General features: G+C 45.4%; 2 protein-coding genes across 3 annotated transcripts; one reads left to right on the top strand and one right to left on the bottom strand.

Annotated features, from left to right (window-relative positions):
• Positions 1–23,812: 23,812 nt before the first annotated feature.
• TTC7A (tetratricopeptide repeat domain 7A) lies at positions 23,813–228,239 on the bottom strand. 2 transcript variants are annotated; one of them, XM_036752040.1, is made up of 20 exons: positions 227,872–228,239; positions 222,721–222,884; positions 204,198–204,366; positions 178,817–178,947; positions 176,525–176,646; positions 161,163–161,241; positions 160,317–160,474; positions 159,497–159,560; positions 145,099–145,236; positions 143,577–143,660; positions 138,548–138,652; positions 109,356–109,473; positions 107,448–107,505; positions 104,074–104,146; positions 93,408–93,568; positions 65,279–65,395; positions 63,723–63,820; positions 61,582–61,716; positions 51,173–51,375; positions 23,813–26,874 (listed from the first exon to the last, which is right to left on the bottom strand). In XM_036752040.1, the coding sequence occupies exons 1-20, from the start codon at positions 228,053–228,055 to the stop codon at positions 26,653–26,655; spliced, it is 2,583 nt and encodes an 860-aa protein (XP_036607935.1). In that variant the 5' UTR covers positions 228,056–228,239; the 3' UTR covers positions 23,813–26,652. The 2 variants fall into 2 exon arrangements, with proteins under 2 accessions (XP_036607935.1, XP_036607936.1); XM_036752041.1 differs by lacking the exon at positions 227,872–228,239 and adding an exon at positions 224,617–224,684.
• A 38,215-nt stretch (positions 228,240–266,454) lies between these two features.
• Positions 266,455–278,074, top strand: MCFD2 (multiple coagulation factor deficiency 2, ER cargo receptor complex subunit). The gene is made up of 4 exons (XM_036752042.1): positions 266,455–266,802; positions 272,856–273,006; positions 273,556–273,715; positions 276,478–278,074. The coding sequence occupies exons 2-4, from the start codon at positions 272,879–272,881 to the stop codon at positions 276,607–276,609; spliced, it is 420 nt and encodes a 139-aa protein (XP_036607937.1). The 5' UTR covers positions 266,455–266,802; positions 272,856–272,878; the 3' UTR covers positions 276,610–278,074.
• Positions 278,075–288,358: the final 10,284 nt, after the last annotated feature.

The following is a 288,358-nucleotide window of genomic DNA, read 5'->3' on the forward strand; positions in this document are numbered from 1 at the left end:
ATTATCTATTCCTTGGCTATTTACTGTATACTTAGCCTTGTCTTAGGTGCAGGGTGAGTTGGGGAAGGAAAAAGCTTGGTTTATGTTCTCAAGCAATAGCTTACCATCCATTAGAGAAATAGAATATTGTTCTGGGCGCAGGATGAATCAGGCCAGTTCCTTGCTAGTTTGGGTTTGATATTGGAACAAAATGAGATTTTTTTAGCCATAGCAGGAGAAAGATGTTCAACAAGGATATGCACTGGAGATACCTTGAACAGATTTAGCAGAGAAAAGTTCTCTTGCCTCCATTAACCGTCATGATCTGCCAGCCACACCTCTGAGAGTACCTTCTCATGGCTGCATTTGAGATTCAGGCAGGAGGATGTCAACAATCTGAAGCCTTCATTACTTGAACCAATCAAGTCTCAGGGAAGTTCTCAATACCTTTTAAGGAAAAATTAACCTAACCTGCATGGGGAGAGGGGTTAGGATACAAAGATATACACTCCAGAAATAGCCAAATGGTTAAAATAGGTCACGAAATATTTTACTTGCTTTCTCTCATTTGATTTGAAATAGCAATAGAAAGCAGCGTGTGACTAAGTGTTCAAATGAGGAGAGCCGACAGAAGTCCAACAGGAGTTCTGGCGATCAAGCTGACTTGAAGTGGTCTTGGAGAGAAGAAGGGGCTAGGGGACTTCATGAGCGAGGTAAGACTAGGTATCGTTCACTCGTTTTCCCATTGTGTCTGACTCTGTGACCCCATTTGGGGTTTTCTTGGCAAAGATTAGAGCTGAGCCTTAATTAGAGGTACCATTTGGATAGGGGTGGGTGGGAAGAGCATTCCAGGTCAGAGAAGAGTGTGAGTCAAAGTACAAAAGCGGGAATAAGCGTGGCATTTGCAGGGGTGGGAAAAGTGGCCTGCTGGGATTGAAGAGTGTTTCTTGGGAAATAACAAGAAATAAGGTTGGATTGGCAAGGTAAAACTAAATTACGGGAGACCCCAAATGCTAGGGGAAGAAGGAGTATTCCCAGAAGACCTCAAGTTTAAATGCCAAAGTGTTTAATTCTTCCCTGGCTCAGAGTCAAGAAGAATTAAGTTCAAATCCAACCTCAGACACTTACTAGCTGTGTGACTTTGGGCCAATCAAGTCAACTTAACCTCTGTCTATCTCAGTTTCCTCAATTACAAAATGGAAATAGAATCGCGCCTACCAATCAGGATGATTGTAAGGATGAAATGAGATAATGTTTGTGAAGCACTTAGCACAGTGTGTGGCACACAGTAGGCACTATATAAATGCTAGCTATTATTATTTTAATTGTCATTGTTATCACTTAAAGCAGTCATTATGTGCTCATCTAGTTCTAAATGAGCGTGGTAGAAAGTACTTCATAAACCTTGATGGCTATTTTAAAGAGAAACCTTTTCTAGCATATTCAAAGAAATGCCCAACTTTGGTATAAAGAAAAAAAATCATACTCTCTGCTCTGGGATTATAAAGTTCTTGTAAGATAAGTATTGGGGGTAGGGACAGTGAGAGGAAGCTGGAAGGAAAAGAGTCACTTAGCCCTTTTCCTGAACATACTAAAAGTTCATTTTTTTCTTTTTTGCGAAAGACTTTGCATGTTTATTAGTACCCTAAAACAACCATTTTGGGCGGTCAGGAAAAAACATTTCAGGATTGGCAATCACTTTTTCTACCTTGCATCAAAGATGGGTGTAGCCGGTGACTTTGTTTTTGTATAATTTGCATTACAATATGCTTTTTTTTAAGCTCTTTTGTAGATAAAGTAGCCTACCTGACAAAGTTCCTTAAATGATCTGTAGAGTAGAAAGCAGGCATGGGTGGAGGATTGTAGGAGAATCCTGATGGGGAACATGACCATTAGATAGCAAGAGTGTCTGGTTGTATTAGGTGTCCAGGGAAGGGGGAAGGATAGACAGTGAGGTATTTGTATCCCTGAGGGGTGAGGAGGGCATTGAGGGGGCAGGTATTCTGGCAATGTTTGTGCCGGTGTGATAAGCGGAAATCCAGAAGTGGGAGATGGAAGGTGAAGAAGTATAAGAAAGCCACAGAGTAGATGAGCCTATAGAGATTTTCTCTTTCTTTGCTGGGTCCTGGCCGCTTTGCCAATGAAGAGTTTTCAAGACTGAAGATTGCAACTAGAGGGTCATACCTGTGGCGAGATCCACCCTCCTTCCCTGCCCACCCCCTCATGGCAGCAAGGAACAAGTGATTGCCCTGGATAAAGGGGAAGGCCAGCGATGGGATAGTTGTCCCTTATCACCCAATTCTGCAGAGCTCCTGAATTCTGGGCTGGCCTCAATGTTACTTTTCTTTAGGTACTATTTTGGGAGGGGGCAAGGGGAAGTGGACAAGACCTCTGATTTTGTTGGTGAATGGAACTCCGAATGTGGGTAATTCCTTCTAGGGGTGCAGATCAACAACTTCTCTTCAATCTTTAGTCTTAGAGAATGGGAGAAGAGGGAAAAGGAAGGAAGGACTAAAAGGGGTTGGGGGAGGGAAGGTGATTTAAGTTGAAACAAAGTGCTCTTTCTCTTCCAGCCAAGGCCAAAGGCCTTTCCCACTCTTCCACGTGTCTAAGCACGTTATTTTAAAAATTTAATAGCATTTTATTTTTTCCAATTACATGTAAAGACAATTTTCAACATTCATTTTTTAAAAAGATTTTTTCAGTTCCAAATCTTTCTCCCTCCCTTCTTCCCCTTCTCCCTCCCCAAGACGGCAAGCAATCTGATATAGGCTATACATGTAAGTACATCATTTTCAGGACAAGTTGTTGGGTTGGATTTTAGATCAGCTTTGATATTGAGCAGAATCAGAGTATGGGGGAATGAAAGCTTTCTCATGGTTTGGAGGAAAGGGAGAGAAGGTCTCTTTCTTGGAGAGACTGAAATCTAGCTTAAGGTTATTGTCCTCCCACTCCCACCCTTTTCCCAACTCCTCTCAACAGGGAATATATAATAATAGTAATAAAAATAATAATAGCCATTGGGGCAGCTAGGTGGTGGGCCTGGCATCAGGAAGACCTGAATTCAAATCCAGCCTCAGACACTAGCTGTGTGACCCTGGGCAAGTCACTTAATCCTATTTACCTCAACTTCCTCATTTGTAAAATGAGCTGGAGAAGGAAATGGCAAACTGTATTAGGAGGGCAGAGTTTATAATCTCAAAGAGGATCATAAACATGTCTGAAAGGTTCGGAACCGCCGGATATAAGAAACTCTCAAAGTAGAAGGCAGAAGAATCAAAACGTATATTTAGGCTCCACAGTAACCAACCCATGAACCAGCAACCCCATTTTGATATATTGATCAAAAGCTTCCAGGCCCAATAAGTACGCCTTGAAAGAGTAACCAGGAGGCTACAGAGAAGCATGATTGCATAAAGCAAAATCATGCTTCCCCCTCTATGGTAAAAAGATTACCCACTGGCCTGAAGTCTTTGTTCAGCTTCCTCCCGTAGGTCAGCTCTGCTACTGGCAGCTCCTGCTTCAGCTGTGGCTGTGGCTGTAGCAGCCTCTGGCTCCAACGGGAGCTGCTTTTAACCATCCAGCTTCTGCAGGGGTGTAAGGTACGCCGGGGAAAGCACAGGTTCTTTCAATCTGCTTAAGCAAGGTGAAGGGGTTGACTGGGAAAGCACAGGTTCTTTCCATCAGCTTAAGCAAGGGAAGCAAGGTGAAGGGGCCGACAAGCTTACTCCAGTCCAACATACAAACAGCATTCAGTTCAGGGGAAAAAGCCAAACTAGTCAAGGGCACTTGTTGACTAAGTGCTAAGGAGCCCATTTTTGGTTGCCAATACACAAACCACTCCAGCATCTTTGCCAAGAAAACCCAAAAGGGACCACAGAGAGTTGGCCATGACTGAAACGACTCAGCCACATTTATATAGCTTCTCCTATGTGCCTGGCACTGTGCTAAGTGCTTTACAACTATTATCTCATTTGATCCTCACAACAGCTCAGGGAGATAGATACTGGTATTATCCCCATTTTACAGATGAGGAAACTGAGGCCAAAAGAGGTTAAGTAACTTGCTCAGGGTCACACAGCTGGTAAGTATATGAGGTTGGATTCGAATTCAGGTCTTTCCGACTCCAGGTCTGGTGCTCTACCCGCTAAGCCACCTAGCTGCTGCCTCTGTGCCAGATGTCCCCAAAGTCTTGGACTTTAGGGCCTCAGACCATGGAAACTTTTGGGACACCATGTATCTACTTGAACCATTAACATCAAGAGATGCAAAAAAAAAAAATCCAAACCCAATTAAATTAAATTAAATGCCTTTAAACTTGGGAAAAGAAAATTTCAATATTTTCAATTATGTGAGCTTTGCAGCATGGTGTATACATGTGTAGTAGCAATTTTGATTTGAAGATCTTTCCCACACATTAATAGGCCATGTAACCTGCTTATGTCACAGGAAGCCTGAGTTACATGGTGGGAGGAGGAGCTTCCTGACAGGAAAAGGAAGTTATGTGGCAGGAAATGCTGAGAGAGAGATGTAATGGCTGCTAATGGCCACCCTTGTGATTATTTGAACTGAACAGGCTGACTTAGATGTACTGTGAGTTTGTTTTGGGGAAGACCCCAGCCAAGGGTCTGAGAGGTTTTGGGATGGCAAGTCTCCAGGCTGTTATACGGCGTTTTAAGTTCCTTGCTGTTATGATAAAGTGGGCTGACTGGCTGTGGGAGCTGAACATTTGGTTATGGGATATGATTTTCTGGTGTCTGAATAAATATTATACTTCTTTTACCTTCTTTATGGAGAGTCTCTCATTCCTTGTGATGCAGAGCTACATAGGCATATTCACGATTATCATTGACATCGTGTTTATTACCTTACCGTTTCAACATGTCAAGTAATATCTATGGGAGGAAGCCATTTCTACATCCATGTAAGAAAAATAGGCTTTGTTTGTTTCTTAAACATCTTATAATTGTTTTTTACATCACCTTTATTTCTGGATATATCTTTCCCTTGTCTCCCCCCAGTCAGCCCTCTCTTGTAACAAAGATTTAAAAAGAGAGACAAAAAAGTTCAGCAAAATCAACCAAAATATAAATCAAGTCTGACAGCACATATAATATTTCACACCCTTACTACTCAATGTCTGTAAAGAAGGGAAAGAGATATATTTTTCTTTTCAAGGAAGGAGATATATTTTTTTCTTTTTTTTTAAACAAATGAATGACAAAGCATTTATTAAGTGCTTACTACTTACTCTGTAAAAGGGACTGTGTAAATACAGACAGTGTCTGCCCCCAAGGAGCTTACATTCCTTCCTTCCTGCCCCACTTCCAACCCCAATAAATTGCATAGTCACACAGAACAAGTTCTCGTATGGGTCATGTTAAAAAATGTCATTCTGCATAGTAGCCCATGACTTCCCAGTTCGTCATTGGTCCTTTTTTGATCACTGCACTGATGAGAGCTTTCAAGTCTTTTAAAATTTTTTTTACAATGTTGTTGTTATAGGATAAGCTGTTTCCCTGGCACTGCTCATTTCATTCTGCATCAGTCCATACAAGTAGTCTTGGGGTTCTCTGAAACCACGTCTTCCTTTCATTTCTTCCAGTACAACAGTGTATTTATATACCATCATTATTCATCCATTCCCCAACTGATGGGCACCCCCTTTCTGTTCACTTCTTTGACACCAGAAAAAGGGTTGCTATAAATATTTTTGTATATATAAAGAGCTCTTTTCTCTTTTTTTGATCTCTTTGGGGTATGGGAAAATAGGCCATTTTGTAGTCCAAACCAAACCTCAGAGAGGCAAGTGGGTATAAGTGGTTGTGGATAGTTGTGTGCTTTCTACTTGTGGAGACAACCTCTCCTGCCTACCAGAGGATGGGTGACAACCTTCATCAGGATCAAAGTGATAAAAATGTCACCAGAAACATTCTCCATTTTCTCCTCTGCCAACCAGTTGGAATCTTGTTCATCTTTGGTTTGGTTGACTCTCTATTAGTTTTTGTGGAGTACTCTCTTCTTCCCTACCCTCCAGAGGCAGAGGAGATGCACTGGATAGAACACCAGGCCTAGAGTCAAGAAGACTTGAGTTCAAATCTGGCCTCAGACACTTGCTAGCTGTGTCACTTAACTTCTGACTGCCTCAGTTTCTTCAACTATAAAATTAGCATAATAATAGCACCTATCTCCCAGGGTTGTTGTGAGGAGCAAATGAAATAATATTTGTAAAGTGCATGGCATAGAGTAGGCCCCTAATAAATGCTTGTTTCTTTCTCTCCTCCATGTCCATTTAATATTTATATAATTGACCCTCCCTATTGTGAACTGATCTAACCATTCTGGAGACCAATTTGGAACTATGCCCAAGGGGCTATAAAACTGTGCATAACCTTTGATCCAGTAATAGCACTTCTGGCTCTATATCCCAAAGACATTCAAAAAGGTGGGGGAGGGAAAGGACCTAGTTGTACAAAAATATTTATTGAAGCTCTCTTTTGTGGTGGCTAAAGATCAGAAATCAAAAGGATGCCCTTCAATTGGGGAATGGCTAACCAAGTTGTGGTAAAAGATTGTGAGGGAATATTATTGTGCTGTAAGAAATGACAAGCAGGATCATTTTAGAAAAACATGGAAAGACTTACATGAACTGATGCAAAATGAAGTGAACAGAACCTGTTACTGTACTGTACCACTGTATCCAATGACAGCAATATAGTACGATGAAGAATTGTGAATGACTTAGTTATTCTCAGCAATACAATGATCCAAAGACAATCTCAAAGGACTCATGATGAAGCATATTCTCCACCTCCAGAAAAACAACTGATATTGTCTGAATACAGACTGAAGCATGCTAATTTTCACTCTCTTTATTTATTCTTTTTTTTATTTGAGTCTTCTTGTACAAAATGACTAACACGGAAATTTTTATGTGATTGCACATGTATAACCTATATCAGATTGCTTGCCATCTCATGGAATGGGGAGGGGAGGGAGAAAGGAAGGGATAGAATTTAGAACTCAAAACTTTCTAAAAAGATGTTAAAAATTGTTTTAACATGTAATTGGTGAAAAAATATTTTTTAATGAACAAAAAAATGTGACCCTACCTCCTTTCGCTTGTCCCTGATAAGCTTCTCACTTCTTGTTTCAGACCTTTCTACTAACTTTCTGACATTTTGTCTGCCTTCCATAGGTCTTGCCTACTTCATAAACCACCCCCTCCTACAGCTACTTATCCTCTTGTGACCCTGCTACGTCATAGGAGCTAATCTGAAGAATGATGTTAATCTTGACTCTCCAACTAGATTCACCACCACAGGGACCATGTCAGAGGCAGAATGGTGGGATGAGGTGCAAAGAACACTGGCTTGGGATCAAAAGACCTGAGTTCTGTTTCTATAACTAACTTCTTGTGCAATTTGCTAGAACTCTCTGAGCATTTGTCTTCTTACATGAAAAATGAGAGGACTAGACTAGAATCTGGGTTTCTTATTCTGAGGCCTATGAACATTTTTTCTATTTTAAACAATATTTTGAGAGCTACATTTCAATGCAATTGTTTTCCTTTGCAATCATATGCATTTTATTTTATTTTTATTTATTTTTAAAACGTATTTTATTTAATGCATTTAAAAACATCAATCTGAGAAGAGGTCCATTGGCCTCACCAGACGGTCAAAGGAATCCATGATTAAGGCTAAGAACCTCTCTAAGATAATTTCTATGGTCCTATCCAGTGTTAGCATTCTGTGGTTCTGTTTAGGGGAGGAATCTTTCCGTCCTCTCTCTCCATCTCCCTCTCTACATAAGACCCTCCTGAGAAACATTTCCAACATTGTAATCGACAGGTAACTCATTCATTCATTCAGCATTTCTTAAATACCTGCTATGTGCCAAGCACTGGGCTTGGAAGCACCAAGACAAAAACATTTTTGATATGCCCTACTTTTCAAGAGAATTAGGGAAGTACCACATCCATACAAAATAATTTTCTGGGAGAGATGGCAGTAGCAAGCGGGGACATCCGGAGAGGCCTCAGAACTTCATACACTGTCTTTTCAGGCCAAGGGCAGCAGGCTATCTAGGTGATACCTGATCTATCTCACTCTTTGTAACCCACTTCCGGTGACTCATATATAAAACAATTCTGTTTTGTGCCAGGCTCACTTTCTCTAGTGTCACTTTGAAAGGTACATTATCCTAGATATAGGATTCAAAGTCTGAGCACTTGTCACCAATCACAGGTCATGGCACTAGGGGTTTCCATAGTACACACAACCAAAGCCAGGAGATTAATCAGCTATAAGCCCCTGCTACTGTGTACCTAGTCCTGTATGATATGCAGGAGAATCATAGGGTGGAAAGGGAATCCAAGGGATTAAGTCATTCAATAAATATTTAATAAACACCATCGAAGTACCAGGCACTGTGCTAACTGGGGGAGATACAAATAAAGTCAGAAATAATCCCTTCCTCCCAGGGGCTTATTTTCTAATGAGGAAGACAAGAGGCAACAGCTATGTAAGAAGGACATCTATCCAGGGTGAACTGGAGAGGCAAACACAGAGGGAAGGTGCTACCATCAGCAGGGACCAGGATCCTGCAGAAGTTGAGAGGTGAAGGCAGTCAGATAAGTCAGGAAGTAAAAGCCGGATGGGGTGGGTGGGGAATGTGCATTTATATAAGATCTATTATGTGTCAGGCACTGTCCTGAGAGCTCTACAAATATCTCATTTGATCCTCACAACAACTCTGTGAGGTAGGGGCAGTCATTATCCCCATTTTATGGTTGTTTGAAACTGAGGCAAACAGAGATTAAGGGACTTCCCTAAGGTCACACAGAGCTAGTGAGTACATGAGGTTGGATCTGAACTCAGGTCTTCAGGAGAGCATTCTGGGCATGGCAGACAGCCAGTGACAACCCCTGGACTCAGGTGCTAGAACCTTGTTTGAGGAAGAGCTAGGAGGCCCACGTCACTGGATCACAGAATACCTGGAGGGAGTTAAAGTTTAAGAAGACTAGAAAAGCCAGGTTATGAAGGGCTTTCAAAACCAAAGGGAAAGTTTGAGAGGTTGATTTATATGGGCAGGCAAGACCCTTCCATAAGCTCCCATCAGGGAACAGGACATAAGACAGGGCAAGTGTAGATGGGTAAGGAGGAGAAAGAGCCAGAGCCGGTGGGAGAAGGAGGGGAGCCATGGGAAGCCAGGCAACACGTAGAGCTTCTCTGGGTAGGCAGAGGGCATTTAGGAGGCTCCAGGCTGAAGGTGGGGAAAGCTGCTACCCAGGCAGGAACACAGCTTTCCCAACTTTACAATTTTGCCCCTAACTGGACCAATGGATGGTTTACAAAGTGGTAGAAAAGGCAAGACAAAGAAAACTAGATAGATGTGCCAGAACTTGTACCATTATTACTTTACCATTTAGAGATGGTGTGTCTTTAGAGTTTAAACAGAACAGGGAGCCTAGTGTGAGTACGGTAGCATGTTGAGGAGTACTTTTAGTGGTTCTACAACTGCCCAAGTCATTCAGAGAGTGAGTTGGCTGTGACCCCAATTACATGAGAACTTGAAAGGCAGGATGAAGTAGTCAGTCAATAGACACGGATTAAGTACCTACTGTGTGCCAGGCATTGTGCTGGGTATACAAAGAGGCAAAAGACATTGCCAGCCCTCAAGGAAGTCACAGTCTGATGAGTAGTGAATAAAGAATGCACCTGGAAAGTCAGGAAGATCTGCATTCAAGTACCCTCTGACACACATCAGCTTTGTGGCACTTGACAAGTCACTCAGCCTCTGAATGCCCCTGGGCCACCCTCCAAGACTACGCATTGTAGAGTAGGGTCTGATTCACCTCGGCATTGGAGTCCCAATAGTTCCTTGTACCAGTGAAATCAGGTCTGGTTAAAAAAATTAAAAAAAAAAAATATATATATATATATACACATACACACATACATATCTATCTATATATACATAGCCCATATTTACACATACACACATATGTATATAGTGCTATATATATGTGTATATATGTATGTACATACATATACATACACACACACACACACACACATAGTGCTTTTACTGTGAGGCAGGCAGTCGGAACATCACTTACAAGTGCAGTCGCTGGGAGTAGGTCTTCCTACTCCAAGTCCAGTGTCCTTTTCATTATACTAAGTTGTTTACAGAATTATGCCTCTTTCCCCACTGGTGCCCTTACTACCTCACCTTCTTACTTTGCTACTAGATTTGTGTTAGACTCTAAGCTCTGTGAGGACAAGAAGGCATCTGGGTGGTGCAGTAGATAGAGCTTTGGTCCTGGAGTAAGGAAGACCGGAGTTCAAAATCAGCCTCCGACACTTGGTAGTTCTGTGACCGTCTGCCTCGGTTTCCTTAGCTATGAAATGGGGTCGATAACAGCCCCTACCTCCCAGGGTTGTTGTGAGGATCAAATGAAATAATATTTGTGACGTGCTCAGCATAGCTTCTGGCGCATAGTAGGTGCTGTATAAATGCTTATTTCTTTCCTTCATCCTCTATAGCACTCGGCCCCATGTGTTGCTCATAATAGGTGCTGAGCGCTAGTTGAATACTATCCATATTGTTTTGTGAGAATCAGGACACCATAATACAGCAGGGAGGGGAAAAGCTGTTATCTACTCACAGACATCCCAGGACCTTTATAGTAACCGGCTGTGGGCCAGATTAGCCGTAGCTCCTTTCCATTACCACCAGCCCTCAAGGTCAGGGATGGGAGTTGTATGGTAACAAATTTGTATTTGTTATTATGATCTCAGAACCTGAAACCCAAGGCTACTCACCCAGAAGGGTCCCTCTGAGGTGCTGCTGGAGCCTCAACCCTGGAGTAAGTTCTCTGATTGTTCTGAAGGAAAAATAGCAAATGAAGCCAATATGGTAACCACTGGAGGTGGGGGCATGGTATTAGAACAATAACCTCTTGGTATTAAGTAGAGTCTCCTGGTTTGGAGAGATCAGCTGATTGTCCTAAAGAATACACATGGATGGGATGACTCACTGAGAAGGGCAAGGCGCTGGGATATGGGAAGTAATGTAGGGGATGTAAAAACAAAACTGACCACTAAAAGTTTATTTAAAAAACTGGTTTTTTTAAAAGAGTACATGATGGGGGCTGGGCAAGAGTTCTGTGGCCAGAAAACCCTGGAAAGAGCCATCCTGCTCTGCTTACTGACCCTTACACTAAGGCTGGGTCTCCAAGAAAGCAACCCAGAGAATTGGAAACATTTCAAACATCTGAATGGGTGACAGTGGAGATTATTGGCAGGTATGGCATTAGATGTCATCTCCTTGAATTCTAGGACTAGGGAGATCCAATCATGATCTGAGATTGTGAGGTGGAATCAAGGAAGAAGAAAAGATGATGAATGGCAGGTAAGACAAAGAGAAGAAAGGATTGTGTTTGGAGGAGCAACAGAGAGGTCTTTTTCATCTTTTTTGATCTTTGAACTTTCTGATCAGAGAATTTTATGACCTGAAAACAAAGTTCTAGGTGATTGTTAAACCTGTGTCTTGGCAACAGGAGCCCAGAAAGATACTTCTTTCTGAATCACAGGGAAGAACCTCACAGGGAGCTGGGGCAGGGAAAGAGAAATGGCAGCTCCACAGGAAAGAATGTGTAGCCTTGGGGAAGAAGACGGCTCAGTTCCTGGCCCTGTGTAGGGCTTCATCTCCAAAGCAGACATCTCTGTGGTAGGGTTGAATTCTCTAAGAATATTTTAAATTGAATTGGATTAAGGAGGTCAAAGATAAAACAGAATATGGAAACTGAGGGGATGCCCATCAATTGGGGAGTGGCTGAACGAGTTATAGTAAATGAATGTGATGTGATACTGCTGTGCTGTAAGAAATGTTTGAGGGGATGGTTTCAGAGAAGATCTGGGAAGACATATGAACTGATGCAAAATGAAGTGAACAGAACCAAGAGAACAATTTACAAAGAAACAACAATATTGTAACGATAAGCAACTGTGAAAGACTTGGTAATTCTGATCAACACATAAACCTCTACAATTCCAAAAGACTCATGATGAAAAGTGCTACCTACCTCCACAAAGAGAACTGATGGCATCAAGGTAGAGATTGAAGCATATATTTTTACATTTTCTTGTCCCTTACCCCCACCTAAAACATAGCTAATGTGGGCATTTGTTTTGCATGACTTCATATTTGCAATGGGTTTTTTAATTCTTGCCTTCCCAATAGGAGGAAATAGTGGTGGGAAAAGGGAGAGAATCTGAAACTGAAAATAAAATAAAAGTGAATTTTAAAAAGTATATAGAAGAGAACAGAAGGGAATTTAGAAGGAAGTGCAGACAAACAGGACAGTTTTGAAAACAACATGTAGAATTTATTATATAATTTTTAAGTGATATGAAATGGAGACTCATTTAGACCCCCCGTGTGTATTGAAATGCTCTTATTTGTTGTTTAACTCCAGTTTTCCATCTACACGGGATAAATCAAATAGATGATGACTGTCTATCAATATTTCCTCATATGTAAAATGAGAACATTACACTAAATTGTCTCTAATGTTCCTGCCATCTCTGAAATTCAAGAAGTTTGAGAGAGAAGGAAGAGAAGACAGGAGGAAATGAGGGCAGAAGGAGAAAAGAGAGGAGGGGATTATGAAGAAGGGGGAGGACAACTAGAAGGAAAAAAGGTGAGAGGAAGGAATGGGAAAAGAAGATGGAAGGACAAGGGAGGAGGGGTGGGTGATATTCTCTAGAATACAAGAGATCCTGTTTTGGAGTCCTGTGATTTCCTCTCATCGTCATAACCACTACCTCTGAACCCTCCAGCTAATCATGGGGATAGCAGTCACCACCAAGGAGAAGCAAGAGAGACAGAGCATGGAGGTCATTTTCATTTTTTCTTTAAAAAAAAGAAAAAGAGAGGGAGAGAGGAGCACTGGAGGGAGAATTCCAAAATTAATTAGCCTGCAGTGTATCAAGAACAAGTGCATTCGAGTTGACAAATAGGAACAAGTACAAACTGTACTGAGTTGGGTATAAATACGCCCACTCCCCCTCACATTCATGTGGCTGTGAGTTCCTATCAGGATAAGGATATTTAGAAACCAAGCAGATATTTGAAAATCTTTTCTTAGAGGAGAATGTAAGGATTTTCTTGGAGGAATTGCCTTTCCCTTTCTGGACTCATTGCTCTTCTGGATTCCAAATAAAATTGGAGAGATTGGGCTCAGTCAAAGAACTTGGTCATTTGTGTAGTAGAAGAATGGGGTGGTCATCAGAGGCCGTGAAGTTTCCATCCTTGGGGATCTGCAAGAAGGCACAATAGAGGAAGGGCTAACTGGGAGCCATCAGTGATTCCTCCAAACAGGGCTCTCAATTCACCTCCCTCTCTCCTTACCAGCGGATAAACTTACCCACACTAAGACCATACGAATGGAATTGCTGCTTCTCTCAGTGGGATTTAGATATTTTAGAAAGGCAGCTCTAGAGGGCAATGCTTAACCCAAAGGTACAAACCCAGTGGCCATTGCTCAGTTCTCATCCTTTACCAGAATTTTACCACCATTTACCACCTTGCCCTTTGGGCACTCTTTCCTCTTTGGGTTTTCATGACAATGCTCTTTCTTGGCTCTCCTCCTACCTGTCTGGCCACATCTTCTCAGTATCCTTTGCAGGATCATCATCCATGTCTGCCCCTTCACTTTGGGTATATCCCACAGACTCTTTCTTGGGTCAGCTTTTTTTTTCTCCATTGCCTCCCAGGGATCCCATCAATTCAGTTACTTTATGTAGGTGATTCCCAGGTCTGTGTCTGCGGCTCTAATATCACTCAATCAACAAGGATTTGTTAAAATACCTGTTACGTGCCAGGCACTGCGGTGTAACACATGCAGGTGTAAAGGATGAAACAATCCCTACTCACGATGAACTTACATTTCAGTCCTATGTCACCAAACTGCCTGTCATACATTTGGAACTGAACATTCCGCAGGCACCTAAAATCCAACAAGTCTAAAACAGAACTCCTTATCATTTCCCCCAAACCCATCCTTCTTCCCAATTTCCCTTTTTCTGTCAAGGTCAGTTAACTAATAGTAAAGAAACATTTATCAAGAGTGTACTATGTGTCAGGCAAGCACTAGGGATACAAGAAGAGGCAAAAAAAAAGTCCTTGCCCTCAAGGAGGTTACAGTCTAATGGGAGAGACAACAAGCAAATACGTATAAACAAGCTTTATACAAGATAAATAGGAAATAACTAAAAGAGGGAAGGCACTATAGTTAGGAGGGATGGAAAAGGTTTCCTGGAGAAGATGGGATTTTAATTGGGGCTTAAAGGAAACCAAGGAAGCCAGGAGGAGAATGGAAAGAGAAGAGAGAGGAAAGCATTCCATGCATAGGGAGCAGCCAGAAAAAAGCCTGAAGAGGAGAGACGCTTGACCTTGAATGCCAAACAGGGTTTTGTGATTGACCCTGGAGGTCACAGGAATAGGGTAGAATCATCCTTTCAGTTTGAAGTTTGAGACCTCTGGGTCATCTTTGGTTTTCCGTCACTCCCTGAATTCCATCAGTGGCCACATCCTGTTGAGTCTATCTCCTTGACATCTCTTGCCTCTGTCCCCTTCTCCACCCTCCTTCAGGCCCTCACCAACTCTGGCTTGGATTATTGCAAACAACTTTCTAATGGGCTTTCCTAACTGCAGCTCCCCGCCCCAAACCATCCTCTGCACAGCTACCAAAGTGGTATTTCTAAAGTATCCCCCCATGTCGATCCTCTTTTCAAAGAACTTCCAGTAGCTCTTGGGATAAACACTTTTAAGATATGTAAAGCCCTTCCCCATTTGGCCTCAGGCTACCTTTCCAGACTATCTCCCCTTATTCCCCCATCCCTCATTTTTCAGTTTAGACCACTGGAGTCAAACTCAAATAGAAACAAGACCACTAAACCCTACAATGAGGATCCCTGCAGATCACATATTGACTCAGTTTTAAAATGTAATATCTGTTTTATTGTATTATTTATTTTGTTAAATATTTCCAATTACACTTTAATCTGGTCTGGGTCTCAATGGGGGTAGGGAGGAGGGACACATGCACAGATGTATTTGACACCTCTGGTCTAGACCAACTTGCTGTTACTAACCCATCTCCCATCTCTGTGTCTTTGCACAGGCTGTTGGTCAAGTTAACAACCACACATTAAGTGTTTACTGTGTACCAGGCCCTAGGCTAAACTCAGAGGATACAAAGAAAGGTCCCTGACCTCAAGAAACTTACATTCCAATGGAGACAACAGGTAAATAACTGGGTAGATACAAGATGTGCAAAGTGCAATATATATACATATTTAAAATGTGACATGCACTGCAGACGAAATGGCAGACCTTAGTCCACAGGATTGCCCTTCAAATACTCACTGTTACTTCCTCCCCTGGTCTTTTCTTCTCCAAGGTTAAACACCCTTAGTCTTTAATGGATACCCAGGTGGCAATTCAATCCCAATGTAATTAATCCAATTCAATTTGGAATATTTCTAGAGAACTCAAGCCTAACACAGAGAGAAAGGAAGGAAGGAAGGAAGGAAGGAAGGAAGGAAGGAAGGAAGGAAGGAAGGAAGGAAGGAAGGGAGGGAGGGAGGGAGGGAGGGAGGAAGGAAGGACGGAAGGAAGGGAGGGAGGAAGGAAGGAGAAAGAGAGAGAAATACAGAGAGACACAGACAGACAGAAAGAAAGAAAGGAGAGAAGGGAAAGAAAGAAAGGAGAGAAGGGAAAGAAAGAAAGAAAGAAAGAAAGAAAGAAAGAAAGAAAGAAAGAAAGAAAGAAAGAAAGAAAGAAAGAAAGAGAAAGAAAAGACCTGCCCAAGCATCACTTAATGGCTGTATTTTTGGGCCCTCCTGGCTTAGAGTGAATGTCAATGGTAACTGTTTCTCTTTGGAACAGCAACCCTGAAGGTCTTCCCCTCCCAGCTTGATTTTTTTTCTCTTTTTTTCTAATTAAAGGAGCCATCCCTAGACTCACTTCTTAAAGAAGCTTCACTGGATGGGCTTACCTCACTCAAAGTGAGAACATGAAAAGGCCTAAGCCTAAAAGGGCCAGGGTATCCCATTGCATCCTGGTGAATATCAGACCACTGGATCCAGATGGCCCTGGAGGAGAAAGTGAGGCTGGTGACCTTGCACAGCCCTCCCTCACTCAAATCAAAGTCAACTGTAAGTCATGTCATCATTTCCCTGATGCCATGGCCCTCTTCTAAAACGAAGGATGAACACAGCAGCACAAGCCTAACACAAGGATGTCTGCTATGGCCAGACCTCAAGCTTTCTTCTTCCCCAGGGCTACACCTTCTTTTCTGTAGCGCTACCAACCACAATTCTTTCTTCCTCACCTAGGCTGGTTGCAAGGTTCACTCACACCTGCCATTAGGAAAGGAGCCTCATTCTCCTGGGTTTTTGTTGCCAAGGAACAAGTTTAATTTCTGCCTAAAACTTTGATTACAAGGTAATAAAATGCTCTGCTCCAAAACCTCTCTCCACCTCTCAGTCTTTCAGCACCTTCTCCTCTCCAGGCTGCTCATTCTCCTCCATTTCCTCCTCCTGTTGTCTTGGTTTTGAACCAACTTAGCTGCCCATTCCAGCCCACCCTGCTCCCTCCCCTTAGAGTCTATAACGACTGCCTTTTGTTTTTTTTTTTAATTTGTAGGCAATCAGGGTTAAGTGATTTGTCTAGGGTCCCACAGCTAGGACGTGTCTCAGGTTAGATTTGAACTCAGGTCCTTCTGACTCTACGGCCGGCACTCTATCCACATTGTCTTACTGCCAGTTGGTACTTGCAACAGTGCATTGGTGATCTTCTCATGCACACCACACCTTGCTTCCAGACATAGAAAATACATTGCAGTGATCTGGTAGCTTATTTGATTCTGACAGCAGCCCTGTGAGGTAAGTAAGAGGACCCTGAGGCCTCCTCACCTCCCAGTCTTGAAGTCTTTGTGTAGTGTTATAGCCATCCCCGGTGCCCAGAACCCAAAGCTTCCGATCATGAAAGGAAGGAAACAAGCATTCATTAAGTGCCAGCAATGGGCTAAGTGCTTTACAAACATCTCATCTGAGCCTCAAAATAGTCCTGAGGCAGGTGCTATTATTATCCTTACTTTATGGTTGAGGCAACTGAAGCAGACAGGTTAAGTGGCTTGCCCAGGGTCACACAGCTAGCAGGTGTCTGAGGTGGGATTTGAACTTGGGTCTTTATGATTCCAGGTCCTAGTTGCCATGGGGAAGGGGAGTCACTGAAAATAACCTAAAGGTGTGGGATGGGGGTATGAGATTCCTTTACTTGATTCTTATTAGCATCACCTTTAGAGTTGGTAGAACCTTAGACCTTTTCATCTAGAATTTTTTTTTTTAAATTTTGTTTCGTGGATCCCTTTGGTGGTCTAGTGAAGCTTATGGACCACTTTTCAGAATAATATTTTTAAATGCATAAAATATAAAGGTTTGCAAAAGAAACCAATTATGTTGAAATGAAGATGAATGGTTTTTTACCCCCATCCAAGTTCAGAGTCCCTGAAATCCACTAACCCCAGGTTAAGAAGCCTGGAACCCCCTCAGTTTTAAAGGTATCGAGTCCTGTTCACCAAAATGGGTTTAAATCCTAGCTTGTCACTTACTGTGAAGCCTTGAGTGAGTCATTCACTCACTTCTTTGGGGCTACTGTAGACTTCCTTTCTGGCCACCTCGGATATTCTCAATGCCCTGCAGCTAACTGGAGATGAGCCTTTCCAAATCAAGTGAGGCTGGTCTTCCAATGACAGACGTACTCGATCTAGGCTCGGACTAGGAGTCTTTCCAGCTTGGACGCCCTCTCCTGCTGACACAGCCTCAGGAACTAAGGGTCAAAGGAAGGCCCAGCCTTGGGCAGAATGAGAACTTTGACCCTACATTTGCGTTGTTCTCCTGCCAGTCTTCTTCAGAGCTCCAGGTGGACCTCTTGAGCATCAGGCTCTCCTAATCTCTCACAGCTTTGTCCCTGAACCTTTATTTAAACTAAGGTATGACTGATAACAGCTTGGAGTAAATACTCCTCACCTGGACTTTGTATTTTTGTTAGCTAGGAAAGCCTTAAAATAAAAGGAGAGACAGAGAGATGGGGGGGGGGGGGGAGAAAGAGACAGAGAGCAGAGACAGAGTGATTAGGGGTCATTAGGTCATTTACCCATTAGGCCCAATGGGTAAATATATGAAGGAAGAAGGGCCTTTTGGTCTGCCCCCACCCCATCCTCCCAAATCAGACCACACTGGTGGCTGCACAATCCATGTATGTGGAAAAGAATGCTGAAACTCTGCCTTGTGCCTGGAGAAGCTGGCTTATCTTACTCATGGGAAGGAGCAGGAGTCCTAACATTTTTGCCCAGTGACCTCATACCAGTGCTCACCTAGCTGTGTGCTAAGGAGGACTTTGGGTGGGGGTGTGGCATGGAGAGGGAGGTGAAGAGTCACGAATTCCACTCCCATTTAGCCAGTAGATAAAACACTTAATCTGGAAAGGCTCGCTTGGTAGGTAACTCCAGGGTTGAGAATGGGACAAAAAAGGAGTCTCACTCACCCTAGGACAAGTGGTTTAAGACCTGGGAGACAGAAGAAATTTCTAAGCCCTTTTCAGCTTAGCTTTGGAATCAACCACTTCACTCAATAAATATTTATTGAATGCCTGAGAGGCAGGGTGGTGGAGTGGAAAGAGCATGGAATTTGGAGTCAGAAGGCTGTGTGCCAATCTGGGTCCAGCTACTTGCCTTTTTTTTTTTTTAATCATAGTACTCACAATACCATTGACAGAGGGAGATCCCAGTAAAGATGTTTCCCCACAATTGCAGCTCTGCACCGTCTCCATCAACTTAATCTCAAGAGAACTAATTGCACGGTGGGACCAAAGATTAAAGTGACACCTAAAGTCCCATATGAAGCCAATATGGGTCAGAAGTAGGATTTGAAGTCAGGCCTTCCTGACTCCGAGGCCAACTTCCTTTCTATGACCAGCTGATCTCTAAGGTCTATCTAATTCTAAATTGATGTGTCCTGTGGTTAAGTTGTAATAATCACTTAAGATTTTAATCCCAATAAGGGCCAGAGCCTGAATTAAGCAACCAGAAGAACAAGCCCTTGGCCTAACAGATACTTCCTTCTTTGTTCTCTGAGTTTACTCAGAGAGTACCTCTTCCTATGTCAACAGGGCCAGATGGGGCTGACTTAAGAGCATTCTTTCCTGCGTCTAGGGCCATTAAGGATGAAACCCTTAACCTGAGACAATATCTTAAATAATGGGACTTTGTCTTATCTTAATATTTTATGGATATATACATTATGGCATATTATTTTTTATGTTATGGCATGTTAATGGCAAATTAAACACAGAGATTCTAGGTTGTAATTTCAATTGACACTTTGTCAACTCTCTTAACTTATTGTGTTTGCAACCTATTCAATTAAGAAAATTCCTTTTAAATAATATGGTTAAACATACATGGAGATCCTAAATTTGAGCGACATAGAGACCCTGAGTTGGGATAGTTCCAACACATAAAAAGGCTTGTCATTCTTTTATCAGATAGAACTTACGTTTTGGCTCCATGTACATACGTGTAAACTAGGTTCAGTTAGCTTTAAGGGAATAAACAATATTAATTTACATATCACCTAGCCTGTTTGCCTCTTTAACCAAACTTTCAGGTCAACAGATGTCATCCTAGCTTCTTGGGGGAGGGGCATGATAATCTTTGGGGGGCAAAGGGGAGATGACATATACTAGGAAGGGAAGGCCAAAAGTGTCACGAGTCATTGGCCCTTAAACATAGCTGTGGCCATTGGTTGGGGTGAAGGGCAATAGAAAACAGTGGGGAAAGAGCAAGTGGGGTGAAAACTTTAGTTTTGCTGCATCTTAGCTAAACTGAATGACAGAGACTCCTAGAATCAGTGAGTTTTAGAAGGGAAACCAGTGACCAACCAGTACCCCAATACTACATTCTGTGTTGGAAACTTATTACCTCTTCAGGCAGTCAATACCATTTTTGGACAGCCCTAGTTGTTAGAAATTGTTTTCCTGACTTTAAACCTAAATTAACCTCTTTGAAACTTTTGCTCCTAGCTCTTGGTTCTCTGTATGGCTGAACAATACAAGTCTTGATTCCTCTTCCAGATGACTGCTCTTCAAATACTCAAGACTGCAATTATCTTGCCCTCATTCTTCTTCCTTTTCTTCAGGCTAAACGTCTCCAGTTGCTTCAATCAGTCTTCATATGGCATAGACTGAAGGCCTCTGGAATCCAATGTTCCTCCTAAACTATGGTTCTCAGAACTAAACCCAGAACTCCAGACATAGTCTGACAGGGGCAGAATATAAGGGGGCCTATCACCTTACTCTTTTGGAAGTTTAATGCAGTCTAAGGTCCCATCAGCTTTTTGGCTGTTCTACCAGTGTTAATTTAAGCTTTAAGATCACCCAACCTTCCAGGTCTTTTTCAAAAAAACTGCAAGAGGTCTGAATCAAGGAAGGTCACAGTTCAGGGTGGTTTGTTTCAGGCTCTGCTAACCACCGCCATCTCTGGAATTCCTCACAAATTCAGCCCAGATAAAGTGCCAGGGTTTCTCTCTATCCTACATTCAGTCACTCAGCAAGCATTTATTTGTTGCCCAGTCATGTCAGACTCTTCATTATGGTCCATGGGTTTTCTTGGCAGGTACTGGAGTGGTTTGTCATTTCCTTCTCCAGTAGATTAAGGCAAACAGATGTTAAGTGACTTGCCCAAGGTCACACAGCTAGTTAAGTGTCTGAGGCCAGATTTGAGCTCAGGTCCCCTTGACTCCAGGCCCAGGACTCTTGAGCCACCTAGCTGCCTCAAGCTGGGCACTGTGTAAGTGCTGGGGATACAAAGAAAGGCAAAAGACACACCCTGCTCTCAAGAACCTAATGGTGGAGACATGCCAACAATCATGTACAAACAAGATATGGACAGGATAAATTGGAGATAATCAGCCCAGAGACAACACTGAGATTAAGGGGCTCTGCAAAACGTGGGGATTCAGCTGAGCCTTGCAGGAAGCTAGGGAAGCCAGGAGACAGAGATGAGGTGGGAAAGCATCCCTTCTTAGTTCCCGTGCCAGACCTTGTACTCCTTGGAGGGACTGTTTGACTTTGCCCCTGCTCTTTGCTGTGCAGTTATGAAGGTGATGCTGTATACATTTTATAGATGAGGAAACTGAGGTGTGGAGAATGACTTGTCAATGGTAACATGGCCTGTAGAAAGGGAACCTGAAACTGGGACCTTGGACTCAGTGCCCTTTATATCACACATATATATTTTTTTGTTTTTGCTATTCAGTTGTATCTGACTCTTCATGACGCCATTGGGAGTTCTCTTGGGAAAGATACTGGAGTGGTTTGCCATTTCTTTCTCCAGCTCATTTTACAGATGAGGAAACAGAGGCAAATGGGGGTAGGTGACTTGCCCAGGGTCACACAGAGAAGTGTCAGAGGCCAGGCTTTAACTCAGGAAGATGGGTTTTTGTGACTTCAGGTTTGACACTCTATCTACTGCATTACTTTGCTGCCCTATATTATATATCATGTTGCCTATTAGCATAAAGATTTGAAGTCAAAAGGATGGCACAGTAGACAGAGATGGGGCTCTTCATTACAATAGATGAACACAGAACTAGGTCATGAAGGGGGGGATTTCCTGAATGAGCAAGGGGCATGATGGGGGCATAAAGCTGTGGGGCAGGGGAAAGAACACTGGACAGAGTCCAAAGACCTAGGTCTTCCCCTACTAATTGTGTGCCCTCTCTGAGCCTCAGTTTTTTAATCTGTAAAATGGGGTTATATACTACACAATTTCTGGGGTAGGTATGAGGGTAAAACAAGGTAATGAATATAAAATATTTTATGAAATGCAAATTTCAATGTGTTGATTATTTTGTCAATATAACATAACAAATATATCTATACATATATGTATATATAACATGTAAATATAAGTGAAAAGTTATTATTAATAAAAGGATTTATTTCCATAATACTGGAATGTCGGTCCCTGTGAAAAGTTAGCACTGGCAAGGCTGAATGCCCAAACTACAGTGAATGTCAGAGGCCAATCTCACCAGGCCCAACCCACTTCCTCTCCTGGGCAGCATGATTGTTTTTTTTTAAATGCCCTTTACCCATCCACACTTTTCCTTTTGTCATATATCCTATTCTTTTAAGGTGCTATTCTCCCCTTAAGGGTAATTAGTGAATATGAACCAGTATTTGCTTGTGGGTTTGACTAGATTAATGGACTATCCCCTGTAATGGCAAACAAAGCAGGACTTTTTGTTGTTTTTTTTGTTTTGGAGTGCTTCTCAGCACTAAGGCAATCAAGTACCTTTGAGTCTTGCCTTCGTTTCAATCAAGAGTCTTCGATGACCTGCTTAATTCACAAGAAAGTCCAAGTCACACAAGTTTGAGTCACATGGTTGTGATGCCTTCTGACCCTGAAGAAGTATATACATACTCTTGGAGGTTAGCTTTTTATTTTGGGGCTCACTCATTGGAAGAGCTTTCGTGTTATTTGGCCAGACGAGCTTTGAAAACCCAGATGTTGGTGCTTCTCTCTGGTAACTATGTATGCATTGCTATGGTCAGACAGAAGCCTGTCTGTTGATTTGTGTTATTTTGCTCTGTTTATAATTTCTGCTTGTAATTTCTGTTTGTATTCTCTCTGAAGTCCAGGGTGTTGGCTTTTCCCCCTGAACTAAGTGAAAAAATATGTATTTTTAATTAAAGTAAGGTTGTCAATCCCTTAAAGTTGCTTTCCTTAAAAAAAGCAGATGAAAGAACCTGTGCTAGCTGTGTACTGGAGTTACTGGCCTCACACAGCCACAGTAGCTATAAGTAACATTGTTGTTACTCTCCTCTGCAGCCAATGCCTTAACCCAGTTAGAATTCCTAGATTCCTTCAAAGCACAGCTCACAGGTACCCCAAGGTTTCTGCTGATCACCCCCAGTTGTTAGGGCTTCCATGATCATAAAATTTCCAAGTTCACACAGGGGATTGCCACACACACACACACACTGCTGCATGTTCATAAGGGCTGGGCTCTAATTAGCCAGTCCTCTATCACACACACACACACTTTGTATTTATTCAACTATGTATATGTTGTATCCTCCCTATAGAATGTCAGCTCAAGGGCAGGTGCTGTTTTCATAATTCTTTACATCTTCAAGGATCTAGCACAGGGGATGGCTCATAGTAGGAACACAAATATTTGCTGAATTGTTCCCAAATGTAGGCAAAACAAATGTCCAAACTCAGGTTTTCAGGGACCAAAAGAGCCATTTTGTGGATAAACATCTCATTATCTCGGCCAGCCTGTTATCACCAAACCCAACCAGGCTCATTTCTTCCATCCCACACATGGAATCCTGCTACCCAGACCCTGGGCCCATCCCTCCCCAATTCAAACTCCAGTTCAAGTCATTGCCTTCTCTGTAGTTTTCTTCCTCTCTGGGTCTCTCCCCATCTTCACTCAATTTCATATCATATTACAATAGCGTTTCATGTTTGAGAGTCAGGGCCCCAAAGAGAAGGACTATATGACCCTATTACAGGGGTGGGCGCTGTTCACGCTCACTGAAAGCAGCTGCTGGCTTCATCAAAACAGAACCTCTTCCGCTCTCCAAGGCGTTTACTTATTTTGTGAAAGCCTGTAAGTGACTTGGCAAAGGCCAAGTCACCACCAGTCCGATCAGAGACTTGTTAAATGAAAACACAACAACATTCTGGTGCTTTTCTATTTAATGCCATCATACAATTATCAGCATCTCTTTGGAAAGCCCAAGGTAAATCAGTAGTACATTTTTTCCTTTTTTTTTTAAACAATAGAATTCCAAGAACAAAAATAGATCTCTATCTCATATATATATATATACACATATATATGTATACATGTACATATGTCTGTATATAGGGAAGTGGGACAGGGAGCTTTTAACCAAGGCCAACCTGAAAGTCAAAATAATGACCTGCCCTGAGGGGTCTCTGTGCCTCTTACCTCTGGACAGGATCAGGGGTCCATGCAGGAAAGGCTAAAAGATTCATGACTTCTTCCCCTAAGAAAAGTGTCCCAGTACTTCCTGGGCAGGAAATGGCAAAGCCTCTGATGGGGTTTATTGCTCAGTTATCACCCATACCCCTAGAGAGGCTCATCCTATAACATTTCTGCTCCTGGTGCTTTGGGAGGGGTGGGAGGTGGGAAGGGGAGAGCTGGGCTGGAAAAACTCATGGTTCCCTATGACTTCCAGTAAAAAGGAAAAGGACTATACCTCTGATTTTAAAAAAAATTCCCTCTCCCTCCCCTCCTGGTGCTCATTGGAAATGAACTTAGGGAAATTCTCACTCAGGGGAGACTGGGTCTCGCTGGCTGCTGAGGTTGGTGGGGGGATGTGCGTGGCCTCCAATCAATAGTGATGTTCGAGGTGAGGAGAGCCTTGGGTCAGAGGTAGCCTGTTGACAAGCTGTCTTGGGGAGTTAACTAGCAGTACCTGACACAAGAGTTTGGCCGGGACTGAAGCAGGTCCTGGGCTGTCCTCGCCCCAGGGCTGGCTTAGCTGGCTGGGAAAATATCCAGTATCTCCCCATTCACTTCCAAAAACCCTTCCAGTTTCCTAAGTACCTGGCTTATGATAAACAAGGGAATCCTCTATGTACATTAAGGCACTGCTCCCTCAGAGAAAGCTCACAAAGCTTAAGTCTGGGGACATGGTTTAGGGAGCCCCCCTTCTTGTGGGGGGGGTAGCTTAGGTCTTTTCAGGCACCCCTGGAATGATTCTATCAACACCAACACTGGCCACGGGCAGGGGAATGCTGTTAGGTTAATTTAGGAATACAGGGGAAATGCCTGGCCCTACAGGACAGGGCTTAGGTTGCTTGGAAAAAGTCTTCAGCCAAAGAAGTTGCCCATGGACAATGGGTAGTCCCAGGATGGGGGGCTGGGCGAGCTGTGGGTTGGTGCTCAGAGCCAGACCACAGGTGGGTGAGGTAAGGGAAAAGGTATCATCTCAAAAGGTCCTGCTCTTTCCTTCTCATTGTGTAGGACACCCCAACTCCCTCTGCTTAGGGGTCCCCAAGCTTGTGTTCCATATTTCCTGACCTGCCCAGAGATGTCATCCTTAGCTTAGACAAAGGCCTGGCCCTGTTATGGGATCTGTGCAGTGGACTCAGCCTCTCTCTGTAGGTCCAACAACCCACATTTTGGGGGCAAGGGAGGAAGTCTTCTAGGAAGAATATATCCCATCCGAGCAGTTGGGGATGGGACAAACAGTATTTTTGGCAGGGCCCTTGGGTAAGTGCATATATGATATCAAGCATCCAAAATATGATTGTGCAGTTGAAGATTCCACCCAAGAACATCTCTGGAAAATAGGAGGGAGGAGGGATGGAATAGTCTACCTCCTCTACTGTAATCTTAATGGGACAGAAGGAGGAAGTCTCCTGAGTAGTTCCAAGTCCCAAAGGGCTCCAATTTCCAATTCTCCTCCCATTTTTTAATGATTGAGCAGCAGACTCATTTTAGAGGCAACATGGCAGGGATCTGGCCCTGGAAAAGACCCGAGGGCCCAGTTTCATTACAATGTATTAGGGAAAAAAAATCATCTAGCTTGGCCTCCACTCATGGCAGAAGAAGAGTGTAAACACCTCTGGGACCCCAAGACAAACATGGGGGAAAACAGTACAAAATTACTTAAACCCAGCATTTAGAAAAGAGAACACTTCTGATGCCCACTGCCTCTGGGACAGTCCAACCTACACAAGCCTGTGTGGACTGAAAGGTCTAAACGCTCCTCCTAATATCCTCTTTTCCTACTCCCGATTCCTAGTGCAGCAGATTGGGGCAAGTGAGGGACCCAGAATGAAGAATACTAGCATCTCCTAAGGTCTGATGGAGCCAGACCATGCAGCAGCATCAGGAACCATGGCAGAGATCTCCCCCACCAGGCTTTCAAAGGCAGGAAAAACAGGAAAAAAAAATCATCTTCCCTTTCAACCACAGAGGTCTTCTGGGATTATATATCTTTGGTCTTTTCCCACTTTAGGAAAGGAAGAAAGCTAAACTTTGGAACAAAAAAAAATGCTTTTGCTACTGAGTTGGAAATCAGCGTACCATGACTGTTTGGAATGGATTCCTGGGCTGGGGGTGTGGAGGAAGAGCAAAGACGGTGCCGAGGACTTTTATACACGGGTACACACACTCACTACAAACACGCAGAATACACATGCACTTCCAGCACACACCCAACAAATACACAGACATCTACTCCCAGTGCACACGTATGCACACACGTTGAATACAGACACCCCTTTCCCTCTCCCCCAACCATACAGACATGGTGGCTTTAGCCTTTCTCTCCTACAAATGTCAGGCTAAATCTCATCTTTTCCCTCGGAGCCCAAAGGTGCAAGGATATTCCAGCCTAGCTCTCAGTGGGCAGCACCCAGCAGACACGTGGAGACAGGGACAGTGATGTTCCCTAAGGCTATATTCTCCTTGCCTTCTGCAGCCAGGGCACCTGCTCCCACGGGACAGCTACGTTAGCACGGAGCCCCTCGGTGCTTTGGTAGAATCAGAGCTCCCGGGGGATGACGGTGAAAGGCACCACAGGACTGCTGGCCTCCAGGTCAAGGGCAGTGAGGAAACACTCCACAGCGGCTTCACTATTGCCCTGGGCCTGCAGGACTTCGCCCAGGCTCTTCCATGCCTCATGACTGGTGGTCTGGATCTGGATAGCATCTCTCAGCACCTTCTGGGCCAGGTCCTGCCGACCCAGTCTGCTGAGCATGAGACCCTGCAAAGCAAACACATGACACTGTGAAGCAAGCAAGTGGGCCTGATGTGGGGGCAGAGGGGACCCTAGGACTCTGGGAAGAGCTCCCCAGACTCAGAATAGGGCCCTGCTGCTGGCTTAGCACAGAACCTCCATCCTAGCCAACTAGATCACGAGTTATCTCTGGAGCCCACCGTTCTTCCTCCTGCCTCCTGGTCTTTGCATAAGCTGTCCTCCCTCACACCTGTAATGCATTCTTCCTACAGTTTCACCTTCCCAAACCCTTATCGGCTCAGGTGATGTTTCTGGGGATCTTAGGCAGTGAGGTGGGGCAGTGGTCAGACCAGTCCTTCCTCCAATACGCACTAGCTGTATGAAGCCTGGTAAGTCACTGAAGCCATCGGCCTCAGTTTCCTCATTTTCCCCATTCCCCACAGAGGATTAAATGAGATAATGTCTCAAATAAATGTCAGCAATCATCTGTTCCCTCCCCAGTCATTAGGGTTCTTTCTCTCAACAAGCTCCCAAAGAGACATATTAATATACTGATCAGTGTCTCTGCTACAGCCCTCTTGGCACACACGGGCCCCTCCCCCCAGCAGAACGGAAGCTTCCAGAGGGCAGGGAGTGCTTAGTTCTGGCAGAGCTGAATGGTCCTTCCTACATTTAATGCTACTGCTGCTGCTGCTGCTCTCTCTCCTCTCTGGTTCACAGGTCTTCCTGTACACCAGGGACACAAATCTGCACTGAACCTAGAGATGAAGTCAGGGCTTCCTAGCCTTTCTGTGTGTTGTGGACCACTTGGCAAAAGTCTAGTGAAGCCTTCTTAGAATCATGTTTTTGTTTTGTTTTGGTGTTTTTTGGAGGAGGGAAGACAGGGCAGTTGGGGCTAAGTGACTTGCCCAAGGTCACACAGCTAGTAAGTGTCAAGTGTCTGAGGCCGGATTTAGACTCGGGTCCCCGACTCCAAGGCCGGTGCTCTATTCACTGCACTACCTAGCTGCCCTTAGAATCATGTTTTTAAGTGCATAAAATATGTAGGATTATGAAGTAAACCAGTTATATTGAAATTAAGTTATCACAAGATTTTTTAAAAAAACAAGTTCACGACCCCTAGTTAGGCTCTCAATGCCAGAATTTCATGCACTATAGAATTCAACTCAACAAGCCCTCCTTCTCAGGAGCCTCTGCTGGGCGTGTGCTTGTGCACAGGCACTCTCTCCCGACTCTGTCCTAGGCTCCCACTGATCTTGTTGACTTCCAAGAGTTTATCACTTCTAGGCCAGCACTCTCAGGACTCCTCTCTGAGCTGGGATGTCACATCACCAGTCAATCAACAAGCACGAGATGGGTGCCGGGTTAAATGCTGGGACCCAAAGAGCCTTCGGGAGCTTACACCACTTGCTCTTCAGACTTGTCAGAGTGGGTGCCCTCAAGATAGCACAAGCTCAACCTGTCCCAAACATCAATCCATATTCTTCTTCTTAAACCCACCCACATCTTTCACTCTTTCCTGTTTTTGTCAAAGGCACTGCCACTTCCCCCTGCCTCCAAGGTCCATGATCTCAGTGTTATCTTGTCCTCTCTACCCTGGCCTCCGATCCGTTCTGTCCATTTCATTCGCACAGCGACCATTTTAGCTCAGGCCCTCATCACCTCTGATCACGAGACCCATCCCTTCGGGACTGGTTCCCCCGGCCAGCTCTTGGCCTGCTTCAGTTCATCCTCCATAGGGCTGCCAAAAATATTTTCCTTAGGACGCTCCTGCTGGAATTCGCTTCCTCGTCATTTCTGCCTCACAGAGTCTCCCTCTGCCTTCAAGGTGCAGCAGCTCAGGTACCACTTTCTATGTGAGTTGCTAGTGCTTCCCCCCAAAACCTACTTTGTAATCAACAACTTTGTGTTTCTTAGTATTTATTCTGTTATTTCTGTATATAATTACATGTGTCCTCACCTCCCCCTTTAGAAAGCTCCTTCAGCAGGGATTCTTTCATTCTTTGTCCAGCACTTCTCCTGCATACAGTAGGCACTTAATGACTGTCTTCCTCTGATCACTGGTGCCTAGCGGTGTCTTACATACAGTAGGCTGATAAGTATTTGTTGAATTGAATTCTATAGTGCATGAAATTCTGGCATTGAGAGCCTAACTAGGGGCCCGTGAACTTGTTTTTTTAAAAATCTTGTGATAACTTAATTTCAATATAACTGGTTTCCTTCATAATCCTACATATTTTATGCACTTAAAAACATGATTCTAAGGGCAGCTAGGTAGTGCAGTGAATAGAGCACTGGCCTTGGAGTCAGGGGGACCCGAGTTCAAATCCAGCCTCAGACACTTGACACTTACTAGCTGTGTGACCTTGGGCAAGTCACTTAACCCCAACTGCCCTGCCTTCTCTCCTCCAAAAAACACCAAAACAAAACAAAAACATGATTCTAAGAAGGCTTCACTAGACTTTTGCCAAAGTGGTCCACAACACACAGAAAGGCTAAGAACCCTGACTTCATCTGTAGGTTCAGTGCAGATTTGTGTCCCTGGTACAGGAAGACCTATGAATCATGAACTGGAAAGGACCTTAGAAATCATCCTAAACTTTGCTCGCTGCCTGTGATTGTGTTGACTTCCTGGACAGAAACAGAGAATCTTAGAGTCCAAAAAGAACCTGAACAAGAATCCCTTCTTAGATCACTTACATACTCGAGAAGGGTCATTTTTTGCCTGAAGACCTCCAATGAGGGGGAGCCCATCACCTCCTGGGCCAGCTCATTTTTATATAAATGTTCCTTACGTCGAGCCCAAGTTGGTCACTTGTTCCTTGTTCTACTCACTCTGGGGCCCAGAAGAACAAGTCCACGTGACAATCATTTGAGTATCTGAAGACCCATCATCATCATCATCACCACCACCACCATCACCAGCAGCAGCAGCACCATCGCCATCACAAACATTTTAGGTCTGTCCATGTAAAAATGCATGATCCCACTAGATCCTCATAATGACCTTGTAAGACAGGAACTACAAATATTATTACCTCGATTTTGCATGAGGAAACCAAGGCTCAAAGAGGTTGCCAAGATCAAGGTGAGGAGTTAGTATCTGAGGCTGGATCTGACCCTTGGTTTTCCTGATCCCCAGGCCAGCACTTTCTCCACCATCCCACCCTGACACTGGCTCTCATGCCTTGCCCCTTAAATCCTCCCCTCTCAAGATGAAACAGCTTCCATTTCTTCAACCAGACCCCATATGGCATCCTCTCAAGGTCCTCCCCCCGACCCCGGTCACTCACACCCCTCTGGACCATTTTCCATTCTATCAATAATCTCCCTTAGCAGAGGACTGCAGATGGCTTCAAACCAGGGCAGAGCACGTGGAGACCAATGCCTGACTAGCCCTGCACATACATAACATTTCTCAATGCTGCTTAAGATGGAATTGGCTTCTTCCGGTTTGTCACACTGTTGACTTGTATTGGGTTTGTGGTCCACTAAACTCCTAGACCTTTCACGGAAGGTCTGCTGCCTAGCCAAGGCCCTCCTCCCACCTCTACTGCCCATCTCTCAGCTGGGAGGTTGATTTTTTTGAACCCAAGTTTAAGACTTCATATTTGTCCCCACTAAATTTCCTCTTTTCAGATTGGAACAAAGACTCTGGCTTCTCAAAATCTTTCTGGAGCCTGACACTGTCATTGAATGTATTAGCAATCCCTCCCAGCTTTGTATCATCTGCAAATGTTATAAAGCATACCATCCATGCATGCATGTAAGTCACTGGAAGGAAGCTGCCTTCAATTCATCCAGAGAAAACTCTTCTGGTGGCCGCCCACTGATGGGCAATGTACATTTTTAGCTGGAACATTTCACCCCCTTCTTCCCTCCCTCCCCATTTTGCAAAGCTGGAGTTTGGCTCCTCTGTTGCTATGGAGACCTGTCAGGGAGATACACAAGCATAATTTCATAAAGCCTTCTGAGATCTTATGAACACAGCCAATTAGCAGAGAGTGAAGGATGGAGCTCTTGGCAGTCCTTGGAAAGGCTCCTAAAGGTACATCTCAAAATCTGTCTAAAAAACCCTCCTGTCAGTCCCAGATGGGTAGTTCCATTTTGACTGAACAAACAGGAAAGACGTGTATGGGTTAGGACACCCCAGAAAGCTGTGCCCAGAGCTTGGCTCAGAATGTCCAGGGCCAGCAATCCCCTCAAGGTTCCCCGTACACTGCGACAGGAAGGCTGAGCTAAGAAATGCTTATTAACATCCTCTCTCAAGGTCCCATCTTTAAGTCTCTATGACCCACTGAAGTCTCAGGTGACCTGGTGATTAAGTGAGTTTCCCTAGATCAAGAATTCAGCAAGTCTTTGCTGAGCAAGGATTTACTCCACCTTCCCTGGGGGGGGTAGGGCTGGATTAGGTCATCCTCACTGCCCCCACCCCCTAAGACAGTGACCTCACAGCTGTAAGGAGACACTGCTGCTGGGGTCAGGCTGAGGCTCCTGAGGGAACCAAGGGCTTGTAACTGGATCTGGCGACACCTGCTCCTGACACCAGCTGAGCTTAGTGTTTTTGGAGCAACCTCAGAAACACTGCCACCTGACAGATGGGCCAGGCTGCTGGGAAGACATCAGTCTCCTTGCATTCCCCTCCCCCCATATGGGCTGACACCTTTCCTCGCCTGCTCTCTTTCCTACCCCAAGCTTGGCTGGTATTCAGGATGGGCTGGGGTTGGGTCAGAGGGGCAGTCTTTAGCTGAAGAGAACACTTAACGTAAATCCATTAATCCAATTCAACCTAACATATCTGAATTGTGCTGGCCTGGCTGGCACTCCTCGGACAAATTCTATTTACGGCACAGCCCCCTTCCTCCTACCTTGTTACTGTCCTACTCCATGCAGGTGAGGGTGGAGGTCTGGACACACAGACACACAGTCTGTGGAAGGAACATTGTACTCAAAGAGATGAGATTTTGGTTCTCATTTTGATTATGCTGCTAAGTAGTTGGCTATGCAACCTTGGGCAACTGCCCACCTTGGTTTCCCAATATGTGAAAGTGGTGGTCGTGCGTGCGTGTGTGTGTAGGGGAGTATCAAGGGATGAGGGAACAAGAGAGACCAGAAGCGGCGGGAGACTGGAGGGGGTACAGAAGGAAGCACTGTCTTTGTCCGCCTTCCTCCCCGTCCTCCATAGATGTCTACTATGTACTTGCACTGTTCAAGGCTCAGCCCCAGTCAGCCCCACTCTGAAAAGCCCCCTTGATTGCTGACTGCTCCGGCCTTCCCTCTTCGGTAAGCACTAAATAATTTGTTTTTATTATTATTCATTCATTCACCTCCTGTAGCACTTACAGCAGCGACTAAACTTTTTATTCTCATAGTTTTGTTTTTTTTTTCATTTAGGATTACTGTCCCTGCATGTTGTCCTTTATGATTTATCTTCCTAACTTCTCTAGGGCAGGACCCACAGCCCTTCTGCCTGCATCCCTGAGGGAACCTAGCTCAGGCTGGGCAGGGGAAATGGGCTCAATCAAGTGGCCTGAAACGGATTCTGTCCCCTCCTCTCCACGCTCCAGACCATGGCTGACTGACATCTCCACAGGCTGGCGTGCCTTTATGGGATATTCTTTTTTGGTCTTGTGGGGTGGGACATTATTGGTGTTATCCCACTTTTACAAACCAGGAAACCTGAGGTTAGGTGCCTTGCCCATGGCCACAGACTTAGTAAGTGTTGGAGGCAGAGTCTGGGTCCAGGTCCATCCAGCCTTCTTAACACCAGGCAATGTGGCCTCTCGATTTCCTGTGTGACCGCTGAGATCTCTAAAACGGGGGCAGGTGGGTGAAGAGATGGTGGCTAAGTCACCTGAAGTCTTGGGAGGAGGGTTGGGCCTAGACCTGGCTGTCTTTCTTGGCCCTCTTCCTATCTGTCCTCCCTTTCTCAGTCTCTTTGGCTGGCTCATAATCCATCTCAGCATAATGGTTGGTGTTTCCCTGTGGCTGTCCTGGTCCCTTCTCTCTCTAAAGTCTCTCACTTGGGGATCTCATCAGCTCCTTGGGGTTTAGCGTGTCTATGCAGATGACTCCCAGGTCTCTATATGTACCCCCTGAGTCGCAGGTGCACAGATCCAGCTGCCTATTAAACATTTCAAACTGGATCTCTCCTCAAACCAACCATCTTCTGAATTTCTGGAGGACTAACTAACACCGTTCCAGTCACCCAAGCATGCAACTTTGGGCTCATCATCAATTCCCAGCTATCCCTCATCCCATAAACCCATTAATTGCCAAATCTTGTCGTTTCTACCTCTACACCTCCTCTTACATCTGATTTGTTCTCTCTACTGACAGAGCCACCATCTTGGAACAGGCCTTCATCATCTGTGTAGATTATTGCAAAAGCCTCCTCACTGGACTCCCAGCCTCATGTCTCCCCTTTCCCACCCTTCCTCCACAGAGCTGCCCAAGTATAATTCTTCTAAAGCATGGTGCTGACCGGGCCGCTTCCCTCCTCAGTATGGCTCCTTTCTGCCTTCAGCATTAACTGTCAAGTCCCCTTTTGGGCCATTAAAACTCTTGTCAACTCGGCCCCAACCTCCTTTTAGGCCTGTTCACTCTGCGGTCCAGCCCACCTGGCTTTCTAGCCATTGCTTATACACTCAGCACTCCGTCATCTCCGGTCTGTTTCCTGACTGTCCCCCATGTCCGGAACACACTTCCTGAGGCCACCTGTGACATGAAGCCTGTCCTGCCTCCTCCAGCTGCGAGAGCCCCCTTCCTTCCCAATTACTTGGATAGATTTTGCTCATGCTTGCATGTCTGTATTGTCTCACTCTTAGGAGAATGTGGGTTCCTGGAGGGCAGGACGAGCTTCCTTTTGGGTCTGTATAGCCCAGTATCCAGGAGGTGCCCAGATGAAGCAGGCACTTAATAAGTGCTTTTGCCAAGACTTGCAGGTCATTAAGGCTGGACCTCAAGGACTCAGTGACCACTGCTTCTGTGACGTACTTGGCTGGAAAAAAAGGCTCGTGCCATCACTGGGGTAGCCACGAGCTAGCATAGGCATAGAACTGGGACTTTTCTCCTGGGAACTAGGGAATGGGAAGGCAGGCCTAGGACTTGGTGAAAGGCGGAGGTGGCAGCGGCTGCTTCCATGGCATTTCTCTCTAAAGGGGCTCCAGTTTAATTCCCTTGACTCCAAGCCCCTCCCTCTGGGTTAAGCACTGGCCTCTCCAGGCTCAATTTTAAAATGCACATGTGCCCTGCTGGGGGGGTGGGGGTGGGATGGGGATGAATGGAAACACATCTAATAACTACCCCTTTATTAGATGTTTTCCTCCCTTAAATGGGCCCATGGGGGCAGTACAGGTGCATTGGGTCCAGGGTGGAGTGGGTGGGTGAACTCTGAAGATAAAATTCATCCCCCTCACAGTTCTGCTGCTGAAGGACAGGCCGGTCTACAGGGGCTGGTGGTGGGCAGGGCTGGGAGTTGCTGCCTTCCTGGTGTCCCCTACCCCCTTGGTTATTTATAAAAGTTATTTTGGGAATTTCTTCTTCTGAGCTCAAGGCACATTCCTGAAATTCTGTAACACCCTCTCCAGCTGGAAAATAGGATCTGCAGGAGGCTAGGGGTTGGTAGAAAGCCTCCTGCCTTGGGACAGAGGAGGCTGGGAGAGGTCCAGGATAGGAGGGTCCTGGTGGGAAAACAGCCAGGGTATTTGTGAGTCCATGGAAGAGACCTTCTGCCCATCCACATCCTACAGGGTTTGGTTTAAGCACCACCTTCCTCAGCTCCACCAGCTCACTTTCACCCACGCTTTACCCTGTCTCCTTAGAGCATCCAGCCTGCCCCACTCAATTCAGCACATAATAATGGGGCATAACTCTGTCCCAATCTGCTCCTACTGCTTCACAGAAGTGCATCTTTCCTCATCAACTAAACCGAGCTCCTTGAGGGAGGGAGGGAACTGTGTGGATTCCTCCTTTGAAATTCCTTTTGTGGTCAGGCCACAACCAGTGTTTAGGGCGGGAGGGTGTGTAGTGGGTCAGAGCACTTCCTATGGGGCTTAGCACCTTTTGGTAGCACAAATGCTCTAGGCTCTTGCTAAAGGACACGCCTGACCACAGGCTCCTGGTTATCTGCCCCTTGGTCCCTCTAATGAGAAAGGCTGTGTTCGAGGCGGCTGGTGGTGCAACGGATAGAGGCCTGGGCCTGGAGTCAGAAAGACCTAAGTTCAAATCTGACTTTAGACACTTTCTAGCTATGGAGACCCTGGGCCAGCTCCGTTTGTCTCTGTTTCAAGTGTAACATGAGGATAATAATAGCACCCACCTCACAGAGTTGAGGATTAAATATTTGTAAAGAGCATTTAGCACAGGGCCTGGCACAGAGTGGGTTCTACATTAATGCTTGTTGCTTGGTCATTTTTCAGTCACGTCTGACTCTTCATGACCCTATTTGGGGTTTTCTTGGCTTCCAGCCAAGTTCCAGATGAGGAACTGAGGCAAACAGGGTTAAGTGACTTGCCCAGGGTCACACAGCTAGTCAGTGTCTGAGACTGGATTGGCACTCAGGAGGTGTTATCTTCTTGACTCCAGACTTGAGACTCTATCCACTGTGTCACCTAGGTGCCCATATAAATGCTTGTTCCCTGTCAAAGAGGACTGGCAATTAAGCCAGGAAAAGCTGTTCCGCTACGCAGACTAGATAAGGGAACCAGCAGAAAAGCTCTCTCCTTTTTTATCTGGCCTCTCTGCTGGCACGCTGGCTCTTCTTCCCATCACAGGGACCAAGGGACCACCAGGTACCTCTCTGGTCACGCACGGCCTTTAGCAGGGGGCCAGGGCTTATGTTTCACTGTAAGGGCTCCAACTGCCCCCGACCCCATGACAAATTAGTAACTATTTATTGACTGGCTGACAAATTCCCCAGGATGTTCTGGGATGAGGCAAGGACAGGATCTGCAAACCTCTCCACCCTGTCTGCAGGCTTCAAAGCTGCATCCTGGTTTGGGGCCACAGCGTGCCCTTCCACAGTCTTCCGTAAATTTTCAGTCTTTCCTTAGGAATCTGAGTTAACTAACTCAAGGAGTCAGTACAGGCAGAGGCTGCTTCCTGGTCCTATTCCAGGACTTGAGAGCTGGAGGGGACCCTAGCGATCATCTAACTCCACTTTTATCTTTGACACATGAGGCCCAATGAGGCTAAGTGACTTGCCCAAGGTGATACATAGGTAGTAAGCAGAAGTGCTGGTGTTTAAACCTGAGACTTCTGGCTCTTAAATAGGCAGTGTGGTACAGTGGATAAAGAGCTGGCCTTGGGGGCAGGGGAACCTACGTTCAAGCTTAGACTTTGCCAACCATCTAAGACCCTACATTGCTGAGAAGATGCCAACCTGCACTGGTAGAGGGATGTTCCTTACCTCTGGGTGGAGTTCCCTACATCAATGAAATCACGAGACCAGTCCTTATCCTGCTCCAAATTCTCTTTGCTCTGGAGGGTCCCCTATGGAGTCAGCAGCTTTTTACCTCAGACTGAGAGAGGAAGTTTGGGGGAGTGGGAATCATTCCCCAGGCAGGGACCAGGCATAGCTCCGGCAAGAGACATTCCCACCACTGCCTCAGAAAAACAAAGAAAAGTCTTCTCTCGTCTCCTTAATTCCCTCCTAGTCCGAGGGCCTGCTAGTCTGGGTAGGCTGTCCACGGTCCCCTCAGGTCATCCAGCAAGCAAGACAGGTCTGACCAAGCCATTGGTACTTGAGTATGTCTTTATGTGACCAAGAAGGGCCAGTGACTAAAGCTCTGCCCACAACCTTTTCTTTCTAGACCCCTGGGTGAGAATCTCTGCTGTGGTCTGCTTCAGGCCCACCTGTATATGAAGCTGAGGGCGCTGATTGAGAGATAAGAGACTTTACTTTCCTCAGATAAGACAAAAGGCTCCCCAGTCCTATTCTCAGCAAAGTCAAACTCCAGGGTTCAGCTAAGAGGGCAGGGTTGTTACCTTCATCAACAGTGAGGAAAGTGCAGAGTCCCTTCCCAATCCTGATTCTCTTTGGGTGCATGCTAGATCTGGTGTCAGAAAACCTGGGTTCAAATCCCAGATGTCATTTACTGTCTGCATGACCCAGACTCTCTGGGTTCAGTTTTATCAACTGTAAAATGAGAGGACTGGACAATAAAAAAAAAAAAAAGCTTTCCAATTCCTCTTTAAACCTGTTTCTGTCTACATGAAATCTGCACCTCTGAGAGCTAAGTAAAACCAGGCAACCAAAGGAGAGGAAGCTTCATAAGAAGGGCCCTATTATTTGTTTTCAAGGTCCACTGGCTCAGTGGGGGGGGGGGGGTTGTAGGAGGGGAAGGGAGGGTACTCTGAGTTTATTTGCTATGGGCAGATGCCAGAGGGCTTTGAATCGGAGATGAATAACAGGGAGGCCCAGGGTAGGCCCTCTGAAAATTTTCCAACGAAACATTTGTCTTCACCAGCCTCCCACACTTCTCCATTCCCATCCCCCCTTTTTCTTTTTGCTCTAATGGCAAGCCCTCCTGAACAAAACCTGCCTTCATTTACATTAAAGTGTAAATGACTGAGAGGTATTTGGGGGCATGAAAGCCTCTCCTGTGTCCCTGAAATCGTATCATGTAGGCAGCCACCTACATGGCCTATGTGTAAGGTTTGACTTAAAGTCAGTTGGATGTAGTGATTCAGGGATGGGGGAGGATGGTGGGCAGACACCAAAGACAAGGCCAGGGCACATCTTTTATATTGGGCATTTCAGGTACTATTGGGGGTGGAGGCACGAGGTCACAAAGACTCACTGAAGAGCTGGGGGGAGGGACCACTTGGCTTCTGCTGAGTAGGGCCTCCCAGATGTTGATGCTACATCTAAGAGAATGGGGAAGGGGAGGAGCATGTGGACCACTTCCCAGAGGGGCCAGCAGGCCCAGCCCCTGGGCATATCTCTTTTCATCATTTCCCCTTCTCAGGCACATCCACTTAGGGAAGGATACGGGTCACAGGTTATAAAGGTTTGGGGTAGGAAGGGTGAAAGAAGTACATGTGACCTGCCAGGGAAGGAGTGATTAGAAACTAACCTGGAAACTCACTGGGCCTACTCTCCTCAGCTTCATTGTCTCACAGGTGGCTGGGCCATCTTCACTTCTGTGTCCTTCAAAAGGTCTCATACATAGTAGGGGCTCATTAAGTATTTCTGGATGGACTAAAGTTAAAAATCAACTTTCAATCCATCCAGCAGTGGGCCCACACTGACCACATACCTGAATATGGAGCTGGAAGGTACTCCCTGAGGTCCTCCAGTTCAACTCACCACACTATTCAGGAAAAACCAACACAATATCCCTGAAAGTAACTGTCAACCCCTCCTTGATATCCACTGAGCTGCCTTAAGAAGTGATTGCCAAGTAATCAGACCAGAAAAACAAGTCACTCAATGCAGTTGACTGGCCCCAGACTAGATGTTCCCCTACTTTCTCATCACATTCTTCTGGCATCATATAGATGTGGCTGTGGGGGCCATCTCCAGTCATGCTGGTGGGTATCAGGCCACTGGACCCTGATGGCTCCGGAGGACAAAGTGAGGCCGGTGACCTTGCACAGCCCTCCCTCGCTTAAAGCCAATTCACCTGCAAGTCAAAGCATCATCTTCAGGCTGTCACAGTCCTCTTTGAGAACGACAGACAAACCACAACCACACACAAGTCTCACGAGTGAAGTGAATGGGCGTGAACTGAGTGGTGTCCAGAAAAACCTCCTGCTACAAAACATGTCTCCACCAGTGTGGCTGGAGTTTGTGAGACTCTACCATCAGAAAGTCATTGCTTTAGGGTTTTAAGCTTTGCAGCCTCTAAAAGTTCCCTATGAAAGTGTAAATGCCAACTGGGTGGGTATCAGTACCTTAGGGCATTAATCAGCTACCACAGCCCTATTGGACATCATTAGTCCACTGCTTTAGGATTATGCACTCACAGAGGCCCAGCCAGAAAAAGCCTTAGAGATCATCTACTCCACCACCTTCAATTAATCAATGCCAGGATGTGAACTCAAGTCTCTGACTCCCAAATGTAGCCCTCTTTCCACTATACTGTGTTAAGATCATGACCATGTAGGAACGGGACACAGAAAAAGTCTTGGGAGTGGTGAGAGGCACCCAGAGAGGTAAGGTGTCAGAAGCAAACCAACAATTCTGCCAATGCCCAAATGTTATTCTTGGCGGTCTCTGCTCTCTGACCTGGGATACCTGGGAGAGCTGCGCCCATGGAGAGTTCAATTAAAGGGCCTGACTCTTGGAGATTATGGGAAGGGCCTGTCAGCACCTGGCTCAGCTTCTGGCTTATGACTCAGGCAGGAACTGTTAAAATCAAATTTTTTTTTTGCTGTTTATATGATTAGTCAGCAATGATTTATAGTAATTAAAAATTAATGGACCACAAATGAACCCTAAATTGTATATAATTGTCAGCATTGGAAATTTTTCTTCCTTCTCCTCCCTCAGCCATTACCAAATAAATGCAGGGGTTAAAAAAAAATAAACTACAAAGATGGCCACTTCTCAAGATCTCAATTATCTACCTATTCAACACATTCAAACAAAAATCCCAAGTTAGCTAGCTCTTGCAATATTGACTCACATAATAATTAGGAGTTGATTAAAAGAGTGAGGGAAAAATATAAATCCCAGAAACTCACCCTTTGTCCCATTTCAAAGCCAAATATTTTGATGTACCTATTATTGGAGTTTTCTAAGCTCCTCCTTTCTTAGAGACCTCCTAAGTTCCAAGCCAACGTTCTTTCCATCAAGCCACACTTCGACAGAACCTCAGACCCCTGGAGCTGGGGGGGTGGGGCCTCAGGGACTATCCGGTGCAACTATTATCTGAACAAGAAGGGTCTCTCGACCATGCTGCCCACTCAGGCGTGGTCTGAAGGCCCACTCCCCTCGGGGGCAGCTCTCAGTTTTAGGAAGGTTTCTCTTGGATCCAAGCCTGTATCTGGCCTCTGTCACTTTCCCCATGGCTTCAAGCACACTAAATCCAATCCCTGTTGCCCAGGACCACCCTTTATGTGTCTGAAGACAGCTTTTGTATCCCTCTAAGTCGTCTCTGCTGTGGGTTAAGCTTTCTTGTTTCTGTTAGTGTCTATTTCTGTGCACAGGCCAAAATGAAGCTGTTCCTGATTTTAGGAGGTTTGTGTTCTGCTGTGGGAAAGAACACAACATGGACACAGAGAATCTGACCTATGAGGACCCTGGGGTGGGAGTGGGATGTCTACACGCTCCAGTGGTGGAGAAGGGGAGGGAGAGAAGTCCAGGCATGGACTGTCCATCTGCGCCAAGGCGGGAGACACACAGCAAGGAGGCTGACTGGGCCAGGACACAAGTGAGCAATGAGGAGTACTGGGAAATAGGGCTGCAAAGACAGACTGGCCCCAGATGGTCCCTAAATCAATCACAGACTTGGGAGGGATTCCAGCAGCCATCTGATCCTCCAAGGATCCAAAAGGAATCCCCCACTGAACATGCTCAATGAGTAGTTGTCCACCCTCTTTGCTTGAAGACATCCAACAAGCAGGGACTCCCTACCTGCTGAAGCACTGCACTCCTAATTAGATAATTCTAATTGTTATGGAATCCCCACCCCCCTAGCCCAAATCCAAGAAGACCGGTAAATGCCAAACAAGGGAGCTTTGATCCTAGAGGCTCAGGGAGCCCACTGAAGCTTCTTGAACACCTTAGGAAGGAAGTGTAGTGGCCTTTCCTGCCACTACAATGGGGTTTCTCTTCCAAAGGAGATTCCTGTCCAATCACTCATGAGGCCCAGGGCACCGGACAAGGTCAAAGAGGGTCTCGGCAACAGAGGGAGCCTTCAAGCCCAGGCCTACCTACCCCAGACCCTGTGTTTGAACATGCTATTTTGTGACCTACATCCCTCACATTGTCTCCTATGGTTATTGAACTTTGACCTCAGGGACAATTTCTTTATATCTCTTTGTACCCATCATGTCCTCCCCTACCCAAGCAAGGGGCTGGGCACCAACAGGCGTTATGGTAGAAGCAGATTAGGAGTCAGAAGACTTGAGTTGGAGTCCACCACTAACCCTGGGGGCAAGTCACTCCCGCTTTCTGAGTGAAATGTGTGAAACGGGCATAAGAATATTTGTACTAGCCATGTGACTGGGTGCTTATGGAGGAAGGGCTCTGTAAATGCTGAAGTGCTTCATAAACAGGAGCTGTCATCATCCTCGTCATCGACGCTTTGCCGCCAACCCTGAGGACTTGAGAGCTTCAGGCACAGGACGCTTCTGTTCCAGATGGCTCCACTCGAAGGGTGGGGGGAGTTTAAAGCTCTGGGTGTCTACCGATGCTTCCTCCCCAGGGCAGCCGCTGTTCTTGGGGCTGAACGGTGGGGAGAGGGCTAAGCCGAGCTGGGGACACCTTACGGCCTTCCAAGCCTGGCTCGAGTACCACCTCCTCCTCCTGGAGGATGCGCTAGGGCCCCCTCACTAAATACTCCGTACGTCTAGGGTGTCTCCAAAGTCTCAGTGCAATTTAAAGTTGATCTACATCTTTAACATCACTTTGAGAAAGACAGCATTTATCAAGCTTCTATATCTTAGGCCAGCGCTCACACGCTGATGGTATTACACACATTTTAAGGATGAAGAAACAGAGATTGAGAGGTGAAGCAAATTACTCAAGAGCACGCAGCCGGCCCTCCTCTCTTCCTCCACAACACAGTCACGCGCAGCACTAGGAACGACTAGACACTTTAAAAAAATAGTTGGCATTTATATGGTGTTTGAAGGTTTGCGAATTACCATCTCATTTTATCCTCAAAATCACTTGGGAGGTAGATGCTCTTATGACCCCCTATTTTACAGATAGGTAAACTGAGGCAGACCAAGGTTAAGCAACTTGCTCAGGGTCATACAACTAGTATCTGAGGCTAGATTTGAACTTGGGTCTTTCTTGACTTGAATCCAAGTCTGGCACTCCATCCACTGCTTTACACAATCATTTTAATTACTGTTTGCTGACTAAATGATTTTCTGGGCCTCTTTCTCATCTGTATGGTTGGGGGGTCCCCAGACATGTGACTCCATTGGGACAGGAGCTCCCAGTGAAGAAGCCTCTATGAGTACAGATCAACAATGGCTCTGTTGCTAGTGACTTGCCCAAGATCACACAGTCAATATGGGGCAAAGGCAAGACTTCCTGACTGGGGCCTGCTCTCTCTCTACTATGCCTATAGGTAAAATAGGGGAGAATAACAGCCCTAGTCTTTGAGTCAGGAGGGCCTGAGGAGGTCAACTCCTGCCTCTTAATGCTCAGTAGCAGGGGAGCTGTGGGCAAGTCACGACAGCAGGTTCCTTAAGCAACAACAGAGTTTCTACTAAAGTGTAGCTCTATTGGCGGAGAGGTTCCCATGCTGACAGAGTGACAGCTGCTCCTCTGGGTAATTCGTGCAATGTCGACCTCACAGGGCATAGCCTCAGATGAGTCACATCAGGCCCTGTGCTCACAGTCGACTGCAAACAGCACCGTGCCCATTCTGCAGGTGAAGAAGCAGGCTCAGAGAGGCGACGCTCCGGGTCACACAGCCGGACTCCCCCTTTCTGCCCCTAGCACCCGACACAAAGCTCCTCTTCTCTTCTAGGGCTGGTCTCAGACAGTCATCAAAGGAATCTTGCTCCCTGGGGGTCCATGTTCTGAGACTGGCAGGAGACTCAACTGCTAGGGGGCTTGTACCGCAGCGACAGGCAACAAAGGCTGGGGGTCCACCTGAATCCCTTACAAAGCCCTGGGGCTTAGAAGGGGGCTCAGAGGCTATGGTGAGGGTTTTGTGTTTTCATGATCCACGGAGAAGGCCTGCCCTGTGCTGGGAACTGAGATGGAACAAATGAGTGGGAATAATTCATCACCACATCCTCATCAGAGGAGGATGCAGGCTTCCAATTTCTCCAGGGGATCTGGAGAGAAAAGGGAGCTGGGAATGCTCTGGAAATTACATCCTGGGTAATTAAATCACTTGCATCTCCCCAGGACAATCTTGTCTATCTGTTCTCTTGCTCTGGGGGCTTGAGGGGTAGTGAGGGGGAAGATAAATTCTGAAGAAGGGGGACTGAAGCCTAGACATCTCTCATCTGGAAAGGCAATCTTCATGGTTGACTGGGAGTGAATGGTCATTCTGACAAGTCCCTTAAAGCCCATGGGCAGCAAAGAGAGTGGGGGAGGAGGAGGAAGAGAGAAGGGAGATGGGCTGGATTCTAGAAGGTCTGGTGCTTTCCACTGGGAATGACAGCAGAGACATCCATGTTCACAATACCTGCCCTCTGTATATGAAGTTCCCACTCTGACAAAGCACGTCAAGTGCCCTTGTGTCGGCACTTGAGAGGAGACGCTCTGAATCATACCCACTTTCCAATCTGGCCTAAGGTACACATACGTGAGATGACTTGGTGTGGTCAGGGGTCAGTGTGCGACTGTGTCTTTGGTCCTGAAACTGAGCAAAGCTAACCTTCACCCTGTACAAGGATGACAACCACAGCCTCGGCCTGATGAACTGGTACCATCAGAGCAGCAGACCCTGGTATGGTGGGGAGAATACGGGATTTGGCATTAAACAGGCCTGGATTCAAATTCTGCCTTGGACACTTACTAGCTGTGTGACCAGGAGGAAGTCACATAGACCCTGTAAAACTCAGTTTCCTCATTTGCAAAATGGAAATAATCCTGCCAGTAATACCTGCTACGAGCTTCTGATGAAATTACATAAAGCACTTTGCAAGCTTGAGACCACTAGCTTAGTGGTTACTGGTGGCAGAAAAACCTGGCTTCATTCCAGCCTCCAACATACACTGGCTATGTGACCCTGGGCCCACGGGCCAAGCCTTCAGGGCCCTTGGGCTACATTTAAGAGCAGGCACCAACCTGCCCCCAGGGAAGGGATTCTTCACTGAGAGTTCCCCAGACCCATGTAGGTCCAGTCCAATATATGTCATATGTATGTACATGCTTACGTATATATGTGTGTTTATATGTATAAAGAGACATGGTTATCATTACCCATAATCAATGAATCAGGATGAAACTCAGTTTTTTCTATAATCTCTCCCAGACACTGCTAAACCTCAGTTGGTCAGACAGGCGAGCAAATAGGTGCAGAAGAAACATCTTCAGAAAGGCCTCTGAGTTCTTTAAATATCCCACGGAAACAGGAAACGAGGCTACCAGCGCCCTCCTTGCTCCCACCTCTTCCTCCTCTGCCCAAGGTGTCTGCATCAGACCAGTGACAACACCCTCTGTCTCCTGCAACTACTCTCCAGAAGCCTTTTCTGGAGAGAGATGAGCTTCATGGCAGGAGTCCTGGGAGGCAGCATGGCCACCAGGGGATTCTGGGAAACAGCAGCCTTGGGGAAAGGAAGGCTCATTCTCTCTAGCTTGGAGAGCCTGTTGTGAGTCCTAGGAAAATAAGGTTTAGAGCTGGGGAGGGCCTTGGAGCTTACTGGGTCCAACTTCCTCATTTATAGATGAGAAAACTGAGGCCCAGGGGTGACGGGATTTCATTAGCTGGCAGTAAGTGGCAGAGGCAGACTTCAAACCTAGGCACACGGCATCCTGACCTCCCCTCTTCATAACCTCTCTTTGTTACAGCTGCAGCCCCTGATTATCCTGCTGGGGCTTCAAGAGAACACTACCTTCCTGGGCAATGACCCTGGGGGAAGTTCCTCAGTCCAACTACCTGTGTTGGACAATAACAACACCTGTGTGCGAGCACACACACTGAAGGATTTCTTTCCTCGCAGCAGCCTGGTAATGAAACTAGAATCATGCCTATTCTACATGTGAGGAAACCAAAGCTCGGGATGTTCCCCCCCTGCCCGGAAGGTGCTTGCCTCCTGACTTCCTGGGCTTCCTACAAGTCTCAGCTGAAGTCCCACTGTGTGCGAGCAGCTTTTCCCAATTCCTCTTCATGCTCATGCCTTCCCTGAGATCACCTTCAATGTTTGTACACAGAGGCCTGCATGCTGCCCTCCCCATTAAAGTACGAGTTCCTGGAGAGAAGGGACTGGCTTTTCCCTGCCTTCGTATCCTAAGTGCTTAGCACAATGCCCGGCGCATGGTAGGTGCTCCTATTTGGCTGACTGACCAAAGTGACTTGTCCAGTCATAAAGCCCACCCATCTGACCCTGAGGCCTGCCACCTGAGCCTTCCACCTCAGCATGCAGGGCTCCTCCCACCCTATCATGCTCTATAAATGAATTTCCAAGTGATGCTGGGCAGGATGATTAGATGAAAGGGCTGAACCGCAGCACCCAGAGAATGTCAAGTCTGCTCCCATTATTTGATTTGGAGTTTTCACTCAAACGTAAAAAGCCTCTCCGTTTCCATAGTTTACAGTCTCCTCAAGATAATTTAGTTGTAATTGAGTCCAACTTCGGAAGGAACATGAGGGATCAATACTTGGTGGCATGAACCCTTCCAAGGAATTGAATTACAAGTATCCAGGGTGCTTCTGTAAAGGAAGGCAGGCCGAGCCAGTGGGGGAGGGGAGTCAAGGGGGAAGGTCCTTAGTGAAGGACTCTGCCAGCATCACGTGGGAAGCAGCAAAGGCTGCTGACATGCCCTTGTGACCCAGCCACACAAACTCCCGGTGCCTCCCCCAAGGAGGACTGGGGAAGCTCTTGGGCCAGCAGGGACTCCTGTAAGCTGCATTCAAGGGGGCAGAGAATGCCTGGATGCTCCAAAGGATCAAGACCGGGCTCTTTCCTGGGAAAGAGCTTGAGACATGAGTAGCTGACTGAAGCTGGGCCAGAGAAAGCTGGCAAAGGACAGAAAGTGATCCTGAGCTTTTATTCTTTTTAAAAATGACACCACCCTGAGGCAGCTAGATGGTGCAGTGAGTACAGCTCTGGCCCTAGAGTCAGGAGGACCTGAGTTCAAATCCGGCCTCAGACACTTGACACATTCACTAGCTGTGTGACCTTGGATAAGTCACTTAACCCCAATTGCCCTGCCAAAAAAACAAAAAAAATGACACCACCCCGGTTGTCTTTGGGAAGCGATCATCTCCCCTGCACCCGAAGATCACAGCTCACTTACCCCCAAAGCCAGGCAGCCCTCTCCCACCTAGGAAGACGCTGTTTGTCTTCAGGGTCCCTGTTCCCTGCTGAGAATGATTTCATCCAAGTTTTCGCCCACTGCCAGCCCAAAGTGAGGGATAGCATGAAGCTAAACCCGTTGCCCTCATACGCCATCTCACTTCAGGCTAGTTCTAATCATGTCCATCCTTCCTGGAGACTTATAAAATATGATGCAAATGCAGGGAATATTATTCTCGTTTTTCTTCTTCTGCCATCGCCATGGGTGATAACAAGGCTGCCTCTCTATCATGCTTGGAATCACACGGCTTTCTGCTTTTGTAGAGAAAAGACTGCTGGAAATGGACCTAGACCCACCCAGCACAGGATGACCTGCATCCTCAGGGGAGGTGGTGGTCTCACAGACTCACAATTCTTTACTCAGAGTGAGTTTGGCCTAGCCACTGAAGGTCTCAACAAGGCCAGCCCCAAGGAGCAAGAGGGGTACAGTGGGATGGCTTCAGGCCAGGGACCAAGAGGAAAAAGACATTTATAAACCAAAAGGAAATGGAGAAGAGGAACACAGACTGTGTTCACTAACCACTAAAATCAAGGGGTTAGGTGGAGGGCAAGGAAGGGCCTGGCATCTCAAAGGGTTACATTTAAGAGGAATCCTTGTTATTCTTGCTGAGCACAAACCAAAAGCCCCCTCTACTTCACAGAACAGGGAATAAGCCTGTAGCATTAATTCCTAAGAGGGAACATACACCGAGGATGTAAATAAGTCTGCAAAGGGGTGGGATAAATTCCTGGAAGACAAACTCAAAGTGGGCTGTTATGACTACTGCTACCGAGCTTTTAGATACCACTGACAGGTCTGCAGAGCAGGCTAAAGAGCCCCTCATCTGATCCCCACAACAGCCCTACAATGAGGAAGATGCTACTGTTAAACCTGTTTTAAAGATTAAATAAACTGTGGTGGAGAGAAGTTATGTGACTTGCCCAGGGTCACCCGGCTAAGTAAGTAGTGCTCCAGTAGTGCTCGACCCAGGAGGCCATTTAACTGCCTACTGCTAATGGCAAACTGCGTCCTTTACCACTAAAGTGAGGTCAAACATGACGTCTTGCTACATGTTTCTTGGTGCCCCGATTAAGTTACAGAATACTAGGCAGGAGGGGCTTGGGGCTGCCCCTGGGTGGGGCTCTTAGAAAGCCTAGCAGGTCATCCTAGGACACCGGATTTGACCAGGTGATCTTTCTCAGGACTAACAACATCTCCGCCTCAAGATCCTGGCTCAACCAGTCAGGTGGAGGGTGTTGAGCTGATGCAATATGAGGAGTGGGTCAAGAGAAGAAGCCTAGGTGGGGGTGGGAGGCATTCTAGTACCTCAAGCACTCTCCCACGGAAAAGGAAGGCTTATTCTGCTTCGTCTCCAAGGGCAAAACTGGGAGCAGTGGTGGATACTGCAAAGAGGCCACTGTAGTCCAGAGGACTGGAAAAACAATCTAATGTAACGGGCCACTGTGGGAGCTGGGAGACTATCCTCCCTGGAAATCTTCAAGCAAAGGCTTCATGCTTTTCAGTTGTGTTCAACTCTTCATGAACCCATTTGGGGTTTTCTTGGCAGGGATACTGGAGTGGTTTGACATTTTCTTTTAAAGATGAAGAAATTGAGGCAAGCAGGGTTAAGTGACTTGCCCAGGGTCACATGGCGAGGAAGTATCTGAGGCTGGATCTAAACTAAGATGAGTATGAGTCTTCCTGACTCCAGGCCCTTTGCTCTATCCACTGCACCACCTAGCTGGTCAAAGGTTTTATAAGGTCTGGTCAACTATGTTGTAGAAGGGGTGGCCACAGAAGTCTTTTTGAATGCTGAGATCCTATGACCCCCTTTCTTAGCAAATGGTCAGCGAGCAAGCATTTATTAAGTGCCTACCATGTGCCAGTCACTGTGGTAGGTGCTGGGGGTACAAAGACAAATGAAACAGACTGCCCTTGGTAAGTCTACATTATATCAGGAGGCCATGTGCATACAGACAGACATACAGAATAAATACAGCAGACCATCCTGCAGTTTAGTGAGATGCCCACATGAGCCTGGTGGTCCTCCTGTGGTCTAAGAGCCTGGCTGGGCCACCCTGGGTGTCCTGCCTCCCTCTTCGTAGCCTCTGTCCCTAGTCACCCCGGCTGCCATTCTCACTCTCAGCCACCCCGCACGTCCCTTCACTCTCAGCCTGCTAGCAGAGCCTTCTAAAGCGCACATCTACTCCAGGCTCTTGGCCCATCCAGCTTCCATTCGGCTGCCCAAATCATTTGACCGTGGCTCTCTCCTACTCAACAATTCCCCTGGCTCGCTAGAATGTTGAGGATCAAATCCAAGCATTTCTTTCTGGCCAAGCCCTTCACAAGCTGGCCTCTTCCTACTTTTCCTCTACAATCCAGGTGCGCCAGCCTATTTGCCATTCCTCCAATGGGACATTCTATGTCCTTGTCCCCGGGCCTCTCTGGCTGCTCTCCTCCCTCACCTCTGCTTCCTTCTGAGACTGTTCAAACCACAACTTCTTCAGGAGACCTTTCTTGGTCCCCACATCAGTTGACCTTCCATGGTCAACTCTGTATTTTGTATGTAATCCAGTTATTTGCATGTAGAAGGTGAGCTCTCTGAAGGCAGGGACCATATCCTTCCCCGTCTTTCTACCCTCAGTATCTAGCACACACGAGTGCTTGCTGACTGACTGATTTTATTCCTTACGCCAGGATCCTTTCCACTTGTACAGTACTTAAACCTTCATACAGTTTAGAATGCGTGTTCCTGAGACAGGTAGGATCAACATTATCATCCCCTTCTTAAAGACCAAGGCACACACAAGGAGAAGGGCCTTGCTCAAGATCTCACGGCAAGGCAGCACCAGAGACACGCACCTTGATTTCCTACCCAGCAGCCCCGTTTCCATTTACCTCCTGGCAGAGAGCGCACCAAGGCCAGGGTCAGTGAGAGGCCAGTGCAAGTTAAACGGTCCCCAGCTCTTGGGAAGCCTTCATGCCATACTCTATGTGTTCTGCCCCTATATATGCCGAGATGCTGGTGGGGGTGTGTAGAGGACAGCACGGCTGTTGATGGGGGTGATGCCAGACTCTTTGTCCTCTGGGCTGTGCTCCTTTTAAAGGGGGTTAGGCCTGATCCTGTGATGTCTCCTTAGTTCTGTTCAATAAATGTGGTGCCCAGAGACACAAAGAGAGGGCCGCTCCAGAAGCTGTCTGCAGGGAGCTGCTATGGATGCATATTCTGTTACCATGGAGACCCACCCTTGAAAATAACTTCAATTCCTTGAAAATAGCTACAAACAATAAGGACAGATGAAAAATGGTGCACTGTCACTCCCAAGTTCTACGTATTATTGGATTTCTCTGGGCTCTCCCCCTTCCAGAACCGAGATGATAGACTCCTATCTGTGAATACCATGAAACATTCACCTCCCTTGCCTGACTGCATGGCAGAATCCACATCCTGTCTTCCATCTCCTTCTCTCTCTAATTAGGTTTCTTGACGTAACCTCCCTGGAAGCATTTTTCAGACAGGCTAAAATCTGAAGGTGGGAAGGAGGGTAACCAAGCTGTGATGGAAGAGTACGTATATGTAAAGGAGAGAAAGGACATACACAGACCAGAGGATGAATCATCATGGCCTTTAACCAGTCATGCAAACTGGTTCGAGACAAAGTGTATAATGCCTTCATGAAATCTGGGAGTAGGACTAGAATCGAGAGGGCTCTGCTTCTGTTTTCTCTTTCTTGTCAGGTTTCCATGGCAATTTGGGCAGGGACTGGAATGAAGGGAGGAGAATTCGGAACATCCCAGACTGCAGGCTCCTAAATAACGGTCTCCTATGTGACAGTCCCTTATGCGTATAGCGCTTTTACTTTTCACTGTGTTCTCACATCTATTGGCTTCTCTACAACAATCCTGTGAAGTAGGGAGGGCATTAGCCATACCTGAAGGGTGATGGGAATGAGGCAGAAAGAGGTTTACTTTCAAGGTGATCCAGAAAGTTCAGAGTGAAGCTGGCACGCTGGCCTCTGACTCCCTGGCTAAGGATCTTCCCACCTGACAGCTGCCTCGGGACTGCCTCAAAGTCTCCATGCCACATTCAGGATGGTGCGTGACGACTCCTTCATGCCTTCCCACCATGACTGTTAGGGCTTCTTGTATTTTCTTTTCAAACTGCAGCTGCCCAATGGCAAGCCCTTAGTCAGCTGGCCCATCCATGATGTCACTGTACCCCAATGGCCCAAGCTGCCCATCCGAACGCTGGATAATCTACGAAACCCCTCCTCTGGGCACACCTTCGCCCAAGTCGGCAGGAGGACGATGAGTTCTGCCAAATTCTTTGGCTTCCTAAGCTCCAGGACAATCCAGACTGAAGCTGCTGAGCTCACGTTGAAACCATGGCACTACTAACAACTTCCTAAGTTCTTAGATGGCCCGCGGCCCTCCAAGTTAGAGGAGCTGGGTCCTGTCTCAGATGTCTATTACCTGTGTGACCCTGGGCCTCCCCTATCTTAGAGGGCCCTTCCGGCTCCATCTTCCAGGCTCACTCCTGCGGATGGAGTCTCTCAGCTGCTCTTCAACTTCAGGATTTGACAGACTATAATGACAGAGCATCTCATCCAAATGCCTTACAAACTAAATCTCAGCACCAGGCTAAAGAATGGGGGATTCCAGAGAAAAAGGAGTAACTTTCAGTGTCCCATTCCACCCTGTTGTTCCCTTTCAGCGCCAGAGCTGGAAAGAGAGTGTTGTTAGAAGAGGGAATAAGGAACCTACTCAGAGAACATTGCCTGTTTTCTTCATAAGCAATAAAGGAAGTCTGTGCCTGATTTAGGAAAGGGCTTTACCGAGCCTGCTGCCCCCAGAAAATATCGGTGCTTGGCTTAAGTTATCAAGAAATTAAACCTCAAGGTGAATGAGGGAAACGACGGTGTCAGCAGTTGGACCAGAGAGTCAAAGAGGCCAAGACCCCTTCTGGGTTCCAAGGTCACGTTCTCCTCCAAGACCAGAAGGGGCTGGTCCAAGGCCATACTCTCCTCCCAAGATCAGAAAGGACTGGTCCACGCTCTGCTCCCAAGACCAGAAGGGGTTGGTCCCAAGGTGAGCTGAAAGGGAGCTCTCTCCTCTCAGTGACTCAGAGAGTGCTGGGACAAGGGCAGAAAAGAGGAAGCAGGGAGCATGGCTCCACAGACTTACCAAGCTGTGCATGATTTTCTGCCCATGAGGGTTGATGGTCAGGGCTTCATCATATAGTTGTTTCGACTCCTCCAAATTGCCTTTTACCTCCTCCAGTTTCCCCCGCATGTAGAGCACAGAATAGGATGTGGGGAAGAGGCCCGCTGCCTCCTGGATGCAGAAGCCTGCTTCTTTGAGGTGATGCTGCTCCATGAACAGTTCAGCTACAAAAGGAGATAAATGAAGATTGGTGGGGGGAGCAAGACCACCGCCGCCAGGCTCACCCAGGAGCCTAAAGGATTCCATAAGCTCTCCAGGAATCCCTCCCAGCTCCCTTGGTTAAATCACTGGGTGAATGGCCCCAGAAGACAGAGCCGGGGCTGGCCCAGCCAGATCTGGGGGAGGCCGCTGCTCCTGCAGGCTGCCCAGCCTGAGGTTTCCCCTGGAGAAGAGCTCTTTCTTCAGTCCTTCAGTACTCTCTCATCTCTTCCCCAGTGACAGGAGAGACTGGGGCTAAACCCCATTAGCAGAAATAAACCACAGAATAGTCGATGACAGCTCTGCCAATGAACGATTGGCTGCACATTTCAGGAGGGCTTAAAAAATAATGGTGACAGGCCGTTCCTCCGATCCTGAGCTGTCATGTGCCCACAGACACGAGAGCCATAGCTGGGGGGACCAGTCAACAAGGGTTTATTAAGCGCTTGCTATGTGCCAGGCACGCAAAGACAAAAAGGAAACCATCCTTGGCCTCGATGTGCCCACATTCTACCAGGGTTCTGAGTTCAGATGTGGCCTCAGACACTTTCTAGCTGTATGACCCTGGCTAGGTCACTTAACCATGGCCCGCCTCAGTGTTGTCTTCTCCCCCAGGGTTGTGAGAATCAATGAGATATAGTCATTTTAAAGTGCTCAGCACAGAGCCTGGCAGGTCCCAAGTGATATACAAATGTAACCAGTGCAGCACTATTAGTCACCTAAGTTCTATCTCAGTTTCCTCTTCTGTCAGGCATTTCTGCTTTCCCAACATCCCCGGTGTATGTCCACTCCGGTCTGCACAGAGACTGTCCTGGGACAGCTCCTCCTCACTTCTCTCCTAGACCTTTGCCACTGCCTTCACAGAGGGAGATTTCAGAGAGAGGCCAGCATGCCCGGGTCACAGATGACAACACTGAGGCCTTGTTTAAGGTCAGCGCAGAACCAGGAGACCCCTGATTCCCATTCTTTCCACCAGACCTTCGTTGGAGTGACAAGGTGACTCATGAAGCGTCACTGTACAAACGAACACCACAATACACAGAGCTCCAAACACACACTGCATATATATCAGGCTCACAGGACACAGCTTTGCAAAGGTCACTTTCTCACCCGCTCTTCCACTGCAGTGAAGAGGTCAAGCTGACCCTCCAATGAAGGCACAGGGTTGTGCTTAAAACACAACATTAGTCCTGATTAAAAAACAAAAGGCACTTTGCTGAGTGCTTACCAGCACCGTGCTAAGTTCTGGGGATATTTGATCCTGGAGGAATAGGGAGCCATAGGAGCTTCTAGAGTAGGACAGGTGACGTGATCCCATCTGTGCTTTAGGAAGGGGACTTTGGCAGTCGAGTGCTGGATGCGCTGGAGCGGGGAAACATCTGAGGCTGGGAGAGCCCTGAGAAGGCCCATGCATGAGCTTAGAGGTGCCAAGGGCCTGGACTAGGGTGGGAGCTCTGGGAAAGACGCTGACAAGTAGGATAAGATTTGGCTAGGTCAAGAAGATCTGACTCATGGTTTTCCCAGTGGGTTCTCAGCTAAGGCGACCAGCCAGAGGCAAAGGGCAGCAGCACTACCGTTGAAGTCACTGGCCCTGGGTTTACCCAGCTCTGCCTGTGTGATTTCAGGCCAATCTCTTAACCTCTCTGGGCCTCAGTTTCCTCACCTGTCAAATGAGGTGGGTGGACTAGATGGTCTTGAAGGCTAGGTGGCACAGTGAATAGAGCGCTTGACTTGGAGTCAGGAAGGCCTGAGTTCAAATCCTGCCTTAGAAGCTTACTAGCTGTGTGAATGGGCAAGTCAAACATCTGTGCCTCAGTTTCCTCATATGTAGAAGAGGATATAATAGCATTTATAGGTGCCCAGCAAACCTTAAAGCATTCTATGGGTGCTAGCTATTCCTCAAAGTCTATGCTTCTTTGATCAAGGGTCATGGGCTTGGTAATATCAGCAGCAGTCAGACCAAACCCACATACTGTGCCTATTTAGGAAAAGCTCTTGGAAAGACACAAAGATGACAATCCCTCCTTCACACTGCAGTCACCTCTGGACTCATCTTCTTGCCAGGAAAAAGACTGAGTTAAGCCTTTGATGCATTCCACCAGCCTCTGAGCGCCTGGGGGAGTGCTGCAGAAAGCTGATTATGCAATAAAAATAAGGGACACCAGCCAACAACACAACAAAGGCCTTCACGATGGGATCCTGGGCGTTTGTGGTCAATATGGGAACGCTGCAAATCGTAAAATGTGTTAAGGGGGAAAGACGAGTAAGTCCATTAAAAAATCCAGTTCCTGTTTCAGCATGAGAGGGTGAACAGCTACCTGCAACCCTCCTTCTCAGAGTGACATCTCCCCAGGCCGGCTGATTCATGAGGATAGCACAGCCTCCAGCTCCCAAGCAAGGACTGCAAACTTCCTGGGGAGAGGGAATATGACCATACCATCACTGCAGCCAAGCTGGGGGCAGAGTCCCTGTCTGTGCTCTGTCGAGCTGGAAGGGACCTTGCTCACCTGCCAACTCAAATACACAGCAGGACTCCTTTCTATGACACCGCCCATCCACAACCTGCAGATGCCCAAGCATAGCTTGAACACTTCTACTGAAAGGGAGCTCATTACCTACAGCTAATGCTGGGAGGCTTACATGTCACTTCCACTGAAAATGAGGCCCACTCATCGGTGAAAATAATAAAGTCAAATATTCACGAGAGAAGCAACCCAGAGGCTTTACAGCATCTACAGCCCTGTAAAGGCAAGCACCTCTACAGAAACATAGGAGCTTCCTCCTACTTTTGGGGCAGAGCTGAGCTTGCTCCTGGCTAAAGGCAACGTAAGCATTTCCTTCCAAGCAGCTGCAAGATTTTAATAACAACCCTTGAGAAACAAATACCACCTTCTTTACTGGATTCGGTGGCTTCAGAGACCATCTGGGGTTTCTAACACTTCTCTCAGACTCAGTTTTCTTGGTACCTCTCCACACTGTTCTACCTGGCCATCCAGATCACACTTCCTCAGCAACTGAGAAGCCATGGAGCAGTCAACCAGCATTCACAGAACACCCACTATGTGCTCAGCTCTGTGCTAAGCCATGCCATGGCAGGGGGGAGAAGAAGAATGGGTAAAGTATTTTCAGGAAGTAGGAAGGATTGACCACCCGTCGCTTTAAGACCAATGGAATATAGAATCTCTCAGGATCCTAAGGAGAGGAGGGGTAAATAGTAAGGACAGGATTTAGGATGCGGGTGAGAAGCCAGGCAAATGGCTTTGGAGTTGGACGTCCTGGGGCCAGAACTTGGCTCAGCAACATCCTACCAACACGGGGAAGCCACTTCCCCATGAAGTCTTTTTTTTCAAAAGCTCTAATAATGATCTGTCTCCCTCCTCTCCCACCTCAACATAGTCCCTATCTAGCTATTTAAGGGGCCTAGCCTGCTCCAAAGAAGAGAGAGTCTGAGAAAATGAGGCCAGGGAAGGAAGGAGGCCAGCCAGGTTCAATACCACCCGGAGTGTTCCTTCCTAGCTGCCTGGTACCCCAAAGCTGGGGTGGTGGAAGGTCTGTAACAAAAACCAGTTTAACAATCATAGCTAACATTTATGTAGTTCTTTATGGTGCACAAAGTCTTTTACGTGCATCATCTCATTTAGCACTGGGATGCAGGTAATATTATCATCTTCAAATCAGAGATGAAGAAACCGAGGCAAAGAGGGTTAAATGACTGGCTCAGGGTCACCCAGCTAGGAAATGTCTGAAGCAGGATTTGAACTCGGATCTTCCTGGCTCCAAGTCCAATCCACATGGCCGCCTAGTACTATTTATAAAAGGTATTCAAAGCCTACATGCAGTTTTAAAGCTGTTAAAGCTTAAAATGGCACTAAGCCTTCCAGAGCACCCTGTACAGCTCTTTAAAGGTTAATGGCCCTATGAGGCTGCTAGCAGGTGCCACTGGTCTCAATATCGCCATTTTACAGAGCAGGAAACCAAAGCTCAGGGTAAGTGACTTCCCCATGGCCCATGGCTAGGAAGGATCAGAAGTGGCTCTTTCTTTGCTGCCGCCACCAGGCCATGTCTGGTCTTCAAGACATGGTCTAGTTCCCTTCAATTCTTCCAGTCTGAACATATACTTATTCCTTCTAATGCCCCTGAGACAAAGGCCAGACAGAGGACTTGTTCTTTAAGGGCTTTACTAACAACAAAGGGAAAGAAGACAAAATAAACTAACTTACAGACTCTAGAATTGAGGCCAGGGCCTAACCTCACTTTAGAGACTGGCAAAGGGTCTTGGGCTAAGCAGTCCTGCTCTCCCCTCCCTGGCCTGGCCACATGCGCTAGCTGATGTGCAAACCTGGGAGGGGAATCCATACTCTTCCCATGAACCTAAGGCCCATGGGCCTGACACACTGAATGGGTCCATCCACCAGGGGTTAGGAAAGGTCTTTACTGGGTTGTACTTATATAGCTGAAGGCAGGAACAGCTTTGTTCCAAATGTGTAAGTGGCCGTAACTGCTGTACAGTTGGAGCAGACGTTGTTAACCACTGGTCTACAGAGAGATTTCAGAGGCCCCGTGACCTTGGACGGGAAACCCATGACATCTTTATTCCAATTACGATTGTAATTTGTAACATGACTGTAAGATTTGTAATCTTATCTATTTTGTGCATTTAAAAACATTATTTTGATGAGTCCATAGGCTTTACCAGACTATTGCCAAATAGTCCCATGTCACATAAAAAGGTTAGTAACTCAAGTTTAGAGCACTGGGGGCAGGGTGGGGGTGGGGAAGGGTAGGTATGGGAGGAGGGCAGCTTCCCAGGGATATGTGGAAGGCCACATGCCTTCTCCAAACAGGCTGGAATTCTGCTATCTTACTTCAGAGTGCATACATACATGCACACTCATACTTCCCTGCCTTCCTAGGGGTTAATTCTGTGCACAGCAAATCCCCCTTTTATTGCAAAATCAATACAGACAGAAGGTCAGGCAAAGAGCCTGCCATGGAAGAAAGGCTCTGCCTCAGGAGGGGCGTTATCTACTACAGTTCTGCAGTCCTGTCTGCCAGCCTGGGAAACAGCTTGAACCCATACAAGGGCCCATGCAGACGAGAGAGGCATTTCCCTTCCAGACCTCTTCTGTCTGAGGACGGGGCCCCCGGCCATCGTTCCCAGAGGGACCTCGGTTGTGGGGGCCACGGACCAGCATCCTCTGCTGAATGCAGCCAAGGACCGCCTTGTGACTGGAGAAGTGACAGGGGTTCAGGGGCTGCTGGGAGAGCTGGGCTCCTCCCCCACCTCTGCCCCACATCCTGTGTCCCCAGGCGGGCTCCCTGTGCTCCCTGCCCAGCATGTTACCAAACATGGTGATTCCTAGGAAGCCAGCTCCTGCCCTCCAGGCGTGAATGGGGATGGGCGTCATGCCCACTCTGTGCACAACTGACTTATTCTCCAACCTGACTGCTCAGACCCAGGCCTTGACATCCTTTTCCTCCCTCCATGGTCGGGGGAGGGTAGATGATTATTCCTACCGCCATTTTAAAAATTGCTCTTTATTTCAGCAACATGGGAGCTACTGTATCTTTAATGTAGAATGCCGAAGTTCTTCCGGCCATTCTATTTTCTTTCCATCTTTTTTCAGCCTGTTTTTCTCAATTCTCCATAGCTTCCTTCTCTCCTCCCTCCTTCCTGCTCCTTTGCATTTCCCCCAGCCTCCTCCTCTTGTCTGCCTAGCTTTCTCTCTCCTGTTCTCTTCCTCTGTGTGTGAGAATATCTCCCTCAATGTCTCTCTCAGCAGGCTACCTCAGCAAATGGAAAACATATGTTCCCTCGAGTTATTTGAGAATTTTCATTTATTCTATTTTCTTAGGCAGCCGAGTCTGCGCCTCCATCATGAGCTGGTCCCAATTTCCCTTCCAATACTACTCATCTCTCATCTTTCCCCATGCCCACCCCCAAACCTCTTGTTCCCAGGAGGTCGGTGTACTCTGTATGGGTTACTTTCTTCTGCTAACGTAGGCCTCAGGCCTCTGTCTCCCTAGGGCCTGCCCTCCATCCAACCTTGAACCTTCCAAGGTAAATGGTGAGACAAGACAGCCTCACAGATTTATCCATTCTAGACATGTCATTGGGGAGTGAGGGTTCTCTCCATTGCAGAGACACTCCTGTGGTATTTAATATGGGGTAGGTAGAGAGGCAGTCCATTTACACAAATCAGGCCTGCCACAGAGATTCCATTCAACAGACTTCCCTGGAAAATGTTAATAGCCAAACAATACCATAGCCACTGGCCCTTCACATGGAGATCCAACACTCTGGGAACAAACAGTGCTCCCCATCTGACAGACCAGGGTTGAACTGAGGGGGAGTACACCACAGGATGGGGGAGAGGAAGGGGAGAGAGAGGGAAGAGAGAAAGGAGAAGGGGGAGAAGAGAGAGAGGGAGAGACACAGGGAGAGACAGAGACAGAGAGAGAAGAATGGGGAATCAGACAGGGATGGAAGGAGAGGTAAGGGACAGGGAACATGGAGGAAGGGAAGAGGTGGGTGTAGAAGAAAAAGGAGGGAGACAGGAGGAAAGCGATGGGGAGAGAAGAAAATGATATGGAACAGGAGGGAAAGACAGGGCAGCGGGAGCAGCTCCACTGAGAGGAGCAAAGGGAAAGGCTGGATGTTCTTTGCTCTTGACCCCAGTGAGAAGAAAGAGAAGAGTGGAGGTGATAAATAGGAGGTGAGAGAATAAAGAGGAGCCAGGAGAGTGAAGAGGAGAAGGGAACAGAGGAGGAGAGGAAGGGAAGGGGAGATTGGAAAGGCTAGCGAGGGGGAGATGAAGGAGAAAGAGGTAAGGCAAGAAGAAGAAGAAGAGGAGACACAGAGAGGGACACCCTCCCCTGATGCTATTTTAAAACTAAACCTGAAGCAGAGCCAAAGCCCTCCATCTTCTCCCGGTTCCCAGAGCTCTCCCTGAAGCTCTTCCCCACAGCTGGGACATTTCAAGCTTTGCAAGCTGCATATGGAGCTGCAGTGCCAGCCTCTACATGGGGGGACAGTGGCTCTCTGAAGCCTTCCTTTCCCCACCTTCAGAGGCCCTCCTATCCATACAGAGGCCAGTATCTGAACACCGAGGAGGAGGAGGATTCTCCCAACTGCATACCAGGGTGGTGTGAGCAGGGGAAAGCATGTGGTAGCGACGGCCCCCTTCCAAACTGGCCTGCCTCAGCCCTGATTCTCTGGGCCCCAGAGTGGCTGCCCTAGGATGCTGGATTCATGCCATCTGAAGTGGCATTGACCCGAACCCTAGCTAGAGCCATTCTTCCTGAGCAGCCAAAGCAATGGGGAGCTCTGCAACCAGGAGCTTGGGGTACGGGGGTGGAGCATATCTGAGGGATGTCCCAGAATATAAGCTTTGTGAGGGGAGGCCTGGCTTTCCATTAGGTCTTTGTAGCCCCAGGGACTTGCACATACTAAATGCTCCTTGGATTAAGTTAGAGAGAAGATGGAGCTCACTATAGAGTGAGCTCATCACTGTCCTCTCAGCCCCCAAACCACTTTCCAGAATTCTAAAGGGCTCAAGCTTTCCCCCTCTCCGTTTTCCTTCCTGCAAATATCTGCCCCGGCTGGCTGAGTCATTACAAGGGCTGCAGGGAGGAAGGCTAAGCTATGTGATGCTCTCAGCCTCCCCCAGAAGAAAGCCACCCTGGGGAGGGGGGAGCCTGGCACAGGTGTGTTGCCCCCAGTCAGCAGCACTCTGAAAACTCATTCCAGACTCATCAGGGATGATGCTGTGCATCCAGGGCTGCTGGTGAGCAATCTCCTGAAGCTCGTCTTTGGCTACAGAGAGGAGAACACAGAACAGATCCATCAGCCATGGGTCTGACAGTGAGTTTGGCTTCATAAAAGCCTTGCATCTTCATCAGAGCTCCTGGCACATGAGGTCTGGTTTCTTACTTAGAAGAACAAGGCTTGTCAAGGTCAAATGTACTTGTGGAAGGGTTGAATGTACTTCCATTTACTCACTGTTGGAACCCAGACCATAGCATTCCAACAGTCAGGCCTGGAAACAGAAGTGTAAACAGATACAGAGCCTCGGTCTGTGAGCTCAATGGGCCATCGAGCCCCAACTCAGATGACAAAGCTACATGCCTAAAGTACAAGTCTGAACAGGATACTCCCCGGCTCCAGAAACTGCAGTGCCTCCCTTCTATCTCTGGAATCAAAACCAAACACCTCTGGTTTGGTGTTCTGAGCCGTTCCCAACCTGACTCCAAACTACCTTTACAAGGCTTTTTTCACATTACAACCTTTCACGAATTCCAAGTCCAGCCGAAAGGCCTCTGTCTGTTCCTCACAATACTCCCTTCTCTGGCCTCCCACATCTGGTATAACCTACTTACTCCTTTACATCTGCCTCTGAGAATTCCTTGAAAACCCAGCTTGGGCTACCTCCTCCATCTGGCCTTTCCCTACTCCTGCCCTTCCCCAATAACCAGGGCCTCCCACACCTAAATTACCATGGATGTATTTGGTATAGACTTACAGCTATGTACATGTTCTGCACGTCAACTCTCCCTCTAGAATGTCGGCTCCTTGGGGGCAGGAGGCCATCCATTTTTGTCTCCATGCACAATTGATACCTGCTCTTTCCCTCCCTCCAGCATTCCTAGCCTTAATAGAGGCAGCTGGTGGCATGGTGGATGGAGCAGCTAGGCCTGGACTCAGGAAGACCTAAGTTCAAATCTGACCCCAGACACTAGCTGTGTGACCCTGGGCAGGTCACTTTACCTGTATCTGTCTTAGTCTCAACAACTATAAAAGGAGGATAATATTTGTAACAAGTAGTTAGCACAGTGTCTGGCACACAGCGGGCACTTAAAAAAATACTTATTGCCTTCCCTTCTCTTCTTAACATTTGGAGATATCACTGCCAACAGGGATTACTGTCTCTGTCGGGGTAGGACTATCACAGGCTATGATTTTCTCATCCTAGTAATACACATATGAAGAATGATCTTTGGTCGGTCACTACCGTCACTGGCTAAAGAATTTTACAGATTTTAAATATAAGCCAACAGGCCCAAGCTAATAATGGCTGGTAATAACAGCATGTGCCTGGCACTGTGCTAAGTGTTTTACAATTATTATTTCATTTGATTGTCAAAACAACCCTGGAAGGTAGGTGCTTTTATCATCCCCATTTTACAGATGAGGAAACTGAGGCAAATAGGGTAAGTGACTTGCCCAGGGTCACACAGCTGGTAGGTGTCTGAGACAGGATTTGAACTCAGGTCTTCTTGACTCCAGATCCAGCGCTCTATCCACTGTGCCACCTAGCTGTACAAAGGACATACATACATATGTTATACACATATAAGGGTTCCAGGCCAGATCCATTTACATTAGGTCCAACGCTCCTTCCATGATGCCTCCTTAACTCTGGCTATCACCCATCATTTTCCTTCAGGGAAGTTTTCCCTGATTCGCTCCATCTCTATTACGCTCATTCTATTTACGGTCTGAGGATGCTACTGGGTCACCTGGAAAGAAGAGGTGCTGTGATGGCTATAGACAATATTAAAGTAGTACCTCTTCTCTGTGCAGTGACCCTTAGTTTACCTCACTGACTTACTACACTCCTGGGAGGTTGCTGTTGCTGAGTCATTTCAATTGTATCTAACTCTTCACGACCCCATCTGGGGTTCTCTTGGCAGAGATACTAGAGTGGTTTACCATTTCCTTCTCCAACTCATTTGACAGAGGAGGAAACTGAGGCAATCAGGGCTAAGTGACTTGTCTAGGGTCACACAGCCAGGAAGTATGTGAGGTCGGATTTGAACTCAGGAAGATGAGTCTTTCTAACTCCAGTCCTGGTGCTTTATCCACTGTGAACTTAGCTCCCTGTGAGGTAGGCAGGTATTTGGTGTGAGAAATGCACTCACAGAGGAGGGGATTTGCCTAAGGTTACATAGCAAATTAGTCAGAGCTCTGAGAGTTAAACCACTTAGCCCAGTCAAGACTTCTGACAAGGCCTTTTCTCCAAGTTAGGCAGGGAATCTGGAGCCCCCATCCCAACCCATCTCTTGAGAGCCCAAAGGAGCCAGAATGGAGCTAGGCTGGTTCTACTTCTCAGATCTTTCACTGTGGGCATGGGTTCTAGAATGCCTCCCAGCTTCTAAGGCTGGGGACTCACCGGCCTGGAGCCAGATCCTTTCCAGTGTGGTCCACATCTGCATGGATCCCTGCTTCATCGCTGAGTTGTGCACTGTTAGTTCAGACATGGCCTCCTCCAGGCGGGATGCTGCGATGGAGGAAGCAGCATGAGAGCCTGCAGGGGAAAGGGAGAGACTGAGCCAGGAAGACACAACCACCAGCATGAGGAAAGAAACTGGTCATAGGCTAGGAAAGCCTCAACTGTGAGCTCTGGGCCCACCGAGGTTCCTTTTCATCTACTCTGTATAGATATTCTTTATCTACTTAATTATTTACATGCACCTTTCCTCATCCAAATCTATGCTCCTCGAGGGCAGGGACTGTGGTTTGCCTTTCTTGGTATCTCCAGCTCTCTGGCACAGGGCTTGCTACACAGTGGGGGCTTAATAAATGCTTACTGATTGACTGACATACTAAATCCATCATACAGACATGTATGCTCGTACATAGTAAATTTATATCTAATCTTGTGATTTAGAAATTACAGGGACCCTTACAGGTCATCTCATCCAATGACTTCAGAAATGCTTGCTGGTGAGGACACTCGGGCAGGGAACTTAAGTTATATGATCTTAAAGGCACAGTGCAGAAGGCCTGGTGGATAAAATTCAAGCCTTCTACCTCCACCACCATGTGGGTTCAGGGGACAGACCCAACCTGGGCCAATGTTTACGAAGCAGTTCCGGAAGTCCATTCATTAGAGTTTTTTGTTGTTGCACTGTGAACAATGACGTAAGTAGTATCCATCGGACACTAAGCTTTCCTTTGAAGAGAGCTCCCATTCTGTGATGGCACCGAGGGAGGCTGAGGTCCCGCTAAGAGGCACATACAACACACACACAAACACACACATTGGAAATTCAAGCTCATTCTCTCTCCCTAGTAACTCAGGAGACATCAGTCCAAACAAACATGATCTTACTGGACAACAAAAGTCTCCATGTGAGCTTAATTAATGACTCTTCTAAAAGCAAGCTCCTCATTAAAGACAGAAGCTTCGGTTCTGGTGTTTAGACACACACGGAATGAATATAAAAGCACTGAGCTTGACTTGGAAGTACAGAATCAGGTTCATTACTTTATAGTCACACCTAAAGTGAACTCTGACATGTTTGTTAAGTGGAAAAACAAATAGCAAAACCATAAACTTCATTATGTCCCGATTATACTTTCCTTGCCATGGCAACCTGTTGATTTTTTTTTAAAAGTTCTGCCTTAAATCCTCAATTAATGAAAATGTCTTTTGTAGCACCCTAAGTGCCTGATGAATTTGATACAACTTTCTTTTCACACAAAGGAGCCAAGGATCAGCCTCAATTTATTTTGTAAAGTCAGCCCTGAGAACAGAAATGTAAAAAGAAGCAAAATCCATCAGCTTACTCATTGTTCTTCCCTGAACTGGACACTTGTGAGCTCTGAGACTTACACACACCTTTGCCACGCTCACTGTTTTCTCTTTGTTCTCCCACGTTTCCCAGGAGGGCAGGTACCGATGTGCTCTTACTCCCCTCATCCCCTGTCATCGTCCTACACCTATCTATCCACCAGGTCTTTATCTGGAAGAGTCAGAACACTATTTAATTGGCTCCAAAGACCTACTGAAGCTCCTGGTATTGTGTGGAAACAATTATCCCAACTTTCAGTGCTTGGAGAGACCCAGTTCTAGTTTGGTTAAGTGAAAGAGGCCTGAACTGGAGGATCAGAACAACGTTCATGACACGACCTATGTCACATCCCAGTTCAAATTCGATTCCCAAGGTCGTCCTTAGTGCAGCTCAAGGAGAGGGGGCCATGTTCATGATGAATCTCAGTGTTTTTCCTTTGCTCTTTAAAATGTTTTTCTTTTTTATTATGAAATTAACAATCCTCAACAAACACCAACACTCCAATACACAAAGAACAAAAAAGGATTATATATGAAACCACAAACTGGTTCTTGTTATGTGTTTTTTCAAAGCATATATTAAATTGAACAAGATGGCTATGTATCCCCACACAACATCTTTCTTCTTCTGTGAACTTTAAAATATTTTATTGATGCTCTTATCTTTTTTTCCCTCCAATTCACATCCTTTTCCCTTCCCCCAAGCCCCAATGCCTTCATCTCACTGTTTTTCCTACCTGATTCCTCCTCATAGTTATCCGGCAGGGTCAAATGCATTCCACCTTGCTTCTTTAGTGCTGGCACCTCAGTGAGGCTGCCGTCCTTTTCAGAGCCCCTGGAAAAGATGGGGTGGGGTAAAAAAAGACTGCCAGGTAGTACCAGTCCCGCCACTACCATGGGCCATGTGGCCAAGAGGAAAGGGGCCCAGCTCTGTCAGGAACTTGCTGGGTGATCGTGGACCAGACAATTAGCTGTCATGCCCTCTCCCCCGCAGTCCTTCTACTAGATATCTCTACTAGGATGTTCTGCTGCCACCTTAAACTCAACGTGCCCTAAAGCAGTCTCATTGTCTGTATCACCAAACTTGCTCCTTTTCCTTTTCTGACTTCTTTTCTGCTAGGGGGCTCCCATTCTCCAAGTCCCTGATGCTGTAAACATGCTGGACACGGTCCTCTCTTTTCTCTCACTACTGCCCACCACCCCCTTTGGCACAGCCCACCTCCACCCAACCAATTAAAAAGTCCTATCGATTCTACCTCCACAATGTTTTTCATATCTGTCCCTTCTCGCTATCATCCTCATCAGACCTCCGCTATCTCTCCCTTTGACTGCTGCGATCGCTTCCTGAATGGCACACCTCTTTGTCTCTCCAATCCATCCTTCACTTTGCTGACAGACTAACCTAACTAACGTACAACTCTGAGTCCATCACCCCACTCTTACAGACCTTCCACAGCAACTCGCTGCCTTCTGGATAAAATGAAACCTCCTGAACCTATCATTTAAGCACAATATGGTTCCGACTCATCCTTCCAGCTGTCTTTCACTCTTTCAGCTCCTGTTCCCTAGGCCAGGGGCTCTTCACTTTTGTTGTGTCATGGACCTCCCTTGGCAGGCTGGTGAAAAGCCTACGGACCCCTTTCTCAGAATGATTATAAAAATATAATTCATAGGATGACCTAAGGAAATCAATTATGTTGAAATGCAGTTATCAAAATATTTTTAAAAATCAAGTCCATGGATATGAAGTTAAGCCTCCTCACTCTGGTCAAGGACTAGAATCTTCCTTATTCCCCACATTTTTTCATGTTTTCCTATTTCCATGTCTTTATTCACACTGGGACCTATACCTGATATGCCCTCCCCAAACTCTCTCTGTTGAACTCCTGACCTCAGCTTCAAGGCCTAGCTCAAATGCTCCTTCCTCCCATGAGTCCTTCTCTGGTTCTCTCTTCCCTCAGCCAGAGATCATTACTCCCTCCTATGAATTTTCCCAGTCTTTTTATCTGTGCCTTATTGTAGTCCGTTTCATGTCATCATTATTTTTGTGGAACCTCAGAAGGACCTGAGAAACCATCTACCTTTTCCCGAACAGGAATCCCTGCTACAATATCCACGACGAGAGGCCAGACTTTCTTCCCTTTCCTCCTAGACTGAAAGCAGCAGGCCCCATCTCCCCAATCTCTGCATCTCCTCAGGATCCACTCTAGTGCTGTGGTACACAGAAAACTGACCCCATCAATCTGTGCTGTCCCCTCCTGCCAGCCCCCCAAGCCCAGTAAACAGACCCTACCCAGGCAGAGAGATACTGTGTAAAGACTGCCATATGCGCAGCATGTTTCTGCACGTCACAAGAGCTTCCTCTGGGCCTTTATAGACGCGTTCGAGCTTCGCCTTGGTGAACATCACACTGTGGAGAGAAAGAGAACCAACATGGATCTTCAAGACCGTCCCAGACAAGCCGTCAGAACCCCTCCCCGCCCAACAAAGCAGCGTGGGCCACTCAGGCACGCCTGGCTCACTGTGTGTGTGACTGGGAAAGAGACCTGCCTCTAGTGCCTCGGCAGCCCTTCCCTTTTCATTCCATCAAAACCTCTCTTGCATGCTCACCAAGCCTTCTCCTGAACCCTTAACTTGCCATGGCATTCTCTGGCCAGGTATCTTCCCCACCCAGCACAATGTAAGAATGCAAACATTTTGGTATTGACTTTGCACACTTGGCACCTAGAACAAGCAGCCGGCCCGTAACTGGTGCTTAATAAATGGCTTTTGAATAAATGTACTCCTCTCTGAAGAAAGCAGTGTGCTAAGGACCACACAGTACTCCTGGGCTGAGGATGCATGGGCCGACCCGTCTCTAGGGGCTTCCTGAAGAGGCCTCATGGGCCCAAAGTCCCACCTCCTTCAAGAAGCTGGCCATGATCACCCCCCAGGGACTTCTCACCCTCCTGCCGTGAAGCAGACACATGATTATTATACAATAAGAATTGCTTTAAGGTTTGTAGAGCGCTACATACATACATACACACACACACACACACACACACACACACACACAGAGTAAAAATGGAAGCATAATTTTTTCACTTTTAAAATTTTTCTTGCCTTCTTTTGTTTTTTGCAACATGGATAATATGATATGATTTCTCATATATAATTGATATCATATTGGTTGCCTTCTCAATGGTGGGAGGGAGAGAAATCAGAACTCAAAATTTTCAAAAATGAGTGTTAAAAATAAATAAAATTTTACAACAATAAAAATCTGATATTCCTCAACCTGGCCATAACTTCATTCCGTCACACTCCTCATTCTCCTTGGCTGGAGATCTCCAGCAGAGACACCCCTAAGTGCAGGTGCTCCCTAAGGCTCCATCATGGATCCTTATCTCTTCTCTTTCTATACACTCTCTCTATCAGAGGTTGCTTCAGCTCCCATGTGTTTAATTATCAGCTCCATGAAGACGATTCCCAGATCTACATATTTGGCCTGAGTCTCTCTCAAATTACATTTCCAGCCAGATGTCCCATAGACATCTCAAACTAAACAGGTTCCCAACAGCCCATTTCTGCTGAAGACACAGTCACCCAGGTTTGCCACCTTGGTGAGAACCTCCATACATCACCCTCCCTCATCCCACGGCTCATCCGGTCAGCGGCCGAATGTTGCTGTTTCTAATGTGGTAGTGCTGCTACAACTGTAGTTCAGGTACTCACTGCCCCAGACACTCACTAGTTGTGTGACCTTGGGCATGTCAAAGATAAATTCTCCTGTTTAGCTTTTAAAGCCTCTCACAACCTGGCTCCAACCTTTGTTTCCAGCCTTGATGCACATCACTTCTCCTGTACTCTGAGATGGAGCCTCGAGGGCCTTCCTTCTATTTTTCCTGCCTGACACTCCTACTTCTGTCTCTATCCCTTTGCACTGGCCATCCCCCACCCCATTCATGGAATGTCCTCCTTCCTCAACTCTACCCTCATAGAATCCTTTCTCTTCCTTCAAGATGCAGTTCAAGAACCATTTTCTTTCTTTTGAATTTTCAACATTCACTTTTATAAGATTTTGAGTTCCAAACTTTTTTCTTTCCCTTCCTTTCCTCCTCCCTCCCCAAGACAGCAAGCAATCTGATATAGATTATACGTATGCAATCCTATTAAAAATATTTCCACATTAGTCATGTTGTAAAGAAGAATTAGAACCAAAGGGAAAAAACCACAAGAAAGAAAAAAGAAAGACAGAGAAAATAGTATGTTTCTATCTGCATTCTGGCTCCACAGTTCTTTCTCTGGATAAAGTTAGCATTTTCCATTGTAAGTCTTTTGGAACTGTCTTGGATCATTGTATTGCTGAGAAAAGCTAAGTCTATCAAAGCTAGTCATGGCACAATGTTGCTGTGGTTCTGCTCATTTCACTCAGCATCAGCTCATGTATTTCCAGGTTTTTCTGAAAGCTTCCTACTCATCATTTCTTATGAAGCAACAGTAGTCCACTACATTCATATACCACAACTTGTTCAGCCATTCCCCAACGGATGGGCATCCCCTCAATTTCCAGTTCTTTGCCACCACAAAAAGAGCTGCTATAAATATTTTTGCACACGTGGGTCCTTTTCCCTTTTTTATGATCTCTTTGGGACACAGACCTAGTAGTGGTATTGCTGGATCAAAGGGCACGCATAGCTTTATAGCCTGTTGGGTATAGTTCCAAGTGCTCTCCAGGATGGCTGAATGCATTAGTGTTCCAATTTTCCCACATCTTCTCCAGCACTTATCACTGTCCCTATTTTGTCATATTAGCCTATCTAATAGGCATGATGTAGTACCTCAGAGCTGTTTTAATTTGCATTTCTCTAATCAATAGTGAGTGAGAGCATTTTTCCATGTGAGTATAGATAGCTTTAATTTCTTCATCTGAAAACTGCCTGTTATATCCTTTGACCATCTATCAATTAGGGAATGACTTGTATTCTTATAAATTTGACTTGGTTCTCTATATTTTTTTTTTTTAGCAATGAGGCCTTTATCAGAGATACTGGCTGTAAAAATTGTTTCCTAGCTTTCCGCTTCCCTCCTAATCTTGGTTGCATTTGTTTGGTTATAAATTCTCCTGCAAGAACCACTTTCTTATAGAAGCCCTTTCTTATCCCAGCTGCTAGTGTACTTCTTTCCAAGTTATGCTGTATCTAACTGCTTTGCACTTATGCTATAATGTATGCACTTGTTGTCTTCTCCCTTTAGAATATAAGTTCTTTGAGGGCAGGGATTATCATTTGTATTCTCAGGGTATAAAACAGTGCCTGTCACGTAGCTGGTACTTAATAAATGATTATTATCATTTGTTTTTTAGACTGCTGTCAGGACGATTTTACTTACACACAGATCTGGTCATATTAATACTCAGCTTAAATTTTCCAAGGGTTCCCAATTATCCATAGATTGACGTTAAATTTTTCTGTTTTGGCACGTAAGGCCTTCCCTGAATTGGTGGCCTCTGCAGCCTCATCTCCGGAGGCTTCTATGAATTTGATGGTGTGGCTAGCCTACTTTGCCCTGTGAACATCATTGTACTTCTCAAAATCTCTCCCTCCCCCTTGGTTGAAATCCTGCCCACCCTTTAAAGTTCAACCCAAATTCCATGTCTTCTAGGAAGCTTTCTATGATCCCTCTGGCAGGTAATGACCAACCTTCAGACCTTAAGTAACTTGTTTTCCAACTCTTTAATGCACAACCTACGTATCATAGTTATTTGTGTTAATGTCTTTTTCTTCAAATAGACTCTAAGTGCCCTAGGTGAAAGGATCGTCTTATCTAAATTCTGAACCTCCCTCAGTTTATAGCCTAGGACCCAGCTCACTATGCCCATGACATTTTTAATATTGTGTTATTGCTGTATTGTCCCCAATACTTCATTACACTCCAGCAAAATGCCAGCTGGTCACATGCCAGCAGGCCAGTACCTCCCCCCCTCCTCCGCCATGGGCTTCTGTTTCTTTAGAACCCATCTCCCCTGTTGTTTTGTGACTTTTTCATTCCTCTTTAAAGAGGTCAGTGGTGTTGTCTGTCTTATCTTATCTGCCCGCTTTGAGCTAAACTCCCCTTCAGACTAAAACCTGTGGCAGTCTGCCCCTCTCCTTCCAAACAGAGAAATGTCAGATGGTTGGAAACCTGATCCTTGATATTCCCACTCCTTTGTTTCAAAAGCTTTCATCTCTCAACCTGTGTTTTGTTGGGGGTGGGGGAAGGGGAATGGAATGGGGGTGGAGATACCTAGCTATTAAGTGTCTGGGGTCAGATGTGAACTTGGCTCTTCCTGATGCCAGGCTGGGCACTCTATCAACAGAACCACCTAGCTGCCTCTAAGGCAGCACTTGAACCCAGGTCTTCTAGATTCAAAGGCTACCTATCCATCATGCCATCCTGCCTCTCACCATAACACAATACAGACTATAACTGTTTCACAGAACAACTGAGAAGGGTTTCATGAATTCAATTAAGTAGCTAACAGTCCTAAGTGTTCACTGTGTGCCGAGCCCCCTGCTGAGAACCTGGGGATAGTTGGATGAGGAAGTTAAGACAAGACAAATTCTTGCTCTTGAGGAGCTTACAGTCTAGCAGGAAGATAAGAACTGCAGACAAGTAACCAGAGCTCCAAAAAACACATTCTCAGCACATTACAAAGGTCTCCAGAGAGGGCCATGGAAGGGTCAGGGCTAATTTCTGAAGGGCAGGCAGGATTTAGAAGGAGGATGGAGCTCAGTGAGAGGGGAAGTGATGAGGAACAGGCCTGGGACCAGTCCGAGGGAAAGAGTGAAAGCAGGACCTCCTGTTGGAAAACTTATGAGGGTCAAAGAAGCTTATTAACATTATCCCCAGCTCCTCAAAATGGCTGGGGCAACAGGAATTAGAGCCTCCTTCCTGCAGCTGGTGTCCTTAGCTTGGTGACTAAGGGCTGGGCTATCTCCCCCAGGGACTACTTCCTGGATTCGGCCGGCTGGCCTCACAGCATTCCTCCTGTGACCCTGGCAGGCCGTTCCCTTCCCATGGCTCACTGGGACCCCTCTCCTCCACTCTGCTTTTTCCATTCTGCCATTCAGAGCTCCCACGCTAGCTGGTTCAGTGAGGCCCTGACTCAACATGACTCGTCCCAGGCTTGATCTCCGGGCTGGTCGGGGCAGTGCCAGGACACTGGATCTGGCCACAGCACGCAGGGCCCAGACCGGACGAAGGCAGCTGAGCCATGTGCCAGGTACAGGGATCACTGTAAGCTGAGCCGTGTCAGAAGCTACTTTTCCGTAGGCAGGCTAGGGCCTCACTGTTGAAATTCCATTAGCATGAGTGACCCAAGAGCGGAATTTCTCAAGCAAACCACATCCCTTCCCGGCTGGAGCACGTGCTTCTCCTGTAGGCTATTCAAACAGGCAGTTCTCTAGCTTTATCCCTTACTCTCTGACCCTGGGGAACTACAGATTAGCTTGTGAATACATTCCATCTCTCTCTTTCTCTCCTTTCTACAACACATTTTTTAGCTCAGTACCCCCAGGAAATAGGAATGATTTATTATTCTTTGTACATGAAGATGACATCTTCAACCCAACTTTGATAAGACATTTACCCCTGAGTTATGCCTCCAAGAGCGAGAAAGGCTGGTGGGGAGCTTTCCCTGGAAGGGACCTCTTATGGATTCAGTTCAAGCGCCACCTTCAACGTTTTCCTGCTATTCTCCCTCCCCCAAATTACCCTTTTTAAATTTGTGTTTGTGGATGTGGATGTTGTCTGGAACATAGTAGGTGCTTCATTATATGTTTGCTGATTATTTCCCAGTACTTTGTGGCTGGCTGAAGGTAAGAAAGTCTGTGGCCAGCCAACAGTTGGGGATTTTTACAATTAACTAGCTCACAGGGATTCAAAGCTATGACTCAGCCTCATTAGCACTTTCTTCTAACATTCTGGGTTCCTTCCTGGACACGGATGTTGGTCATTTTTAGTCATTACTCATGGTTCAGCTCAAGTCTCTGCTACTGAAAGGCGTGTGTCTGGAGAGCAAGGATGACCTACCCAAACCCAGCTCTGCTGCTCCAGCCTTCAGCTTCCCAGGCCATCTCATCATCTGCCAACCACTGCTGACCCACTCCCCCTGACCTAGACCAGGACATGAGACATCCACAAGAGGGTATGCCAAAGGGTATGCCTTAAGTCTCTGGGAAAATCAATCCACTCACTTTGGGCATTCCCATCCTGGGATCCACATGCAAGGATTAGTGACTATGTTACCAACAAGCATTTGTTAAATGACCACAACATGCCAGGTGTTACATTAAGCATTGAGGATGCTCTCAAGATGCTCTGCCTAAGTGACTGAGTACAAGGTGGCTTTCTCAGCACTAGCCGGCCCCTAGACATTGGGCTATGCTTCAGCTTTGCATCTCACCAAGTCATCCACCGAGGTAATCACTCCCCTTCAGCCCCAACCTTCTGCTTTCCCTGCCCCTCTCTCTTGGTCCATCCCCAACTCCTAACACAGCCTCCGGCACAGTTATCACTTAATATATGCTCTTCTTCTCATTCGTTCCTTCTTGTGACACTGGGCAAGTCAGTCAACTGGTCTGGCCTCAGTTTCCTCATACATACAACAAAAGGGTTGGGCAGGATGATCTCTAAGGTCCGTTCTAGCTTCTTGACCATGCCACCCCACACTGGTGATCTTTCCTGCCTAGAACACTCAGACGGTACCGAATTCTGCACAGCCTTGGTGCGGATTTCACTTTCCCAACTAGACTGTAAACCTGTATTCCAGGCCAAGGTCAATGTTTAGGTCAAGGTTAGCATCTTACTCCCAAGAAATCTAGCACAAGACTAGGTACACGGTAAATACTCGCTGTGTGAATGAACCAATCAGAATGACAAACATCTGCCCATGTTAGGGATCCTCCACCACCCTGTGAGATCATCCTCATCATTTTCCACTAGGGAGGATGGAGGGGGAGAGGGGAATGCAGAGCCTTCATTATTCATGAGTTCAGTACAGAATGGAATAATTTACTAAGAAAAGACCCTTTGATCTTTACCCAGCAAGCAGGGCACTGACATACTGAGATCTTTTAAGCAGTCTGAAAAGTCTCTTTCAGAGGCAGTGCCTTCACGGCTAGGAGGACAATGCTCAGTTGCTATAACCCCATCCAACAACCAGTGGGGTGTTCCTCCTGAGGTCAGCTGCCAGAGCACGGCCAAAGTGAGGCCTGGGGAACTCTCTGAAGGCTGTGCTCTACAAGGCAAGGTCAACTAAGTCCATACTCTTGGGGTGCTAGGTGCTGGGGGCACAAAGACAAAAAAAACAAACACTCCCTGCCCTCCAGGACTTGGGGGGAGGGGTATGTAGCATGCACACAAGCAAGTAAATAAAAAGAGCTGGCTAGGAAACAGACTTGTGGTTTCAGGGGTATAGGGAACCCCTAGGTGAGGAAACTGTGCTAATGGGCATCAGAAACTTCTCTTAGAAGAACTGAGAGGTGCAAGTGACCCACTGAGGGTCCTATCACCTGTATTTGTCAGAGAAAGGCGTTGCTGGATTTAGATTCAAGCTAGATCTGAATTCAAATCCTTCCTCAGACACCTTCTAGCTCTGTGATCCAGTTCAGGTTGCTTAACCTCCCTCAGTCTCAACTTTCCCTATCTGTAAAATGGGGATATTAGTACCTACCTCCCAGGGTTGTTATGAGGACCAAGTGAGGTGGCATGTAAAGCACTGCCAATCTTAAAAGGGATACAGAAATATGCTAGCTAACCACCTAAACATTCTGCTTCTCTAAATGCAAAGACCATAGAAAATCAGAGGAAGCCATTCCAAGAGGGAGAAAATGTAAAGGCAGTAGGGGAGGAGGGGAGATCAGATCAGGCAATCTCGGCACAGAAGCTGGGATTCTGCAGGGTGGAGCTAAGGAGGGGGCATTCCACACGTGGGAGATCTCTGAGGCAAAGGCACAGAAGCAGCGATGGAATGCAGCCTGTGGGGCAAGGTGGGCAGACCCAGTTGGAGGCCAAAGGTGAGAGAGCTGGTGTAGTGCACTATCTCGTGCTGCCAGCAGCTGTGGCAGAAGCCCCTTTGAGTGCATAGGGAGACAGGCTCTGTGCCCCATGCTGGCCTCGAATCCAGCAGTGCTGGTGCATCCTGGCCTCTAGAGGAGAGCGACATTTGGGACTCCTGCTGGACTGATGCAATGACTTCATTCACGGCCTTCACTTTCTTCTATCCAAATATGATCATCCTTCTTCCTAACTTTTGTTCCCTGTGGATGGTTCTGAATAACGTGCTGCAAGGGAGGAGACTTATATCTTCACTTTTTGTCTTGGTGTCTGTATGTGGGAGGAGTAAGTGGTGGGGCTGGGGGCTGGGGGTTGGGGAGAGGGCAGCCAACTAAATCCTTAAGTATCAATCACAGTTAGCATTTACATAGCAGTTTACAAATGTTATCTCATTTTACCCAAACAACAACAGGGGGTGGGTGGGGAGACACAGGCGATAGTATTATCCCCATTTTCTAGATGGGGCAGAGGGGAAGGGACCTGCCCAGGGGCAAACAGCTATGAAGGGTCTGAGGGAGGATGTGAATTCAAGTCTAGCGCTCTAGCCACAGAGTCGTCCGGGAAGCATCCTGAGTACCTGCTCTGTGCCCAGCTCTGTGTTAGTATTATGGGGAGTAAGGAGAAGGCCAAGACAGCTCCTCAAGTAACTTACGGTTTAATTAGGGAGATAAGACCCAGGAGCCAAGATACCTGGCTTCTCTGGCATACGATGTGGGACTTTTCCAATATGCTGATTAATTTTTTTGAATATTTGTTCTCTTTTCTCTTCTTCATTATTATAAGGGATGGCTCTTTGGGAGGAGATGTAGGGGGATATCTAGGTGAAGTAAAATCAAAAGACAGCAATAAAACCTTTCAAAAGGTGCAGCAGAAAGAACATGAGAGCTGAAATCAGAGGAGCTGGGCTCCAAGGCCACTTGTCGGTTGCTACCTATGTGACCCTGACTAAGTCATCTGCCCTCTGCAGCAGGCTATGGTTTCTTTCTCCATAAGATGAGAGAGCTGGACTAAGGGTCCTTCACCTGGGATCTGTGAACTTTTAAAAGAATATTTCAACAACTGTATTTTGCAATGACTGGTTTCTTTTGTAATTCTAGGCATTTTTTGATGCTGTTAAGAACATTCCTGTGAGAAGGGGCCCAGAGGCTCCACGAGGCTGCTGCCAAAGGGGCCATGAGGCAAACAAGGAACCCGGCACTACGTGATCTCCAGCGTCCTTTCCAGCTACAAATCCCATGATCCCACTAATTCTCTATGTGGCTGTAAACCTTAGTTTCCACGTCTTTAACACAACAGTAGTAATCATTGCTCCACCTGCCTCTCAGGCATCCTGTGAGGCTGAGCTAAGAAGGCACAAAATGTGATACGATACAAATGCAGGGCCAGCGCATTTGTCCCCAACCACTCTGCCCATGTCGCTCTTTCTGACTTGGAGGGAGGTGGGGGCTGGGGAATCAGCAGAGGGGAAGGAAGTCCTGGGAGAGGGCATCTGGCTCAGGCCAGTCTGAAGGCTTGGAGAGGGTCAATGGCAGCTTCCTGACCCTTCTTCCTGCAGGGCTACCGAGTGGGGCTTTTCCCAAAAAGCTCCTCAAGAGATGACTGCACAGTCTCAGAGAAGGCAAACAGCAGGCAAACATTGATCACACACAGAGATTTGCCAGACCAGATCCTGTTTATGTGAAGCAAAGCACACCCCAAGGAGATGGATAGCACAATAGCACCTTTACCCCCTAGTCACGCTAACCTTATTACGGATTGTTTTTCCATTCTCTGGGTCCTGGCTCTAAGAGGTGCCAACACAGCTTCTAATGCCAAACACCTTGGTCATGAGGCTATCGTCCCAAAAGAGATGAGGGAGTCAGGGTTGTCTCCCGGGAACCCAGAAAGGCCCCTTGGAGCTCTGAACAAGCGACCAGTTCCTTTTGTCTTAGTAGCAGAGCTCAAGCTCTGGGAAGGACCTCAGAGGCCATCCGGCACACCTCTCTCACTTTACAGTGGAGGGAAGGGCCCTGTCCATGTTCTCACAAGCACTAAGTGCCCACCCATCAACAAGTATTTATCAGGCACCAATGACTGACTGCCTGGCACCGTGAGAGGGGCTGAAAGTTCTAATATGAAGAATGAAACAGCCTCCATTCCCAAGGAGGCGACAAACACTCTTGCAGGGTCATTTGGGGAAGAGGGTGGAAATCATTTCATCATGAAGGAAGAAGCGCCTGGCAGGTCTGGGGGATGGCCAGGGCAAAGGCAGAGACAAGAGGCAGAGTGTCCATTTTGGGGCAGTGACGGAGGGAGCCTGCTGGGCTGGATCACAGTGTAAGAGGAGGCTGGAGAGACAGACTGGAGCTGGGGGGTGCAGGGCTTGAAGAGCTAAACAGAGGAGTGTATAATCTGTCCCAGGGGCAAGAGGAAGCCAATAGGGTTGAGTTAGCAGGAGAGTGCTGTGCCTCTTTGGCAGCAGCGTGGAGCATGGACGGGGGCCCTGAGACACCATTAGGAAGCTGCTCCAAGCCCCTTGAGAGGCAATGAGGGTCTAGCCTAAGGTGGTGGCTATGGAGAGGTCAGATTCAAGACACACTGTGGAGGTAGAAATAGCAAGATGCAACAACTGGTTGGATAGGTAGAGTGTGAGGAGTGAGAAGCTGAGAATAATGCTAAGATCACGAACTACAAGGAGGTACCTTCAGCAGCAACAGGGAAATGTGGATGTGGGGTAGGCTTGAGGGGGAAAATCTAGTTTGACATGTTCAACAGGCAATTTGTGATGAGGAACTGAACCTCGGTGGAGGGAGTGGGCTTGGATATACAGACCTGGGAGTCGTCTACATGGAGATCATGAATCATGAAGTCCCAGTTTCAAACCCTAGTCCTCTGACTCTGGAGCTAGAACCCTTCCACTATACCACACTGCTATCCATAACGGTAGAGAGATGGAGAGTACGTTTAAGGAAGAAAGTGAATTAGTGATAAGTCAGAATATAGCCTGGCTCCTTTTTTTCTTCCAGATCGATCAACCACTGAAGGCATTCTTTGTGCTTGGCTCTGAGCTAGGCACTCTGGGGAGTTAGTAGAGGAGTTTGTAACCACCACCTGATGTCTCAAGTACACATTGGATTCCTTCCTTCTCCAAACTCCAAAAGCACTTACTGTGTGTCCCACACACTTTGACTTTTACTATCTTGTACTGTTTTCTTTTTCCTCAAGGCAATGTTAAATCAAGCGTAGACAGGGATAGTACCCTCTTGGTCTTCACAGAGCTCAGCACAGACAGGGTAGGCCACCCACGCTAAGCACTCAAGTAAATCTTTCTTGAATGAACCTGAAGAGAGCTTGAAAACACCCTTCCCTCGACCCTCAGCATGGACCAACTCAGTCTTGTAAAGCAGTAGCTAGATCTCAGAGCCAGGCATCTTTCCCTCCTAGAGGGACAGAAAGGGCCGTGAATCAAGTCTCTCTCTCCTTGTTACAAAATGTCCTTGCCCGAAGAGACCTGGGAAGAACAAGGGCTTTGGCTGGGGGACACGCTCCAGGTAGCAAAGGCTGAGGAATCCAGAGGAATGTGAGTTGGATGTAGGTTTGCATGCCCCCTGCTCTCTTCCTTCTCCCCTCCTTGCTGAGCCCTGCTGGGCTCCATGCCTACTGAGGGCCTAGAATACTAATTGTATGTCCAAAAGATTAAGGCTTAGAGTTCTTCCCATTAGAAGCAAAGAGAGACTACTGCTTTTCTTTGCTCAGAAGTGGTGCAATTTCCTTCAGAACCTTAAATTTCAGAAAGTCTAAGCTTTTCTAAAAACTTTTGTATTTTTATTTGTAAAAGGAAGCATGGGGAAAGACACCTCAGCCAGGGTAAAAGACAAATTTAACATGGAGTCCGAGAGCCAGTGGTGGGTCATCCAGTCCATCTTCCTGCTTCTGGGTACCACACAGTCCTATGGCCTTTTCTGTTGCCTTTCCTACTCTCCCTTGACTTCTGTCCAGTCTTTAAAGTACAGCTGTCTTGGGGAGTGGCAAAGGGTGTAGGTTAGCAGAACAAGCAGCAGGAGTGGGAAAAGGACTCAATTTGGAGTAAGAACACATGGATTTGAGGGGCATCTCTGCTTTGCTGCCTGTTAGAGCTCAGGAAAGCCAGAGAGGCTAGATGGGGGGCAAGGCCTGATTAACTAACGGTGTGCTAACAGTGAACAGAAGGCTGAATGTGGAGGCAAAGGACCTGGCCTCAAATCTCTGCTCTGCCGCTTTCCCCGAAGTGACCTGGAACAAGTCACGATATCTCTGGACCTCAGTTTCTTCTTCTGTAAAATGAGACACCCTAGCTCTCTTCTAGGTGTGATCTGATGGCTCAGCTTGAACAGGGGAATCCTGCACAGACATCTTCAGTCCATCCTAAAAGTATTCATGCTCACTCACTGACTTGCTGAAATCCTATCCGTCTTTCAAGACTCAATTAGAACCTTCCGTCTTCCTTGAAATCACCTTTCTCTCCCTAGACTGTTCAGAGTACTCTGTATTAAGCTATCTGCTTCCATGTTTGACCTTTTAAGACTGTGAGCTCCTTGGGAACAAGGGCTGGATCACTGCCCACTTCATGAGGGTGTGTAAGGAAAGGTTAACTGTCTATCTCCTTCATGTTCCTTCCACACACAGTAGGTCCCTAATAAGTGTTTGTTACACTAAGCAATGGATATGCTTCCTTCACTTTGGGTTCTTCTTTTGTTTTTACACATGGCCTTTGATCTGGAGGACCCTCTGGGGCTGGGACCATAAAAAAAGCAGTGGCCTTGGGGAGATGGGAGGGGAGAAGAAAACCCAAACACACATCCCTGCTCTGCTCACCTCATCTTGCCGGCCTTCTGTTTCTTCACTAACATCAAGAGCTGACGTTGATATGATGGGGGTTATGGTGAGAGAATTGAGCTAAAGGATCTCTGAGGCTTCTTCTAGACTAAAATCCTACAATCCTGACTTTGCTGATGATAACAGTAACTGACATTGAAATAGCAGCTCAATGAAAGTGCTTTATATGTATTATCTTGTTTGCACCTTTGAGTAATCCTAAGCAGGGGCTCACTGTTATTCTTTCCACTTGAGAGATGAGGAAATCAAGGGTCCAAGAAGTAAAATACCTTGTACTGAGTCATCCAGCGAAGTGGCTGGGACTGGGTCCCAGGACCACATCTACTGTACTACACCATCGGTCAGAGCGCTTTCCTGGATTACTCACGTAGCAACGAAGCACCTAGTGTAGGTAGCACCTGTAAAGGTCCCTGGAAAAATGCTGACCAGTAATGGTGTAGCCGAGTTGTAGGGACAGTCCAATCAATCAAGAAACAAGTGTCCGTATGACCAGCCCTGTGCTGGGTGTTTGTGGGAGACCAAAAAATAAGAGACATGATCCCCAGCCCTCAAGGAAACTACATTTTCACTAGAATGACAGAAGAAATCTGTAGCATACAGAATATGACCCACCAGATGGTAGGCTCTATGGCTCCTTGTAAATATACTCCTGGAACTCAGAGAAGGGAGAATAATCAAAGGTGGTTTCAAAGAAGAGGTAATAGGACTTGCATTAAATCTTGGAGAATGAGTTGGATTTAGATAAACCTAAGAGGGCAGGAGACCATTTTAGGGAGAAGGAATAACATGAACAAAGATACAGAGATAGGGATGAGCACATACAAAGGGTGTGCGTGTGTGCTGGGAGGTAGGACAGTGAGATCAGCCCAACTAGAAAAGAGGGTCGAGGTTGGGGAGATTAAGAGGAACAACACCCATGGAGAAAGGATCGGCATGGCTAGCCAAGCTAGTCACGCCACTCCTACCCTTGGGATGTCATATCCTAGACCTCGTTAGATAATGACTCACTGAACTGCAGAGCCCCAGACTTCTGCCAGAAATGTCAGCACTCCAGGTTACCAAGCATTCCTCTAAATTAAGCCCGTTTTGGAAAGACTCAATGGGAAGAATTAGCTGATTAAGCCCAGGCCTAGTCTCTCAGAGGGTGTTATTTTTAAGTAACTGTAATGTGAATAATCTTTGAAATGGAAAAGACTAGCCAAAGCTCTATTAATTTCCTAACGAATTATTCCACTGAGAAGGACATGTCTAGTAATTCAACCCATTTCAGCACGGTGCAAGCACTGGAATTTAGGAGAGTCTCTTTCCAAACACCATGCTGAGTTAATGGATTCTACCTGATCAGGTCAGCTCTTCTTAACCCCTCAAACCAAATGATTTCTACTTGGGTCTGTAGGATTACAATACCATACCCCCATCTCCCTTAATCCTTTAATACTCACTCTGATCCTCTACCTCTTAATTAATTCATTTAATGTGATATGATTTTGAGGCTTTTAAAAAAAACCATAAACCCAAAAGCTTCAATTCCTCAAGCTTGTTCTTTCTTTCTTATTTATAAGGTCCCAATCTAGGGAGAACAGCATTGTTGTTAATCCAAATAAAATCCACAGATACCACCCCCCAGGTATGTGGGCTGCTTGGGGGTGTTAGCAGTACTTCTCCTCAAAGCTAATGGACAGCTATGGGAGAGGTCCTTAAAAGCAACTTAACTACGTCTTGGGTGTTTGTGACAATCTCCAGGTTTACTGCCACTTTAGAATTTTAGGTTTTACAATGCTTATTTGGGGTCTGAGAGCACAAAGTAGAGGTAGGGGTGGTGCTGTCAGTGGGGAGACTGAAGATCATCAAAAGTTCAGGTTACAACTCCAACTAGGTCAGGGAGTCCAGCAGATGGACCACAAACATGTTGGAGACAGCAATGGAAGACTGAAATTGAGGGAGGTTCTGTCTGAGATATCTGGAGAATTCCCTTCATGTACAACCAGTGACTTTTTTTTTCCTCTATTTTTTTTGGTCTCCCTTACCTATACTTGACTGTAAATATAAGCTCTCAGAGGACAGGAACTATGTTTTAGCAAATTCTGCACAGAGCTAAGCAAAGTTTTGTCCAGGGTAGGTGTTTGATTAAGAACTAAGGAAAAAACTTAGGAAAGCTACATTGGATGATGAACACAGACTCTTGGGAGATAAAAGACGCTGGGATGGCATATATGAACAGTCTAGCTGAAGGCTGCTATCTTCATTAGGACCATAAGTAGTCAAAATGGTGGGCTGGTTGGGCCCAGCAAAGTACAAATTAGGTTTAGATTCACTCTTGTGTCACCAGGGCTAATGACCAAGGATATCAATGTTTTAAATATCCATCTGATGTGCTATGATGCTCACCAATAAAATCAAATAAACACTAGGTTGATGGCAAAGATATCAGTTCCACAAAGGTAGAATCTGAGACACAATGAGTAATGTCCTGGGAGTCACAAAGCCTATGTTCTAGACCTAAATGATACTGATGAGCCATATGGCACCTTGGGCAAATGACTCTCTGGGTCTCAGTTTTCTTGTTTTTAGAATGAGGAAGGTTTGGACTGGAGGATCTCTATGGCCTCTCCCAACTCTAAGATTCAGTGACCTATCATCAACTACTCATTTGTGGTTGGTAGATTTTATTAATACAGCTCTAGCATCAACAACCGAAAACAAAGAAAGGGCTGAGTCTCGTGCCCTTGAGGTCCACCACAAGGCCTCAAATGACTTTGGAAGAGCTTTGGGTCCTGCTAATGCCAAGGCGTCAAACAATTTCCAAAACAGTTTGGGTTTCTGGGGGAGATGGATGCAACATTCCTTGGTTTGTTTACACCTCTCCAGATCTGGCCTGATAGCCATGATATTTAGGCTCAAGAGCATCTCTCTGGAGAGGCCCAATGGGGCTTCTATTCCCTTAGGACCCAAGCTTGGGTTGAAACCCTCAGGGGTGCCCCAAACCCCAGGGAGAGAGAGAGAAGAGGGTGGAAGAAGAAAAACAATGTGCATTCCAAATGACCTGTCACTGGGCTTTCAAAACTGATATGGCAGGCTTCCAGCCCCGCTGGGCAGAATCAGTGACTGATGGGCTGTTTATTGGAAAGCTCCCCTCATTGGCTGGGGAACTTTGTTTGGTTACCATAGAGATCTCCACTACAAGGGCCCTGACTAAAGTGTGAGGAATCTGTTACTTAAAACCACCACCACACAGGCCCTGCTGGCTTCAGGAATGAGCCATCAGCTCATTTTCCCTTGGCCAGTGTTTCTGCCTCCCCCAGGCCTAGGCCTGCCTCTATACTCCCCCCCCCTCCAAATATTCCCTAAAAATTTGAAAAAGAAAAGAAGAGTAAAGCCAACCCCAACCTTCGAGTAAACAGTCTCTGGCTGTCTTCCTGCCCTTTTGGCCTAGTATAGTCCATGAGCCTAAAAGATAAGGCTGCTCTCACTGTTGGCAGCCCTAGGCAGACAAAGCAGCAGTCCCTCAGGGGGCATGCGTAGGGCTGCCTGGCCAAATGTTTCATGGGCTTAGCTGGTAGCCTACAGGATTTCAGGAAGCAGTGCTGGGGGTGTCTGGTTCCCATCAAGCCAGGTTCACACTGTACCCTAAGGGACCATCAATCTTTGTCTCATCACGTTTTTGGTTTGGCTTTTTTTTTTTTGCTGTTGTTTTTTACACCAGCTTCATTTGCTAAAGGTCAACCCACAGCACGGAAATCCAGATCTTCTTTCCTCTACCCTCTCTCTAATCCCTGAATTTAGGAGGATTTTCAGAAGAACAAGGCCACAAGCCGTATCTCTTACCAGGAGTTTCCAAACTTATTTTACATGACCGAGAATCTCTCACCCAGCAGACTCTTCCTCTCAGGCCCCAGAGGCTTTCTGAGTTGCACTGTATGTCCCTTCCCTTCCTTCATTACCTCCAAGAACTCTACTCTTTTTCTCTCAGGCCCAGTTCAGGACCTATCAATCACCTGAACTCCTATAACAATGTCCACAGCGGGGAGAGGGCTGGACTCGGAATCAGGACACTTAGTTCAAATCCTCCTTCTGGCCCTTAACTGGTTTTGAGATCACAGCAACACCCCACCCCCCAGTCTCAGTTTCCTCATCTGTAAAGTGGGAATGACACCTACAACTACCAACCTCGCAGGGCTTTGTGACAAAGGTGTTTATAAACCTTGAAGCTATTCCGACATATATGTGAGTTATTATTACTATCTCTACCACGCATCTGACCCTTAAAAGAGAGCAAAAGGCAGTACTGATTATGTTTCTTATGGCCTAGCTGATGGGCTACCCTTTAAATACCCTCGAAGAATCATTTCTCTAAGTTCTTCCTATCTCCCATAGTATTTATCACTGGGTAAAAACACCTAAGTGGGCAAGAGATAAATGTGAGTTAATTGATAATTTTACTGACTCTTTGACCTGATTTTCACAACACGTTTGGCTGGAGCTTGAGCATTTGACAGAAGAGAAGATGGTGGGTGGCCCCAGAAAAGGCCCAGAAGGATAATTTGCCCATGATCACAGGTAACCTAAATACCAGGGTCAAGATTCAAACTCAATTTTTCTCAACTCCCAGCCTTGGATTTTCACCATTAGACACTTCATGACGTCTTCCTCAAACAGGCCGAGGCCAATAGCTACTGAATCCTCGGAAGGGGCCTCCAACCCCCTCTCATTTTACAGAGGAGGAGACTGAGAAAGAGGCAAAGTGACTTATGCAGAATCACACGGCTAGAAAGCATACAAGGCAGGACTCGAACGCAGGCGATCCTGACTCCCAAGTCCAGCCCTCTAAAGCAGGGGCAAAAATCCAATACAGCCTCTAACCCAACCAGTCCACAGTATTAAGGGGAAAGCTTTGTAACAAACTGTCCTCTTTTTTTTTTTTCTACACAGCAAGCTCTAACTTAGATCAATAAACATTAAGAGCCAATTCTATGGATGGCCCTGTACTAGGTACCCAGAGACACAAAGATGAAAAATGACTTGTCTCTGCCCTTGGGGGCTTATAATCCAAAGGTGGAAGGGACAGGGTTGGGGAGAGGCAACAAAGCATGAGCCCAGATGCTAGAACCATAATGCAAAGCAGAATGTGCTACCTACAAAGAGAGACCAAAGAGCTTCCATTGTTAATCTTTACAAAATAGTAAAGAGGAAGAGGAAAAAAAAAAAAACCCCAATCAGAGAAGAAATACCCTGGAGGCAACAGGCAGAAAAGGCTCACGCTCTGGCGTTCTCCACTGTTCCCCCGATAAAGTCTATCCTGATGGGCACGAGGTCAGAGACACAAAAGGTTTTATTTTTTTGCTCTTGTTGCCGCAGTGATATTTACTGGGCTGTTTATTTAATTAAGCGCAGTAAAGACAGCTGTGGCCACACACAGCATGCACCCAGGCCGGAGCAGCTGGAAAAGCAGGGCGCTGCCTCCAGCAGATGGCAATGACATTTTTCAGCTCCTGCCCCATAATGGACTTGGTGACATTTTCTATTAATCCTAGGGTTTCTGTAGTCTGGGGTGTTAATTCCAGAGCTTCTATCATCTGTAAAAAAAAAAAAACAAAACCTGATGGTCTGAACACAGTGTATAGCCAAGCAGCTGAAGGAGATGAGGGAGTAATTTTTTGCCCCCTGGCATTCTTTCCAGTCATTCTCCCTAGCATCTGGGGCCAGGAGGTCCTTGATGGGGCTATGTGTATCGTGATCTTCCTGGTACCTAGACCCAGCCCCCTTGGAGACTCCAGAAGTCTATTCAGAGCCTTCTGCAAGAGGCCTTTCCCTCCAAAGCCATCTCCAGTGTACCCTGTGTATGTCTGGGAGCTGTCTGCATGTTGTGTACCCCTCAGTTAGATGGCAATGTCTAGCCTCACTCCTGGCACACACTAAGGGCCTCATAAATGCTTACTGAATGACAAGCTACATTCAGGAGCTTGTGGAGCCTTAGCATTTCCTGGATGTAACACACACATTTTTCCTTTGCTATGACTTTCCTTTCATTTGCCCATTCGGCTCAATTCCCTTGAAGCTGTAAGGCCTCTGAGGAATCTAACCTCTGAATGGCACGGAGAGAATCTGTGATCCTAACTAATCCATGGATCCACAGAACAGAGGTACACTTCAGTGTGTCATTCTTGCTCAGTATCTCACGCAAAACTGCCTTACGGATTTCCTAGCACCCTGGGTTCTTCAATATCATAGTTATTATGGACAAAATAGTGTAGGAGTAGGAGTTCTTAACCTTTTTTGAGTCATGGATATGCCTCTGGCAGTCTTGTGAAGCCTATGGACCCCTTCTTAGACTGTTTTAATTAAATGTCGATTAACTGGCATAAAATAAAATACAGGAGATTACAAAGAAAACCAATATCCAGACCCCTGGGTTTCTATCTCTGCCCCTTCCCCCTTGTACAGTCACGGGCAAATCATTTTTGAGCCTCACTTTCCTGATCTGTAAAATGGGGCCAACGTTAACCTCAAAAGTTGCCATGGAGGTCAAACAGAGCAATGCATGTAAAAATCTTCTAAAGCACTATACAAATGTGACTGATCATTATACCCTTGGCGGTCAGCTGGAATTACTACTGTGCTGAAGCCCTGTCTTGGGGGATGTTATCCAGACCCTGCCCTTCTGGGGGATCTGCGGAAAATCTCCAGACAGACATAAAGGGAGAACAGCAGTCCGACATAGCAGCTGATCTCAGGCTGCCTGACTCTGCTGGAGCTGCCATCTCAGGGTGCAGTAGGAAAGTGCATCAGACCTGGAGTCAGAGGACCCGGATTCAAATACTGCCCCCGAAGGGACCTTGGGGAAGGTCACCTTTCTGGGCCTCAATTTCTCATCTGCAAAATGAGGAGGGAGGGCTCTGTACTTGATGTCCTCAGAGGACCCCTGCAGCTTTAGATCTGAGACCCCACATCCTAGGCTTTCATCAAAATGGACACTCCTTCTGGTGATACACAGTGCAAGCTACTCTCCCTACGCATCCTGTGAGATTCCTGTCCAAGTCTGCCTGTAAACAATCCCATGGGGTGGGAAGTACACTCAACGTGCTAACTTTCAACATTATGTGGGTGTGAAGAGAGCACCTAATTATCCATCACTCCCACTCCCCATGGCTGGCTCACCTCTTTCTGGTCATTGGTCACTTCTGATGCATAATACTTTGTTATGCTACAGCCTAAATATACCCCTCATGCATCTCTCCATTATCCTGTGAGTGACCTACAAGTGTAATTCCTCATGGATTATGGCATTCCATATTTCAGAACCTTGGAGTATCAGCAAAAGAATACTAGTGTTAAAAGATGGGCCTTTGCTTCAAAGGGTTCATGCATTAAAAAGACTGCCCAATTTTCCAGATGCAATTCAAACCAGTCTCATCCTTCTATTTCATTCTGGGATGAGTTTGTTATTCATATATAATGCAGTAGGTACTGATGGCCAACTCTATGGGTTGTCCTACTGATTGGACAACAGGCATTCTTCATTCACTTGGCTTTTCCCACGTGTATGATCAGGTCAAACTCTTAAGAATGATCATGGATCTTTAGAAGGCTTTGCAATGAATGATCTGTGATGTGAGACAGTTAGCACGGTACATCACATCTGCAAATGGGAACTTCTAAAAGACTTCTTCATTTCTAAGGAATTCTCCAACAGACTCTAAGGTTGGACAGGGAATCCCCACGACAGCAGAAAATAGCTTTGGTGGGCATATGTCTCCTCTGCATATCCATGCTTGAAGAACAAAGTTCTTACATCTTGAAGGGAATTTTATGTGATCTGAACACATACAGCCTTTGTTACTGAAGTAGAAGCTGAATGTCCAGAAAGGACATAACATTCTTGCTCTGCTCAGGCCACACCTGAAATGCTGTGTTCACTTCTGAGTGAACAACCTGTAGAAGGAACATGGACAAACTGGACTGTGTCTTGAGAAGGGCTACAAGGAAGGAGGGGTGGTTTGTCACATGCTGAAGGACTTGGAATATTTAGCCAGGAGAAGACAAGATTTAATTGGGACACCCTGAACTTTGCTCTCTAGCTCAAGCCACATAGCTAGTTCGCTGGCAAGTCTCGCTGTCGATCGACTCTACATGATGACTCTCTTATGTGTCACACAGCCATCTCGCCTCTTCCAAGGCCCTGGGATCCTGAAATATCTTCCCAATATCTGGTCTCCCTGTATCCAGCCTGTCTCCTCCACCCTCCCCACACAGCTGTCAAAGTGATTTCACTAAAGCACAACTATCACTCCCCATTGTCTCTAAGATAAAATACAAAATCCTCTGTTCAGCCTCTAAAGCCCCCTACAATCTGGCTCCAGTTTACCTTTACAGATTTGTTTTTATCCTCTTTTCGTGGTGTTCAGCCCCACTGTCCCACTTACCATCTTTCACTTACTCTGATCATTCCCCATGCCTGGGAACATTCTCCCCCCTCTTAGAGCCCCTGGTTTCTGTCCAATCTCAGCTCGAGCACCACCTTCCTCTCCAGGTGCCCGGGCACCACCACGTACTGCACGTACTCGGTTCACACAGCCAATCTTTCCTACTGTCTGTCCCCCATGCTCCCTATAAGGTAGAGGGGCCTGGATGGCAGCCTTCAAGATGGCACCTCAGCACAGTTGGCCTTCCATCTAACTAAAATCTTTGAGTCAATGGCGGCAGAAGTCCGATGCTGACGGTATCAGAATACCTCACATTTGTATGATGTTTTATAGTCTGCCAAGAATTTTAGACGTCCTATCCTATTTGATGTTCATGGTAGCTTCTGAGGTTGAGGTCATCCTCACTTTACAGATGGGGAAAATGGGCTTCGTAGATTAAATGACTCCTCTATGCTTACATGGCTGGGGAAGGAGACATCTAGACCAGGAAGCGAGGCCTCCCTCCTTCAAGTCCAGGGTCTTACTCCTGATGTTCATCACACTAATACTAAAAATCTCAGGCTCCTTGGAAATTCCAGAAGATCAAGGTAGTTTTACCTGAGATATAGAGCAAGAGGTACATGCAGGCCTCTGTGGAGGCATACTTGGAATTTATTTACACATGTATATACTGTTTCTCCTGACAGAGCTGTAAGCTCCATGGGAGCAAGAATCATTTCATTTTTGTTTTTCTATCCTCAATGTTTTGTGGCATGCCCAGCACACAGCAGGTATTTAATAAATGCTTGTTAATTGGATTGCTATAAAAATTGTCTCCAAGTATCTAAAATATAGTCCAGTAAAACAGGGTTTAGGCTGGTTTCTCTTGTTTGGCCCAAGGGCACAGAACTAGGAACAATGGAAAGTTGAAGACAGGCAGATTTCATATTGATACATGGAAAAAAAGAAACATTAGCAAGCCATAGCTACTAACTCCCACATGTCAAACCGTACTCAGAAGTAACACTCATCAGCGCTACCTGCCACTGGTTAAAAAAAAAAAAAGGAAGAGTCTATCACTGTAACAGACTAGAAGAAATGATAACAAAAAATCGGACTCAATAACCCAGTGTGCCATAAACACAAGAACATAAACTATTTGAGGAAGAACTCCCTATTTGAAAAAACTGCTGGGAAATCTAGGAAGCAATAGCTAACAATGAGTATGTGACCTGAATATCAAAGACCACAACAACCACAAAAATAATGGAAGGGGGCCACATTAGGTATCATCCACAGGTACAGGGAGGTCAATTCTTAACCAAACAAGGGACAGAATGGCAATCACAAATGATAATAGAGACAATTTATTTACAAGTAATTGAAAAGGTTTTGTATTATAGCAAGATCAAATGTAACTAGGATAAGTAGGTAAATGTTTGATTGGGAAAAAAGTCTTCAGTGGCTCCCTGTTGTCTCTGTGATAAAACACAAACTCCTCAATTTAGCATCTGGAGCTCTCTACAATCTGGCTACAGCCATATTATCTTTCCAGGTTTACTTCACTTTATTCTCCACATCTTCTATCTTCTAGCAAAAGCCAACTGAAGTCAGCTTGCCACGTCCCACCTAAACGCCTTGGCCTAAGTCTGGAGCAGCTTCCCACATTTCTGTCCCTCAGATGCTACCTTCTACCCCAAGCTCTTCCCTGTCCTACCAAGTTACCACACATTTACTTGTCTGTGTGCATACTCTATTATTCCCCAGCAGAAGGGAGCTACTTGGAGGGTCATTTCTGCCTTCATATCCCTAACACTTAGTAGAATTATATCTTTGCGGACAATGTAGAAAGGCTCTGGTTCAGGTGTGGGCTGAACTCTAAGCTCTCTGAGGTCTTTTCCAATTCTGAGGGCCACCTATGATCGAACCACGTTGGCTATCATCCAATGCAGACTTGGTGAAGCCTCCTTAGTCATCAAATGCAGACATCAGGCACCTATGGATGAATGATTTTGTACAAAGATTCATGCTGGTTCATACATAGTTCATAAAGGCTGTGACAGCTTAAGATACACTAATGCAGACAAAAACATTAATATAGTAGATGCGAATTAAGCAGTACCTTAATATCCTCAAATTCAACAAGCATTTACATACAAAGGAGTGACTGTACTCAGTAAGAAGGAAAGAAGAGGAAGGGTGGATGGAGAATGCATCTGCATGTGTAGGAAATCATGCCCCATCTGTCCCACCCTTTAAGATTGGAAAGGCTTCCTGGAGATGGAGAGGTTCCTGGGGCTGTCCAAATGACAAAGAGAAGAGAACTGGCAAGGAGGATTACATAGGGACCCTCCCCCCAGCTGGCTGGAGAGAAGGCTTTTCTTCTTCTCATTCCTTCATTTCAGCTGAAGCCTGAAGCCTTTTCCCACACAGTGGGAAAACCTGGCAGCTCAATAGTAGAACAAGACTCTACTGAGCCAGGCAGGACTGCAGTGACTGAGAAAGCAGAATACCAACTGGCCCTGCAGCAATAAGGAAGCAGGTTTAGCGAAGATGCACTTTATGATTAAAAGAGAGGACGTTTGCCCCCCACGTATTTTCATTATAATTCTACCAGGTTACATCACAGGCAGATTCACTGCATTGTACTTGGGATTAATGCAGCCTGCTGGCTAATCCCTTGTACACACAGACTATTTTATCCATGCTTAGCTACCTGTTCACTAAATTATAGTAATGGGCCATCCTCTGCATAGAAAGGTATGGCCCACCGTGAGTAGGGCATTCTCTCCAGTAACAGTCGTGGGTCAGTCTAGTCAGGTTTAGGTTCAGAAAGGACAAGTGTTCTGTGGTTGAGATTATGAGCTCAATGGATCCTAGGTTCCAGGTTCAATTGGTCAAAAGCACTTATGCTCCTGTAGTGTGGGCTAGAAAGAAACAAAAACAGACAACATGAAAACAACTACATACAAACATCATGTGTGTCTGGGTGTGTAGTGGGAGTTTTTTTGGCTGTTGTTTGTCCTTTTTTGAAGAGGATCGATGACATCATGCAGTGATGTCTTGACTCGTGTGAACTGGGTTTAAGTGAGGCAGAGCCGCACCAGGTCATCAGCCTCACTCTCTCTTTCACAGTCATTAAAGTCCAGTGGCAAGACCAAAGGCAAGATGACTGTCCATGGCCGGGGATGCAGTGGCTGATGTGGGAGGCAATTTCTGAGGGAAGGCAATAGCATTAAGCAGAAAAGGCTTCTTGCAGAAGGTGGGATTTCAGCTGAGACCTGAAGGAAGCCAGGGAAGCCAGAAGGCAGAGGAGGTATGCTTCAGGACTGGGCGAGAGCTGGTAAAGAGGCAGAGCTGGAGATGGAGGGTCTTCCTCAAGCAACAGCAGGGAGGGCAAAGAAGCCAGCATCCCTGGGTTGGAGAGTCCACGGAGGGGATTATAAAGGTAGGAAAGGACCAGGTGATGAAGGAATTTAAAAGCCAAACAAGATTTATGTGAGGGTCTGGAGGTAATGAGAGCCACAGGAGTTTACTGAAAAGGGGCAAACTTGACATGGAAGATCACTTTGGTAGCTGAGGGGAGGATGGACTAGAGTGGGGACGGACCAACCAGAAGGTTACTGCTACAGCCTGGGCACAAGGTGATGAAAATCTGCACCAACATGGTGGCGGTGTCAGGAGAGAGAAGGGAGCACATCGAACGAAGGAAGGAAGCATTAAGATGTGGTGACAGAATGGATATGGTGGGAGGGGGGAGGAGAGGTTAGAAAGAGAGTGCTAAGTTCAGGATGACACCAAGCTTGTGAGCCTGGGTGACTGGGAGGATGGTCATACCCTCAGTAGTAATACAGAAGTTAGAAAGAGGAGCGGGTTTTAGGAAAAGATAATGAGTTTAGTTTTGGACATGTTGAGCTTAATAAGATGTCTTTGGCACACCTAAGAGGTACAACAGGTAGCTGGAGTGAGTTTGGATGTCAAGAGAGAGGTTAGGGCTAGAAAACAGATCTAACAATCATCTGCCCAAAGACTGCATCTGCGGGAGCTGCCAAGATCACCAAACAAAATAGTATAGAAGGAGAAGGGCAGAGCAGAGCAGCACAGGCCCAGGACTGAGCCCTGGGGAGCACCAACAATTACTGGGCACAATCTGAATGAAGATCCAGCAAAGGAGACTGAGGAGGGGCAGTTTAAAGAGGCAGATGGGAACCAGGAGAGAGCCAAAACCTAGAGAAGGTACAAAGGAGAAGGCGACTGACAGTATGACAGGCTTCACTGTGGTCAAGAAGGATGAAGACTCAGACAAGGCCATTAGTTTCAGCAGTTGGATGATTACTAGTACTTTTGCAGAGTAGTTTTGGTCGGATGATGGAGTTAAAAACCAGACTGCAGAGAGTGAGAGGCGGAGGTGGAGGAAGTGCGAAAGTATGGGGAGGCAGTCTGTGGTTGGGGTCAGCAGACCAGTCTGTGGCCGGAGTCTGGGGCTCTGCCTGCAGCTGGAGTTGGAGAAGCATCAACTGTTTAAATTTAGGGACCAGTCTGTGATTGGGATTAGGGGAAAGCATGTGTAGTGGACCAGGACAAAGCAAAGTGACCCTCCTGGGGTCACTCATGATTATTACCCCTGGGGCTAATCCATGTTAAATGACATAATTAATTTAATGCCTAGGAAACACTGCCATAACCAAGCATCATTATAAAAAGAAAATTCCCAGAGAATTCTAGACGAGAAGAAATCAGTGTGAAAACCCCAAAGTTATCAGTGACCTGTCTTCACTGCTCACACTAGTTCCATATTTCTGATCATTATCAATATGTCTGTCTCCTCTACATCCCCCCCGCCCCAGCTTCCTACGAAATGAGAAAAGTACACTTGAACGATGCTACGAATAGACAAGAGCATATGAGATAGCATCGGAGGCAGCCCCTTGTCCCTCCAGTCTACCAAGAGGTGGCCACTAAAGTGACCCGCCCCCCAATCTGAATCTGATAGGTTAGGGAGCATTCCCAAACATCTCCAATGTCCCTTGATCCCTTGTTACAGCTGTGCCTTTTAGGAATATATCTAATCTATGTTTCTCTACATTTCCTCCTCTCAGGATGAGAATCCCTATTTCTCTAGGACTCAACAAAGGGCTCTCCTCCCAGCCACCTAACAAGGTATGCAGTGCAAGGATGACTACCCCGCCAGAATGTCACCTGCTCCCCAGAGCCGAGCCGGCTTCACTCTCTGTACTTGTATTCCCAGGGTCCAGTGTGGTACCCGGCACATGGTAAGTTGCTTTAAAAATGCCTGTTGGTTGACCAGATGATTATTTCTCCCATTTCATAGATGACCATCATAAAATAGCAAGTCCAGGGCACTTCCACTGTATCATAGCACTTCTCCAGGACGGTTAGGTGCGAGACAACAGCCTTAGTTTTACTTTTTCAAGGGTACTCCAAATCTGTTTTAGGCTTCAGTTTATAGTATGTATCAGGGTCTGAGGAATACACCCCAAATTATATGTCTCCTCTTGTGGGTGTTAGAGTCATAAAACGACATCTAACGCCCCCTCTACCACACAACCCTCCTCCTCCTCCTTCCAAATTCCCTCCCTCCCTCCCTCCGCCCCAGTCTCCCAAATCAATTAACCCCAATAGCCCCACTGGCAGACACAGATTGTTCTCTCCTGCCTTTTGTGGTTAGAATAAAGAGTAGTAAAGTAGATTAACACTGGGAAAGAGAGTTGGGGTAAAGGAAGGCTCGTTGTCATATCCAAAACAGAACTAATCAGGAGGAAGGGAAGGAAATAAGCATTTGTACAGCCCCTATGTGCCCGGCTCTGTGAGGAAAGCTTCACAAATATTATCTCATTTGATCCTCAGAAGAACCCTGGGAGGGGAAGGTGCTACTATCATCCCCATTTTCCAGTTAAGGAAATTAGGACAAACAGAGTAATTCACTCAGGGTGTGAGGCTACATCTGAACTCGGGTCTTCCTGACTTCAGGCCCAGTGCTCTATCCACTGCACCAGCAGCTGCCCCTCAGAAGGAACAGGAGGAAAGATGTTTTCCTCCCATCCTCCAGGAATAGCTTGGGATTAGGACAGGCCTGCATAGGAGGAATCGTATCAAGCTGGCCGAGAACAGGGGCAGGCTCACGGCGACTGCAGAGGAACGGGCTGTACCATGTCCATGGGGCCCCGTTTCCAGCATGGCTTTCTGTCACAACTGCCTCAGTGGTGCTGTGTTATCTATGTCGTTACATCGTCACGTGATGAATCCGTGACACGACCTGAAGTGGCTGTGGTAAAGTTGTCTGAGCTTTTTGGAGAAGGAACAGGGTAATGCAAACAGTGTCAGCAGCAGAGGGCCTGGGAGGGAGGATCCTGGCTCTACCACTGACTCTGGATGACTCTGGGCAAATCACATTGTCTATAACATGAAGTGAAAGTAGGGATCCTGTGAACTTAACGCAACTCCGGATACCCATTGGCAGGTGTGCTTTTAAGGCTTCCTAAGCTTTCTGGTACCTCTTTACTCCTCTGATTTGTCTATGAAGTGACCTTTCATAGCTAAGTCACATCCCTATTTGGAGCTTATCTTGGTGTATGGTGTGAAATGCTGGTCTGAACCTAATTTCTGCCAGATTGCTTCAAAGTTTTCCTGGTAGTTTTGTTTTTTTTTTTTGGCCAAATAGTGAGTCCTTACCCCAGTAACTAGAGTCTTTGTTGGCTTCTAGGCTTGTTCACTTCTGTATGAAGTATATCTGCTCGTTTCCCTGACTGACTTCTCTGTTCTTCAGCCAGTAACCAGACCCTCTGGGTATGGATCTCGTCACATACCATATTGCTATGGAAGTACTCTCAAAATCAGGCACTTCTGTGCATTGGCCCTGTCTCCCTCACTAGACCCAAAGCCCCTAGAAGCCAGGAGGCTGTGTTTTCTTTGTGATTATGTCCTCTTCCTCCCTCAGAGTACCCAACAAGGGGCTCTGCATGCAGCTGAATGGGAGCTGGTGTTGGAAATGTATGTGTGCTGGTGTGGCCTCTGAATGGGAAGAAAACTATATAGAGCCTGTGCAGTTTTGCCAGGGCTCCCACTCACTTGAAGTTTTCTGGGTGCTCCGTGACTGCCATGTTGATGATGTCCAGGGCATGCTGGTAGTGCTTCTGGGCTGAGAAGAGGAGCGCCAGGAGGTGTAGGGAGTGGACATCATCTCTGCGTATGTTCAGAGCCTGTTGCAGATGCTCTATGGCATCAGAGATCTGCAGGGGGAAAAAAAGCCGCTCACTCCGTGACCTTCTCTCCCATGCCTTTCCCCCAATGGGTCCAACTCCCCAGGACACAGGCATAGGCATTCTGGGCCACAAAGGGAATGCAGGTGAGGCCATCAGGGACAATGAACGACAGCTCCAAGTTTTGCTGCATTAAGTTCCTTGAGGAAAGAGATCACATTTATGTCTTCATCCCTCTCCCTCCCCCACCAGAGACAGCACAGGGCTGTATGGGGTAGCTGGTGCTTGGTAATTATCTGATAGAGGAATGAGATGAGAAAGCCATATTCTAAAGACAAATGGAGAAAAGGGGAGGGCCCGCTTCTTCTCTTACAGACTATCTCCTGTTCAACCACACCCTGAACAAGAAACCTCTCTACCCAACAAATGGTCACCCACTGGAGACTTGCAGGGCTCCAATCAGGGGCACAAGCCACTTCCCAAGGCAGCCCATGGATTTAAATAGCACTAATGGTTACAGAGGCTTTTCTAACATTAAATTAAAATCTGCCTCACTACAAGTTTTGCTGAGTGCTCTAGCTCTTCTGTCTTCTGAGGCTAAGCAGAACTATCCTAATCTTTCCTCCACGTGAGATCTTCAAATACCTAAAAACAGCCATAATGCCCCTGCCATCTTCTATTCTCAAGATCAGACATCCCAAGATTCTTGAACTAACCCTCAAGGTACGATTTTAAAGCAGATGGGCCAGACAGTGTGGAGGACACTGGACAGAGAGCCAGGGACATCTGAGTTCAAATCCTTTCTCAGACACTTTTACTGGCTGTGATCCTGGGCAAGGCACTTAACCTTTCTCAGCCTCAGTTCTGTTCAGCTGTGTTTCCAGTTCTTCACCTTTCTTGGGTCAAGGACCCTAAGCATCGGTCTCACCTGCCCAACGTGAGGAGTAATCCCCTGTCTCTACTCTTCTTTCTCCTCCTACTTAACTTGATAGATTGGTCTTCATGTTGGCATCAAGACAGGGACTGAGGGTGCTGTCTTAAGCCATGACCAGTCCTATATTTACATCCTCTGATGCTACTTGCTTTTAAAGCTTTGGGCCCTGTTGTGCAGACTCCTTCAGACTGAGATCTTTCATTTTACCTCACGTTTGGTCTCCAAATGTATTTCCCTTCTTTAGATAATTTTAAATGCCGCCAGAAACAAAATTGTGTTTTCACCACCTCTCCTGTGTCTTGTGCCTCTGATCTGGTGGATATTAGGAGCGACACTCATTTGGGCTCCAGTTCCCTTCTCTGTCCTGAGTAACTTCGTTCTAGAGCTAGAGGACAAAGGCTGACAGTTGCAACGACACAGTAAGAGACTTATTTAGGCTGCAGAAGATGCCTTCATGGAAGAGATGGGACTCGACCTGAGCCTTGGAGGACACAGAGGATTTGGGAGAAAAGCATTCCAAGGAGGGATAGTGGCATGATATGCAAAGATGGGGAAATGAGGATGATGTGAATGAGGGAGTAAGATCCCAGCAGACGGCAGTGGAAGTACCTTCTCGGAAGTAGTGGATGTAGTGGGATAGTTAGAAGGGTCCTTAAACTTAGAGAGGAATCAGGGCTAGGCACAACAGGCAACAGGCAGCTACTGTAAGTTAAGGAAGGGAAACTCGAATGAACATGATTTAGGAAGAGTAGTCTGGTGACTAGGGGAAGCTAGGTGGCACCATGGATAGAGCGCTGGGCCTGGAGTCAGGAAGCCCCATTCTGTGAGTTCAAATCCAGCCTCAGACACTTGCTAGCTGTGTGACCCTAGGCAAGTCACTTCACCCTGTTTAACTTGGTTTCCTCATCTGTAAAATGTGCTAGAGAAGGTAATGACAAACCACTCCAGTATCTTTGCCAAGAACACCCCAAATGGGGTCACAAAGACTGGAAACGACTGAACGACAATCTAGTGATAGGATACAGGATAGGTTGGAGCAAGGAAAAAAAAACCAGAAATAATGGCTAAATCTTGATTTCTAACCTTTACTGAACATGGAATTCAGAATTCTCAGAGTTGGCAGGAAATTCAGATACCATCTGTACTGTTAATGTATTTTTTGCTGGGTGGGAAGATCTTTCCCATCCATTAATAGGCCCATGTGACCTGCTTAAGTCACATGAGCCTGGGTCATGAGGGTTGTGATGCCCTCTGGCCCTGAAGAAGGGTATATACTCTGAGGTTGGCATTTTGCTTTGGGGCTCACCCATGGGAAGAGTGACAGTGTAATGTAGCCAGATGAGACTCTGGATAGCCGTTAAGGAGCCCCCAGCTTTGACAACCCAGATGGTAGTGCCCCTCTCTCTGGTAACTATGTATGTATCGCTATAGACAGACAGTTAGAAGCCTGTCTGCCGATTTGTATTATTTTCTGTTTGTAATTTCTGCTTGTAACTTCTGTTTGTATTTGCTCTGAAGTTCAGGGTGTTGACTGTTCCCCTGAACTAAGTGAATGGTTCAATTGGAGATCACCAAGTGAGGAAGTACCTACTCCATCTCCAGAAGGTGCCCTTTCACTTTGGAATGGCTCAATTAGCAAGGTTTTCCTTACGTCAGGCTTAAATATGAGCCTCTGCAATTTCCACCCACTATTCCTAGCTCGGTCCTCTGGGGCCAAGAAAAACAAGTCTGATCCCTCTTGCACAAAATAGCTTACTTGAAAACAGCTATAACATTCCTTTCTGCAGTCTTATCTTCTCCAGGCTGACCATCCCCAGCTCCTTCCAGATACCTACGTGGTATGAATTTTCAGTCCTTGGCCATCCTGACTATCTTGCTCTGTGTCCTGTCTCCAGCTTATCCTCTAAATGGTGCTGCCCAGAACTAACTATACACAATTCTCCAGAAGTGGTCTGACCCAGGCATTGTGGGGTATGACTCATTCTGGACACCTTGCCCCTCCTAAAACAACCTGAGATAGCATATGCTTTTATGGCTGTCATATCACACTGCTGCCCTTTACAGAGCCTGCAGAGTTCACTAAAAAGCCCAGATCTCTTCGGAACAAGTGTTGTCTAGACACTCCGCTTAGATGTTCTGTTCTGGCTGCAGTAAATCCAGACCAGGCTCCCAGGGAGGGCACCCCAAGTTTTAACATTCATCTGCCCCTGTTAATCCTACAAACTACTTCACATAAGCCTCACATTCATCACCAACATATTTCAATGTATACATGGGAACAAACCCAGAAGACCTTCCTGTAATCCGGTCCCAATAACTCCTGTGAGTTAGAAAAGGGTCTTAATGAAGTCAAGAGACAAGATTCAATCACTCCTATTTAGCTTCTCACAAAGGAAAAGTCAGCTTCCTGGTTACAGACTGCCACCCTGGCCCTGGCCAGTCATCTTGCAAAGTGGTTATGGACATAGACAAAAAGCTGGCTCAATGCTGGAGAAACAAATCAGCATATATCCTAGTTAAAATTCAATTCAACATACATCCATTCAGTGTCTATGATAAGCAAGGCACTGGGAATATAAAGACAAAAAACAAACAAACCAGGAACACCCCCCCCACCCCCACCAAGGAGTTTACATTTCTACTGGGAGTGAGACACAACACATGACATAGATAGGTAGGGCAGGAATATCCTTTTTGGTTAGAAGTGATGACACAATCATTTGGACATGGTCTTATCTCTGGTCCTACCTTTTAGTGTTTCATTCTAGCTAATGCTTTTGTCTATGATTACATTTAAAAAGAAAACAAACAACATCTTGAACCAGAAAACATTTTTATGTCATATGTTAAATGAAGCTAAAATCAAAACATGTAAAATCTTCAAAATCAACTACAATTTGCTTGTAAATAGTACTAAAGAACATAAACATTGAACTTGGGCTGGCACTTATCTGAAGGGCGGTACTCAAACCCACTCCTTCCTGAAATTCCTGACAAACACACATTTTCAAAACACTCTAACTCCAACTTGAAAACAGGACCCAGGGTAGGAGGTGGGGGAAGAGAGAGAGAAAAAGATTCTGGGAAAAACATTTCTCTTTCATCTATACATCTGACCGATTTTGTCCTTCCCATGAGAAGTTAAAGCAGCTAGGCAGCTTAGTGGATACTGTCATCACTGGAGTCAGAGAGGACTCGAATTCGAATCTGGCCTCAGATACTTACTAGCTATGTGACCTTGGGCAAGCCCCTTAACCCTGTTAGCCTCATCTATACAATGAGCTGGAGAAGGAAGTGGCAAACCACTGCAGCATCTTTGCCAAGAAAATCCCAAATGGGACCATGAAGAGTAGGACTCAGCTGAAATGATTGAATCATAACAACAGTAAACATTGAATGCTTGCTTCCAGGAGGAGCCCTATAGGACATTCCTTTATTATTTTAAGGGACTGCCTTAAGGAAATTGTCTTTTAGTTATTTTCGGAAGGTAGGGCAGTTGTTGGGGGGTCCCTTTGCTGCTAGGGCTTACTAGCCTCTATAGGCAGAGGACAGAGTGCTAGCTAAGTACTCCTGGCAGAGCTCACGATCCTCCATCACACATAAGCTCTACGTCCCCAGCGGAACTGGAAAGTAAATTTCCACAAACAACAAAATGAAAAATGAATCGTCAGTTGCTGACGTAAACCTCTTTGAAGGGAACAAGAGACCAAATTCTATATTGACAGATGTGGCAGTTTATTAAATTAATTAGCAATGTATCTTCAGAAACATGCTCCAGCAAAATAGGCCTTCTCACCGTCCCCCAAACACTCCTTCTCCACAGTGCTGCATCTCTGCTCATGCTGCCTGGAGTGTCCTCCTTTCAATTCATCTGATTATCTAAATCCTAAGCTTGCTTCAAGGTCCGGTTCTCATCTCCACCATGAAACTGTCCCTGACCATTCAGCTCTTCAAATTCCAAGCCAACATTTTCCCCTCTCTGTATCACTCTCTCAGTACATATCATTTTATCCCATTAGAATCAGAGGATTTTAGACCTATCTACATAGTACCTTAAAGTTGACAAAGCACTGCCTCCTGCCCAATGTTCCCATTTTATAAATGATAAAACAAGTCTAGAATGGTTAAGTGACTTGGTAAGGGTCATACAGTTGGTGGCAGTCCAGTGCTCCATGTTAGAGCTTCCTCACTTCAGGCCCAGAGCTCTATTTACCGCACCACTTGCTGACCAAATTTCTTTGTCTCCATCCTTGACCGTTTTCCTTTGCTTCAGACCCAAATCTCCTTCTGTTGAACAGGACACATCTTTACATCACATGTCCAAAACCAAACTCTATCTTCCCCTTAAGAGCTCCTTCTGACTCCACGATTGCTGTGGGTGCTCTTTCAAGTCCCCTACGTGCCAAGCCTTGGCATCATCTTTGAACCTGCCTTCTAAATGACTTCTCTCTTCTACTGGATGCCCAGGTCCCATTGTCTCTATCTCCATAATGCTTTTCACAGCTATCCCCTCCCCTCTATTTCCACATTCTCCACCTACCCCAATGCGACACCACTTGTCCACAGCATTACAAGGGCCTCCTAACAGATCTCCCACTTCTGCCCTTTTCCATTCCAAGGCATCCTTCACACCACTGTAAGGCTGCTTCTGATCAGCTGTTCACCAAATAAAATACAATTCAAGCCCTTCACCAAAGTGGCACCACTCAGCTTTTCCAGCCTTGTCTTCCACAATTCTCCTTCATGCACTTGACTTTCTAGCCAAACTGGACTGTTTATTGTTCTCCCCCTCTTGCCTAACCTTTGGTCAAGTTGTTTCCAAAATCTGGCATCTCCCTCTCCCTCCTCTTATTTAGTTCCTACCTACTCCTAATTAAATACCACCTCCTCTATGAAGCCTTGTGATTGCACTAGTCAATGAACACCATTCTTTGCTTCGACTTCACTTGTTAATACCTCTTTTTTTGCGCTTATCATCTATTAAATTATTTGTTTTTGTATCCTAACCCACTAAACAGCAAGATCCCTGAAGGTGCTCTAAATTTTCTATCTTTTCCTATAACTACTGAACATAGTAGATGCTTAATAATGTTTGATGAATTGAACCAATACTTTATGCTACCTGTAGTACCAGTGAGAAGGCCCTAATGCCATCGTCATTACAATAAAAAGAACCAGATAAGCGCCCTCCTCAGTTATAGATGCCATGCAGGCAGCTGGGTGTCCTAATAGAGAGAGTGTGACATTTGGAGGCGGGAAGTCCTGGGTCTGAATCCTGCCCTCAGACATTAGCTTATGTGACCCTGGGCAGGTCACTTAGTCTACCTGTTCCCTCATTTGTAAAATTGGGCTAATAATAACATCAACCTCAAGTAATTGATGAAGGAGATCTGTGTAAAACATTTTGTAAGCTTTAAAGTGCTACGGAAATAGGTGATGAACACTATGATGATGATGATGGTGGTGGTCATATTAATTAAGGTAGGACCTTTTTACTGTTTCAGAATGCTAAATTAATTAAGTGTCTTTGATTGAGTCTAACTAGGTGTTAATCCCCAGGCCCAAACCCCTAACTACTAGGTACTAAGCCGATGTGGGTGTGAAGCCCCCAGGGCCCTAAGGGGAGTTGCTAAGACCAGAGCCGATAGTAGGCACCTAAGTTCTGGTTGCTCAGATGACGTCTGATGATGTCCAAAGAGTATATAAAAAGAGAGAACAGAGCTATTTGCTTGGGGCTCTCACTAGTGGAGGAGTGTTGATGTGGAGACTCTGGGCAGCTGTAGTTAAGGGCCCTCCAGCTTGTGAACCCAGATGCTGAAGCCTTCTTGGTAATTATGAATTGTATTTGGTCTGTTTATAAGGGATCTTTGTAATTTGTTTGTATTTGCTCTGAAGTTCAGGGTGCTGGCTTTTTCCCCTGAATCAAACGAATATGTATATGTTGGATTAAAGCAAGACTGTTAACCCCTTAATGTCACTTTCCTTCGTAAAGGAGATCCAAAGAACCTGCGCTGGCAGCCTTCTTGTTGTTGGGCTTGTGTTGGTCTTTCACCCCCACAGCAGCTGCTAGCTGAATTGTTGCAGCATGGTGGTGGTGGAAAAATTCCTCAACTCATTTCTTTTTGTCTTTGGTACAATTTAAATGATTTCGGAGGGAAGAGGCCACAGATTTACCTACTTGACAATGTCACGACAATGTCTTAACCATAGAGCGTTAGGAAAAGAAAGCCTGTCCAGATCATTTAGTCCCACCCTAGCATTTATATATCACTGTCAGGTTTGCAAAGCACTTTGACTCTCACACAGGCCCTGTGAGGTTGGCGCTGTTTTGATTATTTCTATTGTGGAAATGGAGGCTAAGATTTGCCCAGTATCATACAGCTAGGAAGGGTCTGGGACAGGATCTGAACTCAAGTCTCCCTGACTCCGAGAATCCAGTGTTCCACTGATGAAGGCGTCCAGCTCCTTACCAGTGCTTCCTAAGGATGGACCCGAGGCCCAAGAAGGTTGGGTGATGTACACAAGTACCTGGCAGCAGAGCTGGGGGTTGGTTTCTTTTTGTCAAGAACTCTTCTCTGGAGCAGCTTGCCTGGCACAGTGCATTGTAAGTGGAGTTTTAAACTGGCCCAGCCATTTGGGAGAGAAAAAATCTGCCCCAACTGACCTAGCAAGACTACCAGAAGGCTCATTCCCCAAACAGACCAAAGAAAGAGGAAAAAGACCCATGGGCACAAAATGATGATAGCACCTCTTTTTGTAGTGGTAAAAGACTAGAAGCTACGGTGGAGGGAATGCCCATCGACTGAGCAAATATGGCACAGGAATATAATGGAATACGACTGTGCCACAAGAAATGATAAAAAAAACCATTTCTGCGTCTATGAAGTGACGCAGAGCAGAGTGAGGAGAATGAGGAAAACTACTTAATCAATAACCATACTGTAAAAACAGTAACTCTGCAAAGACTTAAGACCTCTGATCAATGCACTCGTCAATCTTGACTCCAAAGGACTGTCAATAAAGGCTGTGACCAGCCTCCTCACGCAGGTGATGGACTCATGATAGAGAATGAAATATATGTCGTCTGGTCGTGACCGATGGGACGATGTATTTTGCTTGATCATATGTATTTGTTACAAGGGTCTGGACTTCTCTCTTTTTTTTTTGACAGTGGGAAGTAATGAAAATTGAGTTTTATTAATTAAAGAAAAGAAGCCTGCCTGGGATTCAGAATGCGTTACAGATCAAGATCAGCCTCATCCACAGTAAGCAACACAGCATATTGCTCTTCAAGGTCTGACTGCCTGAGAGAGACAATGGTCTGGTGAATACCTGAGACACTTTCCATCAGAATTCACCTCTCTGGCTTTGGACTCTGATCTCAGTAAAAATGCAAATCCCACTGACAGGGCTGACAGTCTAAGCTGTTATCAGCCACTTTCATTTTATATTTGTAGTGTGAACGAAGTATCTAGAGAAAACCTGGACAGGGAAAGGTAGGAGAAAGCCTAGTGGGGTGATAGGACAGATGTCACAAAGGGAGAAAAAGGGCAGCAAGGCTCCACACTAACTCTCCACTTTCATGGTCTCCATGCCTGGCCCCCTGAAGTGGCTGGAAGCACTGGCTCTAACTACAGCTTGGACGCTGCCCTGGAAGTCTGGGATGCCTACTAAGGAGGCAGGAAGACCAGGGAATGGATGACCCTCTCCTCAGTAAGGGGCCTGCATCCTCGTTGCCTGAATCTGACCTGATGATTCTGCTCTAATAAATATTGCTATTCACACCTGAGCTGGTTACAGACCTCACTCTGCTTTCTGGTGTCCCCAGAAGTGGCACTGGCCATTTTCCCAGAGCAGCCAAATGATGTCCACAGCCTAGTTTGGGACAGAAGGCACCTAGGGGAAGGGAAGGTCAGTCTGGACCAAACTGAAGAGTTCGGAGGCCCAGGAAATACCCGTGGGAGACAACAGCCCTGAGAAGCAAGGGTCTGGTGAGCCCTTTGGGAAAAACAGAAAATGCTATAGGAGATGTGCTGAATAATTAAGGATATTAAAAAATGCATCACCAAATGTTTATCATTAGCCAAACTGGCAAGAGAAGTATAGGCTGTCTTACAAAGTGCTAAAAATAAACTAGTCTCAGGTATCTGTCTCTATGTTCCCCAAGGTAGAACACTATTCCATAGATGGAGCCAAACGAGAAAGGAGAGTGAGAAGCTGGCCTAGAAACAACACTAGACTACAGGAAGGGTCACATCAGAAATGAAGGACAATGGTCAAAAGGAGGAATGAAGCGAATGAAGAGACTAGGTGACACAGAGAAAGAGGGAATTACAGACCAGGTGACAAAGAAACCAGAGACAGAGACAAAGAGCAAGGGAGAAAGACAGATGAACTGATAGAGAGACAAGGGGCAGGGAGTGGCAAAGGGAGAAAGCAAGTGACAAAGACAAAGAGTAACAGAGATAGAGCAAGGGATGGAGAGAAGGAAGGGGGAAAGAGGGATAAAGAAGAGAGAGAAAGAGAGAGGGGGAGGGACACAGTAATGGAGGGAAGGAGGGAGGGATACAGGGGTGGAGGGGAGGGAGGGATGGAGGGGTGGAGAGAGGGAGGGATGGAGGGGTGGAGAGAGGGAGGGATAGAAGGGTAGAAAGAAAGAGGGATACAGGGGTGGAGGGGAGGGAGGGATGGAGGGGTAGAGAGAGGGAGGGATACAGGAGTGGGAGAGGGAGGGATACAGGGGTGGGAGAGGGAGGGATACAGGGGTGGAGGGGAGGGAGGGATGGAGGGGTGGAGAGAGGGAGGGATAGAGGGGTAGAAAGAAAGAGGGATAGAGGGGGAGAGAGAGGGAGGGAAGGAGGGGTGGAGGGAGTATGTCTAGTTGGTCTCCCCAACTGCCCAGATAAAGGGAGGCACAGAGAGATAAGGGACCTGCTTGTGGTCACAAGGCTCTAGAGGTCAGTTATTCACAGCTTCAGACTCAGCCACAGTTAAATTACCTAGAGAGGCTTTCTTTTGAAATGCGGAATTCATTTGAAATTGCTGTGCTGGTCCTTCAAGGGTGGGTTCCTTCCAGCCCTGGGCTTCTGTCTTGGAAAAGCTAACCTGGGGGAAGAGCGCTTCAGCTTGCCAGCCCCTCCTGTACTAACAGCTCACCTAACCAGCCTAGAAAAGCCAAAAGGATTTGTCTCTGAGCAGGGGCGTGGATGACAGAGCATGGACTGCAAGTGAGCTCCTCCTTGGCCAAGAGAAGAGAATCAACAGATGAAATGCCAGCACTTAGCTCCAAAGATTTATCCCTGATCTCAGGAGTGGGGCCTCTCAACTCAGCATCCCAAGATTAAGGAAAAGCCTTCCAGGGGAACCAGGGTCCAGGTTAAGCAGCAGATCCGCAGGTTTGCCCGGGAGGAGGATCGTTGCCAGGTCACTATGTTCCCCCGAGACTCCTGGAGAAAGCTAAGCCAAAGACGCAGGGTGAGAGCATAAACAAATGCTTAATATGGTCTCTTGCCATCTCCTGAGAGACAGGGACCTGAAATGCCCTGGGAGAGGGGGTGGATGGCACCCATGGGCCCAGCAACCACGAACCACAACAACCTACCTGTCTGACAAGGGCCAGCTGCAGGGAGACATAGAGAATGATCTGATGGTCATCGGGGGCCAGGCTCTCAGCTCTGTACGAGAAGAACAGAACATATCGATCAGTTCAGAAGTATGTAGGAAATGTCTCCTACCTACTTAGTTCAGTTCTAGGCACGGTAAGGCAGCTGCCTGGTCCCTGCCCTCAGAGAGTTCACAATCCACTGCAGAAGGCATGAAGCAAAGAAAGCAAAACCCAAGAGAGAATGTGAACAATTAAGTGCAGAGTGGACACTGCCTGCTTGGATATGCATGCAGCAGGGTTTGTGAGAAGGGCCATGAGACTGGGCTGGGGACTTGGGAAGGGGTGGGCTGTGAGAAGGGCCATCAGACTGAGCTGGGGACTTGGGAAGGGCTGGGCTGTGAGAAGGGCCATCAGACTGGGCTGGGGACTAGGGAAGGGGTGGGTCCTCAAGGTCAGAGGCTGCAGGGCTCTGAGCTGGGTCCCTCAGTCCTCCTAACAGAAGACAAGTTGAACTCCATCCATCTCCACCCCCTCCCCAGTCCAGGCCCTGCTCGCTGAGCTGCCTGCTAGCCTCCCCACCTCCCTCCTTGCAGAAGGAGAGCCCAGAGCCAGGTTCCTCCGAAGAGCAGATGTTTCCAACTTGGTTCAGGCTAGGGGCCAGGGAATGAGGAAGCCGGCACCTGTGCCTTCAAGTGCCCAGCAAGCCCAGCTGCAGGAGGGGGATTATAAGCAATGGAAAAAACCCATCCCAGGAAGCTGAGAGGGGGCGGACAGAACAGATTACTGACCTCAGGGACAGTTCCCTGACCCTTTCTGATCTCCAGCTGGGCTGCTGGGGACAGGAACATTTCTGTCAGCCTGGGATGGACTGAGGAGTCAGGGATAACAGGGAGGATAAGTGGCTATTTGCTTGGTCCCTGGGTGGCTTGTTCCAAGTACAACAGCAGAACAAAACTGCCTACAAGCCCAACCTTCCCAATAGCATGAAGGAGGGCTTGGGACCTGTCACCAGATCCCAGGATCTGATGGGGAGGGGAGCAAACAGGAGACAGAATGAAAGGGATGAGAAAAGTGGTGTGTGTGGAGAAGAGATGATAGTAAGGGGCAAAAGAGAGAGAGGAAGGAGGAGGAGGACATATAGAGGGCAATGGGATCACAGCTTTAGGGCCTGAAGGAACCCAACAGATCTAGTTCAACCCTATGATTCTACAGACCAGGAAACTGAGGCCCAGAGGCACTGACTTGGCCAAGGTCACACACACTACCAGAGAGCAAGGTCAGACTGCAGTTCTCTGGCGCCCAACCCAGACTTACTCAGTCCTTACTACACCCCAGGAGGAGGCAGGTGGAGAAGACATTATCATCTCCACTTTATAAATAAGGAACCTGAGGCCCAGAGGGGTGAGGTGAATTTCCCAAGGTTACCCAGCTACTTAGTGGCAGATCCAGAACTCGGTTCCCCTGACTCCCAAGTCCAACACTCTCCCCACTGCACCAGCCTGCCACCCTCATGTTCTATTTCCCATCCACTAAGGCTGTGCCTGGGCTCCCCTCCCCACCAAAGGAAGGACCCAAACCCAGAGCTTCCCCCCTGGAAGGGAACAAGGCCAGAGGCCAAACTCCATGAGATAGCATTGAAGACAGAAGGGCTGCCATGAAGCAATCCTGAGCCAAGCAGCCCTGGGCAACCTGTCAAAGCCCCAAATCACCATCTGGGTGGGGCCGGGCCAGCCTATCTCCTCATCTCCTCCTCCTCCTCCTCCTCAGTCCACAAGGCAGTGGAGACTCCTGCCTGACAGGTCTCTTCTGTGTCCCCTGAACAAGCCCTGCTTGTCCCCACCTCGGATCTTCCTCTTCCCTGCAAAGTTCTCCCCACCCTCTTCCTCTCCATCCTTCAAAGCCCAGGCTCCCCTTCTGCCTCTCCTTAAACCTCTCCCAGCCTGGGATGTCTGGACCACTCAGGGGCTTATGTTTAATGAAATAAGAGCCATTTGTGTGTCTCCCATGGGCTCTGCTGGAGCCCAGGCTAAAGAATCAAGGTGGTAAAGAAAGAAGGGAGGAGACAGGAAAAGTGAAAGGGGAAGGGAGGGAATTTTAACAATTATTCCTCTCACCACAGCCCTGCTGCCTGCAAAGGAGGACAGATCATCTGGCTGCATCCTCCCTCTGACCCTGGGCTGCTAAGGCAGCACTTCAGGGGCAGCGGCAGGAGGGAGATGGCTGCATTAGCACCCACGTGCCTCCCGGGCTGCCCAGGATTGACAAGCTGGACATCAGAAACAGAAACGTGGCAGCGGTATTGTCTGATTCATGGGTCACAGTGTCCACTTTCTCTTCTTCCTAAGATTCCCCCACACCCACCAAGCTTTCCAAGATTGTGGGACTGTATCTGCACCACTCTGTGGCCCAGACTGGTCTGTTTAAGAATGTGTGCTGTCAGCATTAAGAGTCTGGGGCCAGGGGCAGCTAGGTGGCACAGTGAGTAGAGCACCAGCTCTGGAGTCAGGAGGACCTGAGTTCAAATGCGGCCTCAGACACTTGACACATGTACTAGCTGTGTGACCTTGGGCAAGTCACTTAACTCCAACTGCCCTGCCGAAAGGGAAAAAAAAGTCCGGGGCCAAAAAGATGCCTAGTCACAAATGAACTGTGTGACGTTGAGCAAATCATTTTACTGAGTGCCTCAGTCTTCCCAACTGTAAAATGATGAGATAATACTTGCCCAACATAACTCATAGCAGCACCATGAGGATCAGATAAGGGCTCTGAAAAGGTACAAAGTCCTCCCTTCCCTTTGTTGAGCCGGGAACTATGGGTGGGAAGCAGTACATACACTGTCCTACTTTCCTGAACTGCCTTTTATCTTTTTAACTCTTTATTGTAAGGGATGACTCAAAGGGTTGTGGATGGGAAGAGATATATTTGGAAATGATGATAATAAAAAAAAAAGACAGAATGAAAAAAAAAATTAAAAGAAAAGGGTCTTGAACAATTTTTTTTTAAAGGATGAAGGGCTCTACCAACATAAGGGATGACTAGTGATGAAAAAGCAAATCTAGGGCAGTGGTTCTCGAACTCTTTGGTCTCAGGACCCTTTCACACTCTTAAAAATTATTGAGGACCCTAAAGAGCTTTTGTTTACGTGAGTTATATCTATTGATATTAACTGAATTAGAAATTAAAATGTTTCAGCATTATTATGAAAAGTGTTTTGGCCTCACAGATCTTAGCATTTCTTGACCACACCTTTGGAACCACTGGTCTAGGAGAACATTTGTAAAGTGTTGGCACAGCGCCTGCACACAGTCGGTGCTTAATTAATGTCTGTTTCTTCCTCTCCCTCCCTCCTCCCTTACCTCAGGACTCCTTACCTCTCTAGTGTCTCAAGGGCTTTCTTGTTCAATTCATCTCGTGTGGATTTCAGTGTTGCTATAGGAGAGAAGCATGGAATAAAACCATGAGGACCCCCCTCCAGGCCTGCGGAATCAGCCCATTCCCATCCCATGTGGCCATCTAGCATGGAACACAACCAGAGTTCTTTTAGGGCCTGGCAATCTCATTCAGGAGGGCTAAGAACCACCAAGACATTAGCAAGAATAACATGCCGCCTCCAACTCCTCCATTCCTGCTGGAGAATTCCATCCCTAGGGGCTTCTTAATGAGACCGAAAGGAACAACTGGGATGCTGTTCCCCACTTCCCTCCCACTCCAACCCTATCCCACCGTGCTTCCTGGTGGTCTGCTCCAGCTAGTCCAACCTTATCCACCTTTCAAGTCCAGCTCAAGTCTCCCCACTGCAACGTCTTCCCTGACTACTTAGTCCATGCTGAGCTCTCCCTCCTCTCAACCCTTACGATAAGAATCGGACGATGCCCAGAGATGCTAAGTGGCTTGCCCAGGGTCATGCGACTAACAAGCATCTGGGGCAGACTTTGAACCTGGGTTCTTCTTAACTTAAGTCCAGTATATCACCACACCGTCTCCAACTGAGATTCAACCCTTAAACATATTCTATCCTGAACTGTTCTCACTATATCCAGTTCTGTCTTATCTGGCCAGATCGACTCTGTTCTTTCTCTTGTTTCCCTGTCTGTGCCCCCTGTGCCAGGTATGGGGTTGGGTACACAAAGGGGGTTCGGCCTCCTCCTTTGCTGTGCCTCGCACATCTCTCGATCTATGCATTTGTCATGGGCTTTCCTCCATGCGTAGTTCAGTGCCTGGCACACAGCAGACACTTCAGAAACCCTTGTTCCCCCTCCCCCAGCTCCCACCCCCCACCTTGTATCTCTACAGCTTAGCTCAGTGCCTGGCATCTAGTAGGTGCTTAATGCTTATTGACTTGGCTCGGTTTTTATTAATTGTTCAGGCAGAGAGTATTTCACTCCAGCTACAACCTGGCCAGGGAAAGAGCTGAGTCCTAGAGAAAGAAGAGCCAAAGAAAATGAACCCGCAACCCCCCAAATCCTGGGGTTAATGTTAGGAAGCTGGGGGCTCCAAACTGGGACCTTTCATAGATGGGGGTGAAGGATTCCTAAAAAGTTAAATGTAAAGTGAATAGAAATCAAATCTTACTTAAAATGCATTAGGGAAGCTTGTTATCTAAAGGGATTTGTCTCTGAATCCCATCAAACATATCTTTTTTGGTAAAATGAATAATCTCCTCATCATTGGATTCAGTGGCCAAAGGGCCCTTCTATCATAATTTGTTAACTGAAATGGTCTAACAAATGGAGTTTGTGTAAAGCAAGGTTCACCTGCGTACTGACCCACAGGGATGACTACCGAAGAAATGATCGCCCTTTAACAAGAACTAGGACAGCCTAGCATGGTGCTAGGTGCTATGTTCTCTTCTTTCCATCTTTATCCGTTACAGGGAGGTGTAGTACTGATCTAACAGAGAGCAAAAAAGATACTGACCCTGAACGGATGAGACAGTGAAGGTGGAAGTCACTGGGATCCTATTAGCGCCCTCCGAGTCAACCCCGGGAGGATACAAAAAGGAGGGGAGATTTCTGGAGCTACCTTAATGATACTAAGGAAGCCAGCTTGAGGGGACTGGGGAAAGAAGGAATCTCTAAGCTTACAATGCAGAAGACGAGGTATTGGGTCAATCAACCAACTAACAAGTGCAAAGAACCCTGGACTGGGAGTTGAGAGACCAGATCCAACTTCCAGCCTTGCCAGGAACTAGGTGAGTCCTCAGAAACCAGGCCACTCATTCCTTGTCAGGCCAGAGCCCCAAGAGAGAGCGGAGATTCTGCCATCACCTGCTCACTTACCATCTGTTGCCTGGAGACTGTAGGTGAGACCCAGTGCCAGATAACCTTTGGGGAGGAACTCCCCGGCTTTGTCCTGTAGGTTGATGACCATCATGGCAAACTGTTCTGCCTCCTCCAGCTGCCAAGAGGAAAAACAAAGGTCTCTGGGTAAGTTGCACTCTGGGCGCCAAATAAAATTTAAGAAAGGAAAGTGGTCAGGCCATTCATGTTAGCTTCAAATGCTACTCCTGACAAACTGAGCTCAATTGGAGGGGAAGAAAGAGGCAAGTTAATCTAGTATACCGAAAGAGCAAAAATCATCTGTTTTTGGCTACAAGATACAGGCAAATGGACACGCATCACGGATGTGTGCATCCTCTCACAGTTACTGATCGTTCTGAGCTTAGCCTCACCTGCCCCTCAGCCCCAAGCCACTGGCTCAAACACCTCACTGATCTCTGTGAATGATTCACTGAAAACCCAGAGTCACAGATTCAGGGCAGAAGACACCTTTGGAGATCAAGTCTAATCCTCCTCATTTTACAGAAGAGGACCAGGGTCACACAGCTAATAAAAAGCTGGTGGGATCTGAACCTGGGTCTGGCGTATTAGAGTCATGCAGAGAAATATGCTAAGAGATCCTGAAGACCTTCAAGGGGTGGGAAGAGCCAGGTAGGAACAATGGGATGAGGCTCCGAGGAAGAGCAAGACTTGAGGTAAGGCATTCAAGCAGGTGGCTTGAAGGAAATGAGCGACCAGAGGTGAGTGTGACGGCCGGCGAACGACTTTTCCATGGCCCACGTGAAAAGAGGCCTTGACGGGGGTCCCCATGATGGCCTTTTCAAGCAGGATCTACTGTGTTGGATGGAGGATCAGAGAACAGGAGATAATAGTCAAGAGGTCGGAGACTTTAGGACCACACTTTACCCAAGCAGGACAGCCCACCTATTATGGAGGACCTGAGACAAGCAAGGGACCCAGAGGATTACAGGATTTAGAGCTGGATGGGCCTTCAGAGAACTACTAATCCTGCCTCCTTGTCTTAAAAAGGAGGAAACTTGGGCCCAGAGAGGGGACATTGCCTTTCCATTCATCCCATAAGTAACAGAGTAAGGATTTGAACCTAGTTTTGTCCCAATGGTTCTCTCTGCTCCAGGACACTAAAGAGAGGAGTCCAGCTGGGCCCCTCTGGCCAAGAAGAGCACAACATTACTGAGCAGTCACCCTGATCAAGTTCTTCAAGGCTAGGGCCAAATGAGACAGCCAGAAGTGTTCATGAGGCATGTTCACAAGATGTGATAGGACCCCTCTCTACCACAGTTCTCCCCTTCCCCTACAACATCATGGGCTAAGTGAGTTTCCCTGAAACTCCACAAAGTGGTCTCCAGAAGTGGGTGTCACCAATAACTGCCCACCCAGAATGGCATCAGGCTCAGGGCCTTTCCCCCTTCCAGGGAACAGCTTTATCACCTTTCAGGAAAAAACTAGCCTAATCCATGCTGTGAGAGAGGGGACTACTGTGGCTGATAATGGTCCTAGCATGCCTGGCAAAGCTAGAAATCCCAGGGCCTCTGGGAACCCTCCTCCAAGTGTCAAGTTTGTCTGGTACCTGGCTGCTCATCTGACATGTTTTGTCTGTGGAACTTCCTTCTCTTCATATCCTTTGTTCCCAATTCCCCCAGGAAAAGATCAGGATGAGAAAAGACTGCAAAGGAGGGAAAAGAGAGGGCCTGGACAGCAAGCAGGGAGGCTGGAGATCTGGGACACAATAATCTCTCGTTAGGCCCCAGTAACCTCTTCAGAGTGGGCCAGGCAGCACATGGGGACAGAGAGCTCTTTGTCCAGGGGAAAATGGCCTGGGGTTGTTTTTCTCCTGGGAGCCGGAGAGACTGTTCCAGATGGAAGAGGAGAGAGTACAAACATATGACGCTCACGTATCTGGCATGCTCCCAAGGAATCACCCACGATATGGGTGACTGTCACATACAAGCCACGTCTCTCAAGTACATCAGGCAGAATACAGGACCCCTGCCTTTCTCTCATCTCCTCCTCCATACTCTGTACAGCCATCGATGCATTAACCCACTCATGCATTCACCTTCTCAGTCCTCAGCTTCCCAAAGGCAGGGGATGCTGTCCACCCAACCACACCCCCCTGCTGCTGGAGCAGGTCTGTGTCTGTCACTGGAGCTGCCTCCGAAGCTTTCAAAAGCCAAACGAGACTGATTCTGCCTGAAATACCTATGCTGTACCCCCCATTCAAGAGGGGGCTTACACCCCACTTCAAAGTGACCCCAACATGTGTACTGTCTAAAGAGGTTATGGATGTGCTGAAGCAACTAGGCAGCCTAGTGTACTAAGACTTGGAGCTAGGAAGACCCGAGTTCAAGTCTCTCCTCAGACAGTTACTAATTGTGTGACCCTGAGCTCCCATGAGGTGTTTAACCTCAGAAACAGCTAACACAGGGAAAATGAGGATAATGATAGCACTGACTTCCCAGATCTGTCATGAGGATCCAATGAGCTATGCGAAGTGCTTTGTGAGCCTTAAAGTACTAGATAACTACATTTTATGATTATCATTATCATTATTTTATAGCAAAGCCCCACCAGAACAAAGAAGCCTGCCTTCACCAGGGCCAGCATCCAAAGACACAAACGGCTTTTTACTCTTTGATTTGTAGCAAGGGGGAGAAGCCGGTGTAGAACCCTTTAATTCTCAGACCAATCCTAAGACAGCTATTAGATAGGCCCAGGACGGGGTCAGTAATTCACAAAGGACACTCAAAGGCCACCATAGAGGCCATGCACACAGCACAGAAAGGGACTGTACTTCCCTAGTAGAGATGGAGGCAATTCAGGCTGTCGCCATGGCTATAGGCCCTGCAGACTCCTAACTCAGCCTCCCACTCCATCCCATCCCACAGGTAGAACCGGGGCATCCACAGGGGGTTCAGGACCTATACACCACAGGAGAGCTTCCATCCGTAGGCAGTCTTTTAAGGTTTTCAAGGAGATTTATTTTGATTATCACAACAAATACTAGCACTTGCCTGAGAATTAGGTGCTATTATGACCCCTGCTTTACACATGAGGAAACTGAGGACTAGACCTTTCGCTGTTTTAGATTAGACCTCTGTTCAAGGTCACAAAGGTGAACGCCTGAGATGGGATTCAAACGAAGGTCTCCCTGCCTCTAAGTGCAGTGCCTCGTCTACCAGGCCAAGTTGCCCCTCACTGTCCAGACCTGGGGCTACCACAGAGGCAGGAGAGGACCTGCAACACTTCACAGGATCCCAAGATCTACAATTTAAAAGGGCCCTGAAAGATCATCTACTCCAATCCCCTTGTGTTACAAATATGGAAACTGAGGCTCAGTGCAGAAAAGTGACATTCCACATTCACAGGCAGCAAACAGCAGAGCTGGGATTTGAAATCGGGCTTTGTGACTACCCATCCAGTTCTCTTTTTGTCATACCAGACTGCCTCTCATCCCTCCTTACCCTAGGGACCACGATATGGAGGCACCCACTCAGTTGTTACAGGGCCACCATGAATGTGGAGGCATCCGTGCTGCTACCATGGGACAGTCCACCGGCTGAAAAACCCAAATGGGACTGGAGAGAGGGAAATTATCATAAATGACAACGACCAAGAGAACATGACAAGGATTCTTTGGCTTCAGGTCACTGACAGACCTAATTTAACCTTTCGTTGTCTGAATTTTGGCTGCCCAGCAACGTGTCTCCCAAATTATTTCTATACAATCAGTTTCATGGAAGAGACGGGACTAGGGGCGTGGCAGAGCAGAGAGAGGTGGCAGCATTGGCTAAGGGCATCGCAGTACTGGGCACAGCATCTCTTCTCCCTTCACATCTTTATGGAAACCATTTAGCAAAATCAGTGTGCCAGCATCACATCTACCCTTCACCTCTGCCCATACGCACCAAAATATTTATAGCAGCACCACTGTGTAGTTATGTGCAGCTTTGTAACAAGAACTAGAAATAAAGCGGATGCCCACAGACTGGGGAAGGCCTACACAAACGTAATGGAGTATGACTGAGAAATCCTACGTGTGACGATGACAGAGAAGTCTAGGAAGATTCAGACACAGAGGGCAGTAAGCAGCACCAGGGAAAGAACATGCACGACAGTGACAACAGAAGGGAATGCTGCCAAGTCACAAGAACAGGCAGCCCAAAGGAGAGACAGGAGGAGACACCACCACCACCCCACTCCTTTCCTCTGCAGAGGTGGGAGATGCACAGGAGTGGAACACCGCACATATCTTGAAGGATTGTTTTCCTCATCTTTTTCCTTTTCTTTTCAAAAATGTTATTTGTTATATGGGAAGGCTCTCTGGAAAGAGAAAAGGGAAAATGGGAGAAATCCTGGTGACGTCAGCAATAAAAGATTTCAATAAAAAATTAATTAAAAAAAAAAGGAAAAAACCACCCCTGGATCTCAAAGCACCCTTGGGTGTACCTTAATTATACTAATAAACTCATACAACAACACTTAAAAGCAGAATTTGAACCCAGGTCTCTAACTCCCAAATCCTGTGCTTACTCATCACACAGTGTAACCGCCTTCTATCAGTCATGACATGTGTGAGGGATGATTTTCCCTGTTTTGCAGGAGGAAGGAAGCCTGGGGAATAGAAGCAGCCACCTTGAGGTAACATGGGCGATGGGAGGTCACAGGCAGTGCAGTGAGAACCCAGATCTCCTTATTCTCCAGTTAGGGGTCTGTCCACGTCTAACAAAGCCTGGTCAAGGCGACTTGTCCTACCTGGCAGGGATGTCATGTGACTATCCTGTCTGCTCTCCCGTGTCAAAGGACAAGCACAAGTAACACACGAGTTACGAAATGCAATCTCGAGCATGATTTCCTCGGCTGGGTCTCCATGCCATGCCGAGGAACCATATGGAAAAGCGTGCCCTTGCGAGGAAATCCTCCTTGTGGCACAGAGCCCCAATCCCACTTTCTCTTGAGGTGAGATCAAGGCATTAACTTGACGCCGTCACAACTAGGTTGGTAGCATTAACTCCTACCCTGATAAATAATGACGACAGTAATATCAGACACGGATGAAGACTGGTTATTTATTCCTAGTTTTCAACATTCACTTCCATAAGATTTCAAGTTCTCAATTCTCCCCCTCCCCCAAGATGGCTTGTCATCTGATGCAGGCCCTACACATACATTCATAGTAAAACTATTTTCACGTTAGTCATGTTGTAAAGAAGAATTAGAACCACTGGGAGAAACCACGAGAAAGAACATCATAATGACAATAAAAAAAAAAAGTAGCCATCACTATGGAACCTTCTGAAGTACTTTTCTATAGTTTGCTTCAAAATCACTTTCATTTCCGAACATAACCCTTCTCTACCGAGAAAGCTAAAACTATCTGTCGACACATCTGATAGTGCAGACGATATTTAACCCAGATAGTTCTACATCTCTGTAATAAAAGGTAAGGACAACTCTTTCCATCTCTTCTTTCTTGTTATCATTACACTGCTTTGGTTTGGTTTTGTTCTTGGTGTTTATACAAGGGGTGTCAAACTCAAATACAAATGGGGGCCACTAAAACAAATGGAGTCTGGAAGAATTGGGCATGACTGAAAAATGACTCAACAACAACAAACTATACATGAGAGTCCCTGTGGACCACATATTGACTTAGAAAACTACATATTAATATTACCTATGTTCCATTATATTTTTATTTTAAAAAATATTTCCCAATTACATTTTAATTTTGTTCCGGCCATACTCAGGAGTGTTTCAGGCACAGCGCACCTCTGGTCTACGCCATCATAGTCAGCGTATATGTTGCTTTCCTGATACTGCACACTTTACTTTGCATCGGTTCATCAAAAGCACCCTATGCTTCTGATTTATTCATAATCATTATTTCTTATGAAACAGTAAACATTCCATTTAAAGTCTGAAAAAGGACTTTAACCTGGATTATCCCCTCTGAGCCTCACAATAATCTGCTGAAGTAGCTAACACAGGTATGGGACCTGCCTGAAAGGCCAGATGGGTGCCCAGGGCTTCCTGAGGCTAAGTACACCCTCCCATCTCCTAGGCCATACTGCTTTTCTGTCCACTTCACCAGGGACTGGAAGACCTGTGTGTTAGTAGGTAGAGACGAATTCTGCCATCGCCTGTCTCCTCTGCCAGGCCCCGGCTAGAGATCACCCTTATTTACAGATGAGGAAATATGCCCTACGAGGTCAGATGTCTCGCCTAAGATCACATTAAGTAGCAAGTGATGGAGCAGAAGAAATATGAACCCAAGCTCTCCCCCTCTAGTTCTAGTGTTCCTTCCACAGCTCCATGGATGTTTTCAATACCATGCTGCCTCCACTGAACCTAAGACTGGTGTCCCTTGATGTACCATTCATGCTGGAATGCTGGGAAGGGCTGCTGGCATTGGTCAGAGAAGAATCAGCCAATCAATTCATCTTTCCTAAGTGCCTGTATGCCCAGTCCTGCCAGGCACTGAGAGGGATAAAACTAAGTGCTATGAATAATTGTACGGTCATCAGCTAATATTTATATAGGACAGTAAGGTTTACAAGCGGCAGCAAGGTGGCCCAGTGGATACAGCACCAGATCTGGAGTTAGGAAGGCTCACCTTCCTGATTTCAAATCTGACCTTAGATACCTACTAGTTGTGTGACCCTGGGCAAGTCACTTAACCCTGTTTGCCTCAGTTTCCTCATCTGTCAAATGAGCTGGAGAAGGAAATGGCAAACCACTCCGGTATCTCTGCCCAGAAAACCTCAAATGGGACCATGGAGAGCTGCACATGACTGAAACAACTCAACAACAGCAAGGCTTACAAAGCATTTTTACCTCCATCATCTCGCTGGATCCTCAGACTTGTCCCCTAGGACCCGGGCTCTGATAGCTGAGGATCACTTCTGGCTTTCTCCAAACACCATCCCCTCCCCCCTTCCAGCTCCCCTCCCGTATTAGAAAGCAAACTCCTAGAGGCAAGGACTGTCTTGCTTGCTTACATTTGCCTCCCTTGCCCTCAGGACAGGGCCTGGCACACAGATGGGAGGTACCACAAGTATTTTTATCCAAATTTTACAGATGAGGAACTTGAGGAAATGCCAGATTTGGAAGAATGGAAAGAATGCCAGATTAAGAGTCAGAGCAAAGAGGGCATCAAGCCCAGCTGTGCTTCCCACTACCTTACCTTGGGCAAATCATTTTACCTTCCTGGACCTGTTTTCTGATCTGGAAAATGAAGGGGCTGGACATTAAACCATACATAAGGATCCCTGCAGGGGCACACTGACTTAGAAAATCACCTATTGACATTATCTGCTTTACTGCATTTTTCTCTATTTTATTAGCTAGCTACCAATTACATTTTCATCTGGTTGGGCCATTTTCAGGAGTCCTATGGGGCAGTAGCTCTGCTCCAGGCAACATTCTAAGATTCTAAGTTGCAGATGTGCCAACCTGCCACCAGTGGAGGGAGTTTCCTCACATGGGAGTTCCTTATACTAATAAAACCACAAGTCTGGCCTTTGGATGGAAGCAAGGGCTGGTAACAGTGGGGAACAATACAAAAGTATCACCTACCTAGTCCACTAGGAATAGTATCAGGGGCACTAAAGCTCAAATTAATCAAAAACTGGTGTACAAAGCTAAGGAGAACAAACAAAGGGACTTTAAGGCTATATTGGGGGAAAGAGGAAGATCAAAGAATGGAGAGAGCCACTGCCGGGCAAGCAACAACGTGGAGAAGACAAAGTTGGCATATTTATTGTCTTGCTTCGGTACCCAGGGACGGTACCCAAAGTAAGTAAGGAGCCAGTAAGAAAGCACATCACTGCCCCAGATGTCCTTGGGTCCACTCGCCCAAATGAGCTACAGCCATCCCTGGGTCCTAGAAAGACTAGAGGACTGGACTGCTGAGCCACTCTGAGCCAGGGGCATCTGAGAGAACAGGCTGGGCAGGAAGGCTACACAGCACATTTTTAAAAGAAGAAGATAAAGAGTCTGAAGGTTACAGGCTGGTGAGCTAGACTTCAATTCCTGGGAAAGTCTAGAAAGTATCCTTAAAGAAATGGTGAGCAGCCTCCTAGAAAACAAAGCAGGGAAGACAAAGAGCTAGCTAGCGTGGATTAACCAGAAGGAGGTCCTGCCCGGCTGACTTGGTTTCCTTTTTTGATGAGGCTGTTAAACTGGAAAGATCAGAGGAGTGTTGTCTGTCGGTCAACAGCATCGAACTCCACTACAAAAAGGGAGGTGCGGCAGGCCCCAGTGTGGGGTGCCTCTGGTCTTGACAGACTCTTCCTGGACTTTGATGGGCTGGCTGATAATATTATTAAATGGAAGCAAGACTTTTAACAATTACTCACAGTTGTCAATGTCAACTTGGCTGGACGTCTCCAGCATAGTTAGTGCCCAGGAATCCATGCTTGGTTCTGTGCTAGCCCAAGACTGGCTACCCCATCACACCGTTGACTTCTAGGGAGCTTGCGGGCCACTGAACCCCCCCAGATCTTTTATTTTTTTCCAGCTATGTCCCCCTCATCTCGTACTTGTAAAGCTAATTTGTTGGACACAAGTGTAAGACTTTATATTTATCCCTACTAGGTTTCATCTTATTAAATTCATCTCAGCATTCTAGTAGGTCAAGATCTTGTTGGATCTAGACAAGTGGTATATTAGCTCTCCTCTCATGTGCAGAGTGGTGAAGCATTCCTCCAATACCCACTATCCAAGTAACTGATGAAAATAGAAGCTAGCACAAAGTCTAGTGAGGCATAGCTTCCGAGAGTAAGGAGGTGACAGCGCTGCTGTATTCTGCCACGGTCAGATCACACGGGAGCATTACATTCAATTCTGAAGACTGCTGAAGGGCCTCTAGATCATGTTATGGAAGGATCAGTTGAAGGAAATGCAGATTTTTAATGTGGAAAAAAGATGACTCAAGAGAGAATGTGATAGCCATCTTTGTTCTGGTGCTGTCATGGAGGAGTGGGATTGGAATCGTTCAGTTTGGCCCTAAAGGGCAGAACCCTTGTTCTGTGATGGGTGGGAGATGCAAAGAGGCAGCTTGACATCAGCAATCAAGAGCTGTGAGGAGGGAGAATGGGTCATCTAGAAAGGTGGTAGGATTCTTCTTCTTGGAGGTCCCCAAGCAGAAGCCAGACGGCTATTTATTGGGACGGGGGGGGGGGGGGCAGGAATTCCTTTTCAGGTGTGAGGAAGACTAAATGGTTGCTGGGGTCCCTTCCAGTTCTCTGTTTCTGTGTTTCTTGGAGATCAATGGGAGCTGAAATAGGGAAGGTTTCATGGAAGAAGACAGCCTGGGGCTGGGTAGGAGGTGGACAGGAGACATTCCAAGCACTGGGCAAACAACTCTTATCTCTGTTCTTTTAATAACCCCGGAAAGGGATGGACTAGATGGCCAGAGAATTCCCTTCTAACTGAAATTTTAAGCCACTGATGCCATGATAAAAGTCTAAATGCTAAGGCTATGGTTTTAACCTGGCACTCAAGCGTCTTAAAAGGCTGGTACTTTTGGATCCTTATCTTATATTACTCCTTATAACAAGCCAAAATGAATAATTACTGTCTCTCATGATATTGTGAAGAGAGCGGCCTTGGGAGTTGGAGGATGTGGGTGTGAATCCCCCAACTCTGCCACTTACTGTTAGTGTGAACCTGGGCAAACTGGCCTTTCCTCCTCACTTCTCCACATCCCCAATCACCTGTTAGCATTTCTTGTTTCTGCATTTACACCTGATATTCACCCTCTTCTCTCCAAGCAGCCCTCATCACCTCTCACCCAGACTACTCCAATGGTCTCCCCACACCAAGTCTCTCCCTAGCTCTGATCATTCTCCACTCAGCTGCCAAAGTGGTTTTTCTGAAGTGTAGGTAGGTGTGTGTGACTATGTCACACTCTCCTCCAAATAGGCTCAGGCATCTTCCTATGACCTTCAGGATCCAGCACAAGCTCCTCTGTTGTAACCTGGCCCCGTCTGCGTACCTTTTATACTCTGCCCCTCTCCATGCACTCCACGCTTCAGTTACCCTGGCCCAGGCTGCCTTTCATGCCTGGATCACTCTTGTTCCCTTCCCTTGATTTCCTTCGGCTTTCAGCTCACAGCCCACATTCAGTGAGGACCTTTTTCTGCTTGCTTCCACTGCTAGAACCTTCCATCCACTCTGTGTAGAGAGATCTCATATTTGTTGTTGTTCAGTCATTTCACGTCTGACTCTTCATGGCCCCTCTTTTGAGGTTTTCTTGGCAAAGGTACTGGAATGGTTTGCCATTTCTTTCTCCAGCTCATTTGACAGATGAGGAAACTGAGGCAAACAGGGTTAAGTGACTTGCCCAGGGTCACACAGCTTGTGTCTGAAGCCACATTTGAACTCAGGAAGATGAATCTTCCAGACTTCAGCTAGGTGGTACAGTGGATAGAGTGGACAGGCATCAAGCTGCCCAAATATATCTTGTGTGTAACTAGCTATTTACATGCTGTCTCCTCCACTAGAATGGGAGCTTCTTGAGAGTAGGGACTGTTTTTGTCTTTCTCTGCACAGTCCCTTGCATATAATAAGCACTTAATAAATGCTTTTTGACTAATTAGCTTAATCCATCTGAGTCTGTTTCCCCATCGGCAAAATGAAGTGGTTGGATAGGATCTCTCCCAGCTTGCATTAATGAATGTCTAAGTTTTATTTTGCATGGCAGTTCTGTGGACGGATGTTGCATCTTTCCTTCTAGACTGTCAGCTCTCCAAGGGCATGGGGCATAGCGTCATTTATCTTTGTATCTCTCCCAACGACCTATACACATTAGGCAAATTACAAGTGCTAAAACGAACTTAACTGAGAGAGTAAAAATCCTTGGAGTTCAGTTGTTTGATGACCCACACTGCAACACCCACTCCCAACCCCAACCTCGCAGGTTCCCATGGTCCCTCACTCAGCCACAGAGGGAGACAGAATTGTTTTGGCGTCATTCACTCTTCACAAAGCTAGCTGGCTGCTATCCGGCATTTTGTGGTCTCCTAAGTTATTTCAAATTGATTGTCCTGTGGGCTGTTCCGCTGTCGTCCTAGGCACGGAAGTTTAAGGCGGCTAGCCTATGATTACCATCACCATCTTCCAGACTTTCCTCTCTGCCTCCTCAGACACAGGCACTACTGCCTCTGCAATCTCATGTGCCGACTCCCTAAGTACTCAGGTTAGGCCACCTGACCCCTGCTGATTCAAATGCATCTTGGTTTCAAAGTTATCCTCATTCTGTTTCCTATGCTTCTGATGTTGTCTTTGTATCCCCAGAACCTAGCACAGTGTCTGGCCCACAGTAGGCACTTAATAAATGTTTGCTGATCTTTTGCAAAGAACTGGAAATGGAGAGAATGCCCATCAACTGGGGAAAGGCTAAACTTGTGGTAGATGAATGTACTAGAACACTATAAGAAATGATGAGCAGGAAGATTTCAGAAAAATCTGGAAAAGACTTGCATGAACTGATGCTCAGTGAAGTGAGCAGAACCAGGAGAACACTGTACACAGTAACAGCAGCACTGTGCAATGACCAACTATGACAGACTAAGCTCTTCCCAGCAATACAATGATCTAAGACAATTCCAAAAGACTCATGACGGAAAATGCTATCCATATCCAGAGAAAGAACTACGGAGTCTGAATACAGATCGAAGGATACTACTTTCACTTTTTTTGGTTTGTCTGGTTTTTTTGTGGCTTTTCCCTTTTGTTCTGTTTCTTCTTTCACAACATGACTCATGTGGAAATATGTTTACATGATGCACATGTATAACCTCTATCAGACTGCCTGCTGTCTTGGGGAGAGGAGATGGGAGGAAGAAAAAATGTGGAACTCAGAATCTTGAAAAAATGAATGTGGAAAACTATCCTTACATGTAATTGGAAAAAAAAAATAAAATGCTGTTTACAAAAAAAAAATAAAAACTAAAATTTGGTTTAAGTATTTGGTCATACACTATATGTAGGTCAATGTTAAGTAAAAATACTGCATAAAAAATAGTGTTTAACTTATCTTAACTCAAAAAATGCTTGCTGATTGCTTGATCCTAACATTACAAGTGGCACACATTTCTGTTACATCACAATTTAATTTCTCCATAGATAACTAAGGAGGGGAGGGGAAGGGGGGAAAGCAATAAATGTTCTTGCCTTTCCAAAGTCCTGTTACCTATTTTCTTTCCCTGGTTGCTGGAGAAGGGGATGGGACAAAAGCAACAGCAGTCAATCAGTAAACATGCATGAAGTGCCTACTATGAGTCAGGGGCTGGGTTAGGTGCTGAGGCTACAAAGACAGAAATGAAATCATCCCTACCCTCAAGGAGCTTACTCTGAAATGGGAAAAATGCCATGTACAGAATTGAAATATTAAATAAAATACGGAAAGTCAATTTTTGAGGGGGAGCACTAGCAGCTCAGGAAAAGCCTCATAGAAAAGCTGACGTCTAGAAGGAAGCTAGGGATTCTAAGCAATGAAGGTGGGCAGTGAAGTTTATTCCAGCAATGGGCATGGCTGGAGATGGAGTGTGCTGAAGAAGGAACAGAAAGAAGGTCACTCTGGCCAGAATGCAGCACACATCAAGTGGGGTGATGCGTAGTACTGTAGGTGAGGGCTAAGTTGTGATGGGCACAGACGCCAAACACAGAAACTTGTAACTGATCCTTATTGAAGCAGGGAAGTGATGGGATCTAATTTGTGCTTTGTCTTCTGTTTCTGCTTTACATCAACGAAGGGGGTTTTCCTGTTACCTTCAAATCTGCCTGCAAAGCTCCTGTCTCAGAACTCCTGCCTCAGTATTTCTTTGGGCACATCTTTGGCTGATTTTCCCCTGAATGTCCTTTTACCATATGCTTTTTGGGTGTCCAGAGGCCTGGCTTTGGGGAGTGAGTCCTGCCTACAAAAAGGCAAGAGTTTACCCCAGGGCCTGGAAAACCCTGCTTACAAAGCATCTAGCTCTCCACCACCCCCAAACCCCCCCCCCACATCCCCCTTCATCTCAGACTTCCCTCCTATGGGCTGTTCCTGATCGAGGCCACAGGCCCAGAAATATACTCTTCTGAAGGTGTATTTTCTTTTTTCTCCCCAAGTGGCTTTTTTTTATACTCAACAAAAGGATACTGTATTCTCTATACCTTTCAGTCAACTATGTGGCCATAAATATGTGGTCTACTATAAAATATATTTTGTGAAGGCCTCATCCTTTATCAAATCTTCATCAAGGATGCCTTTGAGATGCTTGGAGATTATTATCATAAAAAACTGGCCAGGGATAAAAAAGGATGCAAATCGGTCTCTAGTTAGTGATATTTTCTTGGTTGCCTTTTTCTTTTTTTAAAGTAATATCCACTGAGGCAGAAAAGATAGCTTGGGAGAGGTTATGAAGGTTTTAGAATTAAGTAGGGGTTTACATATGATCTATATCAAATATAATGATGTGTTTATATACGACATAGGCAATAGGGAGCCATTTGAGTTGACTGAGGAAGGGAATGACATGGTGGGTAGAATCTTTGCGTAAGGAAAATACCCTTGGCATCAGTATGTAGGATGGCCTAGAACAGGTAGAAATTTGAGGCAGGGAGGCCAATTAGAAGGCCATTGCCACAGGTGAGGTGACAGATGAGGAGCTAAGGTGGCAGCTGTGAGAGGGAAAGAGTCACATTCAAGAGATCTTATGGAGGTAGAAGCGGCAAGACTTGGCAGCTCATGAGATATGAGGGTTAAAGGGGAGTGAGGCGTCAAAGCTAATGCCAGGATTATGACCTTGAGGCAATGGAACAATAGGGGTGCCTCTGATAGAAGACATAGGGAAGTTTGGAAGACGGGGGAAAGATAATTGCTTCTGTTTCAAACATGGTAAGTTTTCATAAAAGAAGTGGTGAGAGTGTTGTCATCAGTTGTTTTCGTTCAATAATTTCAGTTGTGCCTGACTCTTCATGACCCCACTTGGGGTTTTCTTGGCAGAGATACTACAGTGCTTTGCCATTTCCTTCTCCAGCTCATTTTACAGATGAGGAAACTGAGGCAAACAGGGTGAAGTGACTTGCCCAGGGTCACACAGTTGGTAAGTATCTGAGGCTATTTGAACTCACAAAGACAAGTCTTCCTGACTCCAGGCCTGATACTCAGATAGGTGTACTAATTGATAAACATTTATTAAGCACCTATATGCCAATCACTATGTTAAGCACTAGAGATACAAAAAGAGGCAAAAGACAGCCACTAGCCTTAAGGAGCTTGCAATCTAATGGAGGAAACAACATGAAACAAATTTATACAAAGCAAGCCATACACATGACAATTAGGAAATAATTAACAGAGAGGGAAGGAATTGACATTAAGAGGGGTTGGGGAAAGCTTCTGGTAAAAGAAGGGATTTCAGCTGGAACTGACGGAAGTTAAGTAGTTGGAGGAGAGGAGGGAGGGCACTCCACACTTAGGCACCCGATAGGGGAGAAGGCCCTGATTGATGGAGAGACAGTCTTGTTTGTGGAGCATTCAGGAGGATGTCACTAGATCCAAGAATGTGTGTCATGGAATGAGGGAGAAGACTGGAAAGGTGAGGGGGGAGAGGTTATGAAGGGCTCTGGTGAGGAGAAGAGGAGGCAGACCAGTTATGGATGGAGAGTGAGGGAGGACCAATGGTTAGCTCCGGGGCATTTTGCTGGCACTGGTATCATGAAATCTAGAGGAAGATCCACAGCATTTGGGGTAGACCTCCTGTGAAGGGTCTATTGGACATGGACAAGAATCACACAGGATGAGAAGGTGCAGACACGCTGTGGCCAGAACGTTGGGAGACAGTCTCCACAGCGATCAGATCGCAGACTCACTCAGAGAATCCCAGCCGGCGGGGGGCGGGGTAGGCGCACCTTCCTAATGGCCATAAACAAGCAGCTGGCACCCACCTCTCACCAGCCCACCAAGAACTCACCTTCCTTGGCCCTGCCTAATCACTGAAGACCGAGAAAAGTTCATCAATCCTGAATCAAATGATTCTCTGTCAAAGACATCCTAAATGTAAGCCACTGTGCTAGAATGGAGGGGGAATCATGGAAAACCAGGGAGTTCCAGCATAGGAGGGCTACAACATGCTATTCACTTGATGGATTTTCATATCTACTTCCCTTCCAACTCAGCTGTCCCCTCCCCAACAAGACATTAGAGACAATTTGCCCATATTTTCTCCTTCTTAAAAGTGCTATATATATATAGAGAGAGAGGATATTGTTATTGGGAGCCAGGAAGCCCAGATTCTAATATTGGCTCCAAATCATTTTCCCTTCTCTAAGCCTCAGCAGCTTCACCTGCAAGCTACTAACCTAGAAACTAAAAAGGTTCTGAAATCTTTTGGGGGATCATGGATCTCTTTGGCAATCTGGTCAGCTCTTGGACCCCTTCTCAAAATAAGTTTTAAATGCATAAAATAAAATACGTAGGATTGCAAAGGAAACCAATAAACTGAAATTGAATTATCAAGATATGGAAAAAAAAAGTACACAGGCCTCAGGGTTATAGGAAACTTTGAATGAGAAAATCCCTAAGGTCATCCCTTCTACCTTCAATACTCCATGGGTTTATGATTCTTCAGATACACATTTTCTAAAATTAATCATATGTATCTACATATGTATTTGTATACACATTTATATACATACAACTATATATGTTAATATATTTGTAACACGAAAAATTGTTTGAAGAGGATTTTTCCCTTCTTCCCTTTAAGGTAAACAGAGATCTATCTCCTGGGGAACCCAACACCAGATTTGGGAGTCATTGGTGTACAGTCTCCTCCCGGACAGCCCCACCCCATGCACCTGCTCACTCCCTCTCTGGTTTCGGTGTCAGGTCAGGGAGTTTAAGCACCAGTCCAAACCCTCTCCCCAAGCCAGGAAGAGAGGGAGACAGAAACCACCAGCTAATCCACCAGTGCCTGTGGCCTCTGGTCAGCTTGATTCTTCCCCTCTGCCTCTCTCCCCCTTTGCCTCCTAACCTCCTCGAGTTCGCCCCATGATGCTAGTCACCAGCGTGTGACCTTGGTTGTTCCCCCTCCCCTTCTCCCTCGAGATAGGAAGATGATCCAGCCAAGTCTACCCTCTGACACTGGCATTTTTTGGTATGTGCATGAACCTGAAACCTGGGCACCAAGACAAGGAAGTAGAGGACAGCAGGTGCTCCACTTCTGGGCCCATGGCCATCCAGCTGGATTTCACTCAGCCCAACTCATTTTTCAAATGTGCCTGCTCCAGTCTCCCTCCATCCCCCAAACTATAGCCAAATCAGCAACCACCAGTTTAAGCCTCAGAAGCTGATGTTTAGGGCCAACACAGGGACTTGGCTCCAAACCACGGGCCCTGGTCAAGTCTGAGTGGGCTCAGGCAGGGCAGAATAGGTACGGGGGAGGTGCTGCCCCAGCACCTGCCTTCCCCACTTCTTCCTCCCAGCCTGGTTCATATCTCTCCTGTTATCAGTCCCTAAGGACAGTGTGTTCTTGGCTGATAGCCCTCTCTATCGCTTCTTCTTCTTCTTCGGCCTTTACAGAGAACAAACTAACCTGACCCTGGGCCCCACCCTAACCCACAATCTGACTGCCACACCAAAGCCCTGGCCAACTCTGAGTTCAAACGCGTCAGTCCACAGACAACAAGCATTTACTAAATGCTTATGTGTCAAGCACTGGGGGGATATGGAGAAAGAAAAAAAAAATCGGTTCTTGCCTTCAAGGAGTTCCCATTTAATGGTGGAAAGAACATGTAGACGATCACGTACATCAAAGACCCATACAGGGTCAATCAGTCAGTAAATATTTAGTAAGTGCCTCCTCTGTGCCAGACCCTCCCTGTACTAAGTGTTAGGGATACAAAAAAAGAGCAAAAGACAGTCAATGCCTGCTCTCAAGGAGCTTACCATCTAATGGGGGGGGGTGCAGAGTGAGACAGGTAGAGAAGGGAAAAGGACCAAGCATTTATTAAGCACCTACTATGTGCCAGGTACTGTGCAAAGTAAGTGCTTTACAAATAGACACTTGATCTTCACAACCACCCTGGGGGGGAGGTGCTATTGTTATCCCTATTTTACACCTGGGGAGACTGAGGCAGACAGCGTTCAGGTGACAGAGCAGGCCAGGTTTAAACTCGGGTCTTCCTGCCTGGCTCCAGGCCCAGCCCTCCATCCACTGTGCCATAGCTGCCTCACTGCATACGCACACACACAAAAGAGCACATCTCCCTTTCTCCACCTTCTGAAGAATAAAATTATGATTTTAGGCTTTTACAGACTCTATCAGTCACTGTCAGAGAAAAAGCCGCAGCAGATGTCCAGGTGACTGAAGCCCTCACCACCAAGCACCATATCTATCATACAAACTCTGTACAGGATAATTGAGGAATAATCAACAGAGAGAGGCATGAGAATGCAGAGGGATTAGGAAAGGCTTCCTGCGGATGGTGGCATGTTAGCTGGGCCCTAAAGGGAGCCAGGGAAGTCAGGAGGCAGAGATGAATGAGGAAGGAGAGCATTCCAGGCATGGGGAAAATGCCCAGAGTTGGGAGGGGGAGAGCCTTGTGCCAGGACCATCAAGGCCAGTGCCACTGGACTGCAGAACATATGGGGTGGGGAAGGGATGGAGAGGGTCCAGCTAATGAAGGACTTCGAAGGCCAAACAGAGGATTTAGATTTGATCCCAAAGGCTATAGGGAGCCACTAATAAGGAGGGGGTGACACGGTTAAATCTGTCCTTTAGGAAGACCACTTTGATAGCCAAGCGGAAATTGGCAGTAACCTCAGAAGGAAGGGACCAGGAACTGGGAAGACCAGGAGAGGCCTCCTGCAAAAGAAGGGATGGGAGCTGAGTACTGAGAAGCCAGGGAAGCTAGAAGCTGAAGTAGGGGAGGGAGAGCATTCTGGGTATAGCTGGGTATGGATTCAGGAGATGGAGCGTTTTGTGTGAGGAACAAACTAGGCCTGTGTAGCTGGACTCGAAGCTGTGTGGTATTAGGACTAAAGTGTAAGCAGCGGCTACATTGTGAAGGGCTGTCAAATGCTAGTCATGCTTGATCCTGGAGGTAAAAGGCAGGTCAGAAGCCACAGAAATCTACCCAGGCTTCCCAATCGAAAATGGCCTTGGCACAGTGGGAAGAAAGGCTGGATTTAGGGGCCAGGAGAGAAGTGAGACTCCACCTCAAACTGGCTGTGGGCCATGGGCCCACCACACAAGTGCTCCTGGCCTCAGTTTCCTCATCTCTAAAAATGGGGACAGCACCAGTACCTTCTGGAACAAAATTTGTATCAGATGCAATGTGTAAAGTTGCTCTGCTGACCTTAAAGCCCTATACCACAGTCAGTTATTACCAGCATCACTGTCACCACCACACAAGTCTTCTCTGAACTCCTGCTATGGGCAGAGAACTGCTAGGATTGTGGGGGAATCTACACAGCCACAAGATGTGGCCCTGGTCCTCAAGGACCTGACCCCGGGCCTGGGAGACAAAACAGACACGCACAGACGTGACTACCATGACAAGGAAGCACAGAAATGCCTAAGGATGAATGCTCTCATTTCAACTGCGCTTTAAAGTTTACAAAGCACAGAAAAACTCTACGAGGTGCATAGTAGGCTCCCATTTTCCATAGGAGGAAACTAAGATTCAGAGTGGTTAAGTGACTTAGAACAGCTAGTTAGTGGCAAAGTCAGGACTTTAACTTGGTCTCCTAACTCCCAGGGCGATTTCTTTTCTTTTTATTACTACAACAACATTCTTTTACCTTAAAAAAAATACAGCCACTGACCTGACTGCCATGTGGATGTGTAGTCAGCTGCGGGTTGCTGAGGCTGCCAAAGTTAGGGAAAGTTAAGGCACAGGGGCTTCAGGGGCCCACATACCCCAGACTTCAGGAGAAACTTGGCCTTCACCTCTGCTTGCCACAAGCCCTCTGTGGAATCACCTCTGGAGCTCAAGTGTGAAACTTAGCTCAGACGGGGCACTTCATCTCTCTATTCCAGTTAAAAAGTCCATAGAGTTAAGTTTCCTTCTGGAGCCTCTATTTACGTTGCCATTGATTGTTTCTCACTGATTATTCCTCATCTGATTTCCATTTGGAGTGATTCGATCCTAATTTTATTACCATGTAATCTGAATACACATAATGACTATAATTACGACACAGAGGCAAACAGCTCTCCCACTGCAGGAAGACCTAAATTTAGGGCTTCGTGACAACAGCAGACTTGGGTTGGTAGGGCTGATTGTGTGACTAAAGGCCGCCATCCTTTGAAACCAAAGATGGCGTTCCAGCCCAGAACCATAAGGTAGGTGTGTATCTGCTAGGGGGGTTCTGGGATCCAACCCACGTCTCAGACAGGAGTGGTACCAGCCCCACTCACAGCCTTATATTCTAGACAAATGGCAATACCTGTGGGGTATCCGCTCTGCCTCATACCTCCTTTCTGGGGCCTGAGTCCAATATTATCTTGACATGCCAGATCAAACTGGAATGACTTACTGTGCAAACCTTAATTTGATAGAGGCCACATGGTGCATCAGATACAGGGCTGGCTCTGAAATCAAGACCAGGGTTCAAGACCTACCTGACATAGTGTCTAGTGTTACAGGCTAGAGTGAATGGCTGGAGTAACAACAAGGCTTACATTTATACTTTTAAAAAAATCAAACCCATGGGAATGAGAGAGTTTAATATAGACAAAAGTTTATGTGAAAAAAATCTGAGTGGTAGCTGCTCCTATAAGGCACCCTGATCACACTGCATCTAACTGCTTCCATTCAGTGTCTCCTGTCATATTCCTAGGAAGGACCCTGACAAAATGGAGCCAATCCAGGAGCAGAACCAGGATGAGAGGCCTGGAGGCCACAACATAGAAGAACCGAGGGAAGGAAATGGAAGGTCCAGCCTAGAGAAGAGAGAGAAAGCAGGAAAAAACATGGTAGCCTGTCTTCAAAGTAGCTGACAGACCGTCACATGGAAGAGGAATTGGCCTTGTTCTTCTTCCCTCAGAGGACAGAACTAAGAGGAACAAGGGCAAAAACAGCACAGAGAGACTTCCTTCTGACGTACAGAAAAACCTCCCAATGACTGGAGCCACCTGAGGACCAGAAGTCCTGGTGGAGCCACCTCAGCAGAGGCCTTCACGTGAAGGCCAAACAGCCTCTTTTCAGGATCAGTTCATCCATCTGGGTATAAGGTGGACCAGATCGTTGTGGAGGGCCCCACTGAGGCTCTAGTCTATGATTTTGAGTGCAATAGAAAGATCTGAAGTCAGAAAACCAGGGTTCCAATCCCACATCTTTCACTTGCTACTTCTGTGAACATGAACAAGTCTCTTCTCAGTTTCCTCATCTGCAAAATGAGAGTGCTGGACTAGGATAGAGGTTCTTGGCCTGGGATCAACAGACTCCCTTCTCCTCTCCAGTGAACTTGGATGGGAAAAAAATCCACATCCTTATTTTTGTTCATTTTTAAAATTATTATTTATGTAAGATTTTTAGTTTTCGGCACTGATTTCTACAAGATTTTGAATTACAAATTTTCTCCCCATTTCTACCTCCCCCCCACTCCAAGATGGCATATATTCTGACTGCCCCATTCCCCAGTAAGCCCCTCTTTCTGTCACCCCACTCCCCCCCAATCCCCTTTTCCCTTACTATCTTGTAGGGCAAGATAGATTTCTTTTTTTTCTTTCTTTTCTTATTTTTTAATTTCTGGAGGGGGGAAGGCAGGGCATTTGGAGTTAAGTGACTTGCCCAAGGTCACACAGCTAGTGAATGTGTCAAGTGTCTGAGGCCGAATTTGAACTCAGGTCCTCCTGACTTCAGGGCCGGTGCTCTACTCACTGCGCCACCTAGCTGCCCCTGCAAGATAGATTTCTATGCCCCATTGCCTGTATATCTTATTTCCCAGTTGCATGCAAAAACAACTTTTTTTTTTTGAACATCTGCTTTTAAAATTTTGAGTTCCAAATTCTGCCCTCTTCCCTCCTCACCCACTCTTCCTAAGAAGGCAAGCAATTCAACACAGGCCACATGTGTATCATTATGCAAAATCCTTCCACAATACTCATGTTGTGAAATACTAACTCCCTCCATCCTATCCTGTCCCCCTTTATTCAATTTTCTCCCTTGACCCTGTCCCTTTTCAAAAGTGTTTGCTTTTGATTACCTCCTCCCCCTATCTGCCCTCCCTTCTATTGTTCCCCTTTTTTTACCTCCTTCCTCCTCCTTTCCTGTGGAAAAAGATACCCAATTGAGTGTGTATGTTATTCCCTCCTCAAGTCAAATCCGATGAGAGCAAGATTCACTCATTCCCCCTCACCTGCTCCCTCTTCCCTTCCAACAGAACTGTTTTTTTGCCACTTTTATCTGAGACAATCTACCCCATTCTATCTCTCCCTTTCTCCCTCTCTCAATATATTCCTCTCTCCTCCATTAATTTGATTCTATTTTTTTAGATATCATCCCTTCATATTCAACTCACCCTGTGCCCTCTCTCTAAGTGTGTGTGTGTGTGTGTGTGTGTGTGTATGTATATGTCTATGTATATATGTATATATGTTCCCTTCAGCTACCCTAATACTGAGAAAGGTCTCATGAATTACATACGCCATCTTTCCATGTAGGAATGTAAACAGTTTAATTTTAGTAAGTCCCTTGTGATTTCTCTTTCTTGTTTACCTTTTCATGCTTCTCTTGATTCTTGTCTTTGAAAGTCAAATTTTCTATTCAGCTCTGGTCTTTTCACTGAGAAAGCTTGAAAATCCTCTATTTTATTGAAAATCCATATTTTGCCTTGGAGCATTATACTCAGTTTTGTGAGGTAGGTGATTCTTGGTTTTAATCCTAGCTCCACTGACCTCCGGAATATCATATTCCAAGCTCTTCGATCCCTTAATATAGAAGCTGCTAGATCTCATGTTATCCTGATTGTATTTCCACAATACTCAAATTTTTCTTTCTGGCTGCTTGCAGTATTTTCTCCTTGATCTAGGAGCTCTGGAATTTGGCAACAATATTCCTGGGAGTCTTCTTTTCAGGATCTTTTTCCGGAGATGATCGGTGGATTCTTTCAATTTCTATTTTACCCTCTGGCTCTAGAATATCAGGGCAGCTCTCCTTGATAATTTCTTGAAAGATGATATTTAGGCTCTTTTTTGGATCATGACTTTCAGGTAGTGCAATAATTTTTAAATTATCTCTCCTGGATCTATTTTCCAGGTCAGTGGTTTTTTCAATGAGATATTTCACATTGTCTTCCATTTTTTCATTCTTTTGGTTCTGTTTTATAATATCTTGATTTCTCATCAAGTCACTAGCTTCTACTTGCTCCAATATAATTTTTAAGGTAGTACTTTCTTCAGTGGTCTTTTGGACCTCTTTTTCCATTTGGCTAATTCTGCCTTTTAAGGCACTCTTCTCCTCATGGGCTTTTTGGAGCTCTTTTGCCATTTGAGCTAGTCTATTTTTTAAGGTGTTGTTTTCTTCAGTATTTTTTTGGGTCTCCTTTAGCAAGTCATTGACTTGTTTTTCATGGTTTTCTTGCATCACGCTCATTTTTCTTTCCAGTTTTTCCTCTACTTCTCCAACTTGCTTTTCCAAATCCTTTTTGAGCTCTTCCATGGCCTAGGACCAGTTCATGTTTTTTTTTGGAGGCTTTTGATGTAGGCTCTTTGCCTTTGTTGACTTCTTCTGGCTGTATGTTTTGGTCTTCTTTGTCACCAAAAAAAGATTCCAAAGTCTGAGTCTGAATCTGACTGTTTTTGCTGCCTGTTCATGTTCCCAGCCAACTACTTGACCCTTGAGCTTTTTGTCAGGGTACAACTGCCTGTAGAGAGTACTTTGTCCCAAGCTAGAAGGGCTGTGCTACTATTTTCAAAGCTACTTCTACACAGCAAGCTCTGCCACAGAAGAGCTCCTCCTCCCCCAAGAACTGCCAACCAGGACCACAACTCAGATCCAAGCAGGCTCTGCACTCCTGCTCTGATCCACTGCTTAATTCTTCCCACCAGGTGGGCCTGGGGCTGGAAGCAACTGCGGCTGTAGCTCTGGAAGCAGCCTCAGAGCTGCACCACCTCTGCCGCCCCTGGGGAGGTGGCCTACCGGGAACTTCTTTCACTCTGTCCCCAGCAGCTTTTCCCAGTAACCTTCTCTGCTGTCTTTGGCATTTGTGAGTTGAGAAGTCTGGAAACTGCCACAGCTCAGTGATTCAGGGTGCTACGCCTGTTCTGCCTAGTTCCTGGTCTGGTTGGGCCAGGCGTGGCCCACACTGGGCTCTGCTCTGCTCCGCTCCCAGCTCTGTGCGATAGACCCTTCCCAGTGACCATCCAGGCTGTCCTGGTCGCTGGAGTCCTGCTTCCCTTTGCTATTTCGTGGGTTCTGCAGCTCTAGAATTTGTTCAGAGCCATTTTTATAGATTTTTGGAGGGAACTGAGGGGGAAGCTTAAGCAAGTCCCTGCTTTCCAGCCGCCATCTTGGCTTCACCCCCACATCTTTATTTTAATATCATTGGTTTCCTTTGTAGTCCTATGTATTTTTATACATTTAAAACCTTGTGTCTGAAAAGGGGTATAGAGGCTTCACACTGTCAAAGGGGTTTATGAAACAAAAATGATTAAGAACTTCCTCTTCTATTCCCCAATAAATAAGTGGTCAAAAGATAAAAACAAACAAGCAAACAAAAAATCAGTTCTCAAAAGAAATGTAAAGTATTCACAACCACATGAAAGAATGCTCCAAATCACTAATCATAAGAGAAACGTAAATCAAAGAACCCTGAGATTGCCCCTCATACCCTGTAAATTGGCAAAAATGACAAAAAAAACCAGCAATAGTCAATGCTGGAGGTAGGAGAGGCACAGTAATACATTGTAGGGGCAGTTGTAAATGCTACAACCATTTTGGAAAGTAATTTGGAATTAGGTAAATGAAGTGTCTAAAATGTCCATACACTTTGAACCAGAGACTCTACTACTGGCCTTATACCCTAAGGAAGCCATCAATAAGAGACAAATTCCCATACACCCTAAAATATTTGTAACAACGCTTTTTGGGATAGCTAAGAATTGGAAACAATGTAGATGTCCATCAAATGGGGAATGGCTAAACAAACTGTGGTACAAGTGGTAAATGAATGTAACGGAATATTATGGTGCTGTAAGAAGTCATGTGTATGATGAATACAGAGAAGCATGGGAAGATTTATATCGACTGATGCAGAATGAAGTCAGCAGAGCCAAGAAGACATTATACCAGGGGTGGGGAACCTGTGGCCTCAAGGCCACATGTGGCCCACAAGGTCTTCAAGTGTGGCCCTTTGACCAAATTCAAACTTCATAGAACAAATCCCCTTAAGGGCCCCACTTGAGCACCTAGAAGGCCAGATGTGGCCTCAAGGCCACAGTTTCCCATCCCTGCATCATACACAGTAACCACAATAACATAAATGGAAAGAACACACCAAAATATTAAAATAGGCCTCAACTGAAGAGATGTCAAAGGACACCTCAACCTACCTGTTTATAGAGGTGGCACGTCCAACAGGTGTTACACATTGTACATGTTTTCAGATTTTTTTCCATGTTTTTATCAGTTGTGCTGATTTTTCCCCTCTCCAAACAATACTGTTTGATATATGAGATGACTCTCTGGGAGGGGCACTTGGGATAACTATGGTGATGTAAAAAAAAAGACAGCAATAAAAACTTATTTTAAAAAAGAAGGGGGAGAAGAAACACTCTTAAAGGAACTCAGGTCCCTTTTTAACACTAAAATGTGATGATCTTATAATTCTAAATTCAGTATTCATTTAGCTCCAGAAAGCAAAGAATGCCTCTATCTTCAAACTGTGGGCTCTTGGGCATCTCAAGTCCTTATCCCAGGGGCCCTCAGCCCCAAAGGAAATTAGCCTGGGTACCAAAGAAATCAGGTTTTGGGACAAAGAATAAATGCTCTTTTGCTGGTATAACCATGGATAGGGCTAGGGAAGACTCAGCACCTGATAGGTTCTTGGGGAACCCATTAGTGAAGCTAAATGACTTGTTATGGCAACAGGAATTCTCTCAGTACCGTAAGCAGAAAATGCTCTCTGTTCCACAGACTGGTCCCCTGTTGTGCTGGAGCCTCAGGGGCAGCATGGCAGGACTGAGATACTTGAATTTCATTATAGTTGTTGCTGCTGCTGCTCTTATGATTCGGAAATATAAGCTGTAAATGTTTAAATGACTCCTGCACAGCCCTGTAGAGAAGATCTCATATGCAGCTCCATCTTCGTGGCCAGAATTTTCTCCCAAGTCATTTATCCATGGGAAAATCTGGCAGGAAAACCATTTGGATGAGGACGGGCTGAGGCCTGTTGCTAAGAGAAAGCAGGAAACAGTGAAGAGGGGATATTCCTTAAAAACCATTCGCTTGTTGGACCTCAAGGACAGCCTAGTGTCCATCACAAAAAGAAGTGGTGGTAGCCAGCACGATCATGGAGGGGAGCAGAACCCCCACAGCAATGAGGAAGCCGAGGCACAAACGTTGGGTCTTCTGTAGAGCAGGAGCTGCCAGCTCCTCTGACACCACCCTGTGTCAAAGACATCAATCACCCCTAGCCTCCAACTTCAGCTTCGGGGACCCTCAGTCTCTGCACATGCCTCTAGAGTTACATCTTCTCCTAAACAAGTCAGCGCCAATCTTAATCTCATGACCTGCTCCGACTCGGACTGGGCTGAGAAGACCTCCTTTACCGGCTGGTGGCTCTATGTCCCTGGCTACATCACTTGCCTTTTTTAAGCTTTAGCTTTCTTATCTGCAAACTAGTATTAAGAGCACTTATGTTGGCCATCTTTCTCATGGGGTTGCTGAGAGGCTCAAATGAGATGACCGACCCTAAAGCCTTCTATAAAGGTAGGTCACTGAAGATAAACCCTTACTCCACAGAATTTAAGAAAGTTTGCCAAGTGTTCCCATCTCTATCACTTCATTCCCCAATAAAGTCTGGGAAATAAGCAGGAACAACAGAATGAAAACCCTCTTGGGTCTCTATTGTGCCAAGCACTATCTAAGTGCTGAGGACAGAAATACATTCTGTCCCTTATTCTAACAGGGGAAGACAACATAAATGGGGGAGTTGTAGACCAGGAGAGAACACTTTGGGTATGGCGAGTAGGGGAAAAGATGGACATTCTCCTTCCAGGTGCAAGGATAGATAGAATCACAACTGGAGACAGCTGGGATTGGGGATTGGTCAGGATGGGAGGCTGCCACTGAAGGTACAGAGGTAGCCAGGTGGTGGTCGGGGGTAGAGAATGAAGTGAAGACAGAGCTGAGGCCTGCCTGAAATAGTGAGCCAGGTAGGGTGGTCACCAATAAGGGGAGAAGGAGGGACTAGGGTCGACCCTCTGAGACACGGTCTTTGGGAATGAAGAGAATTGAAACATGGCTGGGATCTGCCTGAGACAGTGTGGGACAGGTCGGGGCAGTCCCTAGGCACAGGCAACAAAATGAGTCCACAAATGCCATATGATTCTCCTGACTGGTTTCATTCTTCCTCCTAAACCAAGCTGCCTCTCTCAGAGAAGGGGGTGGGGGGGGAGAGGGTTATGAAATTCTCACTTAGCACTCAAAATAAAATTATAGTCGCTGCTAATTTGAAAAGCAAATCTATCTCATATGGTATTTCTTTTGGTTTAGGGAAGGGGGGAGGAACTCCTAAAATGAAGGCAACAACCTTTTGTGATAAGCAAAAAAACCAGAAACACAGTGAGCATCCATCGATGGGAGATGGCGGAACAAAAACAACTTGGCACGATGAATATAATGGACCATGACTGCAGCCGATGAAAGTGCAGGTCTGAGGAAATCTGGGAAATCACAAGATTTGGAGTGAAGCGACGCACAGGAAGCCTAGAGAGACAGGAAACGCTGTGCACCACCTCAACAACAGTGCTGCTAGAAGGCAGCTCCGCTCAGATGCTCAGACCACCTCTGGTTCTGGGGAACAGATGAGGAAATTCACCTCCCTCTTCAGTAGAGAGATGGGGGGAGGGGAGCGGCCTGTGGCAGCCATAATGGATTATTCGTCATCAGATTCAGTCACTGTGTTGGTTAAGAGTTTGTTTGTGTGTGGCTTTTTTAAGCTTATATTTATTTAATATTTTTATTTATATCCTTTGTTTTCAGTTCCCTCCTCTATCCCCTATCCAACGAGCCATGCTTTGTTTAAAAAAAAGAAAGCAAGAAAAAGAAGGGAACAAAGCAGTCCAGCGATATCGTATTTGATTATTTTTACTCAATTGTTTTTCTTTGTTTCAAGAGAGGATTCTATGGAGGAAAGAGGCAATCCTGGAAGAAGAACTGCGGCGGTTTCTGAAAAAGCACCACTAGAATTTAATAATTCCACCCCCCTCCCTGCCAAAACAACATTAAATAAAAACAAGGCAACAACACACAGTAACAGAAGTTCAAAAAACTCAGGAATCCTTCCCCAGGACAGCAGTGAGGCCTGCCTGCCTGCCCGCCTTCGGCATCCTTCTCTCCCCTTCTTCTACTTTGGTCACAGCCAGCCTCAGATGCTTCTTCTCCATGGCAATGCCCAGAGGAATTTGGGCCAAGGCTTTGCTGTCCTGACAGCAGGCTCTAACCAACCTCACTGAGTTGGGAAACACTGGACACCAGGGCACGTCCCCAGGTTCTAGGCATCAAGCGAAGAGAGTTCTACCTCCTGGGACAAGCTGCACTCTCTGTCCTCTCTCCCTTCTCCCAGAATCTTCCCATTCAAACTATCTAGTCCAACCCATACCTGAAAAGAATCAGCATCATAACACATCGAGTGACCCTTGAAGCTCTGACTTCAAAGTCTCTCAGGAGGTTAGGACCTAACCCCTCTGCAGGCAGCTGATTCCACGCTGAGATGGCTTGAGCTCATCAGGAAGTTGGCCTTGACATTAAGCCTGTATCTACCTCTGCAAATATCACCTGTTCATTCTGTTTGTGCCCTCTGGGACCAAACAGAAGAAGGCTGATCCCTCATCACAGCATGGCCCTTCAAGTATCCCAGAGCCGTCCATGCTTGCTTTGAGTCTCTTCTTCCCTAGCCCAAAAAACATGCCAAGGGGCTTCCCCTGATCCTCCTGACACAGACCCCAGGGCCCCTCCCCATCTTGGCTGCCCTCCTTCAGACCCTCTTCAGCTTATCCATGTCTTTCTGAAAGTACAGCAACCAACCAGAACCAAATGCAATCTATTAGACATGGCCCCCAAAGAAGAGAGATAGCGGGACTGATCTCATTCCTGGAAATTCTGCCTAAGACCAAGACCAAGAGGAGCCAGGTCTTCTGGCTGAAAACCTGTGGTCTCCTCATGCCCACCCCAGGCTTGGGATGCTGGCTTTTTGTAGCCAAGGGTAAGATTTTACATTTATCCCTACTGGATTTCATCTTATTAGAGTTGGCCCAATCCCCTAGCCTGGTAAGATTTTACATTCATCCCTACTGGATTTCACCTTATTAGAGTCAGCCCAATCCTCTAGCCTGGTAAGATCTTTTTTAGATCCTTACTACCATCCAGTGTTTTAACTATCCCTCCCAACTTTATGTCCTCTGCAAATAGGATGATTCTACCTTTTGTGAATGCCCTGACACATACAGAGCAGACAACGGGAATGAGATCAAGGAGACCACTCTGACCACCACAAGGGATGAAGGGTCTGGGCAGTCCAATAGGATCCCAACCTCCCTTTATACAATATCACCAAACACAACTGTAGAATACCAAGAGCCCAAAGGGCTTCCTGTTCCCTCTCCCCACCCCCCATTACACAGATGAGAAAACTGAGGCCCAAAGAACTGAAGCTCTGGGCTGAGGTCACACAGCTAGTTAGTTAATGCCAGAGCTAGCAAACAAACTGCCCTTGCAAGGGATCCCTCTCAGGTCACCAGGACTGACAGGAATGCAAAAAGCCCTTCCCTGTCCCTTACTGTCCACTCACAACACATCTCCCCTAGGGAAGACAACATGCCCCAGGCACACGTGGTGCCTTCAGACACCCCAACATAGATACACACGCCCCATCCCAAGGCACGAGGCACTGATAAGGATGCGTCCTTGGAGCTGCTATCTTCCCATTAGGAGACATGAGCTCATTTACTTACCCAGTGCAGGGACCCGATGCAGACCTTGGCAGCCAGGAGGGGCACAGTGGGATCACAAGGGCGAAGCTTTGAGCATTCCTTTAGCACTGACACAGCATATGCCGACTGCCAAATGAAGAAGGAAGGTGGAGATGGTGTCACTCACAGGGCCTTCAGTAGTAGCTACAGCTTACGGGAGCCACCCAGCTCCCCGAGGACTTGTCTCAGCCATCTAAAAGGGCTACACACATGTATGTGCGCACACAAACACATATATAGGTGCCCATGTGTGTACACAAAGAGGCATAGCACACATGTCACATACACAACAGGCACCCACTCACATACCACAACAAAGGCACCCCGCCCCCAGAATACAGGACTGCAAACATCATCAGAGGCTCAGAATGTGCGGAGAAAGGGAGTTGAGGCCTACAGATCCTTCTTTCCCATGGTTCTTCCAAGCTCACTGTCCTCTCCTCTGCCAAGACAACCCAAGCAACAATTCTCCTAAGAGTGTGGTGGCAGGCCTTCCACATTGGCTCTTCCACTCTCCATCCTACACTATGATGCCAAATAACTTTTCCCTATCATGGGCCCACTGGGCAAACAATTCCCTGGGCCCTCTGGCCTACTACAGGCTTTTCAAGTCAATTCAGTAAGCATGTATGAAGTTGTCTGCTAAGTGCTCAGTCCTGTTATAGGCACTATGGAGGATACAAGAAAAGGGAAAAATAGAAGGAAACATAGAACAGAAACTCTCTCCTCACTAATAGCTTGATGGACCAGTCGGGGAGAACATGTGGTACCAGATGAAGGAAGGGAATTGCCTTTCTTCCCTGCCCTCCAGGAGCTTAGAGTCTAGCTGGAGAAACGCAGTGACAGATCAGACGAAGCAGTCTATGCTCACATGCTTTACTGTATGGTACAGCTTCCAAATACTACTTGAGTCCTGAGCATGGCAAGATCAGTATGAGCTGCAGTCATCAGAGAAGAGGAGGGCTTTGAAGGCCAGATAGAAAGTGAACCATGGCTGCTTCCCCAAAGCTGCCCCTCTTCCTCGGGCCTCTGTAGCCATGACACAAGCAGGGCCTAACCCAGTCAGGATGTTTTAGCAGCAGCAGCCTTTGAAGTGTAGTGCTGGGCAGGGTGGGGACTTAGGAAGAAGGGGAGGAGAAGAGGGCAAGGGTCTGTGGCACCCAAGATCCTCCCCCTCCCCCATGCCTTAGTCAGCCTCAGGCACTTCCTTCTCCCACTCTGGGGCTGCTGACCTTTGGAACTGGATCCTTGGAATGCTGAATCCTCTAACTTTGACCTCCCCAATCCCCATCAAGGGATACTATTTAAGGAGTCATCTGAGGACTCGGCAATCAGGAGCTAGGGTGGGGGTGAGGGCAGGCAAAAGAAGAGAGGGGCTTTTTTAAAAAATGGTGGTTACCTAGCAACTGAGTCTCTGCTTTTGCTGAGAAAACCAACAGAAGGAGCGACCTAAATCATGGAACTCATCCGTTATCACTGCAGGATGATGTGCCAGATATATTTATATCCCCCAGCCTAACCTTCTGCTAGGCCTATCGGGGGCGCTCACAGCCATGGAACCTCAACTCCAACTTTAGGCTCCTGACAGAGATGCAGTCTTAAGTGTCCCCCGCCTCCCCCTCCTCCCTTGGTCTTAAGTGTCCTTTCCTCCCCCTTCCAGCCCAATCCAGGTCACCCTCTTCAGATGGTGCTGTCAGGAACAGAACAGAATGGTAATCGACAAGGGTCATTTCCCAGAATCAATTCCCAAATCCCAGGACGCCAGCCCGCCCAAAGGCATTCTCTCGGCACTCAAGGACTAACCAAGGGCTGGCTGTAATGAACAGTAAATCCTTCAATCCTTTGGTTCATCTCTGACAAAAACACCACCCAAAGGGCCCAGTCCCTTAGAACAGCAGTCTCACTTTTACAAGTGGCACCACACACAGGCACCAAGCTTATTGGAGGGATTCTCCACCCCTTCTACAGACTCAGCTATCTAGAGATTCAAGTCCAAGGCCATTCCCTGAACTTGGAGCTCATTTAAAATAAGTAACATCCATTGCATGGCTATATGTTATTAATGAACTATAGGATTTCAGCAATAAGAGGGAACATGGAGGCTGTCTGGTCTAAAACCTTTATTTGACAGACCAGGAAACTGAGGCCCAGAGGCACGGTCACACAGACTACCAGAGAGCAAGGTCAGACTACAGTTCTCTGGCGCCCAACCCAGACTTACTCAGTCCTTACTACACCCCAGGAGGAGGCAGGTGGAGAAGACATTATCATCTCCACTTTATAAATAAGGAACCTGAGGCCCAGAGGGGTGAGGTGAATTTCCCAAGGTTACCCAGCTACTTAGTGGCAGATCCAGAACTCGGTTCCCCTGACTCCCAAGTCCAACACTCTCCCCACTGCACCACCCTCATGTTCTATTTTCCATCCACTAAGGCTGTGCCTGGGCTCCCCTCCCCACCAAAGGAAGGACCCAAACCCAGAGCTTCCCCCCTGGAAGGGAACAAGGCCAGAGGCCAAACTCCATGAGATAGCATTGAAGACAGAAGGGCTGCCATGAAGCAATCCTGAGCCAAGCAGCCCTGGGCAACCTGTCAAAGCCCCAAATCACCATCTGGGTGGGGCCGGGCCAGCCTATCTCCTCATCTCCTCCTCCTCAGTCCACAAGGCAGTGGAGACTCCTGCCTGACAGGTCTCTTCTGTGTCCCCTGAACAAGCCCTGCTTGTCCCCACCTCGGATCTTCCTCTTCCCTGCAAAGTTCTCCCCACCCTCTTCCTCTCCATCCTTCAAGACCCAGGCTCCCCTTCTGCCTCTCCTTAAACCTCTCCCAGCCTGGGATGTCTGGACCACTCAGGGGCTTATGTTTAATGAAATAAGAGCCATGTGTGTGTCTCCTATGGGCTCTGCTGGAACATAAGCTCCTCGAGGGCAAGGGATGTCTCATTTTGTCTCTACAGTGCACAGGGTCAACACTTCATAAACACTGATGAACTGAACTGAATTCCTTTAGAAGCAACAGCAAGATGGTGTAGAAAGAGCACCAGACTTCAAGTCTACTGAGGCCAAGTCCTGACTCTGGTGTTAAGAACTCGAATACATCTTGGCTAGGGTAGTAACTTTGAGCCTTGGTCTTTTCACCTGTAAAATGGGGGTGCCTATCCCTGTACTACCCACCTTGAGAGTGCTGTTGTGAACTTCTTTGAGCCCCATAGGCCTGCCACAACACTGGCAGAAACGTCCCATGGATGGCCCTCTTGGGATGGTCAGAGACTAGCACCCTGAATCCTAGAGCCTGATACTTGTTTCTCTCCTGGTGGTGTGGACCAGAGGACATGCTGCTTCCCTGGATGGCCCTGGCCAGGTCACTTACCATTTGGACCCTCTGTTTTCAGTCCATAAAAGGTCTAGATGACCTCCAAAGTGCCTCCCAGCCCTAAATTTGTGATCCTAGGTCTTGCATCACACTAGCTTAGTGTGTGTGCATGAGCCTTGTGGGCCGTGTGCTGGGAGGGTGGGGGTGGGGGGGTCAGCGGAGAGGGAGAGGGCAGTGGAGGGCTTCTGTTTCTCTGCAGCCTTCACTGAGTGCTGCCATGGAGAGCTGTTAATAAATACTTGTGAACAAAAATTCCAGGTTCTGAGAACAGAGGCTTTTTGCCTAGTGAGGGTGGGAATAATGGGGAGCACGTGGTATCAGTTTGATCTCAGTATCACTCACCTACCTGAAGGATTCCTCAGATACCAGGCCTAGGCTATTTAGACCACTCCCCTCCTATACCCCCCAATACTGTACTCCCTTGTTCCCAGGTCTAGCAGGGGAGTGGCCACCTCCCCCATCACTCCCATCTTCCCAAACCTAGCCATGGTGGGCTTGCAGAAGGCTTGGCAATGGCTGTCCTAGCCCCCATTAGCAGGATTACGCATTGCAGATTCTAGGCGAGGCCTCCTCAGAGAATGCTTCAGGACTAGGAAGGGATACTGCACAGATGGGCAGGGAGGGGCAGAGAGGAGGGAATTCCCTCAGCCCCATAAAAGGCTTAGGGTATTTACAGCTCTTAGATCAATTTGCAACCTCATGCCACATTACTTCCTCCATCCCTCCCCCATCACCAATGCCCCCCCCTCCTAACACTCGAGCCCAAGCAAGGTTCTCTGCTCATGGTTCATGTCGGTGCTTAAAATAAACATTTATGTAAGTCTAATTCTGACCTGGTAAGGAATGAAGATGAGGTAGGGTAAAGGGGCTGAGTGATAGAGAATCACTGCATGCCAACCATCTCCTCTCCCCCAGCCTGAGAACCTTCGAGTCTGAGCCCCTGAACTAACCGAGGCCTTCATATCTTTTCACTGGACTTTTGAGGGAAGAATCCACCCCATCACACCCTGGTCCTGCTGCCAAGTTTTAGGCCAGCTGCCTCAACCTTCCTCCTAGCCTCCCCAGGGCTTTTCCCTTCCCCTAATGCATGGCTCACAGGCCCACAAACATCAGAGCTCACTCAAAATCTTCAGTCAAAAAGCCCCAGAGACAAACTCTCGACCCAGGCAGCAAGGAGCAAACACCCAGGACTGTCTGCCTTCTGTAAAAGAAGTCATGAACGCAGACACAGACACAGACACACCAGGAGCCCACGGGGAAATTCATCCATGTTACATGTGCAGATGTAAACATATATGAACACACATGCAGAGATAGCAGTACTGTTGAGGAGGCACATAGCGATTCTCCCCCACACCCCCAAAGATACACAACTACACAAATGGGCATCTCTCTCACACTCACACACACACACACACACACACACACACACACGTACATCTTCTGAAGCAGAAATCTCCTTTTCCCCTGAGGCTACCAAGAGGCAGGAAATAAATTCCAGGATCCGCAAAGCCACATGTCCATCCATTTTCCAGGCAAGTTACTTGGCCCCAAGGGGAAAAGGAGAGAAAGAAAAGGGAATCTTTCTAGACAACAGTGTGCAGGCAGTAGGAGATGGCATGGGATGGAAGGGGCCTTACCTTCCCACAAGCCACCATGGAGAGGGCCAGCTGATACCAGAGGTGGAATTCTTCACAGGCAAACTTGATGGCTCGTTCCAGGCACTGGGGAGGCAAAGGCACCAGAGTCAGCAGCTCCAGCGCTCCCGCTTATCCTGGTGAGATGCCTACCACCTGGATTCCTCTGGCTTTTGGGGGGAGCGAGGTGGGCTCAGCAGATGGTACTGGCCTTAGAGGCAGGAATCTTGCCCCAGATATTCTTAGGTATGCAGTCTCTCTTTTCCTCCTCTGTAAAAGGAGGAGTTGGATCTCTTTATCTCTAAATCTATGACTCTAAGAACTTCAACACAAACTGATTTGGCTCCCTTCTAGAGAGCCCACCCAGGGCTTTGATGAGTGGACATTGGCAGGCTCTTGTGACTGCTTGGCCACTGAGTGACCGTGGCTAAGTCCTTTCCTCGTGTCTTAGTTTTCTCATCTGTAAAACCACTCCACTAGCTCTCTCTAACTCACAAGGTTATTGTGGTGATGAGACAAAATAAAGTACCCGAAAAATGCCTCTGAAAAGTTAAAAGTATTATAAATGCAGGATTAATATTAGCCATCATCACTGTCATCATCATCATGCCTTCTCTTTTGCTGCCCATCTTCATAAAGAAACTAAGCTTAAATAAAACCATTTACAATTCTGGTGGAGATTAAAGAGTAACTTTCAGACAAAATCAGGCAGCCCTTAGACACTGGAACGGGTGTGGGGTGGCGGGCTGACCCACAGCCTCCAATCAGACTGGGTGAGGCTTCAGTACATCCCCAAAGAGCTAGGGGATGGTCCAGGGAAGCCTCAGGAAAACCTACATCCCTGCCGTTCTGGGCAGAGGTGCGCATGCTGGCTCAGGACTGGATGATCCCCAGGGGCAGGAACCGCCTGCTGGAGCATTACCATGAGCACAGCAAAGTGGAGGTGAGAGGGCAATCCCTCCCCACTTCGCATCTCCTAGGCCGGTGTGTGCCGATGGTCACAAGGGAAACTACAGGGGCATGGGGACAGTTCAGTGCAGCCTATCCCACCCCAGGAGAGGTTGCACAGACAGTGGGCCCATTCAATTTCATGAACACTAATCTTGGCCAGAGCTTAAGATGGTGGGGCATACAGTAGGCACTTAACAAATGCTTGTTGACTCGTCTTGACCTGCCCTTCTAGGAGCTACTCACACACGGCTCCTGACCCTGGGCATGTGGCCTGGCTCTCACTCTAAACACCCAGCTTGAAACTCCACCAAGGGAAGTATGGAAGCTAACTCCCTTGGTCTCTCAGAACCTTCCATCCCAGTCAACAGTCTCCAGAGGACAGACACAGAAGAGTTCAAGGAGGAATGAAAATTCAGCACAGAAATGTCACCCTAATGGCTTATCCCAGGCCCAGGTTCTTTTCTGTCTTGTCTGCCTCCCTGGATTCGCCTCTAACCCTCTAAACGTCACAGGAGCCTGGGCCCAAAGAGAAAAACTAGCCTTGCTGAAATGGAGGGAACGGTAACTGCTGTACCTCAGAGAGCATGACATACTGCCCTCTTCTGCCCAACGTGATACTCAGAAGGTCGTAGACTGTGGAGGCGTCCCGGAGACTGACAGTCCGGTCTTCTTTCTGCTCTGGCGAACGGCTCAGAACCACTTCCCGGGTTGCCTGCAGGGGAAAGATAATTTGGGGATGAAAATACGTAAGGCCCTAGAGACAAACAGGTCAGCGACTACCCCGAGAAGCATGTCGATCTTCCTGGCACCCTGGCCACTACCACACCTCAGCAAAGCCCAGGCACTGGGCATGACAACAATTCGAGCAAAACCCCCAGTAAACCACCCTCTCACCCCCCAGGGCAAACTGGATCGTCTGCCCCCCATTTCTGAGAAAGGTGCACCAGGGCCTCCAGTTAGATCCTCCTTCCTAGCTCAGACCCAGAACCTGCTTTGCATTTATGTCCTCAAATCACAGCAGACTCTTACAAACACCAACAATCTTAGTTAAAAACAAAACAAAACAACAAACACTCTTTCAGTTAGGGAAGGGTCAGTGCAGCTTCCTGTCACAGAAGGAACACAGAGGTAATGAAAGAGGACAGGTACCCCTACTCTCCTTTCCCATAAAATCTTCCCTTCTCTCTACAGTCAGGTGGCACTGTGGATACAGAGGGCTGGATCTGAAGTGAGAGAGACCCGAGTGCAAATCACCCTCAAACACTTACTAGCTACATAACGGTGGGCAGGTAACTTAACCTCTTGGCCTAGGCTTCCTCATCTGTACAACGGGGAGCGTACAGCTCCTACCCTCCAGGGTGTTGGGAGGGCCGTGTGAAGCGCTATGTAAACGGAAGCTGCTATTATTACATAAGGCTTTATGAGTGCTAGTTGATATTATTGTAAGTACTTGTGGGTTGATACTCAAAGCTCTGGGAGGTGGCTGAGGAAACGGCAATAAAGAGAGATGAAGTGACTCGCCCAGTGTCTGCGGCAAGACTGGACTCAGTTGTTGATTTCAAGGCCAGTCCCCCATCTTATGTCCCACCTCGCCAGCTGCTCTCTGGATATCGGCCATCATCATTCCATTCCTCAGCCCACCACGGAAGTCTGCCCTTCCCAAGGGAACGCTCCCTTCTGCTCTGCCCCTATTACGGAACCCTCCCCAGTGTGCCCTCCTCTCCTCCTCTCTTCCATCCAGGGACTCTTTGTCTTCTGAGCTCCACTATAGACTCCTTTCTCTCTCAGCTCTCTGCCCTCACATTCACAACTCTTTGGCTTCTCTACTGCAAGTCTTTCAGGCAAAAGAGTAAGAGGGAAGAACCCTACTTCTGACTTGTGGCATGACATGAAACAACTTCCCCCTGAATTCTCTCCCCTGCCAGCTCTAGGTTAAACAGGGCTCTCTCGCTTCCAGGCATGGCTCAAGCATCCCCTTGTACATGAAACCTCTCCAGATCGTTCACAACTGCCAGTGCAATGGCCTACCCGGCCTTCATTTTTCATTATTTATTCTGCATCTACTTATTTCTGTACATGCTGCCAAGCTAGACAGAAGAGACGCTCCTTCCACGTAGGGGCCGTGTCATTCTTTGTACCTCTATCCCCAGTGCCTGCCATAGTTATATTGAGGCTTAATAAATACTTTTCAATGAGCTGATCTGCTCTCTGCCATTTCTTTTACGATTGGATTCCCCCTGCTAGGGGCAACAGACTAAGTCCTAAATTGAACAGGACAGTTGGCCAGACTGGAAGGCTGAGGGGAGCTGACTTCCCAGGCCAGCCTAGCTAGGCGGTAACTATTAGGGCAGCGCACCATGGCAGAGCTCTCCAAACCTGAAGTCCTAACACGCCATCCCGCTATCACTTGTTATTGTGAGACTGAAAACAAAAATAGATGTAGAGACGGAACATCTGGGCCCAAGGCCTGCTTTGACCATTATTAGTCATACAACCATAAATACGTCACTCAACCTGTTTAAGGATCACTTTCCTTACCTGTAAAATGGAAGAATAATACTGGCACAACCCCACCTTGCAGGGCTGTAAAATATAAAGCATAATGTAATTGTGGGTTCTTGCTATTTTCTTCCTCCAATAAAAGGAGACCTCAGGGTCAGCCATTCGTTCTCTGTTTAATTCAACTTAAGATCACAGGCTTGGAGCCAGAAGGGCCCACAGAGATCATCTACTGCAACCATCAGAGAGGGGAAGACTGAGAAAGGATTCAAATCCTGCCCTGATTCCCAAACCAGCATTCTTTCCAATGGATCCTGCACCCTCCATGCCGAGGAAGGGATAGGGTGAAGGGGTAAAAAGGACGGGGCTAAATTATGAACACTGGGCCTAAATCCCCTCATGCACACAGATGGCAACTACCCTTTTCCCTCCCTTTCTCATCTTACCCTCAGGTGAAGTCTTAACTACCAGGGGTCTATATCTGCACTGGAATAGGGAGGAGCCTTAGGGAGACTGAAAAGCCTTAAAGACCCAAAGGAATGAGTCTCTAACGGTGAATTTCACTGAGGGAGATATTTTGGGGTGGGGGGGAGGGGGGCAACCTAGCCCCTTGAAATCATACCATGTGGGCAGCTGCCTCTTCTGCCTAGGGAGAAGCTGGCCCAGTTTACCCAGGGATGAGCCACATGATCTGGCATCCAGATCAATCCCAGGGCAAACTAGTACCAAAGGCCCAAAAGAAATGGGGAGCTCACCATGGCCTCCAAATGGTTAAGGGGGTGGAGAAGAAGTGCCAGTGATATTCTCCTTGTTACCAACAAAATCCACCCACACATCGCCCAAGGGGTGGGGGTGCGGGGTAGAGAATGATAATGAACAGCTCTGCAGCAGCGGCTCCACAGAGCTCAAAAGTGATCTCAGAGCTCCCTCTGGGCCCCTCCACTGCACAACATACCCAGCTCCCAACCTCTCTCCTCCATCTGCCGCCCTCAGCCTCTGGGTCACTGCCTACAAAAGGCATCCTCTCCAGCAAGCCACCATCACAAGGGACCTGAGCCCTGGACTAGGGACCCTGCAAACCGGGATGAGGGAAGGAGGAGACACTTGTGAGGAATCTCTGGGCCCCACCTTCCAGCAGCCCCTGACTACAGATGGGAGGGAAGTAAGAGGAACAGCAGTTTACACGCAGGAAGTGCTTTTAAGTTTTGCAAAACGTTTTACAAACACTATCTCATTTGGTCCTCACAACCCAGGGAAGTAGGTACTATTATGATTCCCCACATCTGATAGACAAGGAACTGAGGCTCCAAGCAACCTGCCTGGGAGAAGCTCCTGAGGCAGAATTTGAACCCACATCTTCCAGATATCAACCTTCAGTGCTATCCATATTTGGTCCCATTGCTTCTCCAGCCACTGACTAGTCCCTGGCCTTCGAGCACTCTCACTTTTCTTCCCGGGGGAGGAAGACAACCCAAGGGCTAGCAAAAGGGCCCGAGGGAAGGATGTGAGGGTCACATAAACAAGTGAAACTCAGACAAACCAGATTAAGTTGATCACAGCACTAGGGAGGGGCAACGGGCTGGGAACTACTGCTGAAACCAAGAGACCCGAGTTCAAATTCTAGCTCTAAAATCTATTCCCTTTGTGACTCTGGGCAAGTCTAGGCAGAAGGGTTAGGAACTAGAGCCTGGGATTCCTCACCAGTGTCTCTCTAGTTGCACAAGCTGCCCCCTTTGTAACTGTAAGACTCACTTCTTCGTGGCTACTGTGAGCAAAGCGCTTTCTTCTAAACCTTAAAAGGTGATATCAGCATAAGCCAGAGGCCACGGCCAAGTGACCCAAGATGGTTTTCTGGTAGAAGTGAGTTTTGAGCAGCACTTTGAAGGAGAGAAGCAGAAAGGATTTGGCAGAATAGAGAAAGGGTGTTTCAGCTTGGAGCCTGTGCGAAGATTCAGGGTAAGAAATGCCCGGTTGTGTTTAAGGAATAATAAGCAGTCTTTCTTTGAGCCGCAGCTAGACAAATGCCAGCAGTCCCCTAACTCCAGCTGGCTAGCTTCCCTAAGAATAACCCTAGCGACAATCTTGACACTTAAAAAAGCTGACCTCCAAGACATGGACTCTTCCTGTCATCCTTGGAACTCTGACTTGCCAGAAACCAGCTCCGGGTGACGTCAGAGACTCTGCCAGGGAGAAGATGACAACTCCGTGTCAGAGACTGTGGGCCCCCAGGAACCACAAAATTAGCTTCAGGGAAAAACAGTTCCTAAGAAGTTGGGTCAGGGGGTCCTGTGGTGGCAGGCACACTGGCAAGGCAAGGCTGGCCAGAAGGAGGGTGTGATGCGCTTACCACAGGAAGAGCAGCTTGTCTGTGGCACGGTTGCCATGGTTTTGGGCAGGGTGTCTGGGCTGGGCTGTGGTTGCCAGGCTGCAGCTCTGTCAGGAGCTGCTGTCAACAGGATTGGGGGAAGGGGAGAATGTGTGCAGTGGGGAGGGGGCTAATGGGTGATGGAGGAAACCCACAGGCCACCTCTTAAATCTCACAGAGGCCAACCAAGTCTGCAACAGCGAAGATGGCTGAGATTTTAGGAAAGAAAAAGGGAGCAAAAAAGCAGTTCAGATCTCTTTAATAAACAAGATCTCTCTACTGGAAAGGGCATCAAAATGCAGTCTTGGAGGGCAAGGACTGATCCACTTTTGTATCTATAGCCCAGGTGAGCACAGTACATAGTACACATAGTACATGGTGCATTAGCCCTGGCCCTGGTCAGGCCCATTCTTTGCCTCCCCCACCCCTGCCCTAAGGCCTTTTCAGGACCTAAATCTTATGATTCATGGCCCCCCTTAAGTCTGACAACCTAAAGCTTTGCTAGAGCTGTTCCTGGGCCTGGACTGCTGCAGGAACCTACCTCCTTTCTTCAGCTCATCAACCCCACACCTTTCTCTTCATTTAACCGGACTCTTGAAATCTTACCCCATTTAGGAAGCTTTCCTCGACTCATGGGAAAGGTCCCTCTACAGCACTTCAATGTTCAGTTCTTTGTCACTTAGGCTAGCTTAAGCTATATGCTCAAGGAACACAAAGAGGCTTCACCAGAACCACCTCCCCTTGGAATGTGTCTTCAAGTAATAATCCCTGATATTAATATCACACTTGACATTAACAGTGCCACCACCCTTCCCCCGTCCATGACCAGAATGCCCCCTCCTCAACATCCCCCTCTCTTGGATTCCCCAGTTTCTTTCAAGATTTCAATCCAAGTAGTACTTTGTGCATGAGCTCTTTCCTAGAGCCCCCGACTGCCTCTGCCCCCTTCAAGGTTACTTTGTTCTCTCTTCTGTATTAAAATACCCATCAATGAGCATATAGTTTCTTCTGTTGGGATATAAGCTCTCTGAAGTTAAAAAATATGTGGATTTTTGTCCCTGAATCCCTCATCCCCAGCACTGTCCGGTATATACCTATAACTAGTGCTTAATAAAGGCTTGCCGACTGATACTTTCTACCCTTTCACAGTACTTTTACTGACACTCACATTTGACTCTCAAGACATTACTGAAGACTCATCTCTGAGGTCTCTTGCTCTTCCATGTTCTAGGGTTCTTATAGACAGAGCAAGTGTTATTACCCTCATTTTGAAGATGGGCAAACAAAGGCCCAGAGAAGGCCCAAGCTGCAGTGGTTTATCCAAGGCAACTTTTTGAGCTAAGACTAGGATCCATGTCAGCTGACTTTCAAGTTGGGGACTCAGGTAGGTTTTGTCAGGCTTGTGGCTCCCAGTAGTAAATAAAAGAGAGATTCATAACCTCTTCCCAAACCTCTGCTAACAACAGGCCTTCTTCTCATTTTCCTCTTCCATGTCCTTCACTCCTGGATCAAGATGAGTTGGATAAATTACCCACATTGAAAGGTCAGGTGGTGCTCACTTGACATGAGGCCTGCCCAAAGGGGTAGAGGACACAGACATGCTTGGAGAAATGCCCTAATCAAAATCAAGGCCAGGCCTTTCACAAGGAGGTCACTGAGGCCCATTATCTATAGGAAAACTGGATTCTGCAGGAGTCCCATAGATAAATTCCCTTAACAACAGGCCAACCAATCACTGTAGGCCCAGCCAAGCAAGTCTCGAGAAACCACCCCTCATAAGCTAGACGCATTCCCATTAAGATCAGGGGTGAAACCAGGATGTCCATTATCACCCCTATTATTCAATTTGGTACTAGAAATGTTAGCTCTGGTAGTAAGGGAAGAAAAAGAAATTGAAGGAATTAGAATAGGCAAAGAAGAAACTAAGTTATCACTCTTTGCAGATGATATGATGATTTACTTAGAGAATCCTAGAGAATCAGGTAAAAAACTACATGAAGTAATAAACAACTTTAGCAAAGTTGCAGGATATAAAATAAACCCACATAAATCCTCGGCATTCCTATACATTACTGACAAAGCCCAACAGCAAGAGATAGAAAGAGAAATTCCATTCAAAGTTACTGTAGACACTATAAAATATTTGGGAGTCTATCTGCCAAGACAAACCCAGGGCCTATATGAACATAATTACCAAACACTTTTCACACAAATAAAGTCAGAGCTAAATAAATGGAAAAATATCAGTTGCTCATGGTTAGACTGAGTTGATACAATAAAAATGACAATTTTACCTAAATTCATTTACTTATTCAGCGTCATACCAATCAAACTACCAAAAGTTATTTTACAGAGCTGGATAAAATAATAACAAAATTCATCTGGAAGAACAAAAGGTCCAGAATATCAAGGGAATTAATGAAAAGAAATGCTAGGGAAGGTGGCCTAGCCACATCAGATATTAAACTGCATTACAAAGCAGCAGTCATCAAAACTACCCGGCACTGGCTAAGAAATAGTGGTGGATCAGTGGAATAGGTTAGGTACACAAGACGCAGTAGTCTACTAACAACGATAGCAATCTACTCTTTGATAAACCCAAAGAGGCCAGCTTCTGGGTCAAGAATTCACTATTTCACAAAAACTGCAAGGAAAACTGGAAAATAGTATGGGAGAAACTGGGCACAAACCAATATCTTACACGGTATTCCAAAATAAAGTCAAAACGGGTCCACAATCTAGGTATAAAGGCTGATACTATAAGCAATTTGGGAGAGCAAGGAATAATTTACCTGTCAGATTTATGGAGAATGTAAGAATTTATGATCAAACAAGAGACAGAGAGCATTGACAAAATGCAAAATGGATAATTTTGATTATGTCAAATTTAAAAGTTTTTGTACAAACAAAGCCAATGCAACTAAGATTAGGAAGGAAGCAGAAAATTGGAAAAGAATTTTTACAACCACTATCTCTGACAAAGACCTCATCTCTAAAATATACAGGGAACTAAGTAAAATTTATAGGAATACAAGTCATTCCCCCCATTGATAAATGGTCAAAGGATATGAAGAGGCAGTTTTCAGAGGAAGCAATTAAAGATTATCTAGTCATATGAAAAAATGCTCTAAATCACTGTTGATTAGAGAGATGAAAATCAAAACAACTCTTAGTTACCACATTTCTCCTGAAAGACTGGCTAACATGACAAAATAGGAGAATCGCAGATGCTGGAGAGAATGTGGGAAAGTTGGAACACTGTTACATTTTTGGTGGAGTTGTGAACTGATCCAGCCATTCTGGAGAGCAATTTGGAACTACGTCCAAAGGTCTGTAAAAATGTGCATACCCTTTGAGCCAGCAATACCACTGCTAGGGCTGCATCCAAAAGAAATCACACAAGTGGAAAAGGGACAAAATGTACAAAATATTTATAGCAGCTCTTTTTGTGGTAGCAAAGAATTGGAAATTAAGGGGACACTCATCAATTGGGGAATGGCTAAACAAATTGTGGTACATGAATGTAATGGAATATTATTGTGCTATAAGAAATGGGGAACATACTTTCATAATAACCTGGAAAGACCTACATGATCCGATGCTGAGGGAGGGGAGCAGAACCAGGAGAACACTGTACACAACCACAGACACATTGCTTCTGTGATGACTAAATTTGACAGAATTGGTTGTTCTCAGCAATACAAGGCTCAAAGACGACAGCTCCAAAGGACTCATGATGAAGAGAGCTATCAACATCCAGAGAAAGAGTTACGGAGTCTCAGTGCAGACTGAGGCAAACTATTTACTCCCTCTTTTTTACCTCTTCTTTTTTTGGTTTTGTTTCTTCATTCTCATGGTTCATTCCATTGGTCATAATTCTTCTTTACAACTTGACTATTTTGTAAACAAGTTTAACGTGAAGGTATATGTACAACATATACTGGATTCCATGCTGTCTTGGGGAGGAGGAGAAAATTTGGAACTCAAAAACTTGTGGAACTGAGTGTTGTAAACTGAAAATAAAAAATTTTTTTAAAAGAATTAAAAAAAAAATAAAGTAAAAAAAAAAGAAACCACCCCTCATTTTTCTGAGCAATTGTCTAAGTAAACTGGGGATGTTTAGCTTGGGGAAGAGAAGGCTCAGGGGAACCACGATAGTGGTCTTCAAATACATGAAAGGTTATCATATGAAAGAAGGATTAGATGTATTCTGTGTGGCCTGGGAGGAAAAGAATCCCAAGTCCCATTGGTGGAAGCTGCAAAGTAGACAGTTTAGACTTGATGTCATGAAACACCTCCCAATAATTAGAATTAGTTAAATCAACAAGCATTAATTAAGTACCTACTATGTGCTGGACACTGCATTAAGCACAACGGGTATAAAGAAAGACAAAAACAGTCCCAAGCCCTCAAGGGGCTCTCAGTCTAAGAGAGGAGAAGAACGGGATTCCTCAAATGGTAGTGGGCTCCCTGCCACGGAGGGTCTTCCAGCAGAGGCTGGGGAGACTGCAGTGGGGATTGTCATTCAGGTCTGGGATGGCCTGGATGACCGCTGAGGTTGCCTTCCCATGCTGCGATTTTGTGCTTCGCTTATGTCCCTCTATAGGCACTAGTCAAAACTGAGGCAGAAGCAAAAGGAGGAAAGAAGCCTCCTGGAATCGTCGATGAGGAGCTAGCTAGTTCAGGAGGCCGGCCCCCTCCCTGAAGGACATTCTAATGTTTGGCTTCTCCTTCTCCCCAGCAGACATAATTACCATTGGCTCGAGAGCAGCCATTATATATAGCCAAGAAATAACACGTTACATCTCCCATCTCCTGGGATGACGGACACCCCAGCCCACATCGGCCCCCAGATTTACTCGCCCCAAACTTCACTCCAGTTTCGTAAGTCTCAGTGCATTCTGCTGCCTGGCAAGAGGGCCTCAAGCTTCCGGGAGGGAACTTGAAGTCTCCTTTGGACCGGATCTCCTCTCCTTTGGAACAGAACCCTTCTCCTTTCTTCAAAGGCCAAAGGAACAATCGCAGGGAATGTTTCCCATGTCGACCCTCCCATGGAGGGTGGCCTGAGAGGACCCAATGTACCCCAAAGGAATCTTCTGGGGATGTCAAGAATTAGACAAAATCTTCTCACTGATACCATAAACGAAACCTTCCTTCCCAGTGGGCTTCAAGGTGTTGAAGACCAGAGATGCTCTCGGAATCAGGTCTGAGGGATGGAGTAAAGTTGACAACTTTCAGAGAGGAACCAAGTTAGACTCTCAGTAAGCAGCCAAACATACCCACCTCACTTAAGGCAACTAGCATATTATCAAAAGGCTCCAGAAAAAGCCAACTTCTGCCAACTGAGTTAAAGTTGTTGAAGAAAAACGTTCGGCAAACTACCACTGTTGATTCTAGCTTTTGGTCTGAGGATTGATTTGAATTGCTAAGGCAACTATACCTATCTATCTATCTATCTATCTATAGATAGCCCCCCCCCCCCACACACACATGCATACACACACACACACACACACACACACACACACACACACACACAATTAAAAAGCCCTTGAGAACATGGAAGAAACGGAAAAAAGCACCTGAAACTCCAGACCCCTACCCCTATCTCACTCAAACAGATGCACATCCAGGTTCCAAGGGTCCACATAAAAGAACTTGGGGATCGTCCTATTGGTAACTCAAGGACCTAACAAAGGATCAGAATGTTAGAGCGAGAATGGGCCTTAATGGGGCTTTAAAGTTTGCAAAGTACTTTACATATGGTAATTCATTTGATCCAAACAACCCAGGGAGGTAGGTGCCATTATTAGTTCCATTTGAGAGATGAGAAAGCTAAGGCTGACAAAGATGAAGTCACCTGACAGCGTGGGAGGCAGCATTTGAACTGTGGTCTTCCTGACTCCAAAGTTCAACTCTACCCACAGTGCCACCTGGCAGCCTAGGGCCTCTATCAGGGCCTGTGTTAACCGTATCACCGTGCCAACAATAAGAACAACTTGATTTTCTAGCCCTTTGAGACGTACAAAGTATTTTCTCACAATAGCCTCGTGAAGTAAGCAGACAAGTACACAGATCCAGATTTCACCCATGAAGAATTCGAGCTCAGAAGTTAAGTGGCTTCAAACGATAAATCAGTCAACGCTTCTTATGCAACTTTATGCCAGTCACTGCACTAAGTGCTGGAGATACAAGAAGAGGTAAAAGGCAGTCCCTGCCCTCAAGGAGCTCACAATATAATTGGAGAGACAATTTCAACATGTGTGACTTGTCTAGAGTCATACAGTGCAAGACCAAAATTTGAACCCAGCCCTAGGATATTAAGACCTTAAGAATCCCATAGTTAGTCCATATTTCACCTCTTACTCCTCTGTCCCCTTCAAAGGCCCAGGGAAGTTAGGTCTCATACAGCTGTAAAGTTTCACACCCAGATCCTCTAACTCCCTGATCCAGCCTCTCTCCATGCCACTAAAGGGAAACGGGCCCCAAGAGATAGAACGACTTCCTGAAGGTCACACAACTCGTCAGTGTAAGAACAGAAACTAGAAGTCATGTCTCCTGACTTCCCAGTCCAGGACTCTTTCCAGCACAAGGGAGTCAAAGAGACTTGGGTTCAAATCCTCCCTCTGCCATTTAGTGCCTGTGTGACCTTGGCCCAATCAATGAATCTCTCTAGGCCTGAGTTGGGGGGACTGGATGGCCTCTAAGGTCCCTTTCCCTATGGTTTTATCCTATTTGTTCCAATCAAGGGCAGCATGATTCAGTGTTAAGTGCTCAAGACTTAGAATCAGAGGTCCTTCTATATAGACAGATCATTGGCCATGATGTAGTCCCCTGCTTGTGAACAGGCAGAGAAACTCACACTACTATGAGAGTGTGCTGTCCTCAAATGCACAAGTGATGAGACTAAGGTGTCTCCAAAGAATCCGAGTTCTCAGCCCACTCCCCCATTCTAACTCTGCTCCTGGGATTATACTTTACTCACCAGGTAACCTTAGGCTTCACCTCTCTGGGCTTCAGTCTCCTCACCTATAAAATGGGGTTGTGTGTGGGGGGGGGGTTGGACTAGATGACCTCTAAGGTCCCTTTCAGCTCTCAATTTTATGCCCAGCCAAAGCAAAAAAGATCCTGTAAAGGATTAGCCACACTTGGAATTCTTTACCCATTCATGACTTTGGCTGCTCCTTGGCATTTTAATCCAGGCAACAAAGAAAAACCAGGCCAGCAAAGCTGTCCAGGTGGGAACCTCGAACATCCCCTGCTGCAGCAATCTCTGCCTGGCAGCCTGGTAAGGAGAGAGGCCTATTACGTCTTTTAGGCAGGTTCTATCTTAATGGCTTCTCCATGCAGCTTTCCTAATTCTTCAGATACCATAAAAAGTTAAGCAGATGCCAAGGCAGCCACCTGATATCTGATAGGCTTTGCCCCAGCTGAGCATCTGCACCTGGACACAGTTCCTGTTGAAGCCAGTGAAAACTTTGCCAGCATCAAGATCAGGTAAGAATGTCTGGGACGTTGGGTCATGGAAAGGTGGCAGCTGAGCTGTGTTGTCCCAACAAGGGATCAAGTCTGGGTTATCAGGACTCAACATTTCCACTGGCCTTCACTATGTTCACTTAGAACAAAGGAGGATGGACCGGGGCGGGGGGGGGGGGGGGGGGGGGCGGTGCGGGGAGAAGAAGTCCAATAAGACAGCAAAGAGAAGTTGGAAGGCAGTCACCAGACTCTTGTCTGGGGTTCCTGTGGCTATAGGAAGGTGGAATGAGATGGGAAGATGGTGAAGATGGTGTTAAATCCATGTTCATTCCAATCCTCACTCAAGTCTAAGGCTCATGTTTTCTCTACAAGACTCAAATTTTCTAAATATTTCAAGAGGCCCCTATGAAGATTTACCAGGGCATGCTTCCAGGTTGGGTGTGGGCCCAAGCAAGGTGATAATTTGCAAAATGGCCTGAGTGGACAGAGAGGCCCTCCTGTGCTTGACTAATTCCTTGGCTTTGCATTTTTCCAGATTCTCAAGGAAAACCCCACACTACCACCCACCTCACCCACTGTCAACAAACACTTCCCAATTTTTGCTACCTACCAATTATTTCTGTCATTGCAAAAGGGAAAAAAAATAGTTGGATAAAAGAAAAATTTTCTGTAAACAAAAATGTGGCAGTACATCTAAAGTCCTGGTTTTTATTAAAAGGCAGTATCTTAGACCTCGATCAGCTGAATGTTTAGGGCATATGGGTGTTTTAGCAGAATGACCATCTGAATTAAATGCTTGCAGCTCCACCTAGGTCCAGGGGTACACAGAAGGAGGCAACAGAAAGTGCTCAATAAATAGGACTATCAACTCCAGCACACCATACTAGGCAGTCTGTCTACAGGAGGATTAGGGCTCAGTCTACCGGTAGAGATCACGTCTACAGTTAAGGCTGGGGAGGCAATACATCCATGGCTGAAGATCCTCGCTACATCTAAGATTCTTGAGTCATTTTGTAGCCACAGCCAGTGACCACTCTGGGGCTGAGGCTTGTTACCAACTGGGCCAAGCTTCAAGGAGGACGAAGTTTCTAATACTCAAGAGCTGCCCACTCATGAAATGGAAGGAGCTACTCATCCAGGGGCATTTTAAGGGCGGATTCCTGCGTGGGGTGGGAGGTACCAAAGGACTTCCAACTCTGAGATACTACAATTTTATGGCTAGGGTCAGAGGTCAGTCTGTGGCTGGGATTAGTGAACAGCTTATTAGCTTTTGAAGAGCTCAAACCTGGGGCTGGGGCTCTAAATTAGTGAGCTAATCACACACAGATGTTCTTACAATAAATAACCATTTGCTCACTTCACAAGTCTACAATTCTGCAAACCTTCCTGGACAAGGGTTGACTTGGTTAGCATTTACATCTTACTCCTTTCACTGGGACACAGGCCACCTAGGCTGGGGCAATGGGGGACCTGAACTTGCATCCACCTTGGTAAAGGACCTTGGACGAACAGTAGTTTCTATGTCTGTGTTGCTTCATTTCCCTCCTACCACCTACTTGTTGGAAGGTCTCCGATTTGTGGTCAGTGAACTAGGAAAGCTGTCCAATATCAGATCTGGGCAAACAACAGTTCATCTTCACAGCTTCTGTGGATCTGAGACTATAAATGGTATGGGGGCTTTGGAAGATTTGTTTTGGGATAGAAAGGAGGATGAAGTATTTCATTGTCAAGCTCTACCAGCTCTACCAAGCTGCCAAATTAATCTTCCTTAAACAACATTTTTATTCTCTCTTCAAAAACCATGGGCTTCCCACTGCTGACAGACTCCTAAAGCTGGCAGGCCCTCCAAGTCTTTACCTCATCTCCCTCATGAGCCAGGCTGGCATCCTCCCTGCCCCCCCCATACACATGGGTGTTCCCCTCTTCCATGCTTTTTTACCTCTCCTGGAATGTCCTTTCCATTGTTTTGATAACTCGACACATCCAATCCCCACTTCAAGGCTCTGCTTAAATCTCGCCTCTATGAAGCCTTCTGGGACTGCTCTAGTCCACAGTTAACGTGTTCTTCTCTGAATTTCTAGAGCTCTTCTATCATCTGCAACTCATGTGGCACTTCTCATCCACTGCCTGGTACTGTTGGTCACCTTCTCATGTGTACATAGAACTTCTCCCCCCAACTAGACTGTAAGCTCCACGAGGGCAGGTAGTTTATAATTGTATACTCTTTTTATCCCTCAAAGCATGCAGTTCAGGATCAGACAGAAAATCAAGGCTCAGTGAATCTAACTGATATTAACATGTGGCAAACTAATGGGAGGTAGATAAGGTATGGAGGCAGACTCTTCACCCTCTTCTCTCCACTGAAGAGAATTCCCTGAACCCCAATCCCTCCCACCCTCTCCTCATGCCTAGGTCCCACGCTTCAGGAGATGAGACCTGGGGTGCGCAGGATGGGTAGGGGCAAGTCTGTGAAGCTTCTAGCTCCTGGACATTGTTCCCAATCCCCCCCATCCCAAGGCAGAACTTGACTTCAGCTTGGAGCAGGCCCTGTCCTGCTGCCCTCCAAGTACCTTACGTGACCCTGCTTTCCCCCATGCAGCGGGCAAAGAGTCACCAACCCCCCAGGGCTTACCATGGATTCACTGATGAGAAGAACCAACAAAGCCTCCTCGATGTTGTCATTTGGGCAGTAGAGACTGAAAGACACAAACCCAAGTCCCTACTCAGACACCATCTCCTCAGCCCCAATCTGCTTGATCATTGAAAATGGGGTCAGCCTGGGACCCATCTCTCTCTGTCTCCCTCACACGAGGCCCTGGAAATATGAAGCAGCTTTTGCATGATTCATAAGCTATTGGACACCTCCTTCTGAGAAGCAGCAGGTTCCAAGCTCTTTTAAGTAACCCCAATGACCAACTCCCGGAGCCTTCCCACAGAGGAAAACATCTCAAGTCTGAGACCCTAAATTGTCAAATAAGGTGAAAAATATCTCTCCCCAAAACTGTAGGGACGTTCTAGAGGAGAGGAAGGAGGATCACCTAATAGGCACTGACAAACTAAAGGCCTTAGAAAATGTAGACACATAGTCAATTTTCAATTATCTGTACTGTGAGGAGAGATCTGTCACAAATACTCCAGCAAAATAAGAGATAATCCAAAGCAGCAGAAAGCCACCACATCCCTTGGCTGGCCTGACAACGCATCACACTCTCGTCCTCCAACCCTGCAGATATTCTTGGCTTATGCTGATCCAAAATTGAGTCTGCATCCTGAGTGCCCACCTGATTTATTTTAAGGGGTGGAGGGGCTGGGAAGGAATTCATTTACAAACCAATTGGGTGAGCTGGGGGACTCTACTTTGGCCAGAGAGGATCTGTAGGGTTGAATGCAGAGCTGGCAGGAGCTAGTTTAGCTTCCTGGGGAAGGGGAGAGCAGAACACGCCAGGGCTTACTTGTCTCCAACATAGAGATCAGGCTTCCTGAGAGGCTGGGTGATGAAGGAATTCTGCTCTTTACCCATAAACTCCGGCAGAGGGTGTGACAGGGGACCCCAGTAGCAGTCCTCACTCAGGGAATGCAGGAGTATTCCTGCCAGCTGCTTTGCGGCCGTCTGATGGAGAGAAAAGGCCAAATCCAACACTTCTCCCACAATCAGTCCCTCTGGAATGCTTTTTCTTCTCCAATCCACCTGTGTCATTCATCACACACTCTCCTTCAAAGCTCCACCCAAGGCCCATCTCCAGGAAGCCCTCTCCTGGACTGCTCCAGTCCATACCCAGAATTCCTTCCCTTCTCCTACAGGCATTTCTAGTCTATGCGATTGTCTACTGTCTGCTGTAATTGCATGTCTAGGGATGCAGCCTCCCCAAAAAGACAAAACTCCTTGAGGGTTGAGGCTATGAGGATGTCACACAGAATTTCTCAGACACATACTCTCCACATCATCCCAGAGAAAAGCCAGAGTGCCTTGGCTGCAAAGACACTTGTGTAGCTCTGCCTCCAAGTGACCTCCTGAGGCCCAAGGGGACTAAGTCTACACAAGGACCAATGATGAGAAGGCAGAGTGGCCAGGAACAAGCCCCAAAGCATGTCATGGCATCTGCCTAGAGCCTGGAGGTTATTTCAGGGAGATGATTACTCTACAAGAGCCTATGACCACATATGGGCAATACAAACATGTGCACACACACACACACATGTGCGCACGCGCACACACACACACGCTCGCGCGCGCTCTCTCTCTCTCTCTCTCTCTCTCCCTCTCTCTCTCTCTCGCCTCCACAGGATTTCCTCGTTACCACTTTGAAGTTCTGGGTTGCTCGAGTCTCCACAATCCGCAGGACTTCACGCAGCTCACTCATGCCCTTCACAATGTCCCTGGTGGGAGAGCAGAAGTGATATCAATGGCCAGCCTTGCCCCACTGCAGCCTTCCTCCTCACACCCAAAAAAACTCCATGAGCAAGGAGCTCAGTTGCTTCAGTTCCATTTGGAAACAGGTGGGAGAATAAATGTTAAAAAGGAAAAGGAGATGATCAGGAGCCCTGGTGGCCCCTGATAACTGGATAAATGAGAGCAAACCTTCCACGAAGGTCCAAGGCTTACCTGAAAAAAGCAAGCAAGACTGCCAGGTTTTTGTTTTTCTCAAAGACACAGAGACTGGGGACAAAGATCCAGGCTTCCCAGGAGGGGGTCACTTTAATTAGCATCTACCTCACTGAACTCTTGTGGGAATCAAAGGAGATAATATATGTAAAGAGCTTGGCGAAAGCACCGTATCAATGCTATTATCAGTAACAGAGATAGCTTAGATGTTAACATAGCTCGCCTATCCTGAGACTTCTCTGCCTCTTCTCTGCCTTAGAGTGCCAGCGGCAGGAGTCAGTCACTAAGAGCTTTCCCCATCATGTTCACAAAGCAGCTCAGCTCACTGCATAAGAGTTCTGGGCCTTGGAATTCAGGAGATACCAGTTCAAATCCTGTCTCTAACACTGATGAGCTATATGCCACTGGGCAAGTCATTAAACTGGCCTCAGTATCATCACCTTTAAACCAGGGATGACAATAATACCTTCACTGCACACTTTACAGGGCTGCTTCAAGACAGTGAAGGTAAAGGCAAATTATATAAAAGCCGATTATTAGTATCATCATCATTCAGGCACTTGCCTATCAACTGAACCAACACGCTAATCTTCAATCTCTCCCTGTCTGCTGGCCGCTTCTTTGCTGCCTACAAGCACACCAACCCCTCAGTCTCCCCTGGACTTAAAATCAGAACAGAACAAAAACCTCTCACTTGATATGCCCATACCCACTGGCTCTCCACTCTTTTATGGCCAAACTCCACAAGAAAGCCATCTACGAATAGCAGATGACTCCACTTCCTCTCCCCCTTCTCTCTTCTAAACCTTCTGCAGGCTGGCTTCTGTCCTCATCATCCAACTGGACTTGCTCTCTCTGAAGGTCTCCATGATCTCTTAACTGCCAAATCTAATGGCCTTTTTCAATCCTTCTCCCTCCTTGGCTATTCCACAGGTTCTGATCACCCTTTCTTCCTACAGACACAACGGTCTCCTGGTTCTCCTCCTACTGCTCTGCTGTCCAGGTTTGGTCATTGTACCTTTATAACATCCCCCCCTTCAACCGTGACAGCTGTCAGCATGGCCCAGGCCCTCAGCAGTTCATGAAAGAGCTACCACAAGAGCCTTCTGATTGGGCTCCCTGCCATAAGTCTCTTCCCACTCCAGAGACAGAGAGGTCACATGGATAACAAAATTTTCAGAGCAGCATTTTCTATAGTGAATTATATTTAAGTATTTAAATATATATTATTAATATGTGGCATATGAATAATGTATTGAATATAAGTATATAGGGGAATGTCTGAAAAAATGTGGCATATTAAGGTAAAGTAAAATTAATCCACCATAAGGAATAATGAATGAGAAATTCAGAGACATAGGAAGACTTGTATGAACTGAAATAGAATGGAGAAAGTATAACCAGGAGAAAAACAAAATGACTTAATAATGTGAATGAAAACAACACTGAAAAAAAACTAAATATGACAATCCACGTTAGCTCCAAGTGACGTTGGAATGCTCTTCTCCTCTCTGTTGAGAGATGGGGGTCTATGGGTGCAAAATGCTACATACTCTTACTCGGATGTCAGTTTTTCTTAACTGTTTTGGATTTTTAAGTACAAGAGAGGATATATAATGTGCTTAAGTGGCAAGCAGTCATGGAATAAAAACCAAGATGCATTAATAAAAGTTAAAAGAGCTAGTACATATGAGGCAGTTGACAGAAAACATACAGCACAGCCCTGAAGAAGCACATAGCCTCCTGAGAATGACAATCTAAGACCAAGCTGCTCTGAGGTCTCTGTGAGGCCCCCAACTCATCTCAGGACAGTACCTGGGAAACCATTAGGGCACAGCACAGGATGAAGGTCAGATCAAGGGAAATGGCTCACCATCAGGTTAGAGAGTGGGAGAACCACCTTCTTTCAAAGTCTCCCAGGATGAAGAAGGAAGGGGGGGAGAAATATGGGAAAGGAAATAGCTGACCATGAAAACAGGGATGGTGTGAAGGCCAGAAGAGCAAAGCCAAACGGTCAGAAAGCTTGAGCCAAGACACTATGTGACCTTCCTGACCTCAACCCTCACGTTGTACAGGCCTGCTATGAAATGCAGCAGAAGGAGGGCTGGACCCGGGGGAAGGACACCTGGGTCTCCACCAGCTCCGAAACGGAGCTGTCACAATGGGCAAGTCACTTCATCTAGTTGTGCCTCAGTTTTCTTGGCTGTACAGTGAGTATAATATCTACAACTCACCTCAAGTGGGTATGTGCGTAATACAGTATAATTCATTTTTATAGCACCTTGAGGCAGTGCGCTATGAATGTTTCCTTACTGGATATTTCTATTATAATCTGGGAGTCATGAATATGATTTTAAAGATATTTTGATATTATATTTCAATATAATTGACCTCCTTTTAAAACCCATTGTATTGAATTTTATGCTTTTAAAAACACTCTTCCAAGATGGGGTCCGCAGGTTTCAGACTGACAATAGGATTCATGACCCCCAAAAGTTAAGAACTCTAGCCCAACACAAATGGGGGCTCATTCATTCTCACAACCATTTTCTTTCTTAACTCTCCATCTATCTTTTCCCCTGCCCAACAAGGCTATGAAGAAGAAAGGTAAGCCAGAAATGTGTGTGCGAGCATGTACATTCCATAACCAAACAGAAAAGACTTGTGGGTTATCCAAGCTGCTGCTCTCAGAGAGAATTCATTAAGCATAAGGAAACCTGGAGATCTAAGAGCCTCACCCTAAGGTGGAGAATCCAGTGTCCCAGGGCACTGCCCTCCAGGCCCCCTGTGCATATAAGTGAACCCCACTTCTGTGCAGCAAGATTCTTGAAAAGTTGGGTGAAAACTGACTTCTATTTTTAGGGTTCTGGAAGCCTAAAGCAGAGCCTTCTGTAAAGTAAATTATTACCTCTAATGAATGCATGTAAACCTAGATGCTAAACTGCTTAAAGTGGGAAGCACCTGAACTTCTGTTTGTCTCCCCAAGGCTTAATAGAGTGCTTTGTACATAGCAGGGAGCGGGAAGGGAATAAGTATTTAAATAGTGTCTACTGTGTGCCGGGTTCACAATTGTCATTTCATTTGATCCACACAACAACCCTAGGAGGTAGGTGCTATTGGGATCCCCATTTTACAGTTGAGAAAACTGAGGCAAACAGAAGTTAAGTGACTTGCCGAGAGTCACACAGGTAGGAAGTATCTGTGGCTGCAGGTCTTCCAGAGTCCATGCCCAGAGTCCTACCCACCTCACCACTCAGCTGCCCTTAAGCAGCTAGCTATCAGGTTGCTGAATTAAATTAAAAAAAAATTTAGTCAGTACAAAGGCCTAGGGGTGGAAGACTGCAGCTCTACCCCTGAAATGATCAGTGAATTTCTGCAGACCACTGCTTCTCTTTGTCTCAGTTGGCCCCTCTAGGAAATGGAACGGCAAACGTCCTCAACCAGGAGTGGGAAACCTTCGGCCTTGAGGCCACATGTGACCCTCTAGGTCCTCAAGTGCAGCCCTCTGGCTGAATCCAAACTGTGCAGAACAAATCCCCTTGTTCGTTCGGGGTTTAGGTTTAGGCCCTAAACACTTAACCAATGCTTGTTTGTTCATTCACTCACTCATTCCCCCAAACACCCACCTCCCAGGGTGAATCAGTTGGGGTTTCCCAAGCTTTCCTCAGAGCCTGACAAGCTCGGCTATAGCAATCCCACCAAGTCCAGAGCTGACGATGTGAGGTACAACCAAGGCTCATCAGAGCTGTTTTTGGCTGCCCTGGGAGAGGCCTCACTTCAAAGACCTGTGTTCTTTCTCTGACCTTTCTGAGCAGAGCTGCCCATCCCTCACAATTCTCCAAAAGGAACTCAAATTAGCACTGTATCAGAAACACATGAAGAGGAGGAGAGGCATCTTAGCCCAAGGATGCTGCTGTGAGGGTTGGGGGTTTTGGGGGGGAGGGGGAAGATGTGATGGTTCCCTGTCCTGAAAATCCAAGGCCTGAGTTTGAGAGGCCTCCTTGGCCCCCAGAAGAGCCCATTTTAGGCAGATTACCTTTCTGAGAGAGCCTTCCCCTTTATTATTTCACTGAATCTCCATGACACTCACAAGAGTTAGGCAGAAGAGACATTATCATCTTCACCTTACAGAGGGAGGGAGGCAGGGCCCTGGAAAGTGAAACGACTGGCCTAACATCAAACATCAAGTTAGTGGCAGACCAGGGACCAAGCCACTCATCAAGGGGATGATTTCTGGTTTTAGTTTTGGGCCAGAAGTCTTAAGAAATAGAGAGAAGAGATCTTCCGACTTCAGGGAAATATGTTTTGCCTCCCTGCCATTCTGAAATGACTGCACCCCCACACTTTTGCTGCTGTTTCTTCCTGGAACTTCCCTGGGTGCCTGAGGCCTCCTCTCAGCCCTGCAGTTTTCTCAGACAGGCATACCGATTTTACCATCCCCGTGTTGCTCCTGGGGCCTCCATTTGGGAAGAGGCCCAAGCCAGCCTTCATTTCCCTCTCAGCCCTGTTCATGAATTGCAGGCTTCAAAACCATGTCCCCACATGGGCATCTCTCTTTCTTCCACCTTTCCTTACTTTTCAGCCCTTTATTATATGTTGTTTTCCTTCTTTCACATATAAGCTCCTTGAGGGCAGGGACTATCTCATTTTGCTCATATTTGTATTCCCAGCACAGTGCCTGGCACATAGTGAGCACTTAAAAAATGTTTGTTGCCTTCCTTGAGACTCCAACGAAAAACTTTCTCAAAAGCACCCTGGGGGCAGCTAGGTGGCACAGTGAGTAGAGCTCCAGCCCAGGAGTCAAGAGAACCAGAGTTCAAATCTAGCCTCAGATGCTTGACACATTTACTAGCTGTGTGACCTTGGGCAAGTCACTTAACCCCAATTGCCCTGACTTCCCCCCTCCAAAAAAAAAAAAGCATCCTCAGGGCCTGGCCAGCTAGGTACTGTAGGGGCAAGACAGAAAACACATGACAGCTGTCCACAAGAGGCTTCCTAGTCCAGTGAAAAGAGTGCAAGGCTTGGAAGTCAGGAGAGACCTGGGTTCAAATCCCACCTCCAACACCATCTTTATGACTAGGAGCAAGTTACTTAACTCTCTAATCCTCAGTTTGCCCACCTATAAAATAAAGATGATGGTGTCTTCAGCAATTCTTTCATAGGGATCTTGTGAGAATTAATGAGAACATACATATAAGGGCTTTGCTAACAATATGGTGCCATATAAACACTGGCTATCATGCTGGGCCTTACATGGGGCTTAGAGCATGGTAAAGAATTATTATTTACTGATTCAATATTAAAAGAGATCATATAAAACGGCTTCCACTTAGGTGCTGAGCTAAATAGAATGAAATGTCAATATGTGATGGGGAGGAGGGGGAGAAGAGAAAGAACTCCCCTAAGCTTGCTTAGGTAAAATGAACTAGTAAGAGTTTCAAGGAGAGATCCATAGGACTGGACTCACCATGAGCACCCTAAACAAGCGGGCAGTAGGAGGACAGTGCTCATACTGGGGCCTGCAGTGGGATCAAGCTCAAACCTGATCTTCTCTGCCTCGAACATCTTTCCATGGGACACCAACCCCAACTCCCCAAGAAGGAGAGAGGTCAGGGTTATGACACTACAGAGGATCAAGGAGCATCCTTCCTTTGTCTTCGCCCGGGGAAGTTCTAGTGGGGAAGGAAGCAATTTAACTGAGTGGATACTGCTGATGAACAAAACTGGAGCTAAGAAGAGGAGCCAACAAGATAAGGTGTGATGCAGTTTTATTGACATTCTTTCCAACTATACTCACTGGGGCAAGTAACCGTTTTAATGCTTCTTCTGTGTCCTGAACAAGGCTGAGCACACACAAGTCTCACAAAGACTCGCTGATTTAGTGATTGTAAGTAGTGACCACAATACTGCGTCTCTCCTCCAGAAGCCTTGGTGGAACCTGCTTGCTCCTCTTCCCGGCCCAGCCTATCGATAGCTATAAGGCGCAGCCAGTGGGTCCGGGACTCACTGGTGTTTTCTGGAAAGCCTCATCATCGGACAGGAATCTCCACTGGGTCTCCAGCAAGAGCTCTTCTCTTTCTCACGACATCCCATACCTCAGGCTTCCCTTTCTCCTAACATCTGTGATACAGGGTATTTCCTACACTTAATCTCATGGTGGTGGAGACTGGCAACAGTAGAAACGAACACTGACGTGACCAGAAAGAGAGAGCTTCTAACCACTGGGAATTATCTTTGAAAGTAAACACATTACTTCTACAGAACTCCTTTTCCCCCTCAGTCTTCTTTTTTTTTAAACAAAAGATAGCTTGGCTCTGGGGTTGAGAGTAAGTGGTACGTTCAGAAATGAAGGGGAAGGCATAGGGATGAGGGCTGGACCTGTGATTTTATTGGTTTGGGGAATTCCCAGATGCAGAAACTCCCTCTACCAACGCTGGTCAGCATTTTTCTCTTATAGCACAGGTTCTTAACTATGACTCTTAACCATGAATTTGGTTTTGTTTCAATAAAATTGGTTTCCTTTGTGACTCCGTGTATGTTATGTATTTCAAAACATTATTCTGAGAAGGGGTCCCACAGGTTTCACCAAACTGCTGCCAAAGGGCTCCCTAACACAAAAATGGTCGAGAATACCTATCTCAGACAGCTGCCTGAAGCACAAAGGTTAAATCTCTTGCCTAGGTTCCCAAAGACATAGGTGTCACAGGTAAGACTTGAACACAGGACTTCTCAGATCCAAGGCCAGCTTTCTATCCACTAAGCTACAATGCCTCTCATTAAGTAAGAAAAGGCTTGATGGGGAGGGGAAGGAAAGCAATATACTCAAAAATGAAGGTGATGTAAAAATAAGATGTATGAACATACATTTTTAATTGGAAGAGAAATGTAAAAAACACAAACTCTGCAAAGAGGCAGCGTCACCTGGCGGACAGAGTGCTAGACTGAGACTAAAGCCCAGGTTCAAATCCTGCCTCAGACACTTGTAACTAGTTTTGTGGCCACGGGCAAGTAAGTTTCCTCAGCAGTAAATGAGAATACTTTTCCTTCCACTTTGCACCTCGAAGGGGGCCTGGAGAGGCTTAAATAAGCTAATGTATGTAGAATGCTTTGCAAACTTTAAAACGCTATCTAAATGTCAGTTGTGGTTGGCACCACAGCCCTAAGACTGCAGATAGCTCTGCGGAACTTGGAAGGAGAAGGGACTCTAAATTCTAAAATGACAGATGAGGGAGAGGGGGAGAAAGAGGAAAGGGAAAGCCAGAAAAGGTTACCACCCACTCTTCCAGAGAAGAAAGCCATTCTGGCCACGTTCTACGTGAGACTGGGGGAAGGGGAGAGGATCCGTCCGAGGCAACCAAGGCCCAGAGGAGGAAGCCGACGGTCCTCAACCAGGGAACGCCCATCTGCAGCCCCAGGCACCTGGCCTGCCTTCCAAAACCCCCACTTTCTGCAGTTCAATGCAAAAGACCACCAACCTTCCTTCTGCCCCCCAGCAAAGCAGAACTCTGCCTTCTCCCCACCTGCCGGCCCCAAAGCTCAGTCCTCCCACAACTCCCCCAAAGCATTTATTTTCTGAAAGATGCTCCCCCACCCATTCACTGTCACCAGGCTGGAGCAGAAGCTGGAGTGCCGCGGCTGCCCCCTTGTGGCAGTCAAGTGTAAGGACCTAACAGGCCAGTCCCAGGCTGGTTCATCCTTAGTCAAACCTAGGCTCTCCTCAGACATTTGCACCTCCCCTAGCACTCCCAATTCAAAGTCACTGAGGTGTTTACTGCAGCTCTCCTTCTGACCTAGGGGCTCAGGGCTCAACGTGGAGGCCCTCAGCACTCCGGGAGACACCAATAATGGATACACTCAGGGACCCATAGCCCTGAGACTGCTCCCCAGACACAGGGGCTTCCTTGACACTTAAGAGTTTATTTTAGGACTGAAGGCCAGCTTGCCACGTAGAAATGGAAAAACTTTGAGCATGTTTAGGATAGCATGGACTAGAGGTTCAACTTCTGGAGGGCAGGGCTATAAAGGATTAACTATTATGGGAAGGTGGGGTGTTTAGTACTGTTCCTCACCTGATAGGTCAAAGCTAGGGGAACACAACCATGACATCTCTAAAATGAAAGGAACCACATGTGGACCATGAACTTGGATGGGAATAAAAAAAGACCCCTTGATTTTCAGTAACTTCAAACTGAACTTTAGCACTCTGAGAAGGGGCCCATCAGTTTTACACCAGCCTGTTGCCAAAGGGGTCCATGACACAAGAAAGGTGCAGAATCTCTAGGCCCCTTCTGATGAAATAAGAAGTCCCCATCTGGAAGGAGCACTCAGATGGTCCCCCAGGACACGTCCCAGATGTACTCACAAGGAAACTGTCTCTTTTGACAGAGAAGGAATTACACTCTCTCAATGTCCTCAGCCCTGACAAGCTTCCTTATTACCCAGGAGAAACCAAAGGGCCATACAAGGAAAGATAGAAAGGTCCGTGACTTAGGTCACACTTCTGTCAGTGGATGGGAACAGTCCATATCAGAAACAAGTTTGGGCTCTCATTTCCTCCCAGCCCCAGGATCTTCTCTCCCCCTTTTCCTAGCCACTCCAAGCCCTGATTCTCTTACATGCTATAAAATCACAGGACTAGACTATTGCCGGTTCAAGAGTTGCTAATGCATACTCACATATTCTCCCATTCTGTTCACAAATCTATCTTATCTCCTCCCCAGCTCGACTATGAGTTTGCCAAGGCCTGGGACCACGTGCTCTTCTCTTACATCCCTGCCCTACGTGCCTAGAGCACAGGCCTGGGAACACAGCGAACAGGAAATAGCTGCTGAGCTCAGAGAACCTGAAAGTTAACTTGGAGCCAGAGGATTCCACTAAGAACTGACACTGCACGTGAATGAAGGAGGAAAAGAGTTTTGGGCTTTGTTTTTGTTGTTTTAAAGCCTAGATGATCAAACGGAGCTCCCGCCCCAGGTTCCTGAGCCCAAGGAACAGTGGGAACTCGGTCACAGTCACAGGAAGTGAACAGACCAGTTTTCCGAGGGGGCTGAGTAATCACCTTGAGTTCCTGGGAACGGTGGCTCACAGTCGTTGAACAAAGGTTTCAGGAGGAGAAATTACTCAGGCAGCTTTGAAGATAAAGGATGATTTATTTTCATACCTCTTTATTCTAGAAAAACTGGCTATTATCCTAGCTCAAAAGCCTAAAAATCTCTAATTAAAAGGAACAGAACAACTGAGAAAATTGAGGATCTCTCCTACCAAATCCCACTGGGTTAACTCCTCACCCATCAATATAACACTCAGAGTTCTGAAAGATGAACATTTTGCCTCTTGGCTCTTATTAATATAAGGTGAAAGTTAACACTGGTGACTGTAAGCAGCTCACCTCCCTAAGAGGACAGCAAATTAGCGGAATCAGCCCCTGGGCCACAAGTTCTTAACCTGGGGTTCATGAACTTTTTTTTTATATGTTCACAACTGTATTCCAATATAAATTAAAAAAAAAAATCTCATGGACTTTATTTTAGACATTTAAACACATTCTTCTGAGAAGTGGTCCACAGGTTTCAGACTGCCCAAGAGGCCCATGACACAAAAAGGCACAATGCAAAGTGACAGGCACTGCACAGATGGCAATCCAGATGATGTTCATGTCCTGGCTCAGACACGTGGGAGTTTATGGATAAGTCACTTAACCTCTGGATCTGAGTCCCCTTCTGTGAAATACGGAGATAATGTTTGTATTGCTGACAGAAAAGACAGCACCTGAAAATCTTCAAGATGTGAAATATGTGCAATTCTTACTGATGATAAAACCTTCCATTTCCATGATGAATGACCCTCAAAATGTGTTGGAACACCTCCTTTGATTCTCACAGGCCCCAAGAGGGAGGGGAGAAATGCCTCGTCATTCTCTCTCACAGAGACAGACCTTAGAGCTGGAAGAGGTCACAGAGATAGGCCAGTCCAAGCCTCCTTTTTCAGAGGAAGCAAGTGAGGCCCAGAGAGAGGAGACAGGACATTCCTAAAGACAGTGACTGTCAGAACTCAACCACCTGCATGACACGTCGGTGCCCACAGACCTTGGGGGCTGACAGCACTGGCAAACGGGGAACATTTCACCCCACCAGCTGGAGAGAAATGGGCAGTCCAGTAGCGAATGCCTCAAGCATAAAGAAGAGGAACCAGCCAGCCTGGACACCTGGGCCTCTGAAACGCAAGGTCAGCAAGCACAAAGGGCCGAGCACACAGCCAAAACAGCATCCGCAGTGCAACAAAGGTTCCCCCTCCCAGGGCTGCACCCTCCTCCCCTTAGTACTCCCCCTCCTTACACAAACACACACACATTCTCCTTACACACTCTCCTTACACAATCCTCTCCTTACACACACACACACACACACACAAACACATGCACTCTCCTGCTTGCTGCTCCCACACCATCCTGAAACAAGGGAGAAGGGGTGGGGAGAGGACAGGAGTGCTGCCTGAGCAGGCACGGAAGTGAAAAACAGCCACAGGGCGCTTTCCAGAGAGCCAGGTGTGGGGAGGCAGAGCTAGCAATCAATCCTCACAGTCACCGTCCCATACCTCTCCTCCCCTTTGGGGCCAACATCCTTGAGAAGGCTGTCTACAACAGAGGCCTCCACTGGCTTTCTTCTCTCCTAACTCCAAATCAGCTTCCAATCTTATCATCCACCCAAAGTTATGATGATCTTAGCTGCCAAATCCAATGGCCTTTTCTCAGTCCTCATCTGGCATAATCTCTCTGTGGCTTTTGACTGCTGACCACTCTCTCCTGATACTTTCTTCTCTTCAGCTTTTTGGGACACCAGTCCCTGCAGGTTCTCCTCCTACCTACGGTGACCCTCCCATCTCGGTTTGTCTCCTTTGCTGGATCCAAATCCGAATCCAGATCATGCTCTCTACCCACAGTTGTCCCCCGGGGCTCTATCCTGGCTGCCCTTCTCTCCTCTCAGTACACCCTTTCCCTTGGTGCTCCCATGATCAATGGTCACCTTCAATGATCACCTCTGTGCTGGTGATTCTCAAATCTAGTTACCCAGCTCTAACCTCTCTGCTGACATCAAGTTGTGTAGCACCAAACTCCTACTGGACATCATGCCATGCCCACCCTCCCCCCCACCTTCCCCTCTCCCTAACTTCCCTATTACTACTAAGGGGACCAGTATCTTCTCAGTCATCTGGGGCTGTCCTGTGCCTCTCTTTGTCTCCTCAGGACTGGTCACCTGCCTGGTATGGACAGGTACTTCAGAAGTGCTTGTTGCCTGATCAGAGGAGCTAGAAGGGATTTTACAACTCCCTTTACACAAAAGCTAAATTCCAGCCAAACTAGACTACCAACCACTTGGCGGGGGGTGCAGTTCCATCAAAGCTAGTCCTCAGGCCTGCGACACATTTCCCCCTAATCTGATCTTAGATGTAGAGCCATCTTGTCCAAGCCCCTCATTTCACAGCAACGGATGCTCGAGATCATCTCATTACTGACTTGCCCAATGTCATATCATCACTAAAAGGGACATATAGGCAGGATGCGAGCCCAGGATCTCCAGAGCCTCAATTTTCCCACAGTGCCTCACCACCTCTCCTTTCATCACTTACATCACTAAAACCTCCCGACTTCACTTTACTCATCTGTAGAAATGGAAAGCACAGTGCCTCCCCACCTCCCTATGGCCAGGTGCTTGTGCTGCTGACATGCAGACCTTATCAGCTTAGGAGTTCTGACTGGTTCTGGAAGCTAGGAAGCAGGAGTGGCTGGGAAAACCCCTAACCCCCAACCATGTGTCATTTATCATTCAAATATCCAGTATGAGAAAAGTGGCCTTAACCCCCAGTCCTTGCACCAAAGCAGCTGCTATATATGAGATCACCATCACATGCTTATCACACCTGGAAAAGCTCAGCAATCACCTGACCTCCAAGTATTAAAAATCCTGTGAGAGAGGGCAGTGAGAGAGAAAAAAGGAGGTCAATAGCTCTCAAGCTCACAGAAGAAATCGAGATTTTTCTAGACTCCCTCCCCCCACCCTGGACTCCAGCTTAAGAATAGCAATTGTGCAATGCTGACTTGATACAGGTCTGCCACTTACGCCCTTTCAGACTCTAAGCAAGTCTCTCTCCATGGCTCTGGGCTCAAATTTTCTCATCTTTGAAATGGGAAGGCTGAAGTAGATCAGGGATTCTGAACCCGTGTCATGCATCCCTCTGACAGTTTGGTGAAACCCACGGAGCCTTCTAAGAATAATGTTTTTAAAGGGATTAAATAAGTAGGATTACAAAAGAAACCAATTAAATTGAAATAAAGATGTACTCTCCCTCCTCTCCCCTACCCCAGACTCCCTGGAATCAATCTACAGATCCCTGGTTAAAACCCCTGAACTAGACATCCCCTAAGGGCCATCCATAGCTGTGCGTTTGCTATTTGAATTATGATTTTTAAAACCCTACATTTGCACACAGCTTTACAAATCACTTATTTGATCACAACTTGGCAATCATTTGAGAAAAGTAGTCCACACATTAACCCCACTTTATGAAGGAAACAGCCTCAGAGAGGTGGAAAAATGTGCACAGGGTCATACAGCTAATAAGTCACGGAGTCAGAATTCAAACTCTGCCTTTTGGCCCCTCACCAGGCCCTTTGTTTAGAGTGGAACATCCTTCATTAAGCTTAGTGGTCATGGGGGAAAATATAGAAACTCCACAATTCAAAGCAATTTCAGAGGCATCTAATATAACCCTTACCTGAAACAGGTGCTCCAGTCCCCCGCCCCTGCCCCCAGCTTCAGACCCCTAATGACAGGGAATGCTCTTCTTCCACATCTTTGTACAGCTCTGACCGACATTTTTCTTTATAATGATCTTAAAGAGATGGGCCTCTTGGCATCATTTACCCAGTGCCCCTAATTCTGCTCTCTGGAGTAAACAAAGCAAAATATAACTAGTCTTAATTCGATCACCAAAGAGCTGGAAAAGAACTTACTGGCCAAGTAGTCCAACCCATTCCTGAAAGGAATGCCCATGATAACATGGAGAGGTCTTCTAGACTCTGAAGACCTCCAAGGAGACAGAACCCATTACCTCTCCAAATGCCCTGCTCCTCTTTCAGACAGCTCTCTCAGGAAGTTATTTCCCCCCTGCTGATGTCCAGCTGAAATAGGCCTCTTTGTACCTTCTACCTGTTATTCCTTTTGGTTCTGTCCTTTATCCTCCAGCCTGTGGTAGAGGTATTGCAGGTCATGTTCAAGAGGTTCAAAGGAAGTGAACAGTTACGGCAGGGAGCAGGGGTGCCAGGACTTTGGCTAGAAAAGCTGTCCATTACTACATACAAGTCTCTGCTCCGGCCAGAGCAGCCCCCTCCCTCCGGTCCCGGAACCACACTATGCAGATCCCAGCACCCATCTCTCAGTGTTCTGCGTCCATCCCAATCCCTCCCCTGACTTACAAGTCCCACATCACAGACCTTTCAAAGTGGATGTCTCAAGGACATCTCGAATTCAATGTGTCCAAACCAGAATTCGTTATTTTCTCCCCACGCCTCATAACCTCACCCTTAACTCCACAACTGTTTCTTCCAGTCTCCCAGATTCATAACCTTGGCCTTTTCCTCAATTCCTCACACCTCCTCAATGCATAAATCCAATCAGTTACCAATTCTTGCCATTTCTACCTCCAAATCTCTTGAACCTGACTCCTTCTCTCCAATGACATAGCTGCCATTTTATTTCAGGCCCTCATCACTGCTCGCCTGGATTACTGAAACTGTTTCCTAATTGGTCTCCCTGCCTGATGCCTCACCCCATTCCAGTCCACCCCACACACTGCTACCCTTAGCACAGGCCTTACCATGTTGCCTACCTGGCCTCCTCCTGACTCAATCCGCTCTAGGGGTTCCCTACTGCCTCTCTGTTTAGGTTTGAAAGCCTGGCCCCAAACTACCTTTCCTTCCTAAGTATGCATTCCTGTCCACACTTTGTGATCAAGTGAATCTTGCCCTTTCTCTGTTCTGCACACATAGTACTCCATCTCTGGGCTTCGTGTCTCTGCAATGACCATCTGCCCCATGCCTAAAAGGCACTCCCTCTTCACCTCCTGCACCTCAGAGAATCTCTCAATTTAAGCACTAACTATTGTGTGTCACGGACCCCCTTTTCACAGGCTGGTGAAGACTACAAACCTCTTCTCGGATTGGTGTCTTTAAATGCATAAAGTAAAATACATAGGACTACAAAAGCAATCAATACATTGAAGGTTATTTCAAAATTTTTTAAAAACCGAATTCATGGACACGCTACCTCCTCCTTCCCCCACGATGAAATCAATCTATGGCACCCTGAGGTCTCTGACACCAGTTTAAGAGCCCTTCCTGATCACCCCCTGAGAGCGCCTTCCCTCCCAAACTACCCTGTAGTTAACACTACTTCGTGATTCATTCTAGTTCTCCTTCTGCTATATGGACTGATAAATATTGTTGTGCTCTCCCTCTTCAGAAGGTGAGTTCTTTGAGAGATGGATTACTTCATTCTTAAAATGAATGTTACTTAGAAGCAACTACAACAATGGGCCTGGAGTCAAAAAGACTCCAATTCAAATCTGGCCTCAGACTCTGGCCCAGAGTCACACAACTCAGAAGTACCAGCAGCCCGATTTGAACGGGAGTCTTCTTGACTCCAGACCCCACTGCCTTAAGCTCCGTCTGCCTCAGCTTCTTCGTCTGTAAAACAGGGATAATAACAGCACATACTTCACGGGGTTGTTGTAAGGATCAAAGAAATAATATTGGTAAAGTGTTTAGCACAGCGTTTGGTACATAGCAGGCATTTAATAAATGCTTATTTCCTTTCTTCCTTTGTATCTGGTTCCCTACTGCTCCGCACAGTGCATGGACAGAAGGAAAGGGTGAGAAAGGAAGGAGAAAGGAGACAGACTGCCTTTAACAAGGATCATCATGCTTGAAAAAGTTAAAGATCCCTCCACCAGGAAGCTCCAGGCCCAGCCCAAGGGTGACCTGGGGGGCGACTCACAACCTACCCCTTTCGTAACCTGGCCACATAGGCGCTCTGGAGGGCTGCTTCCAGGAAGAACGTCAGCTCAAATTCAGGCACGGTCAGGCTGCTGTTCTTCAGGCTCCTTGGATGGATATTATTTGTGGTCTAGAAGAAGTAGGGGAGGAAGAGAACAAAGTTACAGCCAGATACAAAGTTCTAGTCAAAGGACTACTGGGTGACTGTTCTGGGCCTCTAGGAGGCAACCAATCCAGAGCACATGGGCAGGCCACTGCCCCTCCCCTTCACCCTTCCTGGAATCACCAATGACTGCAAGGAGCCTATGTGAAATTCTCAAAACCAAAGAAATTATATTTCACTTTAATTTTAAAAAAACTATTTTAAATCCGCCCCCCCCCCTTACCCCCTTGATAAGGTGGTTGGTTATTCTTGGAAGAGACAAATTTCATTCTAGAGCAAGGGTTCTCACAGACCATTTCAGCATCGAAGAAGTCCACAGCAGGGATGGCAAAATCAAACAGAAACAAGAGTCCCTAAATTGTACCACATGCTGACTCAGAAACCCCCATATTCACATTATCTGTATTCTACTGGGGTTTTATTCATTTTGGTAAGTATTTCCCAATTACATTTTAATCCGGGGGGGTGGGATGGTCTGACACTGCTGGCCTATAGGAGCCTTCTCAGAATAATATTTTCAGCTGCATAAAATCCACTACATAAGATTACCAAGGAAACCAATTACACTGAAATACAGTTACCAAAATGTTTTATAAAGACAAAGAACCCCTGTTCTAGACTGTGCACAGGGCTCCCTTTCACTTACTGCGTGGGACATCCTTGAAGACAGTAAGAGTTGATCCCAGGGCACTGAAGGAAAGGCTATCTGCCTTCAACCTGAGAGTTAACAGTGGCCCTACAACCTAGCCAGAGCACTGAAGATCATGACTTTTAATCACTTTCTAAGGGTTGGTTTCCTGGGCTTCCAGATAAGAGGCAGAATTCCCTCTCTCTTCTCTGTCTCCATCTCTCCCTCCCATGACCTCCCCTCTTTTTCTTTCTCCATTTCCCTCCTTTATCTCTGTCTCTCTTTAAGCATTTTCACACATATATAACATGGCAGCCATGTGGCACAGTAGATAGAGCACCAGGCCTGGAGTCAGGAAGAGTGAGCTCAACTCTGGCCTCAGACACTAGTTGTGTGATCCTGGGCAAGTCACTTAACCCTGTTTGCCTCAGTTTGCTCATCTATAAAATGAGCCGGAGCAGGAAACAGCAAACCACTGCAGTATCTTTATCAAGAAAACTTCAAACGGGGTCACAAAGAGTCAGACACAACTGAGACGACTGAACAACAACCAAAAACATATGTATTTCCACAAATGTGAAACTTCTAACTGTGCCCAAAAGATCAACACAATCATAGTCAGCCCTCTCAAATTAGCTTCCCACATGTCAAGGAAGAAGGCCTCAACAGTCATTTTCACCAAATCACTTCCCCCTTCCCTCCAGTATTTGGGCAAGCAGAAAGGCCTTTGGCTGAGAGTCAACCCAAGTCCCAATGGAGGCTTCTCCTTGATGGGCAGGAACAGAGAGGGACATTAACTTCACTACTGAGAGACAATATAGCACAGTGGATAGCACAGAGGACAAAGTTCTGGCTTCAGTGTCCAATTCCAACACTTAATAACTGTGTAACCACGGGCTAAACACTCGACAGTCTCAGCTTCAGTTTCTTTATATGTATAATGAAGATAATGCCTGTAGTGCCTACTTGGCTCTTGACGAACTTTAAGGGGTCATATAAACGCCAGTTATCTGTGGGAAGCGGGTGTTTATTCGTTGTACTTGCCCAGTACCATGCCTGACACACAGTAGGCAAGGAATAAAGACCTGTTGACTGACCAACTGTTGTATGTCTCAGACTTCCTCAGTGGCTTGAAATCTTCTAAGTTTAAGGATATCTTCTTCTTCATCAAGGTGCCCTAGCAGTTCACCTCCTCCCCCATACACCCTGGAAGTGATTGTATTTTTATTCCTATATTTATGTTAACTCCATAAGGATCTTCTATCCTGTCTCAAATGTCAAGTCCTGTATTCCTGGGAAAGTAAGGAATCTGGTCTAGTGTCTACAATGCAACCCAAGCACAGGCACTAAACGTCCTGGGGACACTTAACACATTTGACTTTTTGGCCACAAGTGAAGTGGATTTAAGACACTTCTCCCACTGCCATCCCACCCTATAACAGCAACCTTGCTGGTCCAGAGGAGCCAAAGAGGGACAGAGGGGAAAGTGGCATTCTACAGCCGTCTCACCTTTTCCAGCTCTTGCAGAAACACCTGAGCAATCCAGGATGCCCTTTCAAAGCAGGAGATGGCTTCTTCTTCCCTCTCACTAAGGCGGGCTTGGCAGGCGATGGAGCTGGGCAAGCGTTCCAGGGACAGGCCTGTAAGAGGAGGAGGAGCAAAGTGACTCACACCCAGCCGCTGGTCCAGCCCTCGGCCCTCATTTCATCCTAGGCTCTAAGTTACCACGTTGTGGGGGCCTGGTATGGGCTGATTATGGAAAACAGGTACAATTCTGATACTGGCAATGTCAGATCTGAGGACTGCAGATAATCAGTTGGCTTGCTAGTCAATAAATATTTATTAAGCACCTACTAAGGGCAGGCACTGTGCAAAGTGCTGGGGATACAAAGGAAAGCAAAAGACAGTCCCCGCCTCAAGGAGCTCCCGATCAAATGGAGGCGCTAACATGCAAACAATCACGGACAAACAAGACATAGACACGATAAATTAGGAATAAGCAGCAGAGAGAAGGTACTAGAATTATGGGAGAGTCAGGAAAGGAGGGTTTTAGCTGGGATGTGAAGGAAGCCAGGAGGCAGAGAGGAGGAGGAGGTTATTCCAAGCATGGGGGACAGCCAGGGAAAACACCCCAGAGTAGGGAGACAGAAGAGCAAAGTGGCCGGTGTCACTGGATCGCAGAGTACATGGCCAAATGTAAGGTATAAGAAGACTGGAAAGGCTGCAGGAGGCTAAGGCAAGAAGGCTTTCAGAGCCAAGCAGGTGGAAGGGAACCATGGAGCTGACTGAGTGGGGTGGTACCATAGTCAGACCTGTGCTACAGGGAGATCACCTTGAAAGTCAAGTGGAAGACAGACTGAGGGAACCAACTAACAGGCTGCTGCATATCCTGGAAGAAGATCCATGAGAAAATGACAGCAGCACAAGAAAGAAGTGATAGCGAGGAAAGGAGCCCAGCGCCTCAGAGCTTCACTCTCTGGGAAAGGGTCAATGAGATGTGTCACTCCAAAGACTTCCAAAGTCCCAGCTGGGAAGAAAGTTTAAATCGAAGATGTAAAATAACAGTGAACGCATGGTATTGAACTGGGGCTCGAGTGAGTTCAAACACGTACACACACACAACCAGGGTGGCTGGAGCCAGCTTGTACCAGCTTGAGCTAACTGTTAAAATTTCAGGATGAGCATTAGAGATCAGCAAACCAAGACCTGAATTATTATTTTGTTAACTGTTGAGACTTATGTGACAGAGAAAATATTAATAATGTGGCTTAAACTTAAAAATGTCATATGTACATTTTTTTTGAAAGCCAGGTATTAACCAGCATACCAGACGTAAGCTTTCTTTTTTCAAATGAAAATATGTGCATGAGGAACAAAGAACAATAGATAAAGAACTCAAAAGGACCATAGAGGCAATCTAGCCCAACCCTCTCTTAAACAGATGAAGACACTGAGCCCCAGAGAAGTTGAATGATTTGCTCAAGGTCACATGGATAGCAAATGATGGAGCCAGGATCTGAACCCAATCCCCCTGATTAAAAATCGAGTGCTCCTTTCAAATAAATCGAAGTTCAGTTAGCATAGGAGCTAAGCTACCAGGAATGGCAGTGGAGAACTTAAAACCAGACTTGAGTGGACAGGTGAGGAGGGAGGTGCAATGAACCTTGATTTAAAAAACAGTGGCACTTTTGGAAAGTTGTGCGCTAATGAAATGATGGTTAAATAAATTCTTATTTTAAATCCACGAGGGGAACCCTACAGGAAGTCCTCTTGTAAAGAAATGGCTTCCATCCCTGTGACTGTTAAGTAAAGCCAACATCCAGTACCTCATTGATCTTCATCTAGGGCACTGTGTTCCGGGTCAGGGAGCTGTACAGAGGAGGGCAATAAGGGTGGTCACAGGTTGGGGTCCATGTCAAAGCCAGGACAACAGGCTGAAGGAACTGAAGACAAGACTCCAGGAAACATGATTGCTGCCCCCAAGTATTTGTGGAGCTGTCATGTCAAGGAGGCCCCAGAGAGCAGTATCAGGAACAAAGAGGGGAACTGAAACTTCCTGACCATCAGAGCTCTCTCAAAGTGGAATGCTCTGCTTCCAGATGTGGTAGGGTTCCCTCTTCTGGGAGGTCTTGCAGGAGGGATGGGACCATCACTTGCTGGAGATAGTAGAGTGGGGATTCCTTCTGCACACAGGTTGAGCTAGGTGGCCACTGAGGTCCATTGCAATACAAATAATAATTCTGTGATGCCTCTGATAAATTTGAAATTTTCCCATCTGGTACTGCTTTATGCAAGGCTGACCTTAAACCAAGAGTGCCGTGTGGTAGAGACTGGGAATGAAGGCCTTGGGGACATGACCAACATGGCAATTGAGGATGGTGGTGCTGAACTTCAGGGAAAGGAACAACCAAGAACTGACTGCTGCTCCGGCTCGGGAACTGGCCACTCTAAGCTCTGCTGGTACCTTTCTCTGGCTAGGTAGCCAAAAGCGAGCTAATAACAGTTAGCAACTTATAGAGTCCTTTAAGGTTTCCAAAATACTTTACATGTACTCAGAATATTACATTCGAATTGTACAACCACCCCAGTGCTATGATAACCCCCATTTTACACATGAGGAAACTGAGGCTGGGAGAGGCGAAGCGATTTTCCCAGGTTTCCCACAGTGTCTGAGGAAAGATTCAGTCTCCAAGTCCTGTGCTCTACTCACTTTGCCAGCTAGCCAGCCTCTGGCCTGGGCATCACTAGGCCTGGGTACTCTGTGACTAAGCCTGCTGAACCTCAGTTCCCTCATCTGTCAAATAACAAACTGCCCGACTTCCCTTAAAGGGTCAGGAAGACCCTGTTATCAGAGAGCTTTGGGGAAAACAAAGTGCTGGACAGAAGGGGGTGTGGTGTTAGTTTGGAATTCTGACTGCAGTCACATGAGGCAGAGCTGGTAATCTGCTGAGGCGCCTTTGACAGCAGTGAGAGCAAGGGGGACTCCCAAGGGGCTGAATGACCACTCAAAGGGCAGTCGGTCACCACTGCTCCAACGTCTCCTTGGAAGAAAGTTTCTAGAGGAGAGCCGAGAGGATCTGTCCTTGGAACTTCATCGTGTAATCTTTACCGATGACTTGGAAAAAGCCATAGATGATATGGCATACTCGTCAAACTTACCCTTTGACCCAGAGTTACAACTAAGAGGCCTACACCCCAAAGAGATCAAGGAAAAGGATCCATCCGTACAAAAAAAACCCCTCCCAGCTCCTTCTACAGTAGAAAAGAAGTGGAAACTAAGGGGGAACCCATTAATTGGGGAAACTGCTGAACAAATGTGAATGTAATGGAATTTTAATGTCCCATGATAAATGAGGAAAGAGATGGATTCAGTGAAATCTGGAAGACTGGTGTGAACTGATGTAGAACGGGGTGAGCAAAACCAGGACAACAACTTATAGAATAACAGCAGCACTGTGAGAGAACTCTGATAAATGTAATGAACAACCATGATGAAACATGCTACTCAGCTCCTGATGCGGGGCTACCCAGGAAACAGAAGGAGACACATTTTTCTGGACATGACCACTGTGGGAATTTATTCTGTTTGATTATACATATTTGTTACAAGGGTTTTTCTTTTTTCTTTCTTTTTTAAATGGAGGGGGGAAGGGAGAGGGAGGAAAAATATAACTGTTAATTGAAAAAAAAAAGTTAAAAAAAGACTGTCATTCACTAGACCTTCAATGTAAAAACTGAATGACCACTTGTTAAAGATGCAGTAGAAGGGATTCTCTTGTAAATACTCAGGTTGTACCAGGCCTCTGAAGTTCCTTCTAATTCAAAATCTATGAAGACTAAAGAAAAATCCAACTACTCAAGTCAACAAATATCAATAAGCCTCCTGCCAAATGAGTCATTACCGGGATTTTAAAAATAGGAAACAAAAAAGATCTATTTAATGTTGGGGTGGGGGGAGAGACAGAAATCACAAAGAAGTCAGGCACAGCTCTCTATCAAGAGAGAAAGAGAGAGAGAAGAGAGAGAAAGGGAGAGAGAGAGAGAGGGAGGGGGGAGGGGGGGAGAGGGGGAGAGAGAGAGAGGGGAGGGAGGGAGAGAGACAGAGGGGGGGAGAGAGAGAGAGAAGGAGGGAGAGGGAGGGAGAGAGGGAGAGAGACAGAGGGAGAGAGAGAGAGAAAGAGACAGAGGGAGGGAGGGAGAGAGAGAGGGAGGGAGGGAGAGGGACGGAAGGAGGGAAACAGGGAGGAAGGGAGGGAGGGAGGGAGAGAGGGGGAGAGGGGGAGAGGGAGAGAGAGAGAGGAGAGAGAGAGAGAAAGAGACAGAGGGAGGGAGAAAGAAAGGGAGAGAGAGAGGGAGAGAGAGAGAGAGACAGACAGACAGACAGACAGACAGACAGACAGAGGGGGGGAGGGAGGGAGAGAAGGAAGGAAAGGGGATATGGCTCCCTCCTTGCTGCTGGTCTTCCTTCCCCCTCTCCTGGAGAAAGCCACAGAAATGCAGCCACACCCTCTGGGCTGGGACACAGGGCTGCCTCAGAAACCTGATTCTAGAGGGTAGAGGATGGCAGGAAACAAAACCACAGATGGCTAGAGGGGGGCCCTGCCCAAACCCAGGAAGAACTTGGCTCTCCTGGGGTTTGTTTTGGTTTGTGTTTGAAAAAGGCCACCTATTTATGGTGCACAGAAGACCTTTACTACCAATTCTCTTCCCTATGGGATTTTCGACAAGCCAAGGATAGTGTTCTGGTCCAGTCCCCGAGACTTGAGCACTAAGAGGTTGGTGACAGGCAAGAGCATGACAGAATCCTGAAGATGGTATGGTTTGGCTTCCTGGGCCTTGGCTTTCCTGACACTGCTGGCCCCCTCACCACCCCCTGGAATGTCCCTTCTATTTAGCCACACACTATAGGGAGAAATAATCCGATAAATGAATTTGTACTGAAGAGTTCATAGGCTGAATACGTTACCCCCTTCACCCTCGCCCAGCCCAAGCCCACCCTCCCAGACAGATTTTGTATTTAAAGAAAGGAGGTTATCATCCAAGATGTTCAACCCAAAGAATCACTGATAGAATTTCAAGCAATAAATAAGGAAACTGAGGCCCAGAGAAGAGCAATCTAGGTTCTCCCTCCCGTGCCCAACTCCTGCGCCCGGGGCCTTGTCCCATGCCTTCCTGTGACTTTTAACAGTGCCTCAGGCAGGAAGGCAGGACTGCCTGGAAATGCTAGGCACTGTCATTTGTTTCCCAAGAGCAAAAGGGGTCTAGTCAGCAAAAGTCAGCCTCTTTCCCTCCAGAGGCTTCCTATCCAGGCAGGGGAGTTTACTTGCTTTTTAATTAACTTGGCACTTTCTATTTGGGGCCTTGCTGACCCTGGCACAGTCTGAGACTGAAACCTGGGGCAGTTATAATTTCTTTCCATTATTTTTCCCCTTTTAAAAAATGAATCATCTTGCACAGATGGCCTCTTTTCCAAGAAGCCCCACCCAGAGGCCTCAAGCTCTGAATACAGAGCCACGGAAGACTTCGAGAACCTGGCCTCTCGCATTTAGGCACAGCAAGTCAGAGCGGGGAAGGGACCCAGGGGATGATCCAAAACATCCCCCCCCACCACCACCACCCAAGGCCTGTGCTGTACTGTTAAGGTCTGAGACTCAACAAGGGAAACATAAAAACATACAGGAAGGAGGCCGTTTCCTACTGCTATGGGCTACCCAGGGAATGAAGAAAGTCCACCTGGTCAGAGCCAAAGCCAAGGTGAATGAACGAATGAATGCTATGAGACAAGCGTGGCTAAGCCCTGGGATAAAAATAGAAAAGTGAGGTGATTCTTCCATCTCCCCTAATAGCTTATAAAGCCTTATAAATCTTTCCAACATCTCTGCATCCACTGCCCCTTCCCTTCTCTACTCACACGGCAACTGCCCTAGTCCAAGTCCTTGTCTCCTCTTGAAACACGACAGGAGTTGTGGAAGTCTGCTTAGGGATGGCTTATGAACCAAGCCTTCAAGGAGACTGAGGGGGTTCTGAGAGTCAGAGGTGAGGAAGGGAGGCGTTCTAGTTGGGGGAATGGCCAAAGGCACGCAGAGTTCAAAGAACAGCAGGCGGTCCAGTTTTTACAAGACTTTCATAAGTTTTTGTAAGACTATGTAGTCTTTTTTAATTCAGCTCCGAGGGATACAGTGCGTAAAGTACTGGGCCTTAAGTCAGGAAGACCCAAGTTCAAATCCTGCCTCAGACACTTGCTGGCCATGTGGCCCTGGACAAGTCACGTAACCTCTGCCTCAGCTATAAAGTGGGGATCATAAAAGCTCCCATCTCACAGAGTTGTGAGGATCTAATGAGACAGTGTGTGCAAAGCATAGTGCCTGGGCACATGGTAGGCACCATAGAAATGCTGATCCACCAACCCACCCCACCCCATCCACCCCCCATGGCTGACAAAACGCATCTTCACAGAGCTCAAGCCTGTTCAAGCCACTCCTCATGCCTCTAGGATCAAATGCAAACTCCTCAATGGGGCATCGAGAGCTCTTCCTGATCCAGATCCCTGCTACCTTTCTAAGCTCCCAGCCGATCGTCCGCCCCCTTCACGTACGCTGTGCTCCAGCTAAATCTGCTGTTCCCTGACTCGGCTGCCTCTGCCCATTCCCTCCCGCCTAGAACACATCCCTTTCTCACCTCTGACTCTCGGAACCTCCTCAGCCCCCTTTAAGGCTCAGTTCTACAACTCTCCCCATGTTCTCTCTTCTTTGAACGATCACACACGTTTATCTGGTTACAGGTTATCCTGCCTCGCCCCCTCTGTCTCTGCATTCTCAGTGCCCAACATGCTGCCTTGCACAGTACTGTCAGATTAGACTGGGGCTTGGGAGTCTTGCCCTGGCCATCGAAGCCTGCCTCACCTCCAGCGACAAGGGCCACGGTGCTGGTCCACTAGGACAAATTCCCAATGTGGAAACTCCATCAATCTGTGGTCATCTGGAGGACTGAAGGGAAGAGACTTTCCCGTGGTCACATAGCTATCGTTCGTCTGACGCAGGTCCTGGCTCCGAGGCTGGGTCCCCTAAGTCCTCCACCAGCTGCCTCTCTCCTCACATTAGAGATAAAGTCCAACACTCAGGACTTAAAGACCAGGGAAGAATCCCCACCAAAAGGCTCCACCAGGAATGCAGACAAGCCAAGAAGTGACCAGTCAGCTAGTGTGGAGGCCGCAGATTCGGACCCTGGCTGAAGAAGAGGAGGGGCATATTTGGGGGATGAGCAGAGGGAAGGCATCCCAGGTAAGGGAAACAGCATGCTTGATTAAACATGTACTTCTAAATCGGAGAGACAAAACACCACTAGAGTTTCAAAGTGAGCTCCTCCTATGTCTATGGATCCAAGAATTCTATAACTTTAGGCAGGACATGACTAAATTTTGGTCTGCTCTTATTCTATGCCCTTCCCCTTCTTGTCTTTTGAAGTTTTCCAATTAAGCTGATTTAAAGCACCCATATATACACACACATACATACAGACGTGTATAATATGTATATATGTATGTATGTATGTATGTATGTATGTTTAGAGGAATGATGCTTTATGACTTTCAGAAAAGCACGTCACCTCTCTGGTGTAGGGACTGGACTAGAGCAGAGTTTCTTATCCTGCAGTCCATGGGCTTGTTTTTGTAATATTTCGATAACTGCATTTCAATATAACTTGTTTCTTTTGTAATCCTATGTATTTTATTCAATGCATTTACAAACACTCCCAGGAGGGGTGCTACAAGGATGCATTAAACAGAAAAAGAGCCCCTGGCCCAAAGGGTCTAAGTCTTCTTCCAATCGACTTCCAAGATTCCCTGCAACTCTGAAATGCCATGACTCCCATAGCCCAAGAGTAGGGGTGATTGTGTCATTGTCATTCAAACAGAGCATGCTCCCCAAAGAATACATTTCAAAACACTGTGCCCTGCTGGCCCTGGGACAGAGGCCCCCAAAAGAAGCAGAAAGAACCGCTGACTGAGAAACTGTCACTAACTAGCTCTGAGACCCCAGATGAGAAATCTGACCAGTCTGAACCTCCACTTCCCCTTCTGTAAAGCAGGGACAATAATATTTGCATCGCCTGCTTCCACAGGCCCTTAGCAGCAACAATTTAGGGCTAGAAGGCCTTCAGAGGTCACCAAATCAAACCTCCCATTTCATGGATTAGGAAACTGAGGTAGAAGCTAAACGACACACCCAGGTCACACATTAACTAGTAAGTGTCCAAGGCGGGAGCTAACCTGGGTCTTCCTGACTCCAGTGTTTTCTCTCCCGGGAGTTGTTGTGAGGAGAGAGAATGGAAGCTTTAAGGGGCTAAAACAGCAAGAGTTCCCTCCCCCAGTCTGAATTCCTGCTGCTCTCCACACGTCTGCATCCCACACATCTGAAACAGATTTGAGACTTTTCAAAAAAAATAAACTACTTTCAGGTTGTTTCATGGGCAAGCCTTGCCTCAGGGCAGAGGTCCATGTCTTTCCATAACCACCACACACCTTGATGAAAGACGAGGTAGGCGCTCAGTGAAGATTTCCTGAACGAGTGGCCGAATAAAAGAATGGGCCACACCTAATCACAATAGGTTGTTGTTGTTGTTGGTGGTGTTCAGTCGATTCTGTCACGTCTGATTTTTTGTGACCCTAGGGACCATACGGTTCATGGGGTTTTCTGGATAGGGATACTGGAAGGGTTCACCATTTCCTTCTCCAGTGGATTAAGGCAAACAGAGGTTAAGTGACTTACCTACAAGATAAGGGTCACACAGCTAGTAAGTGTCGGAGGCTGGATTTGAACTCAGGTCTTCCTGACTCCAAGCTCAGAGCTCTATCCACTGAGCCACCTAGCCACCTCCATATCATACATATAACACAGGGCCTACTGATACCACAACTATCCCTACCACCAGGTAGGTAAAAACTATTCTTTCCCCTTCCTGAAAGTTCTCCATCTTTATTTACTGGCCACAAAATTCAGAATCTGAATTAGAGAAAATACATACACTCCACCTCCACTCCTCTCTCCACTCCACAAAGCAAGGAGGCACACCCTAATGAGAAGGCGGCCAAAATAAATAGCTAATTCCAGCCGCAGAGGGCACCCCTGGTTCCTGGAGACTCAGCTCCTTTTTTAAGAAGCCAACTATTCAGTGCTCAGTCCCTTGGGAAGTAGTTCAGGCTGCCAGTGGGAAAGCACAAAAGGTATCTGATGGGAAAAGAAGCGTCTTACAATAACAGCTCTTGACTGTCGATAATGCTTCTCTACTTTCCAAAGTTCTTTCAAATTCTTTCATTCTCTGAACTTGGGACACTTATTTTTTCCAGAGGCCTTCCAACCAACCTCACACTTCAGTCCGGCCAATGAGCTGCATCTCTCCCTGACACTGGTGGGCCCTGGGTCTGGGTCACAAGAGAGGCCTAAGGCAGTGAACTCTGGAGGCTGGATCGAAAAACATGATTCCCTGCCTTCCAGGAGTTTACAATACTGCTAAGGAGGCAGAAGCAAGGCACGTGAAGTTCGTGTTTCCAGAGCGGCACAACCCCCGAGAGAATCAAATGGAACACAGAACAGTGCGGCTCCATGAGGAGAGTCATATCAGGGGTTGGGAAACATCACACGTCCCACTTTCTCTAAGCTGAATGAGCACCTCCCAACTCAAAGCAAAGCAGACAGGGGAGTGCAGGTACCCATCTGCAATTATTCTCTGACAAAGGAGAGTGGTTTGTTTTGGGCCAGGAAACTTCACTTTGATGCAAAGCAGAGAAACATCTTACTAGATGGCAAGCTACCTGAGGGCACATCATTTTCCCATGCCTGGAACAAATTCTTTTCCCCAAATCTTCTCCTGTTAAAGCTCTTCCCGCTTCCATCAAAGCCCAACTGAGACATGACATCCTACACAAAAAGCCCTCCTTCACTCTCCTCCCTCCCCTCACACACCTGAGATGAAAACCATTTTTTTTCCAGCAAATATCACTCTCACCAGTATCAAAAGGATTGATGCATTTACATGGCCCAAAGCTCTAGAGCTGGAGGGAACATCAGAAGCCATTCAAACCCCTTGATTTTACTCTGGGGAAGCTGGTACTTGCCCTCAGAGCTCCTGAGGTGGAATTTGGATCCAGGTCCTCTGACTTCCAAGCCAGGACTCATTCCATTGTACCACACACTGTTTGTCTGCTCTCCCTAATTGGACAGCACTAGAATGAGCTCTCTGAGGACAAGGTCTTTCACACCTCCATTTGTATCCCGACACTGCCTTGCCTCCAGTACTCCCAGAGTCTGATCCCCTGTCTATGAGTATCCCACCCCTCCTTCAAGGCTCATCTGAGATTCTGCCTCCTCCACAAAGCCTTAACAAAACTCCTTCTTCCTCCAAACTCCTGCCACATTTATAGCCTATACACAATTAACTCCTAGGATATATGTTCCAGCCTCCTACTATCATTTCTTTTCGTTTCACGTGGGGTCTTGTCACCATAATTAGAAGGCTAGTTCCATGGAGCACAACGAAAAGAATGCCAGTCTGGGAATGGACAGAGCCACATTGGGTAGTGCCTGCTGTGGGACCTTGGAGGAGGTCCTTCATCTCTGAGCTTCCACTCCCTCCCGAGTGGGCACAGGTCAGGAAGTGGAAAACAGAAGGGCATCATTATGCTAATGGACAGCCTGACTCCTGGCTTAGGATTCAGCAGAAGATGGGACCCTATCAGGGAGATCACGTGGCTAATCTAATTCAATGAGGGGCAGCGAGCACTGAATTCGGAATCAGAAGAGCTGGGCCCAAATCCCGACCCTGCTCCTTACTAATGGTGTGACCTTCCCTAGATTTCACTCGGTAGCAGTTAGGTGACACAACAGTGGACAGAGTGCTGGATGACATGGAGTCAAGACCACCTGAATTCTAATCCAGCCTCAGAGGCTTAATTAGCTGCGTGGCCCTGGGCAAGTCATTTAACTGCTATCTGCCTCAGTTTCCACATTTGTAAAATGGGGTTAATAATAGCCCCTACCTCCCAGGCTTGTAATTTGAGATACATGAGATATTTGTAATACCAATAAGAAAGTGCTTTGCAAGCCTTAAAGCCTTTAAATGTCAGCTATTAATTTCCTCTGCAGCAAAATGGGGAAAATGGATTAGTCAATCTCAGGTCCCTTCTAGCTCCACATCCCTTAGAACCTAGGAGATCTTGGAGTGTTTATTGTCAATTCATTATAGTCAAAAAGCATGTATTGAGCAACTACTCCATGAAAGGTGTCTGGGACCTTGCCTGCCATACAGTAGGCACTCAGTAAACACTCACTGAATCAAATGCTTCCTACTAGATGGCATGGGAGATTCAAAGTAGCATTTAAGACAGGGAGCTCCATGGTTCTGAATGCACTTCAGCAAACAACACCACAGCGTGTGTTCCACAGGTCAAAGGAGTAGCATTCCTGACAACAGTGCATGAGCTCCCTGGGGTGAGTCATCAATGGCCTCATGGGAGAGGTAGGGATGGGACTCGGCTAAACAGGGAGGGAGACGAGCAGGGGAAACAGATGGAGCAAAGGTAAAAAAATCAGGAAATCCTATCTCTAATTGATTCTTTGTCCCACTCACGAGAGCTGTTCTAAACTTTCTCTTGTCTTCTCACAACTCCCCACAGCTTCCCCTCAGTTGAGGAACTTACTTCATAATTTAACAAGAAAAACAGAGGCCATTCCCCCAAAGCTCCCTCATCTCACAGCCCCTTGTCATCACCTCCTGCCCCCCATCATGTCCTCCTTGACTCCAGCATCTGATGAAATGGTGGCCTTCTTGTGAAGGACGATGACTCTCCTCAAACGCTTTTTCCTCAAACATCCTTTTCCACCTTCTCCAGAAGATCCTCCTCTCATCTTCAGCCTCTCCCTATTTACTGGTTTCTTTCCTGCTGCCTACAAACACGCTCAAATCTCCCCCAACTTCTAGATCCTGTCCCAGTTAGGGATCATCTTATTTGTGGGGTTTTTGCTCTCAAACTTCTTGAAAAAGCTGTCTAAACCTATTGCTTTTACTTTCTCTCTTCTCATTCTCTTCCAAACCATCTGTAATCTAGCTTCTTTCATCATACAACCAAAGCTGCTCTCCAAAGTTAGCAATGGTCCCTCGTCTAATCCAAACGCCTGTTCTCAGTCCTCATCCAACTTGACCTCTGCAGCATTTCTCCTCCCCCTTGAGTTTTCCTGAAACTGCTTGCTTGGGTCTCCTCCTGTCTGACCATTCCTTCCCAGTCTCCTTCTCTAGATCATTACACATGTCATTTTCACAAACTGTAGGAGTACCTCAAGGCTCAAATCAAGGCTAATTCTGAGGTTCTAGGTCTGCTTCTCTCTTCTTACCCTCACTTGGGTGCCCTCATCAGCTCCCATGGATTCAACTATTATTTCCATTCAAATGATCCCAAGACCTAGTTTCTCTCCTGATCTCCAGTCAAGAATCGAATGTCCTGTAAGCATCTGAAATTCAACATATTCAAAACAAATTCATTATCAATACCCCAAAAACCCCACCCTTCTACTAGGCCCATAATCCAAAGAGAGTTCAAAGAAAGAAGAAAAGGGCACACACACACAACACACAACACACACACACACACACACACACACATTAATTGCAACTCTTTTTGTGGTGCCAAAGAATTGAAAACTAAAGGAGTGTCCATCAATGGGGGAATGAACGAACAACTTATGGTAAACAAATGTAATGGAATATTATTGTGCCAAAAGAAATAATGAAGAGGCCAATTTCAGAGAAACCTGGAAAGACTTGTACAAACTGATGCAGGAAGAAGAGAGCAGAATCAAGAAAACAATCTATACAATAATAACAATATTTTAAAGGCAAACAGCATTGGAAGACTTGAGAACTCTAATCAATGCAAAAACCAACCAAGATTCCAGAAGACTAATGATGAACCATGCTACTTACCCACCTCCTGGCAGAGAAGTAATGGGCTCAGGGTGCAGAATGAGACCTGGATATTTTGGACATAGCCAACATAGGAATTTGTTTTGTTTAACCATGCCTATTTGTTAAAAGTATTTTGTTTTCTTTAAAAAAAAATGTTGGGGTGGGGGGGAAGTAAAAAGGAGATAAAATTAGTTTTGTTCATTGAAATGAAATAAATTAAAAACAACCCCCCCCACCCATTTCTTAAATGTCCTTGTTTCTGTTAAGGACACTACTACCCTTCCAGTCATCCAAATTCACAACCCCAGAGGGTCAATCTAGACTTTTTACTTTCACATCCCCCACATCAAATTGTGGGAGTACTTGTCCTAAAAGAAATGTGAGATCTCATTGGGTCTTTTTATATAATATCTCTGCCATCTGTTCTCTTCCCTCATGGACATCATCCTAATCTCAAGTGGACTATTCCACTTAATTCACTCACTTTGCCTCAATTCTTTCCCCACAGCTGCCAAAGGGATTTTCCTTAAGTGGAGGTCTTACCACACTAGCCCCACTACTCAGAAAAGTCAGGGGTCTCCTTATTATCTCCAAAATAAAATATAAAGCCTAATGCTGGACCTGTCCCCTTCCTAATACATTCATTCCTGCTCTTTCCTCACTCACTCCAGTCATATTGGCCCTGCTGGGTGATCCTCATATATACCATGCTCCAAATCCTACCTTGGGGCCTTTGAACAGAGAATGTGCCATTCCCAAACCCTAGGGCACCCATCCCTCACCTCGGCCTCCCTCGAAACAACTCATAACCCACCTTCTACATGAAATCTTTCCTACCCCCCACACCCAACCCAGCTACTAGTACTCATCCTCCCCAAAAGACACTGTTTTTATGTTGTATGTATTTTGAATATACCGACATGTGTTGTCTCCTTAAGGGCAGGGAGGTTGTCTCACCTGTCTTTGTATTCCAATAGTTTAGCACAGTGCCAGGCACACCACAGCAACTTAACTGATGGATGCGGCATATATGAGAAGAGAGTAATGCAGCTTTGCTGGAGTGGTGGGTTAATGTGCAGGGGGGGTAAAGGAGGGGAGGGAAACTAAGGAAGAAAAAGGAAGAGAAAAAAAAGCCCACATGCCCATGTGCACACACATCTTGCCCTCGAGGAACTGTCAAATTGGAGAGAGAAGACTGATCCCCCCTGAAACAACCAGAAAGTCTTACAAGGAAGTTTATGAGAGTGAAAGGAAGAACAGCACCACCACTAAGCAATCTGTCCAGCTTTTCCAGACAGCAGTCAACCTAGATTACCAGTAGCTCCCTAAGTACGGTCCTATCTCCAAGCCTTGACTTGTACTGTTTCTTATGCCTAGAAAGTCCCCCTCCCACCCCCTATTATCTGTACTTCCTCTGAAGCCTAGCATAAATGCCACCTGCTCCATGATGTTTTCCCAGGTCACCAGATCATAGATTTAGAGCTGAAACAGACCTTGGACACCTTTATTTTACCCGTCCCACATCCAGCTAGGAATGATTTCTCCCTCATTTGTTCTCACACCTTATGCATTGATTATACTCCAATATCCTAATTTATATTACTGCTATTTGAATGAGTGGTGCATATCCCTATTTACTAACTGAAAAACTCCACGTCTCAGAATTCTTTTACACACTGATCCCTGACTGTACGTCTGACATGCCCAAAGAACTGAATGGCCTATCCAGCCAAGCACTACAGGTTTACTGATCCTCAAATGTAACTAGTTGCTCACAAGGATCAGCTACAGTTGGTGGCAGCTGGAAAACTAGTTTCCTCATCTGTAAAACAGGGCTAACTCAGAGAGGCAGGGACCTGCCCATTCACATGACCAGCAAGTGTCAGAGCCATGGAAACCTTGCCTCTGAAAGAAGGAGCCATTCAGTGGTGGCAGAACATTGGGCTGGTCCTGGTGCTCCAGTCTGCTACCTTGTGAACCCATCAGTGAGTCACTCAAGTCTTCGGTCTGTATATCTGCAAAATGGGAATGATACTACCTCACATGGCAGGATGAGGAAAGAACTCTGAAACCTTGGGCCACGATATAAATGTGAGTTATTAGTATCAATAATTAATCATTAACAAACACCTGAAAAAGTGGGGGGGGGGGGAAGAAACATCTCCAGCCTGGTCTTTCTAAGGGTTTCTCACTCTCAGGAAAAATAATTGCTTTCCTCTTCTCTTGGTATCTTGAGCTGTTGACACATTTGGGCTAAAGCAGTGCCTCTCTTGTTTAGGTACAGAAAGGAGAAGAATCAGATGGATCCAAATTCTTATGGCTCTATCTAGACCCTCCTCACTGGACTTGCTGGTAGCTCCCCAAGCTGCCCAGCTACTGAAACAGACAAGAACTATCTTCAATGAAAAAATACAAAAAAGCCTCCCCTTCCCCTAACCCTGACAGCTTCAGAATGCTATCCTCAGCAATGCTGGGAAGTAGGAGGTACAAAACCACATGGCCTCATTTTACACAAAACACAGAAATTCAGTAGGTTCCCCACAGGGACACGTCAGTAGGAGAAAATAGAGCTGGAATTAAAACTCAGCTCCTAGGCAGTATCATAGACAGTGTGGTACAGTCCTTTTGCAGGCGAAGGACTCAAATCCTGCCTCTCAAATTAACTACTTGTGTGACCTTGGGCAAATCAATCAACTCTTTGGGCCTCAGTTTCCTCATCTGTAATATAAAAGGTTTGGACTGGACCTCTAAGGGCTCCTCTTTCAGGCCTACATCTGTCCTCTCTAACCTTTGATCCAGGCTTTCTGAATCTTCCATGTTCTTTCCATTGTCGTATTGGGCCCACCAGGGCTAATCTGGAAGCCCACGAGCCTGAGGATGAACTGTCTGGCTCTAGGTGGCCCAGCCAGGGAAGGGCTTGGAAGAGCACACGGAACGGCTTTCTCTTTCTTACTTCCCATGTTAAACAGAAAGACATCACCCCAGAGCCAAAAATTCCATTATGGGGCTCCATTCTAGAAGCTGAAAAAGTATCCTCTTAAAAATAAAAGCATCCCTAAGAAAAATGAACATATTGAGCCAGCTAAAATTGGTTCACAATAATGCATGAAAAAACTTAGCTGTTCTCTTCCCTGATATCTAGCTGAAAAGCCCAGGCTGAAGACATAGGTTTTTGGAAGAAGGGAGAGAATGACATCAAATGCTACTGTCTTGTGCCAAGGCCACAAGAACTTTAGTGGGGTCCTCTGGATAGCCATGCGGACAAACAGGAAGGTCTGGGAGTTCTCACAGGGCAGGTGAGGGGGTGTCAGTAGCAAGTTACCTTAGCAGTGCAGTAGCTAAAAGAGAACACCTAGACCTGAGGCCCAGCTCTGACCTTGACAACTGGCCAGGCACAGGTTTGGGGCAAGTCTCTTGATGGTTCACGCAGAGTGTGGTTAATACTTATCCTACTGACTCTCATTCACAGGGTTGTTTCTAGAACCAGAAAGTGCCCATAAGTTGCTTTATAGACTATAAAATTCCAAAGGCATGCCAGCTCCTGTGACAGGCCTATTTTGGACCCTGCCTGATGACTGTATTTCTCAAGACAGTCTGGGGTTTAAGAGTCGCCTAAGTCAGCAGTAAGGAGAATGAAACAAAAACTGGGAAATTGTCTAGAGCTCCCAACCCCTGGAGTCAGGAAGAGTCAAGTTCAAATCTGACCTCAGACACTTAATAGTTGTAAAATGGTGGGCAAGTCATTTTAACCTGTTTGCCTTGGTTTCCTCATCTCTAAAAAGAGGATGATAAATAGCAGCATTTATCTCCCAGGATTATTGTGAGGCTCAAATGAGATAATAATTGGAAAGTACTTAGCAGGGTGTCTGGCACGTAACAAACACTAAGTGAATGTTAGCTGTTAATGGAATTACTATTTTTGTTATTATCCTGGAAAACCAAGAGTGGGACAACCTATAAAAGCTGTCAGCTTTTATCACAGCATTCCTAAACTCCCCCAAACTCACAGCCCAGAGGATTCTAGATACTCAGAGGTCACCTAGTCAAGTGACTTGCCTAGGCTGGGCAATTACTCTCTGCAGGATGCATAGCACTCCACTTCAACTCAGTTTCATCTGTAAAATGTGGGTTAAAACCACCTAGTTCACAAGGTTGTTGGGAGAATCAGCTAAGATAATATACATAAAGCCATTTGTAAACATTAAAACATCATTAGAGAAATCATCATCATCATTATGATGATCACACAGACAGTAAGAGAGCTGGAATTTAAACTGGAGGCCGAGTCCAACCTGTTTTCCACTATATCTCTCGAATATAACTTGCCCGCAGACAGGGCACCTACAGAGACGTACAGCAGAAAGAGGGAGGTGTCAGGACCCCCCGGTCCCAGGCCCAGCTCTAGGACCTGATTCCTATGCTGTAGCAATAAACCTAACTATTTTCCAGACTAAAAATGTCTTCGGCAAGGTCACTGTCCCTTGATCCCAATGGCACCTTTGCTTAGCCCCAGGTATCAGTGGTGGATTCCAGTCCTCATTTCTCAGTCTTCTGACATAATGGGTGCTCAATATTTTTAAGAGAATGGATGGTACACCAACTTGGTACACTTCTGCATGACTGACTTGTTTCAAACATATCATAACAGTTAGCATTTGAATAGTACTTTGAGGCTTGCAACTTTGTTGAGTCGTTTTTCAGTTGTATCTGACTCTTCATGACCCTATTTGGGGTTTTCCTGGCAGAGATACTGGAGAGGTTTACCACTTCCTTCTCCAGCACATTTTTCATATGAAGAAACTGAGGCAAACAGGGTTAAGTGACACAGCTAGTAAATGTCTAAGGCCAGATTTGAACTCACAAAGAAGAGTCTTCCTGACTCCTGCGCTCTCTCCACTGTGCTACCTAGCGGCCCAATGCTTGCAAAGCCTTAAATATTTCATTTTCTCCCCTCTAGCATTGGGTCTTCCTTCTTTTGATTAGTTCCAATTTATCCTGTCTATACCTCACTTGTAATAGCAGTCGTGTCTTCCTCGCACCCTCCCCCTCCTCAGAATGTGAGCCTCTTGAGAACAAGAGCTGTCTTTTAAGTTTCGTTGTATCTCCAACACTTAGCACAGTGCCTGGAATATAGTAGGTACTTAATAAATGTTTGACTGCATGCAACGATTTTCTCTGGCCATCCCCCATGCCTGGAACTCTCTCCCAATGGGTTCCTTTAAGTATCAGCTAAAGTCCTACCTTCTGCAAGAAGCGTCTTTCCAGGGCTCCCTGATCTTAGTGACTTCACTCTGAGATATCACCCCATTTACCCCATATATATCTTGTCTGTCAATGGCTGTTTTCTCTGCCATTAGACTGTAAACTCTTTGAGAGCAGGGACTGTAGCTTCGTTTCATTTTGTTTTCCCAATGCTTAGCACAATGCCTGGCACCTAGTAGAGGCTTAATCAATGCTCGCCAACTTGACCCCGGGAGGAAGTGCTATAATTATCCCCATTTTACAGATGAGCAAACTGAGGTAAAAAGAGATCAAGTGACTTATTCAAGGTTACACAGCCAATGTCTAACACTGGATTTGAACTCAGTTGACTCCGAGCTCTATCCATTGCACCATCTAGCTGCCTCAGGAGTGACAGTCTTGTCTCCCCAGTTAGAGAGTACATCTAAAGGTCTAAGACAACTTCACAGACTCAGAATCTCAGATCTGGAAGGAAATTCAGAGGCCTTCTGAAGAAGACTCTTCTCTGTAACTTCCTGGACAAGTGGTCATGAGGCCTGTCTGTTCTATGTGGACACAGGGTTAGGAAGCTTTTTGTCTCATGGGCTCCTTTGTTGACCATTTGGTGAAATCTCTGGGCTGGTTCTCAGAAATGTCTTTAAATGCATAAAATGAAACACACAGGATTACAAAGGTCACTCATTTTATCAAAGTACAACTATCAAAATATGTTTGTGGACCCCAGGTCAAGAACCTTCAATTTATATCAAGCCTAAATCTGCCACTCTACAACTGCTACTCATTGACCCTAGTTCTGCCCTCTGGGGTCAGAGGAACAGTTCTGAATTCCCTACCAGTACCTACGCCCAGGCTGGATACACCATTAAGTATTCAGTATCTATCTGCTTGACCAATGACTAAATCATAGCAGGTAGGGGTAGTGGTCACCTCCCCACCCACCCCGCCACAGAGAAATAGTCTCCTAATATGATTTGGGGAATTGCTTGGGGGGGAGGGGGCGGGGGTTAGAAGTCAGTAATTCCACACAGCTTCCTCCTACAGATCCTAAACACAAAGTAGTTTTTAAAAATTTCACCCATAGTCAATCAATCAATAAGTGTTTATTAAACACCTACTAAGGCAAATATAAAGAATGAAACAATCCCTGCTTGCAAAGGGTTTACATCCTAAAGAGGGAGAAAACAAGTACATGCAAAAATGCAGACAGCATAAATTTAGAGTGAGTAAATACAAATGTATACGGGGTAGTGAAATACAAGTTAGTCTGCATTAGTCATGGGAGGATGGGACCAGCAAAGAATTAGTGCAGCGGGTGAGTGTGAGCAGAGAGAGGCTCTTAGGACCACAGAGAAGGAGAGTGCCAGGCCAGGCCTGGCCAGGTCAGCTACGGCCAAGGCACAGAGAGCAGGGATGGAGTGCAGCTGCAGGAAATGAAGGGACGTCCACGGAGGTGAGAAGGTAAGTTGAGGCCAGGGTGTATATAGGCTTTAAAAAGTTGAAGAGTTTATATTTGATCTGAGTTAAGAGAAAGCTGCAAGAATTGGTTGAGTAAGGGAGTCACGTGGCCAGATCTGTCCTTAATTCCTCTAGCAGCTGTATGTGTGTAGCATAGACCCAGGTGGGGAGAACCAGGAGGAGGTTGCTGCAATGATCTAGGCAAGGGGTGGTGAGGGCCAGAGTGGAGAAAAGGGACTGGATGGAACAGAGGTGGTGAAGGTGGGCATGGAGGGGGGGTGGGGACTGAAGGGAGTATGAGAGGGAGGAGCCGAGGAGGATGCCAAGATTGTGACCCCAAGATCCTGGGGGGGGTGGGGTGCCAAATTTGGAAGAGGGGAAGGTTGAGGGTAGAGGATAATGAAGCAGCCACCTCATCCAGAAGACAATCCCCAGGGCCCAGCAGGTGACCTAGAAGCAGCTGACCCTGGATGCAGGCTCCTGGTGGGTCACAGGGCAGAGGGAACACGGTGTAGTTGGCGGAGCGTCCGAAGACTTCGATCTGGGCCTCCCTCCAGTTGGTTCCCTGTTGCCTGACCCTTGCATGTGGCTTACCTTCTCAAAGCCTCAGTTAGCTCATTTGTAAAAGGGGAATGATAACCTTTGTATGCCTGCCTCTGAGGAATATTGTGAGAAAAGTGCTTTGTAAGCTTAACATGGTTGAAGATATGGAAGCCCATGATTCTTCTCTGCTGCTAGGAGGTAAAGGAAGGAAGAGGAACAGGCCCAATTTCCCCAGATTCATGACTGGACCTGACTCATCTCCCAAGGTACAAAGAGGTCATCTAAGCCCAGCCTCTGCCTCCAAGCACAGCCAAAACATGACCCACATCAGGCAAAGGACTCTGAGCCTAATCATGAATCCCTTTTGCCACAAGGGGTACAAGGGACAGAGACTGACAGGGTCTGTATAACCTACAGGGTATGAGGAAGACATAGAATTTGTTCCTTGATTGCTCCCGCAAAAGCCTAAATGCTGAGGGCCAGAGACATTTGTGATTCTAGACGGAAGGTCCATCAATACCCAGCCTACACCCAAGATACAGGACATAAAGAAAGTTTATGGTTCCTGCAATTCCTTGAGGACTGTTCTGTACAGGTGGTCAGTCCCTGGCTCTCCCCAGCTGCTATAGATACTTGACTCTTCCCTTTCACATTAGACAGAGTCAAATGTAATTGGTGAGGGGAAATGCCATGCTTCCCTTCTACCCCCCGCCCCAAAACACCCAATACTGGAATGAAACCTCACTTAAGTGGAATGATCAGGATAATAGCTACTCTGATTAACAGAAGTGGGAGTCAGGAAACCTGGATTTTAGTCTTGACTGTTACTAACTAGCTAGGTTACCTTGACAAGTCAGTCCCTTCCCAGTCCTCCCCCCAACCCCATCCCCAAAAGTGTTTCTTTCTGTGTTAGATGGGGCTAATGAAAGAAGCTAGTTAGCAGACAGCAGCTGTTCCATCAAAAGCAACAACGTAAACAGGAAATAACAGTGGATTAGAAGTCAAGAGACCTGGGTTTTAGTTCTCTCATCAGCTACGCATCAGCTGGGTGACCCGATGCAAATTACATTTTTCTGAGTTTCTCCCTTCCTTCAATCAGCCAATCAACAAGCACCTACTATGTACCTGGCACCAGAGATAAGGAGGATGAAACCATCCCCACAGGTAGAGGAGAAATAGACAAGCCTATTCAGAATAAATATAAAGAGAACAAATACAAACAAATGTAAGGTTGTTTGGGTGGGGAGGCACTAGCAGTTAGGGTGGGGGCAGCTTAAGGTAAAGGATCAGGAAAAAGTTCATACTGAACAGATATCAAACACATGGCCCCATGATTCCTCAACACTCCCGAATGTGTCCAGAATCAAATTAAAATGTAACTGGGAAGTATTTAACAAGATAAATAAACTAGATAACCACAACAGAGATACATAATATATACTCAATATGTAAAATATAAATGTATATGAAAATATAACAGATGATAAAATAAATTAGAAATGTAATATGTGGTTTCCTCATGTGTGGCTTAGTGGCCCCTGTTTTTCTTTGGGTTTGACACTAGGAATGTAGAAGGTGGTACCTGAGTAGCATCCTGAAGGAAGAAAGGCAGCGTCCAAGGTGGAGGTGAGGCATGGGGTGTGACTAATTCAAAGGAAGGAGAAGGGAAATGGAGGGTCCTAAGTGAGGAACAAAGAGGAGGCCAATTTCACTGATCACAGCGTGGGAGGGGAGCAATGGCTGGGGCACCAAACTGTGATGAGCATTATCAAAGCAGAACAAAGGAGTTTACACTTACCCTTGAAGGTACTAAGGAGCCAAGGAGCCATGAGGTTGGCTGGGCAGGGGAATCACATGAGGAGGTATGTGCTTAAGAAAAATCACTTTGGAGAGAAATTGAGCCAGGAAGCCTAACTGGGAGGCCCTCGCAATAACTGTTCAGGAAAAAGTGGTGAACTAAGTAAGATGTCGGCTTTGTGAGAGGAGGGGAAGGGTCAGATGTGAGAAATGTGGTGAGCGAAATGGCAAGATCTGGGGACAAGGCAAGTGAGAGTGAGAGCTGAGAACAAGAGCAAGGGCAGGTCTGAAAGAATGGCAGTGAAGTGTGGCAGAGGGAAGGGTTTAGGGAAAAAGATAACAACCTTTGCTTTAGATATGCTGAGTCTGTCCAGTCATCCCTGGGATGTCCAGTTTGATAACGTCCAATTGACAACTTGTAATATGCAACTGGATTATAGATCTGAGTCATCTGCATGGAGGCGGCTGTTAAAATCATGAGATTGGATGAAGTCACCAAGAGTGTAGAAAGAAGAAAAGAGAAGAGAGCAAAGGCCAGAGCTGTAGGGCATACCCAGAGTAAGGGAGGACAATGTGGATGATGAGCCAGCGAAGGAGACTGAGCAATGGTTAGATAGAGAGGAGAATCGGGAGAGAGCAGCAGCATGAAAACCCAGAGGAGAAAGAATCCAAGAGGAGAAGATGGGTCCACATTGTCAAGGGCAACAGAGAGGTCCAGAAGGAAGAGAAGCAGTAAGGAACTAATGCAGCCCTCACAATATCCTTGGCTAACTTTCCTAGGCTCAGCGCCCCATCAAGCTCCTCTTCTAATCTCTCCTGCTCCCTGAGGCAGCTAGGGAGTGGGCGGCCCAAGATCTCAGGCCCACAAGACTCATTCATACACAGACCTGAGATCATCATGCAGATCAGCACAGGCTCACTAGGAAGCCGGCAAATATGTTTATACACATGGGCACACAGACGAGGGCAAAGCCAAGCATGCCAAATGACACACAGCACAGACTGAACAGTAAAGACAAAGGTCAAAGTACCATGCAGGAGGGTGAGGGGGCAGGGCAGGGCACACACCCACACTACAGGGAATACAGCCAGCCCCTGTCTCCTTACCTACCCAGCAGCACCTCTGACCATCAGAGTTCTCAATCCCCTAAACCTGGTGGTGTGCTGAAAAGAGCAGAAAGCAGTAGACAAACAGCAATATATATTGGGCCACATTTATGAAAAAGAACTAAAAAACAAACTCAAGGAAGAGATTACAGTTTTTTTCTCCAATGACAAATGAACCATATTCCCAAACGTACACACATGTGCACAAACATGTGCATACACACAACCATCAAGTCCAGGAGCTGTGGTTGCCAGATGGCAGCAATGCCATAATATGCCCACACCCCCAAATTAAACATGTCCAGACCAGCCTGGGAACAGCCTGGAACAGGGTTCAGAGAGTAAGAGGAGAAGACAGTGAAGACCAAAGTGCACTGGGACAGGACTGTCTTCAGCTTGCACAGTATTCATACTTGGTGCTACTGCAGGACTCCCCTTTTGTTAGGGTCCCCAGCTAAGCTAGGAGAACAGCAGCCACAGAACGCCATTAGTCCAGAGGCTCCTCCTCCCCCTGGCCCCGGCCCCGGCCCCAGGCAGAGGAAGGAGAGATTCCAAGGTTCTAGTGGGTAAGCCCCAACTCTGGGGGTAGACAGAAGTCCCTTGCTAAAAGGACAACAGTGGTGAGGCAAAGAAGAGCTGAAGAGATCTAGGGAACGAGATGCAGTGTGGGCTCTCCTGACCACAGAGATCCTTGGCAAGGCACCACCGACAGCCACTGCCACCTATTTACATGGCATAAACATGGAAGACATGACGGTCTGGAGAAAAAGGGCCCTGAGAGCTGGCTGTCAGGAGACATACTGAGACTTTCTACAAATTCAATGAAATCTTAGGCAACAAAAATAATCTGTCTGGGTCCCAGTTTGCAACCTCAAAAATTAGAAGGGTAATCTACAGAAATACCTAAAATGATACAATAGATGGGCAAGCAAGTTACCATGTAAAGTGGGTTATAATGATCTCTTTTACTTAGTCATGAGTTGTGAGAGAGACAGAAACACAGAGAAAGGGGAGGGGAGGACAGGAGCGGTGAGGGGGGAAGGAGAATGGGAAAGAGGGGGGCAAAGAGAGGGGAGAGAGAAGGAAGAAAAGGGAAAGAAGGGGAAAGAAAGGATAGATGGGAGAAGGGGGAAGAGGTAAGGAGCAACAGACAGAGAGATAGGCAGGTGTAGGCCTGGGGGGTCACTGGAAACCCCCTAGTTAGAGGATGCCTTTTATGTTTCCCAGTCCACCACTGCCACAGACTCCTCCTTGCCCAGACTCTCACTAAGCATGCAAAAGCAGGGCAAAGATGAGGTTGGCAGAGTAGTTAAGGAGATTATTCCCTAGGTGGAACAATGCATAGAATGCTGGGCCTGGAGTTAGGAAGACATTTTTCTGAGTTCAAATCTGGCCTCAGACACTTACTAGCTGTATGACCTGAGCAAGTCACTTAACCCTGTTTGCCTCAGTTTCCTCATCTGTAAAAGGAGCTGGAGAAAGAAATGTCAAACCACTCCAATATCTCTGCCAAGAAAACTCCAAATGAGGTCATGAAGAGCTGGACACAGCTAAACAACAAAATGTTTTACAAATTCCTACCCATCCTTCAAAGCTCAGCTCCTGCTCTGTCTTTTCCATAAAGTCCTCCCAGACCACAGTGCTGTCAACTATCTCTGGACCATGGCTTGCACTGCCAGCAGTTCCCCACCAATGTAGAACAACACAAGGCAGCAGGTGGTTTCTCTATATGTACCTACACATGCCTGGCCTTGTTCTATGACAAAGTTCTAAAAGTAGTTCTTGGATGTGGGAGCCCATTATCTCAGACTTCTCAGGAACCTCCCCAGGATGTTCAAATATTTACTGTGAGTTTTCCAGCAGACAAACTATAGTGGCTAACCTTAAATTCGAATAGCACCCTTTTCAAGTTCTCAAAAATACTATTTTTTCCATTATCCCACTTTGCATTCACAATGATTTCATGAGGTAGCTAGGACAGGTGTCAGCCTTAAATGACTTTAGGGGAAACTGAGGCCCAGAGTTGTTAAGTGACTTTGCCAGTGCTCCACAGCCAGGCCACACTACTAATTCTACTGACTGTAGGATGCAAGTCCTGCTCGGTGGTTCAAATAGACTGGACTGTCATACCAACCTAGCCCCCAGCTTCCCAAAACCCACATCTCCTCCATAAGGAGGCTGCCCCCACCAAAGCCGACAAAGCTGTAATCCAAGGACCCCCGATTCAGCTGAAGACCCTGAGAAGAAAGGAGGGTAGAGGGCAGAGGATGAAGAGAGAACTAGCAATTACCTTTAATGACAAACGCCTCGGTCACCAGCCGCATGTGGTACAAAGGCCTGTTCTCCACAGACATGTTGTCAATGCCAGCCCGTGCATACATGCTGACCGCATCCCTGTAGTACCCCTCCACGTAATGCAGCTTTCCCAGGATCAGCATGGCCTCTCGCATATGCTGTGGCTAAAACAACAAGCAGCAAGGGTAGCAAAAGTCTGTCTGCATCCCAGCCTCCTGCCCACCTGGGGGAATGCCTTCCATCAGACCCACAGCCCAAGACCCAGGTCAGGACGTCCTCAAGACAGAGTGGTGCAGGCTGGCCACAGCAGAGAACCCGAGGGCAAATCCCAGCTAACAGGAATGTAACAGCTAGCTTAATTACATATAAGCTAGCTTGTAGAACAATAACACATATATGATAAAAAAATGCACGCTAAATAATATGTAATAATAAATATAACACTTTAAAGGTTTGCAAAGCGTCATACAACCTCATCTGATCCTCAAAACACCTCTGGGAAATGGGGGCCATTATTATCTCTATTTTACAAAGGAGAAAACAGAGTAAAGTGACCTGCCCAGGGCCCACAGAGCTGATAAGCATCTGAGGCAGGATCTGAACCCAGGTCATCATGCCAAACAGCTGCTCTGTGACCTCTGGCCAGTGGCTTACCCTCTCTGGGCCTCAGATTCCTCATCAGTCAAATGAACTAGTTAGATCAGACAGCCTCTAAACCTGTGATATTCGAGGAAGCCTCTGCTGACCGAGCCCTGCCCCAGACAGGCCTTTGCCCTGCTCTCTCATCCTCCTTCCCTGCTGCCCTTCCCAGTTACTCCAACCCACATAGATGCCTTCTCCCTTCAACTCCTATGGGACTTATAAGAAGCAGCAGGTAGCTCCACTGTACAGCACCCTCCTTCATGCTTGTAAGGCTTATCTCACCTAGACTAGCCATCTTCTGAGGGGGGTGAGGGGAGGCTAGTTCATTCACATCTCACCGTCCCTCCATCACGAACTCCCTTTTCCAACCCTGCCCTCCCTCTCCCACTGAGCAGTGCAGGCTCTAAAGCTCCCAACCTTCCTTCTCACTCCCCATGCCCTGCCAGGAGCCACACAGGTTGACCCTTTAGAGCAGTTATAAGCAGACAGCTGCTTCACACACACCGTTAAGAAACAGGTAGTGTGTCTCATTACCTTACCTCCCACTTCCAAAATTCCCTATTCCAGCTGAGGCTACCACTATCCTTCCAGGTACAAGGTTTCACAGCCTTTGACTCCTCACTCTGTAAGCATCCCCTTGTGTCCAAACAACTGTTATTTTACCCCCGGAACGTATCTTTGAATTTTTTTTTAAGTTCCACTGATGTCTTTCGTTTTTGCATTATAAACATTCACATATCACCCCTTCCCTATCTCTCCTATAAGACTAGTGAACAAAACTAACAATACAGTGACCTCATCTGAAAGTGTATGCATCATGCAGCATTCCCAATGTCTATGTTTTAATTAACACAAATCTATTTTCTCTACCTCTCACTCCCCAACCCAATGAAAAAAGAAAAACAAATTTCTTATAACAAATATGCATAGTCAACTTCCCTCTTCAGCTGTATACGAAATTACATATGTCCCATTCTGTATCCTCAATCTATCGCCTTCTCTGTCAGGAGGTGGATATTATGTTTCCTCATCGATCCTTTGCAATCCTGGGTGGTCACTGTATTCATCACAATTCTGAAAGTGTTCAGTTTTGTTTGTTATTGCTCTCCCTACTTCACAAGGCTCTTTACACTCTCATCCATCTTCCACCCACCACCCAAAGGAATTTTCCTGAAGTGAAGATCTGGCCATATTACCCTCCTACTCAATAAACTACAGTGACTCCTTAATGATTCTATGACCAAATATTTCATGTTTGTCACATCCTTTTTAATTTCTTTTTGTGTATGTGTGTGTGTGTGTGTGTGTGTTCAAGTTTTGGAGGGAGAGAGGGAGGGAAGGAAGGGAAAGAGAAGGAAGGAGAGAGGGAAGGAAAGAAGGAAAAAAGGAAGGATGCCTTTATTAAAGGCTTAATAAATGCCAAGCACAGTACTAAGCATTAGAGACACAAATACAACCAAAAGGCAGTCTGCCCACAAAGAGCTAACATTCTAATGGGAAAAGACAACACAAAAGGGAGCTGAAAAGTAGGGGGTGGGGTGGGGGGAATGAAGGGGCATCATTCTGAAGTCCAGAAAGTCGGGAACTTTCCTCTGAGAGGGGAATAAAGCAGGCTGGCTTGGGTGCCCTTACAAAAGGGAGGCTCCAGGAGAAACTCACCAGGGGGAAAAGTGGGGTGGAGCCTGGACAGGACTAATCATGGGGATCAGGCAGCATGTTCCAAGATGAGGAGACCCCAAGGCCTCCTCCAATAATACATGTATAGAATCCAGAAATAAGGAAATATACACAAATTGGTGACGCATGCTCAGAATTTTTTATTTATTGTAAGTAATCAAAAAAACCTGGAGACCATTTAACTCTGTTAGTTCTCTGAGGGTTTTGTTCTCTCATATCCCCTATGGTACTGGCACACACTGTAAGGTACTTAGTAAATAAATGTCTGTTGAAATACTTTTATTATATTCCATTTACATATGGCAGTGGGAAGAAGGCTGGTTTTCGAGTCTTGAGACTTAATTCTCGTCTTCAACAATTACTAGTTGTATGATCCTGGACAATTCTACCTCTGTGCCTTAATGACACTTGTAAAATGGGTATAGTGCTCACGCTGTCCTACCTCACGGGATTGTACTGAGACAAATACTTCCAGGTCAAGTGCTGGAGGGATGCATTGTTATACTGAAAAAATGATCTAGCCACAAGTCAAAACCACAGCACAATAAGGAGGAGCAGAATGAGGAAAGAGGATGCAGAAGGGATAAGCGGAAGGGACAGAAGAACTGGACAGAACACCTGAACTCTCAGGAGTGGGAGGGTGGACAGAATGAACGATACAAGAGGGATGATGACTCTGCCCAGCCTTCCTTCCACCTCTGCTAGACTAGACTACGACTGCCCGGCCTCCCTTCTGCCTCTGCTAGACTAGACTACTACTCGGTCTATCCTTCCTTCTACTCCAGGGCTGACTACAATAAAAATCTTCATCTCCCAGAAAGATTTCCCTGCCCCACCCAATGACCCATGCATTTCATCATATCAATGCCAAACCAGGAAAGCCCTTGGGAGGATAAGCAGGCATGCTGTCTAACAAGGAACTGAGGCTGGCAGGGACCAACCCTCTAATTTTAGATAAGTAAATTGAGGACCAGAGGTTAAGTGACTTGGGAGAGGACTAAGGGCCAGGTCTTAAACCCAGTGCACTTTCTAATGGACCATACTGATCGCCTCCAACTTAGTTTTATCACCCCAACTAGACGAAATGCTCTGAGGGCAATGACCTTTAAAAAAACAAACACCTTAGCACCTACAGGGCACTCTAAAAATGTAAACCAAATAAGTTTCAAACTGAGCTGGAGCTAGGTTATAGTGAGGGTCACCTATTTTGGTCATTAAACTTCATGATCAGTGACCCCAATTTCAATTATGCCCTTGTAACCCCTTGCATTCTTAATACCACCCATCTGCATAGGTCCATTCAGAGGCAAACAGAGACCAGAACCTATTTTTTTTAAAGGTCTGTATCTCAAAGATCAAAGAAATGGGAAAAGGCTCTATCTGTACAAAAACACAGCAGCTCTTTCTGTGGTGGCAAAGCCTTGGAAAACAAGGGGACGCCCTTCAATTGGAGAATGGCTGAACAAGTTCTGGTGTGTGATTGTGATGAAATACTACTGTGCTAAAGGAAATGATGAGAGGGATGGTTACAGAAAATCCTAGGAGAACTTCTAATGAAAAGTGAAGTCAGCAGAACCAGGAGAACAGTACAGCAATATTGTAAGGATGATCAACTGGGTAAGACGACTTAGCTACTCCAATCAAAACGATGATCTAACACAATTCCAAAGGACCCATGATGAAAAATGCTATCTACCTCCAGAGAGAGAACTGATGAATTCTGAATGAAGATGGAAGCATACTTTTTTACTGCTTTATTTTGTCTGTATTTTCTTTTACAACAAGTCTAATATGTTTTGCATGACCTCACATGTATAATTTAAATCAAACTGCTTACCTTCTCAAGGTGGGGGGAGGAGCAGAAGAGAGGGAGAGAATCTGAAGTTCAAACTTTTAAAATGATTGTTAAAAAATTTTTTTACATATAATTGGGAAATATTTAATGAAATAAAAATTATTTTCAAAAAAAGCCCAATGATTTAGATAAAGGCATAGATCAAATCTGCAAATCACATAAATTTGGCAGGGACAGTTAATACATTGAATGACAAAAGTGAGGACCTAAAAAAACCTTGGTGGACTTGAACATTGGGTTGAATCTTATAAAATGAAACGTAATCAGGGAAAAAAGGGAGGAAGGGAAGGTATTTCATAGATTATTATAGAAAAATCTTTCATTTTAATTTGGTTCATCTACCTGCCCACAGGCCAACAGGACCTAAGTCTTTCCATCAGTTAACAAGTATCTGTTGAGTGCCTACAGGCCCAACCCCATGTGTTTTTCCGGAGTCTAGTAGGCCTATTTGCAAAGCTCTAGAGGGAAATAGTTCTTGCTCCTTCCCCTTCTTCAAGCAATAGGAAGTTCTTGGATATGCTTGTTCTACCCTCTCCTCACACACCCAACATCTATTCTTATCAACCCAGTTAGAAAATGGGTATATTTTCCCAATAACCTTGAAGAAAATGGCCACTGTACCCTACACGCTTTAGATCTTTTCGAGCAGAGGAATACAGCAAGCCCTTAGAAGTCATGTCCTTAGAAACAAATCTTCACACCTCTGCCCCTTTGTTCTTTACCGTTAAGCCTTCCTGGAACGTTCTTACTCTTCTCCAAGGGCCAGCTCAACGGTCACCTTCTTCACGAAGCCTTCTCTGACCCCCGTGCCAATCCTTCTGATTTCTCAAAGTGACTTGCTGAGATCGCTCACTTTAGATAAAGCTGTGTTATATACAGGGGATATGAATTCAAGGAGACAAGATAGCTTCTACCCTCAGTGAGCTTATGTTTTAACGAGGGGTGGTGAGGAGAGGAGTAGTACTGCCACACTCCAAAGGCAAACCCTAAATGCACGCTACTCTGGGGAGAAGAAAGTGACTCTAGCAGGGGTGAAGTGAACATGGGTAGGGCCCCTCAAGAAAGAGGGCCTATGGAGTCACCAATCACAAGAACAGGCTCCCGACTGTGAGAGGTTGTTTTACCCCCAGGGTAGGAAGCCCAGAGAGTAGCTAAGTTAGGACTTAAGGGACCATGGTTTCGGCCTCTTAGGAGATGGCAGCCTGGACCAGAGAGTCACCAATCAGTATTAACATTATTTCTTATGACAATAGTCCAAACGCTGCCAAAAGCAACACAAAGGCCCATGACAGCTATGAAATGAAGGACAGCGAGACATAGTACCCAAAGAAAAGAGCATGTGCCGAATACAGCGATCAGCCTGGGGGTGTGGGACAGTCAAAGCCTGCTGAGAACACCTGGGGCAACATCAGCAGAGACAGTAACAGAAGGGATGCTGTCATGGAAGCGTACTACAGATGAAAGACAGAGTAAATCGGTGCAGATCTGTAAACACACTGCGAGTCTAGCACAAAGGCATGATGTAGCAGTGATAAGGTACCTCTAGACATCTGCTTCAGGCATCTAATAAGCAAAGCATTGTTCCTGGACTCATAACCACGGTGTCTCAAAAGTCTCAGTGCAATCTGAAGCTCCACCAAAGCTGCACAGTTAATTTCATCCTAAATGGCAAAACCTGGAAACTCAGGGGACACTCAGTGAGGGAAGGTATATGAATGTAATGAAATGTCACTGCCTGTTTAGTGCCCTCATCTGTAAAACGGGGATGACAACAGTATCCCCCTCCCAGGGCTGCAGTAAGGAATGTACAAATGCTGGCTGTTATTAGCTATTGTTATTAGGCCTAAAGAGGCTAATATGGATGCACATGGAACTCATCAACCAGCTACTATTTTAAAAAGACAGAAGAGAGGAGCGGCTAGGTGGCGCAGTGAGTAGAGCCCCAGCCCTGGAGTCAGGAGGACCTGAGTTCATATCTAGCCTCACACACTTGACACACTTATTAGCTGTGTGACCTTGGGCAAGTCACTTAACCTCAATTGCCCTGCCTCCCCCCCCCCCCCAAAAAAAAGAAAAAGAAAAGAAAAAGACAGAAGAGAGAAGGGCAAAAAACACAACAAATACATAAGAAACCGGTTTGTTGTTTAGTTCTCCTGGGAGAAGGGATAGGGCTGCTGTTGGGTAGACAGGACTTTAACTGACAACAGAGAGGAAGCAAAGATGCTCAGTTTTTACTTTGCTTTTATTTTCTCTTTGTCAAAGAGAATGATCTTTGGATGGTAAGAAGCAAACACAAATAGTTTACTAGTAGAGGGCTGACACCCAAAGGGGAGATGGGGAGAAAAGCCCTAGTTGCCCCTTGATAAAATCAAATCACCAGGTTCAGACAAACGTTGTTGTTATACAGTTGTGTAGGACTCTACATGACCCCATGGTGTTTTCTAGACAAAGAAACTGGAATGGTTTGCATTTCTTTCTCTAGTGTGTCCCCACTGTACAGAGCAGGAACTGAGGCAAACAAGGGTTAAGTGACTTGCCTTGGGTCACACTGCTAGGAAGAGTCTGAAGCCTCACTTGAACTTGGATCATCCTGATTATAGACCCGGTGTTCTATCCACTGCCACTGTACCATGCAGCTGCAGACAAACTATATCTCAGGAAACTCGAAGATTAAGTGTGGTTACATCTCCTGCTTCATCTTTACCTTAACCTGCCACCATGCACATCCCCCCACCCTCAGACCCACCAGACCTTGCTCTCCATCCCCCTTGCGCCAAGGTGGGACTGGGCCTGTGATTTCATTGGCATAGAGACTTCCTGAATAAGGAAATTCTAACAAAGCAAATCAGTACCTCCTTTTCTTCTGTCTTTGATGATTGTCAGAGATCATACAGCCAGTTGTTGCCAGTACGCAGTTCTTACACCAAGGTCTGAGTTCAAATCCTGCTCCTGACACACAATAGCTGGGCAATTCTCTAATGATTAGTTGTAGAAAGGTGTCAATCTTCATTGGTAAAAGGAGTTTCCTCCTAAAGAGTTCCTCTGCCAATGAGATCACAGGTCCAGGCTCTATCCCCTATTAAAGACTGGTTGCTGAACATCTAAAAAAGCCAACAGTGATCAACAGATGAAGGGGCTATCATAGACACAGTTTAGCAAAGCACCTGAGCTGCTCTCGCATCCTATTGTCGTGAAAAAGATAGAGAGATGTAGCCTGGATGATGATACAAGTGAGTTTAGAACTGGTAGAAAAGGCAGACCTGAAGAATAATTATTAATGATTCTTAAAAGAAAGTTTGTTGTGTTATGGCCCAGTGATCCATGGTTGGCTCCACACTGTTTTATCAATGCCTTAGATTAAGGAAGAAACGGGGTACTTATGAAATTTACAAGACTGGCATCCAACATGGCAGACGAGAGAGTCATGATCTCAAAAGAACTCAGGCTAGAATGTGGGCCAAACCTCAAAATGAAATTTAACAGTGATGTAGATTGGCATCCAGGAAGTTTGAAACTACAAAGTACTAACTCAAAAGAGGAAAAGGATTTTTAAAAAAGGCAATACTAAATTAAATGAATGTGGAAAAAGGGAAGCTAGATACAGAGTATACAAAGAAACCAAATGGCCCTAGCTCTCCAAGGGTTTACATTCTCCAGGAGGTGGGTAAGGGAGATAGTAACACCTACATGGAAAAGCAAATGTAAGGTAAATGGGAAGGAAGAAGAAAGCCCAGAATATCCACAAGGAGGGCGAGGGAGGAATCAAGGAAGGGATGTCTGAACTGAGCTTTGAGAAAAGATCTGATTCAAATAAAAAGGTAGTGTGTACAAATATTCTAAACAGTGGACTTGAGACAGCCGCACACCCTGGACATGGCAGGGTGGCGGGTGAAGGGCAAGGGATGACAAGTTATACAAACACATACCGGTAAGAAATGGGATGATGAGTGCAAGCAACAACTAGAAGTCCAATGTGGCTGGAACATGAAGTTCATGAAGGGAAGTAATACAACATGAGGAGGGAAAAGTTGGCAAGAGCCAGATTGGAGAGGGCTTTTCATACCAGTTTGCGCTTTATCTTAAGAGGAAATAAGGAGCTGCTCACTAAAGGGTTTTGAACATGAAAATGGAGAGACCTCGGCTTGGGAAGATCACTAGAGAGGAGGGACGGAAGAAGACTCCATGCAGGAGATGACTGCGACAGCTTGGATGAGAGGGGATTTGCTAGAACAGTAGTCCTAAAAGAAAAGTACTAGCTTTGGAATCACAGACTCGGGGTTCAAATCCTGCCTCTGACACATGACACACATGCAATTTTGGTAAGTCATAAGCCCCAGAAGTCTGTTTCCCTAACTGTGAAACCAAAGTGGTTAGACTAGATGGTCTCTAAGGTGCCTTCCAGCTTATGATCCCGTGTTGTGGCGGTATAGCCGACAGGACTTAGCAGTTAGTTAGATACTGGGTGGGAGGGGGAGTGTGCTGGATGAAGGAAATGATGACAGATTTCCTCTGCAACTGTAAAACTAGGTGGCTGAAGATGGTGGCACCCTCAACAGAAATAAGGACGGTTGGAGTTGGTGGGTTGAGGGGGGAAGGAGCAGAAGAATTTTGTTTTGGACACACTGAGAGTCCTGGAGAGCACTGAGAGCTGGAGACACAAATGTAGGGGTCATCTTGTGAAGTTAACTCCACCTGCAGGAGCTTAGGCAAAGAATGGAGAAGAGAAGCCCCAAACCAGATGCATGCTTAAGGGGTGGCAGAGAGATAGAAGAGGATCTAGAAAAGGAACTGAAGAAGGAATGGTGGGACAGGTAGGAGGAGAACCAGAGAAGAGGGTCCCTAAAGCCAGGGAGGGAGAGGCGGGGAGAGGCTGTGGTGGACGAGTGTTAAAAACCTTCCTGAGGTCAAACACAGACAAGGCTGGATTTAGATAAGAGTTATTAATGGCAGAGAGAAGTTTCAGCAGAGCTGTGAGGTTGATGAAGCCTGATGAAACTACAAAAAAGAGGTAAAATGGATCGGTGGTGAGGAAACTGGACAATGAAGCACTCTTTAGAAGTTAGTTGTGGCAGGGGACAGAGATGAGAGCTTCAGGGGAGAGCAGGGTTAAAGAGAAGTCTTTAAAGATGGGGAGACCTGTTCACAGGCATCAGGGAAGAACAGAGGAAGAAGGGCAGGTGGCCAATGATCATGCAGGCAACCTCTTAGAGAAGCCTCAGCAAGGCAGGATTCAGCGAACAAGTAAAGACACCAGTCTAACCAGAGACCGGGGCCTCCAATTCAGAGGCTAGAGCAAAGGACGAACAGATAAGGGAAGACAGAGGGAGATTTTGAGGAACAGAAGGAAAAGAAGCAAGCTCTGAATGGACAAGAGAAGGGGGGAGGACAAAGCGGGAGGAGGGGAAGGGGGGAGGAGAGAGATACAGAAAGACACAGAGAGAGAGACTGGGCTAGCCCTAGAGGCTTGAGGAAAGAGGATTTTAAAACAATGACTAGAGGGGGGAAATGGGGAAGAATTCCTATGTCAGAAGAACCCACTAGAGATGAGAGAACATAAATCTGTAGTGCTTCCACTCAACATGGTACTATGACTTCCTAGACCAGAGGTTCTGGTAAAGCCTATGGACCCATTCTCAGAATGTTTTTAAGTGCATAATATAAAACAAGTACGACTGCAAAGAAAACCAATGATGCAGAAATAGAGTGTATAGATAGGCAGGTTGTGATCAAGAAAGATTTAGGAATGAGTCTGATTAAGTACAGAAATTTCAAAGCAGTGATAAGCATACTTGATATCCTGAAATATGTCCCACTCCTCGTGACCTCATTTGGGGTTTTCTTAGCAAAGATGCTAGAGCGGTTTGCCATTTCCTTCTCCAACTCATCTGACAGATGAGGAGACTAAGCCAGAGCCAAGCAACTTGCCCAAGGTCACACAACTAGTAAGTGTCTGAAGCCAGATCTGAACTCAGGAAGAGTAGTCTTCCTGATTCCAATAGTCCTAATACTACTTTGGTTTGTTGCCTACATTCACAATTCAAGGAAAAGATAAAAGTTAGAGAAATAAAGAGAAAATGGGCGAGGGGGGAGGGGGAAAATTTCTGTTAATGAAAAAAAAGATGTAATTTCCCCCAAGTTCATGGATTCCCAGAAATCCACAGACTCTTTGGTTGTTAAGAATGCCTACCTTAGAGCTATTCAGTAACACTTTAAGAGAAAAAGAGAAATGGATGATAGGTGTAAGCCAGAATGGATAAAAATGGATAAATCCTCTAGAAGGATCAAGGGGTGAGGCAGTCAAGGGCGGAAGACTTCATTAAGAACAATTTATATTATGAGCAGGCAGTTTTCAGACAAAGAAATCAAAGCTACCTACAGTCATATAAAAAATGCCCTAAATCACTAATGATTAGAGAAATGCAAATTAAGACAACACACCTATCAGAGTGGCTAATATGATAAAAAAGGAAAATGGATGTTGGAGGGGATATGGGAAAACTGGGACACTAATGCATTGCTGGTAGAGTTGTGAACTAATCCAGCCATTCTGGAAAGCAATTTTGAACTATACCCAAAGCGCTATAAAACTGTGCGTACCTTTTGATCCAGCAATACTACTGCCAAGTCTATATCCCAAAGACATCCCAAAAAAGGAAAAAGGACCTATTTGTACAAAAATATTTATAGCAGCTCTTTTGCAGTGGCTAAGAACTGGAAATCAAAGAGATGTCCATCAATTGGGGAATGGCTAAACAGGCTGTGGTATATGGTTGTAATGGAACATTATTGTGCTGTAAGGAATGACAAGCAGGAAAGATTTTTTGTTTGTTTTTGTTTTTTGTGTGTTTTTGTTTTTTGGCAGGGCAATTGGGATTAAGTGACTTGCCCAAGGTGACACAGCTAGTATATGTGTCAAGTGTCTGAGTTTGGATTTGAACTCAGGTCCTCCTGTCTCCAGGGCCAGTGCTCTACTCACTGTGCCACCTAGCTGCCCCAACAAGCAGGAAAGATTTACATGAACTGATGCATAGTGACATGAACAGAACCAGGAGAATGTTGTACACAGTAACAGCAATGCTGCTGGATGAAGAACTGTGAATGACTCAGCTATTCTCAGCAAAACAATGATCTGAGACAAACCCAAAGGATTAACAAGGAAGTGTGTTATCAATCTCCAGAGGACTGAGATTGACTGAAAAAAGACTGCAGCATGCTATTTTTCACTTTCATTCGTTTTTTAGCTTTATTCGAGGACTAATGGAAACATTTTACACAATTACACATGTATAACCTATATCTGATTGCTTACCATCTCAGGGGGTGGGAGGTGAAGGAGAAAGGGATAGAACTTGGAATTCAAAACTTTAAATAAAAATGTTTTAAAATTTAAAAACATCTACACAGTACAAAAACATCATTGGGGAGGGTATGGAAAAAAGGAATGGGGAAAAAAATCAGGAGAAATCAGCAGACAAAGTTTGTCAAAGACTTTGCTCAAGATAAAGAGTTACTTGCCTAGATGATAACATAGGTAAGTGGGTTCAGAACAGTCATTAATGGTTTAACATCCATCGAAAAGGACCAAAGTCTCTATCGAAGGGCTCCTGTAATATGTCCTTGGTCCTGGGCTTAATGTTTAACATTTTCATCAAGAATCTGGATATACATGGACAGCATGCTTATCAGACTACAGATGACAAAGGTAGGAGAGGTATCACCCTGGGATGACAAAGTTAGGATCAAAAACCCAAAAGGTTAGACTGTTAAGCCAACTCTAGGATGATCAAATTTAATGCAGCCTTATCCTTGGATTCAAAAACATCAACTTCATAAGTACAAGCTGGAAAAGATCAAAACAGCAAAACATCTGAAGTGAGTCTGCCAGCTCCGCCGATCCGCAAGCTACTTGAGCAGCAACGTTGACAGCAGCATCACGGACGCTGTAAAACAGCGATGACAGCTAACACTTACATAGTGCCTCAAGGTTTGCACAGCACTTTACAACTATCATCTAACTTAATTCTCAGAACAACCTGTGAGGTAGGCACTATCATTATTTGACAGATGAAGAAACTGAGATAGGTAGAGGTTAACAGCTGGTATCTGAGGTAGGATTTGAACTCAGGTCTTCCTGACTCCAAGAAAAACATTCTGTCTACACCCTAGGTGCCCTGAATCAATGGGATATACAGCGGCTGTCACACAGTCAAAAATGATAAATGAGATCTTAGATTACATTAAAATGAATATCATCTCCAGGACCAGTGAGGTAATGGTCCAACTTGCCCTATTCGGGTCAGACCACATTTTAGGAAAGCTATTGATGAGGTGGAAGGAGCTCGGAGGAGGACAATCAGATTGATGAAGGCTCCTGAGATCATGCCATATAAGAATAGGCTGAAGAAACCGTGCATTTATTCAACTGTAGACGATCAGACTACAGGGTAGGTATGGTAAGAGAGGGAAATCACAAAATCTCCGAGTTAAAAGGACCTATGGAGGCCCTCTCTACCAACTTGTAGCTGAATCAGAATCTTCTCTACAATATACCCTATCCTACAAATAGCATCTGGTCTTTGCTTAAAGGGCATGACTGCTGTCTTCAAGGAACAGAAAGGGCTGTCATATGGAAAAGGGATTAGGTTCGTGCTGCTTGGCCCCAGAGGCAGAGCTAGGAAGAGGTCAAAATAACAGAATCAAATTTAGGTTCAATATAAAAAAAAACTTTCTAATAACCATAGTAATCCAAAAACACAAGGAAAGGCTGGTTGACCACCGTTCAGACTACAGACTAATTTATCAAGCTGCCAGTTCAGACTATGCAGCCTTCTAGGTCCCTATCCATCACCAAGATTCTGGAATGTGATTATTCTACATGGCTGAAAGTGGAAACCAAACAATGGTCAACAGACTGAGAGAACTACACATTCTCAAGACAGAGAGCTGGTTTAAGAAGAGGCAGAGGACAAGAGATCATGATCCCAGAAGGGACTTTCAGAGCTTAAACTAAGGAGACATAACAGTCCTGAAATGCATGGGAAGGGCCAAGGTATGACCACTCCTTTCAGCAGCTGAGACAGAAGAGAGACAGAGAGGTCACAAAAGTTGATGCTGATGAAGCGGAAGGCCATGGTTTTCACCAAAATGCCTTCCAATTCAAAGAACTTGGTAAGCATCCACTAGCCTAGGCATAGGAACAACGCTAGGTGCTAAGGATGCTAACATCAAAATGGAAATACTTCCATTTAACAAGCTCACGTTCTACTGGGAGGAAGTCACGTAGACAGATAAATAAATGCAAAGTCATTTCAGCAGGGAGGGAGAAGTTCTAACTGGGGTAGAGGGAGAAAAACTGGGAAAGACCTCAAGTTAATAAGCATTTATTAAATACCTACTACAGGCCTTAAAAGCACTGTACTCGATAACAATATAGGAACGTGGCACTTGAGCTGGGCCTTGAATGAAGCTAAGTGAGGAAGGAGTACATGAAGGACTGGCTATGCAAAGGCAGGGAGGCAAGAGATAATCATTTTGGGGAACAGCCAGGTAGGCATTTTGGCTAGAACATGGACCGCACAAGGGAAGTCTGAAAATGTAAGCTGCAGTAGGATTGTAAAGGGCTTTAAATGCTAAGCTGAGAAGTTTGAGTTTTATCTCAGGGGCAACAGGGAGCCATTGAAGCCCCTTGAGCAGGGGAGTGACGTAATTAGACATGAAATCAGGAATTAGAATGGAGAAAAAGACCAGTCAGGTCCTTAACTCCTTGGGGAAAAAAATCCCAAAACTGTAACACCTTGAGAACAAGATCAACCAATCAGCAAGAACTTATTAAGGATTTTTTGTTCAATTGTTTTTTCAGTCTTGTCTGACCTTCACAACCCCATTTGGGGTCTTCTTGGCAAAGATACTGGAGGGATTTGCCATTTCCTTCTTCAGCTCACTTTACAGATGAGGAAACTGAGCCAAACAGAGTTAAGTGACTTGTCCAGGGTCACACAGCTAATGACTGAGGCCAGATTTGAACTCAGGAAGATGAGTCTTTCTGATTCCAGGCCTGAGGTTCTATCCACTCTGCCACCTAGCTGCCCCTGGCCAGACCCTGTGCCTATAAAGCCAAAAACTAAATAATTCTTGCCCTCAGGGAGCTTAAATTTTATTGTGGGAAAACATGTTCACAAATAAATATATCAAAACCAAACACCAGGTAAATGGGCCAGATATAGGAGTAGAAGCAGAGCGGCTTTGGATCAAGCGATCCAGATGGAAGGGAGAGAAGCTAAGGAAGGATAAGAGAAAGGCACTGAATGGGCTCTGCGGAACAAGAAATGGGAAGACTTCTTGGCCTCGGGTGTGGGGATGAGGGTGGAGATTAAAAGGAGAGGATGGCCAGGGATAAAGCATGACCACACAGCTGGTATCCTAGGAAAGCAAGACAGAAGGAAAAGGAGATGAAGAATTCCAGAAGAAAGGAGTGTTCTAATAAATGCCAGCTCAGTGGTGCACCGGAGAGATACAGCACTGAGCCTGGAGTCAGGAAGACCCGAGTTAAATCTGGCCTGTGTGATTCTGGGCAAATCACTTAACCTGTTTTCCCCGTTTCCTCAGCTATAAAATGGGGATAAGAACAGTACTTATCTCCCAGGGTTGTTGTGAGGGTCAAATGAGATAATATTTGTAAAGTGTTTTGCAAACTTGAAAGGGCCAGATAAATGCTAGCTAGTAGTCTTAAGGGTAGAATTAATAGGTAAAGAGGACGGGAATGGCAAGTTAGGATTGGGCAGGGGTTGAACTAAGCTGCAGAGGGATAAGAATAGAAGAAAAGAGCAGTGTTTTTTTGTTTTTAATCTCTGCAAACAAGGGACTCTCAATCACAGGGCTTAGGGAAACAAGTAGCACAAGTCTGCTAGCTAGCATTACCACCAGCAAAGTGCCAGGTGATCTGAGCCAGGGAGACTTCGTTGTAATGGATGCAAAGGTTTGGAAAGGCTGCAGCTCATTCGAGGCAGTAAATACAGACAGAGACAACCATCATGGGTCCTGGTAATCAGTGAAAGAACTCGACTGGAAGAGGCTGACGCTGGGAAATCATGCTGTAAAGGAGGCCTCTCTCTAGTTCTGGGCCACCATAATCGTCTCAGCAGTGGAGGCCAGAACGGCAGAGACTGAAGCATCTCCTCTTTCTTCAGCAGCCATAAGCACTCATCTCCCTGGGCCCACAATGCTGTTTCCTTAGATGAGCAGAATGAGCAAGACAGGGGTTTTGTATTGGCAGCACTTCTGCTCTAGCTCCTAAGGTAGGTGAGCACACACATACAGGCAATCAGAAAGAACTGCAAACAATCCTAGAGTCCAACAGCCGTTACGATCACACATACAGATCTGGAGCTAGAAAGGACCTTGGAAGACTGTTAGCCCAATGCACTCACTTTACAAATAAGGAAACTGAGGCCAACGGTGGTTAAGTGATTTGTCCCAGGCTAGATGGCCTGAGGTCTCTTCCAGCTCTAAATCTGTGCATAATCCTAATACATATTTGTTGATGTTGCTGTCCTCAATAATACAGCTATTTAATTTCAGTGTGTCTTACTTCTTCTGCAGCTACACTAAGCTAAGAGATAGGAACTCGATATGCATCTATTAAGTGCCTACTATGTGCAAAGGAAGAAGCAGCATGATGCTCCTGGGAGCTAGGAAGACGCTTAGCATGTGGAACCTTCTGATCTGGGCCTCAAGCCCCACCTCTAACTCACCAGCTGTGCACTCATGGCGAGATCTCTCAGCTCTCAGACAACCCTCTCAAGTTCACGTTTACAAATGAATTGATGATCTGCATCATTAGAAAGATTTTATGGGAGTTCTTCCCCCATCCATTTTTTTCTCATCCTACCTCTAGAACAACATCCTTGTGAATAGGGAGGAACAGGTCTGTCTTCTTGTTTTTAATTAATGTTTTTCTCCAATGAACAAAAAATAGATTTTCTCCTCTCCTTCGTCATCCTATCTTATAGATAAGGATGGACCATAAGAACAGAAACATTAAATGATGTGCCTGGGACTTAGCTCAGGCAGGTGTTTGGCCACCTAGATCCCTCTGGGGCAACGGAAGGACTCAACAGGACAGACTGTTGCCAAAAAAAGGACCAAGAACCTGGGTCATCTCTGAAGAGCCAAGAAGAGTCAGTAAAGCTGGCAAATCCCAGTAGCCCGAGGTCCACCTTTTGCTGGACAAACTCTGAGCACCTTTTCCCTGCTTCCTATACCTTGGTTTCTTCATTTCTGTGAGGCCAAGAGTCACTTCTCCTACCACCCATAATAATGAAGATGGTGATGATGATGATGATGATAATCATAATACCTGGTCCTCACCCTTCCCTCACAAGGAAGTAGAGAAAATTAATGGGCCAACAGAGAGAAAGGGCTTTGAACTTTCCTGGAGAATAACAGCATGAGGTAAATAAATACAGGGTAGGATCCAATCATCTACTCCCAAGGGAAGAGGGGAAAAAGCAGGAACATTGTTCTGGAGTGACAGGGTGTGACCTGGTAGGAGCAGCCTTAGGCTGAGAGTCAGGATGCCTATCCAGGTGAACTCGGGCAATTCATCTTTCTCTGCTGTACCATCCATATAAGAGGGAGACTAATCTCTGGCCTTCTCTTCTTCACAAGGACCTGTTCTAGGGACACATGAGAGATCTGGAAGTACTTTACTTGTCATTTTTTTTCCAGGCCAACAAAAACAAAGCATCACTATCCTCCCCATTTTTATTTAAATATTTTGTTTTCACAGTTTATACAGGTGGGTATACTGGAGAGGCAGACGCTGCGTCAGGAAGGAGCATGGAGTAATGGGAAAGGCTCTGGCTTTGGAATCACAAGCCCTGGGCTCAGGCTAGCTGGGGGACTTGAGGCAAGTCCTGTTCCTCTCGCTAGGTTTCAGTTTTCACATTAGTAAGATGAGGGGATCAGACTAGCTGACTTCTAATGTCCCTTCTCTCTCTCGATCCAGGATCCTATGCCCTGGATTTCTGTCCAGCCCCTGACCCCATACCATCTGTGTGATCAGGGCCAAATCCCCATCTCGAAATGCCCCCAGGTAGCTCTGTAAATTACACAACACAGAGAAGAAAGTTCCACACCCCAAGCACATAACCCTAAAGGCCCCAGAAGCCAATGTCAGTCCATTAAATTCACTGGCCAGAGTGGACTTTCATTTAAATATTAAAAACATTTGACCCTATTTCTTCCCAAGGAAAACAATTTTAGTCCTGGGCAGGGGACAGCAAACTCAATCCAGGAAAGGGAAAAACAGCCCCAAATTCTCTCTGCTCAACATCCCCCAATAACCAGTAGCTTAAGAATGGAACAGAAGCCAACTAGAGAGACGGCTGGGAAGCAGCTCAGCCTCCTGCCTCCCCCTTCTAGCATCACTTGCTACCAACTGAGTCTTTTCATTCCTTGCAAAGAATTCAGTAGATACCATAGCTGGAGGGCATTCTCCAGGGTATATACATCCCAATTCATCTTAGGTCCACACTAAACCTTTCCCAACAGGAAGTCTAAAAGCCTAGCCACAGAGGCTCAGACTTCAGATGCCCAAGATCACTTTCACCCAACTTAGGAGGGGAAACTCTCAGGAGATAGATAGACTCGGGGTCAAGGCTCAGCTCTGTCATCACCCAGTTATATGACCCCAGGCAAGCTGCCTCACCCCTCTGGCCCTCTTTCTTTATCTGCAGAATGAAGGTATTACACCAGCTACTGAGATTTTTTCCATTATGAGACCTCGGTCCAGCTCAGTTCTTTTTCTCTCAGTACCCGGCACAATACTCTGTTGTGTCTGGGGGGGCCAGCTACCTGGTATGGAAGCCCCTCCCCACACTGAAGTAGATCAGCAAGTCAAGTATAATTCATTCATAGGCTCAGAGAGTTGCTCAGGGCACTGAGAGATGGAGTACTTTGTCCATGGTTACAAAGCACGTATGTGTCAGGGGACCAGGGATCACGGGAGTTCAAGCTGGAAGGGACATTAGAGGCCATCGAATACAACTCCTCATTTTACAGATAAGGAAGCTAAAAGCTCAGAAAAGTTAAGTGACTTGCTTAAGGTCACACAGCTAGTAAGCGTATAGACAGGCTCTGAATCCAAATTATCTTGACTCCAGGTACAATAGTCTATCCACTATACGCAGTACCACCTTCTCACTTTGCACATAGAGGCATTTAACAAATGCATACTTAGTTGAATTCCCTAATCTCGTGTGGAACTCTCCATCATCACCAACATGCACAACATCTCATCTTTTAACTCTTGCATCCCCATCCCCAATCCAGCTTAGCTACTTACCGACAATTTCCCCCTGTTGAGGATACTAGTCAGGTATTTTTTGGCTTCATACATTTTGGGTTGGTTCTTCTCCAACAAAGGGATGGAATCTTTTAGGTCCCTAACATTCTCCTTCAAACACTGCTCCAGCATGGCCTCGGCAAGGAGGAGCTTCCCAAAGTCATCTGAAAGACAAAGCCCCGGAAATGAAGGCCAGCAGGTTAAGAGTGGGGATCACAGAAAAGGCAAGAACACAGATTCTAGTTCTTAGGCACTTATGTTACAATCATGGGTACTGAGTCACCCCTATTAGACTATGAACTCACTGAGAGCTGGGGTCCCCATGTTAGTCACCTACCTCCCAGAGTGCCCAAAATGGTGGACTTTGGGAGGAGTGAAGGGGGAAAATCTAGCCTGGTGATTTAATTTGCTGTGGATGACTCTGAGCATGGAAAGTCTCCTCTCCTGAGGTCTATCAGCAACTTCTCTTCTTAGAGAATGGTCCAAGGACACTGAAGCTGAATGACTTGTGGTGAACACCCAAGTTGAATAACCTGTCACAGAGCAGAGGCAGAACTTGAACCAAAGGCCAGTCCCCTTAGCCACGATGCCACAAATACTGCACAAACTAGGCATTTCATCAATTTAAAAAAAAGTACCAGCCCTGCAGTGACCACAATGCTCACTTTTGTAATCTAAATTAAATTTTCCACTTGAGCTCAGGAAATCATCCCTTCCTAAAGGCAAGATTTTCATCATGCTGTAACCACCTTAGGCTTTTTGCCATGATCACTTTTAAAGAATCCCCCTTGAGATTTTTTTTACCCCCAAGAGCAATTTGGTGTTCCCCAAAATGAATTCACAAAATTTAAAGTGGGCTGTAGTGAACACCTATACCCAACATTTAGGGAACAAGATCCAAACCCTAGGCATTCCACGGTGTCCTCCCCAAAAATATAGTTCACATTTACGAAGCACTCGAAATGCTAACAAACACTTCATATTATTATCTCAAAGAATACAACAACCTTGTGAGTTAGGCAAGTCAGGTATTATTCTCTTCATTTTATACAGGAGGAAAATGATGCTCCAAGAAAGTAAGTAACTGACTTGCCCACAGCCCACAAGTAAGTGATGGAGCTGGGAACTGAACCAGCATCCTTAGATTCCATTGTAACAAGCTGCTATGCACTGTTCACCTCTGAAATAGCCCCGCCGCTACTCCAACCCCTTCAAGCAATTTTGTTTTTAAAGCCTCAATTTCATACTTGTAAACACACATGCTTTTTCTTTCTCTATGTTAAAGATATCAGTAACTCTGCAAAAGGCCCCACTAAGATCTTAAAGTTACAAGATATCTAAACATAGAGTAGCCTGCCTCAAGAGGGTATGAGCTCCCCCTAACCCTAAGTCTTTAGGCTACCAGATGTAGTCTCAAGGGGTTTCCATGCTCAGGACTATGCTGGACTAAGATGCCCTACTCCAGGCTCAGGTTCTGGGATGTGAGGTTGTAGTTTTACTCAGTAAAATGTGCTACTTAAAAACCCCACATACTCAACTGACATTGGCAAGGTCTGTTTTCAGGAAGCTTAAGATCCTATGAAATAGTTCTCAGCCTTTCCAGGTTAGCTTTTTTTTTTTTTACTCCCTCATAGGGAAGGGACCAAATTTTGTTCCACCTCCATGGCAATCAGTCCAAAAAACAGTTCCCTTCTCCATCAGCCAGCATCCTCCTCTGGGATGAGAATGCTTTCTGGCTGCCATACAAACATCCTCAAAGTCTGAAATCAACATGAGTTTTCTAACAAGATGTGGACTTCTATCTTCTGACATTAACTTTCTTCCAACTGATGGAGGGGATGCAGCCAATAGAGAATTCAATACAGAATTTTTATTAATGTTTTGGCCAAAACCAACCTGGGAAACTAATGACTCATTCATTCAAACATGTATTGAATGTCCCAAGTCTCATTAAGGCTGTCACAAGGTAGCTCCTGCAAAGAGAAGGGAGACATTCAGTAGAAAGGACCCCATAGTGTATTTCTGATGTAGTGTGCTTGCCCAACTCAGACACGAAAGCAGGGATTTAAAACTGGAAAGGAACTTAGGAAGTCCTCTAATGACTTCCAATTCCCTTCTTTTACAAAAGAAGTCAAGTGATTCATTTAAGGTCAAACAGGCTGGGGTTGAACCTTCTAACTCCAAGGCCAACCTTAGTGTCCAATCTTCGTTTCATAAAAAAACTGGGGAATGTAGGTGAAGTGATAGATTTTGGATTCAAACCCACAGCTAATGAGCAAATCCAGTAATTCATCTTTCACATCACACGTGTCTGGGTCAGTTCTTCCCCTCCTCCCTCCCCTACCAAGAACCCAAGGACATAAAGCAGCACCCTGAACCCAAAACATTTGAATTTAGCTCCCAAGCCTCCCATGCTGGGTTGCTTGTCTTCTAGCTTCTAAGAAAATACTCGTTTTATTACTTAAAAAACAGAAACAAAAACACTGGGAACACCAACTGTCACTAACTAGTATCCAGAAAACCTCAAGCCCCAAAATGCCAGAAAATAAATACCTTCTTCCCAAAAGACAGGAGTTTTTCAAAACAGTAGCAGTTAACTACACTAATGAGAAGCAAAGAGTGATACAAAAATGCCTGGCACAAACCCACATATATCACAGGACGGGCAGGTGCTGATGACTGCAACAAAGAGCTAAAAGGGGAAAAAAATAAACCTGCTCTGAGAGTCCTGGGAAAACCCAAAAACAATTCTCTCTCAATTATCTGTGTTAATAGGGAACAGTAGTGGTCTGGAAAAATTGTAAACGGCTTTGGGGGGGGAGCCAGCTTAGTAAACCGGAAAATGGTGTAACTGAAGTCCAGGGAGCAGACTATACACTTAATATGCCATTTTAGGAAAGTCACTTTCCCTCTAGGGTCCTCAGTTTCTTTATCTGTAAAATGAGAGAATCATCACAGATCTAGAGTCAAAAAGAGAGTCTCCAAGGCTGCCATGGTTAAGCACCTCATTTTAGAGATGAAGAAATAGAGACCCACCAAAGTGGCCCAGCATGCCCAGAACAAGCTTACTAGGTGGAACTTGAACCCAGGTCTTCCTAGAACCAGGGCTCATCCACCATGCCCTGTTACCCCTAGACCTCTGGTGGTTTTTTTTTCCCCTAGCTGTTAATTTATGATCTACCTTAGCTCAAAAAGCTTTTTTATGTGTATACTTGGGATATGTATATACTTTTTTTAGGAGTGTAGCCTCTATTTGGAACTATATTCGAGGTAGCATATAGGTTCAAATAGAGATCCCACCCCCCAAAAAGGAAAACATAAATATAAATGCTTAAAAATTACACTGATTATGGACTGCAATCGTGTTTTAGACAGATCTGGGAAGGGGAGCTCGCGCTGATACAGACCTTGGAGGGTGAACAAGAAAACATTTCCATTCGGGCGGTTCTTTCTATAAGAAAACAAGTGCCTTTCCTGAGTTCATATAGAGCAGTGACTCTGGGCTGAGAAAAGGCAATGGAATCTTACTCAAGTCTGGGAAGTTTCCTCCACATTGTTCATGTGCTTAATTGGAAGCTGACTGCAGAGGGAACTCGTTTTAAAATGCTTCATCCCTTCCCCCATGCACAACCACCATCCTTCGGCCAATAGTACAAATGCAAAGTTGTTCTGGTTTGGGGTCATTTCAGTCCACAGAGTAATTTTCCCCAGGTGACCAGCCCATTCAGAACTGCTTTTCTGAGGCTGGGGGGGAGAGGGGGGTGCTACGAAGGCTGATTAACCATTAGTTAGCACTGCAAAGGGTAGCAAGAACTGCCTTTAAGGTTTGCAAATACCCAGCTTCTAATTACCAGCAGGCTAAACAGGAGACGGTTTAACAACAAAGACTATACAAGAAGTTCCTCTTTCAACCTCAACTTCTCTACTTCTGCCCATGTTTCAGTTTCTCTCCTTCTGCCCCACCCTCTCTACCTTCCTCTTCTACAAGCCCCCGCCCCCTTCTCCTAACCCCAAAGTAGGAAAGGGCGGGAGCCGGGGTGGGGTGGGGTGGGGGGGGCAGTGGAATTCATTTAGGACAGAAGCTACACTCAAATGGGTAACAGAACAACTCCACAGCAGAGAGGCTCGCCCCCATAAAGGAAGGGGAAGCCACTTCAAGGACAATCCGAAACAGCACCCAATGCACGATTAATTCCCTCATTTTAAACACAGCTACGAGCTCGAGACTCTCTTCCTCCCGCCGGCGCGCTAACCTAGCCAAAGACTCCTTAGAAGTTAAAGGGAGCTGCCCATTCTCCGAGCCCATCCCTACCTGCCTCGCCAGGGCTCCGGGGAGATAGAACGAACTGCTCCCCGAGAGTTCTGTTTTGTTTTTTCTTTGGGGAGAGGGGAGAAGAGACTTGTAAATTATAGGCGGGTGCTCGGAGGGGTGCTCCAGGGGAGAGGCTGAAGAAGCGGGGCTCTCGCCCGCAACCCGAAGGGATGGGTCTCGAAGGAACTGCTTACAGACCCTCCCAGAAGGACTGGTCAAGTTTTCAGAGGGGGAGAGAGAGTCGCGAAGCTGTGCAGGAGCGGGGGGTGGGGTGCGCTCCGGGGGAAAGATTGATAGAGCGGGACCCTCGCCACCCCCGTCAAGTTTTCAGAAAGTTGCAAATGACAGGCAAGTGCAGAGGGGAAAGGGGGGCAGCGCTTCAGGGGGAGGGGCTGATGAAGCTGGACTCTCGGGACCATTCCAGAGGGACGTCAAGTGTTTTTTGGTGGTAGAAGAGTTGTAAATTACAAGGCGTTTGGGGGTTGTGTGTGTGTGTGTGTGGCGGGGGGGAGGGGGGGCCTTCAGGATCATCGCAGAGGGATCGGTCAGGTTTTCGGGGGGAAAGAAGAGTTATAAACTATTGGCAAGTGCACCGGGGACGGGGGGGTGTGCTCGGGAAACCCTCGGGACCCGTCAAGTTCTGGGGAGAGATGTAAATTACAGGCGAGTGCCTCGGGGCAGGGAGTGCTGGGTGAGTTTTCAGAGTAGGCTAGCGCACTGGAGGTGCCGGACCTGCAGGGCCCCGCTGGGGCCACCTGGACACGCGGAGCGACAGCCCGGGGGTGGCTCCGCGGGTCTCGCGCGCGGGTGGGGCGGCGGACCCGGCAGCCCCGACTCACCGATGTCCTGCTTGGCGAGGGAGACGCTCCGGGTGCCGGCCCGCCGGCCGCCGGCGCTGGTATTGGGGATGCTCTGCAGCTGAAAGACGAGGGCGGGCACCCGCTCCCAGTGGCCCTCGGCGCGGCAGCGCTCCAGCTCGCTCTCCAGCTTCAGGTGGGTGCTGTGTGTGCCCTTCGAAGCCATCTTCGAGGAGAAGAGGGTGTCATCGGAGGAGCGGTAGGGAAATGGAGACCCGGGCGAGGGCGGCGGCCCGGCTGCGGCCCCGATGCAAACGACGGAGGCGGAGGGGATGGCTGGGGCGGCGGGGGCTGCGGCGGCGGCAGGAGCAGCGCTGCCCGCGGAGGGGGGCGAGACAGCAGGGGGCTTCTCGCGGCCCCCGCCGCCGCCAACACCGCCGCCGCCGCCGCCGCCGCCCGCAGTGCCGCGCTCCGAGCCGGGCTGGGGCTGCGCGAGCGCGGCGGGGCCGGCGGCAGGCGCCTCCTTCGCAGCAGCTGCGCGTCCCGCTGCAGCCGCCGCCTCTGCTGCAGTAGAAGCCACAGCCCCGGCCTCGGCCGCGGCCCTTTCCAGCTGCGGCACCGCCCCCGGGCTCGGCTCCGCCCCGGCGGGGGCGTGCCCCGGGCATGGCGTCGGAATCGTGCTTGCGGCCAGCGGAGACCGAGGGGCCGGCTGCGCCGCGTGCGCTCCCGGGCCCGCCGCCCCGTGCTCCACGCCGAGGCCGCCGCCGCCGCGCTCACCCTAATACCGGCGGGCTGCCCAGCGCCTCGAGGTGGCCCCGTCCCGTCCCATCTGGGTGCTCCAGCCCTCCCCGGGGGGGGCTTTGAGGGGACCCCCGCCCACCGCGTCGCTTTGTGTGGTGCCCCCCCCCAAGACACGTCACAAATCCGGGGAGAGGCTCCCCCTCCCCGGCCCGCCACGAGGTTATCGGAAAGTGGAGCCCGTCCCCAGGGAGCACGCGTCCTGGCCCCTCGGCGCCCCCACTCGCCGCTCCCTGGAAGGCGCGCCCCTCGGCCTCCGTGGGCGGGGGGTGGGGGTGGGGAGGCGGAAACGGCTCCGGCGGGGTCAAGTGCGGAGAGCACGACTCTGCCGGCTCCGGGAGGCTCCGCCCACCTCGGGCCCCCTTCTTTTTTTTTTGAACCGGGTGCTTCCCGTTCCGAAGTGGGCTGCCCTTCCCCGGGCAGGAGCCGGCCCCACCTCCTCTGCCTCTAACAGGCTTCTCAGGCCTTTTTAAAATGGCCCGAAAGGGCTTCTTTCACTGGGCAGACTGGTGAAATTGTTCAGGGGGCCCGACAGCCAATCAGATCGGCGCGTGCGTCCGAGCCATGGACTATGCACACGTGCATGTAGGGCCGTATCCACGCGTATGTAAATAAAGCCGCGTGTGCATGTGAAGCTACGCTTGCCCGAAGAACTACATACACAGAGAATGTGGGTGTAGATAGACACTCGCCTGTCCGTGGCGATATACATCTGGATACATCTATATAGATCCGTTCAAGTATGGGTAAATACTATATGCATATACCATCTGTATGGACAGGCAGGTGGCGTCTGGATAGAGCCCTGGGCCTGGAATCAGGAAGACTCATGAGTTCCAATTGGGACCTCGGACACTTGCTAGCAGTGTGACCCAGGGCAAGTCACTTAAGCTGCTCTGCCTCAGTTTCCTCATCTGTAAAATGAGCTGGAGAAGGAAATAGAAAACTAGCCCAGCATATACCAAGAAAACCCCAAATGGGGCCATGAAGAGTCAGGCAACAACAATAAAAACCTATAATAGGATATATATATAGGCATATATGTATGTAAAGATTGTATATACATATAGATAAATGTATATAGAGAGATATGTGAAGATGTACATGTAGGTATATGTGTATCTGAAGCTGATATGCATATAGGTATATTTGTATATAAAACATGCGCATAGATATACATGTATATAAAGAGACACATAAAGTTAAATTTAGGCATCTGTGTGTATATATATATAAAAAGATATATTTATATGTATATAAAGAAATAGATGACGGCATAGACATAGATATATGTATAGATCTATACCTATATGTATATGAAGACATACATAAAGGTATACATGTGTGCATAGATATACATGCCTACATGTATATGAAGATATGTATATAAAGAAATATATGGGGGTAGCTAGGTGGCACAGTGAATAGAGCACTGGCCCTGGAGTCAGGAGGACCTGAGTTCAAATTCAGCCTCAGACACTTGACACACTTACTAGCTGTGTGACCTTGGGCAAGTCACTTAACCCCAATTGTCCTGCCTTCCCCCCTCAAAAAAAATATGCCTATGTATATAAAGGTATACATATATATATATTTATGTATATAGATAGGTGGGCAGCTAGGTGGCAGAGTGAACAGAATGGTTGGCCTAGAGTCAGGAAGACTCATTTTCCTGAGTTCAAATGTGACCTCAGGCATCTACTAGTTGTGTGACCCTGGGCAAATCACTTAACCCTGTTTGCTTCAGTTTCCTCAAATGTAAAATGAGCTGGAGAAAGAAATGGCAAACCACCGCAGAATCCTGGCCAGGAAAACACCAAACAACGTCATGAAGAGTCAGACATGACAAAACTACTCAATAATATATAGATACTGTACCTACACGTATATGAATATGTGTATATAAAGATATACGTATATACCTATGTGTGTATGAAGGAGCAAAAGGGACAAGGGCTTCGGATCTGAAGGTTATTTAGAGACTGAAGGGATCTAGTCCAATCCCCTCATTTTAGGTAAGGCATAAAGGGGTATAAGGCTTCACAGGCATTAAGGTGGTAGAGTTAGGCTTCATACCTATGTCTTCTAATTCCAAAGCAAGCATTATTTTCACTCTTCTACTTTGATGAAAGCAAAAATGTCCTTGCTCCACCCTCTTTTCTCTTCCTTTTTATCCCAGCTTTTATCATCTTCTCCCTCTTAACCCACTGTTACCCCTCTCATCTGTGATCATGGAGCACCATGGCTCAAGTCTGGGGAGAAATCACAGTGCCTTTCTCTGATGAATGCACAATAATATTAGAGTTTGCATCCTTTTCTGATGTTTGAGACCCTCTGTTTCCATAATTATTAATAACATCTTTTGCCTTCAAAGATTTCTTTTAAGGTCCATTGCCACTGGGTCCTACATTTGGTATTATTTCGCCAGTAGTGGGCAGATCATTGTGCAGAGTGAAAGCAACGCTGTCATGATGGTCAACTTTGAAAGACTTGGCTACTCTGACCAATACAGTGATCCCAGGCAATTCCAAAGAACTCATGATGAAAAAATACTATCCACCTCCAGAGAGAGAACCGATGAACTCTGAAAATCAAAGTGTAATTTTCTTGATTTTTCTTGCTTTTTAAAATAATATGTCTAGTACAGAAATGTTTTTGCTAATTTCACATTTATACTTGATATCATATCACTTGCCTTCTTAGTTGATATGAGAGGGGGTTGGAAGGAGGGAGAGAATTTGGAACTCAAAATTTAAAAAGAAAAGAATGTAAAAAATAAGTAATAAATGTTTTTAAATTCTTTAAAAAATAAAAATAAATAAAATGTTCAAAGAAAAAAAATTTAACCTCCTTTTATGCGCGCGCACGCGCGCGCGCACACACACACACACAAACTGTCTACCTGGAGATCCAGTTGTTGTTAAACATTTATCAGCATACCTGTCCTTAGAACTCTAATGACCCCATTGGTTGTAGTTCTTCTTTGCAACTTGACCATTGTGAAAATATGTTAGTGTGAAGGTATATGTAGAGCCTATGTCAGACTGCATGCCGTTTTGGGTGGGAAGGGGGGAGGAGAGGAAGGGGGAGAAAATTTGAAACTCAAAAAGTTGAGGAACTGAATGTTGCAAACTAAAAATAAAAATTAATTTTTAAAAAGAAATCTAATGATTGTCACAGCATTTTCCAGTCAGGCTTTTATTTCTTATTTTTATAAGCACCCTTTAAAAATTCCAGGGTGTTTATGCAACTTGGTTTTTTTTTTTTGTCCCAACCTGTAATTTCATTTTCTGTGGGAAGCTTCCAGTACAGAGGCTGTACCCACTTGATACAGATCAGCATCTGGTTTGTAAGCCCACTCCAAGGCCAGCCCTCTACCCTCCACACGATACTCCCTCTCCCTTATGTATCTTGAATGTGTAGATTAATAACCTTGTATAGCTGAAGTATCAAGATGATTCTTCTTGATCATATTCCACTGGACCTGTTCCAGCTTGTCACTGTCCTTCCTGAAATGTGGTGCTTCCAGCTGAACATGTGCTCGGGCCTGGGCAGAATGCAATGGGACTATCACCGCTACCATACTGCTTGAAGTGGCATCCGTGGGGTTTTTTGGCAGCTATATCATACTGTTGAATTATCTTGAACTACCTCCCACTACCACTGGCATGTTCTTTTGACCGTGAAATATTAACTATGTCTCTCCCACAATGTGTGATGGATGAAAGCACTGTTGAATTGAGACCAAACATGGTCATTTAGGTAGTGGGCATAGTGAAATAGTAATAAAGTCTCCAAGATTTCATTCTCTGTGATGCTTAGAACCCAAAGCATTAGTCACTGGCAGGGGGGGGGTGGGATCACTATCACTAGTCTCTATTTCCCAGAAGGCCCTATGCAAGGTGGTAGGAACAGGTAAGGACTCTGATGGAGAATTTTCTAGGAGGCAGAAGGTATAAAAGTGGAACTACTGGAACGTTATTAAAGGTGAAGAGGACCCAACCAAACAATAGCTCTTGGAGAGGGGGGCACAATATTGGTTAAGTCTGCAATAACATTCAGTCTTGTTGAACCCAGGTGTCCAATCAGTCAATCAAACAAATCAATTAAGTATCTACTGCGTGCCAGGCTAAGCAATGAGAATACAAAAAGAGGTAAAAGGCAGCCCCTGCCCTCAAGGGGCTTACAATCTAAAGGAGGAGACAATGAGCAAACAGATATATACAAAGCAAGCTGTATACTGGATAAATAGGAAATAATTAACAGGAAGGCACTAGGTAAGGCTTCCTATAGAAGGCGGGATTTTGTTGTTATTTGTCCTTTGTTCTTGAAGAGGACCATGACATCATCAGAGATGCGGTGCCGTGACATGCAAGTGAATTGGATTTAAGTGAGGCAGGGCTGTGCAAAGTCACCAGCCTCACTTTCACCTCCAGAGCCATCTGGGTCCGGTGGCAAGATATGAATCAGGATGACTGGAGATGATCCAGATGCAGTGAGAGACCTCCGACTTTTTAAGCTAAGGCTTTTAAGGCCTCAGTTTGAGGCAATGCCCATTCAGTGATTAAGGCTAGGTAAGAAATGAGGCAGAGAATGGCCTCTTTTACTTAGTCAAAAAAAATAAAAATAGGACCTGGGAGGAGAAGACCCTCAGGGTTTCTGGCCAAAACAGAAACTTGCTATTTACATGAAGTAGAGCTTGGCCTGGGGTCTATTGTTGGCCAATCAGTGAAAGCCAGAGTGATTTGGTGTGGTCCTTAAGAAAAAAAAAAAACCTAGCCAGTAAACCCCAAGATATTTTGTGAGGTTTCAGTGATAAAATTTACATTCCTTTGAACATCGTACCCACAGGGAAGGGGAGGGGAGGGAAGGGGAGGAAGGGAAGGAAGGAGGGAAGGAAGGAAGGGAGGGAGGTGGGGAGGGAGGAAGGGAGAGAGGAAGGAAGGAAGGAAAGAGCTGTGTTGTCCAATTGGTCAGTTCCAGTTGGGTCTCCAGTGGGACAATTCCTACTAATACTCACAGAGGTTGTTGTTTGTCCTTTGTTCTTGAAGAGGATGGTGACATCAGGGAGGTGATGCCATGACATGCAAGTGAATTGGATTTAAGTGAGGAAGGGCTGTTAAAAAAAAAAAAAAAAAAGAATCTGAGGCAGCTAGGTGGTGCAGTGAGTAGAGCACCGGCCCTGGAGTCAGGAGGACCTGAGTTCAAATCCATCCTCAGACACTTGACACACTTACTAGCTGTGTGACCTTGGGAAAGTCACTTAACCCCAATTGCCCTTCCTTTCCCCCCTCCAAAAAAGAAAAAAAATATCTGGGAGGTGAAGACCCTCAGAGTTTCTAGCCAAAACAGAAACAATTGATATTTACATTCACTCTGAGCCTATCAGGGCCCAAGCAATGACCAAGTGGGACTTGTTGTTGGCCAATCATTAAGAGCCAGGGTGTCTGCACTCCAGAGGCTGAAGCAGATCTCCATATACCATCTACTCAAACTAGACGAAGGATGCCTCTTTCCTCTACCTAATTTCTCCCATGCCCTATGAAAAAAGAAGTCCTCACCCTTGTAAGAGTATTTCAGGGACAGGATATTTGTCAATGTGTGGAGCCTTAAAATGATTTCACTGCTTTAATTCCCATTTTTTTACTTTGCTATTCTGTCTCAATTACTCTGGCTACTTGCCTTAAAGGACTGCCTGGTCTGGAATATAATGCATATTTGAACTGTATTTAATAATAATAATAATAGTTGGTATTTAAAGCACTTTAAGCTTTGCAAAGAATTTTACATGTGTTCTCTCTTGTGATCCTCAACAACTCTGGGAGGTAGGTGCTATTATTATCCCCTTTTGGAAACTGAGGCTGAGAATTCAATTGACTTGCCCAGAGTCACATGACTAGGTGTCTGAGGAAGGATTACGAACTTAGGTCTTCCTGACTCCAAGTCCAGCATTGATCCACTGAACCACACAACACCCCATACTGAATCTGGAGGTAGTGAAGGATTGTATAGTTAAGAGGGAGTCATATTAGACTTACGTTTATCCCTAGTAGGTTTTGTCTGATTGGATTCAACTCATTTTTCTAACTTTTCAAATTTCAATTCTGAGGGATGTTAGTCATCTCTCCTAGCTCTAAATCACCTACACGTTGGATAAGCTCACCAAATATTCCTTTATCCAAGCTACTGATAAAAATGACGCAAGACCACTCTAAGGATACCTTACTTTCCTCCAGGTCAGCATCAGTCCAGTCATACTTCCCTTTCTGAATCAGCCTAATGACTATCACCCAGTCTGTGCATCTCTATCTTAAGAGGCCATAAGGATGCTGTGACCTCTGTTAAATGCCTTGCTGAAGTCCAGGTGTGTGGAAATCTATGGCATTTCTCATAGACTGAGTCATTCTTGGTGAGCTTATATCTTGGTTTGTAGCAATCACTGCTTCCCCTCGTCAGTGATATTCAGTTATGTCTGACTCTTTGTGACTCTGAGGTTTTCATGGCAAAGATACTGGAGTGGCTTGCTATTTCCTTCTTCAGCTCATTTTTCATATGAGGAAACTGAGGCAAACAAGGTTAAGTGACTTGCCCAGGGTCACACAGCTAGCAAATGTCTGAAGCTAGAATTGAACTCAGGAAGATGAGTCTTCTTGACTCCAGGCCTGGCACTCTATCCACTGCGTTACCTAGCTGCCCATCTCTCTTCCATGAACAATACTCAGAAACTAATTGTGGTGTAGCTGAAGGAGCATGGGACTGAGTCAGAGGATTTGGGTTTAAATCCTGGATCTACCACCTGCCATCTTTGTTACCTTAGGTGAGTTTCTTAGCCTCTCTACACATTTCCTCATCTTTTATTTTTTGATTTGTTGATGTATTCAGTTTCCTCATCTTTCTAATGAGGGAGTTGAACTGGATGACTTCTAAGGTCCCAAATAATTCTAAACCTTGGGAACCTCAAATACCCTCTCCAGCTATAAATTTATTATTCTATTCTATGTATTAAAACAGTAAAACTTTTAGATCTTTAAGCAATCAATAAGTCAAGTCAGTCAATTAAACATTCAATAAGCACCTACTGTGTGCCAGGGATATATACCTATTTGTGTCTAATGGTAGCCATCTCTGGGGGAAGGAGCGGGGGAAGAAAGAAAAAAAAGGAATTTACATGGTAAGTATTGTAAATTAGGAGGGAATAGCAAGTTGTACATGGTGGATTTACAGTTTCATGTGCAATCATCTTTTTTATTGTAATGTGTTGTGGAAATGCTTATTTTGTGAATTGAAAATAAGTTTAAAAAAATCAATCGACCAACATTTATTAAGTGCCTACTATGTGTCAGGCACGTGCTGCTCACTTTGGTTATAAGTGCAAAGAATGAAATTCCTTACTTGAATGATGGAGAAAAGAAATATATATATATATATATATATATGTATATATATATATAAAATGAAAAAATATGAATATATGCAAAGCAGTTAAATATGAGATAGTTTGGGAGGGAGGACAACCCCAGGGTTTGGAAGGACCCTTAGGAGCTATATCACTCATGTTCTTAATTCTAATCAGGCATTTTAGAACTCTGTCAGGAACTGAATGTCAAAATCACCAGCACGTAGAAAAAAAAAATCTCTTTCTTTCTCATTTTTGAAATTGGAATACCATTTGCTTGGTCCTAGTCCTACACAATCTCTCCCATTTCTCATGATTTTTTGAGAACAGTGTTTGAACAAACAACTCTGAAAGTCTCTGTAGATCTGCTGCTGCTGCTGATTTGAATTCACTGAGGGCAGTTAAGCACTCTCAACATCTTTCTCATTAATCTCATGTTCCATCTCCATGTTATCATTTTTTATGGATTGGTAAAAAAAACAAAAAAAACAAACAAAAAACAAACCTTTGGACTTGAAATAAGAAGATCTTGGTTTGAATATCTACTCTGTCTCTTATTAATGACTGGAGTTTGAATTCCATTTAGCTATTCTAACAGGACTGTTATGAAGAAAATGACTTTTAAGTCTTAAAACATTGTATAACTCTGAGCTATTATATGAATTGTTAGGTAGGTAACCTTGGGATATCACTGAACCTCTAAACCTGTTTTCTCATCTTTGAAATGGGGAGTTTAGCTTAGATGATACTGAAAATCTCTTCTAGCTCTAATATTGTGTGATTCTGTGATTTTATGATTTTTGCTCTTTCCCCACCTCACCTGTTTACACACACACACACACACACACACACACACACACACACAGAGTCTCCAAGACTGTTCTTTTGTGACTTCTTTTCCCATTCTAGATTGTCCTTGATGTTTGTTTTAATCTCCTTTTTTGTATAAATATGTTGATAGGGAGAATAGACCCCTCCATCTGATGGCCTCCCACTACCCCCAGGCCATATCTAGTCCCTCATTTTCCAAGCTGCTTCTTCTAAAAATATGCTCATAGTCAGAAAGCATCTAAAATCAGTCACAAATCACAAATGAGATATTTAACATAAACAACTGTATAAGAAGTGATATACCCTGTAGCTTCTTTCTATAATTATACATAGTTGCTTGCATATTGTCTCCCCCATTAAACCAACAGTGATGGCTAAGGATGACCATGTCATCTCAGATGTCTGAGCAAGCTCTGACTCTCCATAGCACCTGCCTCAGCTGCATGCATGGATATTGGAATAAATAGCTCTCATCCACCCATTCAGCTAGGGAAAGTCTGCACATGCTTGGGGCAGACACTCTCCTTAACTCTAACCAGTAAAATGATATAGACAGTGATTATAACAATGTAAATGGAAAGAACCACGACAAGAATAGAATAATCAAAACTGAATTCTGCAAAAATAGAAATGACAAATGTTGGCCCTAAAGAAGAACTATAATGTCGTACCTTCTCCCTTCCCTCCTTTAAAGGGGACTATGGTTGTGGGACCCTGTGTATAACATCACACTTGTTTGATATGTTGCTTAGCTTTATAGGATTTTCTTTTCTTGTCTTCTTCCCTTCTTATATTATTATAAAAGATGGCTCTCTGGCAATGGGTAGAAGGAAAAATACAGCGGGATACATATATGATGTAAAAACAAAAGAGATTCATAAAATTTATTTTAAATAAAAGGGGAAAGAAAGAGATAAAGAGAAAGAAAAAGACAGGAAGGAAGGAGAGAAGGGAGGAAAGAAGGAAGGAAGGGAAGGAAGAAGGGAGGAAGAAAGAGAAAAGGCCACTAGATTTGGCAATTAACATGGCACTGGTGAAAGAATGTTGATTCATTACACTGCCTGAGAATCTACCAATTAGAGATCCCTTTGAGTTGGCTAGCATAGTCTTAGAAAATGCAAATATTTCTTGAAGAATTAAACCCATCAATTATTTACACATTAGTGTAGATATACTCCATTGTAATTCTTTTAATGCTAGTGCTTTCCCTCTAAGATTATTTCCAGGTTATACTCTATCTTGTTTGTACACAGTTGTTTGCATGTATTCTCTCCCCATTAGACTATTAGCTCCTTAAGAGCAGAGACTTGGGCAGGGGAGGCATGGGAGGCTTTCTTTGCATAGCCTAGTGCCTGGCATGTAGCAGGCACTTAATATGTTTGTTGGTTTGACACAACTTGTTGACTTCTTCCATCCTAAAACCTAACTGGAAGGGCTGGATGAGGTACTGAAAATTCTTAGTGGGGGACTAGAATGGGAATGGGAATAGGGATGGGGTTGTTGGTGGGGGAGTATGACATAGGACTATAGGTAATCTGGGCGTTTGGACTACTTTGGGAAATAAGAGCAGTCTCCCTGAAGTTTCAGTGCCTGGGAAGAGAGGCATCAGGAGATGAGATAAGGAAGATGAGAGATGCCAAAAACAATAGTCTATTTCAACACTATGCCAAAGGATGGCCCTGTGCCCAAGAGAGGCGGAGGAAACTCTCTTCTTTCTCCTACTTCCTCTGTTAGAAGGCTCCTTGCTCTCAGGTAGGGAAGCTCAAGCTAGTATTATTAGCATTATAGTTCAACTGTATTTCCTGTCAACACATCTTCTGTGGGCTAACCTAACCACTTCCTATAAAAATTGTTTCTCTAACAAACACATTCCAAATTCCAGATGTTGAAATGTCCACAAAAGTTCAGCAAACAACTCACTCTTAAGCTGAGGACCTAGCCAGTCATACTTTAATAATATCATCCAAACACTGACAATGAAATGCAGCAGAAATGTTATGTCATCAAGGGAATTTGTGGAAGAAATGGAGGAGAATATACACATCTTGGTTACTTCGTGGTGTCTTTTGTAGTTCTCTGTTCTTGAAATGGGGCTCAGAGTTAGATCTTTTCCCAGCATCTCTCATTCTGCTTCTCAAGATCTCACTACTCCAGTATTCTCCCACTTGGAGGGGGTAAAAGGCAAGAGCATAATAAAGTATATTCATGCTGTAAATAATATATCCACTTATCAGTTTGACCTTTGCACAGTTTGCTCTGTGTCCATCCCTATGCCCTCTTCCATGTTTATCTTTGTCAATGTTGTCCATCTGGATGGTGCAGATATTGGTTAAAAGAAAAACATTGTCTGCACTTAATTGGCAGCAGCCTTCCTTTCCCATCCCCTGGTGTTTAAGGTTGTGAGTTTTTTCCTAGGATCTTTCTCTCAATTCCTCATTTATCCTCTGAAAATGTCTCCAATTACTACTACTACTGCTACTGCTGCTGCTACTACTAAACAGCTTTCATTTATACTTCATTGTAAGGTTTGTGTATAGCTGTACAAATACTATCTCATTGGACCCTCACAAAACACCCCGTGAGGTAGGTGCTATTCTATCCCCGTTGTACAGATGAGAAAACTAAGGCAAACAGGTTAAGTAACTTGCCCAGGGTTGCATAGCTATTAAGTGCCTGAGGCGGGATTTATGCTCCTCTTTCAGACTCCAGGTTCAGCGATCTCCATCCTATATTTGAGGAGTCTGAACTGGGCTGATCCCTCCCATTCTCATTCTGCCTGTCACCAGATTCTCTTCTTGGTGACTTTGTGAACATACAGATGCATTAGCCCCTGAATAGCCCCATTCCACAAAGAAGTGAGCTAATGATCCCGTCACACCATCCCATAACTCTGAAGGTCACAATTACAGAAAATATCATGGATAGCAGTTATCCAGGTGGGTGTCATCCATTGCCCTCACCAGTCACAGATATATAAAGTTCACCTTCAAAGCTACCAATGGAGCCATTTCAATTAATCAGCCTGGTGAGAAAGAAATAAAGTAAAAGCAAACACCAGCCCTAAAGGAGACTGACTGTGTTGGGGACCAGAAATGAGTGACTAATTTACAGGCCTCTTTCCCTTTCAAATATTAACTCTTGGTTTCTTTCTGGCCTTTTGGAAATGGCCACTAAAGGACTTTAATGATCTCATTTATTCTGATGAAATTAAGTCTGAGAGGGGAAAGGGACCCATCTTGACAGTTACAAGAGAAATGAAGACCCTAAAACAATCCAACCCCCCCAAGAACCCAAAGACCAGGAGCTAACATTGTTTACTTCTACCCCTAACACTTTCCCATCAAAGACAGGACCCTCATAGTTTTAGATTGGCTCTTTTCTTAGTGTTAGAAGTGGCTCCTACAGGTTGACCCTGTTCACTGTGATTCTCCAGGGCCTTACAGAGAACGACAAAATGACTGCTTGAGCAAGCAAAACGATTGAACTAAATGTCTGGTAAATCTGGCTAGCTAAAAGAAGCTGAGGAGGTTGGGATAATGTAACTGCATGGGAATGACTGGTAATAGTTGTAAGGCTGAAAAGTTTCACATTAAAATAAGCACAGAAAATTATGTTTTCAAGTCACTGAGAGAACAAGAGGCTTTTTTGTTTTGTTTTTGAACTTTTTCTGTGTATCTGGATCCCTTTGGCAATCTGATGAAATCTATTTCTCAGAACGATATTTTTAAATGCATAAAATGTACATGCTTATATACATATCACTACATATAAAATACTGAAACACAGTATATAAATATATAATATATAACATAATATATACCTATTGTATAATATAATATATAAATATATTGAAATATAGGTATAAAATATTTTTAAAAACAAATTCGTGGACCCCAAGTTAATAACTTTTTATTTAAACTTACTGTCTGATACACCCCTTCATAAAGTGAAGAATTTTATATAAAGCCAATAATCTACCCTCTTGAGAGTCACCGATTTGGAAGAGGTCGTCCAGTTCAGTGTTCATTTTATAGATGGAGATGTTGAGGCCCAGAAAGATGAAGACTGTGTGTAACCACAGGGAATCAATGGGCCTGGAAGGCTGAGGCTAGCACCCACCTTTCCTAATTCTTAGTTTGGTGCTGCCTTTAATTTTTAAAAAATGAATGTTAATATAGTTTTCATACTTAAATACTTATAATTTATTTACAAATTTTAATATACATTTTTATATATTTTAATTTATTTCATTTTATCTGCTCATCCTTTCAGACTGTACAAATCCAAGGTACTTAATTTAACACACCAGTCATCCAGCTTTCAAGGCCCAGTGCATTTCCCCATATATTATGATTGCTTTTTCCAGGGACACCAGCCCACAGCAACTCCTCCTGTCCCTGAACACCTACTGTACCCATTGTCTATACCACTCATTCTAGCTCTTTATCATCATCTTAGTCTCTCACTGCTTTGTGAGCAGAAATCTCCTCTCGACAAGATTATGAGAAATTTTTCTTTGAAGAGGACTGAACTGGACAGAGGAGGAATCATTGGTGGGTTGTCTGAGGAAGAACAGTACTTGGAGCTGTGGAAGGGAGGGAGGAAAGGGCTGAAAGTGTTAAGTTGTATGAGCAGTGATGTGGGATGCTGCTGCTATGGCAGAGGGGTTAACATGACTCCTTGGTCACTGGCAAAACTGTCAAAACCAGTCAGCCAGGGAATTAAATTGCCAAAAGCACAGCAATCTTTCCCCCTCCCCCTACCATGTTAGCACAATGTTAGGCAACATCTGATGCTCAATAAATATTTTTTAATTGATTGGATTGGACGATAGCATCATTTGTCTACTAGTGCACATTAATGAAGAGGAAACTGAGTGTGCAAAATGTACTGGGTGGGCTCCAGTGTTTAAACGTTTAAAGGCAGAGGCTCTGCCTTCTGAAACATGTCACTCTGAGAAAGGCATCCTGTGGAGATTAATTTGATTTATTTAAAAGTAGCATGGATACTATTAATCTATATATAACCCTCTGTTCCAAGTATCTCCAGAGACACACTTTCCCAGGGGTACTTTAATGTATCTCTGCTCCAGGGTAAGAAAGATTGTCCCCACTCATTCCTTTGTTCATTCGACCAACATATTTAGGTAAAGGTCTCTGTCATCATGAAGTAACTTATCAAATTGGGGTACGAGTCAGAAATACTGATAGCTATCATGCATTATGTATTCATCAGAGAGCTGCAAAACAAAACACTACATAAGATCTGAAGGGGGATGGGTTTTGATGGGGGGGAGGGAAAGATGTCAGGGAAGACTTCAAGAAGTAGATGGTGTGTGAACTGGACTTTAAAGAATGACTAAAATGTAGGAAAAATGCTGACTATGTATCAGCGAAGCAAGGGAAGACTGAACTGAAGCAAGATGAAGCCAACAGGGAAACAACACATGTAATGAATATAATGATGTAAATGGAGAGCATAAAAAAAATGAAACTGGAAGTTATTCAATTATTTTTTGTTTTTTTTAAGCTGAACTTAACCAACACCAAATTAAACAAACATTTCAATATACATTTAGGAGAAAAAAAGAATTATACATGAACCTATGAATCTCTATTATGTACAACTTGCTTTCCCTTTAAGTATCTGATAAACGCAACATAAAGGGCAGCTAGGTATTGCCGTGGACAGAGTCCTGGGCCTGTACGAAGGAAGATTCATCTTTGTGAGTTCAAATCTAGCCTCAGACGCTTACTAACTGTGTGACTCTAAGCGAGTCACTTGACTCTGTTTGCATCAGTTTCCTCATCTGTTAGATGAGCTGGAGGAGGAAATGACAAAGCCCTTCATTGTCTTTGCCGAGAAAACCTAAATGGGGTCATGAAGAGTTGGAGGCAAATGAAATGACTGAATAATGACAGCAACACAACTGTAACATTCAAAGCTATCGTGCTTGTCTGCGCTTCCATCTGGCCTTCCAGTGTCTTCTGTGTATTAAAAAAAAGTTTTAATAGTCTTCTTTTTCTTTTTTTTTTCTTTCTGGCAACTCAATAGCTAGCCCTTCTCTCTCTCACTTATATCCTTCGACCATTTATCTGTTGGGGAATGGCTGTTAGTTTTTACATATGTTTGTTAATTGTTTATATATCTTGGATACCAAAACTTTATCAAAGAAATCTGAGATAAAGATATTATCCCCCCATTCAACCACTTCCCTTCTTATGCTAGATGCATTATTTTTTTTTCTTGTGGAGAAGCTTTTTAGTTTCAAATAATCAACAGTATCTATTTTATCTACTTTATTTACCCCTATTTCTTGTTTGGTTATTAATATGTCTCTCACATACCCATAACTGGAAGAGACACATGATCTGTTTCTCTTCTAATTTTTTAATAACATGATGTTTGATATTAAGGTCATGTATTCACTTAGAAGGTATTGTAGTGTGTGGTATAAGATATTGATCTAAACCTAATTTCTGCCAGACTGCTTTCCAGTTTTCCCAACAGTTTTTAATCAAATGGTGATTTTGTTTCCCATAGGTAACTTGTGCTTTCTGTTCTATTAAACACTGGGAGACTGAGTTCCATTGTTTCTGAATCTTCCTTTTCTAGTCTGTTCCATCGATCTTTTTCTCTATTTTTACACAAATACCATACGGCTTTGTGGACTACTGCTTTATAATATAGTTTGAGGTCTGGAAATGCTATTCCCCCCTGGACTTTACTTTTCTTCATCATATTCTTTAATAGTCTAGATCTTGTGTTTTTCCAAATGAATTTTGTTATTATTTAATAAAGTTTGTAAAGTATACTCTTGCTAATTTGATTGGCATAGCATTAAAAGTATAAATTAATGTTGGTAGTATTGTCATTTTACTATATTGGCATCGCTAAATATCCCTCCGGTGATTTAAGTTGTTCTTTAATTCTTTAAGGAGTACTTTGTAACTGAATCTATACAAGTCTTTTGTGTGCCTTAAAAGGTTGATCCCCAGATATTTTATGCATTTTGTAGTTACTTGAAATTAGATTTCCCTTTCTGTTTTTGCTTCTTGTGTTTTGTTATCATTATATAGAAATGCTGTTGATTTTTGAGGATTTATTTTATAGCCTTCAACTTTTCTAAAGCTATTCATTGTCTCAGTTAGTATCTTTGCTGATTCTCTGAGGTTTTCCAAGTAATCATCATATCATCAATAAATAGGGATAGTTTTATCTCCTTTGTGCCTATCTGTATTCCTTTAATTCTTTTCTCTTGTCTCATTACTAGGTAACATTTTCAGAATTATATCAAAGAATGGTGGAGAGAATGGGCAAACTTGCTTCACCCTTGTATTTATCAGAAAAGATTCTAGTATATTTCCATTGTATCTATACTTGCTTTTCATTTTAGATAGTTGTTCTTTATTACATTTTTTAAAAGATTGCTTAATGCCTATACTCTATAGGGTTTTTTTTTTAGTGTAAAACAGTGTTGTATTTTGTTAAAGGATTTTTCTGCATCTATAGAGATGATCACATGGTTTGGGATATTTTGATTTTATTAATTATGTTGATTGTTTTCGTAATGTTGAACCATCTTTGCATACCTGGTATAAATCCTACTTGATCTTACTGAATGATTTCTTGGATAGATTGCTATAATCTGTTTGATAGGATTTTATTTAAAAATTTTAAGTCAACATTTAGTAATGATATTGACCTATAGTTTTCTTTCTATGTTTTATCTTTTTCTGGTTCAGATATTAAGATAACATTTGTCTCATAAAAGGATTCTGGTAGGATTCTTTCTTTCTCAATTTTTTCAGAATAATTTGTGAAGTAAGGTACTGACTGTTCTTTAAAAGTTTGATAGAATTCTTCTGTTAATCCATCAGAGCCCTTTGCAGCTAGATTTGTGTCCTTTTCTGAGATTATATTATTTAAAATCTCTATTTCATGGGAAAATGTACCTGTCAGCCCTATGGATAAATAAGGAAAGAGTTTATGATCAAATAAGAGATAGAAAAAATTATAGGAAAGAAAACCGATGATTTTGACTACATGAAATTAAAAAGATTTTTATAAAAGAAAAACCTAATGCAGTCAAAACTAGAAAGAAAACAGGAAACTGGGGAAAATTTTGTTATAAGTTTCTTTGATAAAGGCCTCATTTCTCAAATATATAGGGAACTGAACCAAATTTATAAAAAATAAGAGCCATTCCTCAGTTGACAAATGGTCAAAGGATATGAACAGGCAGTTTTCAAAACAAATCAAAGCTATCAGTAGATAGTTACATGAAAAAATTGCACCAAATCTGAGATAGTACCTCACACTCATCAGATTGGCTAACATGACAGAAAAGGAAAATGACAAGTGGAAAGGGTGTGGAAAAATTAAGACACTAATCACTATTGGTGGAGTTGTGAACTAGTCCAACCATTCTGGAGAACAATTTGGAATTGTGCCCAAAGAGCTATAGAAAACCCTGTATACCTTTTGATCCAGTAATATCACTACTAGGTCTGTACCCCAAAAAGATTGAAGAAAAGGGGAAAGGATTTATTTGTACAAAAAATATTTATAGCTGCTCTTTTTGTGGTAGCAAATAATTTAAAATTAAGAAGATGCCCATCAATTGAGGAATGACTGGATAAGTTGGGGTATGTGATTGTGATGGAATACTATTTTTGTATTATAGGAAATAATGGGGAAAATGCTTTCAAAAAACCTGGAAAGACTTCTATGAACTCATGCAAAGTGAAATGAGCAGAACCAGGACAACATTGTACACGGTAACAGCAATACGGTAAGGACAATCATTTGGGAAAGACATAGTTACTTTGATCAAGACAATGATCTAAGATAATTCCAAAATAACCCATGATGAATAATGCTATCCACCCTCAGAGAGAGAACTGATGAACTTTGAATGCAGATTAAAGCATATTTTTAAACTTTTTTTAAAAATTGTTTTATTTTGTTTGTGCTTTCTTTTGCAATATGGCTGATACGGAAATATGTTTTGCATGATACCACATGTATGATAGAAATCAAATTGCTTGCCTTCTCAAGGAGAGGGGAGGGGCCAGGAGGAGAGGAGAGAATTTGGAACTCAGAATTTTAAAAAAAGATTGTTAAAATTGCTTTTATAGATAATTGAAAAATATGTAAGGAAACAACTATAATTAATTTAAAAAATAAAAGAAAAATTGCTATCTGGTCTTCTGATAGCTTGGGTATTTTATATTTTTAAAGGTATTACTCAATTTCTTTTGTGTTCTCTGTTTTGTTAGTATGTAGCTGTGCATAATATATTCTGATTATTCTTTTTATTTTACCTGGTTTTGCTCTGATTTCACTCTGCACATTTTCTATTTTACTGATTTGATTTTCTGCTCTCTTTTTTAAATCAGATTAGCTAAGGAAGAGACCCAGCTTTTAGTGTTATTTATCATTCCTATGGTTTTTTTGCTCCCAATTTATCTATGTCCCCTCTAATTTGTTTTTTTGGTGAGGCAACCAGGGTTGAATGATTTGTCCAGGTTCGCACAGTTAGTAAGTGTCAAGTGCTTGATGTTGGATTTAACTCAGTCCTCCTGACTCCAGGGTCAGTGCTGTATCCACTGCACCACCCAGCTGCTCCCCTCTAATTTTTGATATCCCCTTTTATTATAGGTTTGTTTACTTATTGATTCCATATTTTTTAAATCTGTATTTGGTTCATTAATCTCTTTTTCTATTTTTTTAATCCATGATGGTAAGGATATAATTTCTTCCCCTAAGAACTGTGTTAACTTCATCCCAGAAATTTTGGTGTAGTGTTTCATCATTATCACTTTCTTTTTACATCATTATTAATTGTTTCTGTGATTTGTTCTTTGACCCACTCATCATTTAAGATTTCATTGTTAAGTGTCTATTTGGGTTTATATCTTTTGTTTATGGTTCCTGGACCAATTTCTGTTCTTATTACATTGTGGTCTGTAAAGGATATATTGATTATTTCAGCCTTTTTATTACAATATCTCTGTGCCCTTGTAAATGGTCAATTTTTGTAAAAGTTCCATGTGATGCAGAGAAACATGTATATTCCTTTGCTGTACCTTTTAGAAGATGCCATAAGTCTTTTCACTCTAGTCTGGAAATTTGTTCAGTTCCATATTTTCCCTTTTTAAAAATCTTTCTGTTATACCTATCTGAAACTGAAAGAAGCACATAGAAGCCTCCTGTCACTATTGTGTTACTCTCTACGTCTTCTTGAAGTTCTGATAATATTTATGAATTTGGATGCTAAGGCTTTTGGAAGGTATAAGTTTATTACTGATATTCCTGTCAGCATAACATAATTTCCCTCTTTATCACTTTTTATCTTTTCAATGTCTGTTTTTGCTTTGTCTGAAACTGATGATACCTCCAAATTTTTGGGATTCATTTGATGCATAGTAGAATTTTTTTCTATCTCCTCAGTTTTATTTTGTGTATGTCTTTCTTTTTAAAATGTGTTTCTTGTAAGCAACAGATTGTAGGGTTTTATTTTCTCAACTAATCTGTCACTTTTTCATTTTATTGGATTGTTTAATCTATTCACATTTAAAGTTATAAAAGTTAGGTTTATATTTTCCTCCATCTATCCCTAAAATAGTTTCTCCCCCTCAAGTTATAATTTTCCCCCTCTTCTGCTACAAACACGATATTATTTTCCCTAAGTTAATCCTTTTTTTAAGGTAGCCCTGTTCCTAATGGCTCTCTTCCCATCACCCCTGAACCCTTTTTTTCATTTATTGCTCCTTTCCCTTTAGGGTTTTGTTGATTAGTTATTCCCTCCTGGTTTTTTTTTTTCTGGTCATATATTTCTACTCCCTCTTTATTTCCCTCTCAGTTAGTTAGGTACATTGCCCCTTCCTCTCCTTCCCTTTAGCTAGTTCTCATTTAGCTTTTTTATTTTAATTTTTTGGTGACCCTTTGAAAAATAAGATTTCTTTCACTCTCTTCATTATTATCCTCTTTTTCTGTTTACTCTAGATAAGAGGGTGGAGAATCTGTGGCCTTCTAGGTCCTTGGGTACTGCTTTTTGACTGAGTTGATATTTTATAGAACAAATCCTTTTATTAAGGGGATTTGTTCTGTGAATTTTGGATTCAATCAAAGGGCAGCACTTGAGGACCTAGAGGGCCACGTATGGCCTCGAGGCTACAAGTTCCCTACCCCTGCTGTAGATGTTTATTCTCTGGTTCATGACCCCTATAATCATTTGGTCTCTCAATTTTCCCTGTATTCTTCATACAATCAAAGCTTCCAACGTATCCTTTCTAGGCTCTGTCCTCTAAGTGCCTTTGACCACTGCATTGTAGGCCTTATCTCATGCCCTCCTCCCCTGCCCCTTTCCATTGTGCTTCACTCTGAGAACAATGCCAATTATTGCAGGTATCAGAGAGGACCCTGCCCCATGGTAGGGTGCCTCCTTCCCTTGTACTGATCTATATCTTTTCTTGTTCACTCTCCCCCCTACATTCGCTTTGAAATCTCCTCTGAGTCTGCGCTCTCCCCCTCCTTCAAGTGCCAGTTCCCCAGGGGTTCCAACTCCCCCTTCCTCCCTACACAAGTAGGCTTCTCAGGCACCAAAAACCCCCAGGCCTCATCTAGTGTAAAGTTCTTTTCTCCCTTTACCCACAGAAGCTTTCATTGGTGAAACCCCTCCCACCTCCAAAGTAAGGCCTCCTTCCTTTCCTCCCCTTTTCAATCTTTCCCCCTCCTCCTCACCCACTCTCCTGGAGGTTCATCTCTTTCTCAGACCACTGAGATCACCCTCCCGCCCCCCCATTGCCAGTCCTTGATTTGGCCCAAACACATCATTCACTCCTCTCTACTCCCCTGCTTCCCTCTCCCTTTTTCCTCTTCCCCATGTTATATAGTACCACAAAAGACGCACTCACCTATAGGCAGGGTATCACTAGGTTCTGTCCCATAATGCCCCTTGTCTACCTCTTCACTCATGCTTCTCCTAGATTTCCATCTTCACCCTATCTCCTTGTGTATATTTAGAAACAAGTCTCTTACGGGTCTTTCTGTTGCCACTCTGTTGCTGTTGTCTGCATTTACCCACTCCTCTTGCATTTCTGTTGTTTGAAGTGTTCAAGGTAAAATAATCTCTTCCTTTCTGTGTTTTTTTTTTTTTCAAAATCTCCTTTATTATTGAAGCCCATTTTGTCCTGAATGGTTAGGCTCAAATTTTGCAAGATAGGTTACTCTGGACTGCATTCTGAGTTTCCAATGCCCATTGGAACACATTCTTCCATTCTCTCCTTTTTATAGTGGGCGCAGAATAGTTTTGCATCATTTGAATGCCCTTTCCTTTGTATTTGAAGGTCTTTCTCCTGATGTATTGCAGAATTTGTTTCTGAATCGAATTTTGAAACTTGGCTATGACATTCCTGTAAGTTTTCTCCCTTTTTTCTTTCTGTTTCTACTTTACCTTCTGGCTCTCATTGTTTGGCCAACAATAGGTCCTAGTCCAAGCTCCACGTGGTCACTGGGCCCTGATCTTTCAGAGTGGATGTAAATAGCAACTGTTTCTGTTTTGGCCAGAAACCCTGAGGGTCTTCTCCTCCCAGATTAATTTTTTTTTTTTGGACTGGGTAAAAGAGACCATTCTTTGCCTCATTTCTTACCTAGCCTTAATCACTGAATGGGCATTGCCTCAGTCAAACCAAGACCTGGGAAAGACCTTAGCTTAAAAATGCCAAGGTCTCTCACTGCATCCAGTCCTCCTGATCTATATCTCACCATTGGGCCCAGATGGCTCTTGAGGAGAAAGTGAAGCTGCTGCTTTGCATAGTCCTCCCTCACTTAAATGCAACTCACTTGCAATTCGTGGCATCACCTTCCTGATGTCATGGTCCTCTTAAAGATCAAAGGACAAACAACAACAACCACAACAACTTTACCTTCTCATTCTAGAACTTCAGGGAAATTTTCCTTAATAATTTCTTGTAATATTATATCTGGATTCTTTTTTTTGATCATAACTTTTAGGTAGTCCAACAATTCTCATATTGTTTCTCCTTGGTCTGTTCTCCAGATCAGTTGTTTTTCTAAAGAGATGTTTCAGATTCTGTTCTATTTTTTTCTAGCTTTATTATATCTTGGTGTCTTATAACACCATTCAATTCCACCTGCCCAATTCTAGTTTTCAAGAAGCTATTTTCTTCCTTAAGATTTTGTACCTCCTTTTCTAATTGGCTAACTTTTCATAATTGTCTTGGGTTGCTTTTATTTTTAATTGTTCTAATTTTTCATCATTCTCTTTTATTTGATTTTTAAATTCCTTTTTATCTTCTTCCTTACAATTTTGTATCTCTTTTTTCAATTGGCTAACTTTCTTTTCATAATTTTCTTGGATTGCTTTTATTTTTTTCTAATTTTTCCTTATTATTTCTTATTTGATTTTTAAATTCCTTTTTAAGTTCTTCCAAGATTTCTTTTTGGGCTTGTGACTACTCAACTCTACTCTTTAGGATAGAAGTAGCTTTTTTTTACCTCATTTTCTTCCCCTGAATATGATTTTTTTTTCTAATTAAAGTGGCTACGCCTTGACTCACTTCTTAAAGAGGCCTATAAATTGAATGGGCATTACCTCACTCAAACAGAGAACCTGAAAAGGCCTTCACCTGAAAGGGCCAGGGTCTCTAATGCTTCCTGGGCCATCCTGATGAATATCAGGCCACTGGACCCAGATGGCTCTGGAGGAGAAAGTGAGGTTGATGACCTTGCACAGCCCTCTGTCACTCAAACCAAAGTCAACTGTAAATCATGTCATCATTTTGCTGATGTCATGATCCTCTTTGAGAATGAAGGACTAACACAACACAACAACAACCTGAATATGAACCCACATCTTCTGGGTTCTTTTTCCTTTGCCTGCTCATTTTTATTTTTAATTTGTCTTATTTTATTTTTAGGAGCTTATTATTATTATCAAGTTTTAATCCTGAGTCTGTGGGTAATGTTGTTGTAGGCCTCAGGTCCTTCTTACTGCTGTTTTCTGAATTCTGTAGGGGGTGTTGCTCAACCTCAAGGACTCTTCTCTTCCTCCCCTGAGCCCCAGCCACAGTGTCCCCAAAATGTTCTTATTCCCTGCAGTACTGAGCTCACTGGGCTTGTGATCACTCCTTCTCAGCCACAGCCACAGCCATAGCCACAGCCACAGCCCGAGATCATGTCTGGTCAGCACCACTAGGCTTGACTTTCAGAAGCAGCAGGGGGTCCTTCAATCTTCCCTCATTCAGTGTCTGCTTTTCTTTAGAGGAAAGTTTGTGGGGTAAAAGTTCCTGAGGCTTTCAGGTGAAAGTTCATGAGGTGAGATTTCTTGAGGTTGTGAATGTTGTGAAATTTGAGGTGAAATTTCTTGAGGCCTAGTCTGCTTCTCTCAGTGCCAACTGTTCATTGATTCAGTGGAGTGGCCTGGAGGTGTTTACACTTCACTCAGACCAAACCTCAGCCCCTGGAGTCTTCTCCGGGGTCTTCTCAAGATGTTCTAGGAGATCAACTGCCTTATTCCTTTATTTTTGTTGTTCTATGTTTGTTTCATGGCAATTTTCTGTTTGTTTGTGGAAGAAACCTGGAAAGCCTGGAGATTTCTGACCTATTCCTCTGTCTTCCCAGAAATCAGTTAATTGTTAAATTTAACTACTGTGTGTCTTAGAGTTTGTCGCCTACGCTTTTTTCCTGGAAGCAGTCTGTGAATTCTTTCCATTGGAATTTCATTTTCTATATTCAGAAGTTCTGGACAAATTTAAAAAAAAATTATTTACTTCATTTTAAGTTTTTTTTTTTTTTTTTATCCTGTCATGTTCTTCTGGGAGACTTCTGATCTTTAACTCATCCTCTATGCGTCCTTTCTTTGAGATCTGTATGTTTTGCTTGTTTAGCAAGTATATTTTTTTTTACCATTCTAATTTTTTGCTTCTCTCCTTCGAGATTGTCTTTCAGGTCTATGTATTCTCCTTCCTTCTTTTGTTTCCTTGGTGAGACTTGCCATTGCAGATTCAACTTTTCCTATTCTGCTCAGCATTTTTCCTGTTTAGGACATACATTCTGCTCTTATAATTCTCACTTCTCTTTTAAATCTCTTAGGAATAGCACATGATGATTCCATGTTCTCAACTTTCTCACAGTGCTCTGTCTCGTCAAGTGATAGATCATTTTCCTTAGTTTTGCAGCATTCATCATAAATGTCTGAACTTGTTTACCACGGCTGGAAGCCATAATTCCTTCTGTTGTTCCTGTTTTTCCTGTTGATTTATCTGTTTGTGTTCAAGGTCTTTGAGATATTTTTTCCTCCTGGAATCTTTGGTATTTTAGGTCTCCCCTAACTCCTCCTCCCCTTCCCCCCCCCCCATTTTCCTTGTTGCTCAGTTCTGACTCCCCCTCCTCTAATTGTGGTTTCCTTTGGGGCTGGATCTCAAAGCATCTCAGTCTCCTCCCGTAACTGGGCAATTCTCCAGCCTAGGTCTCTTCTCCCATGGACTTTTGGGTGGTCAGACCTGGCCTCAGCTAGATGCTTTGCTCTTCCTTCAGGCTTAACAGAGTGCCACACAGCTCATCACATGCAGTTCCCTGTCCTGGTGACCTGTTCCTCTCCCTCTGTTCCTTGGTTCTCCATCCTGGCACCGGCAATACAGAACCTATTTTCCCAGCACCCACCGTTCAAAGATGCCAACAGTTCAGAGCTTTGCATTGTCCATCCTTACAGGGTTGCATCCCCTCAGTAGGCTTTTGCTGATGAAGAGCTATGGCCAAATTGGCTATCAAGGCCCAAGGAAACTTCCATTGCCTGGAGCTGGGGTCTCCATGGCACTAGAAAGAGGGGAGGGGGACCATGGTACAGGGGCGGGTTTTGATATAGTCTTATGTCATATCCTTGGGTCTGCTAGTACAGCCTCGCTGCTGGTAGCGTAGGAGGTGGAGGAGGGGTGCTGATTATACTCAGGGTCAATGAGCATCAGTTCTTGGGTCTGAGCTTGTTTGTTTGTTTTTTTTAACCCTTTTGCTTTCTTGGTGTCTTAGACCATGGAAATAGCTGAAGTTGTTTTATCTTTGTCTCGTAATTTTTTTAAGGAAGATTTGAGAGGTAACGGGGATTGTAGAAAATGTTCAGTATGCCTTCTTGTTGCTCATGGCTTATAACTTCCTTTAAATCAATCTTAGGACCTCTCTTCAAAGGAGGTTCTCTACCTCCCTCCTACTGAAGCTCCACAAACATAGAAGTTGCTATCACTTCTGCTGTAGTTACTATTAGAATTGTGCTGTCTGTCTTGAGGAAGGTTTTACAACTCTTTTTATTAGCTACCCCAGGATTCTTCATCACCATGCAGCAAAGCATAATTACTTATTACCCTTGTGTATGTGCAAACCAAAGCCCAGGCCAGGGCGATGAAAGATTATATTCAACCAACCCACTAAGAACCATATATCTTTAAAAACTTGATTAAGAAGCAATTCTAAATTTGTTAACGTTGAAGTAATCTTCAGAAAGTATTCTGATGGTCTATGGCCTCTCTCCTATCTTCCCAAATCAACCTTTAAAAACCCCAGAAAACTAGACAATGGTTCTGCTTCTATTTCTCTAAGCACTTGTGACAAGTATTGTTGAGGCTTCACTGAACCAGAAGGAAAAACAAGATAGCTACTGGCTGGATAAACGATGGCAATAAAATATGTCAAAAACCTACCTCAAATCTAAACTCTTGGCTGGTAAATCTCATGACCTGTTAGGACTGAAAGGGACCTTGGAGGCACTTTCATCCAGCCATCTCATTTTATGAACAAGGACACATCCAGAAAAGTCATATGATTTTTCCAAGGCCACATACCAAGGTATTGGCAGAGCCTGCACTAGAATCCTGTTCTCCGGGTATATCTCATGCTTTTGCTCAAATGCAGTGTGTTGAATAGTAGTAATAACTTGTATCTACATAGTATTCTAACGTTTGTAAAGTACTTAACTTAACTCACAACACCCCCATCAAGTAGATGAACAAATACTACCATTTCTACCCAGGTTATCTTGCCTCAAAGACAAGGGAGGAAAAGCTGTCTAGATAATAAAATTAACTGTTTGCCTCATATATACTCTGGCCCCATTCTCTTAGGGCTAGACCTGCTATATCTCCCCATACTTGGATACCCAGAGGGCTTTGTGAGGGCTTAAGCCCTCCACTGGCTTAACTTAAGGCCAATGACTAGCAGCACAGTAACATTTAGCTACTTCATATGGGATATTTTTTACAAAGGAATGTTTCTTTTGAAGATATAGCAAGAACAAAATACAAACATTCCACACTCACACATACACATACCATTCCTCAGGGGCATACTCTCCCTTGCATCCCACTTTTCTCTGAGGGGAGCAGGTTCAATTTAGTTCAGGTCCTATATTGGATCAGAGCCAACAAAACCATGTTCGTAGGTGGCATGTCTGCCATATAAGATGTCTGCCCTTTTCTCAGCTATTACTAGGCTGGGGTCCTGAAGGTCACTCTTTGCTCTTCAAGGCATTGCTTCTGTGCTCGCTTCTAGCCAGGACTACGGAATACAGGGGTGCTGAGGGAAGGTCCACTCCCTTCAGAACTTGGGGGGAATCAGTGCTAGACTGGCTGCAAACCCGAACTCTGGGATGACAAGACACCGAGGAGCCCGCTGAACCTTTTGAACTCAGGAAGCCATATACCTCCACAGCCAATGAAAGAATCTGCTTTTTGGCTCATGATGCAAAAGGCTATCTACCATTCAGAGGAAGAATTACGGAGTCTAAATGCAAATCAAAGCATACTGTTTGCTCTCTCTCTCTTTTATTTTGTTTTGTTTCTTCTTTCTCGTGGTTCATTCTATTGGTTATAATTCTTCTTTACCTGACTAATGTTAAAATATGTTTAATATGAATGTATATGTAGAGCCTATATCAGATTGCATGCCATCTTGGGGAGGGGGGGAGGGAGGAGGAGAAAATTTAAAACTCAAAAGCTTGTGGAACTGAATGTTGTAAACTAAGAATAAATAAATATTTTTTTAAAAAAGAGTCTCCTTTTCAACACATGGTTAGTCAACCAGAAAGGATATCTACACATGTTCACAGTCTCTTTCTCTCAAAGGCATCATCATGATTCTCGTAGATACAGCTCACTACTACCATCCTTCACACAAGAAGATACCATCATCTCCCTAGCATCCTGTATGTGTAGGGGTACCATCTTCTTCCTGGCATCCTCCACATGGAGAGATACCATATTCTCCCTGCTGTCCTCCACGTGGAGGCAACATCTGATATGCTTTGCACATGCGCCAAATCTCCATTACACTGACATAAACTGCTCCAAAGCCTATAAGGATCTGTTAGTAAAAACTGTAATTTCTTTGAATTGCTTGGTAGAGTGAATGATTCTTTAACAACAAAGAATAAATCAAAGTGCCCCAAGACGGAATTTAGCTCTGTAAAAGTAGAGTTTTTTTCATTTTTTTTTATTTGTACCACCTAGCACAAGGCCTGTAGGATACACAGAAAGTACTTAATAAATGCTAGTTGGTTGGTTGATTGATCCTATAGATTGGCTTAAGTGAAGCTTGCCAAACAGGTAGGAAATGGACTAGATTAGTGCTGGAGGTGCTTGTTCAGTCAATCAGTCAACCAACTAGCATTTATTAAGCACTTTCTGTGTGCCCCACAGGCTCTGTGCTAGGTGCTACAGATACAAAGACAAAGATGAAAACAGTTTTTGCCCTCAAGGAGCTTATAGTCTAGCCAGGGAAGACAACATGTGCATACATAGATATACACAGACTAGAAGGTAGCTTTGATAAGAAGGCACTAGTAGCTAGAGGCATCAGAGAAGGCTTCCAGTAGAATGTAGAGCTTGAGCTGAGCCTTGAAGGAAACCAGGGATTCTGAGAAATGGGGATAGGGAAGGAGGACATTTCTGGGCAAGGGGGAACAGCCAGTTATGAGACACAGATGTAAAAGATGGATTGTCATGTAAGAGGAACGGCAAGAAGCCCACTTTGGATAGACCCCAGTGAACATGGAGATGAATACTATGGAATAAGAATAGAAGACAGGACTTCAAGTGATCCTGGCTGTCATCTAGTACAACCCCTTCAATTTGCAGATGTGGAATCAGGCCTAGAGGTATTGATTAAGTGACTTGTCCAAGTTCACACAGGCTGGGATTCAAATCTAGGACTTCTGGGACCTACATATGGCACATTATACACTATCCCAGAAGCCAATACGTATTTATTTTATCCTGAGATGGAGACTCCACATTCTCACCTCCTGATACTGAACAGTGAGGGTTTTCAAAATAGGCAGAAACATGAAACAGAAAATGGGTCCTCCAGATATCATTCTGAGCTGCAGAAAAAAAGAAAAATTCCAGTCGTGCCACAGATGTGGCTCCAGGGCCATCTATTATCAGATAGTTCATCCTGAAGCATCCCTACATTCTGGGGTCAGCACCAGCGGCATCTGAGGACAAGAAGGACATACTCCCAAATGTCCCATGACCATGAGAAAATACCTTCCCTTCTCTGGGTCTCGGTTCACTCATCTGTAAAAGGAGAAAGTTGGACTGGATTATTCCTAATTCTCCTTTCAGTTCTAAATCCGCTGATGGCTCCTTAGATAGCCATCATAGCAGTGAGAAAGAATGATGGACTTGGAGTGAGGAAGACTTTGGTTAAGATTGTGCCTCAGATATTTGCTTGCCGTGTGATCCCGGGCAAGTCAATGAACAGCCTTCAGCCTCAGTTTCCTCGTCTGTAAAATGAGAGATAATAATAGAAATTGTCTCCCAAGCTCGTTGTGAAGGTCAAATAAATAGCATATGTATAGTGCTTTGCAAACCTTAAAGGATGATATTCATGTTTCTGTCATTGTTAGCTTTCTACCTGTCTTCTTGTGTTGCTCAGTTGTTTTCAGTTTTGTCTGACTCTTCATGACCCCATTTGGGGTTTTCTTGGCAAAGATACTGGAGCGGTTTGCCATTTCCTTTTCCAGCTCATTTTCCAGCTGAGGAAACTGAGGCAAAAAGGGTTAAGTGACTTGCCCAGGGTTACACATCTAGTAAAGGTCTATCTCTTCTTAGCAAGCCACAGACATCCACCCTCTGTACAGGTACTAGATCCTTAAATGAAAAGAGTAGCCATTACCAAGTGCTGTTACACTTGAGACACACCCTATTTTCCAAGTCACTGAGGAAGAAAATAAAAGGAATTGTGAATATTATAGATTAAATATCCAGGAGACTAACCCTTTTTATGGCTGTCCTCTACTTCTGCCTATGGCTCATGCACTCCAACTGCCTCTTCAGTCCCTCAATCTTTGTTCCTAGTAGTATCCACGAAGGCTCTTGTCATTATAGATGATTTCTCCTATCCTCTCCCTGGAAACTAGGTGGCTCAGTGGATACAGTGCCAGGCCTGGAGTCAGGAAGACTTATTTTCCTGAGTCCAAATCTGGTCTCAGATTGTTACTAGTTGTGTGACCTTATCTGTAAAATGAAATGGCAAACCACTCTAGTATCTTTGCCAAGAAAAGCCCCAGTGGGGTCACAGAGAGTAGGACACAACTGAACAATAACAACAAAAAGCCCCTCCTTCCTTCTCTTTCTCCAACTTCTTGGAATCAATCCTTAGATTGCTTCAAGGTTCAGCTCAAGCAGTCACCTTCTGAGGGAGGCCCTTCCTGTCTCCTCTCTCCCCAATTGCTACTGCCTTATCTCCTAAAATTATTTATTGTAGTATCTGCTTAGTATGTATCACACACACATATGTGTATATATACATATTTATATACACAAATATATGTGTATATATACATATTTATGTATATACATATACATCCATATACATATGTGTACATATGGCATTTGAGGAGCAAATGGTAAATTCTTGTTGATTGATTTAAAAGACAGTCTCTGAAGGATGCAGACGATATAGAGAGTAAGCAGCAAAAGACCAATTTAGAACCTTTCCATTTTAAATCCTTTCCATATCTTTGCATGTGGAGGATGCTAATAGTAATGAGCTTCTTCTAGAAGAATTATGGTGATGCCTTGGAGAGAAAGATACCGTGAAGCATGTGTAAATATTCAGTTCTGGTTGGCTAACCCTATGTTGAAGAGGCCACAATGTCCAAGAAGTCTTCTTGGGGAGCTGGACCTCTAGCTGAAGCTCTTGGGAGTGGTCCAGGGCTGCTGGAGGAGAAAGCTGAGCTCCCCTGCTGCCAGAGTTCCTGAATTGACAAACACCAATCATAGTCTAGTCTGAACTACCTGGACAGTTCTTTAGCCTCGGCTGAGTATATTGAGCAGGGCAGGACAAAGCAGAGGGGGCTGAAGCTATTGCTCCTGGTGTCCATGTCAGTGCCCCTAGCCCTCTCCACCCTAGTTACCACCCCAGGCACCTCCCCAGGTAAAGCCCCAGGCACTAGGGACTCTATGTGTGCTTTGGAACTTTGCAGTTTTCCTAATAATACCCTCCTCCACTGTCCCTGGCTCCTTTTTCCTCTGTCCCTCCCTCATGGTCTTCAACTTAGAAGCAGCCTTTCTCCTGGATTTCCATATGCCTACCGTTTCATGTCTTCTTCCAGCTAATACAGCTCTGAGAAGCAAAGGGTTGCCTTGTAACAACTTGGCTCTTTTGACCATGAATTGTTTGTGTGCATGCCTGCTACAGATATTTGGCCTTCTTCCTGGGTTCCCCTGACATTCTAAACAGTAAAACACAGGAGATTTACTAAGAGGGGTAAGGGACTTGTCAGCAGCAGCTACCAGTCTGCATTGGACCCATTTGGGATTCACTATTGATTGGCAAATGAACCGTTGAGAGCTCTTTGGTATAAGACAATGCATATGTGTGTTCTGGTCACCAAACACAGCCAGTCACTGCTTCACTACTTTCTTGACAATGGCTTAATCTAAACAAAAACCTGGAGCTCAAGTATTATAGTCCTGCCCTCCCTCCACCTCAGTGGTATTGGGTATTCTCTCTGGGTGGCAGCTGAGGGGCATACTCCTCCTGGCCTAAACTATATGGCTTTTGAAAAGGCTTCCCAGGCTATATCTAACACAGAGGCTTGCTTGTATTTGAACAAGCAAACACTGGTGCGTGAGTGAGGTGGCTGACCAAGAATTTAAAAGCCTATTCCTGTTTTTTATCCCATCTACAAACTGTACCAAAGGGGGAAGGCCAGGAAAAATGCTCATTCTTTCCTTTCTGCCTTTGGTTCTAATCAACCGCAAGTGAGATCACTGGGAATCTAAACAGTAATGGTAAAATTCTACATAAATTTTTGATCAAAGTCACTAAAGCCTAGAAAGTCTTTTGTTCTCCAAGATATTTTTACATGTGAGCAGCTTGTGAGTGCTGCCTCTTGGGATCAGTGCTCAAGCACCCAAGGTACTATATGACCCAGGTACTCAGCAGAAGCTCTGAGAAGCTGATGCTTGTCAGGTAACCACTTCAGATGAGAATCTTCCAGCCATCCAACACGGTATTTAGGCATTTCTCATGCTCCCCCAGGGTCTTATGGTTCAGTAGGAGACATCATTTTTGGACATGGACAGGGTGGGAATTCATTTCGCTTGACTGTACAAATTTCTTTTTCTTTTTTTCAATCAGGGGAGGAAAAGAAAATAGATTTTTGTTTATTGAAAAAAATTAAATCTAATTATGAAAAAGAAATGTGGTAGGCACTTCAGAGATTTCTTGAAGCGTACCTACAATATTTTCAAATGAAATTTTACAGATAAAGCATTTTTAAAACTTTAAAGCCCTACACTTTAGCTATTGTTGGTTAGGCAAATGTTGTTGTTTGTCCTTCGTTTTCAAAGAGGACCAATGTGTAATTACTGTGGCTGTGTAAGGCCAATAACACCAGCACACAGGAGGGCTACACAGGTTCTTTGATCTGCTTTTCTAAGGAAAGCAACTTTAAGGGGTTAACAATCTTACTTGAATTAAATATACATACATCGGTCACTTAGTTTAGGGGAAAAAGTCAACACCCTGATCTTCAGAGAAAACACAAATAGAAATTACAAGCAGAAATCATATAAACATGGCAAAATAACACAAATCAACGGACAAGCTTCTAGCTATCTGACCAAGACATTACATATATAGTTACCAGAGAAAGAAGCACTGACATCAGGGTTTTTCAAAGCCAGGGGATTCCTTAATGGCTACCCAGAGTCTTGTCTGGTCAAATCACGTGACACTCTTCCAGTGAGTGAGCCCCAAAAGCAAAACCTCTCTTCCCACAGTTCTGAGAGTTCTAGCTTAACAACTACCCTCAGAGTATATATACCCTTTCTCAGGGCCTGAGGGCTTCACACCTCTCATGACCTAATTAGCAAAAGGGTGTAAGCCTTCATACAAACAAAGGCAAGACTCAATCAAAGGCACTTGATTACCTTAGTGCTGAGAAGCCCTCCAAAAGAAGAAACAGTAAAAAGTCCCACTTTGCTTGCCCTTACCCAATGACATCATAGGGTGATGTCTTGACTTTTGGGTGAAGCCGATGTAAGTGAGGCAGAGTTGCACAAAGTCAAGTCAGCCTCACTCTCTTCTAGAGTCACTGAAGTCCAGTGCAGGACAAAAGTCAGGACAACTGGCGACCATGACCTTGGCGTCTTTGATGGCTGACCACAGTGCCTACTTGAGCTGTCTCCATGGCCATTGGAACAAATTGTTCTCATCTGCCCATTCCATCAGGGGAAGTCTTCGCATACTTGGGGTAGCTACCCCATTAACTCACTGATGGGTTTGTGTCCTGTTGGTTACCTTCAACCTAGTTTAGCCTGTCTGCTGAGATGGCTTCCCGGGGCGTGGCCGCTGGATATGCTATAACTTCTTGGAGCCGCAGAAGAGAGCTGAGTGCCAGGTAGACACCAAAGGTGGATAAGCAGCCCTGACAAAGGCTTGGCAAGCCCTCACAGCAGAGGTACTAATCCTCCTTGAAAACCCATAAACCCCAGGTGGTGTGACTGCAAAGTCAGACATAAGTGAATACAAAGTTAACAAAACCAAACCAAACCCAGAAGGGTAGAAGTGCCTTGCCTGAGGCAGCTAAGTGGTACAGTGAATAAAGCACTGGGCCTGGAGTCAGAAAGATCTGGGTTCAAATGTGGCCTAAGACACTTGCTAGCTACATGACCTTAAGCAAGTCACTTAACTTCTGTCTGCATCAGTTTCCTCAATAATAGCACCTACTTCCTAAGGTTGTTGTGAGAAGAACATCAGATAATCTTTGTAAAAGGGCTTAGCACAGTGCCTGGCACTTACACAATAGGAGCCTAATAAATGCTTGTTCCTTCCCACACCCACAATGCCTTTGCTCCTGCTGGCACACTTCAGAATGTCCTTTCCCATCTGATCTCCTACCCACACTTCAAGTCGTAACTTAGGTCTCATTTCCTAATGAAACTTCCCTGCTGACTTCAATCCACTGTTTTCTCCTCTGAACCTCCATGTCAAAAATCAAAAATTTATTAAGCGCTCCCCATGTGCCCGCATGTCTGCCCTATCCATTTGGTGTTCATCACAGAAATAACTCTAGAGCTGGAAGGAAATTTAGAGATTATCTAGTTCATTTTGTAGATGAGATCATTAAGAAGAGAGAAGTGAAGTCACTTGCCTAAGGTCACAGAGCTGAGATTAGAATGATGGCGGCTAATCTCTGCCAATACACTTTCTGTTAAATCAGGCTGCCTCTCCTTAACTTTTTAAAAGTGATTATTGTTGCTGTTAATAATAATAATAATAGCATTTATATAGGGCTTTAAAGTTTGCAGAGTGAGTGACATATATTAATTCATTATATCCTCGCAATAATCCAGTGAAGGAGTTGCTTTTATTATCCTCATTTTACAAATGAAGAAACTGAAACACAAAGATGTCTACATGTCCGGGATAACACAGCTAATATGTGTCTGAGGCAGGATTCAAACTCAGATTTTCCTGACTCCGAGTTCTGAACTCTATCCACCGCATCATCTGCCTGTTCTCTATTAATTTTATTTTTCAAGAAACAAGTATTTTGAAAAATGAATCTGTCCTTCCCACCACCTCCCTTCCTCTATTAAAAAAAATTAAAAAAAAAACTCCTAAAAAATCAATCCCTCGAAACACATTTACATAGTCCAACAAAAAAAGTCAAGTCAAAAAGCATTTATTAAACACTTGTGATGTGCCATAGGGCAGCTATATGGCACAGTGGATAGAGTGCCAGACCTAGAGGCAGGAAGACTTATCTTCCTGAGTTCAAATCTGACTTCAGACACTTACTGCCTATATGATCATGGACAAGTCACTAAATCCTGTTTGCCTCAGTTTCCTTATCTGTAAAATGAGGTGGAGAAGGAAATGGCAAACCACTCTAATATCTCTGCCAAGAAAACCCCACATGGGGTCACAAAGATTCTGCTCTAACAGAACAATAGCAACAGTATGATTCACAGATGTTTTTATCTAGCCCATCTTTCTCCTGAGCTCCCACTACACATCACCAATGTCCTATTGGATATTTCAAACTGGAGACTCAGAGACACTCAAACTCAATATATCCCAAACAGAACCCATTATCTTTCTTCCCAAATCCACCCCTCTTCCAAACTTACACCAAAATGCCACCATTCTTTCAGTCTCCCATATTTGTAGCCTTGATACTATCCTTGTCTACTCACTCTCCCTCCCCCTACATATCCAATCTATCGCCCAATCTTGACATTTTTACCTCCATTATATCTCTAGAATCTGAGCTCTTCTCTCCATTCACACAGCTGCCATCTTAGGTCACCTAGGTTATCGCAACAGACTCCTTTAATTGGTCTCCTTGCCACAAACCTTGTCCCTCCTCCAAACAGGAGGAAAAGAGATTTTCTTTAAGCACATGTAATCACCCTCCTCAATGAACTCCAGTGGCTATTGACTTTAAGATAAAATACAATTTCCTTTATTTGTCTATTAAAGCCATTCACAACCTGGCTCCCAACCCATTCTTCAAGGCTCATTGAACATTACTGTCTCCTCCCACACTAAAGTCCAGCCACACTAGCCTTCTCTCTCTTCCTCATACCTAACACTCTTATCTCATCTCCTTGCTTTTAACCTGGCCATCTCCAGTGCCTGAAAAGGACTTGCTCCTGTTTCCTCCACAGAATCCTTCTCTTTCAATCACAAGTGAAGCACCAGCTTCTTTATGAAGCCAAATCACTCCCCTCCTACCCCTCAGCTGCTGGCAATGTCCCTTCCAAACTCCCTTGAATTTAACTACTTTACATTTATTCTCTTTATATTTAAATATAAATATTTACTCATTCAGAGTAGAGATTTAGTCTTTGTTTTCCTAGTGCTTAGAACAGCCGTCTGTCACACAGGAGGTGCTTAATATATGCTTATCGATTGCTTAATAATTGCCCATTTTATGATTTATATACATATATACACATACATATATCCGTATACACACATACAACTTTGCCCCATAGTATTGTAAATTGTGTGCTTGCAAGTGTTAAGTTGTCTTAGTATATTAGGTGTCCAAGCCATGATTAGGTCAAGGACAACTGGAGCTTTTCCCAAAGGGACTGAATTTAAGCATCTGTATTCATTTGGCTGGGGTTGGCAAACTATGACCCATGGCCCAAAGTTTGCTGATCTCTGTAGGATGGAAGGCACAAAATATCCTAGGTATATTGGGTAGGTTTTGTTAGCCAAAAGAGCAAGGTAATTTAGTCTGACACCAAATCATACTGGTGCACTTTGTGTCATGGGGGAGCTTCTGACAGAAACGGTAAATATTTTAGGAAGGTTAGAGGCTTAAGGAGATTAGAGGACATTGGAGAATCGATGTGGAAATGAATAAAGGATTACTCAACTGAAGTTGAAATGAATTTCCAGTCAGCCAGTTCTACACAGGTCAAAGTCTGTTTATATGGACTTTGCTGCAGGGTCACTGAAAATAGTTTGGACCTTTTGGGAAGAACCCCTTGACTGACCTTCACTATATACTTTGTATGTTTATCAAAACTATATTGAATCAAACCACCAAATAGTTGTTAAATCTGCTCTGTACAATTAATTAACAAGCATTTACTAATGCATAACAGCTCGACAGGCATTGTGCTAGGCCCTGAGGATATGAAGACAAAAATAGAGTCATCCTTGTTCTCAGGGTTTACAATTCTATCAGTGGAGACCTCTGTGATTAATACTGGGGGGCGGAGGGGGGGTGGGGGGGGTTACAAAGACAACTAAACAGTCTCTGCCTTGAAAAAACCCTTTAATAGGGAAAGACATAAACAACTTTCGTTCAAGCTGGAAGAGACATTGAAATTAAGCTTTAAAGACATTAAAATTTAGCTAGACAACTGGAAACAAAGTAGTATCTATTGATTGATTTTACAGATAAAGAAACCGAGGTCTGTACTGGGTACAGATGAAAGTGATTTGCCCATGGTTATGCAGATTTTAAATAAAAAAGTATCATCTAGTATCATCTAGACTCCAGATCTAGTCCTTTATTGTGGCACACTGCAGAAGCTGTCGTTGTCCGCCCTTCATTTTCAGAGATATCGTAAGGCTGATGTCTTGACTTGCTCATGAACAGGATTTAAGTGAGGCAGAGCTGCACAGAGTCGTCAGCCTCATTCTCTCTTCCAGAGTCATAAATGTCCAGTGGCAGGACAAAAGTCAGGATGACCGGTGATGGCCTGGGATGCCATGGTGACTTGGGCGTCTTGGATGTCTGACCAAGCTCTAGGCACTCCACAGTACCTACTTTAGCCTCCTTCACGGCTGTCACCCAACTATTCCACTGGGGGAAGTTGTCACTGAAGAAGTTAGTAGGAAGGAGAAATTATTTTAGCCTGAGGAAGAGGTAAGATTGAAGCAGGGCCTTGAAGGATGGGCAGGGGTGTGTGTGTGTGTGTGTGTGTGTGTGTGTGTGTGTGTGTGTAAGGAGAGTGTGTGTACAAAGAGGTTGTGTAAGGAGAGTGTGTGTGTGTGTGTGTGTATATGTGTGTTGGGGGGGGTACGGAAATCTAAGCTGGAGGAATGGAGTGCTATTCCTTAGGTATTCCTTCTCCTCTTCCTGCATAACTGGATCCTTGCTTTTGGTGTTTTCTTCACAAGCCACTAAATACACTAAACAGTTTATTGAATTTTCACCAAAAAATTTACTGCAGCACTTTTTGGAGTAGCCAGAGAACTGGAAAAAAAAAGTAGTGTCTATTGATTGGGAATGGCTAAACAGATTGTGATACGTGAATGTAATGGCAGATTACTGTCCTGTAAGAAAAAAACCAAATATGATGACTAGGGAATGATGAATAGAGAAATGTGGCAAGACTTACATGAACTGATGCAGTGGCAAGTAAGCGGAGCCAAGAACACAATATACACAGTTACTGCAACATTGTAAAGGGATACATGTGATTGGATGGTCTGTGGAATACAAGGTCCTGCTGTGTGTATTTTTTTTTTGGTTTTTTTTTTTTTTTTTGGAGAGAGGAAGGCAGGGCAATTGGGGTTAAGTGACTTGCCCAAGGTCACACAACTAGTAAGTATGTCAAGTGTCTGAGGCTAGATTTGAACTCAGGTCCTCCTGACTCCAGGGCTGGTGTGCCACCTAGATACCCCTGTTTATTTTAAATTCAATTTTATTTTGTATTCAGTTCTGAATTCTTTTCTTCCCTTTCCCCCTCCTCCACCTGTCCAGGAGGCAAGAAAAACAAAACCCATTACAAACACGTCTAGTTATGCAAAACAAATTCCTTCATTAGCTATGTCAAAAAAAAAAAAAGAGAAAGGAAGGAAGAATCCCATCAATTCTATCTGGATGTGGATAGTATATTTCATCATGAGTTCTTTGGTGTTTTGGTTAGTGTATGGATCAGAGTTTCTAAGTCTTTCAAAGTTGATCGTTAGTTCATACAAGTCTTCCCAGGTTTTTCTGAAGCCATTCCCTCCATCATTTCTTACAATACAATTATAACCATAACCTGTTCAGCCATTCCCCAATTGATGGGCATCCCTTCACTTCCCAATTCTTTGCCTCCCCGCAAATCTGTTATGCATATTTATGTATGTGCGGGTCCTTTTCCTCTTTTTAAAAACTCTCTTTGGAGTATACGCCTAAGCAGCATAGTTGAGTTAAAGGTGCGCACAATCGAGTAGACTCTCGGGGCATAGTTCCAATTTGCTTTCCGGAATAGTTGGATCGCTTCACAGTTCCCCCAACGGTGCATTCCAGTACCTGTTTTTCCACAACCCCGCCAGCGTTTGTTATTTTCCTTTTTGGACAACTTTGCCAACCTGATGGGTGTAGGGTGGTTCCTCAGCGTTGTTTTAATTTGCATATCTCTAGTTATTCTCAATTTAGAGCTTTTTTTATATGGCTATTGATGGATAGAGGTCCTAGAGTGGCCCAGGTTTGAGATTCCCCCAGATGCAGTTCTGAGCTCGGCCACTGGAGGGCCCTCCCCCAGGCCAGGCTTTGTGGCGTGTTTGGTCGCTGGGCAACCAGCCCTTTCTCTCGGAGCGGGGGAGGAGAGTCAGGGGGCGGAGCCTCGCCGCGGTGGCGGGGGTGGGGGGCAGAGGCAGGAAGTTGGGCGAAGTGAGAAGAGCAGGACCCGGCGGAAGACCCCGCCCCTCCGCCTGGGCCCGATTACACGTGTACTGCTCTGAAAGCCGCCACCAGCCGGGCTCCGGGAAGTGGGAAGGCGGGGCCAAGCGGTGACCAATGGGAGAGCGATAAAGGAGTGCGCATGCGTCAGAAGGGAGTCCCGAAGGGGCGGAGCGAGAGAAAGAGCAAAACGAGGACGCGGGACCCGGACGATTAAGAAGCTACCTGGAGAGCTCGGCGTTCAGGGCTACAGAACTTCGCCTCATTGACTGCGGCTTGGGTGAGCAGGGGGGCCGGGGTCTGGGGCTACGGGCTCCCAAACCTTGGCCTGGAAGCGGCTTCCGGCGGGGCAGCCCAGCCCTGGTAACGGGACCCTAGGACCGAGAGGAGCGGAACCGGGGGCCTGCAGGGGAACTCCCGAGGGGTCTGGGCGCATCCAGCCCAGTGGAACCCGGGCTGGGGCCCAGAGCTAGGGAGAATGTGGAGGCCGCCCGGGGTGGGGCCCCAGGAGCAGGGTAGGGGGCTGAGAACCCTGGGATGGGGGTGGGTGGGTAGGGATCTGGAGACCTGGAGAGCGAAAAATGGGCCTGGGGACCCCGGGAGCAGGAGAGGGGTCTGGGAATCCAGAGGGAGGGAGATGGGGAGTAGGGATCAGGATAGGATCTGGGACTGGGGGAGGGGGACCTGGGGGCTCTGGATCTCGGAGCAGTCCCGGGATCTGGATGCCCAGAGATCCCAGAGCATGCCAAGCTTGTGGGATCCGGGGGTGCAGTGGGGTGCCATGCCCGAGCGTCTGTCCTGCCTGGACAGTGGGCTGTGAAGCCAACGGGCCCCAACGGGCTGCACCCTGTGCCTCCCTGGGACCCAAGGCAGCAGCTCCCTCTGTGGAGCAGGGCAGACACAGCTGCACCGCCTGACCTGGCCTGGCCGAGTCTGGCCCTGGTAGCTCAGGGCACTGTCCAGGGTCTTGGCTGCGACCCTTACAAGGGAGAGGCAGAGGCAGCTGAATATCGCAATCACGGATGTTTCCGGAGGTCCCTAAATTAAGGTGTGCTTGTAATGCCTACTTTTGAGGGGAGCAGGGAGCACAAGTTCTGCCCATCTCACCAGGCATATGCTTCCTCTCTCACCCTCAGGCTGAGAGCATAGCTGTTGTGAAATCGTGTACTCCAGGTGGGGTCACCTCCCCCTTGAGCAAGTACACTGCTGTGGGACCCTGGGCAAGTCATTTAACTTCTTTGTTGCCTCAGTCTCCTCTGTCATATGAGGGGATTGGACTGTGTGGTGTCGGAGGTCATTCCTGGCTCCGAATATGTGATGCTACTATCTCCACGGGCAAAACTGCGGATTGCCCAGCTTGCCTTTGTCATCTGCTTTGGGTAGAGGTTATCTTGGGTACAATGTCCACAGCATCAGTAAGGGTGCTCCAGGAGTTTTGTTTTTGTTTGCTTCCAGGCTAGGAGAGAAGCTGCCAATAGCTTATGGTCATTTTGGGGAGGTAGGAGGGTACCCAAATGCCTTCAAATTCTAACTGGGCTAATGATAGCTTGCTTGGTGAGAGTAAAAGATCTCAAAGTCCCTTCTGATGCTGTGTTCTTCAAGAATGACAAAGCTGGGCTTTGACTCGAAAGGCCCAAAGGCCTTAAGATCATAGAAATCAAGCTGCAAGAGAACCACAGAGGGAGTCTAGCCCCATCCTCTCATTTTACAAGTGAAAGAACAGGTCTAGTTAAGCTCAGTGACTTTTCCAAGGTCACACAGGTGGTACAGAGTGGTGCTGGGAACTGAACACAAGTCATTTGACTCCAAATCCAGCAACACTTTTGGGAGGTTTTGAGATTTTCTTCTCTGCCTCAGGAATACACAAAATCCCATCAGATTCAGTTCTTTTCAGTTCATCCTGCATTTTACCAAGTGCCCGATGTGTCTTCATTTCTAGACACTGTGAAAGACACGAGGGCAACCAAGGATTTGCCCTCAGGATTTAAAATCTAGTAGGGGAGAAGAGTCTAACATATGTGATATATGCAAACATGAATATTAATAACTGACCTACACTGGGCAGCTAAAGAAGACTCATCCTTCTGAATTCAAATGCAGCCTCAGACATTAGCCATGTGATCTAGGGCAAGTCATTTAACCCTGTTTGCCTCAGTTTCCTCATCTGTAAAATGAGTTGGAGAAGGAAATGGTAAATCATTTCAGTATCTTTTCCAAGAAAATCCCAAATGGGGTCATGAAGAATCGGACACGACTGAAAAACTGCTGAACAACGACAAAAAGCACTTTAATATTTTCAAAATGCTTTACTCCTCAGACCAATTCTGCAAGGTAGGCATTATAATCTCCATTTTACAGAATAAGAAACTGAGGCTTTTAGTGATTTGCTCAGGGTCACATAATTAAGTTCCAGAGGCAGGATTTGAACGCGAGTCTTTCCTGACCCTGAATCCAACACTCTTTCTACCGTATAGTGCTTTTGACATGAAGGCTTATAGATAGTCATAGAAGGGGTAAGTCTGGGTTGCTTGGAATAGTCAAGAGGCGACTCAAAGATCTGTAGCTGGGAAGGATCTTAGAGGTCATCTGGATGGATCTTCTCATGTTATGGATGAGGAAACTGAGGCCCGTAGGGGTACAACACCTTGCCCAAGGTCGCACAGGTAGCAAGCGTGAGATGTCTTCTGACTCTAGAGTTGGTGCTTTCCTGCTGAACTGTACTGCTCCAGGGTAGCTGAGGTTTGAACCTTTGACACTAAAGAATGAGAAGGCTTTAGAGAGGTGTTGAAGACGGGGACAGACCATTGGGAGTGAGAATATAGACAGGAATACTCTGGCATGATACAGAGTTGGGGAAAGTAAGGAATAATGTTGGATAGGTAGAGTGGGCGCAGATCGTGGAGGGCCAACGTAAGTTTAGACTTGAGAAAACAATTCTGTTCATTCTCTCAAGTTGGGAGCTCATCCTCTTGTGTTTTCTTTTTAAACTTAGATCAGTAAATATGCATTGTACTCTTACTGTGGCCAAGACACTGTTGGGTCTAGTATTAATGAAGTCTCAGTACTGAATTTCTTAAGTTGGGAACTTTTCCTTGGATGGTATTAACTACTTACAACAGGAGTGACGGTTAAAATATTTTTACTGGGAACCAACCTCTAGAGCTGAGTCAGAAAAATAAGTCCGACGCTGAGCCGCTCATTCGTTATCTATATGTAATGACAAGCTTGTCGTTTTCTGGGGGAACACTGGAATGTGGGAGATTTGCTCCTTTTGTTTATCAGCCAGGGTGTTTGTACACAGAACAGCTAAGCCCTCGGTCTGGCTTGCTGACGATGCCTTGCTTTAAGTGAGCATTTTGAACTTCATAAGATGCCGGCTCTCAAATTGTCATGCCCAAGCCAGGTCATGACTGTGGGTGTTCTGTTTTTTCCTGTGTTCAGTGGGTTTGTTCTTTCTTGTTCTGAGAGTTAGAAACATATGGTAACCACTGCTTTCAGACGAAGCTAAGCAAGGGACCATGAGAAGGATTGAGCCAAATACCCCAAATGTGATTAGCGGCATTTTGGATTTGACTACAAATGCACAAGTTGGAAATGTTTGGGAAAACTTGGCATTCCTAGCCCCTTCTCAGAAGTAAAAGGCCTGAATAGTCACTCTTAGTGGTGTGGCAGGGCCACATTCACCCCTGAGATTTGACTGTTTGAAAGTTAGAAGGTAGTTTCTGACTGCTCTCCACTTTTTTGTTACTGTTGCTGTTCGTTTGTTTCAGTCATATCCAGCTCTTCATGGCCCCATTTGGGGTTTTCTTGGCAAAGGTAGTGGAGTGGTTTGCCACTTTTTTCTCCAGCTCATTTTATAGATAAGGAAACTGAGGCAAACAGGGTTAAATAACTTGTGCAGGGTCACACAGCTAGTAAGTGTCTGAAGGCTGCATTTGAACTCAGGGTCTTCTTTGACTCCAAGCTTAACAATCTATCCACTGTGCCACCTACTTGCCCTACTTTTTTGTTCTGATAAGATGGCAGTTAACATGGAAACCTTTTATTCCACGTGGTACAAAAGAGATTTCATCATGAAGAGTATCTGTGTTCAGTGAGGCTCCTGGGGAGGTGGGGGTGGGGTGTGCGTGTATGTGTTGGATCATCTACACCAGTACTTTGAGGCATTTCTGTCCAAATGAGTGCCTGTCTGGGGAGTGCTGCCAAGAGTGATGCCATCCCTCCAACTTCCCCTCCTCTTTTTGATTGATGGCTTTGTTTTAACATCAGTTATCTCCTTGAAACTTCCTAATAACAAAGAAAACCAGTTCTATGAAACAAACTGACCAAGCATGAAATCTTAGCGTGTACACAGCATCCTGTACCCCCACACTCTACCCCACCCCCCAGTCAGGTGAGAGATAAGTGCTTTTCATTTGTTCTTGGGAATCAAGATTGTTTCACAGTCAGTTTACAGACAAAGAAATCAAAGCTTTCCATGGTCATATGAAAAAAAGCTCAAAATCACTGTTGGTCAGAGACATTCAAATTAAAACAACTCTGAGGTACTGCCTTATACCTATCAGAGTGACGAATGTGACAAAAAAGGAAAATGTTGGATGTTGGAGGGGATATGGGAAAACTGGGACACTAATGCATTGTTGGTGGAATTTGAACTGTTCCAGCCATTCTGGAGAGCAATTTGGAACTATGCCCAAAGGTCTGTAAGACTGCATATACCCTTTGATCCAGCAATACCACTGCTAGGTCTGTTTCCCAAAGATATCCAAAAAAAAGGAAGGCACCTATTTGTACAAAGATATTTATAGCAGCTCTATTTGTGGTGCCTAAGAATTGGAAACGACAAGCAGGATGATTTGAGAAAACCTGGAAAGACTTACGTGAACTGACGCATAGTGAAATGTGTACGTTGTACACAGTGTAACAGTGACGTTGTTGAATGAAGAATTGTGAATGGCTTAGCTTTCTCAGCCATACAATCCAAGACAATTGCAAAGGACTCATGCAGAAGTGTACTCTCTGCCTCCAGAGAAAGAAGCGACACTGATTGAATACAGACTGAAGCATGCTATTTTTCATTTTCCTTCAATTTTTTCTTTTATTTGAGTCTTGTACAAAATGACTTAATATGGAAATGTTTCACATAATTGCCAAAAAATAAAGTAGTCAAGAGTTTTGAGAGAGATTGTTCCATGGTAATTAATTGGGGTTTAGCCACCCTTTAGTCTTGTTTTCACCTGTGCTGTTGAAGTTATGGTATATGTTCTTTTGGTTCTGCTCTATTTGTTCTGCATCTATCTCACTTCGTACAAGTCTTACCACGTCATCTGAATTCCGTGTTTTTGCTGTTTCCCACATCCCCCATAAGAATCTCTTATTATGTTCACGTGTTATTCTCCAGTCACTTTGTTGCCAGTTTTTTGCTACCACAGAGTGCTGCTCTGAATTACCTTATCCCAAGGACTTTCCTCGCTGTCATTGACCTCCTTGGAGTATATACCCAGTAGCACTCAAACTGTTTCGAAAATATTCTTGTGGGGATGGGTCTGGAGCAGGCAGATGATAGTGCCCCTAGGATTATAGTTGTTCTTTGCAAAAGATGAGGAGAACAAATGTCTCTTGTGCCTAAACCCTAGGCCCCAGATACCCCTGCCCCCGCCATTGCTGAGTTGGGGGTGTGATAGGGAGACGGGGAGCATTTTAAGGCATCAGCTCATGTTATAACTCAAAGGTTTGTGGACTACAGTTGGCCACTTGGACAGCCTGGATCAGGGAGTCTTGGCAGGACCTGTGGCCCACCTCTGGAAAGTGACCACCCCCCTTCTACCCAGTTATTGCGCCCATTGGGCCTTTGCACCGCATGCTGTTTGCCCCCTTTGGTTGTTTCTTCACCTGGCACCTCCAGACCAGATGGTTGATTCAGTGAAGGCCTAAGACTTTTTGCCTTTAATTGTTGTAGACTGGGACTTCTTGGCAACTCACACTGTGCCAGGTCTCTGGGCTACTCCATCTCCATAGCACCTAATCCTTTCACATCTGTTGTGTCATTTATTAGACCATCTCAGCAGCCGGGTGAGACAGGTAGGCCAGGGCTTATTAGGCCCCATTTGACAGATAAAGAAATAAGTCTAAAGTCACACATTGAGCTGGAGACAGACCTAGGACACCTTCTTGTAGCACTGTTCCTCTCCTTCCCCCTCTCCCTCCCAATTCCAGTGGGTCAGTTGCCTCTTTGAATTGGTAGGAGTGATGATTGGATCTCAAATCCTTATAGGAATCTTAGGTGTAATTCCTGCCTTTCCTATCTCCCTCCGTATTTTCTTCTCTTATTAGACGCAGATATAAGCTCCCCGAGGATGCTTAGAGCCACTCTCCTGTGCTGCCTCCTGGGGGTATTCGGCTTCCTGAGTGCTGGGGCAGAAGAGCATGTGGACAGCCATAGCCATGGTGTTCGCCTGGATAAGAACATGGTGCAGGACAAAGAGTACGTGTTGTGGGGGCTGCCCAGTGCTGGAGATCGGGCCTGTCAGTTGGAGCTGCAGCTGCACCCAGACCATTATTTTTTCCTAAAACATTCCAATCTCTGATTTTATTTGATCCAAGCAGCAAACCCTGGGAGGTGGGTAAGACATGATAGTTATTAACTCCAGTTATATGAATGGGGACACTGAGGCCCAGAGAAATTAAGTGAGGTAGTGGTACAGCCACCACTGGAGCCTACATTTCTTGTCTCCCAGCCTCCCTCATATATTTTCCTTTGGTGCATGAGGAGTAACTTCTTAGTGTTGTATTCATCCCTGAAACTTCCATTGTCCTGGGGTGGGCCAGGTAGCCATGGCAGGCCTGGCCTTTTACTATTGCATTTGTCAACCATCACTATTACTTGCTGCTCGGAGATAAAATGCCCAAGCTTTAAGCGGTGGTTGCAGGCAGACCTGCTCATTTGTGCGCTCCTCCTGCGTTGTAGTCACAGAACTGATTGAAGTCTTCCCAAAGCCTCCACAATGGTCTCAGCCTGATTGTTGGTTTTTAGGCACATCATGGAACATCTAGAAGGCGTCATTGAGAAAAGTGAGTCAGAGATGTCTCCACAAGAGCTGCAGCTCCATTACTTCAAGATGCATGACTACGATGGCAATAATTTGCTTGATGGCTTAGAACTCGCCACTGCTATCTCTCATGTCCATAAGGAGGTGAGTGAGAAACCTACAGAGGAGGCAATGCCTGTGTGAACGGGTCCCTGGGAACAATCTTCATGTAACATGTACTGATGTGATCCCTTCCTCTTCTTTGGCAAGAGACTTACTGCCCTATAGCTTCTGCCTGGAGAGTTGTGTTCTGTTCTGGGCACCGCGGTTGTGGAAGGACCTTGGCAAAATGAGAGCAGCCAGGATAGAAAGGACCTCAGATTCGTGCCATATAAGAACTAGGGATGTTTAGCCTGGAGCAGAAGACTCAGGGGAGACATTATATTTGCCTTCAAGTGTTCAAAGAGCCACCGTGTGGAACAGGGATGAGATTCCTTCTCCTTTGCCCCAGAAGGCAAAACCAGGAGAAATGGATAGACATACCTAAGAGGTAAATCTAGATGATGTCTAGCAATTAGAGCTATACAGAGGTTGAATGGACTCCCTTGGGGGTGTGGGGTGTGTGTGTATGTGTGTTGGGAGAGAGGTCTCCCTAGAGAAGGCAGGGTAACCACTTTCAGGGTGTGTTAGAGACAGGATCCATTTTTCAGGCATGGGCTGGACTAGCCGGCCTTCAAATTTCCTTTCAACTCTAAAATTTTGTGATTTCACTGTCTCATCCCAGTACTCTTAGTTTTTCCTCTTCTTTGTTCCCTTGCCCTTCCTGTACAGGACACACTAGAGAATTTATTTCTTTAACCTAGCATAGATCAACTTAATGTACCTTTTAATACCTTCTTTCAGGGAAAAAAAAATTGGTCTGAAAGTGGACTAGATCGACTCTAGGCTAACAGCTGGTTTGGGATTTTCTATGCCATCCAGTCCCAATCACTGCCACAGATAATTGCTTTTAGATGCCCTTTAAAAATAGTCAGCATGTGGGAGTTTCTTCATATTGAGGAATTCTAAAATGTCAGGAAGGAACGGCCCTTAGAAATCATCTCATTCGGCCTCTTTCATTTTATAGAGGAGTCACTTGGTTCTTTTTTTTCCAATTTCCAGGGCTAAGCGTAGTACTTGTTACATGCATATTGTAGGTGCTTAATAAATGCTCGTGGAATGGAATGAGGAAACAGGTCTAGAAAACTTTGGGACTGGTAAATGGCAGAATAGGGACAGAACCACAGTCTGCTGACTCTAGTTTGGATTTGCCAGCCTCTGATGTACTAGATATGTAACCCCACAAGAAGGAGGACTTAGGCTGTTTTGCATAATAATTCAGACCGCAGAGGCTTATGAGAGCCTACTGTATTCTCATCCCTATCCTAGAAGCTATTGGAAATTCAGGTATGTATAGTTTCTGACCTCAAGGGATTTAAAATTTAATTGGAGAGCTAAGATGTAGCCACGTAAGAAAAGGTAATTAATAATTTAAGGCAAGATGTGGTAAGTGTTAAATGAGTAGTATAGATTGTAAATGCCATAGACATTTAGAGGAGGGGGATGATGATGAAATGAGATAGGGAAAACTGCTTGGGGGACGTGGGATGTGTTAGATGTCCAAGGATGGGCAGAATTTGGAGAATAGAGAAGATATTCCATTCCTGCAGAACGGTATGTGTATCCAGGTGTGGAGGCAAGAAGATTAGGATGGAGGGGTTTCCATATTGGTAAGGTAAGCTGTGACCAGATTATGGATACCAAGCTGAGGAGTTTAGTTATTGTCCTGTTGGTGATGAGAAGTCTTGAAGAGTTTTGAGCAAGGAGATGGCCCGTTCAAGCAGGCTTTTAGGAAGATAGGTCTGCACTGGTGGGTAGGATGGATTGGAATGGGAAGGGTGAGACTGACGAGGCTGTTGCAGCAGTCCAGATGTTTGGGGGTGGGCTGGGCAGTGGGTTAGGGCTGGGGCTGATGTGGTGACTGTGGAAATGGAAAGATGGGATGGCTATGGGGAGTATCTCAAAGGAAGAATCAATGGGACTCGTCAGTAGTGTCCTGCTGTGAGCTATTTGTAGATGTCTTGGGAACAAATTCTATATTAAACATCTCCTGGGTTTTCTCTGATGCCATGTGGCCCTCACTTGGCCATAATCTTGTTTCCCTTTTCCCTGCGGCCCCCTGGTTTCTATACTTCACCTAAGTGAAGTGAGCATCAGGGATGGGTTGCTGTGGCATCCATGCCAAACTATCGCTCTGACCCTGTCTCCCTGGGGCACTTCCTTTATGAGTTGTTTCCCCAGTAGTGGGCATGGGTTTTGTGTCAAATCATTGAGCACTTCCAAGAGCCCTTGGGCCAGAGCTGTCGGCTGTGTTTGTGGGACAGGGCAAAGCACATACTGTCCTAGAAGTTTTCTGAAATAAGGGTTTGTTCAAGCTGTTGCTGCATTCTTTATCAGTAAATGATAATTCTGAATTCTATCTAAGAATTATTTCTGTTAAATGAGGGGCAGCACGGCAGAGAGAATAGCCATTTTGGGGAGCCAGGAAGAGCTGGGTTTGAGCCCTGCTTTTGAGCCCCATTTGTGAGATTTTTCATGATCCTGGCAGCCTTCTAAGCCATCCCTGATGAATTGCCAATCTGCCTCACTCTGCTAATTCCCTCCACTGATGAAATCCCACTAATGGATAAAATAAATGATGAAGTGGGGCCCGGTTACTCCATAGGTTTTTCTCATCATTCACTTGGCTGCTGGTGCCATCGTAATGTGTTTCTCATCACATTTGGGCCAGACCTTTGTTGCCATTTGCTTCGTACCCCTCTCTCCTTATTTCATCCCCTGGGCTGTAGTATGACCGTGCTCTCATGACACCTGATTGTGTTCCACAGGAAGGAGGAGAGCAGGCACCAGCCATGAAGGAAGAAGAACTGATGAACCTGATAGATGACGTTCTAAGGGACGACGACACGAACGACGATGGCTACATTGACTATGCTGAATTTGCCAAATCACTGGAATAAAAATCTGTCCGCAGTCTGCTAGTTCTATGCAAATGTGACCCAGTATAATGTGATTGAGTGCTTGCCGTATTGCAGAATAGCTGTGCTTTTCCAACTTCAGTGCTGCGGGAGGAAACCCCATAGCAGCTTGTTACTTTGGAGTGAAAATAGAAACTTTGGGGGAGATGTACCTCAAAATGACGGAACTGCATCCCACTCCTGAATTCATGTTTAACTTCTTAACAGACAGGCACGTTTTGAGAGTGTGGTATGTCATCGAGGTGGGTGCTTAGAATCTCAGTTTGGAACGTAGGATACTACCTGACTCTCCATTTTAAAATAATGTTAGCAAAATATTTTGTCAAATGAATACTTCTTTCATGTGGCCAGGGAAACTTCACGTGACCTAAGAAATAACTGGCGTCCCAGACATGTAATCTCAGCCAAACATTCATCCACCCCATAGGTCCTTGTGTAATCAGTATTCTTTACAGCTTGCCCAGCACAGATAGTTGCTTACTGTGGGCAGGTGGTTCTTTGCAAGGCTGCTTATAGCTACAAACATTAGAAAAGAATGTTTGCCAAATACTGAACTCAACTGTCAATAGAGCCTATTGATGAAAACAGCTTGGACTTGGGTGTCTGTAACCCCCTATGTTGACCTCAGCATTTAAGCTTTTCAGTCTTTCAATATTTTACAGGACTACTGCCACATCCCTATACTTTATTTTTGTTATTAGTTTTTAATATCATATTCAACCTGGGAGAGACCTCGAATGAATGTAGTGTGGTTCTTTGCTCCAAATGATGTCAAAAATAGTAATTTTCTTAACACTAGTTTCTGGAGTTCCGTTTTATGGTCTGGGAGCTGTAGGTGAAATGTAAAAACTCTACCCAGTCAGGGGGCATAAAATAAAATTCTAGGTAACCTAACCTGTATCAGAATGAAAGAGATAATGCTGCCAGTTAAGGGTTAATTGAGACACCTTAACATTCAAACTGGGTGATTTCAGAAGGAAGGCTGTTTAAATGAGCTCTCCTAGTCAAGAGAATACTTGAATTCTTTCAGATCAGTTAAAAAAAAAAGCCTAAAGTCCTTTGAACTTTGTAAACTCAACAGTATTTGAAAAGTAAGACAGAAAGACACTGAGACAAAAAGCACTGTCTCAGTACTACTTTGGATATCATTGATGTACTGTGTTAAATGGCATTAGAAACCGTGAAATGATAAGTCATTATCATAACTAATAGGAAAGGAATCTCTGATTACTGAACTATGCTCTAAGATGTTCAAAGACCTATTTTCTGTAAAGTATTCTTAAAAGAAAACAAATGTATTCATAACAGTGGTTTCCTGTGTCGAGTGTTTGTGCAATCAGAGCTATGTTGTAAACTATTCTTGTAATATCTAGTTATTTTGGAAGATTTGTATAATGGATTATTCTGGATATATGAGTAATAAAGATGATGAACTTGAGTACCTGGAGAGTGGAGAATTTCTTGAACTTAGACTTCTTGCTCCTTTTGGTCTTGGCTAATTCTTATCATTTATCATGTCAAGGGGGACAGCATAGAGTCATAGAAAGAGCCTTGGGTTTAGAGTCTAAAGACCTGGGTTCATGTTCCAACTCTGAAATGGCCAGACCTATGTATTCCCTTCTCTGAGTCTCCCTTTCTCCATCTGTAAAATGGCAGTAAGAATACCAATTCACCCCTCGGGGTCATTGAAAGAAAGCATGTGGGTAATCCGTGAAGAGCTATATCCATCCCTAGGTCTAGTTGTGCAGAACTAGCCCCAGACCAGGGTGCTTTCTCAGGCAAAGCTCTCAGTTGCCATTCAAGCACTGCACTGACTTCACAGACCTTGGATTCTTCACACTGGAGGTCATTTTCCATTTTCAGTCATTTTTTTCCTTAATAATTAAGCGACTTTTTGGTGCTTGCCAAAGTTGGCCAAGTTAAGCATATTACGACATTCCCAAGAAGAGAATGCAAAACTTTTTCACCCTGGGCCTGATAGCTTTTGTTGCCAAATACTAAAATGGGCCAACATTGTTTGCAGAAAGCTCTCCAGGGCCTAGGCAGAAAGTGTTGGATTTGCTGGCATTTTTCAAGCGACACATTTCAGTTTGCCAGTGGAGAAAGCAGCCTTTCATTTGGATGTTATGATATCCAGAAAGTCCTCAATTTGCCAGATGAAATCACTCCTGTAACTCACACCTCCTCAAATAATTTCCCCACCCCAGTTGCAAGACTTCATCATCCCCCAGAACTGGGTCTTTTTTATGTGTTGTCTTCCCCCACTAGATTGTGAGCTCCTTGAGAGCAGGGAGTGTCTTAAGCCTTTTTTTGGGAGGGTATCCCTAGAGCTTAATACATTCTTTGGCACAGAGTAGGTACTCAACATTTACTGACTGACTAAAGAAGTCATGATTGTTTATTTTTCCAAAAGAAAAGTTTCTTTTTGATGAAAGCAAAGGCATGATTCATGTCTACTGAGCAAAAGTTAGTTATCCTGGGCCTCCTCTCATTCCATTATTAGCCTTTGTGAAATTCTTAGAAGAGTGCCTCCTAGCTCATTGCCAGGCATAGATTATGCATCTAATAAATACTTTCTGAATTGCCTAATGGAGGGATTGAATAATGGGATGTTAGCTGGAAGGGACCCTAAACATCTAATCTACCTTCATTCAATACTTGAGGAAATAGCCCTGTAGAAGGCAAGAGAGATGTGGGACAAAGACTGGCTTTGGGATCTGGGGGCCTGGGTTTGATTGTTGACCCGTGTACTCTCCAGTCTATGCTCAAGGATTGGGAACTCAAAAGAGGTCAATGTCACTTGCAAATTGGGCCAGTGATTCTTAAAACATTGGCTTTATTAGTGTTTTAACCAACGGAAAGCTTAAGGTCCAAGAGGCCCACTTGGGTTGGCATGCCAGTCAGGGGAAGCCAAAAGGATCTGACCAGGTCTAACAAAGTGCGTGGGGGGTTAGAGTGAGGATTGATACGGGGGCAAGAAGAGAGGGGAGTAACACTGTTGGGAGGGAGTCATCTGTGCTACCTGTAACCATGGAAGGAGGAAGGAAAATGAAAGTGATTTCATAATAATGATAATAGCTAGCAGGTGTATAGCCTTTAAGGTTTGCAAAGTGTTCTACAGATGTCATCCCTTTTGGTCCTGCCTCTGTCATCTGCTAGCTTCTTATTTTCATTAATTGTTCTTACTAACTAGGTGCTAAGCTCATTTGTCTGTACCTGCTTATGGAGTACAAGTGCTGTCAGCATAATCCTTTAAATTTCCACACCTTGGAACAAAGCCTTTTTAAGATATGTGCATTTCCCTTTCTGTTATGAATTTAAACACTAATGCATCAATATTTCAATATTTGAAGAACAGAAAAAGAGGACTGTATGGAAAATAACTATTTTAGAGTTTCTTTTTTGGTTTATGTTAAATTTCATGTAATAGCTAACATTTATAAAGTCATTTAACATTTACAATTTGCTTTTCAGTCTGTTCTCTCAGGGACATTAACAAAAGTAATCTGCTTGTCTGTGTCCCCTTCTGAACTTCTTTTTTTTTTTTTTTTCTGGCAGTTGGGGAGTGTAATTTAAAAAAAATTTATTTTCAGGTCCAAATTTTCTTGCTCTCTCCAGCTCCTTCCCCACCCAATGAAAAGGCAAGCAATATAATAGCCATTATATATGTTAAATCATGCAAAACATTTTCATATTAGCAATATTGCCAAAAAAAGTAGGAAAAATAAAGGAAAAAAGTATACTTTGATCTGTACTCAGAATCCATCAGGTCTCTCTCTGGAGGTAAATAGCATTTTTCATCATGAGTCTTAAAATTGTCATGGATCATGTATGGATCAGAGGAGCTAAATCTTTCACTCCTATTTTTTAAATGTTTCATTAATGTCTTTTGTCTCTATTTTCGCATCACTATCACTATTTACCAACTTTCACAAAAATAGAAACTGGACTCTCTTGGGGCATATCCGAATAGTCAAGCAAAACACACATGCACACACATTGGGCATGTCTGAAAATGGCTATTTCATTCTGCATCTTTAGTCCAGTCATCCCCATTTAAAAAAAATTGCACGCTACTATTAGCAGTAAAATTTTGAGCATGCACCTATACATTTCATATATGTATACACACACACACACATATATACATATATACACATACATGTGTATGTATATATGCGTATATATGTATATCTCAATCATATGTATTGCTATACATGTGTACATATACATATGCATATATACATATACACATATATACATACACTGTTGTGTGTGTGTTGCTTTGTGCCTCAATACCACCCCAAATTAAAAAGGCCCAGGTAAAAGTGGGGTGTTGCATATAGGGCTCTTACCCATCTGTCTGTATGCTGGATTAAAGTAAAATTGTTAAACCCTTAACGTTGCTTTCCTTAATAAAGCAGATCAAAAGAACCTGGGCTTTTGCAGCATGCTGGTAGCATGCTTGTTGTTGGGCTTGTGTTGGTCTTTCACCCCCACAACAGCTGCTAGCCAGATTGTTGATACAAATGGCGTAGTTGGCAGGACCTGCATTTCAAAAGGAAAGTATGGCATTTTGGGATACTGGGGTGGCTGAATGTTTCCTGGTTTTTGGATTGCTCTTTGTACTTGCAGTGGCTATGGTTCTGTGGAGCCCCAGGACCAACAAAGGCCTGAAGGAAAACAGGCTGGTGGAAGTGCTGGAAGTGGTTTCCCAGGGACCTAGAGCAGGGGCCCTGGCAGATAATCCCTTCTTCTGAGGGCTTGAGCTGATAAGCCTGGCTCTGGAAGACTGTGCTGAAAGAGTGAATGCCTTGAGATTATATTGTATGACAAGTTTTGAAACAGGAGTGGAGAATAGCCTTCCTGCAGAATCAACAGGAGCAGGAATTGCTGGTGAGGAGAGAGAAGAAGCAGAAGATGGTGGCAAGGAAAACTGCCTATGTGATGTATTGGCAACCAAAAATGGGCTCCTTAGCACTTAGTCAACAAGTGGCCTTGACTAGTTTGGCTTTTTCCCCTGAACTGAATGCTGTTTGTATGTTGGACTGGAGTAAGCTTGTCGGCCCCTTCACCTTGCTTCCCTTGCTTAAGCTGATGGAAAGAACCTGTGCTTTCCCGGTCAACCCCTTCACCTTGCTTAAGCAGATTGAAAGAACCTGTGCTTTCCCCGGCATACCTTACACCCCCGCAGAAGCTGGATGGTTAAAAGCAGCTCCCGTTGGAGCCAGAGGCTGCTATAGCTACAGCCACAGCCACAGCCACAGCCACAGCCACAGCTGAAGCAGGAGCTGCCAGTAGCAGAGCTGACCTACGGGAGGAAGCTGAACAAAGACTTCAGGCCAGTGGGTAATCTTTTTACCATAGAGGGGGAAGCATGATTTTGCTTTACGCAATCATGCTTCTCTGTAGCCTCCTGGTTACTCTTTCAAGGCGTACTTATTGGGCCTGGAAGCTTTTGATCAATATATCAAAATGGGGTTGCTGGTTCATGGGTTGGTTACTGTGGAGCCTAAATATATGTTTTGATTCTTCTGCCTTCTACTTTGAGAGTTTCTTACATCCGGCGGTTCCGAACCTTTCAGGCATGTTTATGATCCTCTTTGAGATTATAAACTCTGCCCTCCTAATACATGTGAGAAGTTTGGAAAGGTGAGAGTTGTAAGCTGCTTGCATCGGGATTCCAGCAGAAGCCAAGAGGGGCCAGCTGGAGCTGGAGGACCAGGAACCCAGGAACTTGGAGTTCGGCCCTGGGGCAAGACAGAAACTTTGCAGCAAGGGGCTAAGGGTGCCATTCTGCTGCCTCCCCCTTGGCCTGCTTGGGATCCAGGAGGGAGGGGTGGATTTGTTTTTGTTGGGGTGGGAGAAGTGCCTTGGACCCCCAGGGACCCCACCCTGTTGGCTTTATTGCCCAGTTGCCCCTCAGGACTTGGAACCGGGACTGGAACATAATGCAAAGAACAGACCCCAACAGAACTTTGTTTGTACTTTGGGTGCCAAGTGGAAGCCTGCAACAGCACTTTGGGGAGAAGGAGACATCTCCAAGAGAACTCTGTTTGTTTGTTTGCTTTAGGACTTTACTACCTAAAGCATGCCTGTGCCTGAGGGTACTGGGAAAAAGCCTGCAATGGCAGTGTGCTGCTGAAGAAGTACTTTATTTGGACACTTTGTATTAGCTAAAGAGATTAACTTGCTTTGACCTAGGGGTGGACATTTGAATTGTAAACAAATATGTGGGAATGTCACTGAATGATATGTTTTGCTTTGTTGTGAATGATATGTTTTAGTTTCCTGTGTAATTGGATCACAATTTGTGTTCTAGGATCCATGGCTGATTAGATTATGTATCCTGGAACAAGGGGTGGAGTGTGTTGGTAAGCAAAATGGGCTCTTAGCACTCAGTTCAACCAAGTGCCCTTGAAGAGTTTGGCTTTTGTTTCCTTTGATTAATTCAGTATATTTCATTGAGTCTGAATAGGTGCTAAGCCCCAGGCCCAAACCCCTATTAGGTGCTAAGCCTATGTGGGTGTGAAGCTCCCAGGGTACTAAGGGGAGGTGCTAACTCAAGAGCCAATCATAGGAGCCTAAGTTCTGGTCATTCAGATGATGTTTGATGATGTCTGAAATGCTATAAGAAGAGAAGACAGAGCCATTTGTGCAGGGCTCTCACTCTTGGTGGTGTGGAGACTCCAGGCAGCTGTAGCTAAGAGCCCTCCAGCTCTTAAACCCAGATGTTGGGACTTTGTTAAACTCTGGTAACTATGTACTGGGATTTGAATCAGACAAGGTCGGTCTGTCGATGTTTGTACTTTGTATTTGCTCCGAAGTTCAGGGTGCTGGCTTTTTCCCCTGAACTAAGTGGATGGTATTTGTATGCTGAATTAAAGTAAACTTGTCAACCCCTTAACACTGCTTTCTCTACTAAAGCAGATCAAAAGAACCTGGGCTTTTGCAGCATGCTGGTAGTGTGCTTGTTGTTGGTCTTGTGTTGGTCTTTCACCCCCACAACAGCTGCTAGCTGGATTTTTGAAACACCGTCATGTCCTTGAGTGCAGAGCCCACCTTCTGAGAGGCACCTATTGCAGCCATTAGGAGATCTCTAGGGCAGGGAGTGGCTATGTTGGGGTTGGAGGGAGAATTTTTTCCCAGGAGCATCTGAGCTGCTGTAGATGCCTGGATAGCAGTTTATTACTACTGACTGACTAACAGTCTAGGGCAGAGAAGGGGAGGTTGGGAACTTGAATAGCAGTGGGAAGAGATAGAGTGAAAGGCAGGGTATGCTTGGGGGATAATGGATGAAAGATAGGTATCATTGTGTTGGATACAAGTGCCATATTGGCCAGTATAGTAGTAGTCACCCTATCTTCCCACTCCTGTTGGGTTAAAATAATACCTTGGAATCATGCTTCAGCCCTCTTGGGCCTACATTTTGGAGACCATTGCTCCAGTCCATTGTCTTTTTAGTCCAGAGTGGAAAACATGCTTCGTGATAAGTCTTCTGAAGTAACAATCAGTTGTTGCACTGATTATAGTTCTCAAGTGTTTCAATGTCATTTTACCTTCCCTTAATAATGTGGTGGTTAATTAATAACTAAGGAAGCAAACTGAGCGATATGATTTATTAGCAAAATAGGCATAATAAAGTGGTCTTTGGATTGGCTGGGGAACTTGTAGAGTGATTTGGAACCAGAGAAGCAGAGCTTCTTTCAGAGTTGCTCTGAGAATGAAACCTAGAGTGTCCAAGAGAAAGATATCCAGGGACCAGAAGACTACCTGAGACATCTGGAACTCAAAATGTGCTAATTAAATGGATATTGAGAGTGGGTTACAAGGACAGCTAGGTGGTGAAGCGGATAGAGTGCCAGACCTGGAGTCAGGAACACTCATCTTCCTGAATTCAAATCTGGTCTCAGACACTTTCTAGCTGTGTGACCCTAGGCAAGTCACTTAACTCTGCCTTAGTTTCCTCACCTGTGAAATGAGCTGGAGAAGGAAATGGTCAAGAAAACCTCAAATGGGGTCACAAGAGTTGGACATGACTGAAATGACTGAACAATAACTAGGATACAAGGAGACCTGATGTTATTTAATATTGATGATCATCATTGTATTGCTTTGGACTTTTGTTTCATGGTGTTTATTGTTTAAGGTTTTTTTGGTTACTTTGGGGACGTGTAAATCTCCCTTCTCAAAATTAGTCTGTTGTGATCCCTCTATGTAGTTTGATCTGTAGCCTGACTTATGTGATTCTGATTATGAATATATGAAAAACCTTATAGATTTGACATAAAGATGAGTGATCCGTGGGGTGGAAGTGGCTCCCCCATCACCCTTGAATCCAAAGGGTGAATTGAGGGAATTAGCAAGTGCTAGTGGGAGTTGGATGGACCACATTGATTCCATCTTTCAATTCAACTCTGGAGCTGTCTTAGTTCTCTTTCTATACAATTATATGGGTCTAGTCCAATTTCTGTCATGTGAGAAAACTTTATTCAGTTGTGGGAATTTAGAGAAAACTTTATTGCATTACCAGCCCTGCATGGCTGGGAAGCTGGACCACCTCTGCCTGATGCTTAGAGACGCCTAACTAAGGACCTAGGTTATGCTGACCAGAATCTTGGTCGGATAGGAAGATTGATGCAAGGAGTTTTCTAATTTTAAATCCTGGTTAGCTGTTTTTATTGGTATTATTTGGTTAATTATTTTTTTATGCATAAAAATCTGCCTCCCACTTCATTCAAGTCCAGTGTCAAAGCTGAGGGGCCTGGTCCAGCTTTGTTATGCAATTGACAAAGAATTGCTTAATAAATTGATATTTTCAGAAGCTTGGACCTTTGTTTCCTCAATCATTTTATCTTTCACCCACCACAGTAATAAGATAAATTGTTCTCCTGGTTTTGCTCTTCATTTTGCATCACTTCGTACAAGTCTTATCAGGTTTCTCTGAATCTGTTCCTTTCAAGCTTTTTTCTTTAATTTTTTTTTACATCCATATGCTCTAATTTGTTTCAAACATTCTCTCATATTATAGGGATTTACTTTGTTTCCATTTCTTTGCAACAAGAAGTTCTGCTATAAATGTTTTTGTACATATGGCTCCTTTCCTTTTGTCCTTTCCCTCTTTGGGGGTATATACCTCATAGTATTATTGTTGGGTCAGAGAGTGTACACAGTTTAGTGAATTTTGGGGTATAGTTTTGAATGGCTATCCAGAATGGTTAGATCGATTCATAGCTCCATTGACAGTGAATTAGGGTGCCTGTGCTCCTGTAGCCCCTTCTTGTATCTTTGCCAATATTATGGGTGTAAGGTAGAACCTCTCCTTTGATCATACCACCTTGGAAGAACTGAAAATGTACAGGTCCCTAGAAGTATCTCAGAAAACAGCTGCACACAAAACACCTGAAGCTTGGGATAGTACACTCTCCACACTGGAAGCAGAGTCCTACCTTAACAAAGAGTTAAAAAGTCAAGTAATTGGCTGGGAAAATCAGCAAACAGAAGAAAAAACTCAGACTATAGATTCTTACTTTGGTGACAAGATCAAAATATACAACCAGAAGAAGATAATAAAGTCAAAGTCAAAGCTCTTATATTCAAAGCCTCCAAGAAAAGTAGGAATTAGTTGCAGGCCCTGGAAAAGCTCAAAAAGGATTTTGAAAATCAAGTAAGAGAAATAGAGGAAAAATTGGGAAGAGAAATGAGAGTGATGCAAGACAGTCATGAAAAATAAGTCAACAGCTTGCTAAAGGGGACCCCAAAAATACTGAAGAAAATAACACCTTAAAATTGTTTTTATATGTAATTTGGAAATATAAAATATTAATTAAAATAATTAAAATGTTAATTAAAAAACTTCATGTCCTTTGATTTATTAGGAAATTACTCTTGTTCTTATATATTTGCAATTGTATTTGTCTTGGATAGACCTGAACCTGTGACTTCATTGATAGAGACAACTTCCTAGATGAGGAAACTCCCTATACAAGTACAGCTTGGTATCTTCTCTGCAACTTCCAGAATTAAAGAATTTGCTAGTGCACTGAAGAAAGTTAAATGACTTGCTGAGGTTGTCCAAAGAATGTGTGTCAGTGGTGAGTTGTGGACTCAGTCTTCTTAGCTCCAAGGCTGACTCTATGCCAGCCATGCTGTGTTGCTTCTGATGTCTTGGATATCAAAGCTTCATCAGTGAAATTTCCTGCAGATTCCCATTTGTCCCGGGAAGGTCAAGAGAATTGCCCATATATCATTACACAAATGATAAGTTGCAGAGCCCAGGATTCAAACCAAGGTCCTCTGGCTCTCCTTCTACCACACCATGCTGCCTTTAAGTCACCTTTTATTTCTGTAAAGAGTATTTTTATAATTTTAATCATATAATTCATGTGTGTATCTAAAGTGTATTCTCATATTTCATGCAATCTGAAGTTATTTCAAATGGAATTTCTTCTATTTCCACTGGGTTTTGTTGGAAATATATAGAAAGGCTAATAATTTGTGTGGTTTCATCTTGTATATTACTTTACTGGATATTGTTTCAGTTAATTTTAGCTGAATCCCTAGCATTTTCGAAGTGAACCATCATATCATCTGCAAAAAAATGATAATTTTTTTCTTCTTTGCCTGTGCTTATTTGCACAACTTTATTTTCTTATTTTATTGCTGTTGCTAGTATTTCTAGAACTATATCAAATAATAGTGATGACAGTGGACATTTTTGCTTCATCTCTGATCTTTTAAAAAAAAAAAACCTGGGAGGAGGGGTGGAGCCAAGATGGCAGCTGGAAAGCAGGGACTTGTATGAGCTCTCCCCCAGGTTCCTCCAAACACTTATAAAAATGGCTCTGAACAAATTCTAGGGCTGCAGAACCCACGAAATAACAGAGGGAAGCCGGGCTCCAGCCCAGGAAAGCCTGGATGGTTGCGGGGAAGAGTCTATCGCACAGAGCTGGGAGTGGAGCAGAGCAGAGCCCAGCATGAGCTGCGCCAGGATGAACCAGACCAGGAGCCAGGTGTAACAGGCCACAGGGCTCTGAATCATTGAGCTGTGGGCAGTTACCAGACTTCTCAACCCACAAACGCCAAAGACAACAGAGAAGGTTAGTGGGTAGGGAGTGAAAGGAGTTCGAGGTAGGCTCCAGCCCCCGGGGGCCCAGAAGGGGTGCAGCTCTGGGGCTGCTTCCAGCTGCAATTGCTTCTGGCCCCAGGCCCACCAGGTGGGAGGAATTGAGCAGTGGATTAGAGCAGGAGTGCAGAGCCTGCTTGGATCTGAATTGCAGTCCTAGTTGGCAGTTCTTGGGGGAGGAGGAGCACTGGTGTGGCAAAACTTGCTGTGTAGAAGTAGCTCTGAAAACAGCAGCACAAGGCCCCTAAAGCTTGGGACAAAGTACTCTCTTCTCTACAAGCAGTCATACCTTTACAAAAAGCTCAAGGGTCAAGTAGTTGGCTGGGAACATAAACAGGCAGCAAAAATGGACCCAGATTCAGAATCAGTCTTTGGAATCTTTTTTTGGTGACAAAGAAGACCAAAACATACAGCCAGAAGAAGTCAACAAAGTCAAAGAGCCTACATCAGAAGCATCCAAGAAAAACATGAATTGGTCTCAGGCTCAAAAAGGATTTGGAAAAGCAAGTAAGAGAAGTAGAGGAAAAATTGGGAAGAGAAATGAGAGTGATGCAAGAAAACCATGAAAAGTCAATGACTTGCTAAAGGAGACCCAAAAAAATACCA

This window comes from Trichosurus vulpecula, chromosome 3, assembly GCF_011100635.1.
Source record: "Trichosurus vulpecula isolate mTriVul1 chromosome 3, mTriVul1.pri, whole genome shotgun sequence".
Taxonomy (NCBI): domain Eukaryota; kingdom Metazoa; phylum Chordata; class Mammalia; order Diprotodontia; family Phalangeridae; genus Trichosurus; species Trichosurus vulpecula.

Excerpts from the sequence above, each read along its gene's own strand:
- TTC7A (XM_036752040.1), bottom strand. The coding sequence starts at position 228,055 with ATGGCTTCGAAGGGCACACACAGCACCCACCTGAAGCTGGAGAGCGAG. Across the intron at positions 161,242-176,524 it reads GTGGCCAGGTTACGAAAGGG|GGACATTGTGAAGGGCATGA; the intron begins GTAGGTTGTGAG and ends CTCTCCCACCAG. Across the intron at positions 160,475-161,162 it reads CAACCCAGAACTTCAAAGTG|ACGGCCGCAAAGCAGCTGGC; the intron begins GTAACGAGGAAA and ends TCTCTCCATCAG.
- MCFD2 (XM_036752042.1), top strand. The coding sequence starts at position 272,879 with ATGCTTAGAGCCACTCTCCTGTGCTGCCTCCTGGGGGTATTCGGCTTC. Across the intron at positions 273,007-273,555 it reads AACATGGTGCAGGACAAAGA|GCACATCATGGAACATCTAG; the intron begins GTACGTGTTGTG and ends GTTGGTTTTTAG. Across the intron at positions 273,716-276,477 it reads TCTCTCATGTCCATAAGGAG|GAAGGAGGAGAGCAGGCACC; the intron begins GTGAGTGAGAAA and ends TGTGTTCCACAG.